The following is a 228,935-nucleotide window of genomic DNA, read 5'->3' on the forward strand; positions in this document are numbered from 1 at the left end:
TTAGGTTATATCTAGTACAACAAAAATGGCCAGCTTTTTAATGAAGTAGTTGGGGTAATTAAAAATGTACCTTTGCATACATGGAAAATAGGCTACCTGGAGTATTGACATTGCAAAGGGCTTTGGACTTTTATTAAGTCCCAAGCCCTTTTAATTTATTATTTGAGTTTTTCTGCACTGCACTTTATTATAGAGCAGTACAACATGACTTGGGTTCCCATTGGGATCTTTGTGTACTTCATGAATCTTTCTTGTAAATATAGGGTACCTCTAATGACCAGCAATGAGCCCAGGGTTAGTGGCACCTGTGTGCAGTATTTCATCTGCATCCCCCCATTATTAAAACACAAGCACATACTGCTCCTTTCTCTGCCCTTTAGCTATGATCAAGTGAATATCTGTGTCTAGGGAAAGCTTGATCCTCTGACCTTAAGGCTAAAAGTGCTATGGGGATTTTTTGGTTGCACCCAGGTGCACGTGAATTTAAAGTATGAAACATGGGCACAGTTTATATTTGAGCACATTTGCACCAAACACGCCAGACACTTTCTTTTTTTTCTTACTAGCCCCAACCTTTTTAGGCTAGGGTGGCTGAATAGGAAATGTTTATGATACCTAGCCTAAAAAGACTGGACCCCTGATTGACACAATTTATTTTCACATTTCACTTTTTTTGCATTGAGCCCAAAACAAAGTATCTGAGTCCACTGTGAAACCAGATCTTCCAAAAATATTTTTTTCTTGTTGAGGGAGGTGCGGCACCCTTGTGCTTCCCCCGTTCTTATGCACTGTTCCAATGCCGCTTACTTTTGTGGATGAGGGAAGAAAGTGGTTGCAAATCCTTTCAGTAGTGGAGCCCCCGAGCATGAAGACCTGGGGAATCTACAACAACAATATTGTGGCCTCTCTGGGCACTAGCACCATTTTTTTCTATACAACAAAGCACTAAACCTCAGGGCTTAAAAAAATGCACATACTAAAATGTAAACCCGCAGTAAATATCACAAACCCAAGGCTCCTCCCTGACACGCTGGCAACATATGCTATCACACAAACATGCTAACACCCACCCACACATGCATGATAACACCAAAGTACTAACATATACTCATGGTACCGCCATACACTATATACACACACTCTAACATCATATGCTGATCCATCATATTAAAATCAGAGAACACACAATCTATTAAGTTACAGTAACACTCACACATATGCTACCCCAGCACATGCTAGTTAAACATACTCACATACATGCTAACACACATATACTAAAACACATGTTAACACCATAGACTTACACATGCACACTCTACAGCCATTTAGTACCACCCACTCAAGCTAACATCATATGCTCACACCTATTTAAGGATCATCTGTTGAGTATAGGGAAACTCATAATAAATTGTATACCAAAAGAAAAAGAGTTCCAAAGAAGCCCTTCTATTATAAAATATATTTTACTTTATTATACAAAAATCCCCCTTGGAGCGACCCCTTGAAAAAGGAGAACCGAAATGGTTCCCTTTGAAGCGACCCCTTGAAAAAGGAGAACCGAAACGGCGTAGGGGAAGTGGAGGTCATATTTACTTAATGGGTAAGCACTAGAGCACTTTATGGACATATTTCTGATTGATAATAATCATTTGATTATTTGTGTATGTTTGCGATAGGCACAATATGTTATAATAGATATAGGTGCACTCCATAGTGAGCAATTAATGTTATAGCACCTTCTTACTATTATTTATTTATTTATTTATATCACTATCCATATGCACATAAGTCACTTTATATATGTAAAGTATAGTTCCTCCACATGCACGGATCTGTTTTCAAGACACTTTTTTGTCCAATTTCTGAGATGCTGTATGTGTTTTTATATTTTTGTATAATAAAGTAATATATATTTTATAATAGAAGGGCTTGTTTGGAACTCTTTTTCTTTTGGTATACAATCACATATAAAATGTAGCTGATGTAGTAAGTGTGTCACGGCCCACGGTGTAGCACCTCACCCGAGTACCCACGTCTAGCAGGTACTCGACACTTACCTGCCTCATCGTCTTCTGCTGCCGTCCGTTCCAGTCAACAATGATGCAGCACTTCTTAAGACCTGCATTTAGCGGGTACGCACGATGTCCTCTCTGTCCACCAGAGGGAGGGCAGTACACACGCGTGCTTACCACGCCCCCTCTTATCCTCTGCTTCCATGGCGACGAAGAGATGCTCAAGGTGTGACATCAGCAGTTGGGGGCGGGGCTTGGGAGCGCAGTAAGTTTAAACCGAGCACTGACTGTCATTCAGTGCTTGGTTGTCGTGTCAGCCGGGCTTACTGTTCCTGCAGTACCATTTATGCTTACGGTTTATCTACTAGCAAAGCTCATCAGTTTTCCCGATTCACAGTTGGACTTTATGGTAACTTAGTGCCTTACTAACTAAGTGAAGCTCATCATTTGTTCTTGGCGTTCCTGCTCACAGTCAGACTTTATTTATGCTTAGCGCCTTATCACCTAAGTGGAGCTGTGCATTCCTGTTTTTCTGTTGTGGATAATCTCTGCTGATTAAAGCCTGATCGCTAACCTAATCTCTGCGTCTCCAATTATACCCGGTCCGTTCTTCGTCGTGTTACCAGTGTGCTGATTCGTGCATACCGGGTTCCTTACCTGATACCTACATTACAAGATGGACGCTGGGGTAAAGGAAAACGTCTACGTGGGGGCAGCCAAAGCAATTGTGACACAGAATGTGGGGAAAGATAACCATTTTCTTGAAATACCCATTGCGGTTGTGTGAAATACAACCGCTTGAGAGAGTACAGTAGCTCAGTAATACATTGCTAAATAAGGAGCCCCCAACCCTCCCTTGAACCTAGGCGTGAAAAGCGTTTGTCTAAAAATTCTTGACTTACCTCCGACATTAATAAAATTAGTCAGTATCGTTTGCATATGAAGCAAAAGCTTATGGGGTAGTGGAACCGTGATGGTGCTAAATATATTAGGGCTGCAACTAACGATTATTTTCATAATCGATTAGTTGGCCGATTATTTTTTCGATTAATCGATTAATCGGATTAAAAAAATGAATGTAAATTTTTCATTTATTTAAAATAATTTAATAAACAAATGATGTTAAATACAAACAGCAGAATAAAAAAAAACTTTGATAAAATACATTTCTTGTCTTTATTTCCCAACCAGCCCCCCCCAATTTATGCACATTTGAGCCCAGGCTTGCCACGCTGCCTCCCACACATACCACTCCACGCTGCCCCCCACATATGCCACTCCACGCTGCCTCCCACATATGCCACTCCACACTGCTTCCCACATATACCACTCCACGCTGCCTCCCACATATACCATTCCACGCTGCCTCCCACATATTCCACTCCACGCTGCCTCCCACATATGCCGCTCCACGCTGCCTCCCACATATGCCACTCCCCGCTGCCTCCCACATATACCACTCCACGCTGCCTCCCACATATGCCATTCCACGCTGCCTCCCACATATACCACTCCACGCTGCCTCCCACATCTGCCACTCCACGCTGCATCCCACATCTGCCACTCCACGCTGCCTCCCACATATGCCACTCCACCCCCACATATGCCACTGTGCCTGATACGCCTTATACCCCCTGATACACCACTCCATCCTCCCCAGACATGCCACACTACCTCCCAGACATGCCACGCTGCCCTCCCCACATATGCCACTCCAGTCTACCCCCAGATATGCCACTGTGGCCCCAGATATGCCTTATACACCACTCCGTCCTCCCCAGACATGCCACACTGCCCTCCCCACATATGCCTTATTTAATGTATATGCCTTATACCCCCAGATATGTCACTCCGTCCTCCCCTGATATGCCTTATACCCCCCAGATATCTCATAGTCCCCTCATAGAGTCACAGACCCGTTCACAGCACACTGACACCATACTTTTTTAAATAAGTACTGGGTTAATCTTCACTGCCCCCAGGATTTAGATTCCCCTTAGTTTGCCCCCCCTTTATCTCTAACTGCACCTTAAGTTAACTTTATTAAATTAATCAAATTAACCCTCAGTCCTCATCATTAAATTAACCCTAAACACCCCATTAACCATAACTACCCCTAAATTAACTCTAAATACCCCATCAAAACAACTACCCTAAATTAACCCTAAACACCCCATTAACCATAACTGCCCCTAAATTAACCCTAAACGCCCCATTAACCATAACTGCCCCTAAACACCCCATTAACCACAGCATCCCCTAAATTAACCCTAAAGACCCTGTCAACCACAACAGCCCCTAAATTAACCCTAAACATACCATTAACCACAACTGCCTCAAATTAACCCCAAACACCCCATTAACCACAGCTGCTCCTAAATTAACCCTAAACACCCCATTAACCATAGCTGCCCCTAAACACCCCATTAACCATAACTGCCCCTAAATTAACCCTAAACACCCCATTAACCATAACTGCCCCTAAATTAACCCCCACCTAATTTTATACTTACAGTTAGATGAGTGTCACAGCCATGTGGTTCTGGCCTTCTGGGAGAAGGAAGGGGCGGGGCCAGTTGTCACAGTGATTACAGGGAGGGGCTGGTAAGTAGGAGCTGCTGCTGTGAGTCAGACTAAACGGATTATATAATGAGGGGTATTTTTCAGAGCATTTGCTCTGAAAAAACCCTCATTTTATAATCGATAATAATCGATTCAACTAATCGATAATGAAATTCGTTGGCAACGAATTTCATTATCGATTATTATCGATTTTATCGATTAGTTGTTGCAGCCCTAAAATATATACATAAGTTTTAGGAGGGCAATGGTTATGATTCTAACCAACCATGATAACTCAAATTTCTGCCACCTATCTAAATCGTTCAGCACCTGTTGCCACGCCGATTTAATGTTAAGATCATTAATCTTAATGCCCAGATATGAAATAAAATCTTTCCTCCATTCAAAGACATAGGTAATAAGGAAAAACTCCTTAAGAGGCTGAGGCAAATGAAAAGGAGTTTTATGACTATTGATCTTATGGTAGGATACATCAGCATAATGTTGCAATTCAGATAATAGGGCCGGTAAAGAGTCAGAGGGATTAGTAATAACAGCTAGGATGTCATTAGTGAATAACCCTAATTTAGTTTCTTTCCCTATTTTAGAACTAAAGCCAGAAATAAGGGGATCTTGCCTTATGCACTCTGCAAGGTGTAAATGAGAGGGGACAATGGACATCCCTGTCCTTTACCATTTGTAAGGCAAAATTTGAGAATAAATGAACCCAGACGAATAAACTGAGGGAAAGTATATAAGGCCATCACCGCCTGAATAAAGGAGTTCGGAATATTTTATCGCTTTAGTACCGATGAGAGAAAAAGCCAATAAAGTCAAAGACTTTTTCACCATTGAAAGAGACCAATAAACACGGAGTCCTGTTTGTGGATGCCTCCCAGATAACATTAAGAATTTTCCTTGTATTGTCATTGAACTGTTGTCCCTTACAAACCCCACCTGATCTGAATGTAGTAACTTAGGGAGCATCAGTGAAAGTCTATTCGCCAGAATTTTCGCGTATATCTTAATATTATTATTTTGTGATGGTATTGTTCCGGACATCATAAAGGAGAAAAAGTGTTTTAAGGTGGGGACCTAAAATAGACAAATAAGTTTTATAGTACAAACTTGTAAGCCCATGTGGGACAGGGGCTACATTTGATTTGACTAATTTTGTCTAGGTCAAGAGGAGCATCAATACTGGATCTCATCTCTTCTGTGAGGAGAGGTAAGGATATTGAATCAAGATATTTGTCTATAGCAAAAGACGAGGGTTGTGGAGTTCCCCCATCGCCATATAAGTCATAGAGTGAAGAAAAATAATGGGCAAATTCATCTGCCGTTTGTGCTGGGTTTCGAAGCAATTCTCCTTTAGAGGATTGTATTACTGACGGTTGGGAGTACGCTGCCGTATGGCTGAGTTTGTTTGCCAGCATCGTGTGAGCCTTGCGTAAAATCGTTGCCTGTGTTTCAACAATATTTGAGCCGTTATTTTCCTGTCAGGGTAGCAGAGCAATCTAGGGACAGATCTAAAATAGCGTTCAAATCCCCACAGAGAATCAGTTTACCCTGTCTCGGGGCCTCCACTTTCATAAGAAACCATGTGAAAAACTGAACCTGATTACTATTCGGTGTATAAAATGAGGCAAGAGTGTAGTATGTGGAATTAATGGTTCTGTTCAATACGAGATAACGACCCTGTGTAGGGCAAAACAAAGTTGCCTAGACAGGAAGATTGACACTCCTGATTTAGTTTGAAGTGTGTTTCTTGCATGCACACTACGTTTGTGGGGTGTGTTGACATTAATTGATAATAGATTAATAGAAGCCATCAGAGAAAAGCAAAGAGAAAATCATCTTGAGTGACTGTAGAAGCTGTTTGTAAGATGTAGTAGAATGCTGAATATGCTGCAGGTACTTCTGCAGATAAGCCTGTTAAAACAAATAACAGTAATAATAATAATGAAAGAAATAATAATAAAAAAAAACGCCTAACGTAACTCTTGAAAGAGAGTGAACCTTTCTACACATGGTCATGTAAGGGGGTGTGAACATTACTCAGGTAGTTGAGTAAAAAGCTACACATATGGTAGAATGAACCTGGAAACTCGTAACGAGCCTCCAGCTAAAAAAGGGGGGCAAAGGGAAAACAAGTGTAAAGGCCTAGTGCCAGACCTATAGGGAAAACAACAGATAATCATGAGTGGTCAACCACCAACAAACCCATAATAAAGTACCCGCATCTAGTATAAATCAAAACATGTGCAACAAAAACATCTTACCCCACATCAAAGCAAGACTGTATGTAGCATAGTATAAGGGATAAGTTGATAAGCCCAGATCGTTGTAAACCTGAATCTTGCCTTGGAGTATACTTCCATCTGTCTCTGAGATGTGAAGATCCCCAATCTGCTCCCACGACGAATGAAAGCGACCAAACACACACACCGGGACAAGCTCTGCCACACCGACACCCAAATACACACACCAGGACAGGCTCTGCCACACAGACACACACCAAGACAGGCTCTGCCACACCATCACCCACACACACTAGGACAGGCTCTGCCACACCGACACCCATACACACACACCAGGGCAGGCTCTGTCATACTGACACCCAAACACACACTAGGACAGGCTCTGCCACACCGACACCCATACACACACACCAGGGCAGGCTCTGTCATACTTACACCCAAACACACACACCAGGACAGGCTCTGTCATACTGACACCCAAACGAACACACACCAGGACAGGTTCTGCCACCCACATCCGGACAGGCTAAGCTACAACAATGAAAAAAAATATTTTCAACACAGCCAGCATTGCCCCTCCATTCAGTATTGATTTATGAGATGAGATGGTGCCAAATGTCCCCATTGTGTATTGATGCCACCAGCCCCTACGTATATTTGTGCCCTACAATTGTGCCCCACAATGTGCATTTATACCCCCAACCACCACCCCCTAGTATTGACTTATGTAATGCCCTAGCCAGCCCCCTCTTGTGTAATGTTGCCCCTACTACCTTGTATACTTATGCCACCCAGCCCCCCCTTTAGGATCATGTCATTATCAACATCATTTTTTTTTTGGTTACATTACTTTTTCCGGACCTTCCCGCCAACTCTTTGCTCTCCTCCACGGGACCAAATGCCACACAAGGAACTCTGTTGAACTCCGCGTGAGCCCGCCCCCTGGAGCATCACATCTCTAAGGGGGTAGGGCGAAGAACCTCACTGAGGCATTAAGCGTCATGGCGTCTAACTTTAGGCGGCTGCCGGAGGTGGTCGTGGGGCTGAATCAGCCGCATTGAATCACGCTGCTGCTCCATCAGCCCCTACGTTAATCCGGCCCTGGTTCAAATGGATACAGAAAATGCAGGATAGACTGCAAATGTCCACATATGCAGTAAACAATAAATCATGTACAAAAGCTATCTTTAACTCACTAGTTCACACAATAAATATATATCTACCTAAATCCCTAAGATAAAACAGCCAGACACTAAAAAAATAATATGCAAGTGAAAACTCAATATAATCAGGACAATCTTTAAACCATTTGAAAACTAGATACCCCAGGGTATTTCAAATGGTGCTATTTTAACACTTCCCATGCACCTATTCGACCACACCCCATATGTGTTCAGTACAGTGATACCACCGATGAATAGGTTTTTCATGTTGTTTGGGGGATAAAAGGCAACATTTGGGAGATTTAGAATTTGGGATTTTAGACATGTGGTTATCATCCTATTTTGGAGATCTTTGAAGCCAGCCAATTCAACTAGACACCCCAGGGTATTTCAAATGCTGGTATTTTAACACTTTAATGCAGTAATTCTACCACCAGCTTTTGTCAACATTTGTATTAGTAATTATTTTGTGCCAGGCATGTCAATGGTCTTTAACTACTTATCTCTCCATGACAAGCTCAGTAGGTCAATGGTCGTTAAGTGGTTAAGGGGACAATATAAACTCCCACACAGCCTCACCAACTAAGAACGCACATGAAAGTGCTGTGTAAGCACTTTTATATGAATTCTATACTTTATGCAAAAACAAAAGTACATAGCTTCATCATAGGCTGCAGCACCAGAGCTGCAGTGCACCACTCCACAGTCCAATTTTCATGCCAGTTTTGACTGCTTAAAGCAGCCAATCAACGGCAGGAAAGCACTTCCACTGAAGTCAAAGGGAGTATTTTCTGAGCATGTGCGTGGAGGGTCTTATTACATCCCGTGAAACTGTTTTTATGCCAACACTGGAGCTGGCAGTCACACAGTATGCAGTAGATGCATTCGGTCAAACATATATTCGGGGTATTTGCATAGAAGGGGATTTTGATGACTCACTTCATTCATTTGCAGAAACTCTGCTATAGGTCACCTATTTGTCCAACAAGTACTAAGTTCAGTTCCCCCTACGGAAGGCATGTGGGGTAAAATGGAGAGGTACAAAAATACAGACAGTGGCATTCGCAAGAACATCTCAAAAATGATTCTTTGTCACTCACTCTCATTCATTCTCACTCAATCTTAATGTCTCCCTACCTTCTCAGACAACCGCTTCCGTGCCTCTGCTTCTATGTCTCCTTTTCTGCAGCTCCACTTCTTGTTCTTCTCTACTTCTTGTACTGGCTTTTCCCTGCATTATCCTTCTAGGATGTTCCCATGGTGTGTGCCAAGGTTCTGACTGTTGCAGAAGTACTACACATGGCCAGCATAATGCAAATGGTTCCACGGGGAAAGAAAGGAAAAGAAAGTGTAGAAACGCTTCTCTTTTCCGCAGACCTGTCTGCATTATGCTGGTGTAGAACTTCCCCAGTTGTGGGCATACTACACCAGGCCTGAATAATGCAGGCAAAGTTGCATAGAAATAAAAGTATAGAAGCGATTAGGGATGTGTCTGGAGAACCTTTTATCAGGGTAATATGAGAGAGACAAAAGCAAAGCGTAGTTCTGCTATCTACCATTAATGCTGTGGCCATTCATTGGTGAGACACCTATTTTCAAACATGTGCCACCTATGTAACAGAAAATGCTATAGAAGTCTGTTCCATAGACTTTCATTAGTCAGAGTTTGCAGCCGAGTGATTAGGACTGTTCCATACTGCAGTATTATAAAGAGTCAGAGTCTAGTAGAATAAATAATGATATCTTTAATCTGATACTTGTTTCAGGTTTACGTCTCGCTACATTAGATGACAAATATATAGTGATTATAGTAAATACAGGGGTATTTGCTATGTAATAAGGGAGTGCCATATATTGTAAAGTAATTCATTTCATTTTTGGCAATAAGCATTATGTAAAAGCTAGTGGAAGTCAACAGTGTCTTTTTTTTCTTCTGTTTCTAAACAGCAATAGTCATTACCCACACAATATGCAATAAAACATTTCTCGCCAATTTGTTTCTCCCCTGGGAAGCCACAATTTCTAGGGAAAGATTTCAGTTTACCTATTGAAAACTATACACCAATCAGCCATAACATTACAACCACTGACAGATAAAGTGAATAACACTGATAATATTGTTATCATGGCACCTGTCAGTGGGTGGGATATATTAGGCAGCAAGTGAAGATTCTGTCCTCAAAGTTTTTAGAAGCAGGAAAGATGGGCAAGCGTAAAGATGTAAGCGACATTGACAAGGGCCAAATTGTGATCGCTAGAGGACTGGGTCAGAGCATCTGTAACTCTTGTGGGGTGTTCATGGTCTGCAGTGGTCAGGAAGGAAAAGTGGTGAACTGGTGACAGGGTCACGGGCAGCCAAGGCTTATAAGGGCACGTGGGGGGGGAGATAGGCTGGTCTGTGTGGTACAAATCCAACAGACAAGCAACTGTAGCTTAAATTGCTGAAAAGGATAACGCTGGTTCTGATAGAAAGGTGTCTGAATGCACAGTGCATCGCAGTTTGTTGCGTATGGGCATGCTCCGGGAGCTGGTTCCTGACACGCCCACTAACACGCCCCCAACATCAGCGAGGGACCGCCCACTGAAGTCACGGGACTCCCCACCGTCAGCGGGACCTGGCCGTGTCCCACAAGGTAAGGCTCGGGTAAGGCTGGAGCGAAGAAGTTCCCAGGTATGCGTATCAGGCTTCGTAGCCGTAGTCAGGGTGCCCAAGTCTGTGGGGACTTGCATAGAGATCACAGTGTGATCGGTGCAGGGGGATCGCAGGGAGGAGAGTGAGAAACCATGTTTCTTACCCTCCTCCCATGCTGAAAAATGAAACGGGAAAAAAAAAAAAGTTAGTGATTTAACCCCTTGATGACAATTGCCGGTCCGGGCACGTCACGGAAATTCATGTCGATAACGACAAATGACGTGCCAGGACCGGCACGTCATTAAACGGGTGCAGAAAGCGATCTATTTTCGCTTTCTGCACCGAAACGGCGTTGCTGTAATGCCTCGACCTCGAGGCATTCAGCAACGCCATTATCGGCACAAAGGGGCCATCTCTGGCCCCTCCCCGGGGCGTCAACATCCGCCATACTTTGTATGGCGGCGGACGCCCGTTTTAAAAGCGTTTAGGAGGCGATCAACGATCGCCTCCTAAACTTAAATGGTGTCGCTGGAATGCCTCGATCAGGAGGCATCCAGCGACACCAAACACTTACCTTTGGATGGGCTGTGACCGCTCCGGAGAGCGGTCACAGCCGCAGCTGCCGGTGATCTTCGCCATCTGCAAGATGGCGGCGGTCCGGGAAAATTCAATAAAGAAACAAAGTCTAAAAAGTTCGCTAGACGGTCTCCAGACCCTCTAGAGAACTCTGGCTCCACTTGCAGGTTGAATATAGGTACTGCATTCAACCATGCAAGTCAATGGAGCTCAGCTTTCTAATCACAGTGTGATTAGAAAAAATAAATTAAAAATAAAATAAAATTAATAATAATTAGAAAAAAAATAGTAAAAAAACAGTAAAATGTAAAAATTATTTCCCACTGATGTCACTATCAGGGGAACCTTCAAGTTGAAAAAAAATGTTAAAAAAATAAAAAAAAAAGGCAAAAAAAAAATATATATATAAAAAATATATTTTTGTGAGCAAGTCCTAAAATTAGCATATTAGCTTAAAACAATTCTCGCATGGAAAGAGTTAAAATACTGGCATATTAAATGCCCATGGGGTGTCTACTTTTAAAAAATGTATGATTTGATGGGGTAAATTGAATTGGCCGGGTTCAACAAGGTCCCAATTAACACGGGGGGAAGGATGGCCACACATCTAATTTCCAATTAGAAAAATGCACACGTACCAAATGTGGCCTTTTAGTTCCCCCCAAAAATGACAAACCCATGCATGTGGGGTATCACTGTACTCAGGAGATGTTGCTGAACACATATTGGGGTGTCGTGTGACAGCGGCATATACCAGGAGCTGTAAATTCATACATAAAGTAGGTGTGTGTGGGAAAAATACACACACAAAAATACTACTGCAAACTTTAAAAAAATGCTGGTGGTAAAATGTGTGAATGCAAAGAGTTAAAATACCAGCATTTAAAATACCCTGGGGTGTCTAGTTTTCAAAAATATATGGTTTTGTTGGGCATACTGAAATGGCCCGGCTCAAAGATGTACCAAATAGGGCACGGGCAGTGGATCCCCAAATGCCAAAGTTCAACATTGAAAAACGTGCATGCCCCAAATGTGGCTCTTTTGCCCCCGAACAGCCAGGCAAAATCATTCATGTGGGGTATCACTGCGCTCAGGAGATGTTGCTGAACACATATTGGGGTGTTTTGTGATAGTGACATATACGAGAACTTTTTAATTCATACCTGAAGTAAAATGTGTGTGACAAAACAAATGGAAAAAAATGACTATCACAAAGTTTGACAAAGACTGGTGGTAGATATGGTGCATGGAAAGAGTTAAAATACTAGCATTTGAAATACCCTGGGGTGTCTAGTTTTCAAAAATATATAGCTTTATTGGGCACACTGAAATGGCCCGGCTCAAAGATGTACCAAATAGGGCATGGGCAGTGGATCCCCAAATGCCAAAGTGCAACATTGAAAAATGTGCATGCCCCAAATGTGGCCCTTTTGCCCCCAAACAGCCAGGCAAAATCATTCATGTGAGGTATCGCTGTACTCAGGAGATGTTGCTAAACACATATTGGGGTGTTTTTTGATAGTGACATATACCAGAACCTGTTTATTTATACCTAAAGTAAAATGTGTGTGAAAAAACAAATGCAAAAAAATTACTACCATAAAGTTTGACAAAGGCTGATGGTAGAATAAGTGCTTGGAAAGGGTTAAAATACCAGCATTTGGAATACCCTGGGCTGTCTAGTTTTCAAAAATATATGACTTGATGGGGTAAATTGCATTGGCCGGCTTCAAAGATACCCGAAATGGCACATGGGGGGAAGAATTACCAGATTTGGAAAAAATGGCTTTGAAATAGCAAAACGGTACCTGTACTTATTGCTCCATAACGTGCAGAAAAAAGCAAAAAAACATAAAAACATTGGGTATTTCTAAACTCAGGACAAATAGTAGAATCTATTTAGCAGGTTTTTTTATTACCTTTTATAGATGAGTAAAAGATTTTTCAACTAAAAGTTAGAAACAGTCATTTTTTTCTAAATTTTTCACCATATTTTATACTTTTTTTAATAGTAAATAATACGATACAATCAAAACAATGTCATCTAAAGAAAGCCCTTCTTGTCCTGAAAAAAACAATATCTAATGTGTGTGGGTTCAGTAAACGGGAAAGAAGAAAATTACAGCTAAACACGAGCAGCGCAGAAATGTTAAAACGGCCATTGTCACGAAGGGTACAAAAAGTAAAATCAGCCTTTGTCACGAAGGGGTTAAAGAAAAAAAATTATAATAAATAAAAACAAAAAAGTGAGCTAAGTGATGTCATTGTTTTTCTAGCCACGCCCCTCCTATGGGCGGATGGGAACGTACTTAGTTTTGTATGAACTCCGGATTTATGCACTTCCTGTAATAGGCAACTTGAGATAGGGACATAGAGCCCCAAAGTGTTTGTGCACAGTACGCAAGTTGGAATTACAGTAACTAGTAACAGTTTTATACTGAGTTTTGAAGCGTGTGTCCTCATTGGTAATTACTGGTGTACATTAAAACTACCGATCCCCTTGCATCATTGCAAACCAGTCCCCAACTTATGTTACATAAAATTCTTCAAAGATCATGTCAATACTGTTTAGTTTTAATTTACATTTTATCAATGGGCATTTAGTGAACTTCTACGAACCAGTCGCATTTCCAGACTGTCAATCAACATACAATAGTAAGCTAAGCCCCTCCCTTCTGAGTCGTCGCTTACCGCGTGATTCCAGCTTCCTGTCTGTCGTGTGTTCCCTGCCCTGTAGCTTCGGTATGTGTTAAAGTTGTATGATTTTGAACAGCTTTTTTCCCTCCCTGCTCCACGGGGCTGCATAGGCCGCCGGGAGTTGTAGTCCTCGGTGCTTGTTAGGAGAGGTGTACTCTGCTTATGGCCGGTACTGTGGGAGCTGGTGAAGGCTACGAATAAGGTCAGAAAAATTCCACACCCGACTCCTGACCGGCCATCTGTGAGCCATGTGGCTTCGGGGTGGGTATGAGCCGGGTTTTGTGTGTAGTTACTAGTCGTTGGTTATTGCTGATGGAGATGTGACTGTGGCATTGCGAATAGACAGCGTGGTGGCATAAATTCACTTAGGAGTAATGATTAAGGTGGCACTACGTACTCTGCCTTTGTCCTTTTGTTACACGATCACACTTCCTGGGTCCTGTCACTCACTTCCAGGGAATGGTCAGGGTATACTCATACCTTCTGTTGAATTATGTTGTTACTAATAAATGGACACACGTGATATTTCTGTGTCTACAGTATAGCAGTGTCTATCCAGAATTAACTGCCCCTTAACACAACACAGGGGCAGCGGGGATACAACTGTGGTAAGTGTAAAGCCTGCATGTATCCTAAACGTGTAATCTGTATTTGTTTTGAAGATGCTGATCTGGGGCTTTTCTAAACACTGCCCATTAGTAAATGACTGTATGTAAAGTACTCTAAGGAATCAGTTATAACACATACTTGTGTATAAGACACATGCTTAATTTTAGAACTAAAGTTGAAAGAAGCTCTACATGTAATACCAGTTGTGCACCTGCTTGTAATTTCCCACACTCTGGCGTGTGCCCTGAAATAATTATTATTCATTAAAGTATAAAGCGCCATCATATTCCACTGCGCTGCCCAATGGGTAATAGGAAGAAATATATTTTTTGTTATATTGTTAAAGTGGTTCGTAAGTGAGATGTAGCTTGATGGAAACCGTAGTTAATTGATATTTGTGTTTGTTACAGTTCATTATAAGTTTTATCTTTTAGTTTGCCTCTTCTTTGTGATCCATTGCGAATGCATTCGTTCCACGGCTCTGTCATTGTTGTGACAAACACTAGTCATTATTTTCTAAGCTCTTGTGTATCATTGGTCAATAATATCTGTGGAGATAACAGTATTGTCTTAAATGGGCAGTCCCATGGAGAAACCAAATATTTGTGTTTGAGCACTAGATGCAGGGCTGTATGCACTTTTTATCCTTTTGACAAAAACTATATTTCCTTTTTTTAAATTTAATATAAACATATATACACAGATCTGGAGGCTGCCATTCCCTACTCAAACACCACGCTGGAGTTGACAGTTAATTGTACCGCTAAAGAAAACCCACTTGCCCTATGACACCATTTCCTCCACAAACCTTAATTAGTCAGGGGAGTTTGAATGACTGAAGGGAGTGTTGACGGGAAAGATTCTGCAGCAGGAAGGGCTTGCCTAACCCTGTATAATGTATAGGTTAAATCAGTGTTAAATAGGTTAAACGTCCTTTATCTGCAGACCTGGAGGCAGCCATCATGTGATATGTGGGGTGGCTTTCCTTTCACAAACACCAAACTGAGCTGATTCTTTATGGCAATGCTAATGAAGCCCTTTCCTCCTTAGACTTTCGTTAGAGTGTCTGGCTGGGTGATTAAGAATTAACCATTATATATAAAATATAAATAACAGAGCAACAGCACTTACAAATGGATAAAATGCAGCCTAAAACATTATATTACACAAAAACTATAACTGGCACAATATTTTGGAAACTTGCTTTTAATTTGATTCTAGTGATGGGAAAAAATGGCGGGTGTTCCCATTTAACATTTAAAGGTTTATACACGTTCAGATGATTTAATTGGCATGCCCGTAAGCTCTCCAGGAGAAGTTCTTTCTCTGGGTCATTTTCTTCTTTCAGCAGAGGCATTCCATTTGGCCATGCTAGCGCCTTCCGCATTAAAGGCCACCGGTAGCGAAACCTGTGCCTTCGTATCGATTACTTCGTTTTCCTAGGGTTCTACTGAGCACGTGCAAGAACAGTAACGAGGAATGCTTTTATTTTTTTCCCATGTTATGGAAGAATGCATATTAAGGCACCCACAGAGGACTTTAATATGAATTTTTTCACAGGGCAAGTGGGGGATAGTAAGTAGCATTTATTGTGTGAAATTAAACATATATAATTATACCCCCATTTATAAAAACAATCATGCAATTTTGGATACAGTGCACAATTGGCTCACTGGTGACACCATATCAGCAGAAGTATAAAATAATTTGTTTCCAAAAACATCTGCATTGGCTGCATCAAAAGCACACATAACCTGAATTAACAATATATATACTATATAGTGTATAAAAGTATCATAAAAGTGCATTGTTCTTCCATATTTATTCAAATGAGGGAGATTGAAAATCAATTAATGCAAGCTAGGGTAGTAGTAATAATACGTCATACCCTCACAGACATCCAATCAGTACAGAGATGGATTGGACATCTGGATCTCACTGTGTGCTTTCTCAATTAGGGCAGCCCCAGTGCCCTACCTCTACCTGTGGCATCTATGATCCACTCAGCCCAGGCCCCGTGGATATAGCAAATGAGACACCTATCATCATGTTAATATCAGGCACACCTCTTAGTATAATATGTATTATATGGAATTATAATTATCACACATTCTTATGACTAGCTGTAACATTTTAGAGGCCCAGGATCTTTGTCTTCTGTTAGCTATTGGCAAAAACATAATAATATTGGTAGTATGGAAGCTTTGGCTCCTTACCTGCTGTGGGCTATGTACCTCATAAATGCTACTTCTACTGTGATTGTTTTGAAAGATATGCTACTGGAAAGCACAGGTAATGAAAGGAGCGCCCAAGCCCTATCTTTATGTTTAATGCCTATTGGAGACCATTTTGACTGAAGTCCAGTGCATTTTTACTGCATACAAATAAGCGCAGGCTTTTTTTTCCCCGTTTACTGGAGCTTCTCCATCTCTACTGAACAAAGGACCCAAAGCCCTGTTGGAATTAAGGGGATTATTAGCAGGTAATCATGCTATCTAAACACACATTTTAAGTCACGGTTATCTATTGGATAACCTGACACACAGGGTGTGCAATGGTTAACGATACCAGTCCTTTAGTTATTCGCTTAACTCCACAAATACCACACAAGGCTGGTAATACACTGCCACCACCAAGTTATGTTTTAAGCTGACTACATCTTATGGACGCTTTGGTAATGTCTCATTGAACGGATAAAAATGTTTTTCTATAAAACTCAATTTAAATAAAACAATTTAGCAACGTGGTTAATGCCAGCTTTCTTGAAAACCTAGAGTTCAGTGCACAGAGCCGGAAACTGGATTAATATATAGTTTAATGTGACGAATGTCACAATGCTTGCGTACAAAAAGAATATGAACAAAGGCAATAATAATTTAGACACAGAGTATACAACACCGTTTGTAAAGATAAAACAAGGAGAAACACAGAAAAACCTAATTATACAAAACTCATATAGGTCGTCTACGGGAACCTCAATGTCCTCGTAGAGTTTGGTGGTTTTCCGTGAGAGATTCTATGATTTTTTTTTTCAAAAATTAGTTAATTTAAAAAATAAAAAAATAGAATCTCCAGTGTCACAGAGAGATGTCCTAGATCTAGCCCTTAGTAGGCAGATGGACAAGAAAAAGAAATTCCCTGAAAATAATTGTTTTCTTTCCATTCCTGGTGGCACACAGGAGAGTTAATGTTGTCAGAGTTAATGAGATCCAGCCTGTAATGCCTGGTAAAAGTATGGATATTACTCCAAGTTGCTGCTTTGCAAATAAGTCTGGGTTCGACTCCAGCTGCTTCTGCCCATGAAGCTAATATGGCTCTAGTAGAAAACCCTTGACCCCTGAATGAGGAAGGCGAAGGACCACCTAGTAGTCACAAATTTTGAAAATGGGCTCCATAATGGAAAGAGCCTAGATTTCCTCCACCTGTCTGGCTGATGTCAGGGCTACAAGGAGAGCCACCTTCAATGTCAGATATTTTAGATGAACTTCTAACAAGGTCTCGAATGGAGGTAAAGGTCCCCAGTCAGAATGGGAGAGGTGGTTCTTGGCCTAACCCTAGACATAGCTTTGCCAATCCTACGGACCCAGAGATGATCTGTGAGCTTTAAGTCAAAAGCTGCACTGAGGGCTTTGATCTGGACCTTGATTGTAGAGGGGCTGAGTTGCATTTCTGCAGGAAATCTAAGATGTGCATTACGAAAGGCTGGGAAATCTGGAGAGAATGACACCAACTAGAAAGACATTTCAAAATCTTGTTGTATCTCAAGGATGTCACATCCTTCAGGCCTGTGGAGAGGTCTCTCCCTGTTTGGTTTTGTCTTTCAGAAGCTGATAACTTCCAAGTGCTTGGATCTTGATGACAAACAGGGCCCTGCTGGAGAAGATCCACTCTCACTGAAAGATATAGCGGTTGATCCTGCGCGAGTCTCAGGCGTTCTAGAAACAAAGCGCTTTTTGGCTAATACGATACAACCAGAATGACTGGCATGTTCCTCTCTCTCATTTTCTTGATTTTTTTTTGACTCTGGAGATGAGGGAAAGAGGAGGAAAGGTATGTCAGGGAATAATTCCAAGTCTGAGTCAAGGCATATAGACCAAGAGGATTGCCCACCAGACTTGTAACGCAAAAAGTTTTACCTGTGGAGTTCCCCATCTGGATACGAGTGTATGAAAACACTTCTGGATGAAGGCTTCACTTGCCTTGTAAGATGGCCTGGCAAAAGAGAGTCCACTTTCATGTTGCTGGAACCTTTTATGTGTATAACATCGCAATCCAGAAGATTTATTTCTGCCCAGGAACAAATTGTGAGAACTTAAAGGCCTACACCTGGTACCTCCTCTTTTGCTAACATCTGTAGGATGAAATGTCTTAGTTTCTCAAACCTCGCAGGAAGGTTTTCTTGATTGAAGAATCCAAAATCATGCCTGGAAATAGTCTCCTTGTGTCTGGGAAAAGTTGTGACTTTTCGCTGTTCATGATCCATCCAAAAGCCTTCAGATGTGTTTTCCTGGACAGATCATAGAGGAGAAGCTTTCTTGAAGTGGCTGCAATAAGCCAATTATCCAAAAAAGGAACCATTTTGATATCTTCTAGTCTGAGAAACTCTGTTGTGACAGAAATTTTTGGAAACATTCTCGGGGCCGAGAAAAAGCCGAATGGCAGAGCCTGGAACTGGAAATGTTGAATTTCTTACAAACTGCTGGTGGTCTTTTCTGATAGGAACATGAAGATATGTTTCTGGTAGGTCTGAGGAGACCATAAGATCACCTCCAAAAAGGGTCTCTGCTGTCATTTTTATAGATCCCATTATGAAAAGATATGTGATGAATTAATTGAAGACTAGCATTTTTCTAGATGGCTTTGGCACTGCAAAGATTGTGGTGTAAGTACTCTCCAAGGATTCCAATCTTTCTTGAGGCAAAACCAGGATCATAACCTTTGAGATGAAATTGCTGATTGGAGTGGCTAGACCTACTCTCCCGAGTCTTGAGAGGGAATAGAAAATTTGAAAATGGGCATGTCAACTAGCGGAGAATTCTTTTTTGCATAACCCAGGTAAACGATTTTCAGAGCCCGGGGTCTGCCGTCATCCGACTCAATTTGCTGAAAAAATAGGGGAGTCTTCCTCCCGCTGGAATCAAGCTGGCTTTTAAATATCCTCTGACATCTATCCCCTCTTCCTCTGCATCTCCTTTTCTCTGGGTGACCTCTAGAGTACGTTCTTTCTATTGAATTAGTGGGAGGGCTAACCTTTATTTTGTTCCTCCCCTACCTGGTAGGCGAAACCATCTCTCCTGTTTGCCACTAGGAATAGCAAAGAAAATAGAAGTCTAACTCTCCAGCTCCAATAACCAAACAATGCTTGTTTCCCTTGCCATTCCAGGTGGCACATGAGAAGAAGGCTCTGCCTACCAGGTAGGGCAGGAAACACTATAAAAAAAGGAGACCTCCCCCTTCCTCCCCAGTGTTGTTTCCTGCCCTACTCAGGTAGCGGTTAGGCTTTAGCTTACCTTTTTCTCTTCTTTTTTGTTTTCCTGGAGCCCCGGGGGGGCGTCCTTTCTCTCCGATCCCCGATAGTGATCCCGGGGGATCCAGGGTGATGCGGCAGCCTCGGAGGCTGTAACTCCGCGTCCTCGCAGTTACTCGAGGCTCAGTCCTCGTTAGATGCTGCCCACAGCCCAGGGGGCTCACTGGGAGGTGCATCCCCGGGCTCCGGTTCTCTCCGTCCCGGGGAGGAGGAATCCTCAGCGTGAGTCACGGCAGGAGAGAGCTCCGGAGGCGCTGCGAGCGGGACTCTATAGCCGGCTGTGCCGGTTTCACGGCACCCGTTTTTTTTCGTTATTTCTCCTATCTGCTTTACTTCCGGCACTGCGTCCGGGGTCACGAGAGGTCAATTGACAGGGAATTTCCGGATGTGACGTTTTCCGGGCCTGGGCGCCTAAATGCCGCTATAAAACCGCCAGAATGGGTAAGATCCTTCCTTGCTCTCGTTCCTGTACTGTATTTTTGCTTTTTATACTCCTTTTTTTGTGCCTGCCTGTGCCTGAGGATTGTATATTGCCTTTTTCAAGTAGGTTTTCCCTCCTGGGTTGAAACCATTGCCTATTTCTATTACTTTCTGTGGTCTCATCCTTGTGTTTTTTCTCCTCAGTCATGTCAGACAAAAATCCAGACATTCCTCCTGAGGCCTCCCCACATAGGAAGTCTGTGGGGAAAAACGAAACACAAAGCCTGCTCTTCCTGTAAAAAGACCCTACACGACCCCACGGCCAAAATGTGCAGCTCCTGCTCTCGGCCTAAAGAAGTTTCCGCAACAGAATTTACCTCCTGGTTGAAGGGAGAACTTCAGTCTACCTTTGACTGTTTTCGGGCCATGGCAAGCTCCCCTCAGGCGCCGGTGCCTCAGCATCAACTTTACCAGCAGGGTCCACCAAATGTTCTTCCAGATGCCCTGGAAGATTATTCGGCTCCTTTTTCGGAATATGACTACCAGTCGAATGACCCCCAGTCTTCGGATGAGGAGGGGGAAATTAAAGAGGAAACCTTTTTCTTCCCAATCGAAGAAACAGGGAAGCTCATCTCTGCAGTCAGATCTACTTTGAATCTACAGGATGACATGCCAGTCTCAAAACCGGATCCTTTTCAGGGTCACTCTAGGAAACCGCAGACCTTTCCAGTTCACGAATCACTTTCAGCAATAATTACGGAGCAGTGGAGATATCCTGACCGGAGATTCTTCACGTCTTCCAGAATCAAAAAGCTGTTCCCTTTTGATGGTAAGAATTCCGATGCCTGGGAAGTTCCGAAAGTGGACACCGCAGTAGCCAAGGCTACGAAGAAAACAGCCATTCCGATGGAGGACGCGTCCCATTTCAAAGACCCCATGGACCGGCGGGCTGAGAATGCCGCCAAGAGGGCTTTTGAAGCAGCAGCGGCGAACTTTCGTCCAGCCATTGCCATAGCGTCAACTTCTAGAGCTATTAAGATCTGGCTTCAACAAGCGGTGGAAGACCTGGCAGCTATTCCAGGGACTGAGCAGGTTGCAAGAAACCTGTCCGACACCTGCTTAGCAATTGACTTCATCTCCGATGCCTCCATTGAAGCTGTCCGTGCATCTGCTAAAGCTACGGCACTTTCAGCGGTTTCTAGACGAGCGCTTTGGCTTAAGTCATGGTCTGCAGATAATGCCTCAAAACACAAGCTGTGCAGCATTCCGTTCCAGGGGAATCACCTCTTCGGCAGCGACCTCGACACGATTCTAGAATCCACCACGGGCGACAAGCACTGGTTACCTCAGAGGAAAGGACCACCTCGTTTCAGGTCTAATTATTATAGAGCTCCAAGAGACAGGGAGTTCTACAGGGCCTCTACCTCCAATCAAGACTACCAGTCCTTTCGTGGTAAACCCTACGCAAGAGGTAGATTCCAGAGAGGAAGAGGCAGAGGCAGGGACGGTAAATCAGGAAGGTTCTGACGCCAGCAGGCTCCAAGTAGGGGGCAGGTTAACCGGTTTCTTTCATGCCTGGGAAGAGATCACCTCAGACCCCTGGGTCCTTCGCATCATCAATCAAGGCTATGCACTGGAGTTTACTCACCTACCTGCCCAGAAATTCCTGCTGTCCATGCCTCCTGCGGATCCTTGGGAAAGAGCGGGATTTTTTTCCACACTCAACAACTTAATTCACGAAAGGGCTCTAGTCCCGGTGCCTCATCTAGAAATAGGAGAGGGAACCTATTCCCACGTCTTTGTCGTGCCAAAACCGTCCTGGAAATTTAGATTAATAATCAACCTACAGTTGGTAAATGCCTGTATAAGATACAACAGGTTTCGGATGGAATCCCTGAAGTCCGCCACAGAGATTATTTCATCGGGGGACCTCATGGTCACTATAGACCTGCGGGATGCCTATCTACATGTCCTCATCAGGGAAGACCACCAAAGATTCCTCCGTCTGGCCGTTACACTGCCTCAAGGTGTTCGTCATCTTCAGTTTCGGGCCCTTCCTTTTGGAATTGCTTCAGCACCACGGATCTTCACGAAACTCATGTCAGTGGTCGTGGCCTTCCTGAGGCAAAGAGGCATCAAAGTGGTCCCATACCTGGACGATTGGCTACTAATTGCAGCCTCGGCATCATTGCTCCAATCCCATCTAGAGTTTTCCCTCAGGACTCTCCACAACCTGGGATGGTTGGTGAACTCTCTAAAGTCAAAGTTACTTCCAAACAGACGTCAGACCTTTCTGGGAATGATCCTCGATTCAGACGTACAGAAGACGTTTCTCCCGCAGGACAAAATCCTAAGATTACGGGAATTCACACATGCGGTCCTACAGAGCAAGTCAGTGTCCCTCAGATCCGTCATGTCTTTGCTCGGTCTAATGACCTCCTCCATCTCGGCGGTTCCCTGGGCACTGGCTCACGCAAGACCTCTTCAACAGTTTTTACTGGATCACTGGGATCGCTCCAGGACGTCCCTATACAAGAAGGTCCGGCTTTCTCCCTTCGTTCGGGAGTCACTCCGTTGGTGGCTGTCAGCCAAGAAGCTTTCACAGGGACTCCCTTGGCACACAAGAGATTGGGTGGTTATCTCCACCGACGCCAGTTTGACAGGCTGGGGTGCTGTCATGGGAAGCCATATTACCCAGGGAACCTGGTCTCCTCAAGAATCAAGCCTGCACATCAATCTTCTAGAACTGCTGGCGGTTTGGAGGGCTCTAAGGTTCTGGTCTCCAATCCTGCGGCACAAATCCATCAGGATCCTTTCGGACAACGTCACCGTGGTGGCCTACCTTTCCAAACAGGGTGGCACCAGAAGCAGACGCCTGCAGACCCTGACTGCTCAGATCTGCCGATGGGCGGAGTTCAGTCACTGTACTCTCTCCGCGGTCCATATCAAGGGTTCACTGAATCAGGAGGCGGATTACCTCAGCAGGAACTCAGTACCTCCGGGAGAATGGTCCTTAAACAAAAAGGTCTTCGCCTTCATCACAAAGAAATGGGGTACTCCCCAGATAGACCTGATGGCCACGCATCTGAACACTCAGGTAAAGGAGTTTTTCTCTCTTTCACCAGTCGGCCGTCCCCGAGGCCTGGAAGCACTCTCGCAGACCTGGGATTTCGATCTCGCATACGTTTTTCCTCCGCTTCCCCTTATCTCCAGAGTGCTCCGGAAAATTCGGGAAAACCCTCAAAAAGTCATCCTGGTTGTTCCTTTCTGGCCTCGAAGAATTTGGTTCTCGGACCTTACCACCTTGTCCATAGACAAACACATGCTTCTTCCTCAGGTGAAGGATCTTCTCGTTCAAGGTCCTGTTCTCCACCCAGATCCCTTCCGATTCAACCTCTCCGCATGGCTTCTGAAAGGGAGATCCTGACCTCTAAAGGATTAGCTGCACCAGTAGTGCACACCATTCTCTCCAGCCGCAAAAATTCTACGACCGCCAAGTACCAGAAGGTTTGGGAAACATTCATCGCCTGGTGCAATGTGCACGAAGTATCCTCTCCATCTATCCGTGAGGTGCTGCGCTTTTTTCAAGATGGCTTTGATAAAGGATTCCAACCTGCTACTATCAAGGTCCAGATCTCGGCACTGAGCAACTTCTTGGACTTCCATCTGGCTTCCCATCCTTGGATCTCCAGATTTTCTAAGGGAATGTGTAGACTTCGCCCTAGGCTCCGTCCGTCAGTCCCGCCTTGGGACCTTAACCTTGTGTTGCACCAACTCACCACGTCTCCCTTCGAGCCTCTAGAGGATACCTCTTTCAAGCTGCTCACCTACAAGGTTGTCCTCCTAGTAGCCCTCACTTCTGCTAGGAGGGTGAGCGAGCTCCAGGCTCTCTCCAGGGTAGAACCTTTTCTCAGGATTCTGCCGGACTGCATTATCCTTCGTTTGCCTCCGGAGTTTCTCCCTAAAGTAGTCTCTCCCTTCCATTCGGATCAGGAGATCGTTCTGCCTACTCTCTGTCCGGATCCCAAGAATCCCAAAGAACTGGAACTCCACTCGCTAGACCTGCGGAGATGTATCCTGTCTTATCTCTCACGTACGTCTGCCTGGAGGAAATCCGATTCTCTCTTTCTGTCCTTTGCGGGAACCCGCAAGGGCAGATCAGTATCCAGGGCTTCCGTGAGCCGCTGGCTTAAAGACGCTATCACCTTGTGTTACGTCTCTGCGGGAAGAGTACCTCCCTCCGGCCTGAAGGCTCACTCGACCAGATCCGTCTCGACTTCCTGGGCTGAACTCTCCGGGGTGTCTCCGTCTCTCATTTGTAAGGCAGCGACCTGGAGGTCGATTCATACGTTCGTAAGGCACTACAGGCTGAATCTTCATCTCTCAGATGAGTCTCAATTTGGTCGTTGTGTCCTACAGACTGGAATCCTTCCCTCCCTATCTTGCTAATTCTTCTCATGTGCCACCTGGAATGGCAAGGGAAAGAAAGAATTCTTACCTGGGAATTCCTTTTCCTTGTCCATTTCCAAGGTGGCACACTTTTTCTCCCACCCATTAAATTTACTTTGTTTGGTTTTTATTTGTCTGAGTCTTTCTTTTTAACCACACTGGGGAGGAAGGGGGAGGTCTCCTTTTTTTATAGTGTTTCCTGCCCTACCTGGTAGGCGGAGCCTTCTTCTCATGTGCCACCTTGGAAATGGACAAGGAAAAGGAATTCCCAGGTAAGAATTCTTTCTTTCGTGCTAACATGACTCCAACATGTTATCTGACTGGATTACAGGTGTTGGGATTCCAATAAAAATATCCACTTGTACCCAGTAATTACAGTACTCCTGTCAGTAGCAGCACTTGGCCACTAGAGGGTAAACTTTTTATTTGAGTTTACTAGGGCTGAAACAACTAATCGATAATGAAAATAGTTGTCAACGATTTTCATTATAGATTAATCGAATCGATTTTTATCGATTTATAAAAAGAGGGTTTTTTTTCAGAGCAAATGCTCTGAAAAACTCCTCTCCTTATATAATCCGACCTCAAACAGAGATCGGATTATAATACTAGAATCCAGATCTCCAGCAACGCTGCAGGGGACCTGGATTCCCCTCACTGTCGGCCGGTCTCTCATTTCTGTCTCTCTCCCCCCTCCGATACACCCCTCTGACTCCTCCCCCCTCCCATACACCGCTCTGCCTCTCTCCCGACTCGTTACTGACAGGCACTTTCACTGCAGCCTCAGCGTAAGTGAAGGGCAGTAATGGAGGCTGGCTGTGCGCATCGTGCAGACCCCCACCGGCTGACAGAGAATCATCCTCTCTGTCAGCCGGTGGGGGTCTGCATCGCACAGACAGCCTCCGTTACTCACCTTCACTTACGCTGAGGCTTCAGTGAAAGTGGCTGTCAGTAACGGAGCCGGGTAGAGAGGCAGAGCGTTGTATGGGAGGGGGAGGAGTCAGAGGGGTGTATGGGAGCCACCCTCCCACACACCACTCTGGCTCCTCCCTCTGCCTCTCTACCCGGCTCCCTGGTGTCTTGTGAACCTCCGTTGCTGACAGGAGGCAGAGAGGAGTATGGCAGGGGGAGGAGGCAGAGTGGAGTATGGGAGGGGGGAGGAGGCAGAGTGGAGTATGGGAGGGGGAGGAGGCAGAGTGGTGTATGGGAGGGGGGAGGAGGCAGAGTGGTGTATGGGAGGGGGAGGAGCCAGAGTGGTGTATGGGAGGGGGAGGAGCCAGAGTGGTGTATGGGAGGGGGAGGAGCCAGAGTGGTGTATGGGAGGGGGGAGGAGCCAGAGTGGTGTATGGGTGAGTTATAGTGGTGTATGGGGGGTATTATGAATTTCAGGGCATATAGGGGATATTAGGCAAATCAGGGGGTCATAAAACCTATCTGGGGTAAAAGGTATATCAGGGGGCTCAGTGACATATCACTGGCATATAAGGAGTATGAGGCATATCAGGGGCACAGTGGCATAACAGGGGGCACAGTGGAATCTGGCATATAAGAGGTATAAGACATATATGGGGGCAGAGTGGCAAGCTGGGGGTCAGATGTGCATAACCGGGGGCAGTTTGGTAAATAAAAAAAAAAAAATGTAAACAAGGCTTTCTTCTCATAGTTTTTATTAAATATGAAAAATAGTTAACATATGAATTAATATTTACTAATAACTTTGCATTAAAACCTAGTTTGAGAAAGTGTTTGGGTTCTTGTAGCTTTTATTATTATGTCAGTAAAATAAGAAGGTGAATAGAGAGAGAGAGAGAGAGAGAGAGAGAGAGAGAGAGGCCATTGCAATAAAGAGATAAAAGTGTAAATTGTATGTTTTTTATTACATTATTTTAAATTGGAAAAAAAATGAATTTTTTTATCCGATTAATCGATTAATCGAAAAAATAATCTGCCAACTAATCGATTATTAAAATAATCGTTAGTTGCAGCCCTAGAGTTTACTGTTGTGGAATTTTCTTAATCACAGTTACTGTTTAACTCCTTGGATATGCAATGTTCCATTGCAGAGCCATAGGGTACCCAAATCAGCACTACAGATCCAGGAAGTGAGTAACTCTCATATAACCATTCTAGCAAAGTTCAACTTGCTGAAGGGAACGGTTACATTTTTGCTTTCTAATCAAGCAACTTCATAATCAGAGTTGTGTTTTTTATATTAATTTAAATGGTTTGTATTACTTGCATTAAATTGTGCTTTTTCAGACAGAAGCTTATTATTAATGTTTGTGTTTTAAGTTAGCTCTGTTAATCATAGCTTAGGAGTTGACAGATTTGGTTTGGGTCTAATAGCCAGCCAAAAATGTAGGTTTATTGATCTGACATTGCACAGATTTGATCTGATAGGATAGTTTTTGGGTTATTATTCTTTACTTTTGTGAGGTAAAAATATGGCGGAGTCCGGTATGCAAGCCAGGGTCAGGGTATCCAGAAGATCAGAAAAGTCCGTAAAACAAGCAGGGTCACAACAAAACAATAGCTTAGTAGTAGGAACACGCAGAGAGAGCAGGAGCTGCTGGGTTTTAAATGTTCCCGGGCTGGTGACGTCATCGGAAGCGCGCGCGGCCCCCACCCTCCTGAAGCAGAGAAAAGGGAGGCGGGGTTTCGCGCGCGCCGGCTAGATGCGGCGTCAACGCGAGCGAGGACGGACCCGAGTTTGTGCCGGCTGGATGCGGCTGGGACCGAGCCGCGTCTCTGCCGGCTGGACGCGGCGTGGGTGCTGCGGAGGACCGACCCGCGGGTATTCCGGTGAGTGGCTGCGGGTCGGTCGTCCGCATGGTCGCTGACAACTTTGGATATGGTCTGTGGTCCTATGGGGATCACATAAAGAATATTCCTTGATATGATTTTGAGCTTTGTGGCTTCTGGTTTGAATCACTTCAATTGAGTTTGCAGGCAACAGAGTGGTGGAGCAGCTATAAAAATAGTATCAAGAGACTGACTTGTGCGTACGTGTGGGTTGGTCGCACTGTGCGCGAGAAGCGTAATCTTGTACTGGCCCGTGTATAACTGTTTAGAAAGGGCTGATCCAGGTCGGAAGGGCCCTTTCTGAAAAATTTTGAACGCACATGAGGAAACACTCCTATCATGCCCAGGCATACCCAGATTCCAGCATGTGCTGGCTTACTTAGCATGATTAGAGTGTGATTGCTAACAGCAATCACACTCCTATCATGCTCAGGTTCTAGTGTGATTGCTGTTAATCATATATATATATTAATATTGTTATTGAATTTTTCTGTCCAATTTTGGTGTGGACCAAAAAAATCAAATATATAATATGCACTCTCAAAGGATGGTCAACACGCCAAGCATTAACATCATGTGACTCTGTGTTTTCTAGTTAAGCTCCTGTTGGCAAATATTGCAAGCAGAACATGTCAAATATTGCTACATAATAAGTCAATCTGCTGCACCTAATCCTTAATAGGTATCTCACAAAGGTGCGATGAAAATGGTTTCTAATTGTTTGGTATGGTCCAATGTTTTTCTAAGTTTGTGCAATGAAATCAGCTATTAGAGATAATTAACCCATTCGTGATCAAGGATATTTCACAGCCTAAAGACTGGGCTAGGCAATTGCCGGGCCAAAATTCTTCAACAAGGACCAGTCCAACTTGAACCAGTCTGCTTTGGTCATTGTTGTGACCCTGCTGTAAAAGCGCAGCTGCATGCACATAGTGTATAAGGAAGAGCTCCAGACAAGGTAAGTGTGTGATTGATGGAGTGAGCATGTTTTAGTGAGTGTGCTAGTGAATATGTTAGTTACTGCAGGGAGCAATGGGCCGGAGGTCACTAACCATACTCTATAGACCTCTGATATCTTGTCTTATAAATCATATGAATACCCTGGTGTCATACTGACATATATTTAAATTTTTATTTCTACTTGAAAACATTTATTTTTAATTCATTATTTTGAAGAGGAAGAATTATCATTAGACAACCTGTGTTCTCCCTGCTGATGCAAAATAGTGGAGGTAACAAAAAGTGGTGGGGAAAAAGTCATTAAAAAAAAAAAAAAACTACTGTGAAAGTCACTATCTTTCCCAGTAGTTTTTATATATAAAACCCTTTCCTACCACAAGTATGTTAGTGAGAAATAGGTAGTATGTAAGGTAGGGTGTTGTCCTCTTAATATACTCCAAAATATTAAAAAAACTGCCTGTGGGGTATTAACTATACTCTAAGGCAGTGGTTCTCAACTCGTGGGTCGCGGAAGGTCAGGGCCGGACTGGAGGCATACCGGGAAAAATTTCACTTTCCTGGGGCTGCCTTACACATTCTAGCGGCAATCCGTGAGCCACAGGCTGTCAGGACCGTGGCTGCAACAATCAGGGCCATCAGGCAGCCTCCGGTCCGGCATGTACTTTAGTATTACTCCCCTACTGCAAAGCAAGTTGCTTGATTGCTTCACGGTCGCTGTCTGCTCCTAGCGGGATCTGAATAAAGTTTTTCTCTGATTGCGCCTCCCCTCTTCCTGCTGCAGCCCGCGGGCAGCCTTTCCACTCCCTCATCTTTTCTGAAGTAAGTATATATTTTTTTTTAGTGTACTAATATATATATATATATATATATATATATATATATATTATACATACATACATACAGCAAATAAAGTTGATGCACTCAGCGGGTCTTCTTTTTATAACATTTATTGACTGAACGTTTTGGCTCTCAATGAGCCTTTCTCAAGAAATATATATATACATACACACACACACATATATATATATGTGGAATACTGCACGAGTTGTTTTATGGAATAAAATATGTTTCAGAAATGAAATTATTTTTGGGTCGCAACTTAATGACCAAAGACAAATGTGGGTCCTGAGAATGCAAGGGTTGAGAACCACTGCTCTAAGGGATACTGCTACTCACAAACAAACCAAAATAGCTACATTGCAGAGGTTGTGCATAGTTTGATTTGTGATTACATACTTTCCAAGCAGTTGATGGGGAAATAGATGCATGGAAATGGTATAATGGCTGCGGTGAAATAGCCTAGGTTCCCTGGGTCTCTGAAGTATGTACCTGGCGTGGGGTGGTTTTTAGTCTGTGTGAATATTTAAGACTACAGTCCCAGCGTATCAAATGTGAAAATACTTAGAATTAACAAATAATAATGCAGACCTTAGAGCTTGACAAATCCCAGAAGACATGAAGCCATAGCCCCTGATTTTTTTATTTTTTTTTTTTTATTTTTTTTACATTTGGCTTATAACTTTTTTTGCCATTTTATGTTAATCTCTGTGACCCTCTTTCTGTCTCACAGGAAATATCAGGCTGTCTCACAGATGTCGGTCTGGCTCTCTAAATACTAGACAAATGCGTCTAGCCACATATCTTATATTTGTTTGCAAATGCCTAGGCTTTTTTTGTTAATTTGAGCAAGATAGGCTTTAGAAAATTCAGTTCAGTGCAGACTTATTTTTCAAGCTTGTGGGCAGAGCCTTGCAGAAAACCACACCACAAATTGAAAGACCAATTCTAATACAAAGTGGCAGAATGGACAAGTTGTAGGAGCATTGGCTGTGCGGTTTGACAGTGTTACATACATAACTCCTTGTAAGATAAATGTTTACTTTTTAGCTTTTAGCTGTTTGCAATTGTCAAGTCATCCACATTGACAGGGATAAGGAAGCTAGCATACAAGAAAGTTCATATACACACACATAATATATATATATATATATATATATATATAATTGGCATTCTTGTATGTGTTGAAATACAGATTTTGAAACCTTATTTCAAAATTATAAAAGCTGTAAATTCACAAACAATGTATCCCAGGCTAGATGGTGAAATACTGGACTTGAAATAATAATGGTTTGTTTGCATGATTCCTGAATCTAGAAACATATAATTTGATGGCAGGTAACAACCATTTGGCCCATCTAGTCTTCCCATTTTTCCTAATGTAGAGACTCCGACCGTAGTCAGTCTTTGGTTTTGTCTTAGATTCAGGATATCAATATGTCTATCCCGTGCATGTTTAAATCACTTCACTGACAACTACTGGCCATCTAGTTTTCGATTATGACCTCTTGTTCTCACATTTCTCCTACTTTGAAATAAACGCCTCTCTTGTACGTTGTTAAATCCCTTTAACCCCTTAACGACCTTTGCCGGTTCAGGACCGTCATGGAAAAACGGTCACGTTAATGACCTTTGACGGCCCTGAACCGTCAAAAAATTAAATAAGCTTAGAAAGTGATCAACGATCACTTTCTTCGCTTAAACGGCGTTACTGTAATGCCTCGATGTCGAGGCGTTCAGCAAGGCCGAGATCGGCATCGGGGGCCATCTCTGGCCCCTCCCCGGGGCGTCAACAGCCGCCATACATTGTATGTTGGCGGACGCCCGTTTTAAAAGCGTTTAGGAGGCGATTGTCGATCGCGATCGCCTCCTAAACTTAAATGGTGTCGCTGGAATGCCTCGATCAGGAGGCATCCAGTGACACCAAACACTTACCTCTGGATGGGCTGTGACCGCTCCGGAGAGCGGTCACAGCCGCAGCTGCCGGTGATCTTCGCCATCAGCAAGATGAAAGAGTTCGCTAGATGGTCTCCAGACCCTCTAGAGAACTCTGGCTCCACTTGCAGGTTGAATACAGGTACTGCATTCAACCATGCAAGTCAATGGAGCCCAGCTTTCTAATCACAATGTGATTAGTAAAATATTCAAAAAAAAATCAAAATGGAAGACTGACCAAAATGGAGAAAAAAGCGCACTTCCCAAATGTGGCATTTTAAATCTCAAACAACACGACAAACCCATGCATGTCGGGTATCACTGCACTCAGGAGATGTTCCTGAACACACATTGGGGTGTTGTTTGACAGTGACATATACCAGAACCTGTATATCTATAACTAAAGTACAATTTGTGTGAAAAAAATAAAACAAATTACTATTACAAAGTTTGACAAAGTGTAGTTGTATAATTGGTGCATGGAAAGGGTTAAAATAGCATTTGGAATACCCTGGGGTGTCTAGTTTTCAAAAATATATGGTTTGACGGGGTTAAATTGAGTTAACCGGCTTCAAAGATATTCCAAAGAGGAGATGGAGGCAGAATGACCAAATGACCACCTGAATTACGCATGCCCCAAAAGTAGCCTTTTACCAGCCAAACTAATTTTTCTCATTTTTTCGTTTTGTACCCTGTGGGACCAAGGCTGTTTTGACACTTTTGTGGTGCTTGTGTTCAGCTGTAATTTTCTCCTCACCCATTTAGTGTACCCACACAAGTTATATATTGTTTTTTTCAGGACAAGATGGGCTTTCTTCAGATACCATTATGTTGATCATATCATCTTATTTACTATAAAAAAAAAATGGTGAAAAATTAAAAAAAACATTTTTATGACTTTTATTTGAAAAATCTTTTACTCACCTGAAAAAGCAAGTAAAAAAAACTAGCTAAATAGATTCTACTACTTGTCCTGAGTGTAGAAATACCCAATGTTTTTATGTTTTTTTGCTGTTTTTTGTAAGTTATTGGGCAATAAGTACAAGCGGCGTTTTATGATTTTCAAACCTTTTTTAATAAATCTGGTCAGTCTGCCTCCATCTCCTCTTTGGAATATCATTAAAGCCGGTTAACGCAATTTAACCCCGTCAAACCATATATTTTTGAAAACTAGACACCCCAGGGTATTCCAAATGCTGTTGTTTTAACCCTTTCCATGCACCAATTATACAACCACACTTTGTCAAACTTTGTAATGGTAATTCTTTTTAATTTTTTTTTCACACAAATTGTAATTTAGTTATAAATATACAGGTCCTGGTATATGTCACTGGCAAACAACACCCCAATGTGTGTTCAGGAACATCTCCTGAGTACAGCGATACACCACATGCATGGGTTTGTCAGATTGTTTGGCTGGTAAAAGGCTACTTTTGGGGCATGCGTAATTCAAGTTTTCAACACAGACTTTTAGCATCTGGTCATTCTGCCTCCATCTCCTCTTTGGAACATCATTAAAGCCGGTTAACTCAATTTAACCCTGTCAAACCATATAATTTTGAAAACTAGACACCCCAGGGTATTCCAAATGCTGCTATTTTAACCCTTTCCATGCACCAATTATACAACCACACTTTGTCAAACTTTGTAATAGTAATTTTTTTTCACACAAATTGTACTTTAGTTACAGATATACAGGTTCTGGTATATGTCACTGGCAAACACCCCCATGTGTGTTCAGCAACATCTCCTGAGTACAGCGATACCCCACATGCATGGGTTTGGCAGGTTGTGTGGGGGCTAAACTGTAACATTTGAGACATGCGTAATTCACTGTTTACAACATCCGGTCAAAACTTGGTTTGTACCCAACTTTCAGATGGGGCAGAAGAAAGCCTGGCCTTTCTCCAAGAAGGGATTTGATCTAGCACCTTAAGCGATTTCCTCATGCCATGGGAAAGACACAGGGGTCACTTGTCAGTGCAAAAAAAAATCGTGCAGCAAAAAACATCTAAATAGCAGTAAATGGGGAAAAAAAATACAAATGTAGAGCACAAAAAAAAAATTTTTAAAATGGGCAGCCGTGTGGTACAGCTTGAAGCAGTTACCGACACAGGAAGGTGCAGGTTTTCCAGGGCAATCTGGACAGTAGAATGGGGTGTCCTTTCTTTGCCCCCTGCTCTAGCATACCCTGCATCTCTTTTGGGGATTCTGCTTCTTCTCTGAAGGAGGAATTTTAAGAATAAAATGGGTAGCCCCAATTCTGCTAGACTCCATCACTGCCCGGGGACCAGGTGCATCTTGGTACAAGATATCCGAAATTACTCGAAGCTGAAATTGCAAAAAAGACATTCCGGGATTTGCTTTTTCATGCAACAAAAAAGCATTGTAGGTTGCAATTTGCATTAGATAAATTGCAACCTTCTTGTACCAGGCCTTTGTCTTCCTCAAAATGAGGTAGGGCTGTAGGAGTAGATCTGACAGATCAACTCCACCCATGTTCTTGTTATAGGCCCTGATGCACACTGGCTTTCTAGTGACCCCAGCTCTGCCACGGACAGAAACCTCCACAGTTCTCTCATCGTGGATGGTGCTCAGCATGCACACCTCTTTTCTGTCCCTGAACTTCAGTGCCAAAAGCTCCCCTTGACGTAGAGCTGAGGTCTCCCCCTTTCCTAGCCGGGCTTGTGCCAGACGTTGTGGGAAACCCACGTGGTTCTTTCTAATAGTACCTCAAGCTACTGTATCGAAACAATACAGCAACTTGAACAAAGGGACGCTTGTATAAAAGTTGTCAACATACAAGTGGTAGCCTTTGTTCATAAGTGGGAATATTAGGTCCCACACAATCTTGGCACTGGTGCCTAGATGTTCTGGGCAACCTGGAGGGTTAAGGTGGCTATCCTTACCCTCGTATACCCGGAAGGCCTGAGTATACCCAGTCCCACTCTCGCAGAGCTTATACAATTTTATGCCATACCTGGAGCGCTTGGAAGGAATATACTGCTTGAATCCCAACCTTCCTTTATACTTCATCAGGGATTCATCCACGCAGATATCCCTTCCAGGTCTATAAGCCTCTGCAAACTTGGCAGCGAGATGGGTCATCAGGGGGCGGATTTTATAGAGCCTATCAAACTGGGGGTGCTCCTTAGGGGGGCACAGGCTGTTGTCGCTAAAATGCATGAAATGAAGAATCATTTCATACCTTATCCTACCCATGGACTGGGTGTAAATGGGGGTACTAAAGATGGGGCTAGTGCTCCAGTAGGAGCGGGTGGAGGTTTTTTTTATAATTTCCATTAGCATAGTTAATGCCCAGAATTTAAGAAATTCTGGCACGTCTATGGGGGTCCATGGCTGCTTTGAAAAATAGGAGTCAGGGCTAGCAGCACGGCACTGCTGGGCATAGATGTTGGATTGGGAGACAATGTCTCCCAAGACATCTCCCCAAAAAAATCTGCACAAACTGCAATGGGGTAAATCCTGTAACATCATAACTGATGCCAGGAATTGCAGTAAAAGGAGGGATAGCTGGTGTATACCTATTAGGCACTACCCACTCCTTGGGTGCAATGGCACTACTTGTGGCAGCGGACCCAGCAGCCACAGATACATCACTAGATGTATCTGTGAACTGATCAAAATCTGACGCTGTGTCAGTGGCCTCAGAATCTGAGGCCAAAAATGCATACGCTTCCTCAGCAGTATACACGCGCGGCATTATAAAATAATTAACCCCTAGCCAAAAAAACACAACAAAAAAAACAGTAAGATAAAAGGTGCTGCTGCTATGGGATCAACCCCTAAGGACTGATCTACAGCAAAGGAGGGGTTAATGGTACCTAAAAATATGAAATAATATAAAGTATAAAAAATGTGGATAAAAATAAAAGTGCACAAACGGCAAAAAAGTGCTGATGTGCAATATCACTGCCTATGCAGTGATCAACAGTAAGGAAGGGGTTAAAAAAAATAGAGGGGCTCTTATAAGAGCCTTTTGTGTAAATTTTTATTTTTGATAATTTAAGTTTTTATCAAAGTGTACCTGCTTTCTCACGATCTGTCTCTCTCCCTCACTAAAAGCAAGTGATGGAGGGAGGCAGATCTTTACAGGTCAAAGGCAAATGTTTATAAACATTGCCTTTGACCGAGCAAATCAAGATCACTCTCCTGAGTGATCTTTAGGCTTGGGGTGTCAATCGCTGGATGTTGATGGCATCCAGCAACACCCCCTAGTGATGAAAGCGATTTGAAATCGCTTCTGAGGCCATTGCCAGGAGAAGGGCAGCGCCATCTTTGAAGGTAAGTTTACCGGCGGCGCCATGCCGCTAAAAGCTTTGTTTAAGAAACGATCAGAGGTCGTTTCTTAAACGAAGCTTTTAGCGGCATGGCGCCGCCATATTTAAAAGACCTGCCGGCTTTTTTTTTTAACTAATAAAAAAGCTCCGGGGAGTGATCTAACTGCTCCCCGAGGTTTTTTTTCTGTGTTGCTGAATGCCTCTATGTCGAGGCATTACAGCAACACAATCTGCTCGAAGAAAGCAATCTTTGATTGCTTTCTGAGCCAATTTAACCCCATGACGGTTCAGGACCGTCAAAGGTCATTCTCCGACCGTTTGTCCATGACGGTCCAGAACCGGCAAAGGTCGCGAAGGGGTTAATGTCTTTGGCTGTATCTTTTGAGTCGATGTCATGCTACAGAATATTGTGGGGGCCAATCAAATCCCTCCAATGATAGGTAAGTATCTGCCTGTACCTCTCTGCATTGGAGACAATTCAGACCAAACTCCCAGCTACAGTTGCAGAAATGCAGCTCCAAACTTGCAGGGAACCTCCACGTTGCCTGCAAAAACTAATTTTTGTACTGCTCTCCAGCACTTCGGTGAACAAACAGCCTTCTACCATAGCCAAATATTTAAAATTTTACTTAATTAATCCAGATTACCTGCTTCCATTTTTCTGCACACCATTTCCTGTAATTGTGTGAATAGTTGATTTGCTTTGTTTCCACATCAGAAGTATGGAGACTTCTCCAGACAGAATATGGGTGTATTAGGGTCCCACTGTTTTCTGCCAATGCTGAGCTGATGACACTGCTGGACATCTGATTGGGAAGGGAAGTAAGCATGATGTGTCTTTAATCCGCAGCTAAATTTCTGCATCTACGGCCCTCAACATTGTCTGTTTCTTTGTGCTTCTTCAAAAGAGCTTGGATAGAACACATGGGAACCCCTGTCTACCTTGAATTTTCTGTAGAGACCTTGCCGATGCAGTACTATATAACTACATTGTGTATTTTGCTGTGCTCAGTCTTGCCATAGTGTATGACTTGACTTTAAGCATCAGCAATCTCACCTTTTTAGTGAGTTTGGCTGTTCCTCACCCAGTTTTATTCCTCCTAATACAGCGATTTCTGCTTCAGTTAATTATGTTCCAACCTACATATTAAATTGATCAGTTGTTTGGTCTAAGTTTCATACACCTAACTATATTCCTACAAAATCCCTCACTTTGTGCAAGTGTACCTAGAAGAATTGATGCTGTTTTGAAAGCAAAGGGTGGCCGCACCAAACATTGATTTGATAAACCACTGACATGTATTTCTTGAAAGCATTTTTGCTTTACAGCATTTGTTTACACCTGCCTAAAACTTTTCCACAGGACTGTATATACTGACAGAACTGCCCATTATGCCTTTAACCCTTGTAGATTATAACATGTTGCACTCTGTAAAGACACCAAAAGTCTATTCTAGAGTGTTTTCCCAGAATCATGTATAGTTTTTATTGTTCTGACTGCCCCAAGCCATCATCACAAGGATTTTTTATTGACCCTAGTTTAAAGGACAAAGAAATTAATTGTTCAGTGCCCAACAGTATGTGATCTGAAAATCTTACTTCAATCTGCGTTAGAAATTCAGTGAAGCAACCAAGAGTATCAGACATGGGTGAATGCACTTTTTAGGGGTGTGATAATCACATGGACATGGTCATGAGGATAGATCTAAAATGGGTAAAGCAGTAGGCTGAAGGTAAACAATTCATTTAAAGGTCATATAAATAGAGCTAAGTGTATTCTGTGAGAATTTAAAGACTGGCCACTTCAGCATTGCCACATGTAGTTACTGCTGGCCAGACTGTAAGGTAATAAATTGTTTGATTCCTTATGGCAGTGCTAGCGGAATTAGTTCCTTCATGGATTTTTCATTGGTTGGAATTTCTTGCTGGGTGATTAAGATCTAGCCAGTCTATTTACAGGGCAGAAGAGGGGTCTAATATGACAGAGCTAGAGCACGTTGCTGCTGCTTGAAAATCCATAAGAACTGTTTTGAAAAAGAAAATAGCACACTGTTTTTCAAAACATATTCTAGTAAAAAAAAAGGTAGTTGCCCACTAGAGCAGGGGCGTCCAACATGCGGCCCGCGTGAGATCGGCAGCCAAGATCACAAGCCCTGCTGTTTACTTGTGGGAGGGGCTATTCTCTGCTCCAGTTCTGCTTCCTCTGTGAGGAGAACGCGGGGGGGGGCCGCGCCACCTGCTGAAGGCTGTGAGCGGCATCGAGAGCTGTAGTGAAGGTAAGGGAGGGAGAGGTTGTTTGAATGAGTATGGCTGTGAGGGAATGAATCTGTGAATGAATTAATTTGTGTGTGTGTGATAGCATGGATGTGTAAGTGCTGGAACCTAGGCATGATGGGACTGTGATTGCTGTTAGCAATCACACTCCAATCATGCCAAGTCAGCCAGTACATGCTGAAACCTGGCTAGCTGCCCCCTTGTGTATTGATGCTGCCAGCAGTATGGGGTCTGCACTTACAGCCACCCTGTACCAACATGTACTGGCTGACTTGGCATGATAGGAGTGTGATTGCTAACAGCAATCTGCTAACAGCAATCACAGTCCCATCATGCCTAGGTTCCAGCATTTGCTGGTTGTCTGGGTATAAAAAGAGTGTGTTTGCTGTTAGCAATCACACTCCTATCATGCCAAGTCAGCCACTATATGCTGAAACCTGGCTAGCCGCCCCCCTTGTGTATTGATGCTGCCAGCAGTATGGGGTCTGGGTATGCCTGAGATTGCTGTTAACAATCATAATATATAAATTTTTTTGTACAATTTTGGTGTGTGACTTACTTCTATTAAAAGTGTGGGGGGGGGGTAATTTTCAGTTTTGGCTAAGTGAACCCTGAATTTTCAGTTTTTGTCCAGAATTGTCATTTTGGTGCATCCCTAAAATAAATAGAACTATTTCATTTTAACTTATCCTGAATTTGTAGTCACAAAACTTTCTAGGCCCAGAAATCAGTGAGAGGAAAAGTAAAGGTTTTGTGTCATTTACTTTATTTTAATCTGCATATCTTATTAAAGGCCATATTTTCTCACAGAAAAGAGTGCGGCCCTCGCACGTTATACAATTCTGATGAAGTGGCCCACTGCAAAAAAAACTTGGACGCCCCTGCACTAGAGACTAGTTTGATTGTACAAGTAAATTTTAATTTGCGCTTTATCCAGGGGTATTTCTGCAAATGCAAAATATACTCTTCTCTTACCTAGATGAGTTGCCACTTGCAGGGCCGGCCCAAGGCAAAATGCCGCCTGGGGCGAATTTTAAAATGCCACCCTTCCTCTCCCTCCGTCCCTGCCGCCCCCCCACATTATCTACCCTTCCTCTCCCTCCGTCCCCCCCCCCTTGTACTTACCTTTCAGCAGTCCTGCGGCGAGTCTCCCTGTTCGGTCTCGGTGCCGGCTATGAGGAAATCTTCCGGCACTCAGCATTACAAGCCGGCACCGAGACCGAACAGGGAGACTCGCCGCAGAGGAGGGAGGGGCGCCGAGCGGGTACTGACAGCTTGGTAAGCGAAAACCACTCGGCGCCCCTTTCTCTCTTTCGCTTTTTAAAAAGTGCCGCCCCTTCAAAAGTGCCGCCTGGAGCGGTTGCCCCACTTGGCTCCATTGTCGGGCCGGCCCTGGCCACTTGCCAGCAATGGGTTGTACAGATACAGGTCAATTTTCAACCTAATTAGGAACATTCTATTCATCACTGATTTAGTACAGAAATTGGCACCTAGAATGGGTTGTACTGAAAAGTTGAGTGACTTTAAACATGGCTCATGAGATGCCACTTTTGCCACAATTCAGTGCATGAAATGTATTCCCTGATAGATATGCTCTGGTTCTTTTGTGTTATTGTTGTGAAGTGGACGTGTCTAGCAGTCACGGCTCAGCCACAATACAATAGACCATGCACACGCAGAGTGGGGCTGCTCAATGCTAAAGCGAGTTGCCAGTAAAAATCCTCTCCTTGGTAGCATCACTCACTACAGAGGTCCAAGCTACCTGTGTAAGTAACATCAACACAAGCACTGTGCATCGGAAGCTTTATGTAATGGGTTTCAAAGGCTGAGTAACTGGTGTGGTGTAAAACACACCACCGCTGAACTCCGGGGCAGTGGAAACATGTTCTTTGGAGTAATAACTTGTGCCTCACCATCTAGAAGTCTGATGGACAAATCTGGGTTGGGAGGATGCCAAGTGAATGTCACCCTACCGGAAAGCATAGTGCCTACTGTATAGTTTGGTGGCGGAAGGATAATGGTCTATTTTTTATTTTGTTTTATTGTACAGATACATTTTATACAATTGTGTGCATCCAACTTTGTGGCACTGATATGGGGAAAGTCCTTTTGTTTTCCAGCATCACTGTGCCCTTGTGCACAAAGCAAGGTCAATAAAGACACAACTAGTTTGGTTTGGAGGAACTCAAGAGGCCTCCACAAAGTCCTAAATTTAACACCATAGAACATCTTTGGGATGAATTTGTCCAACATCAGTGCCTGACCTCACAAATGCTCTTTTCACTGACTGGACACACATTCTCACAGACACACTCCAAAATCTTTTTGAATGCTTTCCCATAAGAGTGGTGGCTGATACAGCTGTGGAGAGGGTTGAAGTTAAATGGAATGTCCAACAATCGTATAGGCAGAGTGGCAGCATATCTCGGGGGTGGGGGGGACATAGTGGCAGCATATCTATTACAAATCCTTTTCTTTAAAAAAAACACCAAACTTTTAGGGTGCGGCCTATATCAGAGCCAATACGGTACATACAAATACTAATTTTAGAGATTCATCTAAATAATGCACACCTATTCACTTAAGGCATGATCTTGAAAGATTTCATGAAAGATTTCAGTGTGAATAAATCAATTTCTCATTTGTGTGGTGATGTTTCAGATGTATAAAACACCAAAGATGTTGGTCTGTTTGTCCAAAGGTTGCTAGCAGGCCCGGACTGGCCATCGGGCACACCGGGCATTTGCCCGGTGGGCCAGACCGCGGCAGGGCCGGATTGACTTAGGGGCTGATGGAGCTGCAGCTCCAGGTTTCTACCTTAAAATAGGCCCAGTCAGAACCGGACTGACTGGGCCTAAGCGGCCTCTACGGCCGCATTAACGCAGGGCATAAGGGGCACCTGCCCCTTAAGCCCGCCGCAACTGCGACCGGGTCCGCCATTCTAAGGGGCCGGGAAGCCCCCACCAGGGCCGGCCTTAGGGGTCTGCGGCCGCACAGGGTTTAAATTAAAACATTGGGGTTTTTTTTTACTTTAACATCCTCCATGTTAAAGTTTTTTTTTATTTATTTTTTTTTTACTTGGAGGATGTTTTAATTTAAGCCCTGTGCGGCCGCAGACCCCTAAGGCCGGCCCTGGTGGGGGCTTCCCGGCCCCTTAGAGTGGCGGACCCGGTCGCAGCTGCGGCGGGCTTAAGGGGCCCTGCGTCAATGCGGCCGTAGAGGTCCTGACTGGGGCCTATTTTAAGGTGGGGCCTGGAGCTGCAGCTCCATCAGCCCCTAAGTCAATCCGGCCCTGCCGTGGGCCCGGTCGCACTTGCTGCTTGCTCCGGCGACAAGGTAAGTAGGGTGAGGGAGGGGGGTGCATTGAGAAGGGGCAGAGGGGGGTTGGAAAGGGGGAGAGGGGCTAGATAGTGAGAGGGGGTACATATTGAGAAGGGGGTACATAGTGAAAAGGGGGAACATAGTGAGAAGGGGCAGATAAGATGGGGAGAGGGGGTAGTGTGAATGCGTATGAGAATGAATGAATTGTGTGGGTGAATTGCTTGAATGATTTGTGAGACTGCATTAATGAATGTGTTAATGACTTGTGTGAATGAGTGAGTAAATGCAAAGATGGTACATGAAGGGTGGGCTTTAACAATAAATAAATAAAAATGGGCTGCTCAGGCTTAAATGCCCCAGCCTATTTTTTGTCCCGGGCCTGGTTGCTAGTATATATGTGAGTGTGCCTACCATAAGTATCCTTTGGCCCTCTAAAATGAATCGTTAGGATATCATAAGTATCATAATTTGATATTAATTTGAAGAAAGGCTATTTGATCGTACTATTTCAGCAACCTATGACACCAAGCAGATCTAACAGAGGTACAAAAAAAGTATGGTTTTGAAAAAATGGCATTGTGCCATCCATGAGGTTTTTAACCCCTTAACGTCCATTGCCGGGTCAGGCACGTCGTGCAAAATGGTCACTTAACGACCTATGACGTGCCTGACACGTCATCAGACTTAAACAAGCTTAGAAAGTAATCAACGATCACTTTCTAAGCTTAAACGGTGTTGCTGTAATGCCTCGATGTCGAGGCATTCAGCAACACCGAGATCGGCATGATGGGCCATCTCTGGCCCCTCCCCGGGGCGTCAACGTCCGCCATACATTGTATGGCGGCGGACGCCCGTTTTAAAAGCGTTTAGGAGGCGATCAACGATCATCTCCTAAACTTCAATGGTGTCGCTGGAATGCCTTGATCAGGAGGCATCCAGCGACACCAAATACTTACCCCAGGGCGGTGTGTGACCGCTCCGGAGAGCTGTCAAAGCCGCAGCTGCACGCAGTCTTCGCCATCCGCAAGATGGCGGCGGCCCGGGAAAAAAAATAATAAAGTTGAAAAAGTTCGCTTGACGGACTCCAGACCCTCTAGAGAACTCTGGCTCCACTTGCAGGTTGAATACAGGTACTGCATTCAACCATACAAGTCAATGGAGCCCAGCTTTCTTTTTTTTTTTTTTTTTCAATTCACCGTTTATTGTAAAGAGAGGATACAACATAGCACAAAATCACAATAACAGCATTATACAGTCAGAGTATACATGAAACAGGATAAACGACAAGGCACAGAACAGTCCATGCCCGATCGTGCATGAGAGTGCAATACTTCCGACAGATACATAAGGCGTCGTAAGGAACCATCAGTCATAAGTGCTACAAAGACGGTCGCAATCGGTAAACAGTGAGTAAGAGCGGGTTGTCACTAAGAACAATAATATTAACAAGAATAACAGAAGTACCTGGAGGATATATACAAATGGAGGGTAGGAATGAGCCCGGCCACAAAAACCAGGCAGCTCCAAGATCCAGGTCTAACAGGAGCCGATACATAACGCGTGGTCACGCGTATAACTCAAATATGAAGAACATAGAAAGGAAAACAAAACAAAAGAAGAGAGTCCGAGCTGGCAATGGAAACCCCACCCTTGCGAGAAAGGCCGACGAAAGCTCAAGGCCCCACGGAATCAGGTCTGTCAGTTAGGGAGGAGACATATGTACGCCAGGCATACCATATGAGCCCAACCGAGTATTCTTGGCCCCTAGCAGCCCCCGTGAGGGCCTCCATTTGATATATGAATTCAACCCGGCGAAACCAAGCAGACAGAGAGGGAGGGCTGGCAGACTTCCAGAATCCGGGAAGGGCAGTGAGAGCCGCATTAATTAAGTGAAATGTGAGGGAACCCCTGTAAGATTTGTACGGGGAGCCCAGCTTTCTAATCACTGTGATTAGTAAAATATTTAAAAAAAGAAAAAGCTTAAAAAAAACATGGTAACATTTAAAAATTATTATGCTTTAGAGGAACTATCCAGTTCCAGCAAAATGTAAAAAAAAAAGTCCAAAAAGAGTAAAATAAAAAAAATAAAGTTTATTATTATGAGCAAGTGCTAAAATTAGCGCTGTATCTTCCCAAAAATCCTGACGTGGAAAAATTTAAATTAAAGCATTTCAAATACCCAAGGGGTGTCTAATTTAAAAAAAAAATGAATGGTTTGATGGGGTAAATTGGAGTGGCCGGGCTCAAAGATAGGGCATAGGCACAGACTGACCGAAATGGGGGGAAAAAAAGCGCAAAATGTGGCATTTTAACCCCAAACACCAGACAAACCCATACATGTGGGGTATGACTGAACTCGGGAGATGTTCCTGAACACATATTAGGGTGTTGTTTGGTAGTGACGTATACCTGGAGCTATAAATTTATACCCAAAGTACAATTTGTGTGAAAAAAATACAAAAAAAAATACTACCACAAAGTGTGGCAAAGGCTGGTGGTAGAATCTGATGCATGGAAAGGGTTAAATACTACCATTTTAAGTACCTTGGGGTGTCTAGTTTTCAAAAATATATGGTTTTATGAGGTAAATTGTAGTGGCCAGGCTCAAAGATAGGGCATAGGCACAGACTGACCAAAATAGGGGGAAAAAAGCGCACTTCCCAAATGTGGCCTTTTAACCCCAAACAGCAGTCAAACCCATGCATGGGTGGTATCACTGTACTCGAGAGATGTTGTTGAACACATATTAGGGTGTTGTTTGATAGTGACGTATACCTGGAGCTATAAATGTATACCCAAAGTACAATTTGTATAAAAAAAAAATACTAACACAAAGTGTGGCAAAGGCTGGTGGTAGAATCTCATGCATGGAAAGGGTTAAAATACTAGCATTTGAAATACCTTGGGGTGTCTAGTTTTCAAAAATATATGGTTTGATGGGGTAAATTGAATAAGCCGGTTTCAAAGATGGTCCTATTAGGACATGGGGGCAGAATGACCAGATGTAAAAGTTCCAAGTTAAAAAATGTGTACTTCCTAAATGTGGCGTTTTACCTCCCAAACAACTCGACAAACCCATGCATGGGGGGTATGACTGTACTCGGGAGATGTTGCTGAACACATATTGGGGTGTTGTTTGAAAGTAATGTATACCAGGAGCTGTAAATCCATACCTGAAGAGCAATTTTGGCGATAAAAAACACAAAATTACTGCCACAAAGTTTGACAAAGACTGGTGGTAGAATTAGTGCATGGAAAGAGTTAAAATTCTAGCATTTGAAATACCTTGGGGTGTCTAGTTTTCAAAAATATATGATTTGATGGGGTAAATTGCATTGGCCGGCTTCAAAGATACCCGAAATGGCACATGGGAGGAAGAATTACCGGATTTGGAAAAAATGGTTTTGAAATAGCAAAACGCTACTTGTACTTAATGCTCTATAACGTGCAGAAAAAAGCAAAAAAACATAAAAACATTGGGTATTTCTAAACTCAGGACAAATAGAATATATTTAGTAGGTTTTTTCATTAGCTTTTTTGGATGAGTAAAAGATTTTTGGGGTAAAAGTCAAAAATGTGGGGTTTTTTTTACATTTTTCAACATATTTTATTTTTTTTATGGGAAATTAGATATGATTAAAACAATGGTATCTGAAGAAAGCCCTTCTTGTCCTGAAAAAAACAACATATAATTTGTGTGGGTTCACTAAATGAGTAAAGAGAAAATTACATCTAAACACGAACACCGCAAAACTGTTAAAACAGCCTCGGTCCCAATGGTACAAAAGGTAAAACACAGCTTGGTCCTTAAGGGGTTAATGTATATGCTTAGTAAAGAATTAAACATTTTAAGTTCCTGGACTATTCATAAAATATATGATGAAAGTCCTCCAGCAGTAGTTCATGATTAACAGTGGTCTGGCTCAACACAGGATGGCTCGGGTATATACACCATTAGGGCTGCAACTAAAGATTATTTTCAGAATCGATTAGTTCGCCGATAATTGTTTCGATTTAAAATGACTGTATGTTATCCCCCCCAGTCATGCACATCTAAGCCCAGGCTTGCCACACTACCTCCCAGATGTCACATACCCCCAGATATGCCACACTGCCTCCCAGATATACCACTCTGCCCCCCCACATATCTTATATACCTTATTCCCCCTGATATGCCACCGTGCCCCCTGATGTGCCTTATACCTCCCAGATATCCCATAGTGCCCTCATAGATTCACAGACCCATTCATATCACACTGACACAATAATATAAATAAATACAGGACTCCCCTTAGTTTGCCCCCTTTACCTCTAACTGCAAATTAAGTTAACTTTATTAAATTCATTAAATTAACCCTAAAGACCCAATCAACCATAACTGCCCCTAAATTAACCCTATACATCCATTAACCATTACTGCCCCAAATTAACCCCCACCTCCCCTAAGTTTCAGTTATAAAGTTAGATTAGTTGCTGAGCCATGTGGAGTTGTGGACGCTATATGAAATGGGTGGGGGCAATCAGCACTGGGAGAAAAGGGGCGGGGCCCAATTGTCAGTGACTGCAGGGAGGGGCTGGTAAGTAGTAACAGCTGTGACGCTAAATGAAACGGATTATAAAACGAGAGGTATTTTTCAGAGCATTTGTCAGAAAAAGCCCTCATTTTATAATCAATAAAAATCGATAATCGATAATGAAATTCGTTGGCAAGAGTGGTGTATGGGAGGGGGGGAGAGAGGCAGAGTGGTGTATGGGAGGGGGAGAGAGAGGCAGAGTGGTGTATGGGTGAGTTATAGTGCTGTATGGGGGGTTATAATGAATTTCAGGGTAGCAGAGTGATGTATGGGGGTGTTATGAATTTCAGGGAGGCAGAATGGCATATCTGGGGGAGTTAGAGTGGTGTATAGGGGGAGGTAGAGTGGTGTATGGGGGGTATAATGAATTTCAGAGTGGCATATCTGGGGGAGGCAGAGTGGTGAATCGGGGTATAATGAATTTCAGGGTGGTGCAGGGCATTTATAGGGGGTGGAGTGGCATATCAGGGTGCACAGTGGCATATAGGGAGTTAAGGCATAAATGGGGGTGAGTGGCATATTGGAAGTATAAGGACTATCGGGGGCACAGTGGCATATCAGGGGGCACAGTGGAATCTCTGGCATATAAGAGGTATAAGGCATATCTGGGGCAGAGTGGCAAGCTGGGGGTCAGATGTGCTTAACTGGGGGCATATAAAAGAAAATATAAACAAGTGTTTTTTTTCATAGTTTTTATGAAATATGAAAAATAGTTAACATACAAATTAATATTTACTAAGAACTTTGTATTAAAACCTAGAAACACTGTGTTTGGGTTCTTGTAGCTTTTATTATGTCAGTAAAATAAGAAGGTGAATAGAGAAATGCCGTTGTGATAAAGAGATGAAAGTGTAAATCTTACGTTTTTTTTATTCTGCTGTTTTGTGTTTTTAACACCCAGTTTGTTCATTACAACAATTAAAATAATCGTTAGTTGCAGCCCTACTTCTGTGATGGAGCACCAGAGTGACATGACCTTCCAGTGCTCCACCATAGAAGCCCTGGCAGAAGTACTGGCAAGCAGCGGCTGTCTGCACGCATTGCACAAGTTCGCCGTCTTGCAGAGAGGTGGATCCCCCGCAGCCCTGCAGGGGACCTGTATCCCCTTCTCTGGCAGCGAGCGGGTGTCTGTGCGATGCACACAGACAGCCTCTGCTGGTGCCGACACTTCCACTGGGGCCTCTATGATGGAGCACCGACGTCACATGACCTTCCGGTGCTTAGTCATAGAAGTTCCAGCGAAATTGCTGGCCAACAGCAGAGGTTTCTCTACGTGCATCACGCAGACCTCCACCGGCTGCCCCGACTAGACACCAAAAAGTATGGAGCACGGGGGTATGTCTTGGGGGGGGTGGGGAGTGCACAGTGGCGTATCAGGGGCTATAAGGCATGTTGGGGGTGCACAGTGGCATATAGGGTGTATAAGGTGTAGCAGAGGGCACTATGACAAATAGGGGGCAGAGTGGCATATCTGGAGGGGCAGTGGGGTATATCTGGGGGTACAAGGCATATCTGGGGAGGGTGGAGTGGCATATCTGGGGGTAGGAGGCATATCTGGGGAGGCCAAGGTGGCATATCTGGGGGTATAAGGCATACCTGGGAGGAAGTGTGGCAAGCCTGGGCTCAGATGTGCATAACGGAGGGGGGCCAGGTTGGGAAATAAAAACAAGAAATGCATCTTTCTCAAAGTTGTTTTTTTTTTTTTTTTTTTTTTTTTTTTTTTTATTCTGCTGTTTGTTTTTAACATAGTTATTTTAAATAAACAAAAAAAAGTACATTTTATTTTTTTAATTCATCGAAAAAATAATCAGCCAACTAATCGATTTATGAAAATAATCGTTAGTTGCAGCCCTAAATAGATCCAAGTAATTAGTTGAGCTGTCTAGCAGGGCCAGTGCACCATATGTGACTCAATGGGGCGACTCTGGGATCCCCCACAGTGCATCGCTGGTGAAACCCCCTACTTGAATACTTTAAATACTGGAACATTATTTTAACCCTTTACTTGCCAATGGCTGGATGCATTTTCACATAGCATATATTTGATTACAGTGTAATGTTTGTTTCTTTTAAAAGGAAGTGTAGCATTATAATATGTGATCAAAATTCTTAATTAGAAGACCATATAGTTAGTCTGCCATGATGTAACTAAAGATCAAGTGTAAAACAGAGGAATAATTTAATGGGAATCCCTGTCAAATAATTCCTTTTTGTATGTTCAAACTATGGTCTTCTGAATTTCTTTGCTAATAAAGTGCGCTTAAGAACACAATGTGCCGACGTATATGAGAAAAAAAATCACAATATGGGACAGATACTTATGCTATGTGTTCTCTTATATTTTTGTACTTTAATATACAATAACGGTATTTTTACTAATCTTACCCAAGACATGCACTTCTGAACTTGTCAATATCACATGAGCAGTCATATCTTTGTCAAATAATCAACTGTTTGTACATATCATGTAACTTTGTGGTAAGCCTTAATGGGCCCATTGTATATAACTTATGATGCCTGTGTGAATGTATTACCTACCCCCCACTTAATGACATATTATAAAGCTGCAAAGCACTGACTGCACTTAAAAACTTTGGTGCCTTTTCTAAGAAACATGATTTTTAGGCCCTGGAAAAAATATTTGTTTTAATTCCTAAGGATTGAATACCCATTTTTATGCTTAATTGGTAAGTGGTTTTGTGTGTCTCCTTGTTTTTAATAATTATTATTATATAGCTCCATAATATTAAACAGTTGATATATATGAAATATTTTTTCATGTCAAATATGTTTTACAATGTGTTTTTTTGTGTTTTTTTTTTGTTCCCTAACCCTTTCTAGTTTTTGTGGGGTCCTAACTCTTGAAGGGCATTGCCATATACTTTTAGTTGCTTGTCTATACACAAGTGATCCTATTTGACTAATGGTCAAGGTATGTAACATTTAGATAACAATCAAAGGTGTCCTTATGTACCTTTTATATAGCATTTCTAGTGGCGAGGGCCTTATACAAGGACAAATAACAAAACCAGAATTAAAAGAAGCAAATGTTTTATAAAATGCTGGTCTTCTAATTCTGAGCAATATTCGCAATGCCTTGCTGTTCCTCCGTTATATCTTTTTTGTGAAGTACTACTCTACGTGGAAAAGTATTTTTACGCATAAACCAAATAAACAGTTTCATTAAGAAAAAAATGCTGGTAATGAGACAGGAAAAGGTCTGTCTTTGGTCCAGTGACTTTGGTACTAAATAGGTTGATGACATGGATATCATTTCTTGAGTATCCTTCAGTGGTTTGGATTTCGAGGTTATTGACGGATTCCGTGTGTCTGTGTAAATTTATCTCCCTAGGTTCAGTTTTTTTGGCTGGTTTTACAGATGTATTGTCCTATTTTACACTTGATGCACAGTACCACCAACCTCACATATGCATCATTTGCACGTGTACATTCTCCCAAGCTTTGCAGCTTCTGCATGTGCTAGGCAACTAGTAAACACTCCTATCCTTTGTGTAGACGTAGAGAGGTGTGCGCATGTAGGTAGGTGTTTTGTTTTTCTGCATTGGTAGATGACTTTGTGTATATAAGGAGCCTTATAAAACAAATTACAAGTAGTAGTACATTTGGAGTTGCCTTAACATATACAAGAGAGATTTATTTTTGAAGCCTGACAACCTGGATCTTCAGGTATTTCTAGTAAGAAGTATAGGTTGCGTGAACATGCAGTTCATACTTCCAAAGGCAGGAATTTGAAAACAGTTTTCCTTTCAACCTATAGAATTTGTTAAAGGGTGAGTATATTCTGACATTTAAAAGAGAAATGTTATTTAGCAATGGGTTTTTTAACTTATGCTTTTATTAAACTTTGTCACAGATGTTTCATGGGATGTGTCTGGTTTGTCCATTCTGAGGATATATGTAGTATTTTTGGATAGGTTGGTGGTGTTTCTCTGTAAATTGCAAAGAATCAATTCTCTTGTACTATTAACTACTTTTGTTTCTTTCTGAAATAGGAACCCATATATTATATCATGGGGATGGACAAAGTAAAATCTTATAGGGACATGTGATTCAAGAAAAATACAAAATAGGGGAGCGCACAACCTAAAAAATCCTACAAGGCTTAGGATATGTGTGTTTTTAATTGTATGTGCTGAATTATTGCTTTGTTTTGTGAACATATGATTCAATGTTAGGATTGTGTCCTTAGTGGTGATGTTGACGTCTGACATGTACATATATATATTTTTTTAATCTACATTGAGAGTGAAGGCAGTGTCTAAAAATTTTTGTTGGTTACTGTGATTTCTTTTCTTGAAATGAATGGTTGTAATTTGTGAAATCTAGTATGTTACCTCCATACATTTTAGGAAAGTCAACTGGAGGTCTGTAAGAAAAAATGACAGTACTGATTTTGTGAAATAAAAGGTACTAGGTCTCTTAAATGTGTGCATTGTGTACGAATGTTTACTTGCTTACCATTAAGCACATATAGTATACTCAACAGTCTACTCCAGCACTGGCTCATGTCAAATTTCCAGGGGTCTAATGAGATTTTTCCACATGTGCACAAGGTGCTCTCGTTGAGTATAGTGGTAGCATTTTTTCCCCAGTGATTGTTGGCTAATTGTTTTTTTCTTTGCTTGCTTGTTACAGTTAAAGAATGTGTATTAAAGTCTTTATAAAGTATGTGTTTTTTGTAGCTAGTGTATGGGGTATTGGAGTATCCTTTTAAACCTTTTAAAGTCCATCATATCATTTGAAATGATTATAGTTCCAAATGAATATTCCGAAAATGCTTGATAACAGTGACAAACCTTGTGAAGGATAATTTATTTCTTTCTCTTCTGTCCAGGTAAAACAGAAATGAAGGTACACATGCACACGAAATTCTGCCTCATTTGTTTGTTCACGTTTATTTTTCATCATTGTAACCATTGCCATGAGGACGTGGATGGTCACGCTTCAGAAGAAAACCATATCCACATTCTTAATGACTATCAAATCTCAGAGGAGCCATATCTTCATAATGGAGCAGTAGAATTATTTACAAGTAGGTCTTCAGTGCCAGAAGCTGAGCATGAACAAAAATATTACATTAAAAAACTTTTTCACCGTTACGGGGAAAATGGAAGATTGTCTTTTTATGGACTGGAAAAACTGTTAAACAGTTTGGGTCTTGGCGAGGTGAAAGTAGTTGAAATAGGTCATGAGGATATTGGGCATGACCATGTATCACATTTAGATGCTTTAGATGTACAAGAAAAAAAACATTTTCATGATCATTCCTATACCCATTTAGACACTGTTAATGGTACAGAAAGCACTGCATCTACAAGACATAATAGTAAGTGTAAAGCTAGGAATGTAGACTTATCCATTCAAGTGAATCATACAAATTCCCATAATCATTCACATCACCACAATCGTCATGATCACCATCTTTCTCATAATAGAACCCACCATTCTCTCAATGGTACAATCAGTAACGCTGAACACGGAGGACATAATCAGCAGCCAGTAGTGGATACAAATACAACACAGGATCATTCTGAAAGAAAGCCTCATAAACACAAGAAGAGGAGGAAAGAAATTAAACATGCTGAAACTACTGTAGGTTCTGCACCAGAGCTTGTCTCAGGAAATGCGAACAATGATTTATATGATCATAACCATGTTCACAAACCCGATCACGAGAGTGCTAACAACGTTAATCGTGACTCGCAAGATGTTTTAGTAGCTGAGAGTGGACGAAGGAACACAAGAAAAAGAGAAGCCCCTCATGACCAGATAAAGTTGAAGGAACACAATATTGTGTCTGAGCAGATTCAAAAGGAACATGGTGACGAGGTACATGTGCATGATGAGGTGAGTGAAAGCAACATTTCGTCTCTCGCTTTGAGCAAGAGGAGGGTTCTTTCGATATTTACATGAATGGGACACACGTAGAACTTGGGCAGTATTCGTAAAGGGTAATTCTAATAGGAGGGAATACGGCGATAAGAACATTCCATTGGTGTCCGTGGTCAGTTCTCTGCATTTGGTTCCAGAATTGCTCTTTATACATATTGCCCTTGTTTTTTGCTATAAAACTCACAGTGAAGAAGCCTGTTTTTGTTCTCTGTGGTTATCTTAATAAACCATCTCCTGTTGCTCATTGATTACAATCTCCCAAAACATGGATGTTGACTAAAAACTTTAGCCACTTGCTTATTACCTGTGTGGCAGACCTATTCCCGGGAGAAACACAAGTTCAAATGTTCTGCATTTTTATTTTGTGCTTAAACCCTTTGTTAGAAGTTTAGGCACATTTTCCTCTTAACTAGAGAAACCTAATATATATAATTTGTATGTGACAACTTGTTTATAAATGTCTAATTCAAGGCAAACCATGCATCACAGTCAAGATATAATGGTAAGAACAGAAAAGAATAAACCAAAAAAGTAACAAAAATGAAATGTTTGCTGAAAAGTCCTGATAACCCTTATTAAATGTATCCAATGTTTGTAGGGGTTCTGCATACATGTGTATTGCAAATGGGGCCAATGTAGGTACAATGTCCTGCCGTATAATTGAGATAATCTAGTCCTAAACTATCTATGCAAACTAACCCGTTTTGTGCCTCTGGTGCACCTACTTTTGTGGCGTACTGCTCCAATGACAGTTGTCATTTTGACTTACGATCAAGAGTCAGTGTAGAAGGGACTCATAAATAAATATGTTCAAAATTGAGGTTTTTCCCCTTTACATTTTTAAAAAATTATCATGGGTGGGAGACTTAAATCAGTTCAGAGGCTGATCCTTGCATGTAAGCCGTAATCAGATTTTCTTTTTCCTGTTTGCTGACAAGTTAATTTAGTTGCTGGTACTTTTATTCACTCAGTTTGTGTAATCATGGAAACCAATAGCTTCACTAAGCTTTCCATTCCATAAACCAATCCCTGCACACAGGCAAAGATTGTATCGTATATCTCTTCCCTTCTTTGCAAGGGAGCTCCGCTACATTTAGTTGCAAATGCTAGGCTTCAATGTATAATGAAAAACTTGTGAGTGAACAAACAGGGAACGTTTTTGGCTGCCACTCTACCTAGTGTTAAGTACTATTTGCACACACTCCTTTTTCAGAGAAGCGTATCATATAGTTGTAATAAAATACAACCACAGGCACTCCCGAATACTGGTCTTGGCTCGCTTATAAGTCCTTGTTTTCTACGGTCCTTGGCTACTCCTGTATTTCTAGCCCTATAACCAGTGCTATGCACAAATCATTTTGCTTCCCTTGTCCAAAACCACCGTAACCTAGGTAATAAACCCTTTGAAAGTAATCTAAAATCCTTTTTGTGTTTTTTTTTATCTTTATAACGCCTTAGGTTTTCAGGTGTGCATTTTATGTCCATGTGATGGCACGCATATTGTGTCAGTTACAAAATAGAATATATGGTTATTCCGGACAGCTCTCATTTGATTTAGTTTTATGTGTAACGTGGTACTTCCAACCTGGTCCTTAATGCATACCAGCCATGCAGCATTTAGTAAATTGCCACATGCTATTCCAATAGGGAGATTCATGAATCCTGGACCATTGGGCTGGGTGGGGAACCACTTACATAATATAAAGTTTTTGGGAAAAGTACCATCTTTTTGTAGTTCACTATGTTTTCTCTTAATTTCCAGTGTTTAAACGTCACCCAGCTGCTTCATTATTATGGGCTAAACATCAACTCTCCAATTTCCCCTGAGCAGTTTGCTTTCCTGTGTCCGGCTCTGGTATATCAGATTGATAGCAGATTTTGCATCAAACATTTTACTGAGCTGCACATGGAAAATATGGTTAAAGGCAAAAGTGAAATCTCAGGTAAGTAGCAAAATCTGTTTTCGTTTTAAAAGGATAACGATTATTTATTATTAAGCTAAAGATGTTTTACCGGTGTGTGGAATTGTACTTGCTATGGGAAGAAAGCTTCACTTAAATGTCTGGTGCTGTGGGAGTTCCTACGGTGAATATCTGGTAGCAGCCGGTGCATTGTGTCTCGCATGCCTACAACATGGACGCTGTTGCTTGCACAGGCTTTTAGAATACGTCCTTGCTTTCTTCCGCCTTTCTGGGTTCTGCAATGGTTTCTGTGGCGCACAGACGCACTCCACAATCTTGAGGAAAGACTTCCAGGAGAGTGGAAGCTGTTATAGCCACAGGGGGAGAGTGGAGTCCAACTCCATATTAATGCAAGTGGTTTGAGATATGATGCCAACAATCTTATATAGGTGTGACGATCAGGTGTCCTCATAACTTTTTGGTCCTATACGATAGATAAGCAAGGGTGCCAGTGCTTGGCAAGAAAGCAAACATATGGGCATGACCTTTCCTAGGAGGTTACTTTGTCTCTTCTAAATTAGTCTGCAGTGAAAGCGGGAAGAAAATTACTTCAAAGATTCTCTAATTTGTTTTTACTGCTTGCACTGTAGCGATCAAAATTACATTGGAAGTTAAACTTGTGTTCACACTGCCCAACTTCACCTCTTTTTCTTCATAGTACAAACCTCCTAACATATTGTGAACATTGCTTCATACCCATCTTTAGTTAGACCCTGTGTGTTATCGGTGTTTTTAATTATCACATCCCCTATGAATGTTAATTTCACTGTAAGACTTCATTTAACCTAATTGTGTAATCCATTAAAACATGCTATGCGTCGGGTTTAATTTTCATATCTTTGTCAAAAATGATTTTTGGATTAACTATTTTTAACTCCTTTTCCCTTTGGCGTGAACACCACATTACTAATTATTTTTAATGACTGTAACATCATGAAGAAAGGTTAACCTGTTCTGTATAAACCTCCTGCAGTGGCAGAGCAACCATCTCATTAACTTTCTTCAAAGACTGCTAAAAAGCAGACACACATTATGCTTCTTATGGAAGCAAATAGTTTCCTTTTTGATGAGGCTCATTTATTCTGGGCATTGATTCCAGCTTGATTACTAAGGGAGTTTACTATAAGGATCCTAAGTATTTTTTGCCAATTAAACTGCCTAGACCGAGTGGAAAATGGTTGTCCTTATTGTGCTATGAACCAAGGTAATTAGTAATTTTTCACAGATGAGTACTTCTTTTTGGAAGTGAGTTTTATCTGCGTTTAGAATCCGGAAGGGGTGTTGGAGGATGACTGCTTTTGAAGTCCTTTTAACCTGCGTGTTAGGCAGTGCAAGGGAAGTTAAGTTGCTTGCGTTTTGATGTTTTGTAAGCAGTAATAAAATGATACCTGAACAAACAAGTCGCCTCATTTTTAGCAGAAAATATTCTCCAGCAATGCAGATTTTTTGGTCGGTTTAATCATTTTGAGAGCACCCCCTCTTTCTAAATCTGTCACAGTTCTTTTTAATTAGTAAGCCAGAACATTGACACGCATGCACCACATTCACCGCTTTCTTTTTGCTTGTGAAGACATAAAAAGACAAGACTTGAAAATAATTGTTAAGCTTTATGACACATTATAGGATACAGTGCTGCTGAGGCAAACTATTCTACTATTACAATATATTTTCAAATATATAAGCGGTAGACACAACAGACAGGCAGTTCTCTTTTAAATTCCCTTTAGGTTCAAGAAGATTTGCAAGACTTTTCAATACTCTTATTCATAAACACAAAATGGTAAATGCGTAGCTAACAGGTCAACTTAGAGAGTTAATTTTTTCTAATTATTGTATGTATTGTACAAAAGGCAACATTACTTTTTTTCAAAAAATGTTGAATTGCCTTTGTTAAAATGGCCAATCCATGTAAGACAAACCGATTTACACACAGAAACCGCATTATAGCAAACATGATGGCTGGAGAGTCCCTTTAATAAATATCGCACTTCTTAATAAGATACTGACCACGCTTTCATAAACTGACCCAAACACACAGACCGTTTTAAAGCCATTGCAGAAGCAAACTTGCATAATGCGTTACACACAAGTTCTTCTCACGCTTCAAAATGAAATGACAGAAAGTAATGTTTGTGAACGTATAGATATATTTACCTTATTTTGGCTGTTCATGTAAAGCGTTCTCTTATGGGCTGATCCCTCGCTGAGAGAAACCAAATGAGGTAAATTGACAAATATTTTTTGGTCTGACTATTGTTTTCTCCTTTCAAATTCTGGCGTTTGATTTTAAAGCGTGTTTAGCGGTTAAAATGCCGAGTGGTCGAGCAACGCTGAGGCCGTGGATTTACACGGGTTTCGGTTTTGAAACTCAAACATGTAAAGCAACAGCTCAGCCACGCGCACACACCACACTGAGCTACAGTCAATTCAGTGTTTGTAAACTATATTATATGCACGTTCCGGACAACTGCTTTTCTAACAACTGTTTTTTTTCCCCCAGCTTGGATTTGTGGATTCATCTCGATCACGGTTATCAGCCTACTTTCTTTACTGGGTGTTATTTTAATACCAATAATTAACCAAGGCTGCTTCAAGTTCCTCCTTAACTTCCTAGTAGCTTTAGCTGTGGGGACACTGAGTGGAGATGCTCTACTTCATCTTCTGCCACATGTAAGTGTTGTTTTTTATTTGTAATTATTAAAAGCTTAAAGTCTAAGTTTTTTTTATTTAAATGACTTTATAATGTTAAATCTCTGATGTCAGACAGTGGTATCTGTTCTATAATGATGCAGCTGGGGATGTGAGTGCCCATGTCCAAAACTGAAAGAAAAAGCCTCTTTTTCTCTATTAAAATAGCATCAAATGGAGCAGAAATACAGTGTAGACGTTAATGTTGTAAATGACTATTGTAGCTGATTTTAATGGAATATCTTTATAAGCATACAGAGGGCCTTTATCAGCAACCATCACACCTGTGTTCCAATGACACGCGTTGGCTAAACCAAGTCTAAGTTTAAAATGCTAATCGATCGTTAGAAAACCCTTTTATGTTAGCGCAGGCTGAAATTTCCTTGTTTTCCATGAAAACAGCTAAGTGGCCCCGAACTTTTGAACGGTAGTGTACATTAAACCTTTCGCGTCTTACAGGCAAATCTTTCCTCTGCCTAATAAATGGGGTGAATATTACTCCTCACCTTTCTACATCTTTGGCCCAGGAAAAAAAATTATTCCCTTCATACAGCAATAAGCCTGCCAAAATATGATGTCATTCATAAATAGTTACCTAATATTAAAAAGTAAGCAACTGCTAGTTGACAAAGTAACGTGGGAGTTTAGCAAAAAAAAAGTGTTGGTTACTGCATCCAACGACCTTGATTTAGAGGAGGGATGAATGTGCATGTTAAGGAGTTTGATTTAATTTTTTATGTATAAAAATGTATAAAAAAAAAAATGTATAAATATTAAAATATATTGGTATAACCTCTCTGTATATAAAAATAAATTTCTTGGACAAAAGCTAATGGCCTAAAAAGATCATAATAAATAAAGATCCCCTTTGCCAAAAGCACTTGCTCATCTCCTTGCTCCTTGTCAGGGTGGGTAAGCAAATGCATGGCCCATAATGCTTGCTAGATTTACTGACAAATTTGCAATTTCATGTAGAATAAAATAGAACAAGTGTGGACTACAGGAATATAGAAAATAGTTGTGTATAGAACACAGGAACAGTCTGTTGGTTACCTAAACAGATCCATCACTATTCCAAATTGCTAAATTTTATTTTCCAAACTTTAGTAATCGTATTTCCATATCAAATCAAAGAATGTATACATATTAAAACCCTCATTTTATATATACGGTGGAAAGATGTAGTGAAGACAGTTCTACCTAAAGTGACCACATCACACTTTACAGTAGTTGATTATATATATATATACCATATTGGCTCGGATATAGGCCGCACTTTTTTCCCCCACTTTAAGTCTTTAAAGTGGGGGTGCGGCCTATATTCGGGGTCTAGCGCCCGACGCCCGGGACATGCAGTCCCGGGCGCCGGGCAGGCAGCGGGGTTAGGATACAGATCCCCGCAGCGGTGCAGGGAACCTGCATCCTACTCCCCGATACGCTCAGACAGCCTCCCCTGCCAGCACTTCCTACGGGGGGGGTGCCAGCACGGGAGGTTGATTTCCCCCGCCGGCCTCGCAAGACACCCGGGAGTCAGCTCCGGTAAGTCGGGGGGCAGAGGAGGACAGTGGCAGCATATCTCGGGGGGCAGAGGAGGACAGTGGCAGCATATCTCGGGGAGGGAGGAGGACAGTGGCAGCATATCTCGGGGCGGGGGGGGGGGGGGGGACAGTGGTAGCATATCTCGGGGAGGGAGGACAGTGACAGCATATCTCGGGGGGGGGCAGAGTGGCAGCATGTTTTTTTGGTGCTTTTTTAAAGAAAAAAACTTTTTCTTTAAAAAAGCACCAAACTTTTAGGGTGCAGCCTATATACGGGGGCGGCCTATATCCGAGCCAATACGGTATATATATATATATATATATATATATATATATATATATAATATATATATATACCCTTATTGTGTCTGTATACTTTGACATTACAAGAATCTTGAAACATGTAATGAATGCTCTTTTTTTCTACCAGTCACAAGGAGGACACGATCATGGTTCAGAGGACCCTAATCACAGCCATGAGCACCACAGTCACCCGGGGAATACGGAGAATAAGTCCTTTTTGGAAGAATACGACAGTGTTATGAAAGGACTTGTTGCCCTGGGAGGGATCTATCTGCTGTTTATTGTGGAGCATTGCTTACGGATGTTCAAGCATTACAAGGAGCAGAAGGTCTGTATTGCCATATCTCCAGTTTATCAGTAACCTGTCAACAAAAGAAGGAATTGAAACGCACCCACTAAATGTAATCTCAACATTTCTAGAATTGCTATCATACTCATCATGATTCTGGCTGAGAAGTATGTTAGTTGTAGTCTACAAATGCACATCAGATTATCTTTATTTTAAAATGCAGACAAAATATATTTAATGGGAAAGTTTGGTGTCCCTGACAGCACCTCTAAAGAAAAATGCATGGACGAGTACATTGTGAGTACAGGTAGTACATAGTAATATGTATTCTTCAAAATCAGAAAAATACAAATAAAGTACTTAAGGAAGAATCTTCTGCTTCTCGGTTACCCTCCTCTGTGGTCTGATGACTTTTGTCACTGGTTGCTTGTAACCCAGGAAAGCCAAGGTTGACATCCCAAAACTGTTTTGCACTGAAACTATGAAAGCTAGTGAGTGTCTTCTGCATTTTATAGGCTGAACCCTTCCAGGTGTATGTTTCCATTTCAATTTTCTTGTTTTTGTCAGCACCTACTAGCCGTCTTTCCTCTGTAAATGTTGTTATAGGCAGTAATTTATTTTTTTTTGGTCCCATCATCCCACATAGAATATTTAAAATAGTTTTCGAACAGTTCCCTTTTACCTTTCCCAGTGAAAAGTTACTTTTATATTGTACTGTTTCTTTAACAGCAAGTGTTACCTTCAACCAGTGATATTGCTTATAATAAATGTAATACCAGGTTGTTTTCTTGAGCTAGTGGGGTGGGGGGTGAAGGCCAACAGACCTTCCAGTTCTTAAAGCAGATGAATGATCATTAATCCCAAAGGTCAACAGCACTTTTAGCTGCTACCCATTTTTCTTAAGGCAGACACATTTATGCCCTAAATCTTTTATTTCCCTGTTAAATTTCAGGTCTCGGTATTTTTTTTTTAAACCAGATTGATATAAGTGATTTTATTTTTTACAATGAAAACTACTTTAGTGTTGAGTTCCTATACCTTGTGAAATTTAGATTATTGTGCGGGGTCTTCTAAGCGCTATAATGTTTGGAAATTCCTAACTAACTGTTACAAACATTTCCAGTTTAGAATCTCTAGGCACCATAGAGTAATTCCCATAAAGCAGTTTATATAAATTTAGCATTTATAAGGTACTTTTCTTTCTTTTTCTTTTTTTTGTTTTAGGGAAGCTGCAAAGCGTTCTTATCTTTATCTAAATTTGTCAATATCCCCAAAAGGTTTTTTTTGATTAACACTAAGGATTGTTTGAGATGGGAGAAGAGATGAGAATTCTCCCATGAATGAAAGGCAAAACCCTGAAAGAACAAGAATAGCCGAGCCAACCCTGCATAATGCATAGCGATATCATGTAGCTGAATTGCTTACGCATTTTCTTTCCTTTTTAGGGTACGCAAAAGTGGCTTAAAAGAAAGCCAAAGGTGGACGAGTCCGCAGTGGGTCGAAAATTATCCGACCACAAACTAAACCGCAGATCTGATGCTGAATGGCTGCAACTAAAGCCTATAACAGGTAAAATGCTTTAATGACGGGTCATAAGCCTGTAAATATTTAAAGAGCAACTCAACTTGTAATTTTTACATACATATCTGTAAATGTTTGTTGTATTCTGTTCTGACTTTGCTTTTTTGTGTAGGCAGGTTGTGTATACTTTAGTTTTATTTGATGGCTCCTTTAACTGTAAGCATTTCTTAAATAAACAAGTCGCCAGGCAGGAATAATTTTAAATGTTTACATTGTAATGTCTAATCTGCAGGGCCTTCCACACCTTCTGCCTGTTTCCTTATATTTGTTATTGTCTGTAGAACACATTGTACAGCATTGTGTAATCTGCTGGCACACATTAAAAGAAGAAAATAATATATAATTGAGCATAAAATACAGTGTTGTACAGGGTTAATGTAGGTTAGCTTTGATAGGAACCTGGTTTTATCTAATTTTGTCCCAGCTTTTTAACTGCACACCTTCTCCGCTCAAACACCACCCTGAGCGGATTCTTTATGGCGATGTTAGTGCAGTCCTGTTTGTTCAATGAAATCCTTTTCCTCCATAGCGTTTCATTACAATGTTAGGCTGTATGATTAAGACCAATTGTTCTATTGTTAACCACAAGTTGGTATGATAAGGAGTCGTGATGATTGCCTAGTAGATTTGGTTACAATAACAAGCGCTAGAACTTAGTTCCTAGGTCCTATTGTATTTGGGACCGCAATATGTGTCTTCTGTGTAATAACTCCTGTCAAAGAAGTTGTCACCCGGAGCTATTACAGTCCTTATTATTTTGAAAGGTACGTGATCAAAGATAAACTGCAAGAAGGCACAAGATGTCCTGTGTTGTAATCGTTCACATTATTCTTTAGGTGATTGGCATTTTATTTTTGTTTTTGCTCTGCATACATTTTCTGCATGTGAAGCAAGAGAGCTACTTTTATGCACAATACATTGCAGTCTCTGTCTTGACATTCACATGATTGATGCTGTGTTATATAAAAAGTGAGCTCTAAATACTTCAAAAATTAATGTGTGTGGTATATTTTATATGACCCTTGTCATATTCTTGCATATTTGTTTAGGAGTTGAAGATTCTGTAGCTTCAGAAGCACAAAGGCTTAATGAAACAGAAATGACATATGTTGAAAGTATTCAGCAGTCTCCAGCTAAGGTTTTTGTTCCTGTCGAAGTTTTGCCACATCTCAACAAAGAAGGCTCTTACGATGATGATGATCATAGCCTAGATGATAAACCCTACGAGAATAATCACGGAAAGGGAATGGCAAAAAAACACAACCACAACAAACATTCCCACCATTCACACGGTCATTGTCATTCTGGAAAAGACATGAAGGATACTGGCATTGCCAGCATTGCATGGATGGTGATCATGGGGGATGGCATGCACAACTTCAGCGATGGATTAGCAATAGGTTAGAATGTTACATGTTGTGTGGGTTGCTTGTAGTAAGCATGGCTTGAGAGAAAAAATTGTTGGAGTCCACCTAAAAGGCCTAGCCCCCGTTTGCCAATAAAGCAAATCTAAGTTCACATAACTGACCAGGTCTGATTTTCTGCTGCATTTTGATATAATGAGCTCCTCTTAAATTTTACCTCTGGACTACCTCCTTGCATCACAGGCTCAACTAATAAACCAGGCCTGTTGCCCCACATGCGCATGATCGCTATGGTGAGGTTTCAAGCGCTCCCAGTGTTCTTCCCCCTTTGATATGACCCCAAATAATTACTGAGTTAATAGTCATGCTTATTATTTAATAATGAATATGCTTAGTACTACATATCCCTACTATACCAAAACTGCGTATGAAACTGTATGAAAGTAGCCTGTTAACTCTGTGAAAATGTTTTACGGTAAAGGTTTAATGCGCCTCAACGTGGCCAAGAATTTTGATTCTACTCATTTTAGTTGAATGTTTCAAATGCTTAATGGCTGTGGACAGGTAAGACATTTTTGAGTTTGTTCTTTTTTCCAGGTGCAGCTTTCAGCGCTGGGTTGCCAGGTGGAATTAGCACGTCCGTAGCAGTGTTTTGTCATGAGCTTCCCCATGAATTAGGTAAGTTGACAGTCGCGCTATTATTCTGCAGTATAGACTCAACTCCAAAAATAACGTTGCATTGCAGGTGCTTGTTCTCCATTATTCTTTAGATGACTGAATCATTTCCTTCTTCTGTATTTTCTTTGTACTAATGTCTATAAATTTGTCACTTGCTGAAAATGAATTCATTTTAAATAATAACTTAGTGTGTTTTATGTAAATGAAGCAGAACAAAGAACAGTTGAGATACAGATAATACCATCCTCTAAAATGCTGACGAGCAGAAAGCCTTGTTAGGCAAAGCACATTCTCAGAGTCTGATACATTTCATCCAACTACTGTGCTTCAGTAGCGGTTCGGTATTGTATAAATAACCCTTTACCTGTGTGAAGAAAAGGGTGAGGCCTGACAAAGATTTGTCACTTTTTACAAATCCCATATTTTTTAGTTCTATTGAGGACTGGACTGAAAATAAAAACATGCTTTCATCACCTTCACCCCTCACCTGAGATGTGAGGTGCGACTCGCTCATCTCACACTCGCCAAGCCACTCTAATGCAACCTCAAACATACTGACAGCCGCTCAATAGCATATATCCATCAGCTTACAGAGTATTCTTAGGATAGAGATGCACAGACGCACTCATCTCACCTTCTTTCTGTGTAAAACACCATACTTGGATGTATAACATCACGTCTGAATATATATACACATCCCTATCATGTACTTTGCAAGTACTTTAGAATGCATTATTTTCCTAGTCCAAAAAGGAAACTACAGTGTATGGCCCTCTCCTTTCCCTATTTGGTGCCGTGTAGCTCTGTCAAGTAGCTAATCGCTGGTGAAAAATCGCTCCCAATGGAAGCACAGATGTCTCCTGCAGCAGGTGCTGGGACACCGGGAGGAGACTGGCCCAGGGCTTCATTTTCCCTTATCCACTTGGCTCTGTAAATGTAATGATGTATACAGAATAAAACAAATTATGGATAAATCTTACAATTACATCTTATACATATACCGCAGCGAAAGGTGTTGTCAGGAGAATACAATCTCCAATAAAATGGATTTTACGGCAAATAAGAACCATTCAACCCATCTAGTCTGCAGTTTTCCTGATGTAAGGACTATAATCCGTCCCAGACCCCCTAGTTTAGATTGTGACCTCTTCTTCTAACATTTCTCCTTTCTCTGTCTGTGTTAAACCCCTTTTTATGTATTTGAATTTATGTGCTAAGGTATAAACTGTGGAACTCTTGACTTGAAAATAGTGCTTCACTGACCATTTGAAGCTCACGGAGAAAACCACAGCTTGTGGGGAACGCATGTGCCCATATACTCAAAACTGTTTGGCCATTTTATAGTGGAAGGTTGCTGCAAGCCGATGAAGCTTCAAGCAATAGTCTATAATGCATTTACCACAAGTCATAAAACATTTTATTTTTCCCCCAGGTGATTTTGCAGTCCTTCTCAAAGCTGGTATGACGGTGAATCAAGCAATTGTGTACAATCTCCTTTCTGCAATGATGGCCTACGTAGGCATGCTGATAGGCACAGCAGTTGGACAATATGCCAATAATATCACACTGTGGGTTTTTGCCGTTACAGCTGGAATGTTTCTGTATGTGGCGCTAGTAGACATGGTAAGATTTTTGTGGGCATTCACTTTATTTTTGCTTGGGTAATGCATGCATCTTTGTGTCTGTTTAAATATATAAATAAATGTATACACATATACATACACACTATGCGACTCTATGGGAGTAATGTTTGCTTAGCTAATTGATGTGATTGGATGCTGTTGCTTCCATTGATTTTAATGGATTCCCCTACAGAAAATGTAGGCAAACGAGTCTGATGTCTCCTGTTCAAACACCAGTATTTTAAGAATGCCAATGCTGATTTCCATGGAGTAAAATTCATCGGAGTAAAGTAAACTTCAGCATGCATTCACTTAAGTATTTTAGTGGTGTGTTCCTTCCAAAAGTTATGATTTTTACAGAGAGGACAGCAAATAATTTACTATGTGCCAATAGTAATTTTGATGGAGCAATGCAGACCTTTTTAGGTGACTTCACCTGAAGGGGATGCACCAATAATGGCTGGCTTTGTACATATCTGAGCAGGCACACGGTGACATAGCAGAGATATGTTATGTGAAGCTGAGCCTTGTAAGTCACTCACATTGTTTCAGCATGTAATGCTTGAATATGCTTCTTTTTCCAGCTTCCAGAAATGCTGCATGGCGATGGTGATAACGAGCACTGCCCCATGGGGCACTTCATTCTGCAGAATTTAGGACTGCTTCTTGGCTTTGCCATCATGCTGGTCATTGCTTTCTATGAAGATAAAATAGTGTTTGACATCCAGTTTTGATATGATACTCAGTATGGTTCATTTGTAAAATGTCTGTTTACCTGCTTTGTATGAACATCAGTCAAGTGATGATCCACATGCTTGCACCATTTACAAATAAATTAAACCCACCAAAAAAACTGACCCAAAGTCAACTGTTTTTGCCATTCTCTGTGGTCTGTCCTGTGCAAGTTTATTTTTATTATGTAGGGAGAGCTTAGACCTTCTTGCAAGAAAAACTTGCAAGTGTTGGCTCTTTATTATGCTTCATTAAGTGAGATAGTCAGAACAAAAACACCCCTTCAAACTCTCCAGACAACTCTCTTTAGTGAATAGACAAAGAAGTGGGTCTAAAAAAAGGGATATATTTATATTCACAATAGTTCCACATTGACCTGAAAAAAACCAAAAATGAGTTTCATCTTTCTGTATTTTCTAAAGTATTTAAGCAAGGGGCCTGGGGAGTTTCACCTTGTAGACACTGATAAATTCCACCAAGGAGCTTTTAGTTTGTAAGCGTGTTGAGCGTCGAATGGCACCTCGAGGACGGCTCTCTGGAAGGAAAGCAATGTAGATGTTGACAAACTATGAGCTTGTCCAGTACTTTTACCGCTCACAAGCTTCTGCTACATTAAGGTTCATTAATACACCTCCAAAATCTTCAATGCCTATTCAATTTGCACACCAAATTAAATAATTCAGTTGTCCATGAACTAGGTGTTGAAATTTAGCAATATATGGGCTTTACCCTACTAAGCCAATCTTTGGAAGGCTGTGGATGTGATCTATTCATGGCCTATAATTCTACTGAAATTTGAAATGTAAACTCAGTTATTTTGTGTTTTTTTGTTCATGTATTCAGATTGTTCAGAAGAACTCACTTGTGGGTGCAATAAAATAGAAAATGCATATCAATCTATCAGCCTTTGCGCAGTTATCCTACCCTAGGAATATTAATGAGCAGTAAATCGACTTAATACATGTTCCTCTTCACCCAGTTAATAACGGTGTCATCCTTGCCTGCATAGGCCAATGAGGTGGACGCTAGGACTTAAAGAAGCGTAAATGCTCAGATGATAATTTGTTCTAAGGCTGTCTTACAGCTGCTAATGCCATGAAGGATTGATGCCAAACCTTGCTTTAATACTGTGTCCTAAGAACTGTATGTTTATCATTTATCTCTACAAGGTACTTAAAGTAGTAATTTAATATGAAATTGTATAGTGTTTTCAGTTTGAGAATCAACAGAATGGATTGGTTCTGTCTGGTCTTATCACTATGCCATTAGTAGGTGTACTCTAAGTCCTGTTAAAAAAAAATATATATATTAAATAAAAAAAAATAATAAAAAAATGCCAAAAGTCACATTTAGCACAGAGCGTGTTTAGCAACTTGCTGGAGAATCCTTAATGTTTAGGTTTTTGGAAAGGACAGCAGCTCTGCATATGCTTTTCAAAGCGTTTAATGTCCCATACAGCCTGACCAACAAAGGATGAGTATTAAAGTACTTTATGAGTACTTTAATATGCATATTTTACCATTTTAGTGGGAAAAAATAGGTTTCTAAAAAAAAAACAAAAAAACTGAATTCAGTGTTCTGCTGCTTGCACCGCTTTTGGCTGCTTAAAGCGGACAATCACTGGCAGGAAAGTTCTCCAATTAAAATCAATATTTAAATTACATTTACAATGGATTTAACATCCATGCGCATGCAACCCTCTGGAGCAGAATGTAAACTTTCATTAGTGGCATTAGATCTTTTGTTTAGCACAGTTAGTAGTGCAAAATGTGTTTCAAAAGACTGCACACTTTTATGGACTTTTCCCCCTTACCATGCCAGAATAATATACAATATATCATTTATTGTAGCATTATAGAGGAGTTTTCCTCCTTTTAGTATCTTAACTGTACATTTTATGTTGGTGATTCAGAGAGGATAAAAGAACGTTTATATCCATGATTTGAATTTTGGCTCCTGTTGGTAGTATTATGAAGTCGGTAGCCTGCAGGCTTCAGTGAATATTTTTTTTCACTTGGATTAGCAGTTGTAATGTTGACTAGCACTTGCCAAAGACTTTTCCGCAGCCTGGATTTACACTTATTTTTACCACCTTGGAGCATTGTGGTCAGCACTTAGTTACATTTGGACATTTGATGGCTGTTCGCAAATGTTATAAAATGTTATTCTACTGTAATTATTTAAATTGCAGATTTCACATATGGTATTTTCCCATGTTTCTACTTCTATAGTAACAAATGTTTGTAAATGCTGCTGAAAGCTAGTCAGTCTATGTGGGTGGATTTTGCTTACCATTTTTCTTTTAAGGGAGACATTTAAACACAAGGATGACTATAATTGGTGACACATTGATTTCTAGATAATCTAGATTTTCTGTAACTAAAATGTGGTAGAGGCAGTACTTTTAAAATGTATTAGTTTAACTCAAACCTAAGATGCTCATTTCTTCCCACATACCTTTTTTTTATTGGAAAGATAAGTACATATTACGATATTACTAACAAAGTTGGCAGCTAAAGTTTTCTTCTTAAATGGTGCCTTCATGTGTATATGTTTAACATTTTAGCTACTTTTTTTTTTTTTTAGTAGAGAATAGTTATAAAATTGTTATGCAGCATTTATGGATTACCAAGGGGTGTTTTTTGGTATTACCCCTCATCATTGTTGATCTTAACATGCTTGTGTACTTAAAATCATTAACATAAGCTCTTTTTATTTTCAAGAGATGTGTTAAAAGACCTGGCTGCAGGGGTACAATCTCTTACATCTTCTCAAATTCCACCAACAGTTATGGTTTTCAGGATCTTACTTATTACACATACATGAATCATCTTGGGGGTCTAGGTTAGAGGACTGCATTGGGAGGCGGGACCCGCCAAAAAACTTGCGGGCGGTCTTGCTGGGGCTGCGGGCGGGAGCAGGCGGTCAGGTAAGGAGGCGGGAGCATGCGGGAGCGGAACACCCACATTGCGGGAGCGGGATTAAAAACAGCGGGAGCGGGTGGGAGCAGGATTAAAAAGCAGTCCCGCGCAGGGCACTAGTCTAGGTTATCCTGTAAAGAAATAACTCTTTCTGGCTATAGTAAAACATGCTTTTGGGAGACGTATATAAAGACATGCCTTTAAAAGCCTTTATCGTTTGCTGCTGCAAATTCCTCCTTCGTTGGGACATAGCTCCAGGGGGATAAAATGCACGTACCAAGGGCCTCTTCAATATGCAGATGTTACATGGGAGAATAATCAGTTTGTATCTTATTTTTCAGATTTGGATTATTAAATTATGTATAAAAATCAACTTTGTCCAACATTCGTTTTTTTAAAAGTGTAGAAAAAACAATCAGTTGCTTTATCATGTCATTAGTTTTGCTTTGCAGTTTGAGTATCCCAGTTAAGGCCATGGTTTAAAAAAAAAATAATAAAAAATTTAATTCAATGGAACATTTGGCTTGCAAAATCATATTTCTGTATCAAATATTTTTTTTATTTACAGATTTCTGTTTGATAAAGGTGTACAAAGAATAATATCTGCTGCTAATAGCCCTATATGTCAGTGTTCCAACTGAAATGTTTGTTCATACATTGTTTACTTTGCAGGTAATCTGTGTTTTAGAGATGTAAAGCATTCCATAAAGCTTGAACGCAGAGCATTGCTAAACTTCCTTGGAGGTCATCAATGCCACCTGTATTAGTGTTGTCACTGTGTGACATATAATCAAGTCATTGTACCTCACATTGCAGCCAACCCACTGTTATGATGCCTAGACGCAGTGTGAGTTATTGTGCATTATCATAGTCTGTATATGTGATTGTCAATTGTGATTTATAATGTGTTACCTACTCAGAACTGTCTCCAAAAATGTCACACTCTTAAAATGATCAGTTATTTTGTTTGTATGTCAACATTGTTCTCCTCATTTTGTGTACAGTGTGTTCATTCACAAACTATCTTGTAAAAATAAAATCTTCAAAGCATCGGACACTTGTATTTATTAGTTATTGAACATTTCAAACGTTTCATGTAGCATTTGGTTACGCTTTTGTAACTTAAGGTAAAGGTAAGATTAAGTCCAGTTGTGCTCTTACAAGAGTACTTATGAATTTAGTTGGCATAATAAAGCAACGCCTCGTCCAATCCAGTGCTCCTGCGGCTTGTCCGACAGAAGAGTCATCGCAATGACAAAATTTGTAGAATGTCCAGTAGTCGACAAGGTCCCTCTTCTTTCGCTGGTTTTATAAACAGGTGCCAGGTAACACGGTCTCTGTGGGATGTCTGTTCGTTTACACGGCTTCAGCCACATCTGTAAGATAGTAGTGTGTGTTCATTATTGATTTATATATATATATATATCATGTGTATGTAAATATTGTATGGGCACATGTGAATGCAAGCACGTTATAGCTGACTCGCCATTCTAGCTGTAAAGAGAATGATTTGCCATTGCCTGGCAGGAACTATTAAGGTGTCTTAATGCACTTATTGGCCGTGAAGCCAACATCTATTGCAATAGAACGCTATCAGCTGAGAAGCAGAAATTTTACCGATGCAGATGTTTGTAGCTACCTGAGAAGCAAATCTTTCCGGTTCGTGTTGACCAATTTGTCACTGGTTTAGAATTACATACAGCAAAAAAAGATTTTTTAACAATTACATAAGTATCTCTGCACCCGTCATGGGTCGCTGAGCATGTCATGACAAATTAAATTTTTAAAATAGAACTGGGTTTTTTTTTCTGAGATTAATCCCTGATTCAGCCAGTGTTCCTACAATTTAGAGGATTATGCAGATCTTTGGAGACTACAAAGAAGCAGGATAAAAAGCAGGGAATTTTTTTCAAAATGTATGGGGGTTTTTTTTTCTTTAAAAAATGTTAAGCTATTGCAAACCCTGCATACTGCTCCCAAGAAAAAATATAGCTATATAATCATCATCGTTTGCCCTCCAAACAAAAAGATATATATATATAAATAACCGTAAAATCATGTGTGTAAGGAAGTGTTTGCCAGTACACAAATCAGTGCCAAACAGTGTTAAAACAGCATATTTGTTATCTAAATGCTGCTTCTCCCTTTCATTTTCAATAAGAGTTCAACTTCTATGGACTAGAATGTACTAGAACTAGATGGCTATTGAGGATGTATAAAAAGTGTACATAAGAAAGCTTTTTCTTTACATACTGATCAAGCTTATTTCTGAATAGTACTCACAGGTACAGCAATTTTGTTTTTTAGTAGTGAGATATAGATACTAACCGTTGGTACCGTGTCATAAAGGATTTTTGGATATGATTCGGCTAATTTTTTCATTTTTCTGTCCCAACGCGCACCATCCAAGAACAATCCACGGATGTAAACACCTAAGTGCAAATAAGGACATTACCAGTGAGATGTTCCTGCTGCATATTTCAATCCATTCGTTTTAAAACTGCATCAATTTGTTTTTAATACATATTTATTTTTGCCCAAACGCCACTTTGAATTAATTGGTAAAGTCCATAATATTATTTCCCAAATATATTACGTTTTTAAAGATGGATGTTTGAAGATGAGATGAAGAAGCACTGCTTCATAACGGGATTTCATCCTCTAACGTTTGGCCTCTTATTAGACATGTTAATGTATGTATGTAATGTATGCATAATAACATATAGATACTACATAAGTAATGTTATGCTTTTTTTTTTTTTTTTTTTTTTTTTTTTTAAAGATTTTTGTATAGTTTTTTTTATGTTCAGAAAAAGTATACATGCTTATTAACTTCTATTGAAGGATCTTCAAACATACGACTACTTACCATCTTCTGGTGCATGTTTGTACTCCTTATCTTCTAGAACTTCAAAGTCAAAACCCAGCAGATCAATTGGAATAGTATATTTCCGTGCATAGTTCTGTTGGGCTCCTGTTAGGAAGGCTTGTGTGAAGAAGAATCCAGACAACCAAAAGACTGGAGGAGTCCCATTCTCATACCAGTCCTGAAAAAATATAAAGATATATAGGTTTTTAGAGAAAACATTCAAAAGTATGAGGGTTCTTAAATTGTGCTTGACTTCTCTGCAGCATTTGAATACAGGCTTAAACATCAAGTCAGCCTTGGAATAATAAAACAGACCTATGTATTAACCCTTCAGTATATGACTATTACAGAAATTAATACGCTTACAAAAAATCAGTCAATATTGTGAATGTAAAATTTTTCTTTCTTTAACAGTTACAAAAACAGACTTCCAGAGCTCTGAACATTTTAGAGTGCAGCTGCTTAGTATTTGAAGAGAAACATTAGATGCACCCTAGATTGGGAGGTATATTTTGCTACGGAGTCAATGCAGTCTGGAACGGCCCCTGGTGCTTGATGGACTCCTCTTGAGTTATTATTGAGTTTATATAGGGATGCTGAATTTTATCTTCAGTATACTTTGATGGCCACAATAACAATTCTACCAAAAGATGGGAAAGACTCCTTAGAGTGTCTGAGGTACAGGCCTATTAACATTGCCCTAAAAGTATTCGCTAATATCTCGGCTTCCAGAATTCAGGGGATGCTCCCCCAGCTTATCCACCCAGTTCAGACTGGATTTGTGCCTGGATGTTACGCACATAATGGAACAATTCGAGTAAGCGTCTCATGTTTCTGTCCACGGATGCTCGGAAACTTTTGAAAGAGTTAATTGGTAATTTATGATGGCGGTCCTTAAACTGGTGGGATTTGGGGAGAAAATGCAATCAGGGATCCGGTGCTTGTATGCCTCAGACATAATGGGGGACTGCCTGAACCTTTTGAGATCAGAAACAGCACCCGTTAGGGTTGTGCAGTGGCTCTGTTACTTTTCATGCTATCATTGGAGCCTCTTCTCTAGTCCATTAGAGAAATTCTGATAGACATGACCTTTCCTGTTAACATAATCAAAATTTCTGCATCCACATATGATTTGCTTCTGACCCAACAAATGGTGTCCCAACAAACCGTCACCCTTCTGAATTTAGTAGAAGAATTCACTGACTATGGTTTGCTTCCTAACACTAAAATTAACTCAGATAACTGAATATGCCTAAAATATGTCTCTGGGTGGGAGGTGGATCACATATGGGAAGCCTTCCCACACCAATGGTGTGCACACTGGGGTATTTGTCTCACTGGAGATCTCTCCAAGCTGTATAACAGTGGCGGAACTACCAGGGTCACGACTGCGACCGGGCCCTGGAGTTCTGCCAGTCAGGGGGCCCAAGGGGTGCCAAGCGGTCGATTTCAGCAACTGCTCGGCGTCCTTCTGTCTCCTCTACTCCCTGCCCCCACCTGCCTCAGTGCTGCCCCGACTGCAGTGGTCACGCTTAGCGCTCAGCAGTGAAGCCGCGAGCACCGCGGCAGAGCAGCAAGACAGAGGCCTGGCGCTCCCACCACAGGACTGCACGGTAAGTGACCTACAAAGGGGGGTAGGGAGCGGGTAGATAGTGAGAAGGGGGGGTAGGGAGAGGGTAAATAGTGAGAATGGGAGGGTAGGGAGAGGGTAGATAGCCTGAAAAGGGGGGGAGAGGGGGTAGATTGTTGTGTAAAAATCATGGGTTTTGGGGGGGGGGCAGTCCTTAACAGATTCTCGCACCGGGGCCCTGAGGCTTCTAGTTACGCCCCTGCTGTTTAAGGAATATTTTCCTGCTCACTATACTACAAGAGGACATAGTCTATTTCTTACATATCATAAAAAAGCTATAATCCAGATATGCCTATAAGGGCTGGAGGATCAGGCATTACACTTCCTCCAACTCCTGCGTCCCCTTAAGATGTCCCAATTGATGGTGGACGCAAAGGTACAATTATTGTAGAAATTGGTACATGGCTACAGAGGGCTTGGGCAGTTTAGCTTCCCCCAGATAGTACACTGCATATCCTCATTACTGGGGAAGCATAATCTCAAGATCCCATCGATGTTGGGCACCACTTCTGCTACCTGGACTCCCTGCTTTCTTCTTGGTTTACAGGCTTCTTTTGGTGAGTACATCCGCATTACCGCCCTGGTTTATGGTTAATTGGGGGATATGCTAGGGTTTGAATAAACAAGGGTTTGCTTGTTTATATATCATATCTTATTGACAGTCAATGCTCATCTTTGTATATTATATATATATTAAAACAAAATTGGCAGGATATGCTCATCACCCTGCTGTTGGCTCTGGGGTTTATTGGAACTGCTAGAAGCTTAGTATGAACACTGTTCTAATTGGGCACTGTGCATGCTGGTACGGTGTAGGACATGGGGTGCCCATGGGTTATATGCCTTGGGACATCATGCCACCACCCACACCAGACCAGTCTGGAACCCTGGATACTAAGTCAGTATCTAGTTCATAGGGTATAAAACTATTGTGGGAGCTATTTAGAAAAACACAACATATTTCTTCCACCCCGTATTAAATTATGAAATTATATAAAAGCTGTTTCCAGGTTTGCAAGTTTAGAGAGCGGAGTATTAAAACATTCTTGTTAAAAAAAAAAGGTAAATTATATATAAATAAAAAACAAAACATCCATCACAAACTTTATAAATTTAAGTAATATTTGTTGCCGGTTGAGCAGCACTTTTTAAATTAATGTGAGTAACACAAGTGGCCATCTGTCTTATGTATCTGAATCAGCTGTTATCATGGTAGGGTATTTGATAAACAGTAAAGTTGATCTGATTCCCACATGCTTCAGTAAACAAACTGCTGTATGCAGCAGATGTATCAGTGAACTTACATTGCTCTTTAAATTCATTACATAAAGTTAAACATCTCATTCCCTTTTTGTACAGTACGCAATTTATTGTTTAGTTTTATGGACACTTGTGGCACTCATTCACTAAACCGTTAGCTGTCCGCTAATATGCATTATGTAATATCAGTCTTGGAATATTTAAAGAATTCAACTGATATAGGATAAATGTGCTCATGCTGGCATATGTAAGTCAATCAGACTTGCTCATTCCAGCTGCTGATAGTTGGGATATGATTTAATATCCCAGAAATGTACAGATTGTTTTAATTAATAATCTTTAGCCATGTGATACTGTCCATGTGAATCCATATGCAAATTACTCATACATTCAATCAATAAATAAATCTATTATTATCAATTGATATGCAGATAATGCCTGAATGAATACACCAATAATTACGAATCAGTTATAATTTGGTAGGTTAATTGGCCACGGATGTCTCTCCTTTAAATTACTTATCCTGTTGCTAGCATTCTTGCCCTGTGCGATTGCAACATTAGACCATTATATAGGGGAAAACACAATAAGAAGTACTAATACAGTAAAGCAACCATTTGTGTAAGTGATGTTCATAGATCAACGATGTCCATGTACAAATATATAGAATATCTGCACAACTGTGAAGTCTTGTAACTAAGCTATGGGCAGTCATGCCAAGATAATAGTTTTATAGAAATTTTCTGCAGGGCTGGAAGGGATTGATTATTTATGCAGAAGGAAAAGTAATGCGAAACAAACTGATAATGGAGGTCTGTTTTGCAATACAACTGATATGAATGTGTTTGGTTTAATTAGACCATTAAGATGTATTATGTCTGATGAAACTGCAATTAGAAATCTTCATGCCATCAAGCACCTAATACCATGAAATAACTGCTTGCTGTTTCACTGAAGTTTATGTAAAACTCCACATCATTCTTGTCAAAGAGAAATTAAACTATTTCACTGTGTTCTCCTTACCTGTAAAAATGTCAGCCTGGCGAGAAAGTCATTAACGTAACTGCCAAGCGGTTTAAGACTTGGGTAGGATTTCTTCATCCACATTCCTGGAATCTTGCCTTTCAGAATGCTGATCACTACCTCTTCCAGTTCAGATGACATAACTACCAACCCCTAAAATTTGGAAAAATGCACATCAAGACTGTTTATTCACATTCACAGTTCCTCCCTGTTAGACTATTATGCATAATAAATAGTATAAGGATATAGTGTAAGAGGTGACCGATGTCAAGTATGATTTGTTAATATTAGTATTAGAAGAGCCTGGCAATGGAAATATGTAATTTCATAATAATCTTGGCAACATGGGATGGACTTGCATTTAGACAACTGCCCTATTGGTCATGGGTTGTATGCAAAGAACATAATGGGATGTACATGGCAAGTAGATTTTTCAAATGCTATAAGTGGCAGATTATAGTGGATTTGCTTTCCAAGCCAGGTCTTGCTGGTAAGATGGTTGTTGCTATTGCCCTAAATATTTTTTCTTTGTAAAGGTCACTTGATTCACTAAAAGGCTAGGAGTTGAGGACTGAGGTTGAGGCATTGCAAAGGGTCAACCACAGAGAATTTCTCATCAAAGAAGGAATGTGTTGACCCTATCTAAAGTGTAGTAATAGCTCACTGATTTAACTATACATACAGCAGGGCCAACTTGGCCCTTCCAGCAGGAGTTGAAAGTTCATAGTTGGTAGGATGAGATGTTTCAATTCACCCAAACTCATGGCATAATAAATGACCCCTCAAGACTTGCATATTACAACAATCATAGTCTACTTTGAGTTCTTTAAGTATATGCTCTGCTGGGGTTAAGAATTCTTAACGTGCTTCCAGTTTGCAGTAATGTCCGTGGTTTGATGTCCCAAGCCCTTATGAAACAGAGCGCCGGGATAGGATATCTTATCCTGGCGCTCCACGTTTTAAAGGCATGCAGTGCATTCATTAAAGGATGTGCTGATCATAGATCTTCTTTGTGTGGCGTCACACTAGGAGGCTTAATCGCCCAAGAGGGTCCCCTGGATCTAGGCCAGGATACATTACATCAAATATATTTTAACATAAGCAGCCTTTTTAGAGAAATTGGGCACCCAATGGGGTAGCCTGTATGAGCTTTATGGGAGTCGTAGTTAAATACTGAAAAGCTACGTCTAGGACAGCTCTAGTAATGTAGAACAAATGTAAAATGTAAAAACTCTAAACTGGGTGTCTTCAGACACTAAAAACTGCAATTTAAGATATGCCTTGGAGACATTTATGAGCAAAGAAAACGGTATTTAAAGCACACTGTAAAACTAGAAGTGTATGCTTTAATATATGCCACACTTATATTTTACTATTATTGCCTGGGTAACCATGGGGCTTTTAAACATCAAAGATAGTCATTTGCTTTCAGAACAAGCAGAAATGCAAGTTTATTTTTGGGCTTCTACGTAAAAATAGTATAATCTTAAAACATTTTGATCGTGTATAGTAAGTGATGGACAATATTTAACATATTGTTTCAACTGAATTGCACTGGTAAATTAACCCCTTCAGGAACAGATCAATTATTCTGTTTTTACTTACCGGTAATTTTCTCAATTAGTGTACTCATACAACATACATGGATAATGTTATTTTGTATAAATACACAAAATGGAGGAAAACATTTGAATAAAATACATTTTACACAGGCTAATGCCTATGGGAGGAGCGCAAAATATATTCACTAACTTGTAATGATTTGGAAACAACTCTATATGCTACGGATTTTCATCTATTGCGGCAGTTAAAGAGCAAATATTACAAGGTGCTCATCACTTTTTTTTTGTAACCCCAGGTTTTTTTTTTCCCCAAATTCAGTTCAGTTCACTTCAGTAGTGGCTACAGACCTTAAAACCACACCATAAAACTATATATTACTGAAAAGAAGTGAATCTGGGTCATTTCACTAGGACCATTGTGACACTTTTCAGCCAGCCATTTTATCAACAAGCTCTTCTGAAATCTGAGGTAACTTTATTTTTGCATTTGGGATGCAGAGAGGTATTGTGGCAGCAGACCTGATCTCTACAAACCCAACAACTCCCTGATGCCCAAATTTCTTTTCTAGCATTTAAATCCCCTTTAATTGTAACAGTGCTCACTTGGAACACCATTATATTTAATCTAACAGCTCAGAGGCACACATTTTTGGCCCCAGCAGTCAGAGGGAGACTATGTCCCATTCATCAGGAATATGTTAAAAACTCTAGCCCTGCTGAGAATAAGAAATTTAAAAAGATAAAAATAGACTAGGTTGTAGACTATGACATTTAAAATTATTTGCGGCTCTTACATACCTTAATCGCCTTCTGTATATTGACACACGAATCTCTTATGGTAGACAGCAATTTATTAAATCGTCCCATTTCCTGAACAAGGACAGTGTTCATGCTTTGTGTGTATGTAGTTGGGTATTTTCTCATTGCAGCTTCAATGTCGAAATTCATAGGAAGTTTGCTTAGAATATCTGCAGACACCTCATAAACGGTTTCATCTGAAGTTTTTCCTCCACCACCCGAAGACCGTGACTACACATAAGCGACAAGATTAATAGGTACAAAAAAAACTATATAGAATAAAAATATCTCACGTTAACATTAAGCAATTTCTAACGCACTCATAACCATGCAACTTTAGACCAGGAAAGATTTGAGAATACCATTGAAATCCTATGTATCTTGTAGTTGTCAGTGACACAACGTCTGGATTTAGAATTCTGAATGTCTAACAGATGGAAGCCTTTTCAGTGCAATTTATATAATTATACAAAGGAACTTCCCAGTTTAGGCTACCTGGAGCTTTTCCTCTTCTCGGGGATCTGTTTCATGAGGGGGGGGCTTGCCCCAGGAAGCTTTTAATGGGCAAAAACTGAGCAGTGAACAGGCCGGTGAGTAGGCAGAATGTAGATAGAGGGTGAGTGCGAGGGTGAGTGTGATCACACTACTCCCCTGCATAGAAAAAGAAGAAACTGACCCGAAGACCAGGGTCTCCAGGTCAAACCCGGCAGCTTCATAGGTGCGTATATAATGCCACTGATAATGACCGGGCATCAAAGGGCTGCATTGATCTAAAGGTGCTACAGAAATAACATGAACATGTAATGCGATAAAAAAAAATCAAAGTCAGATATAGCTTAACTTAAGGGCTAGAGTCTAGATAACCATTATATAAGAAAAAAGGCATTAGCTAATAACACAAAAAAACAATTCACATGAATATATACATCTAGCTAGAAGACCATTCACCATAGTAAGATAAATATTATGAGCCACTATATTTTTGCAGACAGAAAAGATCCTGCTTTCTCTTATTAAGTTATTGTTAATACACCACTTGTTTTATATGCTACCATATTTCAAGATATAAGTGCACAATGAAATGAGCAGATTCCGTCTTCTGCACATCTTTACGGCTGCATAGCAGCTGCTAAGTGTGTGCCACTTTTATTTTATTGTGTTAATAGTAGAACACTGTTGCCTTATAACGTTTAAATCAAGCAAGGGAATCATTATTAGTTTTCCCTTTAATTAGTTAGCAATGCACTTCTGTTTAATATATTGCTGCAGACAATAATCTAATGCAGATTCTGCTGTGGTCATTGCACAATTATATCTAGTAAATATATTTTTTAACCAAATACATGCATATATTAGAACAGGATGCTGGATATTTTTCTACTTGGTCTTTGTGTGTAACATGAGAATAAAGGGAGACATAAAGCTTAATTTCAAAAACGATATATTTCATAGCAGATGGAAAACATTCTTACATATGCACAACGTGGACCCTCTTTATATTGTAAAAACATATGCCAGTTCATCCAAAAATGAAACACTCACACTTACCATAATGCAATTGGTCCATGACTGCTGTCATGAACATTTACCCTACTTGGTGAAAAAATTTCACTTCCCTCTCGTCTCCACTTAACCGCCTATTAGATTGTAAACTTGCAAGAGCAGGGCCTTCTTCTCCTTCTGTACTAGTATGTCTTAACATGTGTTAAAACTACTTTTAAATTGTATATAGTCAACACTAATGTTGTTATTAATTTTCACTGTCCCTCTATTGATACAGAATCAGTTTCCAGAGGAAGTGATAAACAGGCGAAACTGTTGGGTTCCAAAGTATGATTATTCCTCCTAAAGTGGAATAATTAGGTGCTGTGATATAAAATGTCATTGTTATTCTATGGTTATAAAAACACAATCGTAATTCCTCAACAAATTATGATACATATACTGGAACATGGACCAGATGGACTTAAGAAATTAGTGATTTTATATTATTCTGCATTACAATAATGACTGCTTGTAGCAAATGCAAAAAAAAACAAATAAAAACATAAAAAATGGTGCTGAGATTTGTGCCAATGTCTCAGTTGATCTCTATATGATCAGTACTTTGTGAATTGTACAAATAGTAAATTGGTAAAAATATATTTTTTTCTTCTAATTATGTTAATAAAATGGGAGCTATGCTTATATATTATGTTTGTAGGAATATATTTAGGGTTTGCGGATTATGGACAATAATATTCATGATTTAGGTTAGATTAGCATTGCTAACTTACATTTAGATGTAAAAATAAACATGCCAAATTAAATGTAGCTTTTCAAGCAGTTGAAAATCATAAATATGCCACTAAAGAAATTGTATTTTAATTTTTATCTGCTAATGAGGGGAAGCATGCCGCATGCTTGTATTCCCTGGATGGCCGTGGCTGAAAAATTCAGAATAAAAAAATACAGGTTAAATAAAAATCTTTTGCAGTCGCCACTTGTAAATATCCAAAAGGTCATAAGTTTTTTATTGCACAGAAGTCATTTTTTCAAAGTAAATGCTTGTTTGTGTAAGCTCGAACTTTGGAAATCATCTATGCTTAAGCAGAAATTATGTTTTCTGTTTTTAGACACAATTAGGTATTCTCAGCTTTTACACAATACACACTACATATTTTATGATTATGTATCCGTACTTAGGTGCATATATGTAAGAATGTTTTCTGTATCCAATATATATATATATATATATATATATATATATATATATATATATATATATATATTCACATACATTGAATATAATAATAGTTCTGATGAAATATAGTTAATGAATGAGGTTCAATTAGTAACATGAAATACCATATCCCAATAGGCAAGAGTATAAAAGGCGAAGTTAATGAGTATTATAGAGAGAAATTTGTACTTACACTGCTATCAGTCTGCAAAAAGATGAAAAGCATGTGATTATTATTTAAGTACAGTTAGCATTGCCTCATTTGTGTATGTAAATACTAGCAATCTCAACCGCATATTTATATTTTGTTGTTTTTTTTCCTTCTTTGTTTATCTGCCACTGCTTTTTAAAGCAATATTTTAGTAACATTGACTGTTTATAATCCACATGCAGATATCAAAAACATTTTAGATTCTAGCTGAGCTTTACTTATTTAATATACTTGTATCTGTCTAAACTTGACATTTTATACATAATCCTCATCTAGATATCATGAACCGTTCAAAATTATTTTACGATTCCCTTCAACAGAATACAGTAGATTCAATCTATCAACTTAACTTAAAACGTGAGACTGGTTGAAACGAAATGTTAGGTGACATAAGAGGCTTGCACTATGTGTGAAATAGTAAAACATAAACTTTCACTCAAACCACCAGTTGACTACTGCATAGATTCCGACTAAATAATCAGTGTCCACTGAAAGTTGTTGCCCCATATGCCTAGCAATGGAGTGTCAAACCCCAAGCCTATGGGAGAATATTATCAAGACAAGAATTCAAAAGCGTTGACAAATTTCTTTGGTGTCCCCACTGTGGACTGCTGCAATTTACAAATAATAGAGAATTATAGCTGACTTAAATTACCTTAGTAGAAATTGTGGAGGTTAGGATCAAATCGTCCTTGGTATTTAGAATGTAATATTTTGTAGAGATACACAGATATAAATGCCGTGATACAATAAGCACTCCATATAATATATGCTGCAATTTTGGATTTATTTTTTTGCCTCTTATCTCAAACACTTTCAAAAATATAATTCAAAAAATATTTTAATCTGAAGCCATAAAAATGTTTACCTGTTAGCAAAAAAATTTATTTAACCATATTACAAGTAAGCATAAAAACACTTATTTTGTACCATCTTTATATTTGTGCACAAAAACCTTCCTTCCAAATGGTGGTATTTATTTGTTATTTATGGCATATAGAAACTGTTTATATCACTTTTCACTCAATTCTTATCGTAAACACATAACATAAGGCCACAGTGACGTCTCATACCTGAGTCAGAAGGATATTGTCAAACAGTTGCTGAGTTTCTGACTGATCCTTAGTGATGTCCGCATTAGCATTCATACCAAAAATCTCAGGGGAAGGGTTCAGTGGAAGGCTCTTTGTATACTCGATGTAATGGTCGTACTAGGAGAATACAGAGCAGAATGTTTAAAGGTCAGTGTGTGAGCACTTAGGCATTAAAAGGGCACTGACTCTCCTCGCCACCTTACAGCAGATAATCTCTGTAAGAGTTTAGTTCCGATTTACCAGCTAATACCAGGTGCCGTGTGAAAGTTTAAAGGCCTGACTTTGTGATATTATTCATTTTACTAACCATTGAGAAATAGTTTAATCACCTAAAATAATTTACCACAAAAATGTCTACATGGTCTTCCCAAGCCACCCATTTTGTTTTCATACTTCAAATCTCAATGATTGATTCCTGTGTTTGTGTTCTGTCCAGATAGAAAATATTTTCAGGATTTAGAAGAGTGCTTTCCAGGCATGAGGGATAGATGTATACCAAATATACAAACTAACAGGTCAACTAAACTGTATTATTAAAAATAGAACAATAAAAATGACCTAAAAAATCAACAGGACTCAAAGTAGTATACTAACTCATGTAAAGGTTATAATAATACAATCCATGATACATAAGAGTGAAAAACGTTAAAATATCTTATGTTTTCAGGTAAAGGGGAAATATTTTAGGATATCTTGATTCATATATATATATATATATATATATATAAATATATTAATTAGGAAACAAGGTCTCTGTAGTTTTGTAAATGTAGATGTCGCCTATGATAATGAAATATTATATTTCCATATGTATAGCATTTCAGGGTCAGGGTTCATTACAAAATGACCGGTGTTCAAAGTAAAAGAGCAAAACTTCCCTTTTAACGAGTATTCAATTTATCACTGGTTGCACGTTTATTGACTATAACAGCAATGTGCCAGCTGTAGGTCCAGAACTTTCTACTAACTCAAACATCAGTGACAAGTACAAAAACCCACCAGAAAATGTCTGAATTTCTTACTGTGGACTAACATTTAGCCTTTTCTAGGCCTGCGTATAAATATTCATGCAACCGCTACAGCTGAACAGGTGTTAAACGAAACGCGTTCTGTGTGGGTTCTACCTTTTTTTTTGGCGGTAGAGATGGGAAGTCATTAGTGTGCCTTTGTTGAGATATAGTATATTCATCTCTTATTTTTATTTTTGTTGTGTATTTTATGGTTTTTTATATATGTTTTATGTATTTATTAAAGATTTGTATATTTTTTTTAATAATTTTTTGAGCACTTTTAAGGATGTCTGAAATCTACTTACGTCTCCATCAGATGGTGCATAATAAATGCCACTAGAGTCAAATTTGTAGTCTGCATTTGTAATGATATCTGCGCAGTAGAATTTATTCAGAATGCTACGCAGCGTCCGCCGATCCCAGTCATCAGTTACTCTTCCACCGTAGTTACACTCTCCAGTCATATATCGAACGGCATCATATGGTACGTCCTAAAACAAGAAAACAAAACAGTAATTTCTCAGTAACATGTTCTATCTTGTAATATGTAGCAACACATTTACAAGACATGATATGTTACATTTTTCTTCAGCTGTGTACACTTCGTATACCTATGTAATTACTAATATGTAACAAACGGAGATCAGCATTCTTACATTCTTGGCAGGATCGGCCTGATTTATCCTATACGTTGTTAACTCTTTTTTGTTAAGTTACTTATTGTTATTAATTGGTTAAAATTTTAGGAACAATAGAAGGGAGTTGACAGGAATATCAAACAGATGATAGGAATAGCTATATAATTATTTCTGTGTTATTAAATGGATCCATTCAATAAACTTGCATTTAAAAAGGAGCTCCATAAATAACAGAAGAGCTGTAACCATTTGACATACTCCATCCACCCTTCTTCAGGATTTAGGTTCATGGGGTCCTTGGCAAGAATTTAGTAGTGGGCCCTACCTTCCCCCAGTTTCACCAACCCCTTGTTTTCCCTCTATTTTAATCAAATTTATTTTCCCATTGTTCGCTTTGTTAATCAGTTTAACCTTCCCTACAGACAGCCTTTCTCCTATCTCTCCCAACAGCAGGCAGCTGCCATATAAGAGTAACTCAGTGGGGAAACATAAGTTCTTACATCGTATTGATTCAAAAACATGTGAAGCTGTTGCACGCTGATTCTCATATCCGTCTCATTGAATTCATAAGGAATATTCCATCCTAGAGGGCCAAACTTCCGCCGTTCTTGAACCAAAGCATGAAAGAAGCACAGACCAAATAACATCTTCTTGAACTCCGGCTGTTGCACAAGACAAAAGATCAAAGGTATAAAGGATAAACAAAAAAACACATAAAAATAATGTTACACAGTCCCTCCCAGTGAATATTAAATGCATTATAGGAGGTGCTATGATAGAGGCAGCACAAAATGGACATATGAGTAGGGGCATGGGTGGAAAACAGACAGACATTAACATTTAACCTCCCCCACTTGTCTTACATAATCACCCTCAGCTATTTGCATTGCCCAATGTTTCCTATGGAATCCATATCCATCACAATCATATCCATTATTTTTATGTAAAACTGCTATTGGTCATATGGGAAAAGACAAAGAAGATCTGTCTGTGTGTATTATTTCTTTCTGTTGTCTTTTGTTTGGTGATGTTGGGAACCCTGTGTAACTACAACATAAATAATAGCAAAAGTTCAACAGCAGATATTTAATTCTAGGCCATATTTATAAGGATCATAATGCATTAATGAAAAAAAAAGTAAATAGTAGGGATATGGTGGGCACTATTTCCTGGAATTTCTCATTATAAATATACAGTAGTTACCAATGTCATTATATCTCATTGACTAAAAGAGGATGGAGTCCAGGCACAAATGAACAGCAGTCCTTCTATTATTTGTCTTGGAATTTATCATTGTATACTCTTTAATGCAAACTTTTGCATCTTCCTGCCACTGATTGGCTGATCGAAGCAGCCAATACTGGCTCCAAAAATGGAAAAACGGAGGGGGTGGTGCACCGCAACTCTTCTCCTAAAGTTATTTTACTTTTATAGGTTGGTGGCGGTGCATGGGACACTCGAGTGTACCTTTAATAAAAAAAGAGTGCCTGCACTACATCTCCAAAACTGTGAACATAAATTGCATTGTAGCAAGGATGGTATACAAATGTATGTCTTGAGGCACTTTATACTAAAATGTCTTTTACAAAGTCCCAAATGCTTAAACATGTTTCTGAAAAAGAGCAAAGTGCATCAAGGCACAAAAATGTGGTACTTTTTTCTGACAAACTGAATGTTGCTTTTGTACCAATAATGTTACTGTTCAGCAGCTGGGCAACTGAAAATGTAGTTTTTTGGGGTTTTTTATGGCCAAATTTGTCTTGATTGAATGTATTAAAAAACAGAACACATCATATAGAAGGCAGTGCACAATATGGCACAGAACACAATCATTGACAGCTTAACCAAGTATATATATATATATATATATATATATATATATATATATATACACACATATACCGTATTTGCTCGATTATAAGACAAGGTTTTTTCCAGAGCAAAACTCTGCCTCCTAAAATGCCTTATACCTCCCTATATGCCACTCTGCCCCATAATATGCCTTTTAACCCCCTAAATGCCAGAGTGGCATATAGGGGTATAAGGCAATTCTGGAGGCATAGTGGCACATAGGGGGTTAAAAGGCATATCATGGGGCACAGTGGCATATAAGGTGTAAGGCATTTCTGGGGCAGAGTGGCAAGCCTGGGGGCAGATGTGCATAACTGGGGGGGGCAGGTTGAAAAAAAAAAGGAAATAAAAACAAAATATTTTTCTCAATCATAGCTTTTATTAAAAAAAATTGTTCACATAGTTTACATGAATTAAAATTTACTGGTAAAACTTTTTTCCTATAGGGTAGTCTTATATTCAGGCTTTTTCTTTTTTTCGTAAATTAATATTCAAATTTTGGGGGGTCGTCTTATAATCGAGCAAATACGGTATATATATATATATATATATATATATGTATATGTATAAACAATAAAAATAACAGCAGAATTTGGCTTTACAATATGTCAAATTCAAGCAATTCGCAAAACTCCTTTTTCTTGATCTACACATTTACTTTAGGTAAACACAATGCATAAATCCCTCGATATGCTCTACTCAAAGTAGGTACCTTCCATTTCCCAACTAATGGAATGGAAACTGATTTGGACAGCTCTTTTAATTCATGATTGGCATTAGTTGCATTTAACTAATTTACATTCTAAATAAAGTACATAAAGGCAAATCACAGTGGGTAGTTTGCAAATAGCTAATGGCCTAATTGCACTTGTTAATCAGAAATAAAGTATGGGAAAGTGAAATCTACTGACTAAATATTTACTATAAATACATATTGTAAATTGATTATTGAGCAATCAGAAGAATGCAGTATGCTTTATGAATGTTAAATAGAAAATATAGTAATAAACTAATTAAAATGTATTTTAATAAAATCTATTTTTTTGCATGTATAAAAATAGCAATGCAGAAGAAACATCTTTTATTCTGCACTTTTTCCATCTCTACACAGTATGTGGTCTGTTTTTTTAACAAAGGAAACAGTGCACTCTACAGTACTGTACTTTATAAAATAAAAAAAGGATTTTAGCTTATGAACAATACTTACAAGCTTTTTGCAGCTAGTGAAAAAATCTGGATCAGAGATAGGATCCATCAGGTACGAGCGGATTATATTGGAACGCAAGCCTTTGGGTGCCTCATTAGTCATCTTCACTCCGTTCTGTAGTACAGACACAGGGAAGTTTGGCGATGGGTAACTTGTAAGCCAGAGGCGGAAATCTGGATGTGTTGTCTCAGGATTCAACTCCTGTAGAATGACAAAATGGTGAAATAAAGACATACACTTCAGTTTGATTTCAACATGTCATGAATATTTAACACTAGGTACATGTTGTACAAATGATTTTGCCTGTTAACATTTGTTATCTTGACAGAAACACAAAAAAGTCACAATGTTGTAAAAAACTTCTGAGAGTTGTTGGGTAAGTCTTAAGACCTATGTGCTATACACAGTCCGGCAGACCTCGTGTACTAGCCCTGCTTATATACTTCCACCAGAAGCAATTTGTTGACGTGCCATGGAGGGGGCAGGAGATCTGTAAGTCTTTGCCAAGCTCTCCCATGGGCTGCTTAAAGGAAAACTCCAGTGCTAATGACAATTTTACTATATACGTATATTCATTAGGTTTGAAATGGTGTTAGTAAATAAGATTTCATTTGTACATTCTTTCTCTCATACCTGCAAGGTACACATACTTTAGACTTCTTCTAAAATGAGCTATTGTGCTAGAGGCAGCTAGTCATTTTCCACCACCAAAATATGTATTTTGCTTGAATAAAATGCAATGGAGTTCATACAAAATGGATTTTTGAATTGTTCTGTTTTGCTAATATATATACAGACATATATGCAAAACTGCTATGCAGACACCTGGGAACAAGAAGCCATATGTTTGTGTGCTTGAGGTCTGCATTGGTTTTATGTGTTTCTTATTTTTTAGACATAATGTTTATTATTGGAATCTCATTTACAGAGGACTTGTAGAAGAAAACAAAATCTTTGAAACCAACAGTAGTAGATCCAACTAGAACTGGTCGGTGTTCTTTGGGCTATGAGCTGTGGTTTCTACCTAAGCTTGCATCAGTTTTTAGCAGGTTGAACAGCACGCAGATGCAAAGTGTAATTCGAATTAACTGGCAGGGGTTTCTCTTGACATCTATTCTATATCCCCAGAAGGACTGTGTGCTGTTTAAACTGCTCTGGAAAGTATCAAGTGGGTAATTTGTGGGCCAACTCAGTCATCAATAAGCTGTTAAATTCATGAATTCATAAATACATTCTGGTAGTTATGTACATTCCTAAAGTGCTTCTCGGGGTCACTACGGAGAAACTTCAGGTCACGGGAGCGGTGTTGAGGCATGCCCCCCCCCCACTTCCCCACCAAAGACAGTTAGCTGGAGCCTGGGTGTCCCCAGCTATGGTTTGTACCTTCTCTGTGCATATATAGCATGTGTAGCAACCACAACACAATTACTTTGTAGATGCATTTCTATAAAATACATTTTTTCATATTTACAATTTTTATTTTAAGGCACAGTGAATATAACCTTTCCCTACTACCTTCCTTATCCATTGAGTAGTTTGGAAGGCATGTTTACAGCAGAAAAGAATAATGTGGAAAGTTCGGCTCTGTAAGAAGGTCATAGAGGACAAGACAGAAAGTACAAACTCAGGCAACTGCGTATGACAGATCCCAGTAAGAGCAGAAGTCTGCCTGAATCTAATGGGAAAAGAGATAATTCTTTTTTCTAAATCATCTTTCTCCCCAGCAGTAAAAATATATGTAAAATTAGATTGGAGTAAAAAGTATCTTTCGCAGACACATTTTTTGCAACAATAGAAGATAAGAACTAGTACTTTACTTGGTGTTAATTCAAGTCGAGAATGAATGCAATTTACTTTATAAATATCTTAACTTTTTCCATTTCTTGGCTCGCTAGGAACATGCATTAAATATGAAAATCCCATTCACTTCGGATGTGGCTTAGATTTTATCAATTCTGACTTACACGTAACTAGTTATTTCAGAACCAATCGATGAGATGTTTTCAAGGACACAATGTGTGAAATGAGATGGGATTAACCCTCTTATACCTAGAAGGTAGTTGTTCCCAAACAAAAGCTATGATGGTCAGGAAGTTGCAAACATTAACCTGCTAATAAATCGTCATTTGATTTAATTGCTCATTTATAACACATTTACATTTTCATGTTCATCAGCTGTGGTGACACCAGGCCCAACCAAAGAGTCAGGACGTGAGCATCATAGTAGTTTTGGAAAACAGACAGAATTCTTGACCAACTGAAATAGAATGATAAGACCTCTCGGCATTATAGGGGACTCCCACCAAAAATATTTACTACTATCAGATAAAAATATGTTTTAGTATTGTTTTCTTTTTTAATAAAATAGTTTTTGGTTAGGCACTAGCTCAGTGTTTTAACCCAATCTACTAGACAAGCACCCAGACTGCATATCATACTTTCTTTGGTCTTCTATAAAATGGCTTGGTCTCAATAACCCAGCCAGCTAATGAAGGTCTGTGTCAATGTGATGTTTGAGCAGGAACAGCCAAACAAATCATCACATAACTGACAATAACGGCAGCCTTCAGGTCTTCAGCTATAAATGAAGATTATATTGGAGAAAAATAAGATAAAACTAAGTTTTTTCTCAATGCTAACCTATGCTACTGTACACAGTAACATAGATTAGGAGAAATATATTTGCCAGTTTTGCTAATAAGCCAGTTATATGCCATCTAGCACTAATAAGTGCACCGAAGACTTCAGAAGCAGGGTGAGGTATATACAGGTATATCATGTCTTAGGCTTTATCATTAAGACTTTTAGTGAAGAATAGTCTTTTCTGATAATAAATATTATATTGGAGGATAACAAATATACTATGAAAATTGTCAATACCATCTGAAATCTATAATTTATTACATATTTCATTTTTGTCAAATAACATATCACTATTAATTTACAGCTTAAGACATTTGAGGTAGTAAATAAAAATGTGTTGGTCAACAATGTTCCCTCTAATTTTTAGTAGTAAGTGTGCGCAGAAATCTTATGTTGTGCAATTTTATTCTGTTACAAAAGTAACAATGTTTGTACAAATGTAATCCACCTCACTCACACTCCTCGATCTGATGACAGGAAGGATGGTGGGGTAGGCTTCCTACTCTCCCCAACTTGTACTTTTCAACCTATTCCCTCTGCTCCATCACTCTCTTTCTCCTCTTTTGAAGTCTATGCTATCCGACTATTTAATCCCATATCCTTAACCATTGCTGTTATATAGCGTCCCCCTGGTCCGGCTAACATCTTTCTTGACCACTACTCCTCATGGCTGCCCCCGTTTCTCTCTTCTGATATTCCCTCTGTTATCCCAGTTGACTCCACATTAAGTCCCATGGCTTCAAAGTGTATTTCTATTACCTCCTCTTTTGATCTCACACAACATATTAACTCCCCTACTCATGATGATGGTCACACCTTGGACCTTATTTTTTCTAGCATGTGCTCTCTCAACTTCTCTAATTCTCTTTTCCCCCTCTCTGACCACCACTTCCTTTCCTGTTCCCTAACCTTGCCTCCTACTTACTCCCCTGCACCCTATCCTCGCCTAACCAGAGACCTCAGCTCTATTAACCTTCAGAAGTTCACAACCAATTTACTCCCTCTCCTCTCTCCTATCTCTAACATGTTGTGCCCTAACAACGCTACCTCTCTCTGTAACTCCACTCTCACATCTGCTCTTGAGCCCCAGTTACTACTCGCTCTTCACGACGCTCACGTTTCCAACCCTGGCACACGACTGTAACCCGACACCTACGACGTTGTTTCCGCACTGCTGAACGTAGTTGGCGAAAGTCTCATTCCATGGCTGACTTTCTGCACTACAAATTTATGCTACATTCCTACTACTCAGCTCTCAACCTTGCTAAATAAACCTACTTCACCTCCCTCATCTCCTCCCTATCTCATAACCCTAAACAAGTCGTTAGCACTTTCAATTTCCTCCTTGGACCTATCCCTACTACCCCTTCCACTAACCTTAATCCCTCTGACTTTGCCACATATTTCAATACTAAAATCGATACTATCAGATATGACATATCTGTACAGTCACCGCCCTGCCCTCACCCGCCCTCTGACTATGCACCCTCCTACCCACTGACCTCTTCTCCCTTCACTACATTACATCAATTCTCTGCTGTCACTGAAGAGGAGGTACGTTCTCTTCTTCTTTCCTCTTGTCCAACCACATGCCCCCTTGGCCTGATCCCTTCCCATCTCACCCAGTCTCTTTCATCTACTCTTGTCCCTACTCTAGCTCACATCTTCAACTTCTCCCTCACTACTGGATCTGTCCCATCCTCCTTCAAGCATGCTACCATTACCCCAATCTTGAAAAAGCCCTTGACCCGACTGATCTGTCCAATTACCATCCCATCTCTCTTCCTCCCCTCTAAGCTTCTTGAAAGAATTGTTTATACCCAATTAACTACGTTTCTTGACTCCAACTCCCTACTTGACCCTCTTCAATCTGGTTTTCGCCCTCTACACTAAGATACTGAGACCTTCCTTACTAAAGTTACATGCCTGTTGTTTTGGTGTCACCCCTGACTCCAACCTGTTGTTCACCCCCCACATTCAGTTTGTCTCTAAAATCTGCCGTCTCCATCTTAAAAACATTGCCCGCGTCCGCCCCTTCCTAACACAGGATGCCACGAAGGCTCTCGTTCATGCCCTTATTATCTCCCTCCTTGATTATTGTAACTCTTTCTTAGCTGGTCTCCCTCTTAACTGTCTCACCCCTCTGCAATCCACCATGAACGCTGCAGCCAGACTTATCTTCCTCTCCCATCGCTTCAGTAACACCTCTTTCCTCTGTTAGTCTCTTCACTGGCTGCCTGTGCGCTTCAGGATTCATTTTAAAATCCTTACTCTTACTTTCAAAGCTCTTCACACCGGTTCTCCTCCCTACATCTCCTCACTCATCTCTAAATACACCCCTAACTGGTTTCTATGCTCTTCCAATGATATCCTTCTATTCACTCCCTTGATTTCTTGCTCTCATGCACGCTTACAATCGCTGCCCCTATCCTCTGGAATGCTCTCCCTATCCGCCTTTCTCCGTGCCTTTATTCCTTCAAAAAATCCCTCAAGACCCACTTCTTTAAGGTCGCTTATAACACATTAACGTCCTCCCATATTCCTTTAGCTCAACTTTCCTAGTCCCTCTCCCGCAATACTTTTACTTTTACCTATTGTGTAATACACTATAAATCCCTCTAGACTGTAAGCTCGTTTGAGCAGGGCCCTCCTCACCTGTTATCTCTGTAAGTCAAACTGTTATGTTACATACTTGGTGTGTCTTGTCCACCCATTGTACAGCGCTATATAAAACAATAAATAATAATAATATTGGTCACGGAGCTGGCTAGTCTGACCCACCACCTCCACTGACTTGTGCTTCCTTAGGCTGGGACAGTTTCCCAGTCACTAGCCGAGATTCAGTGTAGGGTAAAACCAAAAGGAAGACGGATTTATTTTTCACACACAGGGCTGGATATATCCAGCAAAACACACATTAACATAAAACAAGATATTGGGATACAAACCGCCCCCTTAATCTGCCTCCTAGAGACAACAGGGTCAGTAAAGGGATTAACAATACAATGGGGTCCCAACCTCCACTATCTATTACTTTACCTCACAGACTTTTTCCAGCATTGGCATCCATGATGTAGCTAAATGGCAATTCTGAAGAACCACCCAGCTGCCTTCTTTGATAGCCTTTTCAGTCATGCGTAAGGCAATGGGGCCTTGGCCTTGCCCAAGAGACAGTGAACTCAACTTTGATCCCCCAAAACCCTGCAAATTAAAACAGAAAGAATATAGTCATAGCTAGCCTTGGGTGTGCGTATATAACTATGAAAGAACAATATTTGCTTTAACAGAGTGGTGTGAGGAAGATTGTGTGCACACAATAATTTCATAATTTTCTATAATGTAGTATAACTCTTAAAATAGCATCCTGATCCTGACTGTTTGTAAAATGCAATGTGTAATGTTATATTAAAACTGGTTAAAAAAAACTTACCTTACAAACAAAATCTCATACATTATGTGGGAATTTGTGCCCTCTGTATCTCGCACTAGCTACATGGTGTTTTGAAAACTGGCATATGTATATAGATTCTACAGCCTCACAAATAACTAACTTTAAGAATTGTTCTGTGAGCTTACCTGGTCATCAGCAAATTTTAACAGTGCTGCCATCGGATCAGCACCAGGAGACAAGATAAAAATTAGTGGGGCGCAGCAGTGGCTGTCCCCAAATGCTTTGGAAAGATCAAATGGAGGAGGTTCAATAAATGGTCTTCCCAAGTTTTCAGTAACAAACTCTTGAACCATTGGAATAATCTAGACATAAAGACATATTCATGATTAGTAAAATACTATTTTGTTGGTTGCACAGTGAATCCATTTTGAAAGTCCAGAGGTTGAAACGAATTTCATTCTAAAACTGGTACGACCTAATTTAAAGTTGAAAGCTGGAAACAGGAAAGCTTTAAATGATATGGGATTTAGTGAATAGCCTGCATAAATATGAACATCTTTAATGTTTATGCATAGATGGATCACATTTAATAGAGGGTTACGTGCATTTTTTTCTTTATTTTAATATCATCCTAACAACAAACAAACCACAATGTGGCTGGCTGCTCGAAATCCAGCACTTTGTATATTATGTGTCAGAAGAATGTTTGAGGTATATAACCTGCACAGATAAACGGCAAGACAACTCAAAGGGGGCTAGCATCTATTACGTTCAACTTTACTGAAAGAGTAGTACATAGTTGGAACAGACTTCCAGTGGAACACGTACTCTAGGAATTCAAGAAAGCTTAAATAGTTATTAATTAAAAAGGGATTAAAAAGGACTTCTGCTATCACTGTCTACATGAGTATAAATTCTTCGTATGTGATCAATGTATCCCTCTACAAAGCCACGAATTGACTATAATGTATAACCACTGTGAAATTGTCATCTGTATTTATGAGATGAAGGACAACTACTTGAATTCCCAAGAAACCCCAGGCTCAGTGTTCCCCACTGGGAAAATGTTATGGAACCCCTTGCTTAAGGGAGGTTACATCTATAACATTGATCATTAAAATACAAAATATTTTAAAAGCTTTAAAAATATTATTACATTATTTAACCTTTAATGCACCGACAGATTCTGTCACAATAAAGGACAATAGCAAAATATCGACATTATTAAAATGACAGCACGACAAGCAAAAAAGAAACTCTAGCAGATCTGTTATTTTATTCTCTCTTAATTTTAAGATGCTTTTTTCAGTTTCTGTGGCAACAATCTATCCGCGCCTGGTTTTGCGTAAGTATCCCTGCCCACACAATTTCATAAACTCACAAAACACAAGAGAACTAATAATGCAGTGTAAGTAAAATGTCACAGGTAATTGATCTCCTCATCTGGCCCATTTATACTAAGGAGGATTGTGCCTAGCTGGCACAGCCTCCATTGCATGCTGTTACCAGGTGCTGTGTTCTTACTAGACGGAGTGCTTAAAGATGACATCATAGCGTCGAGCTCAGCAGTAAAGACTGTTGCTGTGAAGGGGACAGCTGGGGTGATGCATTGGGTCAGGCATAGGGCAACAGCAAAAAATATATTGCTGTTTATTGTATGCATGAGTAACCCATTAAATTAAAAATATAGGAACTTTATATGATGTTTAATACCTTTTATGACTTGATAATATAAAAAATAAATGTAAAGGCAGCAGCTGTGTAAGCTATTGAAGTGTGCTCATCCAAAAATAATTTAGCTTTGCAAGTTACAAATATCCTTTTATGCAATAGAAGCAGCTGGCAGTTCCAAAACAGGCAGTAATTCTACAGTAAAAAAAAAACTGAAAATACATAAAACATAAAAAAAATCCTATTTTTGTATTGTTTTAGCATGCACGCTAATGACCCCCAAAGGAAACCGCGTATGAGAAAAGGTGTTAAATGTTCCAGATTATATCAATATATTATACAATATTCCAATACTAGGGCCTGGCATCACTTTGCTTTCTTTCATGCCTAATCTGCCTGTACGGTGCAGATCAAGACCAAGTCCTAAAAAAATGCATTAAGTTCAAACATGAAATAAATAAGGCAAATATTATACTTCCACGTTTAACTAAGCCTTGTGCTCTCTATTTATTTTTTCCTTTAAATTTACTGAACAATATAATACTATGAAAATGTGTAACTTTTTCCATTCCTTGCGAAACATATAAACGAAAATTTATGACCCAAAATAACATGCCATAAAATATATTTGACTCTGATACACCAGGGACTTTTTACCAGTGCATTTTTTATATCTTGGCATATAAGCTAATATTTTTCAATAATATGAAAACAAATAACAACAGAAACATGTTCTCATTGTCTCCTGTCATGCTCCATTACATTCAATATGCAATGTTGGTTGTTTATCTGATTTCAAAGCACCATGTCATCAAAGCTGTGTATGATAAGACTTCTAAATGGCTAGCATACTTACTTTGTCAGGCCGTAGGCATCGGATGATGAGCATTCGCTGAAACTGACCCACTTTTTCTTGCCATTCAGAAGGGAAAGCCTCATGGTGTGGTTCCTGCAAGTACAAATACAGCATGTTAGCTTAGTTTATTTGTCCATAATAGTAACACAAGGTTAAAATCAACATAAAGGCAAGCTGAGCTTTGTCTCTTGATAATAATTCCTGATGTCTTTATTTCACAGAGATGAGGGGGTATACTATTAAAACATCAAAGATCTCCACTGAGACTTTTAACAGAGTTCCATTTTGTTTATTAGCAACCCACATTTTGTGCAAATCCTTATATACCAAATACACAGGCTAACAAACTGGTGAATATGACCACCATATAGCCAGTGGTATATTTACCTTGACTGAGGGCAGTATCCCCAGGTGCCCTTCCACGGTCGAAATCTTTAATGCATAAAAAGATGCTACATGTCTTTAAGACACTTTTAATCAGTCTATGGAAGCTGTGTGGAACTGGCACCTGAATTTCTTTTGTAGTAGAAGCAATAAAAAAGGTCTTACTACTAGGCCTACTGTGGTTATTGCCAATTATTAATGAAGTGTACTTGCAGTTACAAGAACCTTGTCAATATAACACCATTCATGAATTGATGTGTGTAATATATATGTGATATGTGAGTTGTAACAGGTGGATCTTAACAGCTGTTGTGTTAAGAAATAAAGCTCGAGTGTATATATAAAAGCGATTTTATAAATAAGTGACAACTGTCTAATGTTAGACATCTATTATTCTGCTCAGCAACTCTTAAAATTTGCTGGTCAGGCCTTGAGCTATCTGTAAGTTCTTGAGCTAAATCACTACTTTGACAATTTGAGATGATGGACAGCCAAAACAGAAGAATACAAACAAGAAAGGCTACATCATGAAGCTTTGGTACTGTATTTAGATAAACACACAAAAGCTTGAGTATAACATTAAAGAACCCCACATGAAAAAAAAAACCCACTATTTCTGAGAACATAACATGACTGGATATCCGTGCCAAATGGATACCTGCAATAAAAGATGGTCAGACCTTTCACACCCAATATTAAACACTACACAAAACAAAGAAGAGATGGATTTATAACATCCAACCTAAGTTTTTTATTCGTTTGCTTTGTCTCGGCCTGTAAGGTATTAAAGTCTCATAGTTATTTAATGTATTAGTTTGTAGGTTAGCCCTGACCACTTTTTTTTCTCCTTTTTAAACTGAAGTTTTGTCCCTGTGGCTACCACTAAACAATGGGATGCGATAATCTCTTCCAATAAAGATTTTCAGACCAACCCCTACTGATCATGCAAAATGATGTTATGATTATGCTGAATGCTTGCTTTGAACATGCAGCAAGCTTATACATCAGGCTGTCCACTTACCAAGCTATCATACACTGATTTCCATCCATCCTTAAGTCTCATAAAATCCTTACGGATGCCTTTGAATCTTGCCAAACTGTCTAACCGGCAAATTTCATCCCAAGATATTTGAGGAAGCCATGTACATGGATTGGAGTGTGGATTGTCGAGTCCAATTCCACCAGTCAACAGGAATTTCCATTCATCATCATCAACCTACACACAAAAAAATAATTTATTACTTATTATTATACAGGAATTTTAAGAAACTCATACATACATTTATATGCACCGATTATTCATTTGTATCTGAAGGACAATGGCAAGTAACCCTTTTGGAATTACCTGGTTTTCTGCTTTAATTGTTCATAAATGTGAGCTGATCTACATCTATGTCAGATGTAGATCAATTATGATCTTTTGTGTCTTTACTGAACACACTCATTAAACATTCACAGTGCTGGTAGAAAAAGTTATTGAATTCAAACAAGGACTTCCAGTAGCTACAGATCAAAGCTGAGGAGAACTTTTAGACCATTTGTCATTACAGAACTGTTTAACCTAAGCCATATTTTTAGAATGTCTGGTTAGAACGGCTCCATTGAGGTCGCTCCACAGCAGCTCTGATGGGTTAAGATCTGGGCTGTGACAGAGCCACTCCAAAAGGCAGGTTTTCTTTTTTTTAAACCATTCTGTAGTAAATTTGTTTTGATGTAAATGATTGATGGGATTGTCCTGATGCATTACACTTCTACAGAGCTTCAGCTGGTGGACAGCAATCCTGCCATCATGCTGTATGATAACTTGATAAACTTGGAGATTCATTGTCCCCTTCATGATGGCTAGCCCTAAATCATGATACTTTCCTGCTATACTTTACCATCAGGATGATGTCTTCAAGTGGGTATGCGGCACCCTTTTTACACCATATGCAATCCTGCACATTCTTACTGAACAATTCAACCTTAGTTTCATCAGTCCACAAAACATTTCCCAGTAACACTGTGTCCTGCTCAAAGACAATCTGTCAAACTGTGGACTGATATGTAAACTCTGAGTTTGCTTTGTAAGCATTTCCAGCCTTGTGCAATTCAACAATTCTTGATTGTAAGTCTTCTTAGATTTCGTATTTTGTCACATGAGAATAGCAAACTGTTTGTGTTTTTTATGTCAAAGTAGCTCTAAAACATACCTCCAAATCTGTTTCATTAACTGGACTCCAGGTTTGCTAACTCCTGACTCTAATTAGCTTTTGTTGAAGTGATTAGCATAGGGGTTTACATACATTTTTCAAACCACACAGCAAATGTTTGAATGATGCATTCAATATGGACAAGAACAATACAATAATTTGTGTGTTTTTAGTTAAAATCAATTATGTTTGTTCATTATTGTAACTTAGATGAAGATCATATTTTAAGACAAATGTATACAGAAATGCTGGTAATTCCAAATGGTTCACTTTTCTTGCCACAGTAAGTACACCTCATCTTTCTGTGAAGTTAATATATTGGTAGGAGAACACCAGTTACAGAACTGGAGAGGATTTATACTGGACCATCAATGTGTCAAAATGCACATTTGTGAATATTCAGTTTTCGCTTACGGCATCAGAATTTCAGGGGTTTTGTTAGTACAGGGGTTTTCAGGGGTCATTTTAGGTCACAGCTTTAAGACATTAGGTTTTAATCTTATAAGAACTGTAGGCAACCTCAGCAGAAGTTATTAATAATCCACTTGATACTAAGACCTATTAAGATAAAATAAACATAATCCATAAAGGAATGTGTATAACCTATAACGAGGTGATCTGGACTTTAATGAGTCACACAACAGCCCGCAACTAGGCAGGATGGAGAAGAGATCCTCAATAAAGAGGATTTAAGTAAAAAGTAAAACATCAAACATAGAATTATGGACTGAGCATTTTAGGATACCAGCTATTTGGACAAAGTTTTTTTTTATGAACTAAACATGCAGATTTCTTTGACAACAATGTTTACTATGTGTCACTGGTGAGTGAATCTACCAACGTGTAGAGGCAATACACAGTGTTATTTCAGTGGTTATAAATACTGTAAATAAGTAGAAATTATTTTCAAAATACAAAAGTACCCAAATCAAGCTCTAAGCATTCATACTGCTAACTTGTTAGAACTATGAAAGAGCTTTAAACGTGGACTTATTTTAACAAGTTGTGGTGAAGTACCTACCAGTTTTTTGTGTTTCAAAAGGTTTACTGTTAAACAGAAGGAAAAGAGCAGCTTGTCTTTTTCAAACAGTGAACGGCATACATTTGTATAGAGAGAAAATGTAAAATGATCCTTTAATATTTGGAGCCTTAAAGAACAAAAAAAACCAACAACATTAAAAGGTGACTTTGTTCATCTTCATCTATTGTATTAAATATATAAATATATTGATATATTTTAATTAGTGTATTTTATTACTAATATACAGTATGTTATAGCATAATTAACAAACAATATAATCAAATAGTGTTTATCAATTATTCAATATTTGCCAAAACAAGAGAACTAATATTACATTACCTTTTCTCTAAATGTTCAGACTTTTCTGAGTGATCAATTGACATAATAAAAAGATTAATGAACCATGTAAGAGAGTATTGGTACATGGGTTCAATGTTGGCTAAATCAGCAATGGAAAAAAACAGAATTGAAGAATGAACAGAGATTGGGCGGTAGCCCATTCGGGTGGCATCAATCTTCTTCTCTGTTGCCTCAGCCACAGCTTGTTTCTCAGAAATTTCATTTGCCAGAGCCTTGGAGGAAGACAATATTTTAATGGCAGTTTCATCTTCCAATATATTTCCTTCTGAAGATGATAGTACTTCTAATATCTTGTCCTCAATTTCTTTTAGCTGCCTAGAATTCAAAGCACACATAATTATTCAGAACAGGTCACAGAACTTAAACAGTTCTGCGGAGGAGCACAACAGTCTTCAAAAGTAGACAATATATTTTTACACATGCAAGACTACTAAATGCCAAACCAGAAACCTTAACCACACACAGAATTTATATCTGTCTAATAAACTTTAAATACATGCAACAAAAAAGCTTAGAGAATTGGGGAATGTTACCTGAACAGCAATTTATGTTTCAAGTCTAGGGGCTGTTTCTAGGAAACTCCACTGCCATTTTTCCTCATTGGATCTAAAGCATTTTTAAGTTAGCTCATTCATAAAATATTCAGATAATGAAGAATAAGTGATGCTTATCTGTCTTCTACTGTATCATGTCCACTTAAGGTTAAGGATATGCATGCCAGAACAGTAAATGGTCTATAACTGACTGTATAAAGGGTAAATATTTATTTTTCAAAGTTCTGGTGGCGGCCTACTTTTAAATTTGAGCAGCCCAGGTGACAACTGCCTCCATGCCCCCCTTCCCAGTCCTCCAACAGGGAGGGAAGTGAAAGTAGTAAGGGTCAATTATCAAGATGTCCTTACTGAGTCCACTTAAAACTACCAGTGCTGTAGCAAATGAAAACATTGTGAGAAAAGAATTAAGCGTTTCGGATTGGCATCAGTACGCCTGTGCCTGAAGCAAATCTTAAATCGATGGTGATATATACATGGACAGACAGGCAGAGATTAATAAGTTTGCTTAGCAAGCAGAAGTTTCCAATGCAAGATAACACAATTCTGTTAAGATAAAATATCTATGGTGTTAGCGGTAATTGTACTGGAGCGTTGATGTTGTGTGTGCCTTGATGCAGATATGATCAAACTCTTCAGCTTCAGCCTAGCACGAACTGTACTAAAATACAATATTGGGTCCTGGTTAATTAATATACTGAGGCCTAGTACCCTTGAGAGGCATGAAATTCACTAACTTTCTACTGTAGTAGATAACAGTCAGTCTCTCAGACCTTTTCCACATTTCAAGTCAGAATATTCAATATGCATCTGTGACTTTAAACTATTTTGAGGATACCTTTTGTTTTCTGCACCTTGAAGAATCAGTGCTTGCTTTTCTTCTTCGAGATCGGGTCTTTCTTGAGCAACAACAATTCCCAACAGTTGATCCTGCATTCCCTCAGGAGTGATCATAAAATTCAGCAAGGTGACCTATATAGGATATGTACAATTATTGTATTATGTATAAATGTAAATATCTGCACATTTTGTGATTTAATTAAACAAAACAAAGCAGCCAATGCTTGACCTTTCAATACCATTGTTTTTAATTTGATCAAAAATAGTGTAACATTTAAAAACGAACTTTAATATCATAAGCAACAGCAAAACATGAACAAGAAATATTTACAGTTACAATAAAACATGAGTCTAAATTAACCCCTTCACAACCAATGATGTACCCGGTACTTTATGAAAAGATGTCCTTAGAGGACCAATGATGTAGCTGGTCGTCAGATTAAAAAAAAAAAAAAAAAAAACTTCTTACGCAGGATCATCACTGTAGTTGATCGATTCATGACCACAGCAGTCAGCCTATAGCAGATCCTCTGCTCCTCTGAACATGTGATCCGCGCTACAGCCAATCATGTGCACCGATACATGCCAACTTAAATTTTATAAATGTGTAATATATCTAGTGGCACTTGTAAAGTCTTGGACATTTTCTAAAACCTAACCCTACATACAAATTAGTTAAATAACTATTCAAACAGACATAGTTGAAAAATGAATAGGTAATCTAACCTTTACAGATGTTTCTGGTAAATAGTGAGGATTTCTTAGCTTAGTGGTAATATAGAACCGAAAGTCTGGAGCATACTCAATGGTGGAATCTCCCAGACGAATGCATATACTCCCTCCTTGCTTAAATGTCTGCTTTAGTAGAAGAGGCTCAAGAATAGGATCCAGTTCTTCACCCACATTTTCCAATAACACTGCAAACATAGTCAAAGTTAATCATTCTAGCCTTTTCAAGAGACAATGGTAGAAATGTTTGTGACCTTGGACAATCTAAACTATTTTATTACATAAAGATCCCTACAGCATCAGGCACAGATCTAAGCTGTTTTTATAATTTTTCTAGATAGATTCAAAACATTAGAGAGGACAGCTCCTTAAAATAAGCCTAATATATATAATATCCTACAAACTATATACAATTCTCACTACAATCAAACCATCCTCGCCCAGGCAATCCCTCACCTTTCGTCTCATTGCCCCCTCAACCTACTAATAAGCCATTGATTGACAAGGTGTCCACAAAAAATTCCAGAAAGACTCTGACATTGCGGTGACCTAATCTCATACTTCACCAGATGAACAGGCATCAAGCTTCTTGATATTTTCTGTCATCAATTCTCCAGGGTATATTTAGCAAAGCAGAGAAAGCAGCGATATAGCAGGATGGTGTGTCACACCATGAGAAAGCCCCAAACGTAACATTAGGGCCAAATGCGTTGTGTGAAAGCAAACAGCAGACAGGTGACTTTTACTTTTGTATTCATTTCGGATATCCACTGGACAGCCTGTATGGCAGTAGCTCTTCAACGAGGCGGTTATAGAGAGGACTGGACTACGTGGTGATCATTGTCATTTATGTTGATATAGGTTTGTTTTTTTTTGTTGTTGAAATAAATTTGACATCACTTACCTATATTGCTGCTTTCTCTGCTTTGCTGTATACACCCTGGAGAATCGATACCAGTTCATCTGGTGAAGGCAAATTTTACAGAGCCGTGAACTGGGAGTGGGGCATTTTAACCCTGTTTTTCATACATATTACACTATATTATGTTTTTATTTGCTCTTTTCCTTTGCATATGCTGAATGCATCTACTCTCTGTATCATCTTAGAATTAGGCGTTAAGTTCCTGTATGTTACTTTGAGTGGTTACAGCGTACCGCCTCACTTTTATTTAACTCTTTTTACCTTTTAGTGAGACACTAGAGGGTGTGGTGCTGCAGTTTTGTCATTTTACTGGGCGCCGTGTATATAACGAATATTTTATTTAGAAAATTTTGCATGCTCGCCAGTGTCATTAAGTTGCCTATGGCTGAAAGCGAACCTGACACCTAAAGCAATCATACTAGTATATGTATTGCCCATGTCGATGTGTTTTATTAACATTTTAATTGAAATGGTTTGTGGTGTTAAATCCCAAATGAGGAACTCCTCCTTTTTTTGTCCCATACCCCAGGACAGTGCGCATTCCCAAACGTTACGCATCACATATATTACAGCCTACTGATGGCAGTGGGAGTGCCCACTAATGTCAGCAGTGCCACTCACTGACTTGAGTGGGCAGTCTAGTCACGGCCCACAAGTTCCCAGGTATAAGAATATGATGTAAGGACAGCATAACTATGACTCTATTTAGTTGTAAACTCCAGCAACAACAATGGGAGGTGTAACCCAGTTTCCCCATAGCACCACTTGATGGGATGCAGCACTTGTTAGGGTGAGCACAATAAATAAATAAAAGATTATAGGAAATAAAAAGGATTGGGTCAGAAAGGGGTACACAAATGAATATTCAAACAGATATGTGACGGTTATACCTTATTATTGGTTATTTAGTAATCTGGGAATTAGATATTTTTTACTGCAAATAAAAATTGAAGTGCATGTCATAAAAAACTGTAATATTACATATTTAATGAAGTATCAGGAACATTTAATAAAGATGAAATATAAATAGTGTATATTTCCAGTGCGTTTTATAAGGTTTCATGCATTTTAGATTAAAAAAAAACAATGAATGTTGAAAGATTGCTTTCATAAATGCAGAAATATGCTTTTTCTCACAGAACAATTAAAAGAGCTAATTAAGAGAATTTTCCACAAATGAATTTTTGAACATGCAAATTTTACCACCTGCTGTTTAATACAGCAATTAGAGCTCTAATTTGATTAACGATCAATATGAAATGAAAGGTTGCAAATGCCTTATTTTTATTACAGTTTCTTAGAGGATTTTAACTCTAGTTATATCTGCCATATATATATATATATATTTCAAACAAACCTTACCCGGGGTACCAAACTGGATGCAGTTTTCTAGCGTCCTCACAAAGTCAGGATCACTTAGCTTAATTATATGAAGGCTATTCGCTTTTTCCATATTCTTCACCCATTTATTTGCTTGACCCTGCGGATCAATCATCAAGGGCCACCGTCTTGCGTTCCTATAATTGTATTCACATACACACTTAACATTGCTTATTTATACATTACACACATTAGATATGCAGTCTCCTTTGGGGTTTATTGAATTTTACCTCTATGACCCAGTCAAAACAAAGGCATGAATAATGCAAAAGGTGACAGGCAAATTCTTTAATCAGTCTGGCTTTTATAGGAGAAGATAAGGTGAGAATAATCAGATGGTATCTTCAATAATGAATCCACATATAATGAAAATTAAAACATAATTAGGATGTGCTTTACTTTTCCATTAGACTGGAAATAACTGGACAAAAATAGCAATGGGTGATGATCTTAATTTAATTAAGTATGCATAAAATAATAGCCATGCCATGTACAGTTATATAAAAATCTATACTTTGCTTAAATGCCTTTGACTTTCTCTGTAACTGCAAAAGGATGGACAAGAATTATTGCCATTTACGTGCATCAAAGAAATAATAAAAACCTGAATCATGTAGATTTGGAGGAAAAATTATCATCATTTTGAGTGTTTACATACTTTAGAGTAGTTTACATATATTACATATATAAAGGTTTAACATATCTTCGCCTATTCTGAAGACATGATACACAAACAACCTTTAGTTAAAATAAGCAAGAAACACAATTTGAGGCTAATCCATGACTCAATACCGTTTAGAATTATTTATTATAATTATTTCATGATTTATGAATTCAGGTTGATGCAATAAAAGGCCAAAGGCCATTATGACCTACCTGTACTATGATTTAGTATATTAGTAATAATTTTCACACCTATGGATAAACAAGTGAAGCATACTATGGCCATAAGATGCGACTAAATCTCCAATTGTTATCATATAGTCCTAGGCTAGTCCTGTATTTATGTGTCAGTCTTTTATGTACCTTTGCCCTCTTTTCCCTGAATCACTTGAGGCTCTTGGTTCCTCTCTCCCCTCCCCATGTCCCAGTTTAAGATATCCTATCCTTGTTTAAAGGAGAAGCGTCTGAGGATCTCGGCTTCTCACTCCATCACTTGTGTTCCTTGCCTTGTTTCCATGTCCTTTGTTGTGTCCTGTACCATTTACGCCTTGTCTGGCTATGCTTCTTGCTTCGTCTCCATGTTCCTTGCTCTGTCCCCCTTGCTCGCTGAGTCCCCTTGCTTGTTATGTTTCTCCTTACCCTCAGCTATTACCCTGCTTAGCTTCCCTACTCCCAGCCTGCAGCATCCTGCACATTTCTCTGTTGAGCTATGTCTCATGCCTGCTCCAGGGTGCCTGCAGCATATTACCAAGTTCTGCTTTGCTCTGGACAACATCGCTGTTATGACAGGGCTGGTATGTGGTTGCGCAACCCTAGGTGCTCAACACCCAGGAGAGGGCAGTCGCCCTGCACCAGGCCCTGTCTGACTCTGCTACTGCGCAATAACACCTGAACACCATCATTGGGCGCTCTGGGTCATTACAGTCGTCAGTATGGACCCAGTCCCTGACAGTATTATACCCTGACCAAAATGGCATTTAGTCAACAACACTACTGATCTCCCCTGGCTGGCCCAATGAGCTGCAAAATTGATAGAGGTTCATGTGTCATAGCACAGACCTTTATTACAGCTCCTATGTCGCCACCTTGCTTTGCATTGAAGTTGGGCCATGTGGAAGCGCCGTTTCATCCAGAGACTCTGGGGGAAATCTGGCAAGTTCCCAGGTATGGTTATTAACCTATGTAAGGAATTTGCAGAAGCAAGACAGCTTTATTTTTTTTTAAGCTAAGGAAATTTCAAGTGTTCCAGTGCACTCTGTGTTGGTAAGGCTGCTGAGACTGGTAAAAGTAGCTAATGTTATCGTATATAGAGTGCAGCCACCTACTTGACACACAGCTGCATTAATTAGAACTTTTTAATCAGTTATCCTAGTAAAACCAAGCAGCTTAGGTAGCGTCTACCTGCTGCATACATGTGATCTATAGGCCACTAGTCTTAAAGAGTCAGGGCTCATTTTCCTTCTAATTCTGGTACTAAAGCTAAATAAATGGTTGACAAATATAGTATAGTGTAAAATATTATTATAAAACAAAACACACAAATATTTTTCAGTCACAATACCCAATCTAGCTTTTTTTTTTTAGGAAGAATAATAATACTGTAAAAGATGTATAAGCAAAACAAGTTTAACAAAGGTTAAAGGAATATTAGCATGAAAATAGTTCTTTCCCGTAAATATGGGCCCACTATGGAATTAGATAGTAAATAATCTCTGCAGGGCTTCTTTCTCTAAGACCTATTAAATAAAGAACCCAAATAAATTGCACATTTAAATGCATGTGTTAGTCATATGGCCCTGGCAGCAGCAGGGGGTAACCAAAAGTACCAGAACAGAATGGTTCCAACAACATCCATTTCTTCCCAGTACTAAAACTCTGGGAAATGGAAACATGAGTCTTCCTGTATTTGTAACAAGTTAGCGAGAACATAATTCTCACAAATCAAAAGTATTATAAATAAGAACATTGGTCACATTGATATGCAATGTTTCAGAAAAGTAGTAATGGCATTAGAAACATTACAGAGCACACTCAGATCCCTCTAGTCAATTATCTAATTGATCTGCTTCAATAATCAGCATTAACAACTAATTCAAAGGTGGAAGATCATTGCTTGAAAATAGACGCTAGGAACTTATCAAATAAGTGAATTAACTGGAATTTAATGATTGTTAAGTTGTAGTGTTGCTTACATTTCTGAATATATGGCAATGTGTACCATACTCATCGCATGCCCCAACTACAATGCCTTTTAATTCATTAATTTTTTATGGTGGGTCCAGGCCTATGAGCTCACGGGTATAGGATATAAATTCTGTACTGAAAGCCCAGCGCTACAAAATAGGCTGGCACTTTACAAATACATGACAATTATTGTTTTGCTAAGTTATAATTAAGCAGCTTTCAGCTTTCAGGTCAACAGACCTTGTATTGTTACTGGCACAAGAATGATAATCATAATTACAGTTTTGTTTTTCTTCAACAGACCTTACTTTGTAGCTGGCATAAATATGAGGGAAAAAAATATTTTTTATTTTAATGTGCTTTTGGGCCATTACCCTAGAAAAGTACATAATTTGTTATAGAGGATTTTGCCTTTAGTAGCTGACTGTTCAGAGACAAGTTTGATTATTATGACAGTATTGCAACTTTTCATGTTTTTTTAGGTTACTTAATATGTCAGAAAATCAATTTTACCAAAATTCCAAATTAATCATGAACTGCATGTGACTTACGAAATAATAATTCCATTATCAATAGAGAAGCTGTCAGAGGGTAAACCGGCAATGTTCCATGCTCGGATTTTCACAGGCTCTCCTAAAGTGGTTGCAAGAGAAAAATCTTCTGAGCAGTGTATATTTTTAGTTTTGCATAGGGAAGTCCATTCTTTGGTTTGCATCTGAAAAATTAAAGATTATTAGTATTAGGATGATGCAAGTAAAAAACTAATTACTGGTAACGCACATGGTACAGATCCTAAAATCACTGAATTTAAACGTATATTGCTAATTTGCTACTACAGTAGTACAGTTATTGTTATGCTCTACACAACATCAAGATGTGACAGGCAGGTCCACCTTAGGGCAACTCAGTCACCTACATTAATGGTTAGAAGATAAAAATGGATGCACACATACAATAGTTTCAAGATATTTCTAGTAAATGGTTTGCACTTATTTACCCTATATTTCCTGCTGAGAAGATAAAACCCAGCATGCGATTTAGATGTTGGTATGTGACAAGTGCCGAGCCTGAGCAAGATCTTGGCCATACGTGTGTGAGGACTCAAAAATGTTTTTATCTCACCATCTCCTACATTTCCCAAAAGGCGAGGCCAGGCACCATGTTTGCTTATACCCAAAGCAGGACGGATTCTTAGCAGGGTTGCAGGGTTGATCTCATGCAACCTCTTTAAGAGATCAAGCATGCATTAAACCAATGTAGACATTGCATAAGAATAATCAAGTGGGAAACTTAGGCAATCATGAATGATGGACCAAAAATTCAGTGCCTTTTGTTTTAGAAAATCAGCCCTGCACTAAAGCAATAGACACCCCACAAAAATGTCATGTTCATTTCTCAACTTTGGAGAATGGATCACTTTAAGAGTAAAACATTTCTGTAACGTATACCTTCACTACTCATGACATTCCCGATTATCATTATTGACTGTATTTTATGGTTTTCTCTTTTTATGAAATCTGCAAATGTGTCATATCAATTTATCTTAGCAGAGATTTATCTTTGCAAGAAGGAAAGGAATATGTCACTGTGAAATACTGTCTTCCTAACAGTAATGCATTATTTTACAAGTTTGCCCTTGTAACCAGACCAAAACAATCACTTAGATCGCAATAATTTAAATGAGACAATATGAGCACATCTCCCATAATCTTCACACATCTTGCACCTTGTTAGTCACAGTGAGAGTTGCAGTCAACAGTTAATGTGTCACAAGCTGTATGTCTTTGTTACAGGCAAAAATATCCTGAATGCTAGACATTCTGGAAAACATCATGATCTTGCAAAATATATATATATCTATCTGCTATTCATCATCTGCATTGACAGTGTGAATTATAGACTTGAGTGCAGTTTTATGACATCCTTCTGACGGAAAACCACAATGCAGCCAAGAATAGTAGTATGGTAAGACAATAACAGAGGAGGTTAGGGAAGGAAGGATCAAGGCAATTGAGCTATGTAGCGGAAAAAAGTAGGATGAATAATACGGGGACTGTAAGCTTTAGAATGCTGACTAAAGAATATATAACAAATGTCTACTGCGAGTATCTAACACTAAAGGGAAAATCAAAAGAATTTTAATTTAGATATTCATAATAAAAATAATCACCACAGACATCAAAATCATGTAATTATAGAGCTAACCGGGATGAATTAATCATTAGTTAAATTATCAACCCCCAAATTATTCTTTTTATTCTCTGTGGTGGTTTTCAAAAGCAAGTTTGCTCCTTTTTGGATATTTAGCAGAACTGAATACAATTGTTAGATTTCTTTTGTGGACTTTGTAAGCCCAGGTTAAATGGAAATATTAAAAGAAAAAAGAAATACCGGTATACCTCACAATTTATATTACATGTTGCATTCTGTTCCATGTAACATGACATCATAGCTGTCTGCAGTGTCACAATTTGAGCAGAGGATGCTGCAGCCCTTATATTGTAGCTCCAAAATATGTTGTGTTGGAGCACTACCTGCTCCTGGTGCTGATGCTTGGCACTGTCCCAGGCTTCTAGTTTACTGGCAGCCATTAGTATGGGATAGTGTTGTGCTAAGTGCTAGGTGACTGATAAGGATACGCAGTATAGTATCAATTTGCATTTTAAGGGGGTGCAAATGAGTTATGAATAATGCAAATCAAAAAATATTTTTTAGCCCGCACTATGTGTCTGGAAAAAATGGCCAATGTGATTATCCCAGTAACGTGTGAGACATGCTGAGACCAAAGTAACAGGAGCATATAATGTGACATATATAAAGCCAGTGCTCCTCAGCATGCCTTGTGCCTTTAGTGCTAGCATTAGAGAGACAGATATTGGTAGTTAAATGTCAAGTGTTGATATGAGGCCACTACAATAAAGAGAGTGATATTCAATGGCTTTGACAAAAAAAACAGCAGATCCTAACAATTAATAGAGATTTACTTTCAAAGCCAATTCATGTAAATGCTCTTCAATTACCAATGTTTTGACCTCCATACAAAAAGTATCATCAAAGGCCACCATTTAAGGCCTGGACCCAAGCTGATACTAGATCTAAAGGCTTGTGATGGCGGCCCTGGCTCTGTACAATGTTCTATCTTCTACAATATGTTACAGAGAGCACAAAAACAGCAAACATCAAGTCCTTGAATATTTTAATATACCCCAACCATATGCTTAACTAATAAGATAATATGTACTGTTTGACACTGTGGAAAGGTTTGAGGAAATAAATGCTTGTGTGATTTTTATGCTTGCTGTCCCGGGCCATGCCAATCAGTTGTGCTATGGACATTGAACGTGGTATTTCAGTTTAAAAGAAATATTGCAAGCTGTCACATTGTCCTTAGGTTCCATGTGCATACACATTTCACTGTTTGAATGCATAGTCATCTACATTCCCACGGCTACACATCCACCTGAGTTGACAATATGTTAGAATTCCTGCATACTTAATTAACTACAAATACATTTATGCATGAATTTCTGTTCCAAGTAAACATTTGCATACTCTTTAGATTCCTATCGGAACACTAAGTCAATACTTATGAATGTTTTAATAAAAAACTAAAGGTTAGCATGCACATCAGACAGATCAAATCATAACCTGTGGGATTCCTGGCTCCTGAATACAAAAAAAATATCATACATTGAATTATTTGTATACTAGTCAACTGCAAAGAATAGGTTTTGCTTAGAGACTCTGAAAAGGCAAAAGCCTGAGATTGGATTCGGTTTTTAAAATACAGGGCTGGTCGTAGTGTCAAGAGACTCAGACAGCTGCTCGGGGGGCTTGGCCAGAAGAGGGCATTAGAATAAAAACAAGAAATGGATTACAGTGAAATTAAAAACATATAACATGTCATCACTAAAATAAATATCATCATCAAATACAAATGTGCAAACCTGTGCACATATGCACATATATGTTCAAGCAATAAGAAGGCTATTGGATTAATATGTTGGTCCACTGTGAATAAAAGTAATCATATTTTGTTTCCTACCACTACTATAATGTAAGGCGTTTAATAGAGTAAGGGATTTAGTAGGGGCGTCAGGGACATTAGATTGTCCCTTTAACAAATTGTTAACTGCTGCTTTAATAAAATTATATCACACAAAAAAAGCTATTTAAGTCATTTTCTTTCCAATGATTTATATTAACAACTTAAGTCTCCTCTGTGTGTTTCTATGAGTTGCTAATCCCTTTTGCTTTCCATGCACTGGAACCATAGCTTGTGTGACTGACACTTGGGACAATGCACTAAAACCTGGCAAACCCTAAATTTAAAAGCTGCCTGGTATCTTGGAAATATATATATATATATATATATATATATATATATATATATATATATAGGACATTTTTGTGAAGCAAAATATATTCACTTTAGAGAATTTTATTGACTTCATGTCATTTATAAAGCCTGTGCAGTTCATTAAAAGTGGTTCCGAAACACATGTAATTGTAGAACAAAATATACCGTATTTGCTCGATTATAAGACGACCCTGATTATAAGACGACCCCCCAAAATCTGAATATTAACTTAGGAAAAAAAGAAAAAGCCTGAATATAAGACGACCCTAAAGGAAAAAAGTTTTACCAGTAAATGTTAATTCATGTAAACTATTTTTTTTAATAAAAGCTATGATTGAGAAAAATATTTTTTTTGTTTTTATTTCTTGTATTTTCCAACCTGTCCCCCAGTTACGCACATCTGCCCCCAGGATTGCCACTCCAATATGGCACTGTGGCCCATGATATGCCTTTTAACCCTCTATATGCCACTGTGCCCCATGGTATGCCTTTTGACCCCCTATGTGCCACTCTGCCTCCAGAAATGCCTTATACCCCTATATGCCACTCTGCCTCCAGAAATGCCTTATACCCCTATATCCCATTCTGGCATTTAGGGGGTTAAAATGCATATTATGGGGCAGAGTGGCATATAGGGAGGTATAAGGCATTTCAGGAGGCAGAGTGGCATTAAGGGAGTTAAAAGGCATTGTATAGAGCACTCTGCCTCCAGAAATGCCTTATACCCCTATATGCCACTCTGGCATTTAGGGGGTTAAAATGCATATTATGGGGCAGAGTGGCATATAGGTGTATAAGGCATTTCAGGAGGCAGAGTGCTCTATTAAATGCCCCCTTAACGCCACTCCAGAAATGCCCTATGCCCCCATTTAACACACACACACACACACACACACACACACACACCCTATACCCCCATTTAACTAACACACACACACACACACACACTCTCCCCTCCCCTCCCCTCTCAGCCCTCTCTTACCGGTGCTTCCAGCCGGGGCAGCGGGTTGACGTCGCCTTCTGCTGCAGCCGGAAGGAGGTGGAGTTGGCAGCGGGGGTTTGTATCCGTCCGTCGCGTATACTTTCCCCGGCTGTCAGAGATCAGAGTTCCCCGCGCCGGTGCGGGGAACTCTGATCTCTGACAGTCGGGGAAGGTTTGCGCGACGGACGCAGACAACCCCCGCTGCTAGCCACACCTCCTTCCGGCTGCAGCGGACGTTGTCTACGCGGATCGCGTAGACGTCAACCCGCTGCCCCGGCAATACAGCAGGAAGCACCGGTAAGTGTGTGTATGATGGGGGGGGGAGGGGGTGAGACAGGAGGATCCAGGTCCCCTGCAGCGGTGCGGGGGATCTGGATCTTAGTCTCCTAATCAGACTCTATTTGAGGTCTGATTAGAAGACGACCCCGATTAGAAGACGAGGGGTATTTTTCAGAGCATTTGCTCTGAAAAAAACCTCGTCTTATAATCGAGCAAATACGGTACATACCATTGCAAATGGAAAAAGGGAAACTTATGCTTGTGGATTCACACAATGCTATGTGAATGCCCGTCTGCATATTTTGGAGAATATAGCACTATTGCTAATCCAAAGAGCAAGCCTTGGAGTCTAATATATCACTTGACTCCAGCGTATTATGCTGAGGTGAACAAAAGATCAGTGAATAGGCACTGATCAAAGAAAAAGCTGAAGCTGAAAAAAAAGCTACGGCAGATTTCTACTAAATGCTGACCAACAGTGCCACCAAGAGAAACCTCTGTGAAATCATTCACAGCCTTCACCAGATTGCATTGTATTGATATATAGCTACTATATAGACACACACCTCATGTGCCTTCATTTGGGGCATTTGTTCCAATGAAAGAAAAGATTACTAAATGTCAAAAAATTTACCATATCATTATTTACACTTCGGTACAGAAGCAGCTCATTTAACTATAGTATATTTTATTACCGAAGCAGCTGATTTAACTTTAGAGGTTAATTAATACACAAGCAAGTGAATAAACTACTGAACCAAGTACCCGTTGGACAGACATATTGGGATACCAGGGACTTTCTAAATACATAGACATTAATATGTAGTTGGCCCCCCTTTGCATCTATAACCGTTTTCACTCTTCAGGGAAGGCCTTCCACAAGATTTTGGAGTGTTTTTGCCCATTCACCCAGTAGAGCATTTGTGAGGTCAGGCACCGACGTTGGTGGGGAAGGCCTGGCTCGCAATCTCCATTTCAAGTCATCCCAAAGTTTCATGTCTTGCTGGTAAAACCAACAATTTTTAATGGTGATGAAAATCCCCTGCACTTAAAATTAAGAAAGAACAAAAGCACTACTAAACACTAACTTACATCCACTTGTTTTTCCCATAGAAATTCTGTAGTGCGGGAGATTCTGGGTAGGCATATGCAAATCAAACGATCCGTTATTTCTTAATATAACATAATACATAAGTGAGTTTTTGATCTACACATATGCAAACCTCAACGCAGATTGCAAAGGGCTTTTGTGTTGCGCCAGGTACTTGATTTAAGTGGCAAAGAAACATATCGCTACCACCACGTCAGCTGGAGAAAGCATATTTAAATTCAAAACATTTAACTGCTTTGTTAATATTCCATAAATATTAAAGGGAAAATAATGCCTTGTGACCGGTATGGCTTCTACTTTCCTAACATAGACTAGGTTTTCTCTTCAGAGGGCACATGGAATTCTGAATCACAAATGATTCAAATTATCTGTCCAAGCTTGTTAGCACTAATTCAATAATGCTTCAATGTGGTTTATTTTAGAAGAAAGCACCTATATTGGACATCCTAAATCATGGATTCATTTATTAATAAACATTTCTGTCAGCTTTTGGAGGCCTCTCAGAAGTTTGAGGAAAGTTCCAAGTTGGATCAACATGTCAATTAAAAAAAACAACTCTTACTGACACTAAATAATTCTAATTCTATCAACTTGATAAAGACCTCATCGTGAGGTCAAAACGTTGTTGTCCTTCTCCTTCAATAAACCTGCCTGAGTGGAACCCTTGAGTGCCTGGAGCCTTTTTCTATTTTGTTTTACTAAATAATTCTAAAACATTTCCAAACCTCCATTTCTAATTCAAACAATGTTTCATAAACCTGTATACAGGTCATTGCAGAATAGTGTAAAGGGGAACAACATCCTGCTTTGTGGTTTAAATAACACACTGCATCCAAATAATTTAGAAACACTTTTAAAACACAATGGTAAACCCTGAGAGCACACGCTATGATTTGTTTGTTTTTTACAGTGATGTTAAGCATTCCCAGGCTTAATTATATATTGTTAAAAAATGGTACAGAACAGAACAACTTTATTTGGTTTCCCCCTCTTAGCAAATGTGGCCTTTGAGAGCCAGGTTATTGATGACATTCTGAAGCAAAGATGTAACTTTTGATCTTCACGGAGGCTGATTGCTCATTAGTACAGTGTACAATTATATGACAGCAGCTATTAAAATGAACACATTCATGCATTTTAAGCAGAAAAAAATACTTACTGACATCTCTGGTAAAAATCCACAATTTCACAGAGTGTGATGCATTAGGGAAAAACAATTATCAGTTTTTAGATTAAGAATATATTATCTTTTAGAAACAGTTTTAAACAAAATAGTAGCCTCCATTGCTTGTTTACATTTGAATTTCACCACATATCCTTATATCCATATCCATATCCTTATCCTTAAACAGATACATGTACCAGGAGCTTTAATTTGAATAAAAGTAATGTCTTACAGATAGTGGGAGTATCAAAATACACTGTCTCCTCTGATTACTGTAGACAGGCTTCATAGAAATTCACTGGAAATACAGAGATTTACCTCCTTGTACTGCAATTGTTCACATTGTAATTCAATATGGACAACTGCTATGGTTAGTCCTAATATTTTAGCATTGTTACTGCCACATGAGTAAAAGTTCTTAACCTTAAGAGAGGTGCTGCTAAACCGTTACATATCAAGCTGTTGCTCACCCAAAACTCCCATGTTTGCCAGCCAGTTGTTTTTGTGATCAAACATTTGGCATGCCCTGGGAAGAAAGCATTTTATTTGATATAATTCACAAACAGAATATTCTCCTGGGATTTCAAGAGTTTAGAAAAACTATTTTTTTATTTAACTATTAAAATTAGTTTTTAATTAAATAATATTTGTCAAAAGTCTCCGAAAAAGTCCTAGTTCTCATCTTGATTATGATACCAAGGAAAAATGTAATAATTCCGTATTTTACTTACACCCAATTAAATCCCAGCTTTAGACTTACCTGCCGGAAGCTTGAAGTAAATGCACCTTGATAAGCCACAATCCCAGAAGAAATAAGGATATCTCCAGTAAGGTTGATATATAGTTTTCCTAGTTCTATTGCTGTTTGGCTCCATCTTGTTTTCTCACCACCTAATCCTCCAATCAGCTGCTCAGCACGATCAAGTTTTTTGCTGCACAAATCAACCTGAACGCAAAAATGAGTATTAACCTAAATCTCTTCCAAAACATAGTAGCACAACACAGTTTTATTTTTGGGGAAGAGGTAAGATATGGATTTCAGTAATGCATATGCCCAGACACTGAAATGATTCTTGCTGTGCTTGTGATGTGTTTTCGAACCATGTTCTAACCTTTAATATATACAATGATATGTAAACATAATAACAGGTGATACTACAAACCACCAATGGGAAGCTACTGCTAACAGTACAGTAGAACTTAGAACCCACGGCTGAAGCAGCTAACGTATAACCCAAGTGTAATTGAATTTAATATACTGCTCTTACTACTTACTATCAAGACTTTCTCTACATCATGTGCAGTAAACCAAACAACATTTGGGCTATATTCATGAAACACAATTTTGCAGCAAGTGGTACAATTGCCAGAACCATTCATAATGCTTCCATGGTGACTGCTCCACATTTAGCACCGTGTCTTAGGATCATTCTTAATAAATTGTGTGTTTGGATTTTTTTATGGTGCCTAGTTAACGTTCATTGCTTTCCTCGCAGAATTGCACAACAGAGTTTAAGTTCAAACGTTTGTGGTCACTTATTCTTTTCATGGAAATCAAGGACATTTCTAGCTGTGCTAACATAATTGCAAAAGGGTTTTCTATTGATTAATTAGCTTTTTAAACTTGCATTACCTAACACAACAGTACACCTATAAAGGTATTCCATTAAAATGTCCAGCTGCAACAGTCATTTACAAGATTAACACTGTATTTCTGAAATGTCTACATGACCCCAAACTTTTGAATGGTAGTGTAAGTGATATCACCACAACAAAATATTAATTCAAGGCATACCTAGATACCAACACCAAAACAATTGCGATTTTATTACTCTAGAAAACAAAGGGGAAACCTAATCAAAAAGAATAGTACCCAAACTAGCTATTAGCAAAACAGAACACAAAACCCTTGACATAAATAAATATGCACTTTTATTGAAGCTCATCAATCCTTCTGTGCAAAGACAGATAATTAATGCCAAGTAATTTGCGAGCTGGAGTCCCCTGAAAATAATTTACACAGAGCTGTCAACACATTATATTTTGCTAAGTATGTGAGGTAAAACAGCTTATCATGTAAAAAAAATATATATAAGAGTTAGACAAGGTTATTTTATTATAACCCCAGACTAATTCATTTCTGGTGGCTGAATAGGTTTTTTTTTATTACTTATTTTAATAATTATTTTAAACAGTGAATTTTAATGTGTATCTTTGACTAATCTGTAACAAACGTTAAGCTAAACATTAGCTGATTTTACCTATAAATGACAAGCTCGGGTTTTGTGGAAGAAAATAAGCTATATCACTTTTTAAATGTTCATTCTGCCAAAGAGCGTGCACAAGTATTCTACAATATGATCTGTATAAATATTGTTTTAATTAAATTGTCTAGGTTTACTGTGATTTCATGAATATAGAATGAACTAATCCATCACAAGGTGAAAATCTAAAAGTAAATTATTGCGTGATCTTAATTTTCTATTAGAGGGCTGTTTTTACTGTGCAGTTATGATATCAAGGACAATATGAAAAATAATCCTCTTAACAACCTATGCAAAAAGGCTTTCATATTATGGTAAGTTAATTTAGAAATTATTATTTAGCTTTCATATAGTATTCCCTTATAACTTAAATGCACTTTGAGGCCAGGTGCCGACAAATGACATGCATGCGGCCTGCTGGATACAGGTGACCTCAGGGCCAGCCCTACTATGGAGCAGAGTGGGGCAATTGCCCCAGGCGGCAGTTTTCCGGCCCAAGAAATGCTTTAGGATGCCGCAGCCAGCAGCAAGCTAGTGATTGGAGGTCAGCTCTCACGTGGCAGCATTAGTTTCTCGGAGAGCGCGTTGACGTCAGGCGTCACGTGGGGGGGCATTTTACACTTCGCTCCAGGCAGCACAATGTCTTGGGCCGACGCTGGGTGACCTCACACTACACTTGTATACAATGTACTTTTTATTCAGCTATTTTTGCTTTTCCACATTTTTCTTCTCTTTTGTTGTACAGTTTTCTGTGATTGATATAATACTTTTACAAAAACATGATACTTAGATCCATCTAACTGTAGCACATGCACATTCCTTTATCTTTGATTTAGAAATAGGTCACTCCTGATACTGTAAGTAGAGAGTAGACTTGCGCATTCGGATTCGTACAAAGTCCCAAAAAGCTTAACAGTTTTTATCTGAAATGTGGGTCCACATTCACTCACAGTCTCTCACACTCCCATTCACTCTCTCTCTCATGCTCTCCCAACCATCTTTCCTCTCCCACAATTGTCATCTTGGAGGAAGTTGACATCTTCCACTTCCTTGGAGGAAGTTGACAGGTTATGTCAGCAAAGATGCGGACAAAGAAAGATGATACCAGATTAAGGATTGAATACTGAAGATAGAAGATGATGAACAAGAAGATGCAGAAGAAGATGCGGAAGCGGAAGTGGTTGGCAGAAACAGAAGGGATCTGCAGAGAAAGTAGGGAAACATTTAGAGAGCCTAAGAGTGAATGAGAATGAGCATGTGAGAGAGTGAGTGAGAGGGAATGTGGGCACCAAATTAAAAATTACCTTGAATTTCGAACCGAATGGGCCAAAAACAAACCGAGAAATCGCATACACACTGATTCACATATGCACACACCATCACATACACATGAAATACCTTTTATATTATAGAGATTATTAGGAAGCTTTATATGGGCCATTGTTTATCATGTGCATTCCCAAATAGAGCTTTGTTAAAGAGAAACTAATCTGATTTAGTTTGCATTAATGTGTGTTACAGTGATGTTTTTGGTAGAATACATTGCATAGCTGCTGTAAAAGATTTAGTGAGATATAAAAATTGAGTGGAAGAGTGGAAGAAAAATAGCAGCATAGAGTGTACCCCATTTGGGTCACAAATTAGTGATATTCGTCATTTGATTCCAAAAGTACCATCACATTGCTTCAGACAAGACATAAGGCTTGTGGCAGTTTTGGCCACTTCCAGTTGGTTACAAGCACTTAAATTTCTTAGAAACAATGCAAAAAATACATATTATTTTCAGTTTAATGTATACTAAATACAAATAATTACACAAGGTAGAAATCATTCTATTAAAACTAGATATTGCCAATACCAAATTTCTACACCACTCACAATTTCTTGGGCTTATCCATCAACAAAACTGACATTTTTGCATTATTTATTAATGATATGTTCTCAGTTCATGATTTTATTCTTTTACTATATGAAATTCTAAAATGTTCATATATATACCTGGTTTTCCAAGTCTGCCTTCTTTTGCTTGTTTTCTTCAAGTTTTTCTTCCAGTTTAGCCAATTTATCTTGAACTTCCTTCAGAGCTGCTTGCTTCTTCCTCAGACCATCCATTGCAACTTTTAGTTCACTCTCAGCTTGCTTCAGCTTTACTTTTTTTGGAGCAACAATCTTGGCCACTCTAAAAGATACAAAACATACAAGGCCAACATTTGGCGTTAGTTTAAGTGCTACAGAAATAACTGTAGGAAAAACTTTTACCCCACTCCTTCTGCAACACGAAAAGAAGCAGGTGAGGTAAGGGGGTAATATAAGTTTGTGCTTCCAATTTTTTTGATTGTTTGCGTGCTTGGGTATGTGCTGATAAGTTGTGTTTGCACATGTTTGTTTATCAATTCAAAAACCTAACAACAATCAGTGGAGATTGCTTTTAAAAGTCTTAACTGACAGTCTAAATGCTCATTGGCATGCACCTTGTAAGGACTTACCTGCCTCTCCGGTCCCGCGCCGTGGCCGGTCCCGCAACGCTTCCTCCTCGGCCGGCTTCCCGGGCAGCGAGTACCACCGCTACCCGGTTGGCGTCTTCACCGCGTGGCCGACCACGCGGCAAACAGGTAGCACATCTGTAACGTGTTCTTATAACCTCGGGTGACCTCCTTAATGCAGGACACACCTCCTCCTGTCCCTATTTAAACCTGGACTTCCTCTTCTGGGTCACCCTTGGTTGGTGTATTTTTGCTATTTGCTTGTGCATTAGATTGTTACTGACTGCTCCGGTTTGACTTGGCTTGTTGACCTCGTTCCTGTCTCCTGATTCGGCTCCTGATTCCTGCTCGTCTGGTATTGATTCGGCTTGTTGACCTCGTCTCTGGATTCTGATTTGGCTTATCCTGATTACCTGTCTGACCCGGTTGGTTCTCTGACTTTCTGGTTCCTGTTTGGCCTGGCCCACTCTGCCATCTGGGGTCCTACCTCACCATACCATTACACACCTAATGCAAAAAAGGCCAGTCCTAGACTATCAAATACCCCTCACTGGCTCGCATTGGCATCTAGCACATGAGCTTCTATCCACACCAACACACCAAATAGAATTTTGGATCCCTCTATCGCATCATTAGCATCAATATAGTATATTGGACCCGTTGCTGTGCCCCAAATTATTTGTTAATGTATAAACATATTAGGGAAGGAACATAATTAAATGGTAACTTACAATAGTCAGTATTTTGGTGGTTAAGCGGAATAGAGAATAGAGGAATAGTGGAATAGAGAATTTTCATAATTTGACTAAATGTCTTCCCATTTTCGCCTGTTGTATGAGACCCGAGACCTTACTTGGTTCTTGATCTCGTCTACATAAAATATATAACACACTGTAAAAAAAGACACTTTTGTACTCGTCTACATAAAATATATCAAACACTGTAAAAAAAGACACCTTTTGCACATAAGCAGTTTATAGAAAATTATAGAAATATTTTTAAAATTAAAAAAAAAAATTACTTGTCATAGGAATCCATGGCAACCACCCATTTACAGAGTCCTTCGGCTGCAGTCGATGCATTACGGATCTTATCTGGAACAAATTCAGCATTGGTGATATACTGCTTCCTTATGATGCTCATATATGCAGGTGGAATGTTATCCTTGTCATATTCATGAAGTGACTGAAGAAATTTTATGTCACCCAAAATTCTCCTTGCTGGTCCCCAGAAATCCTCGATTTTTTTTCCTGAGCCAGAAGGATCTGGAATTTTGTCCGGTTTGACTCCTTTCAAAATGCAAATTGCCTCCATAACAAGCTTAACTCCAGCAGGGGGATTATTCATGGTCTTTACCACTGTGATGTCCTGTACAGACAAATTATTTTTGTTAACATCTTCACCTTTAGCTCTTGTATTGATTATGGACTGTCCCCATGCATGCGAAATAACATATGACCTACAGGGGGCCTAGTGAGCTCAGTGACGTCGACTGAGTAAAGATGGCTGCCGCATACTCAATGAGACATGTGCTTTTGAGAAAGGAAGTTGCCTAGTGAGAACTGTGACGTCGAGTGAGTAAAGATGGCTGCCGCATACTCAATGAGACATGTGCTTGAAGGAGGAAGTGAGGATCTTTGGGTCACTTCCTTACACAAATAACCACCTGTAGTGACCGCCTCCTAGAAATGACCATTCGGTATTGGCTGGGTTACTACCCAGTGGGTGAATACTGGATTTAAGGCTATTTAAGGTTTTACCAGTTAGTTTAGAGGGAGTTTCATGACTGGGTCGGAAGAAGCCAGGTGTCTTATTTGAGGAGCCCATGTACTTCAATTGAATATGTGGCAAGGAACTCTTCATATTGTTTCAACTTTTATGCTGAGCCATTTATCCAGTGTAAGCTGCTGAGTCTACTAATAGAGCTAAGTATATTTGCATTGTTATTTTTTGTTTGTATAGCTATTATACTGTTTAGTTTTGTTTTTTTCTTATACATGATATATATATATATATATATATATATATATATATATATAAATAGGGTTTCCTCAGCAATGGATTGATGTTTGTTGTTTATTTTTAGTAAAGGTTTGTTTATACTTTCATTGAGACTTTGCCTTGTCTGTTTATTCAAGATATTCACTGATATTTATGTGATTGACCAGTATACTTATCTATATTTAAATTTGGGTATTTGCATAAATGTATACATTTACATATTCCCATAACAGCTCCATTGCCCTCAACAATCTCAAACAATATTTTTGGATAGACCCTATTAGGCACTTTTAAATCCATAAATTTTTTCAAAGAACATACAGAATCCCCCATGCATTTGCACAAGGGACTACACAATAAAATTTGCATTTTGTGCATGTGATGGCTGACGTGTCCCTTTAATTTACCTAAGTACAAAACTAATCTTACTTTGTTTTAACTTCTTACCAATAATATAAGTAAAGCAATAACCCATCAGATAGGAAATGTACATTTCCAACGAAAATGAAAAAATCATAGAAAAAAAAACTTTTGAACTGCCCATGGTATACACATATGGTAGAATTCTAATATACACACAACAGTAAAATATAGGATTGGGAAAACCAGGTAGATCCACTTTAAATCTGTAAATGTAAATGAAAACTAAGACATTTTATTGTTTCCCGTAAGGCACAACATAACGGTGTTTGCCTTGTACGTTTGGATAAAACAAATAAAAAATCAGAAAATAAGAAATCCTTTTTCCCAGATTCCTGGGTCCTGTGCACCTTAACTAAGAAATATATAGCTGGTCCTTACACTATTTTTTGCTAAAAAGGGAACCAAGGTACAATTGTTTCTTAAGTGTAAACATTCTTAACGGCCAAGACATATCCGCATCCCCAGAGGTTACATAAAAATGGCCAAGGTACATTTACTTTATCTACCTAATCCTAACCCAGGCACAGATGAAACATAAAATGTTTATCTAGTAGGAGACAATTTGAAGAACTGGCATAGCTAGCCTGCTGCATGTAAAACAATAGTTGTTTTCTGTGTAATCACCAAAATGAAACCCATTATTTATCCAACAAAGTTACTTATTTATTGATTGGGTTTTGGCTAAATGTTCCTGCAATAGTAGTAATTAGTTAATTACAGATTAACAAACATACATACACCACCTCTTTGCTATATGGTATTTGCTGTACAAGCTTCAGAACAAGGTACAGGAATGTGATCCCTCAGTTACAACAGGAACATGAGATTTTGCTCCAATAACTAAACACCAGTAATCCTCAAAACAAGTTTTATTCCACAAAACACCCCATGGAAGCTTAGTGAAAACAAAATGAAACCGCAGTGTTCACTGAATTTGCATAATATGTATTTTCTTTTTCGGTCTTATAGCAGCTGAGAAGGTATCTTGGATAACAAGAATCCATTCTATTAATCTTAATAAACTTTCTGAGAGGTATTTACACATTAATTATCTTTTTACTGCTGGTACTTTGCATATCATTAAAGCATAATTTAGATAATTTAATGCTCTTACAAGAAAGAAAATAACAATCAAGTTTTATAAACTATGCTACTACACTTTGTTTATTGAATTGTTAGCACATTTATCAATCTAATAATGTGCTATTCTTAACCCCTTAATGACAAAGCCCGTACATGTACGGGCTCAAAATGCATTGTTTTCAATTGGTTTTGGGACTGCCCATTGTCCTTAAGGGGTTAAACACAAAAGCTGTATTTAAAGTATGTGCGTGTCTGCGATGTATGAAATATATATGCCTCATACCTGTCCAGTAAGAGTGTCCAGAGCAGCAAGAGCAGATTCTAGAACTGGCAAAGCTTGTGCCAGGTCGCTGTCACATTCATCCTTGATTGCTTTGGCTGCCATAGCCTGTTCATTAGCCACAGCTTCGTCTGCTTTTACAATCTTCTCTGTCTTGGCCACCTCTATGGATTCTCTTTCAATAACTACCATCATCTCATCAACTTCTCTGCTGGCCACCTTTAGCTGAGGCTGAAGGGCCTCTAATTCGCTCTGCATAGTGGACACCTGAGATGAAGCAGATTCCAGCTTCTCTAAACCCACTTCATATCTCCGCTTCATTGACATAACCTCTCTGCAACATAAAAAAATAAAACCATAAAGATACAATTTGGACACCTCACTGCCTACTGACTATGACATTGCTGACCTTACGGGTTTGACTTTAAGCACATTAAAGGATGAGTATAAGTAAAATAAAGAAATGCAGATTGGTCTATCGATATGCAGACAACTCAGCAGTGCGGACTGACCAAAGAAATTGTCATGAAAACATGACATTTGTGAATGAAACACCATTTTGAGACCAATGCAGCAAATAATTTATTTCACAGATTCCCCAACAAGAAATATATGGGCATGATTGCCCCTTTAAATAAAAAAGCATTTTACTTAATATAGTAATTATTCAGCTTATTCTGTTTAAATTAATACATCATTCCACCCTACTGAAACTGTTCAATCTGTGGTATTACACCGTTCATCAAGCAGAAACTTACATTTATTCACTTCAGTGTTTTTACCCAACTAAACATCCTAAAATGACTTTTAATGCATGCCTTGATGTGATGAAATAGATATTGTGTTGACAGCAGAAACATACCGTATTTGCTCGATTATAAGACAAGGTTTTTTTCAGAACACAATCAATACTTACGACCGCTTTTTCTCCAGTAAAGTTTTAAATGTGGAGATCAATTCCAGATATGATGTAGGGGTCACATAATTGTATCTTTGAAGTTCATGGCGGAATTTCTCAGACAAAGCCATCGTAGATGTATGGAAACTTTTACACATGTCAATGCAACCATTTCGAATGTCATCTGACATTTCAATATCCTCAAGAAAGCGAGTGGCAACAGCTTGTAGGGCATCTTCTGGCCATGTCTGATGTGTTGAAACAGAGAATACCTTTTCAATCATGTCGTTAAAACATTTAACTCGCAAGAAAGGTTTCACCAATAAGAAGTGCAAAATTAAAATGTGAATTTCAGCAAGTAATCTAAAAGTAGTAATTGCCAAATCATAAATAGAATAAATATGTGAGATGTTTTGTGATGTGCACTTCAAACAAAAGAATGAGGACAGAACACAAAAAAAAGTATAAAAATGTGTGAATGATATATGTTGAAAAGCAGTTCTAACTAAAGTGAAATACATAATTAATATGGTGGTACAAACAAATGTAAGCGCTCAAGCTCATCATTTGGCTAAGCCAGGTTCATGAAGAGTTGTGAAATGTGAGGTGATGTAGAACATTTTGAAACTCCTCCACTACAGTATTTTGGTCCATTTCCCTTTTATCAAGCACAGTTGGAGCTTAGCTAAAGTGCAGCTCAGAGAGGCATGCTTGGGATTTTTTTGGCTCCACCAGCCAGCTACACAAACCTTTAGTAATACAAGCTGTTAATTGACTAACACAATTATGTACACAACCTGAAATCATACCTGAAACCAGTCAATTGTACAACAATTAACAAGGGCTGGAAACTTGCGGAGTCGGTTACGAAATGCATCCCCAATTGGACTCATGGCCAGGACCACATGCAGCTGGTCACGACACCGGTCAATGAATAAGTTAAATAGAGCCAGAGGGCTTCCATCAGTTTGCTTTGACTTATCCCTTTGACGATCTATTTGTCGCATCCGTTCACAGATTTCTTGCTTTTCATCAGGTGCAAAAAGGTTTGGCACCTCTCCAGCATTTAGTAAATTGTTAATATCTTCTAAGAAAGATTCCTTTTTGATCTGGGTGTCAGTGAACAAAAATACACCTTGCATCTCTCCTTCGGTAGATCTCCTAAGAATCTGTTTCAGGTCTTCACGCCACTCAGCATTACCATAACTCTTAGAAATTTCAACTTGGAATAGTCTCTGGTCAGCCATATGTACAGCTAATCTAGTGACTGACTGACGTCCACTTCCACCAACACCAACTAGAAGCGCATGGCTCCTAGGTTGCTTCAAAATACGTGATATTCTGCATATGTGTTCAATAGCAAATCTAAACAGCACAAGATTCATTGGCTTCTTGCTAATGTTGTTAAATTCTTCAAGGTGGCTCTCCACAATTGAACACAGTTTATCAACATCCCTTATTTCTCTGTAATTTGTGTCTTCCCTTTTAGGGTCATGGAAGTCACAGAACATTAAGCTGCGCAAATCATCCTCCTCAACTTTGCCATCATCATTGAAATCAAGATGCTGAAACAGCTGATGGAAGTCTTCCCGCATGTGACTTTTCACCACCTCTTCAATGTATCCAACAAGCCAAGACCGGTCAGCATTATCCACCAGACGATCATAATAAACTCTGAGAACCTAGAGCGAAGAAATGCATCACAAGCATAAGCAAAAAACTGTCACAGTTAGTTATTTCTAGGATACAAAGCAACTGGTTTGCAGACCAATAAAATAATTTGGTTTCATGAACTTAAAAGCAGCTTATTCAGTTATATCAGTTATATTTTACAACTATTTTATTTGTCAATGTTTCTAATAATAATAGAATAACTATTTTATGCAACTATAGATAATTAAATCTATGGATAATTAATAGGAGGTACATATTTAGTTTTCTTTATTCTTATGTCCTTCTAAGCATTGAAATCTCACATTTTCTGCTATCACCGATAACTGCACTTGGACGTGAGAACCTACAAGTTCAATGTTTAAGCTCACTAAATCCCCATTACCTACCAAGCCAAAAAGTGTACAAGATAGCACTGCAATTTTACGTAAACTTTATTTGGAGCATTCTTTTTTGTGCCTACATCATAAAGCAAGGTTTAACAAGGGCAGGGTTGCAGTTTCTAAGCATGTCTGTGATGTTTCGGGTTTGACCCAGCCTCTCATGAGTTGTGAAATGCTCTTTCTGCGGATCTCTGTGTCACATTTCTCATTCTCCAGGCTTGGGAAGCTGTGTTTAGCCAAGCCCACTCCCCACCCACTCATTATTGTCTATGGCTACCCACACATGGTTAGCCCCACCCCTGTGTGTGTGGCTGATACCAACCCCCAGAGGAGGGAGAGCTCCGGGTAACTTGCCCTGGGAGGTTCCCAGATATCTTTATAATGGTGTCACTGAATAGGTAAGGGAGCTAAAGTATTTTTTTGAGGGACTGAGGTTTTGCAGGTTGATGAATTTTACAGCCAACACTTGTTGTTTATAGTATAAACTATAAGAGACTATGTTTCAATCCGTCAATGTGTTAACCACCACTTTGGCACTCAGTTAGCTATAGTTAGCTCAGTATAGCTATAGTTTAATGCATCTGGAAGCCTATTTTCCATAGCCTCCAATGCAAATAATGCCTGTCCTTGCTGCCTTTACTGAAACCAGGAAGCATTGGCATGTACATTTCTTGTACATGTTCAGTAGCATTCCCATTGAAGCCATTGCATGTATGCTAGCAAAGCACCAGTGTTCTGATCATGGGTTGATCCAGAGGGAGCAGCAGTGCAATTGCTCCCCTCGACAAAAGGCGGTGGTATGGTCCAGAAGTAAGGATAAAAAGGTAAGCCCCTTTTTATCTCCCTAAATGCAAGGGGAGCTCACAGGGTAAGTGAGTTTTGTGTGTATGGTTATTTTACTGTGCATGTGTGTCTGGGTATGTTAGTGTAAGTGTGAGTATTAGTATGATTGTTGGGATGTGTGTGTTTCCATGTGTGTTAATGTTGACGTGTCTGCTTGTGTTAGTGTCTGGATGTGTATTAGTGTTTAATGTCTGGGTGTGTTAGTTAGTGTGTCTGGTTATGTGTGTGCATGTGTGTTAGTGTGAGTGACAAAGTGTGGGTATTGGTGTAAGTGTCTGGGTGTGTGCGCTAGTGGAAGTTTGTGTATTTGTGTGTTGGTGGCTATGTATTAGTGTAAATGTCTGGCTGTGTTTTACTGTGAGTGACCCTCCGCGGTCAGGCCTTGGATCAGACCCTGGATCATAGCATACACGTGACTGGCTCCTATAACTATCATTGAGTAGAACAACAAAACAAAAAAGGATTTTCAAAAGAATTACCTCATGGACCCACATGCGTTTAATCAGTAGTGGAGAATCTGATGTTTCAGGTCTTGACAAACAAATCCCTTGAATTACTCGAGAGAAGTCACGGAGATTGAAAAGATAGTGAGATTTTGTTGGCGTAGGAAGTAGATTCTTCATTGCTTCTTTGTATACTGCCATGGTACTGTGTATAATTTGTGGTGTTAAGGCTGCATATTCGCCAGGAAAATTATATCTATGGACAGGATAATTAACAGTAATTATAGTACAGAAAAACATAAAATTAAGAAAAACATTAATCTTGTACATTTTGTAAAATGCAGGCTAACAGAGATCAGCATTACAGTCTAAATTCGGCATGCAGTTTTATTCTTTTTCACCCAATGTGTCAGTAGCTCTTCAGGATTACAACTCATGAAGCATATTAAGGTTGCTTCCAGGAACTCAGGACCCTTTCACAGCAACATGTATTAAATCCAGTCTTCAGAGGGACCAAAGTAAATGTCATCTTTGAGTAGTTGTTATTGCATAGACAATTTCCAGATGTAAAAAAATGACACTTGGGCTTAATATCAACTGATCCTTGCATTTTATGAATCGTCTTGATTGTTTTCAAATAATTTTACAGTTAGCCACTTAATAACAGCTTTAATATATTGTGATATGTTTCAGCAGCTACTACAGCAGCATTTATCCTAAATGCAAAAGCAAAGTTTATAAACAACCAAAAGCAAATATGTATCCTAGCTAAACTTTCAAACTGGAAAATTAGCACGCCATTAGCACACTATTTTTCCATTAGAGTTCAGAATTTTCCAGGGCACTTAAATTCACTATAAATTACTTCTGAGATCATTAAAACTACTTAACCTTCAAACATTTTAATGGCATGTTAAAATCAAATGCTTAATTAGCATACTCATTACAGGGGACGAACACTCCTTAATTCTGAGTTATCATTAAGTAAACTAGAAAATGTTGTTGGTTGACCATCAAATGTAGTGTAATACATGTTAAATGATTTTTTAGAAGTGAAAGGAATGCAAAGAAATGTATTGGTATATATCAGAATTCATCTATCACTATAGATTATATGGGTCAGATTACAGAAAATAGATAGATGCCCTAAAATAATTTTATTAAGAATGATTTACCTGTCGTTCAACTGAGCTAACCTTCTAAGTAAAATCCTTAGCCCACAGAAATTACTATAAATGCAAACATTAAATAAGACCTTTCCCTACGCCATGTTGTGCCTTTTCATTTTCAAACCCGTCTACCCCAGTACAGCAGAGTTCCTTTCCTAAAATATTCAAGCTTATTGCATCTGAAAAAACTAAAATGTGCCCCCCTCATAAAATATAATTTTTAATAATAAAGAAAAATAAAATTTGGCTTAAAAACATCCAAAAGGAAGTAAAAGCTAAAATTCAGAAAGATTATACATATATAATGCCCAATATGAAAACTCTAAGTGACCAGCTCATCAGTCAAAATCAGCTAATAAGCTACAGATAGTCGTGAAGCTTAATAAAGTAATACATACATACATGTCTGGCCTACTTGAGTATTTCCCTCCTATACATTTTTAACTTCATAAGTCTTCAGTGATATATGTTAAGGAATATTCTTCAAATATATAATATGTTTATTATATGGTTATAGGAAACACTAACAAATAAAACTACTTAACTGGAGAAGGCACTCATCATTACCAAGTGATGGTATATAATTTGTTGCAGTAATGTCTGTACAGACTGCATTAGCATTTCTATGTGCTTCAAAATTGTACAATTATAAAATACCTTATTGACAGATGCCATTCTAAAATCCTGGAGAATATTGTGTACATGGAATTGTCATCAAATTCATTAATTGTTACAGTGTTGAAATGTCGAAGAAACCTTGGAGTAATTGGGTTCCTTCCACCACCTAGATGAGTGACAAAAAATATTTGCGTTATAGTATCCTTCCAAACGTAACTTAAGTTGTGTGCCTGCAGCTTGAGCACAGACATGTTACTCAACAGGAGTACCCTGACTCATACATGAAGTTTTGGTTTTGGGAACGCACAGATGGCTATGTAATACCGTATTTGCTCTGAAATGCTCTGAAAAATAACCATTGTCTTATATTTGAGGTCGTCCTCTAATCAGAGATCTGACTATAAGACTAAGATCCAGATCCCCCACCAGGGACATGGGCTTTTATGATGGAGCGCCGGCATCACGTGACCTTCCGGTGCTCATTCATAGAAGTGCCGACAGCAGCAGCGGAGATTGTCTGTGCACATCGCTTAGACCTTCACCAGCTGCCACCACTACACACCAAGGAATCTAAGGAAGCACTGGTAAGTCAGGGGAGGGTAAGAGTGGCATATGGGGGGTATAAGGGCTTTCTGAAGGCAGAGTGGCATATAGGGGGTTAAAAAGAATATCAGAGAGGCAGAGTGACATATAAGGGGTTAAAAGGAATATCAGGGAGGCAGAGTGGCATATAGGGGGTTAAAAGGAATATCAGGGATGCAGAGTGGCATATAGGGGTATAAGGCATATCTGGGAGGCAGAGTGGCAAATAGGGGGTCAAGAGGCATATCTGGGAGGCAGAGTGGCATATAGGTGGGTATAAGGCATATCTGGAGGCAGAGTGGCATATAAGGGGGTATAAGGCATATCTGGGGGGCAGATGTGCATAACTGGGGGCAGGTTGGAAAATACAAGGAAATAAAAACAATTTGTCTCAATCTTAATTTTTATTAAATATGAAAAAATCGTTTACATGAATTAATATTTACTATTAAATGTTTTTCCTATGGGGTAGTCTTATATTCAGGCTTTTTCTTTTTTCCTAAATTTATATTGAAATTTTGGGGGGTCGTCTTATAATCGGAGTTGTGTTATAATCGAGCAAATACGGTATATTATAAGCAGCTATATAAGTATCCCATAAAAGGGGGGATTTAAAGCTGTCAGCTGTATTAATTATATTAGGATGATTATTCTTCTCTATGTGTATATAATTATTATGGTCTTTAAGTCTATGGTATCTATGAGAGTGTTTTGTGCTTTTTCATTATGCACTAACCCCTGTGTAGTGATGGCCATGAAAACCTATCTACAGCTTAGAACCAACCTTGAGAAATTTATGAATGTGTTTTTCCCAACCTATTATGGATGCTATGGTGCTATACACACCCATCATGGTTTACAAATTGTGTAATATAATTTCAAGCACCCTACAGTCTCAACCAACACACCAATGCTAGAGATTTCTGACTGGCAGTGCACTTTAAAGTGATTTATTAAAAGCAGTGAGAAATGAGTAGAAAGGATAGGAGTGGAGTTGGGGGGGTAGAAGAGAAAGGAGGCCCATTTATCATACCTGCTGGACCCATCGCACACATTATCTGTATGTCAACCAGCTTGATCATTGAACAGTCCTTGAGGTCATACCAATTCCAGTGATCTAACCACTGGCGAAGCAATTCTACTGGAGGCTGAGCCCCATAAACCTCTCGTGCAGGCATGTTCACATCATCTACAAACACCACCTAAGAACACACATATAATATATAAATAAAATAATATAATATAAATATAAAATAAATATAAAATAAATATAATAATAATAAAATTGTGATTTACAAGAACAGAATATTATTTTAAAGTTAGTTATACGAACAAATTTTATAATCATATAAACAGATCTTGTTAAATAATCTCTATACAAAACCTTGGCTACATCACACCTTAAAAGTTAACATCCCAAGACAGGAGGCAAAGGAAGGAAAATGTGAAGTGAATGTCAAATTTGCATTAAATATTATGCAAATTAATGTGTAATAAAAATTCATTATTCAAACTATACTGACAATATACAGGTCTTTTTAGAGAGTGTTTACATTATATCTGATTAATTCTTGCCTTATCTATTATAATGACAAATATGATTATGAAATCTAGGTCAGAATTCTTCTGGAATAAATGAGAAAAAAACTCTTAATAATCAGCAAATAGTTCCAAATTATTTTAATTTGTTATAGTTACAGAACATAGTTTTGTAGCATACAAAATCTACATTAAAATGTAGGTATATTACGAGCATTCCATGAAATACAATGGAAGTGCTGTTTAAAGTACACAATACAAGTGCTAGTCAAAGCTACTGTTGCATCTTTGTAATTTAGGTCATATTTTTTATTTAACCGTGTATTATAAAAGGACCAGCATGAGAAGTGTCATGTGCAAAAAAGGTCTGGGTTAGTCTTACATAAAGTATAGTTGATGCAATAATTCATCTCACCTCTAGACACTTACAAGTCGTTATTTAGTGAATAAATTCCAGAGGGTTTAAGGTACCGAATTTGAATTTAACTTATTATACTTACCTTGTGTGTTATCAGATAACACTCATTTCACATTGCAAACCAACCTCTATATCAATTTAGTAATCAAAGCAAGTAACAAGTACAAAAGGTTACCATTTTTTTCCCAAGTGGAGGACCAAACAGTCCCTTTCTCCTCTTATCCAACTTAGACATGATGATATTCTGTGTTTGGGCTGCCGTAGTCTGTGCTGAGAAGTTGATTATCAAAGGTTTGTAGGTATCTTTGTCTAATTGATTTAATAGGAAGTCCTGGAAGAAAATGTGATAAAAGTCAAAAAGTGTGCCCATCTCCACCAAAAACAATTTACTTGGACAGTTTACTAGTAAAAGGCTAAAGACGGGCAATCTCAAAATCCCATTAAAGGTTTCACCTATGTAAAATATTACATTCCTGCATATTAAGCAAATAAATCTTAACATATCTCCCATTTAATTATTTCTTAAAGTTTAAGTACTAAAAACTTTTAAATTGCTTTTTGAGTTGTTTTTTTTTTTTAACAACACCTTTTGTTTTCATTTTAGAATTGCCTGAAATATTATTATAAATTTGCAGGTTTTCCCAGTATGTGATAGGATAAGATGCCTTGAAATCATACTAACATCTAATTAAATCTAATTATATAATGTTCTATTTCAACAAGGTGCACAAACGTTTTGTTCTAAAGTTAGCGAAACAGGAGCAGTGGTTCCAAATTGGATGCATCCCTAAAAACCAAGAGCACCTTAAACTGAAAGTTGTTATGTGTAGACATGGCTTAGGAATATAAAGTTATTTGTTATATGCTTAAAACTATCCAGAAAACTATGGTAGAATAAGGCAGAATAAGGAATAATTAATTGTTTTCTTTTTGGAACGATGCTGGGCTTCCCACAAATATTTAAAGTATATTTTATATATTTTACATTCTGCACCAGAAAACAACACACAATGTTGTGATTATGGTATCATTTTCCATTTCTTTAAAATTATGTTATTATGTTACTATTGTCAGAATGCCTGTCGGATGATGTCTGCCTAACGACTGATCTGGTATAAGAAATACCCAGAAGCAATAAACTGATTTAAGATGGAAAGATATAACCTACACAAGAGATACGCTAATAGCAACCAATAAAAAAGTGATTGATTGAAATTTTAGAATTACTCTAATTAAAATAGGAAATAGATAAGGATGTAGAATGGCACAAGGCATCTGGGACTACTTAGATTACTGTGAGTAAGATCAGGGGGCATTATTACTCAAACAAACAGTTCAACACTTGATACATCTCATGAGACGGATGAGCTGAATTCCAAATCATAAGTCTGAGCACACTATGTGTCTAGATAATCTAGATGCATTTCCAAACAATGTTAGATAAACAATTAAAAACAACAATACTACTGGTATATGAACTGAAATTGCATACAGTAGTGACACATCTACATGTTATTACCAGGGACAGGCTGGCAGTGAAAGAGTTTATGCATAAAACTGCATAAAAGAAATGTTGATACATTAAACGAACTCAGACTGTTGTTGTTTCTATACCATATCATACGTAATCTCAGCAGGTTATTTTAACTAAAATACTGAACTTTCGACACATACATTCAAATATTTCCAGTAGACTTGTGCATTCGGATTCGTACAAATCTCTAAAAAGGAGGCCAGATCCCCCAAGAAACAGCTGAAAATGAGGCAAAAAGCTCTAAATTGTCCCCAAAATACGCAGACTTTTTCACTCACACTCTCATCCACATTCTCTAACACGCTCATCTATGTGAACATTAGCTCACGGTGAACTCCCGTCAAAATGGTGGCAGTGACATCCTCTCAGCCGACTGGAGGGTCGGGGTAGAGGACATAAACGGAAGCCCTAAGATAACCCTGTTTAAGCTTCTGACAAAATGGTGGAGGTATCAGTGACATCCTCTCCCCCTTGATGAATGATCGGGGGAGAGGATGTCACAGGAAGTTCTGTCATTTTGCCCCATGATAACCTCATGTGAATTTTCACCAAAATGGTGAAACTTCTTGTACTCATCAGGGGAGGGGACGTCACCACAAGCTCACATATTTTGGTGGAGAGATGCAGAAGAAGTAACGGACTGCTCCTGACCACCGTTGATCACTGACAAATGGTAGGATGCCCCCAATCACTTAGTTAGTAATAGGGCTCAAGTGGCTTATTTATCATAAGTACATAAGTAGCTTAAATTAGATGTATTTTATATCTTGCACCAATGTAAACAGCATAATATATTGTGGTGGTTGGCATTTATGAGTAAATACAGTAGTATTTGAATCTGGATTTAATAATGACAATAAGTTTTTTCCGCCCATATAATCAGCAAATTTCATTATATTTATTTATTTATATAGCACCAGCATATTCTGTTCTGTTACAATCAGTGGAATACTTTAAAGTCTCACACACAATAACAAACTGGTACAAAAGGAGAAGAGCTTACAATCTGGCCCATTATCTTATTGACTGTAAAATCTCCATATACCATATTTGCCGCTTGGCCTATGTTCCAAACAACATTATGCCTATGCCACATATGTTAAATACCCTCAATTCATGGATGGTAATCCCATTTCTCAGTAAAGTTATACCTAATCAAACCCTTTGAATTAATATAAGCCTATATTTTCTATCTACATCTGACACATATTTAGTATTTAAAAAACTTTTAAAAAACTAAAATGAATAACAGATTCATTTGGGACACACTTCGGGGTTTGGGTCTTGTCTACAACTTCATAATATGATGGCCCTCTATAAAACAATAAATAATAATAATAATCAAATAGCAATCTAAATATAGATAGTGTTTTGTGTCTAATACTAAAATAGTTTACAGAAATAAAAGAAAGTGATAAATAATATGACAAATACGTACAATAATGTAAGTGCTCTTTCCAGTACCCGTTGGCCCAACAAAAACCGAAGGCTTTTGATGTGTTGTTAGTAAACTCATCAGTGCTGTGTACCTAACTGTGTCTGCAGTAGGCACTATAATTTCATTAAACATCATATCACGAGGAATAGGTGGTGCTGAACTCAGCCCTTCTGTCCACAATTCCCATCTTCCAACACCCTGTTAACGAGAAATCAACAAGGCACACATCAAAATAAGTATCTCATGTATTTATTTATTTTCTTTCAATTCTATTTTTATTAATTTCAACTACATACAAAAAACAAAAACATAGATAATTTCTGCATAAAATATTTTTTTTGTATTTAACTTCAATTCATATATATATATATATATATATATATATTTTATTTTTTATTATTATTATTTTTTAACTTTATATCACCCTTTAAAAAAATAAAAATAAAAAAGGAGTGGGGGTATGTGTTGATCACTATTTAAATAATAAATTCCTTAATTTTGTGATCCAGTTCTCATATATAGTTTTTTTTTCTTTTCTGTTGTAAACTAGTCCAATATAGACCACTTTCCATCTGCAATTGGTATAATTTAATACAAGACAAAGCAGCCATACATGGACAATCACATTTGTTTCTTACATTCACTTGTCCTTCAATATTTAAAATGTTCATCATGTCAGCAGTATGATTTAAACTAATTTACAGTTTTATTATGAGCTACAAAATTAGCTGTGTTAATACTGCGTATGATCATAAAGTAAACTTGCATTCAACCAGCTTGTAGGAAATTACTTATGCATCAAGACAGATAAACAAGAGCGATAAACAAAAAAGGGAAAATAGGGAAGAGGAGGAAGTTGGTAACTATTCAGTAATCTGCAGTGGTTAGAACATAATGATAATATATTCACAGACACGTATTTGTTAGAGTAAAATTGAAAGCATTCTCAGAAATGTGATAAGTTGTTCTGAAAACCTATATATTTCAGGAGCCTCTGTGACTTGCACATCAATGTTTCAATGTTATACTAAAGAATACATGCAGTAAGTAAGATAGAAAAATGTCAGGACCCTTGAAATGGGTTGCAAGAAAATTCCATACATTTAGGAAATGTATTCCTTTCCACAGCTATCTGTCAGGCAAGAGGTTAACGAAAATGAAAATGGCACACTCACTTACAAGTCTATCTTGCCATGTTAACTGTTTAATTGAATAATTTAATTAATCACACAACTCAGCTTCAGGATTCCAATAAATAAAAATATCTCATTTTGGTGTTGACCATTTTGGTGCCAATTTAAAATTAAGGTTCAAAAACATAATTAAAAAAAAAATGTAATGACATTATTCCACAATAGCAAATAATAACCACATAAAATGTCTCCATATATATTGAAACAGCGGTCTCAGACTGTCAAATTCATGAGAGACCTCAAATGTTTTGACCATACCATCATCCAAACTTTGTAATGCCATCAGCTAGGAAGGATCATAAACATCTTGTTTGCAACCCACATCCCAGATCATCCCATACTGTTTAGAAGCCACCTTCCATATTCCACAATAACTAAACTAGCAAGTATGTGAAAATGTGTGTAACCTCCTCCCAGAGCCTGTGGAACGTTCAAAAATCTATTTTAATTAGATACCATACATGATTAAATTAGTATACGCAACATGATTTATTTGTGCACTGTCCATTCCTGTACAAAATGAATTTACCGAAAGGAGTGCATTAAAAAGACAAATAAAAGGAGCACAGAAAAGACCCCAATGTCTCCTGTGATTTACTATGATGGCAATATGTGAGAATTGCTAGGAAAATATGACATCAGTGCAGTAGAAAATATTGTAAAATTGAGGTGGTATGCAATAGAACAAGAGAACTATTCAAGTGTGTTCCACTTACCTCTTTAACAAACCTATAATCATAAACTGTGTTTTCTTTTCGGATTGGTACAGTGAATGGTTTTTCTGGTGGATCCACAGGATGTAGAATTTTGAATCGTATTCTCGTTTCTTCACTGAGTGGCCCTTCCATGATTTCTCTTAGGAGTTTATCAAACTTGAGTCGATCATCCTCTTTGCAACTTCCTCCGACGGACCAAATCAATGAAAACAAGAATATACCCTAAGAAAAGAAAGCTACTGTATTAATGAGATTGTAGATGGACAAGCAAATACAGAACCATAATTAGGAAAGGACAAGTAATGTAGTAAGAAACTCTTAAAACTGTGTCTATGTGGTCAAGCCTAAATTATGAAGTTCCTCAGATTTTTTAATACATAAGGTTGATCTGTAAAGTACGAGGCATACAGATTTTATGCAAAAGCAGGTGCGCTTTCAACACATAATTATATTGTGCAATCGCATACGTACACAACGCTGCATATGTAAACATTTCTTAATCTATATTTATAACTTTCATAGGCATCTGTTGTTTACTACCTGTGTACATGGTGTATTATTAACCCCTTAATGACAAAGCCTGTACATGTACGGGCTCAAAATGCATTGTTTTCAATGGGTTTAGGGACCGCCCATTGTCCTTAAGGGGTTAAAATGGGTTTTACCTCCATTACATCTCAGTAATTTAAATATGTATACAGGGCCAACCAAGTTATTTTGTGGAAGAAGCTAAATCGGGTTGGACTTAACCTTAAAATAAATAGTAGGGTCACTGGGGAAAAAACTGCAACTCTCCCTCCACGTTATGCGCAAGAAAGCATAAAAAAAACAACAATAAAAAATAGTTAACATGAACTGAGAAAGTATGCTGAAGTCAGCATTCTTCTACTTATAGCAGGTGTGACACTGACCTCCAGCCAAGAGCAAATATCCCGCTCATTCATAGTCTGAATTACAGATTCATCAGCAAATTCATCTATCATGCAGTCCATGAAATTCATTAGGGAGCGAACTAAATTTGTATCAGAAGTTGGAGACAATTCCTGAAATGCAAGAAATTATTTGAAGCTAGCCATTTGTCCTTAATATAGAAAACAAAAACAAAGCATGGTTAAATAGTATTATAAATAAATGTGATTTGACTTGTTTATTCAAGGCTAACTAGGTTTCAATCCAGTGTTTAGACTCATTAATGATGCCTTTCGCAACTTTATTCATTAGGGCAACAACAGGTTACATCTATGCAATATAGGCCTCTATAAAAGTTCAATAATGGGGGAAAAAATATTACCGAACATCGTAAGCTTAATAAAATATCACATTTCTTGTTAGAAATATCACAAGTTCTTGTTAGAATGTGTCTGCTTTTCCAAATTTTACCTTGGCACATTTCCGAATCATCTGAAGACAAGGCGGAACCATTCTGTCAAATAATCCTTCAATAATTTTCTTATGCATTTGGCTTAGCCCAGCAGGTAAAAGATTCATCCATGATACCATCACTGGTCTCCATCCAAGCATATGGGGCTCCATATAAATCATACCGCACCTGGATACCTAAAGGTGAATAAAAACAAGTATGGGGGAAAAAATACGTAATATGATTTGTTAAATGCATGTTGTGTATTCCCACTCTCTATGGTACATTCTGCAAACGGACCTTAGTTTTATTAAAATATCAACTTGGAATATTGATTGTGCATTTTACAGGAAGAACACTACACACATCATTTGACTATCTTTCCTTGTACTTCAGTCTCTAGAAACGGCAAAATGCTTTATTTGGAAATTATTAATTCAGACACAGGGTATACATACAGTTGCAGGTGAAGCCACTTCTAGATCCATAGGTTCGAAGATGAGACTCATTTGAGGAGACATTTGGATAATCTCTCCGCTCATCAAACACAACTTTTTGTTATCATCCAATACTGTGTTCATATTTTCAATCCAAACAGCATCCACTGGTCCATCAAATATGAGCCATTTTCTGTCTGGGGTCTAAATATGAAATATTATTGCAATATTAGTCTTTTTATGTGCTGTGTTGATCCAAAACTCAATGAAATAAGGGATAAGGGTTGAGAGGAAGAAAAGCAACAACAAAAAAGAACTAGTAAACATTTTAAATTTGTTCTACTATTTACCATGCATATGCATATCACTCTCAACAACTTTTAGAATAAAGTTTTGAAAACTCAAATAGATTTTCTACTTAAAAAAGACTGTAGATTAGAAGGCAACTGCAATACCTTACTCTAGGTTCTATACGGTAAAAATGTCACTTATTACTATTTATATAAATTAATTAAAGCAAGAGCAGATAAAGCACATTGATCAGATCTTATAGATTCATAAGTTGCATAAGGAATGAATGTCTGGGAATTTGAGAGAGAGGTCAGTTCAGTTTAAGGATTGAGTTGCCAGGTAACTCTACTGACAAAGTGAAACAACGCAACCGCACTCAACTAACTCATTTTGAAGAGCAACTCATCGGCTCACAAAAATTTTAGTTGAGTGAGTCACATGTAGGATGGTCAAATTCCCATCAAGTTGATAGTTGAGTCTGTCAGTCAACTTGATGGGAATTTGACCATCCTACAAACGGTAAAATAGCCCCCTTTTCTTAAACTTAAGTAGTTAATGAATTTAGTAAAGGTAAAATTTATAATACTTTTAAAGGATGTTACAGGACTGAGGGACTTGATTTTTGTAGATTTTAGGTTCTATTTTACTCATGTTATTCTTTTATTGAAAATAACTGCAAATTTGCTCTTTTTTAGTTACCACCAACCACTGTAATGAACTGAATATGATGCAGAGGCAGGATAATGTATAAAAATGTTTAACATGCTGATGTATATACAATAGCCTGCCCAACATAAAATGATACAATTTAAATATACATACATGTGCATCTGCTTTCATACTTATTATAGGTGGATTTTTGATAAGATTACAACCTTTTCCTTAAATACTTACAGTTGAAGAAGCAAATGCCCTGAAACTGACGGCCAATATTCCATCTGACCACTCGTGTGAAACAGGATCAAACTGTCCATAAAGCTGTCCCATGGTTATAGATTTGGGATTAAGAACTGTAATTTGAACTTTGTTTTCATCTAACAGACCCTAGGAAGAAATGTTAGAGAAAACAGTAAGACATTCTACAGGCTTTCCCAAAAAGTAGAAATAAAATATGTCCTGTAGACACATATCAACTAATAACTATTTGATTATACTGCAGAAGTAACACAAATCCATTAACTCATTTTGTACTAATGTATTAGTGAATTCAGCATATAAATGAATTAAAACTATTATTATTACTTAATAAAATACTACACCTTTTCACTTATATCATTCAAAGCACCAGCCAACACTCGATATGCACTGGTCTTTCCACCAAAAGGTTCTCCAACAATCATAAATCCATGCCGCACAATCATCATTTCATAGATCTGCAAAATCTTCTCTGCAAAGAAACTAGTCATCTGCAGATTCATACGTTCACAGTTTTCCTTGATAGCATCCATGAAGACTTTGTAGTCTGCTTCCGGAAGTTTCACTCCAGGAAACAAATCAGAAGTTATTCCCTAGTACAAAATTAATTAGTAGTTAATATTTGTCCATAGTCTTTGGTCTGCAGTTATACCATATTTTTTTTGTTTTTATTTCCTTGTATTTTCCAACCTGTCCCCCAGTTACGCACATCTGCCCCCAGGCTTGCCACACCAATATGGCACTGTGGCCCATGATATGCCTTTTAACCCTCTATATGCCACTGTGCCCCATGGTATGCCTTTTGACCCCCTATGTGCCACTCTGCCTCGAGAAATGCCTTATACCCCTATATCCCATTCTGGCATTTAGGGGGTTAAAATGCATATTATGGGGCAGAGTGGCATATAGGGAGGTATAAGGCATTCCAGGAGGCAGAGTGGCATTAAGGGAGTTAAAAGGCATTGTATAGAGCACTCTGCCTCCAGAAATGCCTTATACCCCTATATGCCACTCTGGCATTTAGGGGGTTAAAAGGCATATTATGGGGCAGAGTGGCATATAGGGAGGTATAAGGCATTTCAGGAGGCAGAGTGCTCTATTAAATGCCCCCTTAACGCCACTCTGCCTCCTGAAATGCCTTATACCTCCCTATATGCCACTCTGCCCCATAATATGCCTTTTAACCCCCTAAGTGCCAGAGTGGCATATAGGGGTATAAGGCATTCCAGAAGTGCCCTATGCCCCCATTTAACGCACGCACACACACACTTACCGGTGCTTCCAATTTCCTGCTGTATTGCCGGAGCAGCGTGTTGACGTCTCCTTCCGCTGCAGCCGGAAGGAGGTGGAGTTGGCAGCGGGGGTTTGTCTGCGTCCGTCGCGCATACCTTCCCCGGCTGTCAGAGATCAGAGTTCCCCGCACCAGTGCCGCACTCTGATCTCTGACAGTCGGGGAAGGTATGCGCGACGGACGCAGACAACCCCCGCTGCTAGCCACACCTCCTTCCGGCTGCAGCGGACGTTGTCTACGCGGATCGCGTAGACGTCAACCCGCTGCCCCGGCAATACAGCAGGAAGCACCGGTAAGTGTGTGTGGGGAGGTGTTAAATGGGGGGGGGGGAGACAGGAGGATCCAGGTCCCCTGCAGCGGTGCGGGGGATCTGGATCTTAGTCTCTATTTGAGGTCTGATTAGAAGACGACCCCGATTAGAAGACGAGGGGTATTTTTCAGAGCATTTGCTCTGAAAAAAACCTTGTCTTATAATCGAGCAAATACGGTAATTCTGTTTTTATTATACATTGAGGTAAAATTTACTTTTAAAGAGGTATGTAGAGCCCATCAATATCAAGGGCAATCTTACCTCAAACAGTGGCAAATCATGAGACAAAAATTTGGGTAGGTTTACATCAATAATGGATCTGAGCAGCAAAATTTCTTCATTTTCTGTTGGATATTTGAGCTGTAAGAATATAAATAAAAAAGTGAGGTTCACAAAAAAAATCATCCCTTATATTTATTATTGGTCGCCATGGTGAAACAGTGATTCTATATTATGAAAGCAGAAGAGAAGGATAGTCATAAACATGGCAGGCGGAGAGGCAGCTCTGTTTTTAACTTTGTTGTTTCACAGCTCTGTCTGTATAAATCTAAAAACTTTTTAACAGGAACTAGCTACAAAGAAAAGAAATTGGAGTTATTGTAAAAGTAGGGAAAATATAAAAGGAAAGGCATAGCAAAAAAATATGGTGCAACAAAGAGAATAGAAAATGGAAGGGACTCGTAGGTAAGGAGAGAGCTCTTGCTCTCGCTACTAAATTATTAGGTTAAACTATTTTGAGATCACGTCATTTCTGGATGATTACATTTTCTGAAGACTAGGTGGGATAAGCATTTCTGATGCAAATGCCAATACACACCCATAGCTACAAAATGACTATACACAGCGAGTCAAAGCTCAGCCGATCGATCAATAGATAGATTGGCGTTGTTTAGAGTGTAAATATTTACCTTCAGGTTGCCTGCAGCCGTCAGCACTGATTTTACGGCTCTCATGCCATAATCATAGTGATGCTGGGACGACAGCTGTTCAGAACAGAGCCGGTATGTTGCGACAATTTTCACAGACAGTGGCCGGGCAGTGACAAAGCCACAGGAATACAAAACAATCTCTGCTATCATTGCATAGTCAGGCACCATCATAGCTACTGTCCTGAAGAGAGCCTACAAAATAACATGATGCGGTCAATCATTTTCATGGCGCAAAGAACATTTGGAATTCAAAGACAACAGTACCGATAATTTCCAACTACCATTAGCAATAAGTCCCTACGAGGGAAGGCATTTAGTGTACTAAAATTATTTATACAAGACAGACAAAATATATTTCAAGGATAGCACATTTTCGAAAACTAAAATTGCCAATATAAAGGTTTGCCTCGTGCCTTGTAAATGGTATTCATTGACTGCTCTCATTTCAATAAGAATAAGAACTATGCTTGTAGTTATGTTGGGAGTTTGTTACATACCTTGAAATATGATGTCAATGACATATAAAACCCCTACGACTAATGTAATTGAACTCTTTAGGCCCGCATATGTGTTCTGCAATATGGTCAAGTGATTAGATCCAATTTGGGCCCTTTTGATACATGGGTAAAATCTTAATGTTTGTGAACTTAATGTATGACACTGTAAATGACCCTTCTGAAAACCATTCATGGGCTGACTTTTCATTTGGTATTTTCAAAAGGCCACATCACTTTACTTGTCCAAATTAAAATTGTGAATATGGTTACAGTTTTTATAGCAGCTTTGGCAAAAAGCCACCCACAGTTTGGCAAAGAGAACACAAACGCAAAACTGTGTGTTCTGCTGATATAGATATACAGAAACATATTATAAAGACTTAATTAACAGTTTTACAGAGTACAAAAATTACCTTAAGATTGTCAGGGAGTTCTGAGCGGCCCGCATATCCCGGATTCATAGTGATAAAGACAGCACATGTAGGGTTCAATTTCAATTCAGTGCCCTCAAACATTAACAAATTAGATCCTGAATTGATACCTTTAAAAGCAAATAAAATATATGATGTTGATATCATTTAAAAGTTTGCAGAACATTTTGTAGTAGTGTTCTTTTATGGTAAAATAAATATGCCAGTGCATCACATAACATTTTATTTACAGAGCACCAGCAGGTTCTGTAGCACAGGCAAAAAAAAATTCCCATAGTGTCTGCTGTGATTTAAAAGAGGTGCCAATGACCCACAAACAATTTGTATTGTAAATACAAAATATTATGATCCACTAAGGTGTTTTATGAATATATCAGAACTGTTATTTTTTTCTCACGGAACAATTAAGGGAAAATGAGCTCTAAACACATCTGTCACACTCACTTCCTAAAATTATACATTTTGTATCCATGAAATATTGGTTACAATTCAAAAATAATAATTTTAAATTAGAATACCACCTTGTATGATGTAATTTATGAAATAAAATAATCAATATGTGTGATGTCAACAGGCACATTAATCCAGTTCTCAGGATTTCTATAATTAGAAGTTCCTAATAATTGGTTAGGGCTACCATTGAAACAAATTGTGTATTTTAAAAGGTAGACAGACAGAATTTGCCTGAATGTCAGCAACAAAAATGAAAAAAAATGTGCACTTTAATAAAGAAATCTTACTTTAGATTAATTAACAACATTGCAAATCAGCAAGACAATCCTAACTTGGAGTACAAACCATGGCATGGTTCTTTGTTTTGGTGACTCACATTTTCCTTATCTGCAGTTCAACAAACACACCCCATTAGTGAGACAAATGAAAATTGTTATCTCATAACTAATCAAATACCTCTTTGGATGGTAAGAATTTGTTGAGCAACCACAGAGAGCACTTCTAAATCAATTCTGTTAAACTCGTCAAAGCAAGCCCAGGCTCCACAAGAAAGTAAACCCTACAAAAAGATAGATGGTTTAATCAGTGAAGGAACACAACATGCATTCTGCTTTATGACAGGTGGTTGTAGATTAGAATGTAATACTTGTACATCGGCTGAGGAATACAGTACATACTTTCCCTTTTTTCTGTTTGTTGTATTAAAAAGCACAATGATAAATCAGTGCCAGATTGTCCATGTCATGATAAGGCTTAGATGATGGTCACTGCTCTGTTTTGGTCATACTTAGGATAAATATATGAAAGGGGGCTCTAAACAAAAAATAGAATTTACATTTCGATTTAACCCCTTCGTGACAAAGGCTGATTTTACTTTTTGTACCCTTCGTGACAATGGCCGTTTTAACATTTCTGCGCTGCTCGTGTTTAGTTGTAATTTTCTTCTTTCCCGTTTACTGAACCCACACACATTTGATATTGTTTTTTTCAGGACAAGAAGGGCTTTCTTTAGATGACATTGTTTTGATTGTATCATATTATTTACTATTAAAAAAAGTATAAAATATGGTGAAAAATTTAGAAAAAAATGACTGTTTCTAACTTTTAGTTGAAAAATCTTTTACTCATCTATAAAAGGTAATGAAAAAACCTGCTAAATAGATTCTACTATTTGTCCTGAGTTTAGAAATACCCAATGTTTTTATGTTTTTTTGCTTTTTTCTACACATTATGGGGCAAAAAGTACAGGTAGCGTTTTGCGATTTCAAAGCCATTTTTTCCAAATCTGGTAATTCTTCCCCCCATGTGCCATTTCGGGTATCTTTGAAGCCGGCCAATACAATTTACCCCATCAAGTCATATATTTTTGAAAACTAGACAGCCCAGGGTATTCCAAATGCTAGTATTTTAACCCTTTCCAAGCACTAATTTTACTATCAGCCTTTGTCAAACTTTATGGTAGTCATTTTTTTTGCATTTGTTTTTTCACACACATTTTACTTTAGGTATGAATAAACAGGTTCTGGTATATGTCACTATCATAAAACACCCCAATATGTGTTTAGCAACATCTCCTGAGTACAGCGATACCTCACATGAATGATTTTGCCTGGCTGTTTGGGGGCAAAAGGGCCACATCTGGGGCATGCGCATTTTCAATGTTGAACTTTGGCATTTGGGGATCCACTGCCCATGCCCTATTTGGTACATCTTTGAGCCGGGCCATTTCAGTGTGCCCAATAAAGCCATATATTTTTGAAAACTAGACACCCCAGGGTATTTCAAATGCTAGTATTTTAACTCTTTCCATGCACCATATCTACCACCAGTCTTTGTCAAACTTTGTGGTAGTCATTTTTTTGCATTTGTTTTGTCACACACATTTTACTTCAGGTATGAATTAAAAAGTTCTCGTATATGTCACTATCTGTCGGGGTGCTAGCTGGAAAGGTAGGGAGCGTAGAGCAGGGTAGCACCAGATGGAAAGAATAAGCCAAATACAAAGTCCGAGTGATAAATCCGGGTCAGGGCAGGCAGCGAAGGAGCAATAACGAGAAACAAGCCGAAGTCGAATACCAGGAGGTCAAACACAAAAAGGCAGGATAAATGGGGAATCGCACAGAGCAGAACACAAGGCACTAGAAGCTCAATAACTAAGCCCAGACTGAAGGGTGAGCTGGGTTTTTATATTCTACAGGCCAGGTTCCTCCCACTGACTCACAGGTGTTACACCTACACCCGAGAGCATAAGTATTCCCCACCATGGGGGTTAATTAGGTGTTAACTTAGTCTGCCCTGCACTACCGTGCGGCGGCCAGCAGAGGGCGCCTGAGATTGGGATTGTGCGGGAGCGGCCGCAACAGCGTGGGGGCGCGCCTCGCAGCAACTGCCGCTGGCGGCCGTGATGGCCGGATGATCTGCCGCGTGGTTGCCGGCACGGGAGGCACCGGAGGACGAGGACGTAGTCCGCCCCGCAACGGAGCACGGCGTCCAGCCAAAGACCCCGGTAAGGGGCATGATGAGGGGCTGGGGGCCTGACAGATCCCCCCCTTAGACGCGACCTCCGGGCGCGACATGGTGCTGGACGGCCAGGATGGGCCCGATGGAAAGCTCGTAGTTTGGCAGGAGCGTGGATGTTGGACAAAGGTTCCCAGGATCGTTCCTCTGGACCATAGCCTTTCCAATGGATTAAGTATTCGAGGCGACCATAACGAATCCGGGAGTCAAGGATTTGAGCTACTTCGTATTCCTCAGCATCAGCAACTGGGACAGGAGAAGAAGTAGCGTGAGTTGATGCTTCCGAGCTTGGGTACCATTTCTTGAGGAGGGACACGTGAAAGGTAGGGTGTACACGCCAAGACGGAGGAAGGTCAAGGCGAACTGCCACTGGGCCGATTAAGGAGGTGATGGAAAATGGTCCAACGTATTTGGGGTTCAGTTTCTTCGCAGGACTGGGTAATTTGAGGTTGGATGTTGAGAGCCAAACTTTGTCCCCGACTTGATAACAAGGAGCGGGTCTACGTCTGCAGTCAGCATATCGCTTGTATTCCTTTTGGGCTCGGGAGAGATGTGATTTGAGGGTGTTCAGTCCTTGGTGAATGAGGAGTATACGTTCAGCAACAGACGGAACGGTTTGAGAGGCAGGTAAGTCAGGATGCAACTTGAGCTCGTATCCATAGTTGGCTTTGAAGGGAGACATCCCAATGGATCGTTGATGGCGGCTGTTGTAGCAAAACTCAGCCAGAGGTAGCATTGGGGACCAGTCGTCTTGAACGGAGTTCATATAACAACGAAGATAGGTCTCCAGTATTTGGTTTGTCCTCTCAGTTTGACCATTGGTATGCGGATGGTATGCGGTGGATAAACGACGGTCGATACGTAGTCCAGTACAGAAGGCGTTCCAGAAGCGAGATGTGAACTGGACCCCCCTATCGGAGAGAATAGAACGTGGAATCCCATGAAGACGAAAAATAGCGTTAATGAAGAGCTCAGCGGTAGTGGAGGCCGTGGGTGTTCCGGATGTGGGGACAAAGTGGGCCATCTTGGTGAGCCGGTCAACTACCACCATGATGGTGTCACAATGGTGAGACAAGGGTAAGTCGACGATGAAGTCTACAGTCACATCGGACCAAGGTTGTTCAGGAATGGGTAAAGGTTGTAACAGTCCAGCGGGTTTCGTGGTATTCCCTTTAGAACGGGCACAGGTATCGCATGATTGTACGTTGGGCCAATTTTAAGGTGCTTTTGACGCCTCCATGCCCAGCTAAGGGATGGTCATGTACAGAATGAAGGACAACGGTTCTAGCTTTGGTGGGCACAAAAAGGAGTTTGTCCTTATATAAGAGTCCATGTTCGCAACGCAGAGGAGGGAGACCAGTGGTTTGTTCAGAATCCCGACTGTTTTCACGGATTTGGCTGAGGATGGAGCCTTGCGTGGCTAAAAAATGACCAGGCTGAAGAATGGTGTGGGTAGGTGAGGGACCCTCTTCGACGGGATCATGGAGTCGGGAGAGAGCATCGGCCTTTTTATTTTGAGCCCCCGGGCGATAGGTGATGTGGAGTTGAAAACGAGTGAAGTATAGGGCCCACCGTGCTTGTCTGGGACACAAGCGGCGTGCCGACCGTAGATACTCCAGGTTGCGGTGATCGGTAAACACCGTGATAGGATGATCGGCCCCTTCCAGAAGATGTCGCCATTCCTGTAAAGCAAGTAAAATGGCTAGCAACTCCCGATCTCCGACACCGTAGTTCCGTTCAGCAGGACTGAGACGTCTGGAGAAGAAAGAAACAGGGTGGAGGAGGCTCATCTCTCCGTGACGCTGTGAAAGCACGGCACCTACCGCTGTTTCCGAGGCATCAACCTCCAGGAAGTAGGCTTTGCGGGGATCTGGAAGGACGAGGATGGGTGCTTCAGTGAACCTCCTTTTCAACTCATCGAAGGCCTGTTGGGCTTGTGGGGTCCATGCGAAGCGAGCATCCTTCTTGGTTAGGCATGTGACAGGTTGCATGATTCGGGAAAAGCCTTTGATGAAGCGCCGGTAGAAGTTGGCGAACCCTAGGAACCATTGGACTGCCTTGACTGAAGTTGGTACAGGCCATTGTAGTATGGTTGAAATTTTCCTGGGGTCCATCTCTATCCTCCCCGGCGTAATGATGTAGCCCAGAAATTCCACTTTAGTAGTTTCGAATACACACTTCTCCCACTTTGCATATAGTCGATGTTGTTGGAGACGTGTTAGAACTTGAATCACGTGTTGTCTGTGTTCCGCCAAGGTGGGTGAGTAGATCAGTATATCGTCTAAGTAGATGACCACGAACCTGTCGAGCATGTCCCTGAACACATCATTCAAAAAATGTTGAAAAGTAGCGGGTGCATTGCATAACCCGAATGGCATTACCCGATACTCAAAGTGGCCATATCGAGTCCGGAACGCTGTCTTCCATTCATCCCCTTTGCGGATACGTACGAGATTGTACGCCCCCAGTAGATCAAGTTTGGAGAAGATACGAGCCTCACGTAGCCGATCCATCAATTCAGGGATTAGAGGAAGAGGATATTTATTCTTTATCGTTATCTTGTTGATTTCTCTATAGTCCACGCAGGGTCTTAGACCTCCATCCTTCTTCCCGACGAAGAATATCCCGGCGCCGGCTGGGGATGTTGAAGGCCTGATAAAGCCCTTCTTTAAACTGTCATCCAGATAGTCCTTGAGCACCACCAGTTCAGGTTCTGATAGCGGAAAAATGCGACCGAACGGTATGGCCGCTCCGGGTTGCAAGTCTATAGGGCAGTCATAGGGTCGATGTGGGGGTAAGTGCTCGGCTTCCTTTGTATCGAACACCTTACGGAAAACCATGTAGGGAGCGGGGAGTTGAAGACTTGAGTTTTCTCCCGGGGTGACTCCATTGGTGAGAGCCAAAACGGAGTTAGACAGACACTGATGGCGACAATAGCGAGATGTAAACGAGATAGTACCGGTCGCCCATCGTATGAGAGGATCATGGAGGCGGAGCCACGGTAAACCCAGGATCAGAGGAAACAAAGGTGATTTGACTAAGTTAAACTTTATTGTTTCACAGTGTTTGACACCAGATATCAACGAGATAGACACAGTCTCTTTGATGACAGGTCCCGATTGAATGTTGCTCCCGTCCACGAGTTGGATCGTCAGTGGATGGTGCTTGACTTGCGTGGGTATGCAGAGGGAGTCTGCCAAAGACAGGTCAATAAAGCATTCGCTGGCACCCGAGTCGATAATAGCGGTTAAAGCTATCTTCTTATCTCCCCACTGCAGGGAAACAGGGAGAGATAGGTGAGGAGCGTTATTTCCCAAAAACGTTGACGCCAAGTAAGTAGGAGGCTTACCTCGGGAGGCGAGTTCGGGGCAGTTGTGCACGATATGGCCCGCACCACCACAGTAGAGACACAAATTAGCTTGGCGTCTTCTATTCTTCTCAGCGGCGGAGAGAGGTCCTCGAGTCATCCCGATTTGCATGGGTTCCTCGGCTGGAAGTTGTGGTGGGTGGTCGGGAGTGCGAGTAGGCACTGGGGAGCGAAAGAAAGGTGTGGAAGGAGTGGCACGTTCCAGTCGTCGTTCCCGAAGACGTCGGTCCATCTGGGTGACGAGGAAGATAACTTCTTCCAGGGTGCCGGGAACCCCTACCCGAGCTAGCTCATCCTTGAGTGTGTCAGACAGGCCTAGGCGGAATTGATGCAATAAAGCAGGTTCATTCCATGCCGTTTCAACTGCAACCCGCCGGAATTCTGCAGTATAGTCCTCAACAGGTCGACGTCCTTGCTTCAGGGCACGCAAAGTGGTTTCTGCTGAAGCCATTCTATGGGGATCGTCGTACAAAGCGTCCATAGCCCGACGAAAGGCTTGCCATGTGGCTAGAGCCGGGTGGTTTACATGTAGGAGGTGGTGTGCCCATGTCATAGGGCCGCCTGTCAACAAGGAGATAGCCGTACGGACTTGTACGAAATCAGTGGCGTACGTTCTTGGTTTGAGCGCGAAGAGGAGTTCACAGGCCGTGATAAAAGATTGATACCATGTACGGTCCCCGTCAAATCGTTCGGGGAGCTTGACCTGTGGCTCTGGTGCAGCGGCCGCCCCCTCATCATGGAGACCCTGATAAGGAATCGGGGGAGGCGGTGGGACCCCCATAGGAGGGCCCGCTTGCAGTGCTTGGACTTGAGTCTGAAGCTGGTGTTGCTGATCCTGTACACCCTGAACAGTCTGTGTCAGCGTAACAAGTTGCTGGGTCAAAGCTTGAATGGCTTCGGCCACTCCTGCAGGCTCCATGGCTTAGTTATTCTGTCGGGGGTTCTAGCTGGAAAGGTAGGGAGCGTAGAGCAGGGTAGCACCAGATGGAAAGAATAAGCCAAATACAAAGTCCGAGTGATAAATCCGGGTCAGGGCAGGCAGCGAAGGAGCAATAACGAGAAACAAGCCGAATTCGAATACCAGGAGGTCAAACACAAAAAGGCAGGATAAATGGGGAATCGCACAGAGCAGAACACAAGGCACTAGAAGCTCAATAACTAAGCCCAGACTGAAGGTTGAGCTGGGTTTTTATATTCTACAGGCCAGGTTCCTCCCACTGACTCACAGGTGTTACACCTACACCCGAGAGCATAAGTATTCCCCACCATGGGGGTTAATTAGGGGTTAACTTAGTCTGCCCTGCACTACCGTGCAGCGGCCAGCAGAGGGCGCCTGAGATTGGGATTGTGAGGGAGCGCGCCTTGCTGTAATTGCCGCTGGCGGCCGTGATGGCCGGATGATCTGCCGCGTGGTTGCCGGCACGGGAGGCACCGGAGGACGAGGACGTAGTTCGCCCCGCAACGGAGCACGGCGTCCAGCCAAAGACCCCGGTAAGGGGCATGATGAGGGGCTGGGGGCCTGACACTATCACAAAACACCCCAATATGTGTTTAGCAACATCTCATGAGCGCAGTGATACCCCACATGAATGATTTTGCCTGGCTGTTTGGGGGCAAAATGACCACATTTGGGGCATGCACATTTTTCAATATTGAACTTTGGCATTTGGGGATCCACTGCCCATGCCCTATTTGGTACATCTTTGAGCCGGGCCATTTCAGTGTGCCCAACAAAACCATATATTTTTGAAAACTAGACACCATAGGGTATTTTAAATGCTGGTATTTTAACTCTTTGCATGCACACATTTTACCACCAGCATTTTTTCAAAGTTTGCAGTAGTATTTTTGTGTGTGTGTTTTTCCCACACACACCTACTTTATGTATGAATTTACAGCTCCTGGTATATGCCACTGTCACACGACACCCCAATATGTGTTCAGCAACATCTCCTGAGTACAGTGATACCCCACATGCATGGGTTTGTCATTTTTGGGGGGAACTAAAAGGCCACATTTGGTATGTGTGCATTTTTCTAATTGGAAATTAGATGTGTGGCCATCCTTCCCCCCCGTGTTAATTGGGACATTGTTGAATCCGGCCAATTCAATTTACCCCATCAAATCATACATTTTTTTAAAAGTAGACACCCCATGGGCATTTAATATGCCAGCATTTTAACTCTTTCCATGCGAGAATTGTTTTAAGCCAGACCTGGGCAAAGCACGGCCCGCGGGCCACATCCGGCCCGCTGAATAGCTCGGACCGGCCCGCAAAGAGTGTCCTGGTGACTCACCAATGAGTCCGGTGTCCCCCCCCGCCCCGGTCACTTACCTTAAACTCCTGTGTTGGAAGCGTTTGTCTCGGGTGCCGGCGCTTTACGCTGGGCGCCGGCATATGACGTCAGACGCCGGCGATCAGCAGTGAAGCGCCGGCACCCGAGACAAACGCCTCACGCTTCCAACACAGGAGTTTAAGGTAAGTGACCGGGGCGGGGGGGGAGATCCTGAGAAGGGGGGGTTAGGGAGTTAGAGGGGAGATACTGAGAAGGGGGGGTTAGGGAGTTAGAGGGGAGATACTGAGAAGGGGGGTTAGGGAGGGAGGTCTTACTGTGTGTGTGTGTCTTACTGTGTTTGTGTGTGTGTCTTACTGTGTGTGTGTGTGTGTGTATCTTACTGTGTCTGTGTGTGTCTCACTGTGTCTGTGTGTGTCTTACTGTGTCTGTGTGTGTCTCACTGTGTCTGTGTGTGTCTTACTGTGTCTGTGTGTGTCTTACTGTGTCTGTGTGTGTCTCACTGTGTCTGTGTGTGTCTTACTGTGTCTGTGTGTGTCTTACTGTGTCTGTGTGTGTCTCACTGTGTCTGTGTGTGTCTTACTGTGTCTGTGTGTGTCTTACTGTGTCTGTGTGTGTCTCACTGTGTCTGTGTGTGTCTTACTGTGTCTGTGTGTGTCTCACTGTGTCTGTGTGTATCTTACTGTGTCTGTGTGTGTCTCACTGTGTCTGTGTGTGTCTTACTGTGTCTGTGTGTGTCTTACTGTGTCTGTGTGTGTCTTACTGTGTCTGTGTGTGTCTCACTGTGTCTGTGTGTGTCTTACTGTGTCTGTGTGTGTCTTACTGCGTGTGTCTTACTGTGTTCATAGCTTATTCAGTTATTGTAATAAATATTTTAGCCCATTTTTTAGCTCAAAATATTTTTTCCTTTTTTTTCTCCTCTAAAATCTAGGTGCGTCTTATCAGCAGGTGCGTCTTATAGAGCGAAAAATACGGTATGCACTCCGAAGCCTTGTTCATTTTGTTCACTTCTGTGCTGTGCTAATAGTTATTCAGGCCTTACTTATTCAAGCACCTCTACCAATGACGTAGGCTTGAATAACTTTATTAAACAGCACATAAGTTAACAAAATGGACAAGGCTTCGGAGTTTGTAGTTTGTAGAGGTCTGGCCCTCTAAAACCATTCCAATTTCTCATGTGGCCCCATGGGAAAATTAATTGCCCACCCCTGTTTTAAGCTAATGTGCTAATTTTAGGACTTGCTCACAAAAATATATTTTTTATATATATATTTTAAATTTTTTTTGCCTTTTTTAAAACATTTTTAACATTTTTTTTCAACTTGAAGGTTCCCCTGATAGTGACATCAGAGGGAAATTATTTTTACATTTTACTGGTTTTTTACTATTTTTTTTCTAATTATTATTAATTTTATTTTATTTTTAATTTATTTTTTCTAATCACACTGTGATTAATCACACTGTGATTAGAAAGCGTGGCTCCATTGACTTGCATGGTTGAATGCAGTACCTGTATTCAACCTGCAAGTGGAGCCAGAGTTCTCTAGCGAACCTTTACATCTTTATTATTTTTTTTCCCGGGCCGCCGCCATCTTGCTCTCCGGAGCGGTCACAGTCCATCAAGAGGTAAGTGTTTGGTGTCGCTGGATGCCTCCTGATCGAGGCATTCCAGCGACACCATTTAGGTTTAGGAGGTGATCGTTGATCGCCTCCTAAACGCTTTTAAAACGGGCGTCCGCTTTGTTGATGTTGACGCCCCAGGGAGGGGCCAGACATGGCCCCTGATTCCGATCATGGCGTTGCTGAATGCCTCGAGGTCAAGGCATTACAGCAACGCCGTTTGGGTAAAAAAAAAATCGATCACGGATCGATTTTTTTTACCCGTTTTAACAAATGACGGTCCTGGCACGTCATTTGTCGTTAACGACATGTTTTTCCGTGACGTGCCCGGACCGGCAATTGTCATCAAGGGGTTAAAGAGGTCTGTGGCAAAAGGTATATAACAATGTCAAGTTCAAACAAAAGGGAGGGTCACTTGACAATTAATGGAATGTTGAAGCAGTTCTTAGTGGCTAGTGTTATTACATGGCTACATGACCTCATTGCATATGACATACTACTGATCCTTTTTACACAGGATTTTTATATGTTCCCCCTAAAGTTTTCAGCTGACATCTGTATGGCTTCAGCACAGAATTGTACACGTTTATTGTACTAGTGAGTGGATTATATATTGGTGGACTTGCATTTACAACGTACAGGTTGCCAATTTACAGCACACACAGCCAAGTTTTCTGAAACATTTTTCTGCAAAAAAAAGTTCACACTCAGGATTCAGATATTGCTGCGAGAAGGTCTGCTAACGCTAAACTGAATCTACTCCATAATATGAGCAAAACAGAGCAGTGATGTACTGTATCTTAAAAAGGTTGCAGATGATCCTCATAATCATGCCAGCAGGAGACGTCCACCATATGCAAGGGTATATTTTGCCAATTGTGAATCCCAGCCGGCTGCGATCCACCTTGTGATATCACATAATTAATGTATTCTGTATTTAAAGTCTGGTCGAACTAACAATACTCCAGCATAGTTTGGGGTTCCAGCCTTATGCATTTGGTACTCAAAAGTGTAAAAGGAAAGGCCATTTTTATGCAAAAGGTCAGTATTTTGTCATACAGTACCTTGAAGAATTTCCCTAAGGCAAGGTAGTCCAATCCATCAGAACAATTGAAAACAACGCATTGTTTGGCTACTGCTTTTGCCAGATCTTTAGTGGTTTCAGTTTTTCCTGTTCCTGCTGGTCCCTCCGGAGCTCCACCAAGATGGAGATTAAGCGCACCAAATAAAGTTCTGTTATTAAAAATATATATATATTTGAATTTAAGCAAACATTTTATTTTTTTATTCAATTTTTTTTCTCTCTTCTTAGGAAATAGGGCAAATTATTTATGCCATATAAGCCTTGTGTAGGTTACAATTAATAAAAACTCAGTAAAGATTACTCTAAAAATGATTTACTACATGTTTTATGACACAAAAACACATTATAAAAAAGAAAGTATAATATTAAATAATATAAAAAAGTATCCCTACTCACTATATATATTATTAGGACAAATGTGTTAATATACTTTTTAAACTGTTCATCTGTTAACATAAGACCTGTGGGGGTCATATTATGGATCAGGCAAGATTTGAAACCATTAAGAAGCTACAAATATTTCAAAAGATACAAAATAAATATGGAAGATAGAAAGATAATTATAATGTTATAGGGTATAGTATAGTATAGTTTTATTTGTAAACAGTTCTCGTAGAGCAAGAGGCTTCTCGCACAGGGAAATTTTCGAAACAAGACACAACAAAGTAATACATTTTTTACAAATCAAGGCCATCTTTTTAATGCTGGGGAAAAAATAACATATATTACAAGCTTTGAAACTGTGTAATTATGTCATCCCATAGAAAATAAAGTTTTCCTAGTTTTAGGGATCTATATGCATATGGAATGGAAGGAAAGAATGGGGTATTTTATGCTTAGCTCAGACTCGGCACAGGATTGCAATTGGCAAATGTATTGATAGAAAAATCTCATAATGTAGAATAAGTAAAGTGCTGGCACTCTTCACACTCTACCTGTAGCATCTGTCTGTTAAAGGAGTAATAACCAGTCTAGGGGTATTGCCAAGATATTCATATCCATATTGCAGTCCTGCATTAATCATCTTTGTTTGAAGATGTCCCTCCTGGAAAGAAATCAAACTGGCATCATAAACATGTATAACCATCAACAAGGGGATCAAGTGAAAGGTCAATTCTTCCTTTAACCTATAAAAAAGACACAAGCCAGTATGGGCCAGGCATACAATGATGTGCTGGAGTCAAGGCTGGTTTATGTAGATAAACCAACTGTGCGATATTTAGTAAACAGGTGTTCAAGTAGTTCAAAGAAATATTTTATTACATCGCAAAATGGGTCACAATGTACAGAACATATTTTTTCATGTAATTACAAAAATATACAGTTCTAAAGGTTTAACAAATAGCAGTAAACAAACTTTGTAATCGTTAGTTAGACTTACCTCCCAATAGTACCGCAGCTGACTTAACCATTCGAAATCATTTTCATCCCTAACTTGTTTATTGACGAGAGCTGCCAATACGTCTCTGGCATGAACGTCCAAAACTACAAGTGCGCCGAGTGTCACGCGGTTCTGCTTTGACAGTGTCCCTCTTACCAAAGCAACAATGTCATCAATTTGTTTATTATTCTGTTCCAGGTATTGCTCAAGTGCCTGCATTTGCAAAATAAATGTCACTGCTAAGATTTAGCTTCAAAGAAAAAAGTTCCCATTTCTTATTGACGTTTGAAGCTTTCATATATTTCAAAATTACAACATAGGTTGAGTGGCACAGATATATAATGGATCTTACAACATGTATTTGCAAATTATCAACTGCCATTACTATATTCAACAGGATTTTTACATAATTCATCATATATTACAATATTGGATCGGAAAACGGTATTATTTCAAGTGATCACAAAAACTACAAAAATAGCCATTTAAAAACTAGCTGCCTTGTAGATTAGACTAGTATTGCTTTCTGTCCACAAAGGTATATACAAAAATCAAAATCATACATGAGAAATCACAGTCTTGGGCAAGACAGATTGATGGGAGGATAGGGGTACGCAACCACAGGCTACTGCACCCTATCGAACACACTCCTCATCATGTTCATGTAAATCCTGCTCACTTAGCTCGCTCAAGGTCACACCTGTACATCAATATTAAAAGAAAGGATCCGCTACTGGCCTACACTTCCGCCGGGCTTCTATGATGTGAACTTCCGGGGCTACATTATAGAAGCGTCAGCGGAAGTACCGGCCAGCAGTATTGGAGATTGTCTGCGTGCATCGCGCAACATTCTGGGGCTGCCAGAGAGGAGGATCCGCTGCAGGGCTACAGGAGACCTGGATCCTCCTTTCTGGCAGTCGGTGGGCGTCTGAGTGATGCACGCAAACATCAGGCATTTCAGGGGGGAAAAGGCACATCAGGGGCACAGTGGCATATTGGGGTATAAGGCATATTTGGGGAGGGCGGAGCGGCATATCTGGGGGTATAAGGCATATATCCGAGGGCACAGTGGCATATCAGGGGGTTATAAGGCATATCATTGGGTAATAGGTATGTCTGGGGAGGGCAGAGTGGCATATTTGGGGGCATAAGGCATACAGGGCATATAAGGCATACAGGGCATATAAGGCATATCTGGGAGGCAGAGTTGCAAGCCTGGGCTCAGATGTGCATAACAGGAGGGGCAGGTTGGGAAATAAAAACAAGAAATGCATTTTTCTCAATCAAAGTTTTTTTATTATGCTGTTTGTTTTTAACATCCAGTTTGTTCATTAAATTATTTTAAATTAATGAAAAATTTTAATTTTTTTTATCCGATTAATCAAAAAAAAATAAACGGCCAACTAATTGATTATGAAAATAATCGTTAGTTGCAGCCCTACCTTCAATGTTATAGAAACATAGATAGAATTTGACAGCACATAAGAACCAGTTTAGTCTGCTTATTTTAAAGACTCAGTCCTTCAGTCTGATGTAAATGTATTAAAACATTTTTTTATTAAAAATATATTACATACTAACATTATTATCAACATTGACAACTGATTTGAACATACATACCTGTTGACCTTTTCTGATAGAGAGCTGAACTTCTTGTGTCCAGAAGCACTGAGATACGCAGAGGACAGTCTGCCCTGGCCACTCTCTCACCCAATCTATCCGAGTTGTTCTGGGGTAAGCTTCAATGGCTTCACCAATCACCTTTATGCAGTAAATGATACAGTGGAATATATATACATATTGGAAAATATAAATATAAAATATATTGTATATAAAATAACTATGATAATGGTAAATAACATCCGCTTAACCACAAAAATGCAACCTGCATTTATAAAATAATTCTGAACATGTTAAAACACAGTATGAAATATTTCCTTATTAAAAAAAATGAGCAGGATTGATTACTGATCATTTTTCTATTTCTAGTTTAAAGTTACAGGAAATAGACTGCATGGTTAGTATATATATATATATATATATATATATATATATATATATATATATATATATATATATATATATATATATATATACACACACACACACACATTACATGATATATAATATATTATTCCACATACAGATGAGATGTACATTTCTCTCAGATAACAGAGAACTTGAACAGAAAAAGCACACAGCTTAAGAAGCGGTAGACGCAGGAATGGAAATAACACTTTAGATAACACCATTACCAATGCCAAATAGAAAAATATTAAATGAAAAAAATACATATGATATTACAAAGAAACATGAAATTAAAATGAAGCACCCACTAACCATGCACCAAATGTGCTAATTTTAATAATGTTTATGTTGGAAAAGAAAAACCTTACGTAACTTCTTATATATTTAAACAATGATTAAAAAAAGTAAGAAAAAAAACAATAAGAATAAGTTCTTCAAAGCCATGTGCTTCTGCCCAGATCTCAGTGGTTTGGCAAGAAAGAAAAAGAAAAGGAAAGAATTATGCAAGAAAAAGCCTCCTACTCAATGCTTTGACTACTCTTGAAAGAGTTTTGTATAACATGCCAGAGATTTCCAAAAGCCTCTACTGAACAGTTACACTTCCAGAAACTCTTCAGAGAAGAGACAAGACAAGTAGAATAGGATATGCCATTTCTGATGGTGAGTAGAATGGAAGAAAAAAACCATGAAAATAGTTTTACTCAGTCTTTGAAAAGTCTTCACTATGTCCTCATAAATAATGCTGATGTTATTCATTTGTACATGGACTCCAATATTTAACAAGGTTTATTTCAAAGTTTCCGTTGTATGTGTACTAGTTAGGGTATGTAAGATGAGTCTAAAGGGTATTTGATTACCCTTTGCTTATTACTATGGATGTGATGTTGAGAGATAATGGGCATTAGCATCTCTGATATTTCTACGAGTGAACATTTTAAATGGTATTTACCGTATTGGCCCGAATATAGGCCGCACTTTTTTCCCCCACTAAGTCTTTAAAGTGGGGGTGCGGCCTATATTCGGGGTCTAGCACCCGACGCCCGGGACATGCAGTTCCGGGCGCCGGGCAGGCAGCAGGGTTAGGATACAGATCCCCCACAGCGGTGCAGGGGACCCGTATCCTACTCCCCGATACGCAGCTTTCCCTGCCAGCACTTTCCCCGAGGGGAGTCCTGGCAAGGGAGATTGTTAAAGCACATCGTGCAGACGTGCCGGCTGCAGAGGTTGTTTACGCGCATCGCCGCAGCCGGTGAATGTCCGCACGATGCGTTTTACCTCTGCCCCCAAGACTTACCAGAGCAGACTCCCGGGTGTCTTGCGGGGCTGGCGGGGGACATCTACGCAATACGCGCATACAACTTCCGGTGCCGGCACTTCCGCTGAGTGCCGGCACCAGGAGTTGTGTACGCGTATTGCGTAGATGTCCCCCTCCGGCCCCGCAAGACACCCGGGAGTCTGCTCTGGTTAGTCTTGGGGGGCAGAGTGGCAGCATATCTCGAGGGGGGAGGACAGAGTGGCAGCATATCTCGGGGGGGGGCAGAGTGGCAGCATATCGGGGGGGCAGAGTGGCAGCATATCGGGGGGGACAGAGTGGCGGCATATCTTGGGGGGACAGAGTGGCAGCATATCTATTACAAAACGTTTTCTTTAAAAAAGCACCAAACTTTTAGGGTGCGGCCTATTTCCGAGCCAATACGGTATTCCCAATAACACAGTTTCTGGAGCTCCACCAAAAATAATATGTTCCCAATATGTTGGTACCAAGGTTGCGATGATGGAGTTGTTCATAACCGGTCCTTAAAGGATGAAATTTGCTATGCCAACAGTAATCATATATGATGATATGAATAAGACATACAGACAATAAATTTAAAAAATCTCACCTTGTGAATTGAGTTAATCATTGCAGATTCAAGTTCAACTAGCCATTTTTCTACTTGGCCTCTTGCTTTAGAAGTTGAAATTGTATTTATGAGCTGCACCACCTCACCTTCACTACTATTCATGTGTGTGATATCCAAGACATCTGTAAATTCCACCTTAGCTATTCCTTCAAAACATTTTTTTAAGTGAGGTTGAACTCTGCAATAAAGGCAAGCAATTACTACAATTTGATTTACATCATTAGCTGAAAATGATGGAAACTGACAACTCAACTCACAAGCTGTGTGAATCTACAGAAAGATAAACACCAGCAGCTCTGAAACACATCTCCAATGTCGTTTGTTGGATTGGACTCCAGGTTAACAAACTCCTGACTCCAATTACCTTTTGTTGAAGAGACTAGCCAAGGGGTCACATACTTTTTCCAACCCACACTGTAAATGTTGGAATGATGTATTCAATATGGACAAGAACAATACAATAATGAGTGTTATTAGTTAAAACAGATTATGTTTCTTCATTATTGTAACTTATTGTAAGATTAGATATAACGGAACTGCTGGTAATTCCAAAGGGTTCACTTACTTGCCACTGTATAATATTTCAGTTTAGAAGTTTGAAATGCCCACAGTTTTGAATAACCTACCTTGTAGGATCCTTTGTTTCTGACAGAATCTCAAGCAGCTCATCATTGGACAAAAAGAAGAATCTGGGAAAAAACAAGCGCTTCTTTTCCAAGTAGTCATTGAGCCCTTTTAGAATAAGTTCCAGAAACTCATTTGATTTTTTGAATTTTTCCAGCATTTTTTCAATATTCACTACAGCAAGAACATTTTTGTCCTGAAACAAAAATGATTTAATGATGTTACCTTTTTCATTTTAAAATTGTTCTCGATTATAAATATGGTTTAATATGTGGGGGAATATTAGAGGAAAGCCCTTAAGTATACACCTTAATAAGAAATCCTGGTGCGTTTCTAGAACAAAAACCTGGGCTAAATGTGTATAGTTAACTCATCTACACACACATTGAATTATGTATTATGTATGAATTAAACCCAAACCAAAAAAATCCTTGGTGAGCTTCATCTGGAAGACGGCATACATTAGTATGCCGTCTTCCAGATGAAGCTCACCAAGGATTTTTTTGGTTTGGGTTTAATTCATACATAATAAGTCACTGTGGACTTGTTAATCTTTCCAAGGAGAGAGACTGGACACTGTAAATGGTTAAAATTATTATAAAACATTTATAAACTAATTGTGATCTACTTTATCACAAATTAACCATCAACTATGTGATGTCCTCCTGCATTTAAAAAAAACCAGAAAAACACATTTTTACAGCAATTTTTCATAATTAGCCTTACAGGTTAGATGCTTGAAAGACCACATTTGCATTACCTTTTATCCCATTATACTAACAGCTAGCCCATATTACCATGAAAATGGGAGTTAAAGGAAGTTTATTTTTGTTGATCAATGCAGAAGGATTGTTTCTTTGTAAGCTCCTACGCCAATCTCTTCTCTCGATTGTGAGCTGTATAGAGCCACAGTGCCATCTTCTGGAGCAATATACCCAATATGCTTTTGTTGTAAGGAGACAGATGAGCCTTCTGAACATTTTATAATATCTTACAATAAGTATGTAAGGAATAAACATAGACAGCAGGTATTACACAAGCTTTCCACGATCTTATTTCTTTTCCGAGTTATATCTATTTCAGTTTCATCAAAGCAGTACCTCAATATGGAGTCAGTATGGAATCAAATGTTATTTGTATTTGCATTACTATGGATAATTTATCATTAGGGACTATAAACATCTTTTACACTGAGAACACTCAGTTAAAGGTCTAGCAATAGGCTTTTTACCAGGATCTTTGGGGCCAAACCAGGATGTCATCTGCAGCTACATTTTGTACCATGCAGCATAACGGCCCATTCTTGTTCCAGCCAGTAAGGTTAAAAATGAATAAACTATTTTGTTGCAGAAATGTTGGAAGTATTGTTTTAAATTATAGTTCTTATGTATGCACGTTATTTTGCATAAAACAAAGCCAAATGTGTATTTCCAAATGAGTGTTGCTCACTACAATAACTTACCAAAAGCACTAGCTTCATGAGGTCTCTCCATGTTTTATCTACAGTAGAGAAGCGCCTGCCTTCTTCTGGCATTTGAGCCATGATATCCGGGGAACTAAAAATGGGTTCTAAGTACAGCCAAGTGGCTTGAACCTTTAGCCACTCATCCAGGATCTCCTGTAGTAGCAGCAGCTTTCCCTCCCATTCTCTGTGAACAAAAAAGAGATAACTTTCAAAGGTTAAAGAGTCTCCAACTAGACTCATATAACAGCACGTAGATGTTTTGCTTGAAATAAGGAACATAACGATATATTCACATTAGTAAAGGTTATCTAATAATTATATTACTATTATTGAGTGAGTTTTCATCTTTCCCCAAGTATGGAAATAATGCTGAAATTCTATAGTGGTATTTCCATTTTGAAAGAGAGTGAAACACTTACAATGGAATCATATAGAGTCTCATAATAAAAATTACTTATTTTCAGCATGTAAATAATGTAGCCAGTAGAAAAATAGTGATATTGTCTAGACATAATAACCACTAAAGCACAGCAAATATTACACTGATGATTTTATAGGTTAAATCTATTATTCCTAATAAAAGGTGATGGAACTGTCTAAACCTTGGTTATTTTATGGCTTATATGGTGAACATTTAATATACAGAAATAAAGCATTGTTAATGATAGGTTGGCAAAACACTAAACATGTCATTACCTTATTTCCTTTTCAAAAGCCTTAATAAAAGGAGATCCCCTCATGGTTTGTGTCTTGACAATATGGTCATCTAACAACATCTGTATATCATCCACAGATGAAAGTATGTAGGTTCCTGTTTCTCTGTAAGGAAGGAGTGTAAACTCCATTTTATCCCACTCAGAGATCATTTTCTCCATTGCTTTTTCAAGAGAATATTCCTTGCTAGCAGACTCACTTATGCTTTCACATTTTTCAAGAAAAGATTGGAGCTTAATTTCTACAAATTTCTGAAAACTGGTGTCATCTTGTGGTTTAATAGAATAGCCAACTACGGCAGACATTGCCTCCCAATGCCTATCACGCAGTCCTGGGTTGCAAACAATTTGTATAAGAGGTATACATCCCCTGAATTCTTCCACCTTGGCTTTGATTTGAGAAGTCAGTGAAAGGGCGTTTGGAAACTCGTGAAATGTTCTTTCAAGTTTGTACAACACTCTCCAATAGTTTCCTACATCTTGCTCCACAAGGTCAGGGTTAACGTCAGAATATGGACCTTCCATCCAACTTTTGTACTTGGTATTGAACTCAACTATAATCTCATACAGTCTCAAGTATGGATTGAGAGAATCTTGAACTTTCTTCCTTTGAGGGTATTGGGAAGCTGCCAAACCAAATGCTTCTTCTTCTGCATTAAGTTGATCAACCTGTAGAATACAAATGACGTAAAAATAATTGCTTCATCAAGGAATAACACTAGACGTTTATTCAGCTTGAGGACAGTTTTATGTCTGAACATGACTAACAAAGGTAGACTAAACTGATATAAACAAAAAATACATTTTAATTAAAGCATGTATTTCTAAACAATGAGGTTTACAAATGAAAACAGCATATGCTATAACGAGGTGCAAGACAACTAGTTATACAACAGGACCAATATGTGGTTGGTGAAGACGAGCCACAAACACAGAAGGATTGGGTTTACAGGGGGGTCCCCGGGAATTAACTAAAACCCCAGGACAAAAACTGCAGCTGGATCTTCCAGTCACCAGCATATTAACCGTGAGAATTAAAAACAATTAAGAATTGTTTTAGAAGCACCATTTTATGGGAAATAAGTACTGGTAAGCAATAAATGTTTATTTATACAGCACAAAAAAAATGTGCAGCTCTTTACAATGGGAACAGGCTGGAGAAATAATGGCAATATTGTGTAAGGTTTGCTCTTGACCACAAACTTGTTCTGCTCAAAACTAAAACAATATATTATTACGGTTGGCTGGAAGATTTGTATGTTTTAATATAAAATTTGCTTGATTACAACACAACCCTGATTATAAAAAGAAAAAAAGAAAATCCCTGAATATCAGATGACCCTACTGAACCGCTGTTTTTGTCACTCATTTGCTTACTTATACCCTGCCAGACACTCACATACTTACACATGTAGGAGTGGGGGAAATAAATTGTTTTTGCAAGGGCAGATAGTGCTTTCTTTTAAGAACATTTTGGGGCCATTTGTTTATTGTTTAAGATGCAATGAAGGATGTGAAAATGAAAAAAAAACCTGTTTAATTGCTTTATTATTTTTGTATTACTTTACTTTCAGGGACACAATATCTCATTTCTGCCTAACCCTTAAGCACCCTATGCGCTGCCACGTACCGTATTTGCTCGATTATAAGACGAGGTTTTTTTCAGAGCAAATGCTCTGAAAAATACCCCTCGTCTTCTAATCGGGGTCGTCTTCTAATCAGACCTCAAATAGAGTCTGATTAGGAGACTAAGATCCAGATCCCCCGCACCGCTGCAGGGGACCTGGATCCTCCTGTCTCACCCCCCCCCCCATCCTACACACACTTACCGGTGCTTCCTGCTGTATTGCCGGGGCAGCGGGTTGACGTCTACGCGATCCGCGTAGACAACGTCCGCTGCAGCCGGAAGGAGGTGTGGCTAGCAGCGGGGGTTGTCTGCGTCCGTCGCGCAAACCTTCCCCGACTGTCAGAGATCAGAGTTCCCCGCACCGGTGCGGGGAACTCTGATCTCTGACAGCCGGGGAAAGTATACGCGACGGACGGATACAAACCCCCGCTGCCAACTCCACCTCCTTCCGGCTGCAGCAGAAGGCGACGTCAACCCGCTGCCCCGGCTGGAAGCACCGGTAAGAGAGGGCTGAGAGGGGAGGGGAGGGGAGAGTGTGTGTGTGTGTGTTAGTTAAATGGGGGTATAGGGTGTGTGTGTGTGTGTGTTAAATGGGGACATAGGGCATTTCTGGAGTGGCGTTAAGGGGGCATTTAATAGAGCACTCTGCCTCCTGAAATGCCTTATACACCTATATGCCACTCTGCCCCATAATATGCATTTTAACCCCCTAAATGCCAGAGTGGCATATAGGGGTATAAGGCATTTCTGGAGGCAGAGTGCTCTATACAATGCCTTTTAACTCCCTTAATGCCACTCTGCCTCCTGAAATGCCTTATACCTCCCTATATGCCACTCTGCCCCATAATATGCATTTTAACCCCCTAAATGCCAGAATGGGATATAGGGGTATAAGGCATTTCTGGAGGCAGAGTGGCATATAGGGGTATAAGGCATTTCTGGAGGCAGAGTGGCACATAGGGGGTCAAAAGGCATACCATGGGGCACAGTGGCATATAGAGGGTTAAAAGGCATATCATGGGCCACAGTGCCATATTGGAGTGGCAAGCCTGGGGGCAGATGTGCGTAACTGGGGGACAGGTTGGAAAATACAAGAAATAAAAACAAAAAAAATATTTTTCTCAATCATAGCTTTTATTAAAAAAAATAGTTTACATGAATTAACATTTACTGGTAAAACTTTTTTCCTTTAGGGTCGTCTTATATTCAGGCTTTTTCTTTTTTTCCTAAGTTAATATTCAGATTTTGGGGGGTCGTCTTATAATCAGGGTCGTCTTATAATCGAGCAAATACGGTATTTGGGGGCCGATGACTGGAGATTGTGACAATTGCCAGCAATTACAGATTCTTTTTAGACATTCCAGTCCTGCCTCAATTCAGAGGCATCCTGGAACACCCCGTACCCGATTTGCATCGAGTTTGAGGACCTGATTGATGACGTGATGAACATCACTGGGCTGTCATTTTTAACCACCAATTGCTGTGAATTTTTTCAGAGGATTTTGTTTCTGAAAAAAACTTGTTTAATAATCAAGTAAATAAGGTACTTTTAGCAGAGGGTCTTTCGCAAACTTGTTTTGCTATTTTGTGCTATGGTTATACTACTTATTACTAGTCAAGGCAAGATAACCGTTAGGCGTGCTGTGGCTTCTTTTTTGTATTATTACTTATATTTACTTCACCAAGCATGGCGTGCAGTAAGCTACAAATGCAAAACATACCTTTTCTACTGCGAGGTCCAGCTTAGAATTCAGTGCTTGTGCCTTTTTGAGATATCGGTTAACCTCCTGAAAGTCACCATAAGCTTCAAATTCAACAACCTGCTTGGCATAGTTCTCCAGTTCTTCCATAAACCTCTCACAGCGAAGCTATTTGGGGAATTGAAACATTATTTAGTGAGTAATTTGAGGTCTTATACACAAAAAAAAACACACACACAACATTTAATTGTCTACACTGAAAGTTCCACAGGTAGGAGACAGAACCTGCCAAAATCCAGGAATCTTCCAGAAAGTTTAGAGAAAGTTTATAAAAATAAATATATAAAAAGCTGACATGTAAGTTGGGGCTGTACCCTTCCCATCTGCACGCACGTTGTGTAAAGGTTTGAGGTCAAAACTATCAGATAATATGTACATATTCCATATAACACTTATGCAACCAGGTTATTATGAGGTTTTTGTAAAATGTTTCCCCCTCAAAGATTTCAGTCTGTTCACGTTATAGGTCACATTAAAGGTGGAAAAAATTCTGACATGATTTATCTTTGTCTCATTCTTTAACATCAAAAGAACCTGGCAGGGGTGTGTAGACTTTTTATCCACTGTATGGGTTATATCAATAAGCCTGTAATTATATACCGTATTTGCTCGATTATAAGACGAGGTTTTTTTCAGAGCAAATGCTCTGAAAAATACCCCTCGTCTTCTAATCGGGGTCGTCTTCTAATCAGACCTCAAATAGAGGTCTGATTATGAGACTAAGATCCAGATCCCCCGCACCGCTGCAGGGGACCTGGATCCTCCTGTCTCACCCCCCACACACACTTACCGGTGCTTCCTGCTGTATTGCCGGGGCAGCGGGTTGACGTCTATACGATCCACGTAGACAACGTCCGCTGCAGCCGGAAGGAGGTGTGGCTAGCAGCGGGGGTTGTCTGCGTCCGTCGCGTATACCTTCCCCGACTGTCAGAGATCAGAGTTCCCCGCACCGGTGCGGCACCGCTGCGGGGAACTCTGACAGCCGGGGAAGGTATACGCGACGGACGCAGACAAACCCCCGCTGCCAACTCCACCTCCTTCCGGCTGCAGCGGAAGGAGACGTAAACCCACTGCCCCGGCAATACAGCAGGAAATTGGAAGCACCAGTAAGTGTGCGTGTGCGTTAAATGGGGGCATAGGGCATTTCTGGAATGCCTTACACCCCTATATGCCACTCTGGCACTTAGGGGGTTAAAAGGCATATTATGGGGCAGAGTGGCATATAGGGAGGTATAACGCATTTCAGGAGGCAGAGTGGCGTTAAAGGGGCATTTAATAGAGCACTCTGCCTCCTGAAATGCCTTATACCTCCCTATATGCCACTCTGCCCCATAATATGCCTTTTAACCCCCTAAATGCCAGAGCGGCATATAGGGGTATAAGGCATTTCTGGAGGCAGAGTGCTCTATACAATGCCTTTTAACTCCCTTAATGCCACTCTGCCTCCTGGAATGCCTTATACCTCCCTATATGCCACTCTGCCCCATAATATGCATTTTAACCCCCTAAATGCCAGAGCGGCATATAGGGGTATAAGGCATTTCTGGAGGCAGAGTGGCACATAGGGGGTCAAAAGGCATACCATGGGGCACAGTGGCATATAGAGGGTTAAAAGGCATATCATGGGCCACAGTGCCATATTGGTGTGGGAAGCCTGGGGGCAGATGTGCATAACTGGGGGACAGGTTGGAAAATACAAGGAAATAAAAACAAAAAAAATATTTTTCTCAATCATAGCTTTTATTTAAAAAAAATAGTTTACATGAATTAACATTTACTGGTAAAACTTTTTTCAAACTTTTTTCCTTTAGGGTCGTCTTATATTCAGGCTTTTTCTCTTTTTCCTAATTTAATATTCAGATTTTGGGGGGTCGTCTTATAATCAGGGTCGTCTTATAATCGAGCAAATACGGTATTTTGGTGTTTTTGGTGAATTTTGGTGAAGGGTATTTCTTTATATTAACATTGTGTGTGTTGTCCCACGTTAATTAATAGCACCTGAATTTTGCTTATTTTATAAAATATTCAATACATCCCTACAAAACTGTACTACCCATGCCTCATATTAACTTAATTGTTCATCATGAACTGAATTTCAATGTACCTTCCATTGTTACGTACATCACAATGAATCACAAAATGTATTAACAGGATATCACTCACACATGTTGCAAAATAGTCCTTATACGTAATCATTGCTTAGTAATAACCTCTCTGGCTAATTGGATCCTTGCTAACCCCAGCTCTCCACACCACCTACAATCTTCAGCCCACTTCCACCATCTTACTCATGGTTCAATGATTCATGAGGAAGCTAGTAGAGCCAATTTTTTCTGCACCCCCCCCCCCCCAAAAAAACCCCCACAATACGCTTCAGGAAAACCACAGATCTTCATTCGGTTTAATATCACCAAAACTGTAAACTTGTAACTGTATTGCTGTTATTATTAATCCTTTCCAAGACATAAATGAAAGAAATCTCAACATATTCTCCCTGGAAAAATCTTTTTTAAACTAGGATATTACTCTGTTCTGCTCCCACACAATAGTCACTGTATTGCCTTGGTAACGTTCAAAGGCATATTTGTTTTCTGATCTAGAAAAAAAATGCACTTTTCGGTCTTGCTCCAAGGGGCTGCATGTGCCTATCATCTGCCAGTGCCCGCCCCGCCCGCCCAGACACAGTGCCTTACTACTACTGCTGCTCCTCTTTCACCGGCCTTACTCTGGGCGATCAATTATTGTAATTTGTTTAACCCCTTAATAACAAAATGCATTGTTTTCAATGGGTTTAGGGACCGCCCATTGTCCTTAAGAGGTTAATATCGGGAAATTCAGTCCTGCTCCAAGGTCCTGCATGTGCCATCTGCCAGTGCCTGTCTGGCCAGGCCCAGTGCTTTACTACTACTGCTGCTCCTCTTTCACTGGCCTTGCTCTGGGTGATCAATTACTGTAATATGTTTAATATCGAGGAAATTCAGTCCTGCTCCAAGGGGCTGCATGTGCCTATCATCTGCCAGTGCCTGCCTGCCCAGGCTCTGTGCCTTACTGATGCTGCTGCTCTTATTTGACCATCATTATACAACTGTCACAGGCTTTCATTGGAATTATACCCATTTTTATAAACACAAGCTGATATTTACTTAGACACAATACTTACTTTAAGTCCTTCTTGATACTGTTCAGTTTTATCTTTTGTAATTTTCCTGTGTTCCTCAAAAATATTTCCCATACGATTGTACCACTGGAAAGTACTGTTATTCAAACGAATGTCTGCAGGAGAAAATGTGACATAATCGACCAGGAAGGCAAGGCGATTCTTAGCCCCAATAAGCTTCTGCTCCAGAGCCAACATATCTTCGGATTCCACTTTCTGGATGTATTCCTGTATTTGTAAATCAAATAAATTTCAAAGAATATTATATACTTATGTCAGTGTGTCAGGGGGTATGATTCAATTTACCATCTAATCGTTGTCGGGGAACAGGTGGCAGGTGTATTAAAATGGATCATACATCAGATAGATTTTTGTCACATTGCCATTACATTTAGTTGTTTATTTAGAAGGTATTACCGTATTTGCTCGATTTTGCTCTGAAAAATACCCCTTGTCTTATAATCGGGGTCGTCTTATAATCAGACCTCAACTAGGTCTGACTATGAGACTAAGATCCAGATCCCCCGCAGCGATGCAGGGGACCTGGATCCTCCTGTCTCCCCCCCCCCCCCAATTTACCGGTGCTTCTGAGTCCCCGGTGCTTAGTCCGGGCAGCGTGTAGAGTGGGATATAGGGGTATAAGGCAATTCTGGAGGCAGAGTGGCACATAGGGGGTCAAAAGGCATATCATGGGACACAGTGGCATTCAGAGGGTTAAAAGGCATATCATGGGGCACAGTGGCATATAGGGGGTATAAAGCATTTCTGGGGCAGATGTGCATAACTGGGGGGGCAGATTGAAAAAAAAAAAAGGAAATAAAACCAAAATATTTTTCTGAATCATAGCTTTTATTAACAAACAATTGTTCACATAATTTACATTAATTAAAATTTACTGGTAAAGCTTTTTTCCTATAGGGTCGTCTTATATTCATGCTTTTGGGGGGTCGTCTTATAATCGAGCAAATACGGTATTTTTTTACTCCTTTTTGTGATTTCTTTATCACAAAATGTACCTTGAATCTTATTTTTATGGCTAACACAGCATAATAATTTTTCTCTGAAAGGCAAACAAAATCCACGGACCTTCAGTGCCATGAGCTCCTTTGTGTTTGGAGGAGTACTTAGAGCCTTTTCTGCTATTTTCTCAAATTCATCACACAACCTGCACAAAATAAGTGGTTTTGAAACATTTACAAATATTTCTAAAACAATATACATTTTAAAATGAAGGAACATACAGAAAATCAATGTGCAACATTACCAACACCTAATGCAGCATGCTCATTTCAATGTGGAACACAATGGGCCCTAATACCGGCCCTAATGTCGGACGTAAAAAAAATATGTAGTAACTGAATTATAAAGTTATATTAACACTGGTATATACATACTCAGAATAATGTTTTTTTAATTGCAAGTTTGATCAGTGTTACAGGCTATGCTTTTTTTATTCTATGTCCATATGGAATGAGAAAAGTACCACCTACACCTTTCTCACTACAAATATCCCTACAGATTAGCTTTCTAGGCACGTTGTGTTCTATTTTAGCACAGCATCCCTGGTATAAACTTAGTTGGAAGATCATGTGATATCACATACAGTGGAAGTGACTGCTGTGTGATATCAAGCTGTTTTGGACCCCTGGTACTAGTGAAGCTTTCTACATGGAGGAAATGTTTATCTGGGCTTAACAAAAATTGAAAAAAAATGCCAGATGAATGATCAAAAGAAAGGACTTGACAGAATATAGCTACATATGGGTATATTAATAAAACTTAAACCCTGGCATGTACAAAACTAAGTACAATATGCATAATAACTGATTTTTACAGGAAAGGTACTTTTATGAAGCTCCCGAGTTGCCATGACTTGAACAACAAAGAAAGGTTATTACTCTTCTATGGGACTCACTGGCGTGTACACTAGAGATGATCCCAGCAAGTTTTCCCTGTGAGGATAGAGATGGCTCTCAAACATTTTAGTGAATACTAAAAACGGAAAATATTTATGTAATAGATATTCATGGGCCACCTTAATGAATTTTCCCCCATAAAACACGTCTTTACTTTTAAATACTCAGCAGCACACACAAAAAGCCGTATAACTCGGTCCTCCGCTGGGTTTCCAGCAGTGATGGAAACCAAATCATAAACTTTTTCTTTGAAATCATATAAACCTATTATAAGAAAACAATTCTGCCACACAGCCGATGCCCAAGAGAGATTACTCAATAACATAGTGCAATACAAGAAAATAAAAATGTGTTTTGTAGCATTTGAGAGCTTACCTCTTATTGGTCTCCTGGTGATCTCTGAACATTTTTGCGACCAGCTTTCCACAAATAGCCTCCGAACGCTTTGCCAAAGCCCTGATCAATTCATCACAGTGCAGTTCAAACATTCCCAAACGAATGAACTAGAAAAAGAATGCAAAAGCTTCACAATGTCGTGTATGTGATAACTCAATTTAAGATACTAACAGTATATATATATTGGTATAAGCAATCTTTGCCCTTGGGTGGGGAATGCAAAAACACACAAATGTCCTGTGTAACGATGCGATGAAGGTAGAAAAGCATATTTAGCTGAGAAGTAGGCTGGTCTGAAAAAACACTAGAAGCAATTATTGATTTGAATCAAATCTGTTTAAAAAACAATCAAATGTTATGTAAATTATACATAGTTGTCCACCTAGGCCCACTTTGCCAATTACATAACGTATGCGTAGCTTACACGGTCATCTATGTTAGCATTTACCTTTCTAGAAGTATACTGGATTTCATCTGTGAGTGTTTCATATTTCTTAACCTCCCTCATAATCTCCTCAAACGTATGCTCTTCAGCCAAGAACTGATCCACATCCAGATCGGCTTGTTTACTTATCAATACATTATATTTATCATATAGTTTCAAGTGCTCCTTTGGTAAGAAACTCTCCGAGACAATATATTCTTTCACTTTTTGCTTGTGTTCATCTAAAATTTCCTCTGGGATGATGGGCCTTAGAGATGATTTAGATTGATTATCCTGTAAGGAAAACATTGTATAGTAACATTCAATTTCCGAATTCATAAATATATATATATGCAGCTTAATAGACCAATAATTTACATAAAAATATACATATGATTTTTCATGCATCCTAGAAGCCTTTACAAAACCATTGCACTATAATATGCAAAACATATGAAATTGTCTCACTTTATATGAATGGTCTGTCCCTACTATATCTACTGTAGTCCCTTTATACAGTCTCCTTGTAAATCAGTGGTGCAACGTTGTTCGTTACTCCAATGAAACAGATATAAGCTCCATGTGGATCTGCTGATATATATATATATATATATATATATATATATATAATATATATCATAATGGCAAGACTTTAGTACCCAAGGCTATCACCACAGGATACTACACAGTGAGGACTGGGACAGGGGGGGGCTATATTTTGTTATGGGGACAAATTTGGTCTACATATACGGTGACTTAAGATCAAGGAGACAATTAAAACATTTAGACATTGGTCTTAAATAGTTCCTCTCTCTGAAGTACACATTTTCTAGCTTGTCTGCAAAGTCATCAATACAGAATCACAATTAGACAAGCCCGACCAACACATTAACAGGGTTAGTAAATTCTGTCCCAATTGGGAGCAAAAATAAGCCTCTAATGTAATGAGCAGAGCACATATGATAAGTGATTACATAATCTACAAATGTAAAATACACCCAGTCATTTCCCAAGGTCCAATTCAGCTCTATACACTACCAATGGATAGGAGCCTTCCAATGAAATGAAAAGTTCTACATATAAGAAAATGATTTTGCATTGTACTCACCCATTCTGAATAAAGTTTTGTCTCCACTCTTGGCACAAGATTAACCACTTTGATCATTAAGTCATAAATATTCAACAGGACAGTTTCATAGACATTAAAGTCTGGTTCAAATTTAATGGAGACATTGTCCAGTATCAGCCTCACTATAAAGCCAGGATGTTCGTAGGCACGAACAGAACCCTGAAATAATAGCAATAATGTTATGTTATGTGACATTCTTTTCTGCAAGCGGTGTTGATTATTTGGAATTAGGTTTCTGAAACAAACAATAAAACATAACTACCTATACACATGTAAAACTGTCTCTACAAGGATCATATTTTACCAGAGCCAGGTATCTAACGTTGAGCTGAAATTGAACGCACACGTATACTTACCCGTTGACTTGACCACTGCCATCAAAGCTAAACATGGCTTTGAATGAAATGTAAACCCCAAAATTCAATCCTGCGGGCCCACAGACACATTAGTAGTGTTATGCTAAATCATTGCTGCCATTTCAACTAAGCAGTGAACCTTGATGTAACATTAACCCAGGCCGTAGCCTACTCGAAAATGACTAATACATCAGAAAAAGACTCACTCACCAGTGGCTGTACTATCACGTCTGTGTAATCATTCATGGACACCAGTGCAAGACTTTGGAGCTGCTCAGTCATTAAAGTGGCAGCACAATTGAAAAAAGATTCAAGTTTCTTATTGTTAGCGGGAATGTGTTTCTTCTTATTTCCTTGGTAATATATATTTTGAATTTCTGGAAACCATCTTTCAAAAAAGAAAAGAAAAATGCATAGGTTTATACTGACCCAGATACATATATATTACATAACCATCCAATCATATGACTTAAAAAGAAATATTTAATTTTGCATGTTAAATGCAATTTTACCCAATAACAATCTTCACCCAATGACACTCTCCGCTGTGTGCAAAACATTCAGCAATTACTCCGAATATTTACTCAGAATATTTACCTCCTCATCCTTTCCGTGTCCCCATGCCACCCCCTAACCCAATCTTTTCTGCCTTCATTTGCAACTTTGCTCAAAAGGGTTCACTGTTGCTTTAGCGATATCAAAGGACAACTGCTTTTCATTTGGTTGTAGGCTCAATGTGCCAAATGATAACTATTTTATTTATTTATTTTAAAATTGGGCAGAGATGGGACATGTCCTACTTACAGATGTCCCTAACCAATTTAGGGTTACTGGCCTAAATACATTAGTGTCATGAATCTAAATGGACACGATATTTTTCTATTAGTCACTTAATACTAATCTCTTGGTTTGCAGGCAGAATGGGATTAGGGCATTATTATTACTTAGATTAGGGCATATACTATTAACAATTTGGGAATAGTTGTATAAAGTACCTCTGTGATAGTAAGAATTTATATCTAACATTTTTACAAAAACAAGGAATAAGGCAAACAATGTGGCTTCTCAGAGCAATTTTATTTTGCTTGTGTTTATATAAACCACAAAGCTGCCAATTTATGGTATGATAAATATACAACTATTTGCTTGTTTCGTAAATGATGACGAAAGTAAAAAAAATAAATAAAAAAAAAGTAATTCTAAACAGTATGATATGTATGGCATGCAATAACCAGGTGTGCATGAAAAAGAATAGTAATGCGCTGATATATAATGTATCACATTTTTCAATATTCCCATACATTCTTACTTTTTCAGCAGTTTGTCTTTAGTAGCATCAAGGTGTCTTGCGACAAGATTTTGAAAAATGGTAAGTTCCATTGCCTCCTGGCGATTGCGAAATTCATCAGTATCAATAAGACGTAATTGCCTTCATAAAAATATAAAGATTATTGTTTATTAACAGACATGACAGCTTTTGAGAGAGAGAGCTGGTATAGATCGATGTATATTTAACAGGGTATGGTTCTATCTAAATTTAACAGAGGAGCAAAGCTGGACAGGTGCTAGAAAATGGAGGTTTATGCTTGTTCTAGTGTATGTGCCTATCATTAAAATTACATGCTTTTGTTCTCTCTTTCTTCCTCTTGTTCTTTGGTTTATCTATCTTTCTTTCTGTCTTCTCTTTCTTGCATTATCTTGCCTCTCTCTACTTCCTTCCCTCCTTTCTTTATTCTCTTCCCTCCCTCTCCTTTTACTCCGCCTCCTTTCTTCAGTTACCAATCCCCATACATTACACTACCTGGCAGCCCCTCCACAGAGCGCTATTTGGCAGCCCCTTTCCTCTCCCAAACACACACAACACCATCCTGCAACCCCTCTCCTCCCTGCCAACAATCCGATCCTGCAACCCCTCTCCTCTGCACTATACAGAAGGGCATGTAGCAATGGTCCAATCATACTACACTTTACTTTAAGCCCCACCCAGTGTGATTTACAATTCCCTGGGTGTATTATGACCTTTATTTCTAGCATTTCAATGATTTCAGCATTATGACAATTAAGCTTTCTCATTTTTATCAACGGCTTTCATGGTTTCTGATCAACATAAGGTTATTTTATCTGTTGTATAAATATGATTGAGTTTTATTGGTAAATACCCAACCACCTTTCCCAATGGTCCAATTTATGGTGCCTTTATAAAATGGAGCAAAGACAATATAATTAACAGAGACAATGTGTCCAGTCAAATTACTATATGCCTTTTCCTAACATGGTATGCTTGGTTAGTGAAAAAAAATCATATATATTTAGTAGCTGCTATTACTTACACAAACGATGAATGCCACAAGTCTAAGACAGCAGCCATTGTTGGGTTTATGGTATTTAGGTTCTCCTTTATCAACTTGAAATTTGCCCAAAACGATTTCTTCCATGGCTTTGGCACAATTTCCAACCTAAAATAAAGAAAGCATTTACCTTTCTGCTTCAGCAAAAACGTTTGGAGCACATTTTATAGAAATCTTTTACTATCCTAGCTGAAATCATAAATGCTAATGGCGCTAAATTTATCTGAGATGTATATGGCACCATTAAATATGCTCAATGTGAATCATTCTAAACTGTATCATTATCATAATACAGAAATATGCAAAAAATACCTGTTTAACGTTATAATTCAGTTACAAATAGTCATTTGTCATTCCTAAGTGTGGTTTTGGCAAATTTAGTAGTTACAAATTATTAACAATATTTCTTACTCCAAACGATGTGCAGGGAGATCTGTTTCCTTATTTTCATCTTTTCCCCTTGGATCTTTTAACACAAAATCGACTGAGGCACAGTAAAAAAAAAATACAATTATTCTATTAACTAGTGAAAGCCAAACATATACTTTCATAAATTTTGAATGATTTTTAGACTTAAAAACACAACATACTCTAGCAAAAATGAAATCATGCACAGTAGGGCTGTTTTTCTAAAATAAAAGGTTCAAGATCGTTTGATCATGAGCCATCTCTCAGAATGGTATAGGCATGGCATGGACATCCCAGGCTCAATGAGATCTCATATATTTTTGGAGTCTATAGAGCCCTCTGGTTGGGGTAAAGAGAAATATATTGATACTTTTCATCTCTGTCCCTTACTAAGCATCCCTTTAAATGTATGATCCTGCCGTCAGCCTGCTAAAAAATCAGCCCCACTCAGAAGAGTGATCATATCCCAGACACCATATTTACTGTAGAAATCCAAAACAGTTTTTACCTATAATGTTTAATAATTAACTCTGAATAACAAAATAGCATGCCAATGCCTCCTGTAATGTGAAGGACTACATAGTATGGTATGTCTAAACAAGATACTTTATTGTTGATATCGTTTATCAGAATGTAAAATCTCTACCAATTGCTTTCTTCACACTCAGAAGGTAATCTTCTTTCATTTCATCTGATAGCAAATCAATTTTCTTCTTATAAACTTTTAAATGATCAGGAACCAGCTCCAAAACATTTTCCAGCCACGATTCTTCCATTGGTGCCACATGTTCTGTATCAATTCCATGGCTTATGTAATAACTGTATCGCTACAAAATAAATGTAGAAGGGCTATCACTAACAGCTTTTAGAACTTGAAACTATTCAATTGACAACTGTTTTTCAAAAACACAACTGCATTGCATACATTTGTTATACAGCATAGAGTAAACCTAAATAAGGGAGGAATAATTACTTATATAAGGGGCCTTTCTAATAATTGTTTTTTGTTTGTTTTATTTTGGAAACCGTTACCCATGTTACGTTTACTGAACTATAAATAGTAGGATTTGGGAAAGCCTACCCAACCATAATGATGACTTTATATATAGATCATTTTTATGCTACAACTAGTTAATAGTTGACATGTTCTCACAACTAAAATTTAAGCAAGGTGAAAAGAGACATTTTATTTTTACCAATATATCTTTATCTAGAGCAGATTGTGCTGTTGTTGGATGACCATGATCAAGCTGAAAGGATTTGACAGTAGCTGCATCTCTTTGCCTAAAAAACAAAAACAGAACATTTATTAGGAGGAATAATATGAGCACTTGAAAATGTACTAATATGCATTTGAATCAAATATTTAATAGTATTCCACTTGATACAAGACAACAAGAATGCCTCCACGTATTTATATGAGCTCTTATGAAGGCAATCCTAAAAGAGCTGGAAGAGACAAACACCCAGAAACAAACCACAATGACTTGGACCCGTTAACACATACAAATGGTAATATGTAGCCACCTTAAAAAGCTTTTGCAAAAAACTAAAACTGTCTTAGAAAAAGAAAAGAGCACAATATTTTTGAAAACTTTTTTGAAAGTTTTAGTCTGATACTGGTAATAAACAATTATGGGCATTTCCCTTTAATGGTTCTTCATGTGATAAAATCTAGGTGATTTATCACCTTTGGGCCAAACAGGACATTACTAGATTTGTAGTTTTGTGTGCCATAACTGCAGTTTTTTACTAGGATCGTTTTGACACTAAAATGTATTATTATCATTTTAAATTACCTAGCACAGCTGGAATATACAACCAGGTATGAAAACACCAAAGTACATAAAATATGCAATAAAGTTAAAATAAACGAATAACCAACATGATGATGTCAACAAGGGCACTTCTGAAATGTTCTCGGTCCTTTTTTGGCTGGATCTTTGAAGGAGAAGGTCCAACAGATAAATGATCAGTTCTTGGTGATTTATATTGAGGAAAGCCACTATCCAAAAGCTTATTTCTTCTTTGTTTGGGGATGAGAAGCATTCCTGTAATGTGACAGCAATAACTTTTAAATGGCATGAGCATAAAATAACTGATATTACGTAAGACTTACCATACAAAATTAGGTTAGTAACACAAGATAATGATATACCTCCCAATATTTGAAATGGTCAGACAGGAACTCTTTGGTTTGAATGGCTATGGTTAGGGGAAGGGCCTTAACCAGACATTTTGTGTGACTTTGTGACATACGTATGCAACTGAGAAAGTCATTTAGAAGAAAAATAATGAATTTTATTAACAGAATTTGATATACAAAACTTTTTATGACAGTTCTATACACATTATTGTGATTTGTAGGTCTGTAAAACACTGTGATGCACTCATAAACCAGTGAACAGTCCAAAAAAGGAACTATCACTGTTGAAGAGAAACTTGTGAGGTATGTAAGGGGTGTCTGGACCTAAACAACACACACTACTATAACACATTTCAGTACTGGAAATCTGGAAACCATATGATTTATGGGGATTATACTCGAAGCATAACTGATGCATAATTAAGAGTGAGATCGCATTTTAAACTCACTGGAACTGATACTTTAGAGGAAAACCCCCACCATTATAGTAAGAACAATAAACTCCCATGCATAAATTTACTAATTTGTTAACAGTTGTGCACTTATTAATGACTACATTTGAAAACTGAACACTCAATAGAACACCCCTGAAAGGAAATACAAACAAATCACTAAACATCATGCCATGTCTCCATTGCCCCACAACACACTTTCTAATTAGGGACAACTGCAAGGTGCCCAAAAAACAGTTTTAAGTGCAAAGACGGCAATTTTTCTGGTTTAAACAACTCTTACTGGGACTCAGGTCGTAAGGATTGTATGTATCGTTTTGTTCATCTTCAGTCTTGTCTCTGAGAAGGAATGAAGGTGGAGTATTTGTCCAATGTGGCTTGGAGCTCACCTAAAGAAATAGATATTTTTTTATTCAAATGCAATTTACCATATTCTGCCATGACATTCCCAGAGTGGCTGGGAACCCAAGGATACACATTCAACTTTCAATCAGTTATACACTGTTTTAGCCCTGCTGATGGAGAGAAGGGTCTGTAAAAGCTAGATGACTACTGAAAGGGGCCAAGATTCTTCTTCCATTGCTCCATCACTTTTTAGAAGTAGTAGCTGATTTGGTCTGCTGTAGGCACTAGGCATACTCCTTTCCATCACCAAGATAGGGTGATCAAAAAAACAACATTCTCCTCCCTATGGCACATACTGCTATGTCACAGAAGAATACTTTGGGGGTTTGGTATACTGTCTGCTAAAAAAAAATCAGAAAGATTGCATTTTAATATTATATCCACAGGCATATACTACCATACATATACACTGTGTGTTAAGTGTTTCTACTCATTACTTTAATTATGGGTCAGCTTAGCCCTCCTTCAAAAACGACCCCTTTAAGGTTGGTCCTTCATAATTCATACTTAGTGAGACAATGATTTCCATCTCAACATAATTCGCTGTTTAGTGAATAATCCCTACTGAGCATTAACACCTAGTACATGCGCCTACAGCAACTCTGTCACTGGCATTTAGAATCTACAACCATTGAAACCATTGCACTGCACTATTAGAAATCTAAATGCTAGTTTTATTACGTTTGGCTGTAATGTAATTCATTTCTCATTTAATCGAAATCGGAATAGACTCAACAAGAATGAACATTACCTCCGGCAACTGGGGTAAAAAAGTAGTCTTTGGAAATTTCCCCTTGCTGAATTTGGACGGCTGCCAAAAAAAATGGGATGTTTTCAAATTAAAATCAAAATTAAGTCTTTTTTAAATTAAAATGTGAGAATCTAGTCTTATAGAGAACCTGTAATAAATAAAAGACTTTTCCATAAAGAAAATCTGTACCCAAATGCCCTGTACACAAAGAGAACACATAAAATATGCCATACTTCCTTTTAACCCTTTGACTGCTAGTGGTTGGGATCATTTACTTGTGTATAATGCAGCTGTATCATTTCTTACGTTACATCAGGAAAAATGAGCATACTAGATGGGCCAAATGGTTACTATCCGCTGTCAAATTCTACGTTTAACATATTAATACTTGAGTATATACAGCAGTGTTTAATATTTCCCCCCCAATTAAGGGTTTTGTTTTGGTGCATTTATCAACAATCACTGAGTTTGTTTAAAAGTGTTTAAGGATGGCTACCATAGACATAAAATCACATATCAAACTATACACATTGGTGGTAATTTATTAAAACAAGGAGGGGGTGATGAAATGGGTCAGTTACGTCAAAAAGTATATTAGTGAAAGGAAAAAGGGCACGATCGCACAGTAAAACGTAGTATATTTCATAAATGTTGCGGTATTTCCCACAAAAACATACAAACTACTATTACTTACTATATAAATTACTTACTATATAAAATTATACTAAACAAGTAACTGTGAATATAGTGCACTTGACTTAATGTAAAGCTTGGCGTATAGGAAATAAAACCAGATACCAATTATTGCACGCCTATAATGATCAATCGGGAAATTACATAACCATCAAACACTAAAAACACCATATTTGTGATCACATATCAGTCACTTCATACCTAATTTCAACACTTAAATGGAGTAAAGAAAAGTTCCCATTGATGATGCACCTGTGCTGCCAGCTGAAATGCAGCTCAGTGATGGCACCTGGAAAGTGAGCTGTGTAATTAGTTTAGGTAAAATAAATAATCGCGTGATTTTACCTGCTCCATTGCTTCAGTCGAGTCAGAAATGAGCTTTAAACTGCATGGAAATTTCTGAACGTCAGTCACTTCTCCGCTGTGTTTCAGAGGCGAAGGGCTGTTGAGCTCCTGTATCTAAGCAACCGACCACGAAACATGACAGCTCGATGGGGCATTACAGCGAGAGACCACTAGAGGGCGCGAAGTTTGTGCGTGCAGTTGCTGTTGCTACGGAAGCCGGCTATTGTTAAGGCGGGGCAGCTAGCTGCAGGCGAGCGCGCGCTTCTGTGCACGGGGCAGAAGCCACAAATGCGTCTCATGGTAGCTGTTGCCTCTTGTGTGGTGGGCGTCCGCTGACAGCGGTTGTTGGTGTAGATGTTGGACACATGCTCAGGTTTTTCGTATAATTCAGAAAATGCTTGGAAAGTCTATTGTCATTGCCTTTTCCACAATAAAATGATTATGTGACTAAAATTACCTAAAATAAAACCTCATTTCATTTCAACGCTATGGAAACTACTAGTGAAGAGTTATTACCAGGTAGAGAGTGTTAGAGATCATCTGCCAAGCAGAGAACACTAAGCAAACAAAATCTTAAAAATCATTTTATTGAAGCATATTTGTGTCAGACAGCTCAGGAGAGTTTAGACACCAAGCTTTATGTATAGTTTTGGCTAAGGGTCTTTTCATAACTGTAACTCGGTGACAAAAAATCCCATTTAACAATAAATGCTTATGGGATGCAAAATGTAAACCGCACATCTGGTTTATCTATCATAGTTGTATCTTCTTCATGGCTTCCAAAAGGCAAGGCTCTATACCTCATGTCCTGTTGCACCTCACATGCAAGACAGTTGGGGGACTTAATTAAGCTAACGCCATTAACCCCTTAAGGACCGGGCTCATTTTTCGTTTTGTACCCTGTGGGACCGAGGCTGTTTTGACACTTTTGTGGTGCTTGTGTTCAGCTGTAATTTTCTCCTCACCCATTTAGTGTACCCACATAAGTCATATATTGTTTTTTTCAGGACAAGATGGGCTTTCTTCAGATACCATTATTTTGATCATATCATCTTATTTACTATAAAAACAATAAAAAAAACATGGTGAAAAATTGAAAAAAAACACATTTTATGACTTTTATTTGAAAAATCTTTTACTCACCTAAAAAAGCAAGTAAAAAAACTAGCTAAATAGAGTCTACTACTTGTCCTGAGTTTAGAAATACCCAATGTTTTTATGTTTTTTTGCTGTTTTTTGTAAGTTATAGGGCAATAAGTACAAGCAGCGTTTTATGATTTCCAAATCTTTTTTAACAAATCTGGTCAGTCTGCCTCCATCTCCTCTTTGGAATATCTTTGAAGCCGGTTAACTCAATTTAACCCATTCAAACCATATATTTTTGAAAACTAGACACCCCAGGGTATTCCAAATGTGGTTATTTTAACCCTTTCCATGCACCAATTATAGAACTACACTTTGTCAAACTTTGTAATAGTAATTTTTTTAATTTTTTTTTTCACACAAATTGTACTTTAGCTATAGATATACAGGTCCTGGTATATGTCACTGTCAAACAACCCCCCAATATGTGTTCAGGAACATCTCCTGAGTACAGCGATACCCCACCTGCATGGGTTTGTCAGATTGTTTGGCTGGTAAAAGGCTACTTTTGGGGCATGCGTAATCCAGGTGGTCATTTGGTCATTCTGCCTCCATCTCCTCTTTGGAATATCTTTGAAGCGGGTTAACTCAATTTAACCCATTCAAACCATATATTTTTGAAAACTAGACACCCCAGGGTATTCCAAATGCTGTTATTTTAACCCTTTCCATGCACCAATTATAGAACTACACTTTGTCAAACTTTGTAATAGTAATTTTTTTTTATTTTTTTTCACACAAATTGTACTTTAGTTATAGATATACAGGTTCTGGTATATGTCACTGTCAAACAACACCCCATTGTGTGTTCAGGAACATCTCCTGAGTGCAGTGATACCCGACATGCATTGGTTTGTCGGGTTGTTTGAGATTTCAAATGCCACATTTGGGAAGTGCGCTTTTTTTCTCCATTTTGGCCAGTCTGTACCTATGCCCTATCTTTGAGCTCGGCCACTCCAATTTACCCCATCAGCCATTTTTTAGATATATTAGACACCCCTTGGGTATTTGAAGTGCTTTTATTTTAACTCTTTGTTGAGATTTTTGAGAAATTTTAGCACTTGCTCAAAATAATAAACTTTATTTTTTATTTTATTTTTTTAATACTTTTTTTATAATTTTTTTTACACATTTTGCTTGTACTGGATGGTTCATCAAGTGACATCACTGCATAATTATTTTTAAATGTTAGCACATTTTTTTTTTTATTTTTTTTTTCCATTTTTTTTTGTTTTTTTAATATTTTGCTAATCACATAGTGATTAGAAAGCTGGGTTCCATTGACTTGCTTGGTTGAATGCAGTACCTGTATTCAACCTGCAAGTGGAGCCAGAGTTCTCTAGAGGGTCAGGAGACCGTCTAGCGAACTCTTTCTTCTTTATTGTTTTTTTTCCCGGGCCGCCGCCATCTTGCCGATGGCGAAGATCACCGGCAGCTGCGGCTGTGACCGCTCTCCGGAGCGGTCACAGCCCATCCAAAGGTAAGTGTTTGGTGTCGCTGGATGCCTCCTGATCGAGGCATTCCAGCGACACCATTTAAGTTTAGGAGGCGATCGTTGATCGCCTCCTAAACGCTTTTAAAACGGGCGTCCGCCGCCACACAATGTATGGCGGCTGTTGACGCCCCGGGGAGGGGCCAGACATGGCCCCCGATGCCGATCTCGACGTTACTGAATGCCTCGACATCGAGGCATTACAGTAACGCCGTTTAAGCGAAGAAAGTGATCGTTGATCACTTTCTAAGCTTATTTAATTTTTTGACGGTTCAGGACCGTCAAAGGTCATTTAGTGACCTTCTTGTCATGACGGTCCTGAACCGGCAAAGGTCGCGAAGGGGTTAAAGATGCTTTGTGTGGAAAACTCATAAATTGAGACGACCCCATAAAATTTGAATATTAATTTAGGGGGGAAAAAAAAGCCTGAAAATACTATAGGAAAAAAGTTTTACTAGTAAATGTGTTATGTGCATATATGTGTTATGCACATCTGCCCCCAGGCTTGCCCCCCTAGATATTCCTTATACCCACTTATATGCCACTCTGCCTCCTAGATAAGCCTTATGCCTCCCTATATGCCACTCAGCACCCTGATATGCCTTATACCCCACCCTATATGCCACTCTGCCCAAGGTAAGCCTTATACACCCCTATATGCCAGGCTGCCCCACAGGTAAGCCTTATAACCCCAATATGCCACTTAATCCCCCAGAAGTGCCTTATACACCCCTATATGCCACTCTACCTCCCCCAGACTCCCTGATGTCTTTTGGGGGCTGTTAGGGATATTAATGAGACAAAATAGGTAAAACCAATATTTTATCACACACGCAAAATAACGACGCTACCAAAGATTGTAGAGCCACATCCAAAATATTAATTTAAGGAGATACCCTATATTTTATCTCCGATCCTAAATTCTTTCAGATCGCCGAAAATTATAATTCAAATGAGATAGATATCGCCACGATAGTCAATCAAAAATATTTATTTATTGTGAATACAATTTATAAAATCTATGTATGAGTCACACAGTGCATAATATAAAACACAACGTTCTTAAAACATGTCAAAATTAAATCAATTCAAATACAATATATTATCGATAGTTATCAATATGAATTAGTATTTTATGAGTCTAACACACAATTAATTTCCAGTCCACTCAGCAACCAAAAATTTATAATAATCAGGGCAGTAATAAAGATATCACTATTTCTCTTATATTATTTTAACTAATATGACAAATCAAAAAGTAATTTAATAATGTCTACAGGTATTAGTGAAATTCCTAATAGATGCAAATGATGTCAAACTTCACCTACAGGTAAAAATACCTTTTCATTATTGTTATTATCACGGGTTATAAGCTGCAGTCTCACAAGCCGTCATATACAATAATGCAATATATTATTTCCCAGAAACAGGGAATTCTATATGAAGAAGACAAAATTCATCTCTATTCAGAATAATAAAACAATTATATTTACCACCACTTGTTGCTGTTGTCCAACTGGTTCTTGTAGAAATTAATCCAGGTTCAGTGGTAAGAAATTAAGTGGGAAAGAATATAACTTTCTAAAAGGCATATAGGTTAGAACTCCAAGTAACTCTAAGAGTGAAATATGGTGCCAGAATCTTAAGATTCCAATTCTCTGGGGTAAATTTGGTGAATAAGTCCGTCCTTTTCCTTTTTCTTTTTTCCAAGACATAAGCTTAAAAACAGAGCTTATTATCATAGCCTCCACCTCTTGATTGGAATTCTCCAATCATAACGGTGGGTTTTACCCATTAAAATTAGGATTTCTACTCATATTTACACCGTTGTAATTTCTTAATTTACCTGTGAGAGACGCTCTGGTCTAAGAATTAATTTAAAACCATTACATATGTGGAATTTATCCTTGGTCACCCTAATCGCCAGGTGTTACCTCCTAGATAGTAACTCAGGCCTTGGTAGTCTTACCATGTATCCCCCATTCCAAGTTACATTTCTAAAGATATGCAGCGTCTACTCCTTAACTTTCTCATGGAAGATAACATTAATTGTATCATATATACGCTGAAACATCATTATACATGAATACTCCTTTGTTCTCTATTATAGAGGGAACAAGGACAAAAAGAAATCATCACTACATGATTAAGTAAAATAAAATGGATCTGACTCCATTTTGTGTTCATGTAAAGTACAGAATATGTGAAATACATGTTTTCTATGATAAAATATCTGACATAATCCCCCCTTTAGATTATGACAAAGCAAAGTCCAGTTTGCTTTAGAATGATCTAAACACACGTCAGATTGTTGTCCGACATGGTACTTGCAGGGGTATAATGCACGGATGGGAACACTTTTGCTCCTATAAGAGAAGTCATTAATGAAAACTTTATAGTAAGAATAATTAGTCATATAAGAACTGTTATCATCATCAAACCAAAAATTATATCGCTATGGTATGACCAATCCACATTGTGTATGATATTGGTATCTTGTTCCGTGTACTTATATGCATCAACAGAAATATTATTCTTCCTGATAGACATCTGTATCGTATGGTTAGGTTTATGGTCAAGTAGATATTGGAGATCAGGATTAATGGGAATATCAAGATTTTGAAACGCATCAACCATTTGAACTTCCCCTTCCCAAACATCGGTACCAACAGGGTACAAAGTAACCTCGCCTATGGTAATACGCGAGTCCTGGGGTACCTTGATCAATGACACTGGAGATGGCAAGGCTATCACCTTATTAGTCACTTGATCTCTCCGAAATATACTCATGTTTTTGTACAGAGTACTGACCAACCATCTATCTTTTACCAAGATAGCATGTACTGGAGCATTATCACCGGTTTTTGTCATAGTTACTTGACATTTTTCAGAACCATGCTTAGTATATTCAATTCCACATAAGGCATTAGTAGAATCATATATAAAAGGATTCCCGTCGCACTGAAAATTATTGTCCTTAAATTTAACACATTCTGTCAAAATAGGTATTGAATACCAATCTGGTACCCATGGTTGAAAAGCCAACACAGCAGGGGTTTGGATTCTGACATGGATCTTATCCTTCCATGTTCCAACATTATGTATGGTTTTCAACTGAAAAATATTTTGTGGGGTAACATACGGGATTGATAATAAGAAACATATTTCCATTTGCTCTGGGTCAATGTAAAGAGGAAGAGCACTTCCCATTTCATAGGCCAGATTTAATTGCATGGGTTCCACTGTATTGCCATCGACTTTCGTAATCATTTTACGAACAATATCATCTGAAACAAAATATAAAGGAATGTGTCCTCTGGTTAAATCAGTCATTCCAGATTGCACTTCATCCAAAAATGAATTTGTGTGGAATATTATCGGGTCGTGCACACACAAAAGTTCACGTTTGAATTGTTCATGACTTTGGTGCAAATTAATGGAGTGAGAGATTAATTTGGAATGCATATTTGTGGTTACAATGGTATCATTTACCATAACCATTAAGTCTACTAGATACTCTCTTTGTCGTTCCATTTCCCGATGAATAGCATTGATTTCTCCTTTTAAACCTCGAATTTCGTTCTCCAAAGTTTGAACGGAGACAGAGTTTGCGGCAGACATACCGGTTGCAACGACTGCACCTATGGCTGTACATACCAAGGCAACAATTAAAGCAACAAGGAATCTTTTAGCTCGATGATTCATTGTAATGGAGCTCGATACAAACGGTTTCCTGGCTTGTTCCAAAATTTCTTGAACGCGTCTTTGTGCTCTTTCAAGATGCATCTGGTACCAGGCTTTTAATTCAGGGAGCTGCATCGATGAAACGTTGTACTGTTTTTCGATGGAAATCTTCGGGTCTAAGCTGACAAACACACGTTGTGTTAGGATCCTCTTTTCTGTAAGGATGAATCCAGGAGCTTCTTGGATCATGATGCCAGAGGATGGTCCAGGCTCTGCGATCGGTTCCATCCGCATCTCGTGACACAGTAGTAGTACGATCCAGACAATCGCCACATCCTTCTTGGACATCTTTCAGAACTTGAATCCTTGCCTTAATATTCAAAAAGAAGAATAGTATGAGTATACGTACTTGTAATATCACATAACATTACAACATATCTATCCAAGCTACCTATCAATATTAATATAGTTGCTGGATGGTATGGAAATTAATGATATGGATATACCCAATTGTAACATAACAACACATTTCAAGTTGTATACGATACCACATTGTTGGTTTGGCTCTTCTGATTCCACACCGATGTTCAGTCTTCTAACTCAGAATCATTATCTATAATTCTTAACTGAGATCTGGGATGACAAGAACGCAATTGGTTAATATGAACCCATTTTTCAACAAAATCACCATCTTTAGGAATCTTGATCTTATAAGCTACTGGTGAAATCTTGTCAATTATGACATATGGACCCTTCCAAGAAGGTATAAACTTATTTTCCTTCACTTGGTTTCGTGCAAAGTTATACAGATAAACTTGGTCGGAGATTTCATATTCTTTCTTGGTAGTCTTCAGATCATAATAGGTTTTAGCACTGATTGCTGCTTTTCCTAGATTCTTCTGTGCAAAAGCAAATGCACGTTGAAGATGTTGTTGCAGCGTTGATCAAATTATGATCAGATGTACGATATAGCAAATGTTGTGGTAAAACCATCTTCCTGCCTGTCATCAATTCAAAAGGTGACATCTTAGTGGCGGTACTAGGTGTAGCTCTAATAGCCATTAGAACCAAGGGCAATTTAACATCCCAGTCCTTGCCAGATTCTTTCACATACTTTTTGAGTATATTTACTATGGACTGGTTATAACGCTCTACCCCTCCGCTAGAAGCTGCACGGTAGGCGATATGTAACTTGCGTTTCACACCTAGGATTTTCCACATTTTTGTCATCACTTCGCTTGTGAAATGACTTCCACGATCTGACTCGATTCTCTGAGGAAGGCCAAATCTGGAAAATATATGATTAATTAGTAGTGCTGCACACACAGAACTAGTGTTCTCTCTGCATGGGATACATTCTACCCATTTGGTGAACATACATGTAACAGTTAACATATACTTGTTACCTCTTGAGGATCTAGTTACAGGTCCTATGAAATCGATTTGTATGTCAGACCAAGGTAGAGACATTCCTCGTTTCTGAAGTGGTGCACGATGAATTGGAGCATGAGGTTGGAATTGCGGACAAATCAAACATCCTCGACAATAAGTTTGCACATCTCTTAGCATATGTGGCCAATATTGTCAGGAACCAATTTTTCACTGCCTGAACCATGGCTTTTTTTATACCTGTGGCGTTTACATCTGCGACCACTAGTGGCCACCCTCTGGAGCACTCAGAACTCAGGTGTGCCTTGTTACCTGGGTTGAGCCCTAGTTCATACATCCATCTGGGCCTTGTTATCTGGATTACCCTGCCTTTATGAACCTGCCCTGCCCTTCAGTCAGGGCCTTTGTATTGAAGTCTATGGACCGTCCTGCTGTGGCTCTGCACCTGTACTGTTCCTGGTTCCCTGCTTTGTGTCCTGTTCAAGTGGACTCCCTGCTATTGTGTCCTGTCCAAGTGGACTCCCTGCTATTGTGTCCTGTTCAAGTGGACTCCCTGCTATTGTGTCCTGTTCAAGTGGACTCCCTGCTATTGTGTCCTTTCAAGTGGACTCCCTGCTATTGTGTCCTTTCAAGTGGACTCCCTGCTATTGTGTCCTGTTCAAGTGGACTCCCTGCTATTGTGTCCTTTCAAGTGGACTCCCTGCTATTGTGTCCTTTCAAGTGGACTCCCTCCTATTGTGTCCTTTAAAGTGGACTACCTGCTATTGTGGACTTCCTGCTTTTGTGCCCTTCCAAGTGGGCTCTCTGTCTGTTGCGCCCTTCCAAGCGGGCTCTCTGCCAAAAGACTTAGACTATATTACCCTTATTTGCTGGTCCTGTTATATACATGAAATACACTGCATTACCTGGATTTCTGTTTGTGGTGTCTTTGTTTGCATAATCATGCACCGTGGGTTACATACTGAACCCCAAGTATCCCCTGCGCATGGGCTCCTACCTGACCTGATCACCCGAGTCCTGACAGAATACAAAGGCCATTACAAGGAGTCTGCGGGGTTACTTTCAGTCATCAAAGTCATAGGAGAATGCTTGCTTGAACTGTGCAAATCATTAATGCAAATCTGGGACTCCAACTCCAATCACTCTCATAAAGACCATTCACCTACACCTGCTACATCACCTGAGAAATCCAACAAGCCTGTTACCAGTATTAAAAAGGAATCTCCTAGGAAATCTAGGAAACGTGAACCCCTTACCACAACCGAATTACAACAAAGGCGTGATGAGGAATCTTGCTTTTACTGTGGCAAAAAGGGACACTGGATCACCCAATGTCCTCTGAAACCTCCTAAACCCTCTGTACCGATTGAACAGTCTACGTCACAACCACAGAGCTCTGCTAAAAGGGGAAGTAGCTTTATTCCCCAGGATAGTGAACCCATGGAGTATATACCAACCCTGGTGATTCCTGGTGCTTCTCAAACTCCGGTGGATGTCCAGCTGAAGCCTGATGATTGTTCTGTGATGGAATGCAGCGTCTGTGATCCTACAGTCTGTGGCAGTGTGGGTTGTTCCCATATGGATGAACTTCCTATTGCTTTCTGTTCAGCCGTGATTGCAACTCCTATCACTGCTACCTCCGCAAAGTGTGATACACCAGAGACTACCACAGCCCCTAGTATCACCTCTGGACTGGTAACAAAGATGCATGACCCTATTCCATCTCTGGGTAAGAAGGGGCCTTCCATCAATGCTTCCCATAATGAACTGCCCTCAGTGGTGCCCTGGGTACAGGGCAGCTATGTGACCCCTGGTACATGGAAAGAGAAAGCACTGACTCATAGCTTCTCCTCAACTTCTTCAGCATCCAGTCCTAATTTGACCTACAATTGCACCACAGATAACCTTTCCTTCGATTGTGTTATTACCTCTAACGGCGATATAATCAGAAAGGAAGACCTGGAGATCTGTGAACAAGCTTTACCGAAAAAGAAGAAGAAGAAGAAATCACGTTAAGTACACCCTTCTGCTCAGTTTATTAAAGGTGTACAGATTTTGTTCAGTCTGTTTGCGTTCAGTGACCGCTCCTTGGGGAGGGGGTACTGTCAGGAACCAATTTTTCACTGCCTGAACCATGGCTTTTTTTATACCTGTGGCGTTTACATCTGCGACCACTAGTGGCCACCCTCTGGAGCACTCAGAACTCAGGTGTGCCTTGTTACCTGGGTTGAGCCCTAGTTCATACATCCAGCTGGGCCTTGTTATCTGGATTACCCTGCCTTTATGAACCTGCCCTGCCCTTCAGTCAGGGCCTTTGTATTGAAGTCTATGGACCGTCCTGCTGTGGCTCTGCACCTGTACTGTTCCTGGTTCCCTGCTTTGTGTCCTGTTCAAGTGGACTCCCTGCTATTGTGTCCTGTTCAAGTGGACTCCCTGCTATTGTGTCCTGTTCAAGTGGACTCCCTGCTATTGTGTCCTGTTCAAGTGGACTCCCTGCTATTGTGTCCTGTTCAAGTGGACTCCCTGCTATTGTGTCCTGTTCAAGTGGACTCCCTGCTATTGTGTCCTGTTCAAGTGGACTCCCTGCTATTGTGTCCTTTCAAGTGGACTCCCTGCTATTGTGTCCTTTCAAGTGGACTCCCTGCCATTGTGTCCTTTCAAGTGGACTCCCTGCCATTGTGTCCTTTCAAGTGGACTCCCTCCTATTGTGTCCTTTCAAGTGGACTACCTGCTATTGTGTCCTTCCAAGTGGACTTCCTGCTTTTGTGCCCTTCCAAGTGGGCTCTCTGTCTATTGCGCCCTTCCAAGCGGGCTACCTGCCAAAAGACTTATTACTTGTATTTTATTTTGCCATACGTCTGGTTACTTGCTTAGACTATATTACCCTTATTTGCTGGTCCTGTTAGATACATGAAATACACTGCATTACCTGGATTTCTGTTTGTGGTGTCTTTGTTTGCATAATCATGCACCGTGGGTTACATACTGAACCCCAAGTATCCCCTGCGCATGGGCTCCTACCGGACCTGATCACCCGAGTCCTGACAAATATGCATAATCACGCAGTATTTCGTAGGTGATCTTATCCCCACGGTGACCAGAAGTAGGTGCATCGTGTGCGTGTTGCAACATTAAACCTCTAAAGGTGGTAGGAACTACCCATTGTTGTATGCCATGTTTGGATGTTCTGATCAGCAATCCATCCATCAAGTTGAATTGGACTTTATATCTCATTAAGATTCGCAAGTCTTCATTAGCCTTACAATCATCATCAGTGATAGGATTGGCAATAGGATCTTTTATATACTCATAAAATCGACCAATAACGGGATCGTTCTTTTGACTACTGATCAGATCCTCATTGGGAAATTCTTGACTCCATTGTGCAACATTAAGGTCCACTTCATTTCTAGCTTGCTGTCTAGTTATGGCTTCAATCTGAATTGATCCAGTAAGATCATCAATGTCAAAAAGTTCTCCATTGATGGCTGCCTGTTTTGCTAATGAATCAGCCAAATCATTACCTTCTTTATCGATACTTTGTATCTTAGAATGACCTTTGGTTTTCTTCCAGTAAATGGTCAAACCATGTTTGATTACCAATTCATCAATCTTACAAAACCGCTTACCATGCTTCACAGGTTTGTTGTTACTTCTCAGCATTTGGTTACATTTCCAGCTAGGCAGATACTCGACAAAACTGTTGCGCACGTAGTTAGAATCCGTTATGATAACAAATTATTTAATACCATATTCAATTGCCATTTGAATGGTCTTATATACGGCACCAAGTTCAGCTATCTGACTGCTTTTAGGACCAATGCTGTATCCTACAGATATATTTGGATAATCACCTGTCCAGGTGATTCCAATACCTGCAACCAATTTCCGTACATTATCAATGATGATATGAACAACCATCTATGTATACACATGATAATGGTCGACAATATTCCTCGTCATAAGCTTTATACGGAGAAAGTAATTGTTCCTGTAGGAAATCATCTCCGGTGGAGTTATCATCCAGAGGTAGAGCAGCACAATCATGTAGATCTGCTAGTCCTTGGGCAACTACATTCTTCTTATTTTGATTATAACGGACTTCTAACGGCCATCCCTGTAAGAATAAAGTCCATGCAGTAATTCTACTGTTAGAAAGATTACCGTCTCGTATCTGTCGCTCTGCAAATATTGTAGAGGTTGGTGAGCAGTTTCTACAATAATTTTCTCGCCGTGAATATAGCTCCGAAAATTCTGTAATGCCCATACCGTGGACAATAAAGCTTTCTCACAGTTGTTGAATTTCATTTCAACTGGTGACAAGGTTTTGCTTGCATATGCGATGACTTTGTTCAGATTGTCCTGTTTTTGATACCAGGGGTTAAATGGGAGGAGGTTTAATTGCACCTCCCCCAACACATTAATAAGGTTTTGGTAGCAGTATAAACTGCTTTGTGTGCCCACTATGTAGGAGGTGAGAGTAGGATCTCACCCTATTGAGAGTGTGCCTTGACGTGGCGGGTGAGCTTAATTATGCTTTGGCCAATTCATATAACCAAAACCTCTCATTTATATTATGTTTATATATTTGTTGCCAACTTTATTAGGGTGAGAAGCGCAGACAGTATTTTGTTTTCTGTTTTTGATACAAAACCGCACTTATGCTTAAGTTAGTAAATCCTGTTTCCAGATAGAAAGGCTTACCTCCCTCCGGATATGCCAAACAGGGTGCCTGAGTGAGTTTTCTCCTCAGCTCATCTATGGCTTTGTCCTGGGCTTCCCCCCAGTTCCAATTCACATCTTTCCTAAGCAGCTGTAAAAGAGGTTTTGTTATTTCTGCATAGTTATCAATAAACTTACGGAAATAATTAATCATTCCTAGAAACGATCTTAATTCTTTGACATTGGTAGGAGTTTTGGCATTCAGAACAGCTTCAACTTTCTTCTTCTGTGGACTTAACCCTTCAGAAGTTACCTCGTGTCCAAGGAAGTTGACTTTGGTGCGACACCATTGGGCTTTCTGTAATGAAAGTTTAACTCCTGCCTCTCTTAATTGATTAAGAACATGTCGGATCTCCAGAATATGTTTATCAAAAGATGTACTTTTGAGTAAAATATCATCCACGTAGACCAAGGTTCCCCTTTCAAATGCATCAGGCATAACTTTATGCATGAATACAGCAAATTCATGACCAGAATTTATGTAACCAAAAGGCATCCGGGTCCAAGTATACTGCTGTTTTCCAAATGTAAAGGTGTTGTGGTTGGAGATGAAACTGTGCAATATTTGGTGCAAACAAAGATGGCCACCGACCATGTGCTCTTTTGTTCAAAGTCACAAAATGGCTGCCGAGCACGTGAAACTCAGGCAGAAGGCACAAGCTAAGTTAATAGTACCCAAATACTTTTGTAAACACCCCGAAACACTGATAAGTTTTGTACAACTATAATATAAGATGTACCAGGTATTTTGGCAGCAAATGTCTTGTACTAGCAGTTGATCACAATTTAACAATCACTCGGGAACCGACACAGTTAATAATGTTTAATAAGAAATGTTAAAAAACATACCTACAAACATCAATACCGTAGTACATGCGCTATGTTTAGCAGACTAGCATGGATCTACCCAAGTGATTTAAAATTAAAGTATAAAAATATGAAAATCGATACGATTTTAATACTTATCCAATCCCAGGTTATTTTACGGTGATGATGCTGGAACACGTGAGAAACAGGAGGGAAAAGCCTTTTATACTTCCTGCAGCTCTAATATGGGTCTTCCTCTCTCCCTCCTCTCCAAGATGCAATTCCTCTTTTCCACTTAAGGCATGGGATTAAAATCCCCTTTTGCCTTGCCCATTCTCCCCCTACTCTCCTCCCATTCCCTGCCTCCGAACAAGCATTCCCTAAAAAACTAGGAAAACTGGTTTTGGCCATGCTTACAGTAGTGACCAGATAGAACTGGTCACTACCGGTTTCCGGGACAGTAAAGGCCACTTCTTTTGTTTGAAATTAACCCTTCCAGTGCTGGAGACTGCCACTTACCCAGGGAATATCTACTAAATGGGGAATCTCAGAGTTTATAATTTAGGGAGGTATGGGCGCAAAAGCACAAATAGCACCAACAAATGTACCTCATTTTTCATGTCCATAACATTCCACCTCTTGCTTTTGCACCATAATTGACCAATGTTATACTCTAATAGGGAGTTCTCTAAAATCCATGTCTGCTAGTCTACTAAACATACAACATGTACACTTCCATGAAATAAACAAAGAAATACAAATTAATATGGCAATCATCAAACCATGTACAACTGTATTTCCCAAGCTCCCCAACCACCCAAATAAACCGATGTCTGGTGTTTCATGGAGCTTTTCCTTTATCGCTGTCAGCTTAGAGAGATCATGGTTAATCTCGCCGTCATTGTTCACTATGCTCTTGAGACAGTTTCTTTATAGCATCCTGCGTGGTGTCCAAAAATCCTTTGGTATTCACTGGGTTTATCTGTCTCACGACGCCATCCAAACCCAGTCTTGTTGACTTGCTTCATCTCATGTTCCAACCACGGGACGCCGAGGAATGGGTAACCTCCTTTGTCGCTCACAGGAATGGCACTGCATACCCAGCAGTCAGAAACATTGGTCATCTCTGCGTAGTGAGCCAGGATGCTCATGAATGAGTTGGAGGTCCATGGGTTGAGCGGGGCTATACTTCCACTAATCTGTTGGATGGAAAATAAACAGGTTTAGAGTCACCTTCCAACAATACAATTTTAGTATCGCCAGGCCCATCAGAGATTATCTCTCCCTTCTGCCTGTGCTGATCAGTGGACCTTGGTAAAACCCACACTTTAGATCCTACTTGTATTTCTGGGTTTTGATCCCAGGTAACTACAATTTTGTGGGGAACCCAGATTGCAACCTCTCCTAGAACAGTACCAGCAGTCATTCTACTTTCATCAGTCCTAGTCACAGTTGTACTCCACACTCGTCCGTCCATACTCACATTCCCAGTTGTATTCCAACCCTCGCTAACTAGTTTGTCAGTGAGTGTGAGTGTTACCTCTGTCCCTCTAGGCATATTGCCTCCTATTGGAAGGATTAGCTTTTGCCAATCCTCCCTACCACCTGAAAAATCAAAATGGTTAGTTAGTTTGATCAAGAATTTGTTTTTTCCCACTGATTCGGGGAGGCTACCTGTAAATGTCAACCTTAAACTAACAAATGTATTGTCATTTTTGCAAGTAAGCCTATCGTATGGAGATGCATGTCCTAGTGGCCTATTGTTTAAAATCAGTACAGCCTGTGTAATAACCTTATCCCACCCTTTTAATGACAAACTTGGGGATAGCTTTCGAATTTGCTCTTTTAAAAGCCCATTGCACCTTTCAATCAACCCCGAGGCTTGGGGATGATAGGGGATGTGGAATATCCATCTAATCCCAGAGTCCTGTGCCCATTGTTGGACTAACTGACCAGTGAAATGACTTCCATTGTCTGTTTGTATTTCCGTTGGCATGCCATATGCAGTGATTAGGAGCTGAAGCATTTTCAGGGTAGAAGCTTGATTAGCACTTTTACAAGGGAGAACTCTTATCAGCCCAGTATATGTGTCTACTGCAGTGCAACAGTACACCAAACCTCCTGTTCCTTTCGGCAGAGGACCGATGTAGTCCATTTGCCAAATGTCACCTGCAGAAATGCCTTTCTTTAAATGACCCTTTGATTGAGTGGAAAGGGGCCACTTTTTTATTTCACTGCAGACAGGGCATGCTTGCTTGGCAGTAGTTACGAGCTCCAAAGTGACAGGAAGTCCTCTGGCTCTAGCCCACTCCAGGGTGGCCTTGTTTCCTCGATGTCCTCCCGCTGCATGCGCCCATCTAGCCATACGGAGTAAGACTGGATCAACAGGATCTCGGTCATGGGTCTTCAGGTTCCTTACTCGAGTCAGTTCATCAGCTATCTTATTGGGGTTTTCTTCCCCCAAGTCTTTGGTTACATGAGCATCAACATGTCCAATTTTTATATGTCGTGTCTGTGCGGCTGCCCAGATCTTTTCCCAAAGTCCTATACCTCCCCATACTGGTTTGCCATGTATAAGCCAATGATTTTCTCTCCATGTAGTCATCCATGTAGTGCAAGCTTTGTAAACAGCCCAACTGTCTGTGTAAATGAAAAGTTCATGGGAATCAGTTTCTTCCAGCAAGATGGTTATGGCAACAAGTTCTGCATATTGACTGGAGCCACCTTTACCTTGCTCCTGGATGACCACCTCTCCATCTGGATTGTAAGCCACAGCTGTCCAGTGTCTTCCTTTGCGGGTCATCACAGCTGATCCATCTGTAAACCATGCATTTGGTTTCTGACAGTCTTGTAATTCCTCATAAGGTAAGGCAGTCTTTATCGGAGAAGGCTGAAGCACAGGTATCTCGCAGGTATTTGGATGTGACAAGGTTTCGTATGTCACAAGACCATTGAGAATCCTAGTTAAGTCCTTCACTTCACCTGCTTGCACTCCACCTCGTTCTTGTAGGTACCATTTCCACTTCAGGAGAGTTTGACTTTGGGCCACCTCTGCACGTATCGGTAGGCCTTCATCACGCACCCAGCCTGCAATTGGTAAGTCTGTTTTCACGGAGACTGGGGCCTTTTGGGTTATAGTCTCTACATGCTGCAGGGCCGTGTAGGCAGCTAATAAGTTCTTCTCCAGGGGCGAGTACCGTTGCTGAGCTCCAGTTAGTTGCTTGGACCAGAACCCAATTGGTACCGCTCGTTGGCCTTTAACTTCATTTGGCTGCCACAAGCCCCATGACATCACGTTATTGGTCACCATCACATCGAGTTGAAAAGGGAATTCGGCTTTGATTGGACCAAGACCTTGGTGCTGTAAGACGGCTTCCTTGGCTGCTTTAAATGCTGTTTCTTGGTCTGTGCCCCAAACAAATGTAGATTTTTTGCGTGTAACATTGTATATGGGACGTAGCAAAAGTCCAAGATGAGGTATAAATGACCTCCAATATCCAAGGGCACCGAGAAACTTTTGTGCATCTTTCAAAGTCTTTGGCGATGGAGTGTTTTGTATAGTATCCAGTATTGGTTGGGGAATCTTACGAACAGGACCGGCCCAGATCATTCCGAGAAATTTGACTTCCTGGGCGGGACCCTGCACTTTGTCTTTGTTGACAGCCCATCCTCTGGCAACCATGTGATCAATCAAAACAGTCAATGCTTCCTCCACTTCCTCTTTAGTTCCGGTAATCATGATGTCATCGATGTAGTGGAAGACAGGTACTTTCAGGCTTAGTTGGCTTAAATCTCTGGCAACCAGTCCATGGCATATGGTGGGGGAGTGTAAGTATCCTTGGGGTACCACCTGAAAAGTATATTGACGACCTTCCCAGGTGAATGCAAATTGATCTTGGGACTCTGGTGCAATGGGGATTGAAAAGAACGCATTCGCTAGATCAATCACTGCATGCCACTCCCTGGCCTGTTTGGCTATGTCCTCAATAACCGAGACGATATTGGGGACTGCAGCACTCAATGGCGGTGCCACTCTATTGAGTCCCCTATAATCTATCGTCATGCGCCAAGAACCATCAGGTTTTTTAACAGGAAATACAGGAGCATTAAAGGGGCTTATTGCAGGACGAACTACACCTGTTCTCAACAATTCAGTGATTGTTTCACTGATTTCCTTTTGTCCCCCCGGCAGCCGGTACTGCTTCAACCTTACCGGGCTACTGGGGGGAGGAATGACCACAGGTGTCCAATTTGCATTTCCTCTCACCACCTCCTTTACTGCATGGACATAAGAGGGTTTGTGAGGAAAGCCAAATTTGAACACACCCCACTGTGTCTCTATACAGAGCCCTAACAATATATCTATCCCCAAGATATTGTCAGGTAAATCAGAAACCAAAATATTAGCCTCAAATCGGGGGCCTTTGTTTATGGCTAACATAACTGTTGTTTGGACAGCTTTAGTTATTCTACCCCCCAGACCCTCTATGTGGACTATGGGGCCTACAAAATGGGAAGGGTTACCCTGAAGCACTGTTACCTCAGCCCCAGTGTCAACTAAAGCTAAAACCTTGGTGTGGTGTTTTCCCTTTCCCCACCAAACCGTTAAAGGAACATGGGGCCGTCGATCCCCAGCCATAATTGGTAATGTGTTCCGTGCCGGGGATCGGCCGTCCCATCAGTCCACTACATTTTGTTTTGCAATAGCCTTCAACTCAGCAGTCGGGTACAAGGGCTTTGTTTTCCTAGGAGTGGGAACAGGAGGACAGGAATTAGTATCAGGATATTTAACATCAGATTGCGTATATTTGAGACCTGTTTCAATGGGGTGAGCCTTAGAAATGGGACCATCATCAAAAGTAATTAACTTCTTAACTTGTATGGGACCCGTAGATGCAGTGTGTACCTGTACCCTTTTCTTTAATGCTTTCCACCTTCTAAACAAGACACCAGTACGAACATTTGAAAATGACTCATTTATACCAGCCTTCTCAAGATCAGCAATCATCTCTTTCCTAGATATTCTAGTACGTTGTGAAGCATCCTGATAATTATTCCATTTAGGTTTACCCTTGGGAAGATTTACAGTATTCTCTCTGTCTGACATACTGGCTACAGAGATACCCCTTCTGTGGTTTACCTTTTCCTCCAATTCATATTCCCCCAATTCCGCTAGCCTTTGTGTGATCACAAAAATCTGCCCGTTTTCTGCTGTGCCATTAAGCATAGACAATAGGGATCCTCTTTTAGCACTGGGAGCTGTTCTTAGGAACCTAGACCTCATGCTTGCAGTGAATTCCTCTGCATCAGGCCCCTCCCAGTGATCCTTGTCTAAACCTGCTACACAACCCATAATACGGACTCTGGTTATGGCATCTTTTATGGTGTGCCACTGTGTATGTGGTTCAATGTCAGTGTGATGTGGGAAAACTTTTAGTAGTGCATGTTTAATGATATCCATTAAACTGAAATTACCATGAATGTTCCTCACTAACCTCAACACCTGTGTCATCTGTGGATTACACGTGAGCTGACCAATGCTTACGGCTTCATCAGCATTAAGAATGATCTTATCTGCCCCAGTATCCCACATACGCAACAACCACTCACCAATGCTTTCACCCTGAGTCTGCTTATAAAGTTTTGTAATCTCGGTTAACTCCAGTTGTGAATAACCTCTCACTACCTCATTTATCTCATCTCGTGCACTTTCATGCACGTCTTCATTACCATCACAGTCCCGGTGTACCCTACGCTTTCTCTGTTGGGTGATAAGTGGGCGAGCTTTGTAGCTAGCCACCCTCTCATCATCATCAGAGGAGACGTAATAATATGAATCATCATCAGAAGAGGAAGAAGAGAAAAAGGACTTGTGGTCCTCCTGGTATTGTTCAATCATGGTTCTCACCTTTCTGGTGTTGTATGGCACCTTACCCTTTTTAGAGCGACTACGATTTAGTTTGCTAATTAGCAGAGTGGTAGTTTCCTGTAATTCCTCCTTACGGGCATTGTTACTTTCCAAACATTCATTTGACAATAACAATTTTTGTTTTACTTCAGCTAACTCCTTTTCTAGGGCCTGTCTCTGTACTACCTCATTTTTTAAGGCATGCAAGATAATCCAGCCCACTTCTGCTGCAGCTCTGCTCTCATGTTTGGGATAGACCCCTAAATCAAGCTTCAGTGCCATACCTCCTATCTCTTCACCAACCTCTGGGTACACAGGTGCACCATAACGCACTAGCTCATCCGCTATAGCATTCCATCTGCCCATAGTGGTAGCCCAATGTGGTACAGCCCCAAATTTGGGTCTTTTATCCCCCATCATTGCTCTCAACTTCTTCTTAATGAAACTCATTCTCTCAGTCAGATTTACTTCAAATGCAATCAGACAGCAGAATCTCAAGCACAATCAGATGGCAGGACAAGCACACGTGTTTGTAGTGAGCCTTACTACTACTACTATGTATTGTACCACTAACACACACACACAGGCTGCACTTATGTGGTTTTTTTATTTTTTTATTTTTTTTTACAAGCACTTGCGTGTATCTACTTTCACACTAGAGAAACACGTAAAATATAGTGGAAAGGACAGAGCACACAACCTGAATGAACAATCACACTCATGCAACCCGCGTACAACAGGCGACTTCCTATATGCTTTAAAGTTTGCGTCAAATAACTAACATTTACGTAACACAATTATACCAGTCACCCTTTAACAGGAGAATCAATGCTATAGGCTGCCAATAACTAATAAACAGTCACCCTTTAACAGGAGAACCCAATGCAATTGAATACCAGTGACTATCACTAATGCAATACGTTTAAGCTAGTTACTTTAAACAAGGAACAATAAAGCAACAGTCATTTAAGATCCCGTATAAATAGTACAGTGCTACACTTGATAATCTTTGACCCACATTTAACAGATTAATTATTTGTACCCTCTAAATTTACACTCAGGCATACAAGAAAAATCTGTAAGTGTTTACTCTTGGATGTAATAATCCTTAGGTCCGAAGCCTATACTATCTTATTAATAATATGACTCTCCCCACAGAATTAACATAACCAAGATTAATGATTTCAAAATCACCATAAAATTGATAAGCCTCTTGTAGTTGTGAAAAAATAACTTGGAAGGCTTACTAAATCACACTGGGAAAAATATTATTTTATACTATTGGTCAATTTTGGTTATTAACTGCCGATACTCAATTTCTGGCAAAATCCTGCCGACTACGCCAATTTTTGTTGTGGTTGGAGATGAAACTGTGCAATATTTGGTGCAAACAAAGATGGCCACCGACCATGTGCTCTTTTGTTCAAAGTCACAAAATGGCTGCCGAGCACGTGAAACTCAGGCAGAAGGCACAAGCTAAGTTAATAGTACCCAAATACTTTTGTAAACACCCCGAAACACTGATAAGTTTTGTACAACTATAATATAAGATGTACCAGGTATTTTGGCAGCAAATGTCTTGTACTAGCAGTTGATCACAATTTAACAATCACTCGGGAACCGACACAGTTAATAATGTTTAATAAGAAATGTTAAAAAACATACCTACAAACATCAATACCGTAGTACATGCGCTATGTTTAGCAGACTAGCATGGATCTACCCAAGTGATTTAAAATTAAAGTATAAAAATATGAAAATCGATACGATTTTAATACTTATCCAATCCCAGGTTATTTTACGGTGATGATGCTGGAACACGTGAGAAACAGGAGGTAAAAGCCTTTTATACTTCCTGCAGCTCTAATATGGGTCTTCCTCTCTCCCTCCTCTCCAAGATGCAATTCCTCTTTTCCACTTAAGGCATGGGATTAAAATCCCCTTTTGCCTTGCCCATTCTCCCCCTACTCTCCTCCCATTCCCTGCCTCCGAACAAGCATTCCCTAAAAAACTAGGAAAACTGGTTTTGGCCATGCTTACAGTAGTGACCAGATAGAACTGGTCACTACCGGTTTCCGGGACAGTAAAGGCCACTTCTTTTGTTTGAAATTAACCCTTCCAGTGCTGGAGACTGCCACTTACCCAGGGAATATCTACTAAATGGGGAATCTCAGAGTTTATAACTTAGGGAGGTATGGGCGCAAAAGCACAAATAGCACCAACAAATGTACCTCATTTTTCATGTCCATAACAAAAGGCCAACTTGTATTGGTCCTCCTTGTGTACCGGAATAGTCCAGTATCCCTGGGCACAATCTAAGGCAGTGAATATTTTGGATCCTTGCATTTGTACCAAATATTGGTCTATGTAGGGTACAGGCCATCCAGACATATACACACGTTTATTTAGCTGTCTTAAATCAGCACACAAACGCCATTGACCATTAGGCTTCAGAATTCCTAGGATGGGGTTATTATACGAACTGTGCACCGAACGGATAATACCACGGTCCTTTAAATTCCAAATGATATCCTGTAGCGCATCATAGGACGCTAAAGGTAGTCTATATTGCTTGATACATACGGGTGGTAGATCGGGATCAGTCTGGATCCTAGCGACATGGAGGTTAGTAAAACCACAATCATAAGAATCTTTGGCAAAGATCTCTTGGAACTCCATTAGGGTTTCCCTTAGCTGTTGACGTTCGCTGTCATTAGCGCAAGCATCAGCCATGGATATCTGTTCTTCCACCCTTTCCTGAAATCCAGGAAAAACTTCAGGTTGACCTATTTCAAAAGATTCCTCAAGTTTAGAGGTTAGATCCTCTCCAGGTGGATCGATCTTCTTTTGGTCATTATATTCTTGTTCCTCAATTAGGTGGTCAAAGACAATGGAGGATTCTTCAATCCTGCACGAACCTTCACCTATACTGAAAGGATAAACAGATTGTATAGTGAATAAACCTTCTGGAATAGAATTAAACGTTTGTTCCACTATTTGTTCTTCTGTCAGGTATTCTTCAGGAATGAGACCTATAACATGATTTTGGAATCCAAAAGTATAATATTCTGAATCCAATGCCAAACCTACAACAGTACCTTTGGATAAGGTAATATTATGAGGTGCAATGTTGTTTATAACAACATAAATAGGGTTTCCATGAATATTTACCATTGGTGTAGGTGTTACCATGACACTTAGCTGCTGCATCCGGTTGGATAAGCAGATAAATGCATTAGGATTTCTCAATCTCTGGCCTTTCTTAACCTGTATGGGTAGAAGAAAGTTACTGCTCCCTTGTGGAATGGTTACATCTTCAGGTACTTGAACACTGACTGCATATGGCAATAACTGTGCCAATTTCAGTGCTTCATCTTCATCCTGAAATTCACAAGGATCGCTTTTTAATCTGGTCCAAAGATTAGAATTAATCAGATCCAAATTCATAGCAAAGCGATGTATAATATCATTGCCCACATAAATCTGGTAACGAGGTTCATCCAACACCAGAAACAAATGTTTGGCTGTCTTATTTCCGATAGAAATGGATAACAAACATTTTGCAATAATATTATGGCTATCCGATTCGCCGTCCAGATTATGGATCCACCTGTTTTGGGGAGAAAGATACCGGATCATTTTAGGATTAGCGATCTGTTTTAACAGACTTTTGCTGATATAGCTGTTTTCGATGTCCAAGTTTAGCTTGGCATTCTTACTTCTCCCTAGATCATTCACTTGAACAGGAAAAAATAAATTATTAACCCTTTCAATTTTGTCAAGGAATTGCACATGACCTGCTGATTCCACAGATTCCACATAATTCCTCTGAAGAGAAATGGTTAAAACATCGCCTTCCAGAGATACATTTCGGATCCTTTCCGGTTGAACTTTTATGGAATGATCATCTGCAGGGGAAATAAAATCATTAACCTGCAAAACAGTAACATCAGATGATTGACTATTCCTAAAATGAATTTCAATTGAGTCCGGTCTTTCCTCAATCACATGGCAATTACGCCTGGATTGCTGATGAGACTTATCATATGGAATGGGTACTCTGGTTTGTGACCATACAATCCCATTCACACAATCTATGATTACATTAAGTCTTCTGAGTAGATCTATACCCAAAATCAATCGGTCATAGGGGAGATTTACCACTATTACCGGGTGTCTCAAGGTCTTATTACCTATGGTAAACTTTAACCAGGTGGAACCAATGACATGAAGGGAATTACCTCCAACACTCAGTAGAGTATTTGGAAAATCTCTTAGCTTTGGCTTTTCCGCTGCTAAATCCATTACCTTCTGAAAGTACACATTTGACAATATAGTTGCCTGTGACCCAGTGTCAATTAACCCCATGAAGGGATGTGGTAATGAATCCTGTACATTTACAGAGACATAATATCTTCCTTCATATTCTTCTAGTTCACATAAGAACTTAGAATGCGTCAGCATATCACTTGTCCTCCATACGTTACCTGTCACGGCAGTAGTTCCAACCTGTACTGATGTGTGCACATCCTTACCCACTAGTTCTTCTTTCTCAGAAATGTCTTGAGCATTCAAGCTGTTACTAGTAGTCGGCATCTCATCGGTTAACTCCTTCAGAGCTGGTTCCTGCGAACTAGGTGCTTTTAAAGACAAGTTAGCTTGCGGATTAAATTGGTCTGGCTGCAAAATAGAAGAAAAAGTTACAGACACGTCCCCCCTAGCCAAAAGTGGAGGGACCACATAGGTTTTACCATCATTATTAACACAATCATTTGATAGATGATTAGGATCTGGAAGTAAAACAGGGTTAGGAATTATATCATCTGATAACCATCCCTGCATTGCCACATCGGCTTTAACTTCGTTATGATCTATTGCGGGGGAGCTGGCATTGTGGCAGGACCTGCCCCTAAAAAAGGATTGGTGGTCGCTGTAGCCATAGTTTGACTTAATTTAGTCATTTGCTCCGTTAACAATTTGATTTGGTCACTCATTTGATTGACATGATGACGCAAATTGTTTTTCCCATTCCTGTACTGCCTATTAGGTTTGGAGTTATTTGGCTGAGACTGTTGGGAGTTATCAGACTCAGATTGGCTGGATCTGTCCCTATTAGTCCTGTACAATTTCCTCCTTGCCTGAGGGTTTTTATTCCACTGGGAATTACCCTTCCTCCACTGTGGATTCTTTTTGGCAGTAGGACTTTTTCCTTTGTTATCCTGGGATGCCACATTAAGAGTTTTAGGCCTGACAACAGGTGAGGCTGTAGCCGATTCCTGTTTCTGAGGTTTTGGGGATTTAACCACCTCAGCATAGCTTCTCTTTTTCTGTGATTCTAATCCCAGATGGACTTGGGTTTCTGCCACCTCTTGTCCATAAAATTTCTGACTCTTTTTATCAGGCAAATCATCATTGGCATGCAGTACTGTATACAGCGTCATGCATTCATTAACAAGCCAATCTAACGAGCAATCGCTATCATAATCTCTAGCAAGATTTGTCCGAATTGGAGAAGGCATTGCATAGAAGAAAAGATCACGGAATTCTCGAGAATCATATCTGGGTTTACGTTCTGTAAGAGAATAAGCATTCTTTAAAACAGTTAAAAACTCTCTGGGACTTTGGTGAGGCCTACATTTCAGATTATACACAGCCTTTTTAGCAGCTGAGACAGTTTTATACTGTCCAAACTCAATCTTAATCTCATATTTCATTTTAGACCAAGATAGGATTCGCATACTTTGTAAACCTTCAAAGTAATGTCTGTGCTGACTTGAAAAAGTCCACGACACATAGTGTTTCTTGTTGGAATCATCCATTCCCAAAAACTGCATTGCCCTTTCAAATGATTCTAAATGATCAGCAATATTAGCTGCGCCTTTTTTAGAAAATTCAGCAACAGTCTCCTTAAGGAATTTAATTACCTTAGGGGCATCATAGACAGGTACGGGTAATTTCTTAGTACCCTTTGTTGCTCCTTTCAAATTACGGGAGCGCCCGTCTGATCTGTGTGTTCTGGCCGTATTGGCACCTTGTAACATCACAGAGGGTTCACCTGAAACATGACCTTCTGAATAAACGGAAGATTCACTATCACTTTTATCACTCTCCTGATTCTCATCAGAGTCAGAGGAATCGCGTGTATCAGAGCATTTAATCTTCTGATTCCGCTGCGATTGGACAAAAACCACCTGGTTAACCTGTTCTTGTAGAGTTTGTAATTGCTTACTTAAACTCAGAACGGTAGACTCTGTTACGGTGGTGTGGGTTTTAACCCCTTCATCACCTTCACCATACAAAGATAGCTTAGGCATTTGCACACTATACTGTTTAGACAATTGGGCTTGGAGTTCTTGTATCTCCCTATGACAATTATGAAGATCATACTGACAATCCGTTTCCCTGCTCTTAGCATCAAAGTATTGGCCATGAAGTGCAAAATGCTTATCAGTCAATTCATCAAACTTTAGTTTCAACTGTTTGTACTCTGCCTGGGTATCATTTAACTGATCCAGGGCTGCTTTAGAAGCATTCAACTCTTTCTGGAGACTAGACACTTCTTTTTCTCTAGTTTCACGATCTCGCAACAACTGAGAAGCCAATACAAAGAAATAGGGCCAGGATGAAAAGATTAACCCTTCTCTCTCCTTCAAATCAGATGTTTGAACAATAGCATTCAATTTTCCAACCAAGGGTGATCCTTCGGACCATTCATTTATTAGGGTCATTTGTACTTCATCCTTAAGGGATTGGAGCCACTCTCCATAATTCTCTGATTTTCATATTTTTATGATAACCTCTCATAATATCTTGTTTAAGGTTATTAACATGTATCAGCATTTGTGCTTTAGACATCAAAACATCTTCACTAGAAGTAACACTCGATTTGCTGGACACAGACATGTTTTATGCACTGATCAGTATGCAATACACAGTATCAGAAATATACTATGTGAAACAACCGAAAATGACAACAACTACCGTATATCAATAATTTGAATTATTCTTTTACGTGAAATATCTCAGCAGTGCCTCCAAGTATGTTAGGGATATTAATGAGACAAAATAGGTAAAACCAATATTTTATCACACACGCAAAATAACGACGCTACCAAAGATTGTAGAACCACATCCACAATATTAATTTAAGGAGATACCCTATATTTTATCTCCGATCCTAAATTCTTTCAGATCGCCGAAAATTATAATTCAAATGAGATAGATATCGCCACGATAGTCAATCAAAAATATTTATTTATTGTGAATACAATTTATAAAATCTATGTATGAGTCACACAGTGCATAATATAAAACACAACGTTCTTAAAACATGTCAAAATTAAATCAATTCAAATACAATATATTATCGATAGTTATCAATATGAATTAGTATTTTATGAGTCTAACACACAATTAATTTCCAGTCCACTCAGCAACCAAAAATTTATAATAATCAGGGCAGTAATAAAGATATCACTATTTCTCTTATATTATTTTAACTAATATGACAAATCAAAAAGTAATTTAATAATGTCTACAGGTATTAGTGAAATTCCTAATAGATGCAAATTATGTCAAACTTCACCTACAGGTAAAAATACCTTTTCATTATTGTTATTATCACGGGTTATAAGCTGCAGTCTCACAAGCCGTCATATACAATAATGCAATATATTATTTCCCAGAAACAGGGAATTCTATATGAAGAAGACAAAATTCATCTCTATTCAGAATAATAAAACAATTATATTTACCACCACTTGTTGCTGTTGTCCAACTGGTTCTTGTAGAAATTAATCCAGGTTCAGTGGTAAGAAATTAAGTGGGAAAGAATATAACTTTCTAAAAGGCATATACGTTAGAACTCCAAGTAACTCTAAGAGTGAAATATGGTGCCAGAATCTTAAGATCCCAATTCTCTGGGGTAAATTTGGTGAATAAGTCCGTCCTTTTCCTTTTTCTTTTTCCAAGACATAAGCTTAAAAACAGAGCTTATTATCATAGCCTCCACCTCTTGATTGGAATTCTCCAATCATAACGGTGGGTTTTACCCATTAAAATTAGGATTTCTACTCATATTTACACCGTTGTAATTTCTTAATTTACCTGTGAGAGACGCTCTGGTCTAAGAATTAATTTAAAACCATTACATATGTGTTTGGAATTTATCCTTGGTCACCCTAATCGCCAGGTGTTACCTCCTAGATAGTAACTCAGGCCTTGGTAGTCTTACCATGTATCCCCCATTCCAAGTTACATTTCTAAAGATATGCAGCGTCTACGCCTTAACTTTCTCATGGAAGATAACATTAATTGTATCATATATACGCTGAAACATCATTATACATGAATACTCCTTTGTTCTCTATTATAGAGGGAACAAGGACAAAAAGAAATCATCACTACATGATTAAGTAAAATAAAATGGATCTGACTCCATTTTGTGTTCATGTAAAGTACAGAATATGTGAAATACATGTTTTCTATGATAAAATATCTGACAGGGCAGCCAGGCACACCATCACAGAAGCCCCATCGGAAGTGCCAGCAGCAGCAGAGGCTGTCTGCGCTGTCTGAGGTCCAATTGTAAGACCTCGAATATAAAATGAGGGGTATTTTTCAGAGCATTTGCTTGGAAAAAACCTTGTCTTATATTTGAGCAAATATGGTAGTGTGAATGAATTCTGTATGAATGAATGAATGTGTGGATGAATTGCTTGAATTATTTTTTTTTTTAAACTGCATTCATGAATATGTATAAATGGTTTGTGTGAATGAGCGAGTGACTATTTGCTAATGTTATTTAATAAAATCCTTTTCACAAATAGACCCTCTTTTCATGTGTTTTTCTTCTTGAGCATATAGATGGGCCAAATAGTTATCTGCTGACACATTCTATGTTTCTATGCTTAAAAAACAAACATAATTTATATGGGCAAATTGATGCATACTGTTGTGTATAGTAATTTTGTACCGAAAAAACTTCCTCTCCATGTTTAATATGCAGTGTTGGCACTTTGAGGCCTGCACTTGGTTTGATGCAGAAAATTGGGCACTTGGGCCCAAAAACGTTTGCCATCTCTATAAATATATATGTTAAAACACAAAAAAATATTCAGTTTCTGGAAAATCTGCCTATAGCAGTGGATGACTTAGATCTTGTACAGCAGGCATGTCCAAACTTTTTTTCGAAGAGTGCCAGATTTGATGAAGTGAACATGTGCGAGGGCCGACCATTTTGCCTGACATTCTTTCAACCATTAAAATTAAATGCAAATTAGCTATTTTATGCAAAGTTTATTGAAAACGGCATACTTTTCATTTTGTGACTTGGATGACAAATTGTTAAATGTTCTACTTCCCACTCTTTCTAGAAGGGCTCCCAGCACAAAATGTCTGTCTTTATAGCTCAGTGGGCAATGATAATGAAAACTCAATGCATACCATTGCCGAGATCCTTTTTTTATTCAAGAATGTAACAGAAAATACTGAAATATTTATCAAAGTTAAATCTTACAAATGATCAAAAGAAAAACAAACACAGTAAAGAGAAAACATAGCATTTCTATTGTATGTACATAAACAATGGAAGAAAAGAAAAATAAGGTAAGTGCGAACTTTCAATATAGATTAGCTTAAAACATTGGTATAATGTTTTTATGTTTTCTATTGCAATCAAGATACTGTACAACATTGTAGAGCATGTTACTTTTAAGCATCCCTTTTAAACTAATCAATTTTGTCTTAATATAAATCAATTTGTTAAAAAAAAAATATTTTCCAGTCTTACATATACAGCTTATAATTAAAATCATGTTGAACAGTAGTTAAATAATTACATATAAATGTAATGATTACTGATACTGCTGTATAAAAATATTTATTTATAAATATGCTATTTTTTAAAGCAGCAATGTTATAATAATACATATGCAGATGAACAATTAGATTTTTTTTTTTAAAAACAGAAACATTTCTTGTGCTTAATCATGGCTATATTTTAACAATATAAAGGGTGGGATCAGGTGAGGGCACATAATGGGGAATGGGGAAAACACTGGCAACAAAAATATATCAAGTCTAAAATTAAGATGGGGGAAAAAAACAACATACCTGACATTTGTAATCATCAAACTGGCCTTTAAATATTTTCATATTTTTTCCATTAGTTTTTGGGGCATTTTTCTAAATGTAAATAAGGCGCTATGGACAATAATATATTTAAGAGAAAATGTTACCTTCCCTATTATCTGAAACATAAAAAAGGTACTAGGGGTTGTGTAATATAGTGCAAGAATCATTAAAAACGGTGTTGGCACAAAATACCCACATTTATTTTTGGTCATTTTTAATCTGTCGATTATGCAAAATATGTCATGTCTTTAAATACAGTATTACTATAGCATTAAGTAGCTAATGGCCGAACTACCCTTCTTAAGCAGGGAACCTTGCCTAAAACAGTTTTACATGGTATTATGTTTATATCAGAGTTTGGTGTAAGATATTATGTTGTTTTATCCCTTATGATCACCTCTCAGTTATACTAATGGGTTATCACAGTAGACAGTTGTTGTATGTGCCATAAGTACACTGAAAACAGCAGTTGGTATGCTAAGTCTTCAGTCAACAAAAGCAAAGCAGCAATTTTCTTGACAGTGGAAAAACACTGCAAATGAGACACCATCACCAATTACAAGGACATGCTGGAACACTGCCATTAACTTTTGATGGATGTTTGCCATGTTCTGTCCAATTCTTGGTATCACTGCAATAAAAGAGACATCACCATCAACGCTGGTCACATTATATGCAACATGATACAGCCGACGCTTTTACGTCTTTTTAAAGGGACAGCAAAATGAAAAAAATTAACTGCAATAAGTGTGGGTTTTTTTGCCCCTTTACCCACACTCAATGGAATTCCTTAGTGGTAGGTAAGGAACCCCATTATTAAATTGTTCTAGTGTCGCCAAATAGTTTAGTATTCAAAACAATTCTGTAGTTTATTTCATGGTACCTTTCAAGAACTGTACATAACATCCATTACACATAGACATCATTTTGCTGGGAATCATCATAACGTAATCTCTTGGGAGCAGTACTGCCATCTTCAGGCATGTTCTCTTTGTCTTCAAAATCATTACTTATCTTGATGCTTATTTTCATTTTGTTATTCTTTGTCAAAGTTTCTCCTGACTGAGTTACATCTAGAGAACAGAGCGGTATAGACTCAGCTTGTTGCAACCATGGATGTGACAAACAACCATCAACTGTTGCTCGCTCCCTGTTATAACAACAACAACAAAAAAAGTGAGGTGTGAAAATACTGAATACTACATTTTTTTCATTACTTAACAAGATCATACAGTTTTAAGATGAAGCTTTGTTAGTATAAGTTTCATATAAAACAAAGCACTGCAGTTCAAATAACCTATCATGAGAGAACATTTCCAGGGTCGTAAGGAAACAAGGGAAATAACTGGCCTGGTGAAATAAAAATATAATTTAGATTTCTCCTAACACGGCTAAAATTAACCCCTTAACGACCAATGGCGTGTCTGGCACGTCATTGGGTTAAATGAGCTTAGAAAACAACCAAGGATTGCTTTCTTCGCTCAGATGGTGTTGCTCTAATACCTCGATATAGAGGCATACAGAAACACACACAAAAAAAGGATATTCCTTCCAAGTGCTCCAGGTATGGAATAACATTGTATAAGCTCTGTGAGAGCGAGACTAGGTATACTTAGGTTTTTCGGGGATATGAGGAAAGGATAGACACCTTGACCCTACAGGTTACCAGTGGCAAGATTGTTTGGGACCTAATATGTCCTCGCATGAAGAAAGGCTACCACTTGTATGTAGACAAATTCTATACAAGCCTCCCTTTGTTAAACCTGCTGTGTTGTTTTGACACAGTAGCTTGCCGTACTATAAGAAAGAACCACGTGGTTTCCCACAACATCTGGCACAAACCCGACTACGAAAGGGGAGACCTCAGGAGGAGCTCTTGGCACCGAAGTTCAGGGACAGAAAAGAAGTGTGCATGCTGAGCACCATACACAATGAGAGGACTGTGGAGGTTTCTGTCCGTGAGGTTGTAAGAAAGCCAGTATGCACCAGGGCCTTAACATGGACATGAGTGGGGTTGATCTGTCAGATCAGCTCTTACAGCCCTACCTCATTATGAGAAAGGCAGAAGTCTGGTACAAGAAGGTTGCAATTTATCTGATGCAAATTGCAACCTACAATGGGTTTTTGTTGCACAAAAAGCAAATCCCGGAATGCAAGTGTCTTTTTTGAAGTGTCAGCTTCAAGTCATTTCAGGTATCTTGTACCAAGATGCACCTGGTCCTGGGCGGTGATGGGAGTCAAGCAGAAGTGGGGCCCATTTTATTTTTAAAATTCCTCCTACAGAGAAGAAGCAGAATCCCCCAAAAGATGTAGAGTATGTAGGGCTGCAACTAACGATTATATTCATAATCGATTAGTTGGCCGATTTTTCGATTAATCTGATAAAAAATGAATGTAAATTTTTAATTTATTTAAAATAATGTAATATACAAACAGGATGTTAAAAACAAATGGCAGAAAAAAAACAAACTGATAAAATGCATTTCTTGTTTTTATTTCCCAACCTGACCCCCCCCTCCCAGTTATGCACATTTGAGCCCAGACTTGCCACACTCCCTCCCAGACATGCAACTCCACCCTCCAAACACATGCCTTATACCCCCTGATATGCCACTCCGTCTTCCCCAGATATGCCACATTGCCTCCCAGACATATGCCTTATATACCCTATACGTCTTATACTCCCAGATATGCCACACACCGCCCTCCCCACATATGCCTTATACCCCGATATGCCACTGTGTCCCCTGATATGTCACTCCATCCTCCCCAGATATGCCTTATACCCCCAGATATTCCATAGTGCCCTCAGATTCACAGACTCGGTCGCAGCACACTGACACAAATATAAATACTGGGTTCATCTTCACTGCCCCCATGATTTAGATTCCCCTTAGTTTGCCCCCCTTTACCGCTAACCGCACCTTAAGCTAACTTTATTAATTAAATTAACCCTCAGTCCTCAGCATTAAATTAACCCTGAAGACCCCATCTGCCCCTAAATTAACCCTAAACACCCCATCAACCACAACTGCCCCTAATTTAACCCTAAACACCGCATTAACCATAACTGCCCTTAAATTAACCCAAAAACACCCTATTAACCACAACTGCCCCTAAATTAACCCTAAACACCCCATTAACCATAACTGTCCCTAAATTAACCCCCACCTCCCCTAACTTTCAGCAGCCCAAATATTAATTTTATACTCTACGAGTGTCTTAGCCATGTGGATGCTATAGAAAATGGGCGGGGCCAATCATCAGTGACTGCAGGGAGGGACTGGTAAGTAGTAACTGCTGCTGTGAGTCACTGAAACGGATTATAAAAACGAGGGGTATTTTTCAGAGCATTTTCTCTGAAAAAAACCCTCATTTTATAATCGATAACAATAGATTTAACTAATCGATAATGGAGAAAAAAAAAAAAAAAACTTGACTGGATGTCAAAATTGAAAAAGGGAATTACGCATGTCCTAAATGTTACTTTTTAGCCCCCACACAAGCCGACAAACCCATGCATGGGGGGGGTATCTCTGTACTCGGGAGATGTCGCTGAACACATATTGGGGTGTTTGACAGTGACACATACCAGGAGCTCTAGATATATATCTACAATTTGCATGGACAAAAACCCACAAAAAAATTACTACCACCACAAAGTTGGTGGTAGTATAATTAGTGCACAGCATTTGAAACACCAGCATTTGAAATACCTCAGAATGTCTAGTTTTCAAAAATATATGGTTTGATGGGGATACATTGAATTAGCCGGCATCAAAGATGTTCCAGATAGGAGATGGAGGCAGAATGACCAGATTTAGAAAAAAGAGGTTTGGGGGATTTCAACAACACCATTGAAGAACCTAACCTCATCTAAAACGTACAATGTATGGCGGATGTTGACGCCCTGGGGAGAGGCCAGACACGGCCCCTGGTTTGGGTGAAGAAAGCGATCGTAGATCATAGATCATGATTCCAGGCACGTTAATTGTCATTAACTGACCAGTTTTTGCGTGACGTGCATGGACCGTCAATTGTTGTCAAGTAGTTAACGCTACTAGAGTAATCTTCTCTATGATGCTATAATCGAAACATGCTTTAGTTTTACGTACAATACAACCACTTACTTTGGGTTTATTACTAGTGTAGATCTGAGAAAGTTAATCGCCTCTTCTGAAACTGAAGCAAACACATCTTCCGAGTAATCCACATTAAGCTGTGATATATTGAGGTATGTTTCAAGCTTGTCGACACCCACGAACGGGGACTCACAAGTAAGAAGCATGTAGCAGATTACCCCAACACTCCTGTATATAGAAAGATAAAAACATGAATATTACAATACTATTATATTAATTGTCTACTAACAGTATTTCATGGAAAAAAACGAGATGTATCCAAGACGTGACATAATTTAAGAGTACTTGGAGATAACATCCAAGTGCTGCCAAAAGGATTATGCATTTTCTGAATCAACTTGCATTCTTTAAAGAGGTTCAACATCTGATTGTGTGCATTTTAAAGAACACTTTTAATGTACTTCTTGGCATACATTTCTATGATGAAAAACAATTATTACCTCTTATTTATTAAGTTATGCAGCGCTGTACAGTTTAAATAGGGCATAATGTATTATACATACATAATTTGTATATACTAGAAACATACATTAATACAGACAGACATCAAGAGTTGAGAGCCCTGACTGTAAACTTGCCATCTAGCCTTATGGTACTTTTACACAAAGTTCCTGGCAGGAATGGTGGGCTTTGGAGGGCCCTGCTCTTGAGTTCACAATCTAGGCTAGAAGGCAGTTTTTTCCTGTAGTACCTGCCCTGCCTACAGCTTGTTACACAGGAGGTAACCCACTTGACCCCAGCTAGAGAGGAATAAAATACTTCTATTTTTTTAATGTTCTGATTTGACGTTATTCTGACATATAACATCTGCATCCAGGCACAACCCTGTGATATTAAGTTTTCCTTTATGTTCCTTAGCCTTGAGCAAAGACTGGGCTGCAATCCTACCATCAGCCCACAAAGGATGTTACAACACATTTCGTAGACTCTCCCAATATTGTTTTAAGCAGCGCATCCACAGGGCCCACAAGTTCTAGAGATTTCTTACATCTGTAAAGTACTTTTATAATTTTACTTTCACAAATCTCAACATAGGCAGTGGCAACTATTTAAACATGCAATGTAGCAGCGTATAAATAACATTAAATATTTGTTTTAAATACTTAAGTGAAATAAAAACATAATGAATGGTATTGTAGTGTAAAACTCAAACACAGAACTAACCCCTTTTGCAATGGCAGTAATGCTCTTTGAACTTTTTTTTTTTTTTTTAATACATTTTCCTTATAAGGTAACCATCTTACCATATATCTGCTGATGTAGTGATGGGTTCATAATTTAAAATTTCTGGTGCTAAAATGAATTTGAAATATAAAACAAATATCAATTATATGAACGCTGTAGATCAAAACATATAAAAAATAAAATCCCATTGGTTCTGCAAGGTTTTTTTGTGTAGCTATGTTCATATCCATATGATTGTTACTAAAGCTTTATTTAATTTAAATATCTCAGATTGGATTTGCCATTTGAGTACTGATATGTGAAATATGAAAGAAAACATATAGATGTTCATTTATAAAACAAGGCTTGACAAAACCCAGGCGCCAGGTCACCATTGCAACTAAAAACCACTTCCAGGCACCCAAGGGTTTTGTAGGACAAGGGGGTAAACATTGGCCAGGGCTGCTATCGTGAATACGGCACCCTATGCTTTATGCCCACAGATGGTCATGTAATGTAGTGCCTGAGTCAGTGTGTGTATGTGTATCTGTGTATATGTATAGTGCTGTAGTTGGTCTGTGAGTGTTTGTGTGTATGCTATAGTGTCAGAGTCAGTGTGTATATGTATAGTGCCTGAGTTAGCTGAGATGTGTAGATGTGTAGTACCAGAAGCAGTGTGTGTAAAAGTATAGTGCCTGTCTACTCCATAGTATTCAGTGTGTATACTGTTAGAGTGTTAGCCAGTCCATGTGTGTGAGTGTATGTTATTGGATAGTGTACACATGTGTATAAGAGTGTGGCATTAGTGTGTTCGGTGTTGTGTATGTTACAGCATGGCATTCGCATGAGTGTGTATGGCAGCATAAAGCGTGTGTATATGGTGTTAGCATGTGTGTACACAAGTGTAGAATGTTAGCGTGTGTAAAAAAAAATGGTTAAAACAAACAAGCTTGAGTCTTTATGGTGTAAAATACTCCCTTGTCATGAAAGGGTTAGCCTCAGTAGCGTACAAAGTGGTGCAGCACTGAAGAAAGGTTTGTGTTTTATGTTGTATCGCCCCAATAAACATCCTTCAACTGCAGACCAGGGGGTAAAACATGAAAATAAAAATATTATTGGGGAAGAAACAAAAGTTGGCTCCTAGATCCAAACCAAATTTGTCAACCCCTTCTATAAAAATTACACTATAGCAAAATTAGTTGTAAAAGGCACACTGATGGAGATTCTGGCCTCTTGTCATTACGGTATTGACGAATTGTTCCTTTCATAACAATCTTAACATACTTCCAAAAACTAGGAATACGAAAAGTGAATGCCCTTGTCACAGCTTTCCTTAGAGAAACAATCAGTCTGAATATCATGCTGTGTCACTAACAAGTTTCCAATTTCATACAACAGGTAGACTTTGAACAATTCTGGAAAAGGGGATCTAAGTCACCAGAACTGGAATTACTCAGCTATTTAAGACTTTATTCAGACTCTCTATCCACTTGCAGTACATATCACCTGTCATATACTGCCTCTGCTCCTACTTTCATCATGGCCTAAGTTAAAAGATTGGAGAGCCAAGAATGGGAGCGATTTGTGAACTCACCATCTGCCAGAAGTCGCATGTTCAGCCCCATCTGGTTTTATTTATGTAAATCAAACGGGGTTTACCTCAGGACCTCCCTGTGCAGTGCCCAGGATAACTTAAGTTGTCAGAAAAGAATAAAGCTTCTTTTAGAAACTCAAAGGATCTCAGGTGGTAAGTAACTTGAATTGAACAGTCTTTTAATCCCCTTATGAAGTGACCAGAAATAATAATAAAAAAACAATATTCCTTGGGCTAAGGCCCACATTAACTAACAGATTTATTAAGTGTCTGCATTCCACACTTTTCCTTTTTCTGAAAAGCATTTTTTTATATATATCTATAATAAGCACAATTGGGCTCAGCAATTATTAAGATAGAGTACATTAATAGGATATTTAAAAAGGTATGACTTCTTACCAGTGTAGTCAATGGTGCCCATTATTTCATGAAGTTCATTAGTGCTGCTTAATTTCCTTGATAATCCAAAATCTACAATCTTTATGTCACCACGAGGATTGCAACTGCTAAACAAGATATTCTGTGGCTAAAAAAATACAAGTGATATAAACAAAATATATAAACAACTAAATAAATGAAATCCAAAACAGACCAGTTGGCAGCGTGCCTGTGAAAATCTGCTAGGCAACATCAAAATAAATCCACCCGGGAAAGGGCTAGGCATTCCCTCAACAAATAAACCGAATCACGATTGGACTTCACTCAAGGTTATTTTAAGACTACCATAAAATAAGGCAGAGGGTTCAAATATTTTGTAAATGTAGTTTTTTTTTCTGCTACCTAAATTTTGTGTTGCTTTTTTTGATTGACATTCATGCTTCTGTCTCCTTTCTAAAATCAAGGAGATTCATTTTAGAGTCCTATGCACTTCCTAAAAGCCTGTAAATAAACATCTTCACCCATACTTACCTTAAGATCCAGGTGAACAATGTTATTCTGATGCAGAAAATGTACCCCTTCAAGGATCTGCCGAAGAATTCTGATGATCTGTATCTCTGAAAGTGCCTCATTCCTGTCTGGCACGCAAAGATTAAATAGCTCCCCACCTGCAGCACTGGAGGAAAAAAAAAAAGGTTAAGCACAGGACGGAATTGCCTAGTATTTGATGTGAACAGAGGGAATCGTGGGATGGACAATATTTTAGAGTGATTATCCTGGAAGTTATTTTCCATTTCTGGGACACCCTAACACACAATCAAATGAAGTATGTTTTCTTCTTGACAGGGAGTCTTGTTTCAGGGCATTTGTTAAGCCAAAATAAATTAGATTTTTTTTGCAAAATCTGAATGACCTGAAGTATTGAAAGACATGAAATGTGACACTAACATTTGAGAATTTGTTAAATCCTATTCCACCAGACTAAGCAATTTGAGGGAACCTGGGGGACTCCCTACATCCATTACATTTCCCTCCAAACCCCTAGCAATCATTCTCTTAAATGTAGCCAGAAATAAAGGGGGTATATTCACTAAACAGAGAGTTGACAGACGTTATGGCTTCAATTTTCTCAAATCAATATTCATTATGAAGGGCCAACACTAACAAGTTTCTCTAACAGAGCTGAGCTTTTCCTGTATAATGTATAATTCAATAGGTGATGATCCTTTGAGATATCTCATTTATTTAAGGATAAAGGGGCCAGCTTCTCCTGCAGCAGTAGCTCACTCGTGTTAGTCCTTCATAATGAAAAGAGAAGTCAAGAGCAACCCACCATTTAGTGAATAAACCCCATAGCTTTTACAAAAAACATGTGTCACCTGCTTTATAACGGTGGCATTTTTTTCTGAATAAGACATAGGTTAACTCATATTACAAATATATTGACAGGTGGAGAAGTGAGAAGAAGAGGCTTACCACGACACCTGTCTGTTCTGGAGACGAGAAGCTCACACTAGAAGGTTGTCACACTAAACCAAAGCAAACAAGGACTGTAAATTACTTACTATTCTAGCACCAAAATGATCTCATTGTCTGTTTCATAAACTTCATGAAGATCCACAATATGCGGACTTGTCTTTGCCAGCTCAAGTATAGCTATCTCATGAATTATTTCCCCCCTGCAGTCTTTCCCTCGTCTTCTCTTCTTTAGAATTTTAGCAGCATACAGTCTTCCGGTTGACTTCTCTGTGCATTTTCGAACAACAGCATTAAGTCCCCTGTCAAACAGTAAAGAAATAAATAAATAATGTAGCACTACAAGTGGATTGAGTGAGCAAACTGTTATTGTATTAATATTACGCATCCAGTGTCTAGTTGGTTATATTGCATTAAATATTTCACTATAATTAACTAAACTTAAAACTCCCAGACGTGAAGTGCCCTTAAAAGGGGAACTGCCAGCCTCAAATATTAAACCATTTAACAAACCATTTGTTAAAAGGTCTACTAAAGGTAGATATGTGTACATTTCCAGATGTCATGCTCTCATACCTATCTTTTAGAACGCACAAGGCAGATGCACATTGTATGGACATATAAGCAGAAGCAAAACAAGATTACATTTAAAAGGCGCAGCAGCAAAGGCTCTCTCAGTGAGCGGCAGTAACTTGACATTCTCCAAATCAATCCAGAACTGTGTATGCAAGGCACTAAGAGGATCAAAGTTATGACTGGCGTTAGCCACTGCAAACACTGCTCACCTTCCCAGCGTCACTGAATCAAGTATGTACACATTATGAAAGTTTTGAGTCTTGATAGATGTTTCGAGTTCGGTGAACATGAAACTCCATGTGTCTTTACGGTGAGGTCTTTTTAACATACTGCTTCCAATGTGTTTCTTTCTGAACTAAAATCCTTTTCAGAAGGAAAGAAAATACTGTGTTATATTGTATTTTCATCATATGGAGCAAGAGGAACAAGGAATACAGCAATTTAACTTTTGAATAAGATTATATATATATATATATATATATATATATATATACATATACATACATACACATATGTATATACACATACACACATATTTATATATACATATATAGGGCAGTGTGAGTGAACAGTGCCATATTAGTGTTCCCTGACTAGAGGGAGTTAAAGTCCAGGTTGCTCTTATAGCACTAACTAGGGATCTTCAAAAAAAAACCCCATGCAGACAGCAATCACTATCTCACCTTTGAGGAGGTGGAGTGGAGTGAGGAGTGGAGGAACTGCGAACCTGAAAAACAAGAGACTGTTTATAATATAAAGCAAACAAAATGTTTCTTTGCCGTTTATTTAATCTACTGGGTACTGCTTAGTTGCCCAGTAGAATAGTCAGGGAAGTTTAAGTTAGTTAGTCTCCAGAGTGGGCGTAGGATTTTATTTTGTTATGCCTGAAGTACGGCCTGCACGCTGAATAAAACATATATTTTGGTTACAAGACTTTTTGTTTTGTTTTATGAACTGAGACATGGCCAGCCTGCTACAATACACACACTATATTATATATACCGTATTGGCTCGATTATAGGCCTTACCCGAGTATAGGCCGCACCCTAAAAGTTAGGTGCTTTTTAAAAGAAAATTTTTGATTCTTAGTGTAATAGATATGCTGCCACTCCGCCCCCCCCACAGACTTACGCATACACAACTTCCAGTTCAGTTACATGAATAAAATCTTTTGGATGCACCATAACGCGCAGAGCCTTGTCGTCGGTGTGGCATCGACATGAAAAGAAAACGTGTGGAATACAGACCATGTACTTCAAAGTGGTCGTAAAGCGAGCCAAACTTCACGTTTTGTCCAAAAAGGAAAAGCATTTTTCCATTATATGGATATAAACAGCAAATGACACTGCAACCCGAGCACAACAGTACAGTGACTGACTGGTTTATGATGTGTTCTCATCATGCACGAGGTAAGACGGTTGACACGGATGTTAACCCCATCCAAACTGATGAGGCAAGACTTGCCAGTCGATGGAAATATAATCATGTTATATAATCATGTTAGAATGCTAAACGGCGATACCCCTCCTCTCTTTGAAGATAGTGATGCAGATTTAATAAAACAGAAACCATGGACATAGAATTGACAGGCCTTGGGGTTTTCGGTCTGAAGCAAGGCTCCGATTGCCAATATTTTTATGTCCAACGGTGTGACAGAAACACTCATACCAATCACTCAGTGTGAATTATAAACCGGTTCAGTGATTCATTTCGACGAATGAATATATAAAATCTGACCACCAGAGCCATGAAAAAGTCACAAATGTGACCTCTACCTGTGAGGCCCCTGCACTCGTTAATTTAACAATGCATTATACAATATGAGAAAACAACACCCCCATATTTTACCTGCCTTCACAATTACCACTCAGAGTCTTCCACTTTATGTGCACTAGTTTAACATCAGATAAATGACGGCCCTAGGGTGAAACATTCCAGTCCCCTAAATAGAGAAAATTATATATATAGAACTAGGGCTGAAACAACGAATCGATAAAATCGATAATAATCGATAACGGAAATCGTCGACAACGATTTCCGTTATCGATTATTATCGATTAATCGATTCGTTGTTGGAGCACTCGGCTCCTTTTACTTACCTCCGCGAGCGTTCCCCGCTTCTGCTACACGCTCTGCAGTCTCCGCCTTCTTTTAGTTGCGTGACGGATGTGACGCGTTCCGGAGGTAAGTATTCTTCATGTCTATGTGCGATTCGCTCTGTGCGAGTGGCTCCATTCGCACAGAGCGGTTCGCAGGACAGAGTGGGGGTGGGGGGGCAGGCCAGGGTAGGAGAATGAGTGCAGGGCAGAGTGGGGGTGGGGGTGGGGATGCAGGGCAGGGTGTGAGTGTGGGGGCAGGGCAGGAGACTGGGTGCAGGGCAGAGTGGGGGTGGGGATGCAGGGTGTGAGTGTGGGTGCAGGGCAGAGTGGGAGACTGGGTGCAGGGCAGAGTGGGGGTGGGGATGCAGGGCAGAGTGGGGGTGGGGATGCAGGGCAGGGTGTGAGTGTGGGTGCAGGGCAGGAGACTGGGTGCAGGGCAGAGTTGGAGACTGGGTGCAGGGGCACAGTGCAAAGTGCTGGGTGCAAAGTGCCAGGGCTGGGTGCAAAGTGCTGGGTGCAAAGTGCCAGGGCTGGGGCAAAGTGCCGGGTGCAAAGTGCCAGGGCTGGGTGCAAAGTGCCAGGGCTGGGTGCAAAGTGCTGGGTGCAAAGTGCCAGGGCTGGGGCAAAGTGCTGGGTGCAAAGTGCCAGGGCTGGGGCAAAGTGCTGAGTGCTGGGTGCAAAGTGCCAGGGCTGGGTGCAAAGTGCTGGGTGCAAAGTGCCAGGGCTGGGTGCAAAGTGCTGGGTGTAAAGTGCCAGGGCTGGGTGCAATGTGCCAGGGCTGGGTGCAAAGTGCTGGGTGCAAAGTGCCAGGGCTGGGTGCAAAGTGCTGGGTGCAATGTGCCAGGGCTGGGTGCAAAGTGCTGGGTGCAGGGTGCAAAGTGCTGGGTGCAAAGTGCCAGGGCTGGGGCAAAGTTTCTTGAACAGTAATAGTCCACCTCTTTTCAGAATGTTTGGGGTTATTTTGTTTCATAAATATTGTGTTTGGGTTCTTGTACTTTGAAAATATTGTTTTTTATTACATCATAACAAAAGAATGTTAATGTAAATTTTAAGTTGTTTTTTAACATCCAGGTTATTAAATTATCGAAAAATTTGCATATTGTTTTTTTTTATCCGATTAATCGATTAATCGAAAAAATAATCGGCCAACTAATCGATGATTAAAATAATCGTTAGTTGCAGCCCTATATAGAACACACAAATTTGTTTCATTGTTGCTGCCACAGGACCACAAATAATTTTCTTGGCATAAGCCAGAAGGCTTAAACAGGAACATGCATTCTCATACTTTATTACCTGAAGCATATCCTGTAAGAGATAAGTCCTGCACGATAAAGGACTTCATTTATGAAGATGTATATACTGCGCAAACATTATTTCTCGTAGAATTTCCACTTCAGTGCTCAAGACTGCTCTCGATCCTCTCTCTAGAGATTACATAACGTTCAATACCTGCTATCTTGACAAAAATGATACGTCCCAATCATCAAAATTATGGTTTTCCCAATAGATTTAGGTGTGCGAATGTTTAATTACAGTATAACATACAAACTGTTGAATATTAATAATTATTGCATCTAAACTCCTTCTGGAATTTCATTTTTCTTCACTAAACCTAGAATTGGGTGCAAGTCATCCCCCTGGACTGCTACATAATATCTCATCACCTTTTACCTCCAGACATACAACTGATGTGGACTCATCACTGAGGCTGTCAATGGCTAACCAAGCACATAACTTGGCACTGATCCCGAACTTTAACATCTTATCACCTGTAACAGGATGGGAGGAGGTGGTAAAAGTGGCTTGGGAAGATTTCAAATTTCTTAACGCTGACCATACACGAACTAGGTGCCTGATGTTCCCGCTTAACAGGAACATCAGGCATCTAGAATCTACTTAGTCTGAAAAGACATGAGCCACACTGCTGAGCGCTCTTAGGATGGGATCTAGCAGATTCGTGAAGCTCCATAGATCCTGGGATTTACAGAGAAAAACATCTAGATATCATTTAAAGAAGCCTCAGACATAATCAGATCTCCAGTCAGAAATCTTTGATTAATGTTAGCATGACCTAATACAAAAAACACCTGCTCACAATGGCAGCAATCAACACAAAGGCTAGATATATCTAAAACAAACATCTATAGGAAAAACAAACAAGTAACTCACTACCAGTTTCAGCAACGTAAAAACATTTCTGAAAAGGCTGCGTTCAGAATAGGAAGCAAATAAGCAGAGCATTAATAGCAACTAATATTAAGCCCGTCATTGTACAAGCCCGAGTCATGTACGCACGTCCAAATACGAAAAAGCTAATGCAAGGTGTGCGCTCAAATTTTTAACTATACATTATACAGAGCCAGCCCAGTGGCCCTTGTCACACAACTCTCCTTGTCAATTTCCCTTGAATAAACCAGGAGCTCGCAATTACTAAACAGAGAGGCCGCCTATCCCGTACCAGGTTACCAACGGGACGCAGGGAGCAAGCTGGTCACCAGATTTTACAGCAGTGTTCCATTTCAAACCGACGGCAGCTCGCGGTAATTTCCGCTGGGGGGGATTATAGCAGTTTATTGACAGACGTATCGTTCTGTCACCACACAGGCGTGTGTCAGCCAACGAATCGTACCAGTCGGTCTTGCTGGGGTCCCGCGCACGGCAGCCGGCAGTTATCTTTTTTTTTTTTTTTTTTTGAAAAGTGCACTATCCTGCACGTTACGTCATTCTCTCGCAGTTCCAAAAGTGCCCGCCCACAGCTGGGGACAGTCCTATGACTGTTCGAGTGATCCCAGTGCCGCGTGCGGATTGGTTCTTTGCGATTCCTAAGCGTTAATATGGCAACTGTGACGCCTTAGGTACAGCGATGTGTCGGTTTTGAGAGGACACCCAGTGCTTGGACGTTTTGGAAATATATATATAGATCTATATATATATATATATATATAGATATATCTATATATATATATATATAATAACTAGACGCACTAGTGTGTGTGTGTGGGCACCGCATAGGGTCTAGGAAAATATGTAGCCAAAGGCCTTAGATGGTAGCCTGTAGCTTTATTTAACCCCTTAATGACAATTGCCGGTCCTGGCACGGCACGGAAAAGCATGTGCTTTACGACAATTGACGTGCCAGGACCGGCACGTCTTTAAACGGGTGCAGAAAGCGATCTACTATCGCTTTCTGCACCCAAAAAGCGTTGCTGAATGCCTCGACCTCGAGGCATTCAGCAACGCCGCGATCGGCACGAAGGGGCCATCTCTGGCCCCTCCACGGGGCGTCAACATCCGCCATACTTTGTATGGCGGCGGACGCCCGTTTTAAAAGCGTTTAGGAGGCGATCGACGATCGCCTCCTAAACTTAAATGGTGTCGCTGGAATGCCTCGATCAGGAGGCATCCAGCGACACCAAACACTAACCTTTTGATGGGCTGTGACCGCTCCGGAGAGCGGTCACAGCCGCAGCTGCCGGCAATCTTCGCCATCAAGGAAGATGGCCGCCGTCCTGTAACAGGAACCACAAATTTTAAAAGTTCGCTAGATAGTCCAGACCATCTAGAGAACTTTGGCTCCACTTGCAGGTTGAATACAGGTACTGCATTCACCATGCAAGTCAATGGAGCCCAGCTTTCTAATCACAGTGTGATTAGTAAAAATAAATTAAAAAATAAAATTAATAATAATTAGAAAAAAATAGTATAAAAACAGTAAAATGTAAAAATCATTTCCCACTGATGTCACTATCAGGGGAACCTCCAAGTTGAAAAAAAATGTTAAATTTCTAAACTCAGGACAAATAGTAGAATCTATTTAGCAGGTTTTTTCATTACCTTTTATAGATGAGTAAAAGATTTTTCAACTAAAAGTTAGAAACAGTCATTTTTTTCTAAATTTTTCACCATATTTTATAATTTTTTTAATAGTAAATAATATGATACAATCAAAACAATGTCATCTAAAGAAAGCCCTTCTTGTCCTGAAAAAAACAATATCTAATGTGTGTGGGTTCAGTAAACGGGAAAGAAGAAAATTACAGCTAAACACAAGCAGCGCAGAAATGTTAAAAAGGCCATTGTCACAAAGGGTACAAAAAGTAAAATCAGCCTTTGTCTCGAAGGGGTTAACCCCCTTTTTGGTACCTCAAGCCCCGGAGCAATTTTGCTATTTTTGCGGTATGTCAGTTCAGCGATTATTCTCTTTTCCTGTGAATGGTGTACCCATGTAAACTATATATTGTTTTTTCAAGGAGAGAGAGGGCTTTCTTTTGATACCATAGTTAAAAAATTAGCTGAAAATTTTGGATGAGAAATTTAGCAAAAACTAGCGGAAATTGAAAAAAAACCTAGGTTTTTTAATAGATATTTTCCCCTCTGAATCCTCACAAATTTATGTAAAGTGATGGAAAATCCCCTCCAAGTTTATCAATTCAGGTGTCCTGATTTTAGAAATACCTCATTTTTATAGAATTTCCATACTTTCCCAGCACTTGTAGGGAACATACTATAAGGCAGGGGTTGCCAAACTTTTTTCGAAGAGTGCCAGATTTGATGAAGTGAACATGTGCAAGGGCCGACCATTTTGACATTCTTTCAACCATTAAAATTAAATGCAAATTAACTATTTTATGCAAAGTTTATTGAAAACAGCATACTTTTCATTTTGTGACTTGGATGACAAATCTAAACAGGTGTTAAATCACTCTGCCTTTAATATAAAAAAAACGGGAAACTGAAATATGTCAGGAACATTGTAAAGTACATTACACAAAGTAATAAAGGTCTGTCAACTTTTAAGTTGAAAAAATGTGAACAGGAACATAACACCGAGTATACATGTTTGCAAATATATTTATAACTGATTTAGACCAACTGACATTAACTGAGATTTTACAATGTATTCATCTCAATTGGAAAAAAACTTGCCTGCAATAATGTGAAGGGTGAAACTGAGATCTGGACTGCAGCACATAGACTAGGTCATCAGATAATGGAATTATAGCACAGTCACAGACAGTCAGGGGTTAAAGAAGGGTATGACAGCTTGCTACCACAGATTCCTATATGCTCCCTTGTCTGCTTTATACATGTATCCTGAGTGCACACGCCTGTCTGCCTGTCAGTGTGTTGTCTGTGCAGTTACTGCTCCTTGTCAAGCAGGGGCGGGTTGGTCTGAATCCAGGCCGGCCGCATGGCCGGCAGACGAACATTAAAGGCAGCTGCAAAGTTCAAAACTAAGCGGCTGCCAGCGGGACAGGCCATCATGCCGGTAGCGTACCTGGGGGGGGGGGCACCTCCAAAAATGATGCGCGTGGCAACTGTGGCTGTGCGTCGGGACTTGATTTCAAATCCTGGTGCACAACACTGAAGCCACGCCCACTGTCTTCCCCGCTCTCTGCACCGGAAGGACAGGACACAGAAGAAGAGGAAGAACGAAGAGAAGAGGAAAGGCAGGAAAATAACGGATTAGTAAGTGTGTGAGAGTGATGGGTGTTATGCTGAATGTTTGTGAATGAGGGTTTCAGATAGCATGGATGTGTAAGTGTGGGGGGATAGCATGGCATAAGGAGGCTGTAATCACATTCTTATCATGCCCAGATTCCAGCGTGTACTGGCTGCCTAGGCATGATAGGAGTGTGATTGCTGTTATCAGTTATTTTTTTGGTCCAACTTTGGTGTGTTAACAACACTTTTATTAAAAGTAAATTACACACCAAAATTGGACAGAAAAATTCAATAACACTATTATTATATATATATGATTGCAAGCAACACACTCCTATCATGCTAAGTCAGCCAGCACATGCTAGAACCTGGGCATGATAGGATTGTGATTGCTGTTAATTATATAATACTGTTATTGATTTTTTTGTCTAATTTTGGTGTTACTTTTAATAAAGTATTTTATACCAAGTGAATGCTGAATTTTCAGTTTCGGTGCATCCCTACTATATACTAAGCCAGTCACTGATGTAGTAGGCCTACACCACATCAATGTTTGGCTTAGTATATAGTGAAAGGGGTTGTACTGCAGTATTGTCAGTGTGTGGCTCAATGTATAGGCACACATTGCCAGTGGTACAGCGTAATCCCTAAGTATATAATGATAAGAATTATGCTGTACCCCTGTCAATGTTTGCCTATACATTGAGCCACACACTGACAATACTGCAGTACAACCTCCACTGCTGCCGGGGCTTCTATGGTGGAGCATCGGAAGGTCATGTAACACCGGCGCCCCTTCATAGAATTCCAGGCGGACGTGCCGGCAACCTCTGCTGCTACTCATCACATCCGCCGGGGCTTCTATGCCGGCGCTCCGTCATAGAAGCGCAGGCAGCAGCGGAAGTTGTCTGCGCCCATCACGCAGACCTTCCCCGGCTGCCAGAGAGGAGGATACAGGTCCCCTGCAACTTCCGCTGCTGCCTACGCTTCTATGACTGAGCGCCGCCATAGAAGCCGCAGCGGATGTGACGAGCAGCAGCAGAGGTTGTCTACGCGCATCGTGCAGACATAGATCGGCTGTCCCCACTAGGCACCAGGGAGTCTGGGGTTGCATTGGTAAGTCGGGGGGGCAGAAGAGCATATCTAGGGGGCATAAAGCATATCAGGGGCAGAGTGGCACAATTTTATGTGCTTTTATGGATGAAAAGACAACCAGGGAAGTTGCAAATATATTTCATTATATTTTACATTTAATAATCATAGAAGTAAAATGTACAATAAATGTAATGCACTTGAATCAGTCCGTGGTCTTCCACAAAACTGGTCCCTGGTGCCAGAAAGGTTGGGGACCACTGCTCTTAGGGACCTCTTAAACATGTTAGTAATGTCATCACTTATCTCACTTTATTGTTTTTTTATTGTATTATTTTAGTGATTTTTTTCTATTAAAAAAAATCACTAACACTTTTTTTTGTTTAGTTTTTCAGCATCTGAGAAGAGTGAGAAAAATGAGCATTTTAATTGTAACGGCTTTCCGGCACTCGTGTGTAGTGGCAGGGATGTGTCCCTGTACGTCCTAAAGGGCTTTACTAGATGCATTTTTAGGATGTACAGGTACTTCTATAGGGCACTGATGGGTTAAACGCAACACTATGTTCTTATTTTAATATTATTAACTAACAGTTCATACCAGTTCATGGTGTTTTGCATTATTTGGTAACTGCTTTTCCAGTCCAACTATTTATTATTTATTGACATAGCGCCACCCTCTAGCTTGTGAGCAGGGTCTCTATCTAATGTGATGCTCAGTGGTGTAATATGGTCTAGGCTGACTAGTTATAGGCCAGCCCCTCTGATGTATAACAGAGAGCCAATCGCCTTCAAGTATTATCAGGCTCCCTGAAGCGCCACTGTTCAATGGACCAGTTAAAAGGGAGATCACTGAACAGGACACTATGTATTTCATTTCAGCCCAGCACATCATTACAATGACAAAGATTACAAAGATATGAGGTCACATCAGTAGTAAGGACAGAGAGGCTGAGACTCCCCCTGTATCGTTTTACCCTTCATGACAATGGCTGTGGTAATGCTTTTTAGCTGTACTTTTCTTCTTATTTAGTATACCCACAGAAATTATTTTTTTCAGGACAAGGGCTTTCTTTGGATACCATTATTTTGATCATATCTAACTTACTATCAAAAATATATAAAATATGGTAAAATACTTTTTCTACCTTTTATTTGAAAACTCTTGTACTCATCTACAAAAAGTTAATGAAAAATGGCAAAATTTCTTTTTTTTTTGCTTATTGCAGTTTCAAAACCATTTTAGTTTTTCTCCAAAACTGGTCATTCTCCCCCATAGTGATACCACCCATGCATGGGTTTGTCAGGCCAATTCAGTTTTTCAACGAGGCATGGACTCCACTAGACCTCTGCTGTGGTATCTGACACCAAGACGTTAGCAGCAGACCCTTTATATCCTGTAAGTTGCAAGGTGGGGTTCGGACTTGCTTTGAGATCTGGGGAATTTAGAGGCCAAGTGTCACGTCCTACCCAGGCTGCGGAGCTGCATATCTCACTCTTGCTTCAGTTTCCCGGTTTTGCTTCAATCCATTCCTGGATTTCATTTTGCGCTGTTCTTAGCTTCCATTCCTTGCTTCTGCTTCAGCTTTGTTTCCTTTATAAGGTGTGCCCCTCCCGTGTGTTCTGTTTGTCTCAGTCTGCGGTCTAAAGGTATGTCTCAATGCTATGTGTTTAGTTTACATGTTTAGTTTGTTTCGTACCTCTGTCAGCAGGGATTAGCGTTAGGACCCACCGTCATTGGAGTACTTTGGCGTAGTGGTGGGCTAAGCATACTATGGCCATAAGATGTGACGGAATCTCCAATAGTTATCATACAGTCCTAGGCTAGTTTCTGTATTTGTGTGTCAGTCTGTCCTGTATCCCCTGCAGCGGGGTGTCCTGTCTTGTTCCCTGTCCTTTGTTGTGCCCTGTATCATGTATATCTTGTCTAGTAATGTTTATTCCTTGTCTGGTTCACTGTAGTGCCCTGTAAAATGTATATCTTGTCTGGTTATGTTTCGTGCCTGGTCTCCCTGTCCCTTGCTTGTTATGTTTCTGCTATACCCTTTACTTAGCTTCCATACTCCCAGCCTGCAGCATCCTGCACGTGATTCTAGTGATATGCTTCATGCCTGCTCCAGGGTACCTGCAGGATATCACTTCACTTCATTCTGGACTTCATCCGCTGCCATATCAGGGTGAGAGTGGTCGCCCTGCAACCAGGCCCTGTCCAACTCCACTACTGCACTGTGACTCCTGCATTCAATCTTCGGGCGCGCTGGGTCCTTTCAGTCATCTGTTTGGACCCAGTCCGTGACACCAAGTCAACACCATGAACTCGTTGTTGTTTTGCTTTCTGGCAGGGCGCATTATCCTGCTGAAAGTGCCCAATGCCGTCAGGAAATACTGTGTCCATGAAAGGGTTTACATGCTCTGAATGCAGGACC

General features: G+C 39.5%; 3 protein-coding genes and 1 pseudogene across 5 annotated transcripts; 1 reads left to right on the plus strand and 3 right to left on the minus strand.

Moving 5' to 3' along the window:
• Positions 1 to 33,302: 33,302 nt before the first annotated feature.
• LOC149290644 (small nucleolar RNA SNORA35) lies at positions 33,303 to 33,428 on the minus strand (annotated as a pseudogene).
• Positions 33,429 to 50,775: 17,347 nt separating this feature from the next.
• On the plus strand, positions 50,776 to 64,583 carry LOC149290645 (zinc transporter ZIP10-like). Of its 3 annotated transcripts, XM_089488493.1 has the most exons (11): positions 50,776 to 51,780; positions 53,588 to 53,756; positions 53,830 to 53,844; positions 54,120 to 54,143; positions 56,287 to 56,456; positions 58,443 to 58,643; positions 60,050 to 60,173; positions 61,235 to 61,585; positions 62,147 to 62,227; positions 63,660 to 63,850; positions 64,434 to 64,583. In XM_089488493.1, the coding sequence occupies exons 1-11, from the start codon at positions 50,779 to 50,781 to the stop codon at positions 64,581 to 64,583; spliced, it is 2,478 nt and encodes an 825-aa protein (XP_089344619.1). In that variant the 5' UTR covers positions 50,776 to 50,778. The 3 variants fall into 3 exon arrangements, with proteins under 3 accessions (XP_089344619.1, XP_089344618.1, XP_089344617.1); XM_089488492.1 differs by lacking the exons at positions 53,830 to 53,844; positions 54,120 to 54,143 and having other exon boundaries at positions 50,779 to 51,529; positions 51,641 to 51,780; positions 53,588 to 53,768; XM_089488491.1 differs by lacking the exons at positions 53,830 to 53,844; positions 54,120 to 54,143 and having other exon boundaries at positions 50,779 to 51,780; positions 53,588 to 53,768.
• Positions 64,584 to 68,671: 4,088 nt separating this feature from the next.
• Positions 68,672 to 179,273, minus strand: LOC149290646 (dynein axonemal heavy chain 7-like). The gene is made up of 63 exons (XM_089488443.1): positions 179,265 to 179,273; positions 177,354 to 177,459; positions 176,358 to 176,523; positions 175,669 to 175,756; positions 175,119 to 175,299; positions 174,476 to 174,548; positions 174,047 to 174,172; positions 173,026 to 173,145; positions 171,927 to 172,104; positions 171,340 to 171,519; positions 170,256 to 170,525; positions 169,787 to 169,914; positions 168,582 to 168,660; positions 167,499 to 167,723; positions 164,300 to 164,446; positions 160,935 to 161,620; positions 160,236 to 160,422; positions 158,776 to 158,969; positions 158,129 to 158,327; positions 155,838 to 155,978; positions 154,218 to 154,430; positions 153,772 to 153,881; positions 152,817 to 152,985; positions 142,411 to 142,513; positions 141,484 to 141,611; positions 140,553 to 140,765; positions 139,906 to 140,004; positions 138,388 to 138,636; positions 138,023 to 138,172; positions 136,859 to 137,041; positions 136,421 to 136,597; positions 135,952 to 136,083; positions 135,041 to 135,262; positions 133,132 to 133,329; positions 130,335 to 130,490; positions 129,236 to 129,404; positions 127,660 to 127,786; positions 125,870 to 126,089; positions 123,303 to 124,175; positions 122,512 to 122,741; positions 121,599 to 121,929; positions 118,830 to 119,176; positions 117,324 to 117,504; positions 113,822 to 114,007; positions 105,716 to 105,879; positions 102,300 to 102,454; positions 100,013 to 100,203; positions 99,285 to 99,418; positions 97,875 to 98,210; positions 97,536 to 97,662; positions 95,344 to 95,538; positions 93,939 to 94,031; positions 91,597 to 91,773; positions 91,060 to 91,221; positions 85,378 to 85,578; positions 82,820 to 82,981; positions 81,987 to 82,172; positions 80,651 to 80,788; positions 76,645 to 76,875; positions 74,285 to 74,437; positions 70,372 to 70,549; positions 69,831 to 69,934; positions 68,672 to 68,878 (listed from the first exon to the last, which is right to left on the minus strand). Exons 1-63 carry the CDS (start codon positions 179,271 to 179,273, stop codon positions 68,672 to 68,674), a joined length of 11,943 nt encoding a protein of 3,980 aa, XP_089344569.1.
• A 30,179-nt stretch (positions 179,274 to 209,452) lies between these two features.
• Positions 209,453 to 218,201, minus strand: LOC149290647 (serine/threonine-protein kinase 17B-like). The gene is made up of 7 exons (XM_089488444.1): positions 218,083 to 218,201; positions 217,387 to 217,599; positions 216,353 to 216,497; positions 215,843 to 215,969; positions 213,930 to 213,978; positions 212,674 to 212,853; positions 209,453 to 209,693 (listed from the first exon to the last, which is right to left on the minus strand). Exons 1-7 carry the CDS (start codon positions 218,199 to 218,201, stop codon positions 209,453 to 209,455), a joined length of 1,074 nt encoding a protein of 357 aa, XP_089344570.1.
• Between the last annotated feature and the right edge of the window lie 10,734 nt (positions 218,202 to 228,935).

The sequence above is a fragment of the Sceloporus occidentalis genome, unplaced genomic scaffold (assembly GCF_023333645.1).
Source record: "Sceloporus occidentalis isolate IW3139 unplaced genomic scaffold, rSceOcc1.0.p SCAF_38, whole genome shotgun sequence".
NCBI lineage: Eukaryota > Metazoa > Chordata > Lepidosauria > Squamata > Phrynosomatidae > Sceloporus > Sceloporus occidentalis.

Coding starts and splice junctions, on each gene's coding strand:
- LOC149290645 (XM_089488493.1), top strand. CDS start 50,779: ATGAAGGTACACATGCACACGAAATTCTGCCTCATTTGTTTGTTCACG. Junction 56,457..58,442: donor TACTTCATCTTCTGCCACAT/GTAAGTGTTGTT, acceptor TTTTTCTACCAG/TCACAAGGAGGACACGATCA. Junction 61,586..62,146: donor CAGCGATGGATTAGCAATAG/GTTAGAATGTTA, acceptor TCTTTTTTCCAG/GTGCAGCTTTCAGCGCTGGG.
- LOC149290646 (XM_089488443.1), bottom strand. Junction 136,084..136,420: donor TGATTCGGAAATGTGCCAAG/GTAAAATTTGGA, acceptor CTTGCATTTCAG/GAATTGTCTCCAACTTCTGA. Junction 74,438..76,644: donor ATATACAGAAGGCGATTAAG/GTATGTAAGAGC, acceptor TCCAAATTTTAG/GGGTTGGTAGTTATGTCATC.
- LOC149290647 (XM_089488444.1), bottom strand. CDS start 218,201: ATGTTAAAAAGACCTCACCGTAAAGACACATGGAGTTTCATGTTCACC. Junction 215,970..216,352: donor TTGTTCACCTGGATCTTAAG/GTAAGTATGGGT, acceptor GTATTTTTTTAG/CCACAGAATATCTTGTTTAG. Junction 209,694..212,673: donor ACACTAGTAATAAACCCAAA/GTAAGTGGTTGT, acceptor TTGTTATAACAG/GGAGCGAGCAACAGTTGATG.